This window comes from Amblyomma maculatum, chromosome 11, assembly GCF_055883805.1.
Source record: "Amblyomma maculatum isolate TAMU_Amacu chromosome 11, ASM5588380v1, whole genome shotgun sequence".
NCBI classification, from domain to species: domain Eukaryota; kingdom Metazoa; phylum Arthropoda; class Arachnida; order Ixodida; family Ixodidae; genus Amblyomma; species Amblyomma maculatum.
In genome coordinates this window covers 22,676,187-22,964,544 of record NC_139354.1, presented here as the reverse complement: position 1 = coordinate 22,964,544, position 288,358 = coordinate 22,676,187, and the positions used below count along the sequence as shown (strand labels likewise).

The window sequence follows — 288,358 nt, the reverse complement described above, 5'->3', positions numbered from 1 at the left end:
AATGCAAGCGAGGTGGTCTTAATGACTGAAAGATGTTGGATTACCCTACTCCAAAAAACTTGTCTGTTTCAATCGTTTGTACTGCTATCCACCGCGGCATTTCAATGTTACTATACATATCTATGCAGTAAACATGTACACAGCAAAACAATGCAAATAAAAAGCAAAGGAACGCAAACACAGCAAAACAACGGTGCTGCTGTTGTCCGCGCACTTTTATTCCGTGTATAGGCAAAAATTGAATTTGATTCAGGGGTGTGACCGTTCGCTGTTCGGTCGAAAAAATTCTGCCAGCACGCCCTCACATTCCAAAAAAGTCACTTAATGATAAACTTATTTGCGATGACAGCTTTATTAAGCCGAGCATTTCAAACGCATTACTTACGTGTGCGCTCCTGCTTCACTCGTAATTCCTCGATCCATTAGAGATATCCGTTTCAGCACACGTAGCAATTCTGCACTATGCACACTGAGCACTCCACTGTGGCTGAGCTCGTGACACACGTCGAGTACGTCACACGCAGCGATCAACAGTCCAGCCGCTTCTTATCCTGCAGGTGTCACGGCATCGGTAGACAACACAAGCGTGGTGAGATGCCTTTTTCTGCTTGCAGGAGCGTGTCACCGATAATTTTATGCACTCACAAATGTTACACAGCGCAATTATTCTGCATGGCGCAATGATACTTCGCAGCATTTCTGAAGCTGAGAAAGCGTTGGCGCCGGATGTTTGGGCGTACGGTTGAAGTGGTTCAGATTTGAAAGTACCTCATGCAGATCTATTAAAACACTCCGAGAGAACTGCCAATGTTCGTATGCCATGGGCAATTAAGACAGAATCGTGCGCTGTTGGGAAGGTTTAAGGTCAGTCATAACGAAACAAGACAAATTCGGTATCAAGGCTCATTATCAGAAGAAGGAAGTATATTTTGTAGAAGGTTTTTGCGTGTGACTCCAGCCTGGGTTCCTACAAGGTTTTTTGCCTTCATCGTAAAAAAGTATTATAAAGTCACAAAAATTCTTATCCCGTTTTTTGAAGACATTATTGTGCTGTCACGATTGCTGATTGCCCCTAAGTGCCCGAACAGCATTGCCCAGAAACTGAGTTAAAGACAACTACTGTTGCTTAAGCATGAGGCCTTTGCATGTTTAGATCATGGCAACAAGGATAACGGGGTTTCGTGGAGACTACCGCTTTGGCATTCTCTCGATCCTTTCACAGAAAAGGTGCACCTCGAAGTCATGGATTTGTGGAGGCTACTGCCTCGGTGTCTTGTTTATTGACTCCTTACTTTTTACATCCTCCTCATCACGGAGATTCTTTGGTCCTGGAATGTATACACTAGTCTAGCCCTTGTAACCGACGTACTTCACACCCCCGCCGTATCCGAGCCCGCCGCCGTATCCAAGTCCGCCGTATCCGAGTCCTTTGCCGTAGCCCAGTCCGCCTCCGTAACCGCCGAGTCCGCTGTGGGCCACAATGGCTCCTCCACCGTGCACTTTGTTGACGTGGTGAACCGTCCTGACGACAAAGACTGGTCCTGCCACTGCCCTGGAGAAGCCGGGACCGCCGCGCAGTAGCGTGACACTGCTGCCTACTCCCACGCCTCCGACTCCCAGGCCACCACCGTAGCCGAGGCCCCCTCCGTAGCCAAGCCCGTAGCCACCTCCGTAGCCCAATCCGTAGCCGCCGCCGTAGCCACCTCCGTAGCCCAATCCGTAGCCGCCGCCGTAGCCACCCAGAGCACCAGCCGTGGCACAAACAGCCAGGGCGGAACCAAGAAGCAGGATAACCTGTGGAGAGTACAGGCTATGAGAATAGTCGTACAGGAGAACTAGCCTTCACTCCCTAAATGTGTTATTGCATAGCTGAAAGGGTACGACATATCCAAGTAAATGAATTGCAAGAAACGTTTTTCTCTCCAGGTGATGGTACACAGACTTTGCCTTTCGGTGCATAATAAGTGAAACAGCGTCGCAAGAGGATTTTGCGTTGCAAACTTCATGACGAAGTTTCTAGTCCAGCTTGCCGGTAAATATCGTGGCGGAGACAGTGATGACTATGGCGGTATAGGCTGCAGAAATTTGAGAAGCAAGTTTTGGAAAGTTGGAAGGGTACTAATCATTTCCCTTCACGCGAAATCATCTAGGGCTACAAACTTACCCCATTCTGTAATAAAAACCACTCAATTCATGAGTGTGTTGCTGAAATCTTCAACTGCACTGGGTTCTTACGGTAGGGCACAAATCCAAAATAAAATCTAGTTTACATCGCCATGGGTCTCAAACAATTTTGCATCTCCTAATACAGACTATCACTGTCACGTGAGGGACGTACATTTCCAGGACAGCCTACTGTAATTTGGGTGTCAAAAAGGGTACTGAATCGCATCTCTGTAAAAACAAAATGCCATTTCTTCAATTGCCCCGCCGGGGTGGTGCAGTGGTAAGACGCCCGACTACTGTGCCGGAGTTCCCGGGATCGAATCCCGGCCTCGGCGGCTGCGTTTCGATGGAGGCGAAACGAAGTGGCGTCCGTGTGCTGTGCGATGTCAGCGCACGTTAAAGATCCCCAGGTGGTCGAAATTACTCCGTAGCCCTCCACTACGGCTCCCCTTTCTCTCTATCCACTTTCACTCCCACCATCATCCCTTCCCTTACGGCGCGGTTCAGGTGTCCACAGAGCAAGTGTGACAGATACTGCGCCTTTCGCTTCCTATGAACCAACCAACCAACCATTTCTTCAACTAACTGTAGGGGCGGAGGCTAATATAAACTCAAGATTAACTTTTACATTGAGATTTTTAAATACCGATGTCAAGATTTGGTGGCCGTAGTGTCTTTTTTTTTCATATCAAAGAAAACTCCAGTGCACCTACATGAAAGATTGTTAGGAAAGCACTGGTTTCAGTTGCACCACAGAGTTACATGCATATATCATTCGTAGGAAGCAGAAGAGATTCAAAGGTAAGCCATACCAGAGAGTTCATCACGAGGTGGTTGTGAGCTGTTGTCTCGAACAACTGTGTTGCTCTGGCATTGCCTACGCAGCCTTTATATACTCCTCGTCCCTCCCAGTTTTTTTTTTTACCTTCTTGCTAGGTCTCTGTGCCGTATCCGTTAACGAAGCCGGGTCGTTTGCCATCTTGCTATTTTGTTTACCTCCAGAAAAGTGAAACCCAAATCTTGCTGCGTGCGCGTTGTCCAAACGTAACACCACTTAGGTCTACATTTGCATAACGTCCAAACGATTGCCGATTCTAGAAGATTGTCCAGCAAGTGTCCGACTGTCTCTGCGCAGCCGTACTTTGTTCCGTGCAGTTTACCACATCGAAATGCACCAGGATATACAGGATGGTAAATCCCATACTTCCGATGACCTCGTTTCTCTGTCCGTCTCATGACAGCCTTATAAGGATGATTTACGAGAGGCTAATAATAATTAAAGGCAATGGTTTACTACGTGAGAAATTCCTAGGTTAAAACCCACCCCAGCAATGGACTGCAATAATCAGTGATTGTTGCTGAGCTGAGAAAACCAAGGCAGCGAGAAACAATTCTTTATTTTATTATTCATAAACAATGTGCTTGCTATTCAACCGCAGGTATTTAGGTGGTTAAACTTGATAGCTGAGGATGCTAAATGTTGTGCCTTACCAAAAAACAGTATTCGAGTTTTTATAAAATATAAATGCAAGTATACGCAAGGACGTTGCAAGAACACCGAGATTTAAGAAAAAATATTAAAGGAAATTCCTTCCAGGATGCGGACATTTAATAAAATGTATCCACTGCCCTTCCTGGAGCTATATTCTACTTGTCTATTGACACTGCCTAGTTGACCTATTAAATAATGTAATGTGCACCTTCGTTAAAACCCTTGATGCCACACAATTAGTTTGCTAGAAACGTCAAATTTTATTCTTCAATTCTTCTAATCTCTTGATTCCATATATAACGCAGGAATTCTGGGCATCCTTACAATCAGGCGATGAAAAAGAAACTTTCGTTTCGCAGTTAGTAGCGAGCGTTTACCGTACGGCAAGGCTTGTTTCTTATACTTTGCTTTTATTTATATTGTGAAGTGAGACATTTGCTTCATGCACCTTTTCAAAATGAGCTAGTCTATAGAACCGTTCATTTTCGAGTTGTATGTGCGAAATAAAAAAAAAATAATTGAAGTCATGCGGCTGAAGAGACACATATGTGTTGCATCGGAGCTCTCCTTACACATTGATCAGCGAAGCGTGAAGAGAGAGTGGGGAGCCGCGGCTTGGAAGGCGCTGCACCAAACTATTCGACTCGGCGAATAGAAAACGCCTGGGACCAAGTGACGAGCTTTACCGGCTTCGTTTTTCTCCCAGTGCTGTTTTCGCATCCGGGTTTGATTGCGCGGTAGTTAACATACCTGGACCACCGTCGAGATGTAATCGCAACAAAAGGAGGAACTCGCCCATACCTTCTGCACGCGCCGTGGGAATCGAGGCGGAAAGCATTCGGAGTGCGCGGTCTTCGCAACTTGGGACGGGCGTGTGCTTCCCTTTGTTATTTCTTTTATTCGTTGCTACCAACCGTACAAGACTCAGTCGTGGTCAAGAAATGTCTGCTCTAGGCGTAATTATGTTTTGTTTCTTTCAATATCAGGCTGGCTAGCGAGGAAGCAGGCAGTGAAGTAAATGTTCAACCCTTTCACTTTCCCTACCGCAACCGCCCCCTCTCTCAAATCCCACCCTCCACCACTCCTTTCTTGGTACATTTAGGATATGTACATAGATGGTCACACTGACCCTGTTCCCAAATGTATAATAGCCTTAGAGGAAGTTAACTAGGGCGTAAAAGGCGCGTGCTACGGATTGCTCGACAGCGCATATTCTGCGGAATTCCTTGTTTGCTCAAGTCGATAACCTTGTTATGTCCACGGGTGACATGTCGGCATAAGTGGCGTTATCGGATATACGCATAAATGCATAAACTTTACAGCTACAAGGACACACGTTGTACATATAGCCCAAATCGAATCAGTTTTTGTGTCTATGTTTTATTTTGCAATTGCATATTGCGATCAAAACTTATTTGCGAATTGCTCACGCATAGCTTGCTACAACGTGCTTGCGGATTGCATGAGGAGGTATTTAGACTCTCCTTCGTGCCCGAAAGATATATCCTTTTTAATTTTATGTTATCCAACTCCTCTAATATTTCGACATCGTCTCGATGTATGCGTTAACAGTTCTTGGAGAAGAACTGCGCCGACTGTCGCTTAGGCAGTAAACATGTTCGACCTATAACCATTGACTGAATAAATGCTTATACTACTACTACATTTTCCAAGAACGTCCACTCGCCACGGGAACGATAATTACTTATCTTATTTACAAGGAAACAATCCCTATAAAGCGTTTTGCGTACGTGAGGCGCGTGGAAATGTAAATTAGCCGTAAATTCCAGGAAAATGCAAGCGTCAGCAAACTGAACCATCTTCCCGAAATTATGTATAGAACAAAGACTAGATGACACGCATTTTTCCCACTCACATTCGTGGATACGTTTCAATGAAACGAAACTTGTCACTGAAACGTCAGTTGCTGCTCGGTATAATATTATATAAAACTATCTTCGAATCCATACTATTCTCATTTCCATGTATCGGTTAATTATTTACTTCACCGAAGCATATCTTAGGGCTCGCTATTTTGCAATACAAACCGGCCGTTCAAGCTTCAGATCGCAGCTTGTATTAATTTGGGTACACAGGGTGGCTATGCATATATTTAGAATTATTAAACCGTTCGACTACATGCGGCCACGTTTAATGGCTAGCTTTATTTGCTGCCTTTCCGGATTCACGTTCGCGTTCATGTAGCTCAAATCAATAATAATTCCTTAACTTACACCTCAACTTCCTCAGACATATTGCTGAACAAAGAGCTTCGAGCTTCCACCTTGTATAAAAAGTGAGCCCACACCACTATCATGCCCCACTTTTCCCTAGCCGTACGAGTGTGTCTTCCTGGCGCAAGGTATTTTTTAGCCTTGATCCAAGCGTCAAAGAGGTTTCGATTCCCACCTTCTCTTTGATCTCAAAGAAGAAGTCAGCCTCGGCAGCGCCTACAAATTAGGCCTTGTCATGTCGTCCCATGACTTTAACAAACAGCTTACGAGTCGGTGATTAGCAGCGTCCCCTTCCAACTCCTTCCTGCCAACGGCATGCTAGAAGTTTTTCGCGCTAACGCTGACAGTGACAGCGGCAACGAGGGTTTCCTAGGGAACAGTCATTTAGCGCTGTCGCCTTAAAGGCTAGAGGGGTAACCAGAGAGTATGGGAGGCGACAGGTGACTTAGCGTCCAGGGGGTGGTGGCGAGGTTAGTGTACGCAGATGGGAGTTGCAAAAGGTGAGTCTCGAAGTTTGGCAGACATAAGTCTCTTCATTGCGCTCGTTATTACTAATTAAGCGGATAATATTTTAATTAATAATAATAATTAATGTATTCATCAACATAAAAGGCTGTCCCTCAATAAAATATACCTCATTAACTGATCTACTTTAGTGTGACGCAAAAGCCAGTAATATATCCATCCCTTGCATGATTGCTATGGCATAAATTTACCGCTGTCCGACCTTAAAGCCGCCGTCTATTTCACTTGCTTTGTCAAAATAATATTCTTTAAAGACTAGTATAGGATTGGAGTTGATGTGATAAGTAAAAAATGCGTGCCATAGAAAATATCGGGAAAACAGGATACGTAAAGCGATTCTCACGAGCTCTACGACAAAAATTTAAATATTCCGAAATATTTAAAAGTACAGACGTACCATTATTTACGAAAATATACTCACTGAATATTTTTTAGTAATTTTTTTTTTTTGTCCTCTCCACCAGTGCTAGTTCCTTTCTGGGATAGACGAGACTGGAACGGAAGGCGCTTTATCTCTAAACTTGCTCCGTCGTCCAAGACGAAGGCTGTGGTATGCATTCAAGGCCAGCGAAAGAGCTCTGCTGCGGACAGATGGAAGACAAACACCTTTGTAGACATGGCAACTTACTCTCAGAAAGATGTTACACGAAAACGATAACCTCTTGCGTGCTATGATGCTTTCATCTACCGCGTAATTGCCAGCAAGTCGATGACTCCAAAGTAAAAATATTCTACAAAGCATGTTTTCGGATTTATATCCACAGGCACCATGAGCTTCGTAGTAATGGTTCGATACTGTATAACGCTAATATCGCAAGTAGCTGCGTCCGCTAGAGGTTTGTCGAATAAGAAATCTTCCCGTCTTCTATGAGTCCTGAATTTCAGACTGTTCTTCAAAACTGTACGCAAGGGTTAGAAGAATGTGCCCATCTGTTTCAATCGTGGCATGCATTTGTAAGGGTGGTTCAGCGCAAGTGACCACGGTTTATCGACAATCTAAACCTACCTCATACTGCTAAATTACTCGGAAGATGATCATTACCACTGGTGCTTTACTTCGTGTAAACCTTTCATAGTGTAGAGGGCGCGTATGTAGTGCATAGGCCATGCTCATATTTCCCCACCTGCGTCCCTTTGACAAACCAGCATGTGATTTGTTTCGGGCATAGTTCCTACAGCACGTTTCTAGAGTTTTCTTCGCATTGAATCTAAATCCGACGATATTAGGTCGACAAACGCAATCTCGGCTTTAGTATAGCAGGCTATTTCCAGTCCGCATTTCGCAGTTCAGAAGCTGCCCGCGGGAGCACAGCTCTCATACCGCCAAATGACATTGTAGCTGTGAAAATGAATAGCATATTTTTGTTTCTAACGCATCCCTAAATACACGCTTCCGTGTGGGCCGCTCATACAAATCCTCTGACAGTGCGTAATATTTGTCATGGAAATGATATTGCAGAATCAGTGTACAGTTTCTATATTTTGGCCAAAATTCGAGTGAAGCCTTCTGTAATAAATATTGGCCATATTCTTCCCAGGATATTAAGAATTAATCATGAGCTATCTGTAAGTGTTTATCTGCAATCGTACTGATCACAGGGGCTCCGTTTGAGTCGTACAAAGAACACAGAATTTATGAGTACGCCATCGTACCAGTGAAAAGATGCTTCGGAGGAACGCAGAAAACACACGGAATTTTAGAAATTGTTATATCTGGCAGATTCATATTGAGGCTTTATTTTCCCCAGTGGTCACTGGATGGATTCATGAGCTAAAAGCCGCGTATGCGGCTTGGCAAAGGCCAAGGAACATACTTCCATATGGCAGCGAGATGAAGTCTTTCCTTATGCATCCAATGAATAAAATAAAACACCAGATACACGGTAAAGGTATTACACAGTGACTAAATAAGGTCTCATTTGAAATGCAGAATGAAACCCGAAAATAAAAATCGCAGTACAAAATGAACTCATTTTAAGGCCTACAATCGGACCTGCGAAACCGCGTGAAGAGGTCTAAGGGATGTAACGTGAAGCACATCCCTACGGAATGTAGCAGATGTAAAAGCCGCTGAAAAGTTCAGCAAAATTACATACTCAAAAGTGTTATATAGCGAATAGGCGAGCATTGAAAGGTGAAATCTAGATGACTCCCATTGCAGTCTGGAATATGTCTGTTATTTTTTGTACTTGAATCGTGGTTGAACTATGTTTATTTTTTAGCATAACACCTATGCTTGTAAATCTCGTCTTTTATTATTTGTGTCAAAAGTGAATTTGTGTCACGTCATGTCAATGCTTTCTCCTGATTTTCGTAGCCTGTGGTGCCACCAGTCATACATGTGGCGTGGCCTCGTCAGGCAGTGTATGCCTTGTTCTCCGTCACCTCGGACAACCTTTTTTCTGTTGTGTGAAATAAATTTGGAAATAAAATGAAAATGAAATAATGCTTAGCATGCCTTACAAATCAAAAGCAAACAGCAAACCAATGAAGAAGTAAATAACAAAACTATATCTCAGAGAGGAAAGGCATTTATGGAAATCGCGAGACGATAAATTTGATTTCCCAAAATGCATTAGCAGTTGCTTTTAGCCAGACCTAATAGGTTTTTTTTTGTTTAATTTCAAGGTGTAGGGACACGAGCAAAAGACTGTAATTTGTTTTTTTATGAGAAAGCGTGGTATTTCAAAGGTGACAGTGCTTACTGTCGGCACATTTTTATCGCTTTGTTTAAGAGGTACAAGTGCAAGAGATGTTCAAAGATCTAGTTCAGTCATGAGACGACAAATAAGCGTTCGGCAGAAACGTGCAATTCATAAATATGTTCATTATCAGTAAAATATGCAGCAAAGGGGATCCCGTGAGTATCGATAGGCGTTTTAGGTTGCTTAAGTAAGAGATTTTTTTTTTCTTTACGATGCAATGCTGTTCATGTTCATGTTGGACGTAGCAGTTCCGACTAAGTTAGAGTGCGCTAGCTGCAAAACAGAAAGATTTTTCACTCCTTGCTTGGAAAAGGATATGTCTGTATATCGTGAGCAAATGCCAGATAGGATAGGTTTCAGACGTTTTCACATAGAAAATCAGCATCGCTATCTGGATAATTTCTGTATTCGTATTTTTGTTTAACAATGGCAGTTTTAAAGAAGAGCAAAGAACACAGGGGATTAATGCATCTGCTTCTATTGGAGAAAAATTCTCTTTATTTGACCCCAGTCACGGTGGAAGCTCGGGCTTAAACTGCCTCTCACGTATAAACACACCAACATAAATTATGCGAACTTCATCCACAGCAAAGAAAGAAAGTGAAAATCTAGGTTGACCTACTACTGTTATATAAAAGCTTTCAATCCACTTTTATTATCTAATAATTATTTTAGTTTAACATGTACTTTTTATGACAACGGCTTCGGCGGACAGATGGCGAAACCGGAATATAAAAATAGCATAGTGAAAGCATGGAAAATTAGGAGGTCACTTAATTATCAATAAACCATTACAATGCATTATCATTAGGTCTTCTTGCTTTGAATTGTACACATTACCTTACCCTCATAATATTATCATATGCTTCGGAGTGTAACTCTCTGCACAAATATATTCGCTATTTGTGGAGAAGTTCGCAACCTTTTTCACTTTTTTCTGCGCCATTTTCAGACATTATTGGCCGTAATTATTTTTGAAAACTAAATTCTTCAATCGCAGTTCTATGGAACTCTTACCGCTTTAGACACTCTCTGGGCTCTTTCTCCTTTCAAGAGTCTTGAAAAACATCGGTCCTCCGGTCGATACATTGAGCCAAATGAAATGCTTCCTTAAAAGGAAGCGTACACTTTTCTTTATATATATATATATATATACACACACTCCGTAGGCCGGCCTTTGTTTACGATAGGGCTTCAGGTGCCGACATAGGGAGAAAACCTACCTGTGAGCTGACCCTGTATATCATATAAAAGTACTTGGATTGCACGACATTCGTATACAACGGCGATTCAATGAGTGAATTGAGGTTAACTTGTTTCCAAAGTACAGAAATATTATTCATGAAGTTAGGAAAAGTTCGATTCAAACTTTATAACAGCATCTCGCGGGATCAACTGCAGAAAGGCGAACAAAGAGAAGAAGGGAGTGTGACGGCCAGTCGGAAAACAATGTTTTAGACCAAAAAGTGAATTTCTTCAGGTCTTACTGTGCGCTGTCGTTGAGAGGAAGGTAAATGAGAAAATGTTCACAGTTTATAAGCACCACGTGGCTTAAACACAAGTGGGATGACACCCTACTCGGTCTGCACGTGCATGCCGTGTTACTCTGTCATGCACTAAACTTCCATACAATTTACAAGCTTCATTTCCCTTCTTTGCGCCTTGGTAAGAGTTGTTAATATAAAGAATATTCGCCAGCCTAACGAACAAATTCTTTCACTGGCCGTTATTTAATTTCAGGTCTAATTCACAACACGTCTAAGAGCTTTTCACATTTGAAAGCTTTTCATAGAGTCCTTTAAGAAATTTTAGCTTTCACACGATACATATTCGACACCTGGAACTATCTTAAGTTTGCAAAAGCGAGTACTCAGAATACCCTGCTATCCTGTATTTATCTGGGTGGAAAAAAAAAGAATACCCGGAAATAAGGTCTAGGTCCTTCCTCTTGTTTTAAGGCGACAGCCTTCAAAGGCTCACGCTCACGGATCGTGACCGTCCGTCCATCAGTCCGTCCGTGACGCTTTTGTTAGTGGCAAGCGGAAGCTGGCAGCTGACATGGCCGAGCACTAACTGGACGTAGGGCCTCGTGACATTACGTTTGGTAGGAGTTGCCAACTCGGGCCTCTCCTCTCATATGGGAGAGTGATACCAGAATCAGCCTGCCACGACCATTGTATTCACGTTATCCTTAGGCCACGCAGGTACGTTCATACGGCTCGGTTAATGTGGGGCTTTATATGCTGGCTGGTAGCTTAGGCTATCGCGCCATCTCGAAGGTGGGAGTGAAAACAGAGAGAAAGGGGTATCGGTAGTTGAGGACTTCGGACCACCGCACGACAGAGGCTTTCGCCTCATCTCAGTTTAGGGATCCAAAGTGCCCCCTAGAATTTTTTTCTTTCCCTCAACATATTCAAGAAATAAATCCTTTAAACACCACCAATGCGACTCGACCAGGGCTGCAACGCATTCATCTTAAAAGATGTTCTTACGTCAGTCCTCCTACTTTTGTGTGGTATGTTGAAGGAAGTGCCGTAAGCACATTTTATACTTTGATAATATAAAGAACGAGCATTTATTGAGCATTTTTCAGTTGTTACATATCCACAGAGCAGGCAACTGTACAGTACAGCAGTCTTTGGAAAATATTCACACATAAAGAAACCGGGCCTCTTGGTTTTCATTGAAGAATGGACGATCTGTATCAGGTCGGCCACATGTCTCAAATGAAATGATGTTGCCACGGCGCAAGAGGTGAAACTTGGACGTCGCAGTGACGCACACACCTAACCCTTCACGGCATAGCCGCCGTACTTAGCGTAGCCGAGGCCTCCTCCGTATCCGAGTCCGCCCCCGTAGCCGAGTCCTCCTCCATATCCGAGCCCTCCGCCGTATCCACGTCCCCCACCGACGCCTCTGATTCCACTGTGAGCCACGAGAGAACCTCCTCCGTGCACCTGGTCCACATGGTGCACCGTCCTCACGACGAACGCCGGTCCAGCTACGCTCCTGGAGACGCCGGGACCACCTCGCAGCAGGGTCACACTGCTTCCTACACCGACGCTACCAGTGCCTAGGCCACCACCAAAACCTAGACCGCCGCCGTAACCGAGACCACTTCCGAAGCCGACGCCACCTCCATAGCCAAGTCCAGAGCCGTAGCCCCCCCCGTAGCCGCCGCCGAAGCCTCCCAGTACGCCGGCCATCGCGCAAGCAGTCAGAGCAGAGCCGACGACGAGAGTTGCCTGTGGGGAGAGCATAGATTTTGAGTTCTTGCTAAATTATGAACCACCAAACAGAAATAAAAAGAAAGCTGAATATTGGTTTATGCGATTAAATAGGCCAAAGCGATGTCTGCGCAGTAATGACTCTATATCGCGCGCACCTGACTTGTACAAAGTTGCTTAGTGGTAGGTTACTTAGCAAGGAACACGATATCTCACACTAGGTATCATGGTTCAGCCACAATGCTTGCTTTCCGCATACATCTACGCCCAATAAGCTTGAACTGCACTTAAGCACTGCGAATCATGACTTGGACTATTAAATAACCAGATGACAGATGTAGGAACAATAGCTCAGCAACCAGGGTTAGCGTAAGATTGTCTTGTTTAAGGAAGCGAGTCTTCAGGACACGCATTTTACACATCCTGTTTAATCACGGAGGATTTCTGTTGAATTGTATTTGATATTTTTTGGCAAAATCCATATATTTTTTTCTGGCCGTGATGCCCTGAAGAGAACGGTCGATATTCGCCTATAATCCGAAATCTCAAATGAGGATGATCTTATTCACAGTTCTTAAGGCGAAGTAAAATTCCATGCATAATAGGGTTTTAACAAATGCCTTCGCGGCTTGTAGCATAGTATGTTTAACTAACCTTGTACGGAAGTAGCTAAAATGATTTCAGTATTTGCGCATACAGGTAAAGTAATGTTCTAGTGAATGCCTTACTTAATTTCCTTGTAATAAGGGGCTAGGAATAAACGCCAATACGTACCAGAAAATTTTAAAACGTCAAACATGCGTATTTGACTTCTCGTGCGACCTCAACAGCAAGACCATTTGGCAACAAAAAGCGAGCAGCGGGCTGCACAGTTCTATGCAATTTAATATTATATGTAATATTTGCTTGTGAATATTTCTTATAGAGAATATTTGTCGCAGAAGTTTGCGGCACCACAACCAAGGCTATTAGCGTAACTGGCATAATTGTGAAAAAAAAAATGATTGTCTTCTTGACAAAATTATACCTCTCGTATCATATGTCCCAAAGCTATTAGAAATGACGGCATGAAGGTGAATGCGACCAGGAGTGATATTATTAATTACGTTTTGTGAACTCTCGCTAGCTTCATTTGCTAAGGCACTCTGAAAACAATAATTACGTGTCCCATAGCAGACCTAAAGCAGCCAATACATCGAAATTCCAAACAAACGGCAAGGTATCATTCATACCAGAGGATTCATGGTGATGCTGGTGGACGGTGAGGTTCCACAAAGCTGTGATGTTCTGCCCTGGGCCGACTGGTCTTTATATACCCCTTGCCCATCGCAAATCTTCGAGATCTAGTTACGGAGTCGTGACGTATCCGGGTCATATGGTGGTTTGCGGTTTTGCTTACTGCCCGCGAAGTCTAACCGAAATATGCTCGCTTTCTGCTCACGTAACGCCAGAGGCGGAAAGAATGGTACAGACGCGGGGGAAAATAGTACGGTCGCCGCGGTACAGAGTTTTCACTTTTTGCACGGGCATAACCTAAAGCGGAAGTTCGGAGACTCTTTCGGTTAGTGCACGTTGGTATCGCTGATAGAATCTTCGAAGGGGGCAAACCATCACTGTTAATATTGCTGGGGACGGGGATGCTTGCTATGAAAACAGAGCAATGTAGAGGTTTGATATTATCGAAGCGTGCACAGCTTGCATAAATTGAGATAGGAAGCAATAAAACGAAAACAAAGCGCCTGTTATACTCATTAGCTGGTTTTTAATGTGAGCAACAAGGAAGTGCATCCTATTCTAGATGCGATTCGCCATGCGAAATAGAGGATGAGGAAACGTTTAGCGTTTCAGGTATTGTCGTAAGGCATCATTTGAACCTGACAAAGTTTTGTTTATAGACACCACAGTTGTTTCCATAAGGCTCGGCAGCAAGAAACAGTCATCTAAAGGAAGCTGCAGACCAACTCGTTTATTATCTCCATCATGCTCACCAGGATTTACACCACCAGCAATGAACACCACTACAAGCACTTCAGAGTGTCCAGCAATGCAGAAAGTGACAGCTTGAAAAAAAAAAAACGGGGACACAAGAGAAGACAGATAGACGACAACAGAAGCAATTGTCCTTCCGTCTATGCGTGTTCTGTTATCGTCCCCCTTCTGCGCTGCCACTTTGTGCGATAAATTACCTATTAGCCAAAACGAAGTCAGTAATCGATGGCCAATAACCTGCTGAATATGATGTGTGGTTACGGTGTTACCGAGGTACCATTGGCGCAACAACTATCCGAACAGCAGTTTGAGGTCCGGATAACCAACCCTGACCCTGCTGGTCGGGGGTTGGTTCGCCGAAAGGGCAAGGTCGAGAGGGCGAGTGAGCCGCTGCGGCCTATGACCTTCTGGCGGACGTTATTCTATGCTACTTTTACTTTATTGGTTATTTATTTCCTCTGCTGCTTTTGCATACAAAAAGCATGTAGCCAATTCATTATCTAGCCTGTTCTTTCTTTTAGGTATTTTTTGAACAGTAATGAAGTTTAGGTCTCTATATGCACCGCTTTCCGAAACTATTTCTTAATATTAAATACATTATTATATTTTATAGATTAAAATAAATATTATATTTAATGTTCATAACGTCTGACGTTAAGTGCTATTACCCAAGCGTTTAAATATGTAAACATCAGCAACAAACGATTATCTTTGGGGCAAACATTTCCATGCTCACAGAGTAAATCAGATAAACAAGAATCTAGCCATGGTCATCACATTCTCTTATGCCGACCAATCACATATCCGAAAATCCATAGCAGCTTGCTGTGTGACTGGTAAATTTTAATGACTGTAATATTTTGCGTTTCCAATAATTTCGCAATGGTTTTCCTCCTAGCTTCCTACACAGTAGCGTTTTAAGATATAGCTATTCAGCAGCGTACTTCACCATCTTTTATCAGCCTGACAAAATGGGAGACTGAGACTAAGTGAATAGCTTGGTAAAAATCTATAGCATCAGTCGTTAAGGATGCATTTACGGAAGAAAGAGACGCATCTATTGCTATAGAAAAATTACTTTTAACAATTTTTCTTACATGCCGTTCACACTCTTGACGTGTACGTCAATTTCGCGATCGCCTTTTTTAACAAAATTCTTGTGTATTGCAGCCGTAAAATGGTCGCAAAAACAATGTACCAAGCCACAGATTCCACTTCGAATTCCCTTACGAAATCTGCTGCTGGTAGTTACATCTATATTGCGTTTCTTTAACCTTTTATATCTTTTAAAAGCGCTGTTCCCAAGTAAATTAGCATTTATTGTTAGGACGTCGTAAACCATGGATTCACATAACACTTAATGTATCCACTGCATCACTTTAATAACGTCTCGTCTTATTCCTTTAAGACGTTCCAGCTGGCATCGTTCTCAGCATGGAGAAACATCTGTACGGCAACTGCTGCCGAGAAAAAACAAAACAAAGTTTGCTTAATTCATCCAGAGCGCCTTAGTGTGCCCGAGGTTTGAATTGAAATACGTCTATAAAGATAGCCGAAGCGCTGGCATTGTCGAAGGAACTTGAGACAGCTACCGTCTTTAGTCAGTATTTAGCAGGTATGTGCCTTGCACGTGGGAAACTTTAGGTGGCGACTCAATTCAAAATGTGATCAACATCGGCCAAGAAATTTCCTAGCGTACGACATTTCCTTTCGGTCTCTCCTCTCACTTCTTGATAATTTTGTAGATAAATTTGAGCACCACCAGGAGTGTCATTCTTTTGACGGCAAAGCAAATAGATTTCCTAAACGACATGGCCGGTTTTGAGCTGCCTAATGTGTCAACATTTCTATTCCTGTAGCCTCTGTTGCGCTTAGACTTAGGGGATATATAAAATGCGTTACTCTGTTGAGCGTGTGTGTGCGTTTCGTAAAACGCTCCGGTTGTCAAAAAGCATCAACTTTCACTTCCATTGTTGCAAAATAATTTTCATTCCTTTCCACCTAACTCTGTTTTTGAGCATTCTTTTTAGTCTTCGCCTGTGTTGGCTTATTTAGCCCTTCATTTTCCAGTCTCGCCGGTCCTAATCAAGTCGAAATAATCTGTCTTTGCTCCACCGTTTTGTTGCCGTTAGGTTTTATACATCTTTGGTTTGTTTTTAAACAGTCTTGCTGGGTTTTTTCTGATTTTTACGCATATGGCAACCTTAGTCTTTTTGTCAGTGTCATTTTACCAGCCTTTTCTGGTTTTATCTGAATAGATTTCGGTGTTTTTATTCAGCGTCTTTTAGTCATTTGTTCAAGTATTCTATACTTCCTCTTTCAGCGCTTTTAACTCTGCTGACTTTTACAACCTTAATTTTAGTCTGATTTTCTGCCAGTACTACGTTGTTGTTTTTGTTATTTATTGGTCTCGTGCTTTCACTTTCGCGTGTAGACGTGTTACTTGCTGGCTCCCAACGAGATCGCCTTTTTTTGTCTTCTTTTCCGCCCTCGTTTTCTGTCTCTCTACTTCTGCCCGCCCCGCACACTCTGGTTCAGAGCGTTTCTATTTTGGTGTTTAGCAAGTTTGAGCTCTGATAACTGCACTCATGCGCACCACTTTTGGCCTTTCTCTGTGTACAAGGCGTGGACCGGCGGCCTTCCAAAATAAAGTTGTTAGTGAGCGCATGTGTGTGTCCGCCTCTTCCTCGTCCGTCGTTTGCTAGCGTTGTTCCTCTGACAATGATAGAATACCTTGCTTCACAAAAATGAACTATATCTTATATTTATTCAAAACATAAGTTGCTAAAAACTGATAATTCCACCTTTGCCTGTGTAAGTACCCAGAAATGTGGCGCAACGAACACAATCACGTGAGTAGAAAACACAAAACGGGCGCACACTACCAACTATAAAGTGTAACTGTACACGAACTTCCTCTTCGCCACTCAGTTACAGCATCCTCATCTACACCCAAGTACATTTTCTTCGCACACCGCTTCTTTGCCAAGCAGATAGCAGCACAATTCTTCCAGCACAACAATATCATCTTCTTCTCACACCTCTTCTTTGTCAAGCAGTTAGTGGCACAAACGTTAAATCGTGACAGTCACAAATTCTACCACAAAAACACACACTAGAAAAAGCCACGCACATCTGCGGCTACCAGATATAACATTCACGTTCACTACTCATCATGTAGGTACACCTTCTGAAACATCCTCGGTAAGACAAGACCATCCAAAGCACCTCTAATTAACCCTTACGTATACCCACAAAACTCTGTTGTCTGAGCCACTAGACGCCATATTTCCTTTAAATTATTTTTCCAACCCCCGCAGGGTGCAATGCATAACTTCAAACACATCCTGTCTTCAAAGCTACGAATTTGCCTACAAAACTCTGATTTGAAAATTCGGCAAACCCTCTTGACATGACCAACAGACGCCTTGATGACACCAATAAAATCACTCACGTCTGCAGGAACCAGCTCCATACGTAAACCGAAAGAAATGCATCTTGATCGGCATGTCTAAGAAGCGATGCCAGCAATTAACACATGTACTTGAGCGTAGGTAGGATCGCAACACAAAACAGGGCCCACAGTACAAGAAACGTATCTCGGAAAAACAACTTTAGGGGCTATAATTTAACTCAAATCTTTACATCAACTCAGTAGGATAGCTCCATAAAGAAAATTTATTTCCTGCGTAAAGACAGCGAGGCTTCACTAACACATATGCTATCTTTCTTCTGAATTCAAAACGCCTCTAAAATTTCGCGGGCAATCTTATCTCGATTATTCCCTAAGATTGTAAGCCTACTAAACAACGGATCAAACTTACATTTGTGACAATGCAGGGGTAAATTTGACCCCTTCCCATTCTCTATGGGCATCTCATGTTCCCTTGCTCTATCATTAATACATCTTGAAGTCTGTCCTATATATACTTTTCCTCACGTCAGTGGAATCTCATAAACCACGCCCACCACACAGCCTCTAAAACTCTTTACATGCTTCAGATGCAGATCTATCGTTTTTCTTTTTTTTTTGTCTGATGTGTGTCTTTGTGGTTGAATGTGTGACTGTCAAGATTGGTCGTTTGTGCTGGTATGTTTGTGCTACTAACTGCTTGGCAAATAAGAGGTGGGCGAAGAAGATGTACTTGGGTGTACAAGAGGATGTTGTAGCTGAGTGGTGACATTTTCCCAAATAATGCAAAATACTTATCACCTCGAATTTTAAATGGATTATTAGAAGATCATTTACAAAGTCTTCCCGTTATCATAATGATAGCAACTGATGCTTCTCAATTTCATGAAAAGGCCGGCGTTGGAATATACTGTCCGCTTTTATACTGGGCTTTTTCAGTCCGTCTTCCAGATTTTATCCCAATTTTCCAGGCGGAGTTGCTGGCGGTGGTGCTTGCTCTGCGCAAACTAGACCCACCATACTCAACAGTGGCTGTAATTACAGACTCTTATTCCTTGTGCTTGTCGCTTTCTTCAAATATAAATTCGCCAATATTAAACACATTTTTTTTTTCATTTCTCCTCTCACATTTGAGCCTTACACATATAGTGTGGGTACCAGGCCACAGTAATGTGACAGCCAATGAGGTTGCTGATAGACTAGCCAAAGAATCTCTGAATGGCCCTGTGTTGCCTATCCTCTCGGCAACAGCGTACTTAACAGCAGCACGATTTCGTAGGCATTCCTTATTAAGCACGCAGTCTGGATCTATTTTATCATCGGACGATTACCTGCATCTCAAGTATTTCTGGAGTAGGAAATCATGTCAATCAAAGCAGACTGGGGTCTCTCTAACCAGGCTGCGCTGTCGTATTCCGCCCCTAAATTTCTATATGCACAGGTCTGGTTTGGCGCTTTCTCCCGTCTGCGCATTCTGCGGGGAACCGCAAACAACAGATCATTTCTCGCTATTTTGCTGCCGTTTTACCATGATGAGAAAACGGTATTTGGAGAAGCTGTTACAACAGCTCGGTCTTAATTTGAGCAGCCAGATTTTATTATCGTTCGGTGCCACCATGCTTGGGTAAAACCACAGGTCTGTTTTTAACGCCATTCAAAACTTCCTAAATTAAACAAAACGTCTGCCTTGCTAATATGCTTTGAATTTTTAATCTGTACACATACATCTTAGTATTCTCCTACTGTGTGCGTTAGTAATTACCCTTTTTTGTTTTTGTTTTCATACTTACATTTCCTTCTCTATTCCCTAGCAATAATTTCTATATACATTTTTTGTGATGTAATTATACATCTCAAAATTTAATATCTGCACCCCAATTCTTGGCCGATCACCCTGTGTGGGTATGTGCCATAAAATTAGAGGAGAACAACAACAACAAGTGCGTGTGCAGTTTCATATTACAGTTGGTAGTGTGCGCCTGTGTTGTGTTTTCTATTCACGTGATTGTGTTCATTGCCCCACATTTCTGGGTACTATGCAGCACCAACTCGCCCCTCAAGCTGTTTTACACTAAGCAAGTATCAGAATTAACTTGTTTATTTAGCGCGTGTTCATGCTTACCAGCAGGTACTTCGGAATAAATTTTTTCTGCTCCTGCAAATCTGTTCAGGAGCTATTTTGTTTTTGTAATCAACTTATTTTCCCACTCCACACTCCTAATAGCTATTTAAGATACATTTATTCTGAAGTTGACTACAACAATGACAGCAGCAAGAGTATTTTTGCACATGTGCAGTAGCGTTCAGCAATTTTTGATAGAAAGGCCAAGAGAACTAGTTAAGAAACAGAGCTGATGTTTCTATCAAAAGGAGACTAAGATGACCTAGCTTAGGTAGGGGCTTCAAACTAAAGCTCAGTTTTCGGAAACGCCACAGCGTAAGTTATCACAAACTCAAGAAGACACAAATATTGTGCGTTATAACTGCAGACCTACATTCACTGACTGGCGAGGTTCAACAACTTTATTCGCGTCATACTTCCGCAAGGGCGTAGTTTCCGTTGACATGTTTAAGGCAGCAAGAACGGATTACTCCTCCCTGCTATGAACGTCCCGGTCAAAAAAGAACAAAAGAAAAGAAAAACGATGACAGTGCTGTGAACTGGGCTTCTCTACTGGTTGTGTTTTGAGACCGGAATTTAGTTGAGCGCCATGAGAAATGCGTTTTGCACCCCACCGAGATCCAATCGCAACAGGACGCAGAACAAGTTAACGTCCTTTCACCGCGGGAAACCAGAAGGAACGCTTTTGGCACGTGCACCTTGTGTCATGGCCGAATGAACTGCTGCTGCCCAACTTTGGGCCTTCTTTCTTGCCCACGATAGCAGTTTATTCAATTTTTTTTTGAAAACCTACCATGCCTCTCCCCTTCCACAACGGAATAGGAAGCGGCAGGCACTGAAGGCAATATGTGCTACTCTCTGTAGGAAGTGTGGATCAGGAAATACTTCAACGCTCTTTATATTATAATGTCGCATTCCGCCCTCTCTGACGTCCACCAGACATGCAAATAGACGACATAATATGTTAAAGCAATGTTACTTATACTCCAGTAAACGTCCTAGTGCTTCTAACGATGCAGCCGATTCAAGTCTTTCTGGGCGACTAAAGGAAGCGGTATTTTATTTAGACATACAGTCCTAAGCGGAGTGTATCATTGACCGCTATGCTTATATAGTATAACATGACACACAAGTTTGAGGTGCATCTCAATCATTCCGCAGGAGCTAAGGCAATGACGACAAAGTTATAACAAATGACGATGTACATTTTGTGATCACAACATAAACAAAAAGAAGTCTGGAAAAGTAAAAAGCAATCATGCAATGTGACTCAACCAATCTACAGTATGAACGCAACTTATTTACTAAATAGGATTCGCCCATCTTTAGTTCTGTTATTCTGGTTTAGTCCCTTTTCAGAGTTTGAGAGAGGGTTGTGGGTCACACAACCTTTCTCTTCCTCGGTTGCTCTGAGAATGAGCAGGGTATGTGCCTCGAAGTTATGACCACGTTGAATAAATTGTTCCGAAACTGGCTTGATGATACTTCTTCTGCTGTGCCACCTACGTGCGGCTAGTACAGGTAGTGCAAGAAGTAGACGTGACGAAAGCTTCAAAAACATTGAAAGAAGTTGATTCTCTGACAAGCTACAACAACAAGGTAATGAGGAGGAGGAGGAAAGGCAGGAAGATGAAACGGAAGAAGAAACCGGTTTGCTACCCTGCACTGAGGGAAGTGGGTGAGTGGATATAAAGGCGAAGAATAAAAGGAACGTGGAGGAATAGGAAGCCCATAAATCAGTGAAGTAAGTATAGTTCCATCACAGCCACATCACGTTACATCACAGCAAAATCACAGCCTATCGATCAGGCCTGTGGTTTTCATGAACCGGAGCAGTGCCTGGGAGGTCTTCACCGCAGACGATCCCGCGGCCAGTGGCCTAGAATCTTGATTTCTGTCATTGGGCATTCATCTATACGCTTCAGCGCATGGCAGCTACACTGTATTTCACAACGTCAGTCCTATTTAACACGGTAAAATAAATAAGAGTCATGCACGCGAGCCCCTCGTATGAGGGTAGTTGAGGAATTGAGCGACTTGCCATCCTTCTAACAGTTTTGTCTTATTGAAGGCAATGCTCCGGGGCACGTCCGCAGTAATTAAGCATGGTCGAAAGCGGCGGGCTTGGAACGTATAGGACACGTGCTAGCGTCGTTTCTACAACAGGGCACCATCAACATGTCACCTAGGGTTTATGATCGCAGCAGCCCAAGCCCTTCAAGACAACATCTATAATATAATCTGCTTATGTTATGAGGGAGAGCCTAAGTGCACGAGGGAGCCAGGAAAAGTAATTCTGATTGCAGAGACTACAAAGTTGGGAAGAGCGGAGTGGAGGTCAAAAGAGTGGCTAGTTAAAGAGACGTTCGGATTCGATATTTCGATTGTAAGGGAGCCTGCGCTTCTGTAATCAATGCTTCCGGCGTCTACTGGCGTCAAATGTATCTAAAACCGTTTCCTTCGTCATATATTTGGAGCTTGTAGATCTTGAATGCTTTTAACCTGCTAGTAACTGTTCTCAGTTACATCAAAACCTGGTCACCATCAAGGGGTAAGAAAATCCAGCAGCATCCCTGCAACAGAATACAGCGCGATGGAAAGGACCAAAGAGACACACAGAGTACAGGACAGGCACTTGTCCTGTCGTTCGTGCATCTCGATTGTCGTCAGCCTTCGCGCCCCGTATTCTTTTGTGAATCTGGAACAAACTAACCCACGCAAGAGTTATTGAATCTATAGCTTCAACGCTCTCGACAGTTCCTGATGCATGCTGTACGTGTCCATCTGGTGACGCTGTTTTGTTAGGCTGTGAAACCTTTCGTCCCGCGCACGGCAGATTTTGCTTCACAGACGCTACTTTGCACACTATGAGCACATTGCATCTGACCTACTCACCGCAGATGATCAGGAGCTTACACATCTGACATGGCACCAGAAATGGGCGCTACGCGCATACATCCGCTCGAAGGAACCAAATATTCAGTACAGGCTTCGAGAACGTGCCATGTGCTTGCCGTTTTCACGTAGGCTAGCAGTGGTGTCCATCTAGCAATGAAATCACCGCCAGCCTAGCGGTGCAAGGCCAGCGCTTATAGCCGGAAAGAGGGCGTAACAGTCATGATGGCTTGGAGAACGTGAGTGCTACTTTGCAGCCGGGTGGTTCCTTTGCGAGGTGTGGATGTCTATCGTGGTTGCGTCTACTATAAACCTTTTCGCTCTGAAAGGAAGCATACAAACCGTTGATACCAGCCATTTACACCTGCACACTTTGACAGCGCCAAGACAAATATTTTACATGGATGCCTTACGCAAGGATAAACCGCCTCTGAAGTCCATAAAGTGAATACGGAGCCATTTGCAGTATGATGTAGAGGGTTCGTTTTGAGAGACAGGAAGGGGGAGGAGAAGGAGGGGAAATGTATTCGAGGCCAGCATCCAAGGCCACTGTATCAAGGTCCGTGATAAAAAGCCCTTGCGCAACAAATGCATGTTGTTAATTTACCGAGACCAAGTTAACGCTTTACTGCAGGAAATGTAGACAGGGAGCAAGAAAACGAAGGAAGATAATGATAGAACTACGATAGTGCAATACAGGTTCTCTCCGAGAGCCAGGAAAGCGAGTTATACTAAACCGTTATTTTCCAGATATTTGTTGTGGCAAACAAAAGCACGCCAATTTTGCGGATGATATGGTTGTCAAGTTTTTAAATAGCAATATTGTTCAATTAAACCAAGGCATTCTCCTTGTGGTTATAAATCTCCTTGCCTAATTAATGCTTAACTCGCTCAGTTACTTGCTTGATACAGAAAGCGTGTAAGCACCCACAGGCGTTATTTAACCTCACCATACATTAGATGGTGAGATTGTAATGCTATCTCACCATGCAGTCACAACATGTAATGCATGGTGAGTCACCAAGCATTACATGGTGAGATTAAAGAATTTTTTGTGTTTCCATGACCTCTTTTCTCATCCCTCGCGAGCAGCACTTGTAACAAGTGCTCATTTTTGGCGCGATTCTGGAGGCCCTCCGGAAATTCACTAGGAAACAATCTCGAAAAGTCTGATTCACGCGCCCTTTCACAAACTACCAGAGTTCAGGTGTTATATACCACAAGGATTCATTATGATGTGACGTGGTATGGTATAGTATAGTATTATATGGTATGGTATGGTATGGTATGGTATGGTATGGTATGGTATGGTATGGTATGGTATGGTATGGTATGGTATGGTATGGCATGGTATGGTATGGTATGGTATGGTATGGTATGGTATGGTATGGTATGGTATGGTATGGTATGGTATGGTATGGTATGGTATGGTATGGTATGGTATGGTATGGGTATGGTATGGCATTTATGATATGGGGTTAAGCTTTATAAAGCTACATAGACAGTATATAAATGACGCCATAGAGGCAGGATCTACTTTTTCCACAAACTGGGGTTCTTTAACGTTCACTGACGTGACTTGTTGCACAGGCACAGGAGTCACTGTCTTTCAATACAACCTAAACGCGTTAACCACGGCCAAGATCACTCCCACGTCCACGGGCTGCGATAGCGAGCGCACTATCCGCTTGGCTCAAGCGGCATGAGAGACCTGTTATTCATTCGCCAATTCAGATCAATTAACGATTTTTCGCTAAAAAAAAACCGTAACTTGCAAACATCGGTGCGATGCGACTAAATAGCTACCCAGGCTGCATGCTTCAGAAAGTGGTGAGCCCGCTGTAGAGCAGAAAATATTCGAAGTAAAACATTTATTTTTCCTTGCGGACACATTGCGAGAAACGCCCTTCTTCTGGCCAGCAGACGATACAATGATGATGACGAAAGCCCTTTCTCATTGCAGTTGCCTTAGTGACCAGCTTCAAAGAGAATATCGAAGCTTCTTGTCGACGTCTTCAATCGAAAACACACTGTCCAGACTGCCACGGCACACATTCGTGCAACCTTAACACACAGAGACAGACATCTATCCCTTGAAGCCGTAACCGCCGTACTTCAGGCCTCCTCCGTATCCAAGGCCTGCACCAAATCCGAGTCCACCTCCGTAGCCTCCGAGTCCACTGTGGGCCACGATGGCACCTCCTCCGTGAACCTTGTCTACGTGGTGGATCGTTCTGACGACGAAGACAGGTCCGGCCACTGCTCTGGAGAAGCCAGGACCACCGCGCAGTAGCGTCACACTGCTTCCCACACCAACACCTCCACCGTAGCCAAGGCCACCACCGTAACCAAGACCACCGCCGTAGCCTAGTCCATATCCGCCTCCGTAGCCTCCCAGTCCGCCGGCAATGGCGGAAACAACGATAGCAGATACGAAGAGGGAGATTGTCTGTGTAGAAAGCGTAATTCGGGATATAGTAGCAATTTGACTAAACAGGATCTTAAAATTCAGATGTATATCAAGCAAAATGTAGACAACAAAAGCCAATAGTTCGCACTGTGTTGGTTAAAAACAACATGCCAACATTTTGAACAGTTGAAAACTAGATCGATAACGCATGTTGCGGTGCATTTTTATGGTTCCTTGGATGGGCTACTATAAGCCATTATCTCTAAACATATTATGGTGGAGGTAAGTTCTTTCAGCCCTTACACGTCAGCTCCCCAGCTATCAGACTGATTAGCTGAATTCCAATAGTACATAGCAAAATATGGATATAAAAAATTAGAGTGAAATGTACAGGCCATTTTGATTTTGCTAATATATCCAAAATTTCTGAAGCTACACACCAGATTTACTCTTGATAATTTACTGTCGCTGAACTGTCATGTGTTTGGAGTCAGCTCGAAGTATCCGAGCTACTCGACTCAGCCCCTTGTTCAAGACTTTAACCATGTTATTAGAATATGGAGGGTCAATACATGAGATGAAGAATAGGTTCCGAAAACCACGCACTTGCTTTGTCATGAATTAAGCCATGCACCAATAAATGTCACTACTTTACCTCCGCCTAACAATTTTCTACGTTTCAACAAAATAGAACTATCCGTAATGCACATTTTAAGGTTGAGTAACACAGCTATAAGGGGCAGAGAAGAAATATTTAGACGCCGAATTAGACGCGGTCTTAGCTTATAGTTTGTGGCGATGTCCGCTTCATTGAAGTTCGGGCAAGCCGTGGTCTTGTTATTCTAAGTAACTGTCGGAACTGTTATGTCGCCCACTACAGCTGGTCTTCCGCAGCGTTGAAACAAAGTTTCCAGCAAATGACTAGAAGCTCGAGATTGAAGAGTATTTACGTCTTCTTATAAGCTAAGGAAATATCCTACGTCCTTTGCAATGCATTTTATGATGGCACATAAAGGAAAAACAGTTTTCTCTGCACATATTCCTGCAGAATATTTTGATACGTTCGACTTAAATTAAGACGATGCAACCGGATATGGTTTAGGAACTCCGTCGTAACACAAGCGTACGCTTCAAAATACTCAAGTTGCAAGAGCAAGGTAAAGCGTACCACTGGCTTCATGGTGAAGTTGTTGAGCGCTGCTTCCTCTCGACGATATGGTGTCTCGCAGTGGGCCGGTGGTTGTTTATATACCCTTACCCTTCCTCAGACCTTTGTTTTTTAGTTAAATCTTTGTGCTGCATTGGCCAAGGAAAGAGGTCGTTTTCCGCTTTGCCGTCTCTTAGAGCCGCCGAAGAATTCGGAGGGAAATTAGCCAACCTTCTCCCTCGCTCGAATATTCGGTGGAGAGAGTATATACCGCGCGACGAACTGGGCGAGGTACGCTTCTTTTTGCCCCTTGTGTTGCCAAACGGAATTTTAAGGTCTTGTACTGTGTGTTCAAGCCTGTAAAACAGATCATACACGGTCCCACACTAGAGCTAAATATTCATTTTAGTTTCACACAGTTGATGCAAATATGCAGTTAAAACATCTAAATTTAATTCTTACCGATAATGTTGTTTACCTTATTGATTATGCATTAGAGGTTGATATAAAACTAGGATCGCCTGATAATAGCGATAAAGAAGCAATTAAGGAGCCTATAGTTAGAGGCTAGAAATAAGGCGAATAACAGTGTGGCTTGGTGGCAGGCAAAATTGTTAATGCAGCGTCAGACGGAAAAAGCAGGAAATGAATTATGGAGAAAATAAAGTACTAACAAATTTCTGAAGAAAAAATAATTAACTATTCAGTCTATAGGGTACGTCAGGCAAAAGGAAACAAATGCATATCCTGCGGAGTGATTTATTACAGGCATCAGCAAAGAACTAAAAAATGACATCGTGGTATTGAATGTCGTTTGATCTAGTAATGATGTCAGGACATTTCCCGTCATTAAATAGCCACAGCGGACGTAAAAGGAAACAAAGTTTATTAGCCACGTCAAGGCCTTGTTTGAAAAAAAAAAACGATGTAATTTTTGTGAGCCCGTTAATTATGGCGATGATGATCATCAATAAATATACTTATGTTTAGGCACAATTAAAAACAAAATAACATTTTTGCTTGGGCTTTACTAGCTAAAGCCGAAAAACTGCAGCGCGCATTCCGAAATGTTCGCACGAAAAGTAGAATACATTACCATAAGTTACACTCAAGGGCAGGCTCAGGTCGCATGATGTGGCGCTGAAGCTTCTCGTCTGGTAAATCATTCTTCTTGCGCTGAAGAAATTACACAAAATATTTGGATTGTTTGAGGCCGAAGATGCTTTCTTGCAAGAAATATACCACTTAGATGAAGCAATGTTCACACCTTTAATTATATAGACAATAACAGCGAGGTTCCACAAGATTGCTTTAGGCCACCAAAACAATTTCCCAACAAGCCACTTTTCTTCTGGGGTAGCATACATTGTTAGGCTCTTTCGGGATTTTAGAACATAGCGGGCTCTAAGCGGAAGTTTTGGAGGGCACACGAAGTACTGCTGCTTAGCTTGAGCTGCCGTTTTCTTTTTTAATTTCATATCATATGCACAAAACTTTGTTTAACTGCACTGCGTGTCTTGAGTTTAGAATTTTACGACACCAAAATTGCTACATTATCATTTATCACGAGATTGTATTTATTTACGTTCAAAGTTTTGAAAGCAAGTTTATTGGTTCCTTGTTAAAAATTTCATTTCAAAATGCGCTTTGTTTTACCCGCCGCCCTTTGCGAAGGTTTCAGCATCTACAACTTCAGCGGGCCAATTCAATGCAGCAGCCTGTCCCGAATATGGGACTCCCCGTGAAGGGTTAGCAAATGACGGAAAGTGTGCGGGTCTGAGTCATATGAGGAGATGTCCCCTGTAACGTGCAATCATACCCGCGCGCAGAGATTCCTTTGCTGAATCTTTACCTTCATTGCTGTAGTAGTTAAGGTCCTGATGTTCCCTACTGGAAAACGAGTGCAGTGCCGGTTTTGTTAAATCTTTACTGGTGACGATCAAGGTAAGTTCCCAGCTAGTGAGCAGTGGGCACACTGCTGGAGACATAAACGTTTGCAAAAATATTTGCAAGCAGGAAACAAGTTTGTGCTAACAGAGCATGTGCCGAAGTTGATGGAACTGCTCGTCGAGAGACCCAGAAAGAGAGAATCACTTTATTTCTTCAGCACAGCGAGGCTTGGCATTCTGCAGCGAGGTATCGCGGAAACCCGACATTCTAGAAATTTGGTGCCATCACCCATATCGGCCGCTAGTGCAGCACCGTCCAGAATACGACGTCGCTTTATTTAGTATAGTTACGTATCTTTTGAATGTTATTGTCATCAAACATAGGAAGCTTAACCTTCCATTCTGCAGGCTCGAGTCATTCAAGTTAGTAGGATGATAAATTGTTCAACCACCCCTTAACGTAAAATCTTATTCCGCTCTTCACATTCGGCGCTGCGCTTGTCCTTAATGGAGCGCTATTATTAACACCGTTATCTCTGTTCCAATGGCAGGCGCATGAGGGATACATCAGTCACATATTTTCAAGTTTAGCGGCAATGTTAAATGGGTTTGCATAACTACGGCGTGCACAAAATACAATCAACTTACTTTTTCATTTTGATAATAAGTTTCCTATCGCCTCGAGCCCGCTTCCATAGCACTGTATTCACCCAAGTGTTAAATGGGAAATTATTCGAAGCCCTTCGGGTTGAAACCTGACGCAATAAAGTATCTAACAACTATCGGCCACAATGGCTAGAATGAAATATTTGAAGAAATCACAAATTGCATTAATTATAGCCAACTTCTACCTGCAACGGCTTACAAGTGCCCCTTTTACCTCAATGTTTTATGGTGAACGACCATCGAAATAAAAGCTGTTTAATGCAGCTCATTGGATATTGTCGCAAACAATTCAACTATTTATTTGTTTTTTGTTTTTCGGCAGCCGCCGGCATGCGGCCTTATCACTGGGATTCAAGCGCATGGATCGATTCTATATGCTTTGTTTGTTCATGCTCGTTGTGGCGAGACGCAGCTTTATCGTTTTCTTTGTCGCGAAAGATGGGTCGAGATCTTTCTAGAAGATTCCGGCCACTCGCGTGTGTTACTACAATGTTCCAGGTTATGCTAGGCACCGTCTGAGGCTTTATTTAGATGGTTCTTAGCCGAATTTAAATTCAGCCATGATAACGGGGCATTCAGCGCGACACAGACATGAAAGAGGACACTACAGGAACTGCTGACAACAAAGGGCATTCCTATATCGATGACCTCCGAGCAAGCTTATTGCTATCGCTGCCACCGATTGCTTATTTTTTTTGTGTGGATGAGCCCCGTTTGACGCCCCCCTCAAAGAGGTCGACGACGGCGTCTGTTTGGGACTAGTAAGCGCTAGCAGTTTCGTGCACCAACAGCGATCAGACACTGAGCTGAAAGACACAGCCGATTACCTGCAATATAAAACAGTTCCCTTCCTGCTGTATTCAAGAGTCATTTGTAGTCGTTCATAATAAGCAATGGCATCCTTGTGAAGAATTGTGAGAACCTTGTAGTGCCTGAAAGCCTCCGGCAGGAAATTCTGCAGGCGTTGCACAATGAGCCCACAGCAGAGAATCTCGGGTTAGCGCGTACGTTGCAGCGAATCCAGAACTATACTGGCCGTGGTTGCCTACCAACGAATTTCATTACGTGAAAATATGCCGTGAGTGTCACCGATGCAAGACTCCCGTGATCAGACCTTCAGGGCCACTGTTTTTTGACCAGCTCTAAATTGAGCACTGCTAATTGCGATCGGCATTCGTGGATCGACGACCGCCGAGCACGCGTGTTGCTATCGCCACCACCGATTGATTAGTTTTTGTTGTTGTTTTTTTTTTGTGCGCGGAATTAAGCCCCAATAAAGGGTTTATTTCAGTGAACTTCAGGCCTCCAAATTTGTCGCCAGTGGCATTGCCACACTACGGGACAATATAAAGGTTCTTTAAAACACAGATTATTTTCACGCAACAAAAAGAGTCCATTGCTCTAGCATCAAATACGCATGAAGAACCTTAAGTATCTTAGAAATTGTTTTATGTCACACGGCCGATTGAGAACCGCAGCACCTTTGAATTCACAGGCCTCTTTCTTTAGTTTTTTATCTTAAATTTCAGATATACTTAAACACCATCTCTTTTAAAAAGGGAAATATCAAGGCAGCGTAAAAGGTAAAGAAGCAAGAATGGAACGCACAAATATATTCGACCATGAATTGATTTTATTCCCGTCATGATTTAGTCCACCTGGTCTTTCAGTCAACACTTCTGAGTCTGACCTTCCCGGCCACAGAAGCCGTTTTTGGATGGAGGCGAAAAGCATAAGGCCCCCATGCGCATAAGGCGCGATGCCTGTGCAGGTTGAAGAAGCCCAGGCGGTCGAAATGTTTGGAGTCCTCCACTGCGACAACTGTCACTGTGTGAGACGCTTTGAGATTGAAAACCCCGCAAACAAAACCAAGCATCTCGAATAATTAGTAAAAACGGAGATAAAATACTAAATACATTTACTAAATACTAAATTCACGGCTGATGCACAGCACTCTGAATTCTTGTAATGGCGTGCTAAATAAGTAAAAGCCACTAATAATCTTCACAATTATCACCGTTGGGTAGCTATGGGCATAGCAGCCTTGGCCAAGAAAACATCATTATAGTTATGAACGAAGAAAAACGTTTTTTACAAACGCCAGCTCGTTTTTCCGCACAAAATCAAAGTAAGGTAAGCTAAGCCAAAAGGAGCTTCGTAGAAATATGACGTTCGCTGATGACGTGTTGTGCAAACTATGCCACCCAATTCGAACTGCATGCGCTATTTCGCCACATAATGCTGTACACTCTTTCGTTTCCACACTCAATGTGAGAAAATTGACACTAAATCCTAACCGTGTTATCGTTATTTTGCAGTGTTGAATGTTGTGTCATTGCAGTCTTCTGTTACTGGGGGAAACATTTTATTTAGGGACGCTGGTTTGTGATTTCTCGCGGCTGAAACAAGGCCGGATTGTAAATAAAACAGATTGTGATAAGGCTGAGCAGTCTATTTTTAATTTTGAGATGAGGGTCTTGTTGGATATTGAATTAATTGTTTTCTTCTTTATTCACATTCTGTGAAATACATCTTCTCCAGTACGCACTCTAGTAATGCTCGTACATAACTTCCACATCCAGAATAGTTGCTTGTTGGGCTAAATAGACTCATGGTATCTTGCGTAGAAGCGACGGACTGCGACGGACACAGAGACCTTTTCACTGTGTCTCAATCGTTCTTTCCGCATATTGTTCGCGCTGCTACGCAAGGTTTGACATTAACTTCCTGACGGCCTTACAGCGAGCGACATTTCGAGCTGTTCTAGCCCCTTCTGCCGTACGTAGCGTCTTTCTTCGGCGTACCCCGCCTAAGACTAGAGCCTAGTGGGTAACCAGCCATAGCAATGTGAATTGACGGTGCAGTTTCTGTTGACTTATTTAAGGCAGCAAGCACGTATTACTCGTCCATGCTTTAATTTTTCTGGTTAAAACGATGACAGTGTTATGAACTGGAATTCACTACTGGTTGTGTTTTCAGACACCAGTTTGGTTGAGCGCCATGAGAAATTCGTTTTGCACCCCGTCGAGATCTAATCGAAAGAAGGGGCAGAACACACGCGACCTTTCACCGTGGAAATCATCCAGAAGGAAGGCTTTCGACACGCCCACTTTGTGTCATGGCAGAATGAATGGCTGCTGCCCAACTTTGGACCTTTTTTACCCACGACACCAGTTTCATCTATTAATTTTTGAAAAACTATCATACCTTTTTCTTGCACACTGTGTTAAGAAGGGGTAGGAACTGAAGGCAATAGGTGCTGCTCTCTTTGAGAAGTGTAGATCAGCAAACACTTCAACATTCTAGATTGTGGCGTACTGCCCTTCCTGGCGTCCAGAAACCATGAAAATAGGGGATATGATATGTTGCTACATTGTTACTCACGCTCCAGTGAACAACCTAATGCTTCTACCGGTGTACTAGTAGGGCATAGCATGACATATGATTTCAGACCATATCGCAAACTTTCCGCGGGGTCTAATTCAATTCGGCTATAAAGGTATAACAAATCATGATATACAATCGGTGATCACAATGTAAACAAAGAAAACTCTGGAAAAGTCATGAAGCAATCAATCCCACAATGTGACTCAACTAATACAATTTATTAACGCTCTTAGATACTTAGCGTGCTTTACCTTTGTTTAGTTATTATTTTGGTTTAGTCCTTCTAAAGGATTTAGAGAAGGCGTGTAACGAATATTGTTTCTCTATATCGGTTGCCTGCCGCTACGCTCCTCCGATAATGAGTAGAAAATGTGCATCGATGTTATGACCACGTAGAATAAATTGTTCCGAAACTGGCTTGAGGATTTTTTTCTCTGCTGTGCCACCTACGTGCGGCTGGCACAGGTAAACAGGCAAGAAGTGGACGTGACCACAATGGCCAAAACACTCCAAGAAGTTAGTTCTCGGTCAAAGTACAATAACACGGGGAAAGAAAAAAGACCCCTGCTCGCGAGCAACTCACACGACGGCAGTTGAAGCGACTTGCCGCGTTGCTTCTAACAGTACTGCCTTTTTGAAGACATTGCTCCGAGACATGCCCCACCCCCCTTATTTTCAGGAACGTCGCCAGCGGCGGGATTAGAACATTTAGGACAAGTGCTAGCGTTGTTTCTTCAAGAAGGCCCGTCAACATGTCACCTGGTAGTTATGATGGTGTCAACCCAAGCCTTCCCAAACGACATGTGATATAATCTGCTTATGTTATGAGGGACAGACTAAGTGCACGAGGGAACCAGGAAACGTAATTTTGATTGCAGAGGGCGCCAAGCTGGGAGGTGTGGAGAGGAGGTCAAAAGGGTGGCTAGTTTAGGAGGCATTCGGTTTCGATGCCTGCATTGTTAGAGCGTCTGGTCTTCTCTAGTCAATAATTTGCGCGCCTTCTTGGGTGAAATGCACGTGAAAGCATTTCGGTTGTCGTATATTGGGAGCACAGGACAAGCGTTGGTACTATAGTTTGTCTATTTCTTTTGTCCTCGTCCTTCGCACCGTATTCTTTTGTGGATAAGGAACCAACTGCCTCAAACAACAGTTTCTGAACGGTATTTTTGCAATGCTACTGACGGTCTCTATCGCATGCTGTGTCCATCTGGCGGCTCTCTTTGGTTCAGCTGCGGAGCCTCTTGCAGCGCCCACAGACAGATTTTGCTTTACAGACAACTATTTGCACACTACGAGCGCAATGCATCGGTTGCTGCTCACAACAGATGATCAGGAGCTCCTGCGTCTGCCACGGCACCGGAGAATGGCGCCACGTGCATACATCCGCTCTGAGAAACCAAATACTCAATACAACCTTGGGGAACATGGGATGCGCTCACCCATTTCACATAAACTAGCAGTGGAGTCTAACTAGCAATCAAATCACCACCAGCCTAGCAGTGCCCGACGAGCGCTTGTAGCCAGAAATAAGGTGTAACGGTCCTGAGGGCTTGGAGAACGTGAGCGGTACTTTGCAGCCGGGCGGTTCCTTTACGGGGTGTAGAGGCCTACCGTGATTGAGTTTAGTATAAACCTTTTCGCTCTGAAAGAAAGCATACATACAGTTGATACCAGTCATTTACACTCGTATACTTTGGTAGCGCCAAGAAAAGTATTTTACGTGGACGTCTCAGGTTAAGCTAAACCATCCTTCACATCATTGAGGTCATCAAAGAGCTATTTGCAGCATAACGTAGACGGTTCGTGTTGAGCGACTAGAAATAAGCTGCTCAGTTGCACCTGCAATTTTAAAGTAGCACAGGCTGCGTTTGCTCCGGAATAAACATCAATAATGGGAGAAAGGGGCAAATCATTGAATCTTTACGAACGAAAATGCTCAAGCACTTATCTGTTTTCTGGAAACTGACATAAAAACACGCACAATTTAAACACCCCATAAGAAACCTAAAATATATAGTACATGTCAACCAGTGCAGCCCAGCTTTAGCTGTACGGAAGCAATTGCTACCTGAGCGGAGAGGAGGAGAAAAATTGTATTCGAGGCCAGCATTCAAGGTCATTGTATCAAGGTCCATGATAAACAGCGTTTGCATAACAAAAGCCTGTTATTAATTCGCCCAGACAAGTTAACACATTCCGGCAGGAACTTTAGGGAGGGAGCAAGAGAAACAAGTGTGAGTAGCGGCAGAGAAATGATAGTGCGTATAAGTGCTCTCTAAGAGCGATAAATGCGAGATGAAGTACGCCGTTATTTTCCAGATATTTGTTGTGGCAAATAAAGCACGAAAGATTTGCGAATTATAGCGTTGCCTCTTTTTTAGGTAGCAATGTTGTTCAATTAAGGCGAGGAGTTCTTCCTTGTGGTTATAAAATCTGTTTGGCTAATTTATGCTCATCTCGCTCAGTTACATGCGCAAAGCACGCGAACACCCGCAGGCTAAAATGTATTGTGTCCGCATGAACACTTGCCTAATCTTTCGCGTGCAGCAGATGTACTCATTATAAAAATGCTTCTTGACGCTGTTCGGAAATTCATTAGGAAACAACCGTGACCCAGAAAAGTCGGATTCATGGCCCCTTCCCCAAAAGACCAGAGTTCACGTGGGATATCATATTAGGATTCATTATGATGTGGCATAATGTGACGTGGTGGGGTATGGCATGATACTGAGTGGTATGGTATGGCAAAAATGGAAGGGATTGGAGCAGTATATGGGGTTCAACATTATAAAGCTACACCGGCCATATATAAGGAGTGCCATAGTGAAAGGGTCTGGTAATTTCTATAAACTAGGATACTTTAACATGCAATGATAGGACATGTTGCACAGGTAGTCGTTCATGTCTTTCACTTAAACCACGCGTTCACCGCGGTCCAGATCAGTCCCACCTTTATGGGCTTAGAAACTTAGTGCAGTATCCACTTGGCTAACGCGATAAGAGACCTATTATGGATTCAAACTGAATTCCAAGGGAAGGAAAGCGTAGCAGGGGGCGGCAGAAAGTTAGTTGGGCGGATGAGATTAAGAAGCTCGCAGGGGTCAAGTGGACGCAGCAAGCACAGAACCGGGTTAATTGGAGAAATATGGGAGAGGCCTTTGCCCTGCAGTGGGTATAATCAGGCTGCTGCTGCTGCTGCTGCTGCTGCTGATTATTATTATTATTGATTGATTGATTGATTAATTGATTGATTATTATTATTATTATTATTATTATTATTATTATTATTATTATTATTATTATTATTATTATTATTATTATTATTATTATTATTATTATTATTATTATTATTATTATTATTATTATTAATATTATTATTATTATTATTATTATTATTATTATTATTATTATTATTATTATTATTATTATTATTATTATTATTATTATTATTATTATTATTATTATTATTATTATTATTATTTCACCATTTCAGATCCACTTATACTACGTTGATCGAAAACGCAGGGATTTGCAAAGTTCGGCTCGATGAGACTAGATGGCTACCAAGGCTTCAGGATTCTGCAAGTGGTGCAGGCGCGTACGACAAGTAGAAGCGGCCATGTATACGCCAGCACCCGGGGCCTCATGGTATGTGTGATCTATTGCTCGTTACTTTCATCTCATTCTTACGTCATGCCGACGTAACTCCACATAAATATATATTCGATTATTATATTACGCATAACAAATCCGTGTGACGTTCTCCTCCCCTCTCTCATTATCAGTGGCAACTGCCTTTGCATTTCCTGAAAGGTAGAAGCCTAGGCTGAGAACTTCCTTCAACAGTCCTTAATCGATTCTTTGTACAGCAGAAAAAAGTCGAAGTAAACCATTTATTTAAATTTTTTCTTGCGGACAGATTGCAAGAAAGGCTTTTCTTCTGACCAGCCGCAGGCAGACGATACGATGACGATGACGAAAGCCATTTATTTTTCCGGTTGACGTGGTAATCAGCTTCATGTAGAATATCGCAGCCTCTTGTCGACGTCTTCAATTGAAAACACACTGCCCATACTTCCGCAGCACAAATTCGTGCACCCTAACACACAGACACGCACACCTATCCCCTGTGGCCGTAACCACCGTACTTGAGGCCTCCTCCGTATCCAAGGCCTCCACCGAATCCGAGTCCACCCCCGTGGCCTCCAAGTCCGCTGTGGGCTACGATGGCACCTCCTCCGTGAACCTTGTCCACGTGGTGAATCGTTCTGACGACGAAGACAGGTCCGGCCACTGCCCTGGAGAATCCGGAACCGCCGCGCAGTAGCGTCACACTGCTTCCCACGCCAACACCTCCACCGTATCCGAGGCCACCACCGTAACCAAGACCACCGCCGTAGCCAAGTACGTATCCACCTCCGTAGCCTCCCAGTTCGCCAGCAATGGCGCAAACCACGAAGGCAGACACGAAGAGCGAGATTGTCTGTGTAGAAAGCGTAATTCGGGATATAGTAGCAATTTGACTAAACAGGATCTTAAAATTCAGATGTATATCAAGCAAAATGTAGACGATAAAAGCCAATAGTATACACATTGTTTTAAAAGTGTTAGTTAAAGGCAACATCCAACATTTTAGACACTTGAAAATCCGGATATATGCATTTTTTGTGCATTTTGTATGATTGCGAGGTATAGGCAGCCAGGTGGCAGTGTCTCTCTACATATGTTACGGTTGTGGTCAGTTCTTTCGCCGTCTACACAACAGCTCCGCAATTTATGAGAAAGATTGGCTGAATTTCTTGTAGATAGCAAAATGTGAATAAAAGAAATTCGACAAGTGTATAAGCCATTCTGCTTTAGCTAATATATCCGAACTTTTTGAAGCTGCACACCTGATTTGCTGTCTATATTTCGGAGTCACAGAACTGCCGTGACTTTGAAAGCAGCTCGCAATATCGCGAGCTATTTGACTGAGCCCCTTGTTCAAGACTTTAGCCAGGTTATTAAAATATACAGTGTCAATACACGTGATGGAGAATAGGTTTCGAAAGTCACGCACTTGATTTGTTATTAATTAAATCGTACATTCATAAATTTCATTACTTTGCCTCCACCTAATGATTTTATACGCTTCAACAGAATAGCATAATTCGTTATGCGCATTATAAGGTTAAGTGTTCCTTCTAAAATGTGCAGGAGGATTTTTATACGTCGAAATATACGGCTATAGCGTATAGTTTATGGAGATGGGCACTTCCGTAAAGTTCTGGCAAGCTGTGCATGATTTGAGAATTCTAAATAACTATCGAAATTGTTACGTCATCCACTATTGCTGGTCTTTCGGAGTGTTGGAACATTTTGCAGCTAATGACTATAAGCTCTAGAAGAGTATATGCCTTTTCTTAAAAGCTAGGTAAATATCCTGCATTCTTTTCAATGCATTTGATGATGGCACATGAAGGAGGAACAGTTTTCTCAACACCGTTTCCTGCAAAATATTTTGATGCGCTCGGCCTATATTAAGGCGTTGCGACCTGGTACGTGTTACGTACTGCGTCATATCCCAAGCATACCCTTAAACCAATATCTGTTAGGAGAGATAGGTAACGCATACCAGTGGCTTCATTGTGGAGTGGCTGAGCGCTGCTTCTTTAAGACGTTATGATGTCTCGGAGTGGGACGGTGGTTGCTTATATACCCTTACCCTTCCTCAGATCTTTGTTTTCTATTTAAGACTTTGTGCTGTATTGGCCAAGGAAGCAGGTCGTTTTCCGCTTTGCGGTCTTAAGCCGCCGAGGAATTCGGACGGAAATTAGCGTGCTTTCTTTCTCGCTCAGAATTTCGTTGGAGAGAGTATGGAGGGCAGCCGCGGACAGGGTGGGGCAAGGTTATGGTCCCTTCTAGCGTTACTTAATGGTCGTGGAGTAGGCTTCCGGTCGCCTCTTGTGTTAACTAACGGAAGTTTGGAGTCTCGCACTGTGCATTCGCCTGTATATCATGTACACAGCGCACACAGGAGCGAAATATTCATTTTAATTCCACGAAGCTAATGCGAATATAGAGTTGAAGCATCAAAATTCAATTTTCACTGATAATATTTAATTAATGTTTAATATGCATTTAAGATCGATATAAAACCAGCGTAGACTATTATAGCTATAACAAAACAATTAGAAGCCAACAGAGAGGCTTCAGGAGAGGCAAATAACACTGCACCGATCGATGGTAATCAAAATTGTTGAGGCTGCTTCAAAATGAAAAATTAGGAAATTAATAATGAAGAAACCAAAACGCTGGAAAATAGTACATGAAATAATAATTACCTGGTGTATAGGACACGTCATGTAAAAACAAAACAACTGCGTACCATGCGCAGGAACTTGGTAAAAGCATCAGTAAATAGAAAATAATATCGTGGCATTGAGTGTCTTTTGATGCAATAACGATCTCATAACATTTATCGTGATGAAATGACCACAGAGGACACAAAAGGTGAACAATAAAAGGTGACTACGCCACGGCTTTGTTTTAAGGAAGTGGTGTAATTTTTGTGACCCCGTCAATTATGATGTAGATGAGCATAAATATAATTGTGATTCAGATGCTTCAGCAAAATGGAAAACACTTTTTCCTGAGCTTTATTACCTATAGCCGGGATATTGCAGGGCCCATTCATGACTGCTCGCTTGAAAATAGATAACAGATTCCTTGGAGTTACACTCGTCTTCAGGCTCAGGGCGCACGATGTGGCTCCGAAGCTCTCTTGTTATTTTCTATCTATCATGAAAAAGAAATTATGCAAACTGTTATGAATTGTTTCAGGCAGAATGTGCTTTCTTGCAGCAATCATCGTACCTTGATGAAGAACTGGCCTTATCTATAATAATGTAGACAAAAATGGCGGTGGGGTTCTATAATCTTGCTTTAGGTCACCAAAATAATCCCCGACGACCTAGTTTTCTGCAGTGGCAGCGTTAATTGGAAGGCTCTTTCGGGCTTCATGAGCAGCACGTGCCTCTAGTGGATATTCGGAGGGCACAAGACATGCTGCTATTGAGCTAGAGCTCGCACTTTGGATTCAGCTTTTGCGATAGAAAACTTTGTTCATTATCATTTGTCAGGAGATTGTGTTTACGTTCAAAGTAATGAAAGCAAGAATTTTATTTCGAAAGGCGCTTAGTTTTTCCCGCCGCCCCTAGCCCGGTCTTCCCTATCTACGACTTCAGAAGGCCAGCACAATGCAGCATCCTGTCTCGAGTATCTAACTCGCCGTGAAGGGTCAGCAATGAAGCAAAGTGTTCGGATCCGAGTCATATGACGAGGTATACCATGAAGAATGTAATCATACTCACGCGCAGAGACTTATTTGGTGACGCTTTATCACCATTCCTGGAGTGCTTAAGGTCTTGATGTTCCCTACCGGGAAACGGATGCTGTACCGGCCTCGTGAAGTCCTTGCTGGTGACGATCGAGAGGAAAGGTCGAAGCTATTGAGCACTGGGCACACGTCTAAAGATAGAGACGTTTTCAGCAATTTTTTAAACAAGGAAAGAAGTTCGTGCTAATACAGCACGTACCGAGGTTCATACTTGTCGAGAGAGCGATAGAGAGAGAGAGAGAGAATCAATTTACTTATTCACCGCAGAGAGGCTTGGCATTCTGCCTTGAGACATTATGAGAACCCTACATTCCAGGAATTTGGCGTCATCTCCATTCGCCAGGGCAGTGCTATCGCCAGAAGTTTTAAAGGCGATGTCGCTATACACTGCAATTACGTTACTTTTTTAATGATATTGCCATAAAACATGAGAAGCTTTAGATTTTATTCCGCATACTCCAGTCATTAAAGCCACTAGGATAATATAAAAAAAATTGCTCGACGTCCCTTAATGTCAAAATCTTTTTTTTCCTCTTGTCAATACCGGCTCTGTGTTTATCCCTACTGGAGTGCTATTATTAACGCCCCTAACACTGTTCCAATCGCAGGCGCATGAGGAATACATCAGTCAGATACATTGAAGTTTAGGGTCAAAGTTAAATGGCTATGCGTAACTACGGCGTGCACAGAAATGCAACCGACTTCCATTTTTGTTTTAATGAGTTTCCCATTGACTCGAACCGGCGTCCATGTAACACAGCGTTATACCCAGTCTATAATAGGAGATTATTAGATTATTAGAACTTGACGCCATGATATGCCTTCCAACAACCATCGGGCTGAATGACTTTAATAAAACAATTGAAGAATACAAAAATTGAAACAATTATAAGCCGACTACTATCTGCAACAGCAAAGTTGCAGCAACAGCAACAGCGGAAAGTTGGAGAAAATTAAATGAAATCACTTTACCTCGATACTTGGAGATGAACTACCTTCAAAATAAAGGCCCTTTATTGTAGCTCATTATATATTGTCGAGAACCTTTCATATATTTTGAGGCAGGGTTTTTTTTTAGCGCGAACACATCAAGAGCGCATTCACATCATTCGGCCCAGTAAAACCTTCTTGGGGGCACGTTAAAAGACTGTGCAGATTGCTGCGCTCGGAACTTTGGCGGCAAATTCACCTTTTTCAAGACTAGCTCTGAGTGGTTAAGAAGTTAGCTTCCCTCAGGTGGCATGTTGCACAAGTCACAGAGTGCAGGTGGAAATGGATCCTGAACCAGTTGCTATTTAGCGCTTGTGTGTGTACGTCTCGCCTTTCTTATCTTTGTCTTTGTTTGCGGTAAAAAAAAAAAACCCTACATCAAGATGAACTACCAACTCGCCCAGCAGGAAGTTCTAATGAAGTTTCATATATTTATTTGTTTTCTTTCGACAGCCGGCGCCATGCGGCCTTATCACTGATTCTACTTCACGGATCGATTCTGTTCTCTTGGTTTGTTCATGCTGGTTGTCGCGAGAAGCAGCTTTATCGTGTTTGTTTGTTTTTTTTTTTTTTGGTCGCTCAAGATGGGTCGAGATGCATTCAGAAGATTGCGGCCACTCCCATGTGTCGCTACAGTGTTCCAGAATATGTATAGGCACCGTCGAGAGGCTTCATCTAGATGTTTCTTTGCCGACTTTAATATGAACACGGCTGATTTCAACAAGTATTTGTACATCGATGACAGCATAGCACGCTTTTGCTATCACCGCTGCCGTTTTCTTAGTTGTTTTGTTTTTGTAAAAAAAGAGTTTATTCAAGAGAATTTCAGGCCTCCATATTTGTCTCAAATGGCATTGTCACCACTAGGTGACAATACAAAGGTTCTTTGAAACAAATACAATTTTCAGACACTGCCTATTGAGAATAGCAGTACCATTGAATTTATAGGCCTTTTTCTTAGTAATCCATATTAAATTTCAGACATACCTGCACAATCCCTTTTAAAATGGAAAGATAAAGGCAGCGAAGAAGGTACAGAAGCAAGAATGGAACCCAGGAATATATTTTATTATCAACTAATTTTATTCCCGTGAAGATTACATCGATCTGGTGTTTCAGTCAACACTTCTGAGTCTGACTGTGCTGGTCACAACAGCCGCTTTTCGATAGAGGCGAGAACATAAGGCCTCCGTGTACGGTGCCATGTCAGTGCAGGCTAAATAGCCCCAGGTGGTTGAACTTTCCAATGTCCTCCATTGCGACGTCTCTCACCGCCTGAGACGTTTTGGGAATAAAAACCCTAAAAACAAAACCGGACATCTGCCAAAATAAGTAAAAACAGGGAGATAAAGATACTAAAACAATTGCAGATCCAGATTCACAGAGGAGGCACAGCACTCTTAAAAGTATTCTAATGGCGTGCCTAATTAGGTAATAGCCACTAATGATCTTCACAATTAACACCTTTGGGTAGGTAACGCCCATCGGGGCATAGCAGCTGTGACCAAGACAACACCATTACATTTATGAACGACAAAAAAAAAACGTATTTTACAAAAGCGTGCTCGTTTTTCCGCACAAAATCAAAACTAAGCCTAAAATTAAGTGAAACTAAGCCTAAGGAAGCTCCGTGGGAATGTACCGTCCACTGATGACGTGTTCCGCACACTATGCCGCCCAATTCAATCTGTATGCGCTATTTCGCCACGTTGGGTTGTGCACTCATTCGCTTCACCGCTTTGTACAAGAAAAATTACTGTAAATACTAACTGCGGTATTGTTACCTTATAGTGTTGTATGTGGCGTCATTGCAACCTTCTGTCACTGTTTGAAACATTTTATTTAAGGACACTGGTGCTGATTTCTCGTGGCTGAAATAACGCCGGATTGTAGATAAAACAAATTATGAGGGTGCTGAGAACGCTCTAAAAACTACAAGGTGAAAGCTTGGTTGAATGCTTAGCTAATTGTTTTCTGTTTATTCACCCTCTGTGATATACATTTCCCTCAGTACGCATTTCAGTTATGCCCACGCATATCTTCAAGATCTAGAATAGTTGCTTGTTGGGCTTCAGTTGGTTCATGGTGTCTTGCGTGGCGCGACAGCAACATACTGGGAGGACTAAGGACAGACAACGCGATTTTTCTCTGCGTCTCCGTCATCCTTTCTGCACGTTGCGCGGGCTGCTACAGAGGGTTCCGCATTCGGTTCCTGACACCGTTACGGCGAGCAACACTTCGAGCTACTCTATAGCCTCTTCGGCCGTGGAGTCCTTCTTCGGCGTACCCCGATTGAGTCTAGATCCTGGTGCGTAGAATGCCATAGCAACGTGGATTGAAGCTCTCAGCCCCGCGCCAAAGCATTCAAGGCGAGGAGCGCACCTTGAACGTGATGACGCCGTTTCCAGAACGTTCTACAGGCGCCATTCCTGGAATTTCCTTTTAGTGATGCCACGCTCCTCACCCTCCGTGCCACAGCAGATATTTCCTTCCTCCGCTCTAACGTACTGTGGTTCGTTTCCGCCTCCTGTGCTTTTACTGACATTTCCCCCAAATATACGACTGCACTACATTGATCACCCTTTCTCCGAAACATCTTCGGTGCTATTTCACGTGCGTCTTGATAAAGGCAGCTACACTTCCGTTCTGTGCACACCTAATCGGATACGCTAAGTGCGACAGCTCCGCTCATATACTGCTGACTTTTTTTAGAAACACTTCAAGTGGTTTAATTGCAAACTCGTCGCACTGTGATCAATAATTGCTGCATCTCAGGTAATAACTCTTGACCCAGTTAATCAATTACTATACCGAGAACATCAGTATATATACCTTGCCTAATAACGGCGTGTTTTGGGAGTATAATAGACTCGGCCACCTTCAGAACATATATTTTTTTGTCCGTACTCAGCAACAATGACGCGACCGTTATCGTATTAACAGTCAAGAATTTTAATGTTGGTCGACATGTTGTGAGTCGAGCATCATGCAGGACGGCCATGCTAAATGTACAACGAGTTACGGCCAGCGTGACGCATTTGAGCTGATGTATAGTCTATAAAGATATTCTGATAGAGATGCCCTTTGCTATAGATACTTTCACGGGAAGATGAACGGGAAGGAGAGGATAATTTGAAGCAGGAAATCCGGGGAGGTAAACCAACAAAAGGAGCCACTTTGTCACACTGCACGGGGGGGGAAAGGAATAAAGCAGAAGAAAAATGAGTAAAAGTGGAAAAGAAGTCGCTAAGCGAAATATGCACCGTAAAGTCTGATCCAGTCACGCTGGCCCTACTCTTTTAGGAAACGGAGGAGTGCCTGGCAGGGCTTCAACGGAGATGATCGCCGCTAAACTTCTCGGGGATGTTTTCCTCTGTCAGTGGGCGTGGATACAGATTCTTCAGCGCTGAAAGGTTTCGGAGAACATGCTGAAATATGAGTGTGGAGGACGCGTTTAGACAAACTGCAATACTGAGAGATGGTTTGGGCATATTTCAGACACATTTAGTGTCAAGTAGACCAAAATAATAACAGCAGCAAGAGTATTTGCTTGTTTGCAGAGATGGAGAAAGGGTTGTACACTTTTTAATGAAAATACGTAGAGAACGAGTTAAGAAACAGCGCTGGTGTTCCGATCAAAATATGGCCAAGCTGACACAGCTAAAGGTAGAAGCTTCAAACCATCGTTCCGGTTTTTGGAAACACCACAATGTAAGGTGTCACAAAAGCAAGAGGACAGAAATATCATCCGTTATAACTGTCGTCCTTCTTCCACTGATGGCCGAGGTTGAACAAATTTATTCCCGCCATACTTCCGCAAGGGGGCATAGTTTCTGTTGACGTATTTAAGGCAGCAAGGATGGATTACTCGTGCCTGCGCTGTAAACGTTCCGGTTACAAAGATGACAGTGCTATGAGCTGGGCTTTTCTAACGGTTGTGTTTTGAGACCCGAGTTTAGTTGAAGGCCATGAGAAATGCGTTTTGTACCCCGTTGAGATCCAATCACAACAGGAGGCAGAACACGTTAACGTCCTTTCACCGTGGGAAACCAGAAAGAAAGCTTTCGGCTCGCGCACTTCGTGTCCTGGCCAAATAAACTGCTGCTGCACAAATTCAGGGCTTCTCTTTAGTCCACGATAGCAGTTTCGATTGAGTTTTGGAAACCTGCCTGCCTCTCGCCTTTCACAGCGCAAGAGGAAGCGTCAAGAGCTGAAGGCAATAGATGGTATACTTTCAGTAGAAAGTATAGATCAGAAAACACTTCAATGCTCCTCATATTATTTGTCGCAAACCTCCCTCTCTGACGTCTACCAACCATCAAAACAGATGATATGGTATGTCACATCATTGCTACTTACATCGCAGTGAAAACCCTAATGCTTCTCTACCAATGCAGCGATTGAAATCTTTCCGGAGAACAAAAGGAAGCGATACTTGATTTAGGCATACAAACGCTGCCCGAAGCATATTGCACGCCCAATTACTGGTAGAGCATAGCATGACACACAGTTGCGGAGTGTATCTGAAAATATCCGCAGGGACTAATACAATTCGGCGATGAAGGCATAAGAAATAACGATATACATTTTGTGATCATAGCAAAAACAAGGAAAGTCTTGAAAGTCTAAAAGCAATCAAGCAATTTGGCTCAACCAAAGAAGGTTATGAACGCAGCTTAGGCACTTATCATGTGTTTTCCTTGTTTACCTGTTTCTTTGGCTTAGTCTTTTTTTTTTTTTGTTTGAAAGAGAATTTGTGACCCCCCCCTCCGCTTTCTCTTCATTGGTTGCATGGCGTGACGCTGCTCCGAGAATGAATAGAGTATTTAGATGGAAGTAAGGACACCGTTGAATAAATTATTTCAAAACTGGCTTTAGGTTATTTTTCTTAGCTGTGCCATCTGCGTGCAGCTGGTACAGGTGGCTAAGCAAGAAGCGGATGTGAAAATATTTGCAAAAGCACTGCAGCAAGTTGATTATCTGTCTATAGGCACTACGACATAGTAAATTAAATACGACACCTGCGCGCGAGCACCTCACGTGACGGTAGCTGATGAATTAAGGAACTTGCTGCGCTTTTATCAGTACTGCCTTCTTCAGGTCATTGCACCGGGACATACCAAATTAGTTGAAGAATGTCGCCAGCACCGGGCTTGGAACATTTAGGACACATGCTAGCGTCGTTTCTTCAAGAGAGCACCATCAGCATGTCACCTGGGGATAGGATCGTAACATCCCAAGCTGTCTTAAAATACATCTAATATAATCTTCTTATGTTATAAGGGAGAGGCTAAGTGCACAAATGAACCAGGAAACGTAATTCTGGTGGCAGAGGGCGCCAAGCTGGGAAGATCGGAGCGGAGAACAAGAGGATTGTTTCGTAGGGAGGCATTCGCGGATTCAATGCCTGGATTGCAAAAGTGTCTGTTTTGTAGTGAATGTTTTCTGCGTCTTCTAGCGTGAAATGCACGTAATAGAAACCGTTTCTTGTGTCACATGTTTGGAAGTTTTATCTCTTGAACGGTTTTAGCTTGTTAGTAACTATTCCGAGTTACGTCCAAACCTAGTCACCTTTTGGGGGTAAAAAAATCCAGCTGAATCCCTGCAACAGAATACGGCGCTAAGGATGACGACAAAAGCGACACACAAAGGACTGGACCAGCGTTCGTCCTGCCGCTTGTGTATCTCTTTTTGCCACGGTCCTTTCGCCGTAATCTTATGTGAACCATGAACCAACTAACCCAAACACAAGACTTTCTTGAATATATCCCTGCAACGCTCCCAGTATCCCTGGCGCATGCTGTGTCATCTGCCGTCACCATTTGACAGGTAGATTTTGCTTCACTGACGGTTCTTTGCACACTACGAGTACATTACATCTGAGCTGCTCACAGCAGATAGTCAAGGACTCCCACGTCTGCCACGGCACTGGAGATGGGCGCTGCGCACATACATCCGCTCTGAGGAAACAAATATTCAGTTCAGGCTCCGGGAACGTGGAATGCGCTCGCCCTTTTTGCATAGAGTAGCACTGACATCCAAATAGCAATTAAATGACCACCAGCCTAGCGGTGCGCGACCTGCGCTTGTAGTAGAAAAGAAGGCGTAACGGTCGCGCGTTCTTGGTGGACGTGAGTGCTTTTTTGCAGCCGGGTATTTCTTCGCGGTATGCGGATGCGTAATGTGGCGTAGTTTAAGAAAGTTGCCGTTCTAAAAGGAAGTATAGATACCAGGAATATCAGCCGTTTTAAATGGCATACTTTGATTGCGTCAAGGAAATTTTTTACATGGATGTCTCAGGTTAGGATAACCCACCATTCACCTTTATAAAGTGATTACAGAGTAATTTGCAGCATGTCGTAGAGGGCCAGTTTTGAGAGACATGAAATGAGTGCCTCAGTTCAACCTCCTATTTTATTAGCAGCATTGGCGTGATTTTCTGCCGGAAAATAATCAATATAGCTATATAAAAGTACAAATCATCGATTTTTTTAGTATATCAAAACTTTCAGGTACCTATCTACTTACTGCAAAGTGATCAAAAACATGCACAAACTAAAAGCGTTATAAGGAACTTTTAAAAAATACACTGTGTCCACAAGTGCAGCTGAGGCTTACCTATACACAAGCCATTACTAGCCGAATGAAGGGGAGGAGAAAACTTTATTTGAGGCCAGAATTCAAATTCATTTTATCAAGGTCCGAGGGAGACAGAGTTTGCATAACAAATTCCTGTTAATTCGCCGAGAGCAAGTCAACGCATTAATGCCGGAAATTTAGGGATGGAGCAAGGAGAAGAAGGGAAGGTAATGGTAGAAGTGCGATGGTGCAAAATACGCTCTCTCTGGGAGCCAGGAAAGCGGGTTATACTAAAGCTGTTGTTTTGCAGATATTCTCTGTGGCAAAAAACACCACGCAAATTTTGCGGATGATATACTTGTTCCGTATTTAGGGAGCAATTTTCAATAAAGGCGAGGCATTCTCTCTTGCAAAAATCTTCGACTCATGCTTATCTCGCTCAGTCTTGCGTAAATAGAAAGCATGCGAATACCCGCAGACTTGAATCTCACCACGCAATACATGTGGAGATAACAGAATGCTTGGCGCCTCTATGACCGCTTTCCTCATTCCTCGCGAGCAGCTCTTTTAACAAGTGAACATTTCAAACGTGCTCCTAGAGGCTCTTCAGAAACTCACTAGGAAACAACCTCGGAAAATCGGATTCACGCGCCCTTTCGGAAACCACCAGGCAGAGTTCAGGTGTCATATGCTACAAGGATTCATTATGATGCGATAAAGCATGACATAATGTGGTATGGTATGATATTGAACGGTATGGTACGGAAAATATTGAACGGTATGATATAGTATATGGGATTAAACTTCATGAAACTACATAGGCAGTATATAAAGGACACCACAGTGAAAGGATGTGGTAATTTCGATAAACATGGGTTCTATAACATGCACTGACATGACATGGGGCACAGGCGTTACTGTCTTTTACCGCAACCTAAACGAATTCACCACGGGCGAGATGAATCCCTCGTCCATGGTTTAATAAACCGAGTGCAGTACCTACTTGCCTAACGCGGCACGAAAAACGAATTATTAATTCGCAATTTTAGATAAAATTGTACGTTCCTCGTAGAACAAGCCGCAGCGTCGCAAACGTCGGGGCATTGCGATTGAATGGCTACCCAGGCTGCATGATTCAGCAAGTGATGAGCCGCCTGTGGAACAGAAAATATTCCAAGTAAAGCATTTATTTCAACTTTTCCTCACAGATACATTGCGAGATATTCCGTTCTCAGAGCCGTACTCGAATGATACGATGACGATGACCGAAGTCTTTCTTGTTGGCGTTACCTTGATGACCATGTTGAAGGAGAATATCGAAGCATCTTGTCGACGTCTTCAATGCAAACCACCCTGCCGAGACTGCCACTGTACAAATTCTTACACCCTAACCCACAGAGACACACATCTATCCCTTGAGGCCGTAACCACCGTACTTAAGGTCTCCTCCATATCCAAGGCCTCCCCCGAATCCGAGTCCACCACTGTAGCCTCCGAGTCCGCTGTGAGCCACGATGGCACCTCCACCGTGAACCTTGTCCACGTGGTGAATAGTTCTGATGACGAAGACAGGTCCGGCGACTGCCCTGGAGAATCCAGGACCGCCGCGCAGTAGCGTCACACTGCTTCCCACGCCAACACCTCCACCGTAGCCGAGGCCATCACCGTAGCCAAGACCACCGCCGTAGCCAAGTCCGTATCCACCTCCGAAGCCTCCCAGTTCACCGGCAAAGGCGGACACAACGATAGCAGATACGAAGAGCGAGATTGCCTGTACAGAAAGAGTAATTTTGTATTCAGAATCAATTTGACAGAAACGCCTGTGAAGATTGAGAAGTATATAAAGCATAATTTACAAAATTATATCCAGTATGTACACATTGTGTTAAGAGCGTTGGTTATAGATAACCCGCCATTATCTTAAACCGCCAATAAACTAGATAGCTGCTGCTTGTTTCGGTGCATTTTGCATTGTTCTATAGTCGGGCAGCCAGATGGCATCATTCTCTCTTGACATATTACGGTTGCTTTCATTTTTTTTGCCCCTGACCTACCAGCTCAAAAGCTGTAATAACGATCACCTCAATTCCTCGTACAAAGCAAAATATGAATATAAAAAATTAAAGACAGAAATGTGTAAGCCATTTAGCTTTTGCAAATATATCTTACATTTCCGACTCTGCACACCTGATTTGCTCTTTATATTTCAAAGCCGCTTAACAGTCTCGTGTTTGGAAGCAGCCCGCAATATTGTAGGCAATCTGACTCGGCTCCTTATTCAATGTTTTATCCGAGTTATTATAATATACAGGGTCAATACATGCTATAGAGAATAGTCTCTGACAGCCGCGCATTTGCTATGTGATCTTTTTAAATCATGCATCCATAAATTACATTATCGTGCACCTGCACCAAACGATTTGCTACACTTCAGCGCAGTTGCATGATCAGTAATGCGCATTATAAGGTTAAGAGTTTCAGTTAAAAGGTGCAAAGGAAAAACATTATACACAGGATGGGAATATGTCCTACGTACTACGTGTAGCTTGTGGTGATGGCCACTTCGATAAAGTTCAGGCAAACTTCGGTTTTGCATTCCAAGTAATTGTAGGAATTGTTAGGTCGCTCACTATTATTTTCCCATTGTGCTTTTCGCGGTGCTGGCAGCGCAGTATTATTTGGATTTCTTTTTTAATTGGCCACGCCAACTGCAGTGTTCTGCAGAGCTATAAACACAGATTCTAGCTGATGACTAAAATATTTGGAGCGGGTTACATTCGTTAGCTCATTTTATTTTTCATTTCTATGAGATTTCAACTTCTTATAAGCTAGGTAAATGTCCTGTCATTTGCAATGCATCAAATGGCGGCACATGAAGAAGAAACACTTTTCTCAGCAATATTCTCTGCAGAATACTTGGATGAGCTTGACCTATACTCAGACGGTGTGCCCAGGTACGTTTTTTGTACACCATCGTAACCCAAGCATACACTTATATTTACTCCAGTTAGGAGAGAAAGATAACGCATACCAGTGTCTTCATGGTGGAGTAGTTGACCGCTGCTTGCTCACGACGTTATGGTGTCTGGCAGTGGGGCAGTGGTTGCTTATATACCTTTATCCTTCCTCAGAATTGTTTTATTGTTAAGCCTTCGTGCAGTATTGGCCAGGGAAAGAGGCCGTTTTCCGCTTTGCGTTCTTAGAGCCGCCGAAGAATTCGGATGGAAATTAACGTACTTTCTTTCTCGCTGAGAACATCGGAGGAGAGATTATAGAGGGCTGCCGCGTACAGGGCGGAGTACGTTACTGGTTGCCTGTTGTGTTGCCTAACGGTCGTCGAGCAGGCTTTCGGTCGCCTCTTGTGTTACTTAACTGACGTTTAGGGACTTGTACTGTTCACCCGCCTGTAAACGACGTACATGGCTCACACACGAGGGAAATATTTATTTTAATTCCGCATAGTTAACGCAATAATGCAGTTAAAGCATAAAAATTCAGTTTTCACCGATAAGTTTCTTTTTCATGATTATTATGCATTCAAGATAGATATAAAACCACCATAGCTTGATAATAGCCATAAGGAAGCAATTAGGACGCCTATAAAGAGGCTTGAAGTGAGGCGAATAACACTTGTCGATCGATGGTAAGCAAAATTGTTGATGCAGGATCAAAATTAAAGATTAGGAAAATAATAATGAAGGAAACAAAGCACAAAATATACCAAATGAAATAATAAATAACTATTGTTTAGGGTATGTGATGCAAAAGAGAAATAACTTCATACCATGCGGAGGAACATGGTAAAAGGATAGAAAATAATATCATGGGAATGAGCCTCATTTGATGCAGTAACGATCTCAGGATATTATTTGTTAAGAAATAACCACAGAGGGATTAAAAGGGGAACAATAAAATGTGAGTGAACCAAGGCTTTGTTTTAAGGGAGTGATCAAATTTTTGTGACACCGTCACTTATGATGACGATGAGCATCAATAAATAGGAAGATGATTAAGATGGTTCGGCAAAATGAAAAACACTTTTGCCTGTACTTTACTGGCTATACCTGCGAAATGGCAGTGCCCATTCACGAATGCTTGCGTGAAAATAGAAAACTTTTTCCCAGGGGTTACACTAGTCTTCAGACGCAGGGCTCATGGCTCGAAATCTCGCTTGTCAAATCATTCCTATCGTGCTGAAACAATTAAAGAAAAATATATGAAATATTTGAGGCAGAATATGGTTCCTTGCAGAAAACATGAACTTTGATAAAGAAATAAGCATAACTTTCGTAATGTAGGCAAAAACGCGGAAAGGGGTGGGGGAGGGGGTTTGGTTGGTTTGTGGAGTTTAACGTTCCAAAGCGACTCAGGCTATGAGACACGCCGTAGTGGAGGACTTCGGAAATTTCGACCACCTGGCGTTCTTTAACGTGCACTGACATCACACAGCACACGGGCGCCTTGCTTTTCGCCGCCATCGAAAAGGTGCCGCCGAGGCCGTTATTTGATCCCGCATCCTTGAGAAGGGGGGGGGGGGGGTTATATTCTTGTTTAGGCCACGAAAGTAATCCCCGGCGAGCTACTTCTTTTCTGTGGCAGTGTGAATTGGAAGGTTCTGTCGGGCTTGTTGGCCAACACGTGCCCTTAACGGATATTTGGAAAGCACACGACGTGCTGCTATGGAGCTAGAGCTCATGCTTTCATTTCCAATCTCACATCATGCACACAAATCTTCGTTTAACTCCAACACGTCTCCTGCCTTTAGCTTTAGCGATATAAAAATTTCTTCATTATCGTTTGTCATGAAATTGTGTTTATTCACGTTAAAAGTAATGAAATTTCAATAAGTTTCAACGTTCCTTGTTCAAAATTGTGTTTTGAAAGGCGCTTAGTCTTTCCCGCCTCCCGTAGTCCTTTCTTCACCACCTACGACTTCAGAGGGTCAGCGCAATGCTGCAGCCTGGCTAGAGCATCGGACTCGCCGTAAAGTGTCAGAAAATGAAGGAAGGTGTGCGGACCCGCTTCATATGACGAGGTCTCTCCAGGAATCTTTTATCATACCCACGCGCAGAGACACATTTTGTGACGCTTTATAACCATTAGTTGAATCCCGCCACAACGAATACCGCCACAACGAAATTTCCGCGACAACGAATAATTTTTTATTCCCCGCGAGTATCCTATAAGAATTAATGGCCTAAATTTCTCTGCACAACGAACCATTTTTGCAGAGCGTTTCCGCTTCAACGAAATATTCGCGTTCAAAATCGAAACCGAAACTAGTTTTATTGGCGAGAAGTCCAAGTCAAATCCAAAGCCACATTAAGCATGAAATCACGTGATTGCAGTTCCGCCATTTTGGCTTTGTGTCGTGGTCGCGTTGTTCACTCGCTGCCTTTCTCTTCGACAACGACGAGTTTTCATCCGCAGGACACGATGGCAACGCAAGTGAAAAAACGCAAAACTCTTTCCTTTGAGCAAAAAGCTCAAATAATCGCCCAAGCAGAAAGCGGAAGGAAGAAAGCGGCAATTGCTGAAGACTTCGGAATTCCTGCAAGTTCGCTGTCAACGATACTAGGCAATAAGGACAGCGTGAGAATGGCACTTGCTTCAGGCACATCCTCGAAACACAAAAAGGTAACGCGGCCCCTCCATGAAGAGTTGGACAAAGCAGTGCATGCGTGGTTTGTGGAAGGACGAGCCAGCAACGTCCCCCTGTCCGGAAGCATCGTCCAGCAGAAAGCCTTGAACTATGCATGCCTACTTGGCATTGATGATTTTAAAGCCAGCATTGGCTGGCTAAACCGTTTCAAGGCCCGCCATAACATCGTTGGAAAAGTGTTGTGCGGCGAGTCAATGTCAGCAGACGTGGACGGAGCAGCTGCTTGGAAGGCGAGTAACATGGCCGGAATTTTAAGCAACTTCGCGCCTGCAGACATTTACAACGCCGACGAGACCGGGCTATTCTACGAGATGATGCCGGCTAGGACGCTCGACTTCAAGGGGCAGCGCTGTCACGGCGGCAAACACAGCAAAAAACGCATCACAGTGCTGCTTTGCACAAACATGGATGGCTCGGACAAGCGTCCGCCGTTAGTCATAGGCAAAAGTGCCAAGCCGCGCTGTTTTAAGGGAACTCGTAGCCTACCTGTGCAGTACAAGGCGAACAACAAGTCATGGATGACCCGCGCTATTTTCACCGAGTGGATGATGGCATTCGACCGCGACATGAAGCGGCAGGGCCGTAAAGTTTGCTTGCTTTTGGACAATTGTTCAGCGCATCACTCCGACGGAGTCAAGCTCACTAACACGGAGCTGAGGTTTTTCCCTCCCAATTGCACGTCTGTCTTACAGCCTCTCGATCAGGGCGTGATTCTTAGCCTGAAGCGCGCTTACCGCGGGAGGTTAATTCAGCAGCTGCTTTTTAACACTGGAACCGGCCGAGACACGAAGGTGGACTTGTACGTGGCACTGCAGATTATGTCTGCTGCCTGGAGCACACTGGGGCGCTCAGTAATTGTGAACTGTTTCAGGCACGCCGGATTTGCCGAAGGTCGACCCGTACACTCTGCTGGCCTAACACCAGGCGTTACAGACGACGACGAAGAGGCGTCACCGGCTCCGGGGATCGCGGCCGCCTGGAAAACGCTGGGAGAAATAGGAACCGTGCCGCCTAATCTCGAGCTCGACGAATACATCGGCGCTGACGCTTGTGTTGTTGTTCACGAAGATGTGAGTGATGAGCAGATCATAAAAGCTGCCCGGAATGATAAGGACTCTTCCGATGAAGAAGACGACGACGTACAGGAAGCGCCGGCTGCGGCAACCGCCGTACAGGTGATGGACGCTTTTGATGTCATCAGGAATTTCGTTGCTGTCCGAGACGACGATGTTGCAATGGGTTTGCTGACCGAGTGCGAAAATCGCGTGACGGCGTTGCTCGCCGTGAAGCGTAAGCAAACCAAGCTTACAGATTTTTGGCATTAAACGCCTTTGCTGCTGCTTGGGCAATTCTTTCTGCATTTCACGTCAAATTTTTGCGATAACGAAGTTCCGCGAGAACGAATTTTTTTTCGTGCACCGTGAATTTCGTTATAGCGGGATTCAACTGTACTGCCATGCTTAAGGTGCTGACGTTCCCTATCAGGAAACGGGTGCTTTACCGACCTTGTGAAGTCCTTGCTGGTGACGATCGAGGCAAGGTCGTAGCTACTGAGCACTGGGTACCCTTATAAAGACAGAAATGTTTTCAGGAACATTTGCAAGACGCAAACAAGATCATGCTAACAAAACACGCGCCGAGGTTCGTGGAGCTGCTCGTCAAGAGAGCGAGAGAGATAGAATCCCAGTATAGTTTCAGCGCAGCGAGACTTGGCATTCCGCCGCGAGGTATCACGGAAACCCTGCATTTCAGGAGTATGATTTCATCCCCTATGTCGTCCGGTAGCGCAGTGTCGTCGCCTGCAGCCCGAAAGACGTCCCTTTATTCTGTAATTACGCTACTTTTCAATATTATTGCCACGAAGCATATGAAGCTTTACCTTTGCTTCCGCACACTCGAGTCATTGAAGCCAGAAAACGGATGTAAAAAAAATCATTCGGCAGCCCCTTAACGTAAAATCGTTTTGCTCTCTTCACCATTGGCGCTGCGTTTTTTCCTAGTGGAGCGGAACTATTAACCCCGCTATCTCTGTTCTAATCACAAGCGCCTAAGAGTTAAAACAGTCCCATACTTTCAAGTTTAGTGGCAACGTTAATCAGGTATGCATAACTACAGCGTGTACAAAAATTCAACCGACTGCATTTTTTTTTCTTTTTCGATAAGTTTCCCATTGACTGGAACCGGCGTCCAGACCACTGCATTCCATCCAATCCTTAATGGGGAATTAACAGAAGCCCTTCGGGAGAAAAACCTGCCGCCATCAAATACCTAACAGCCATCGGCCACAATGACTTGCGTGAAATATTTGAAGAATACAGAAATTGAATTAATTGTAAGCCAACTACTACCTGCAACGACTTATAAGCGGCAAATTAGAAAGAATGAAATGAAAATGAAGCACTTTTCCTCTATTCTTTGAAATGAACGACCATCGAAATAAATTCCCTTAATGTAGCTCAATAGATATTACCGCAAACCATTCAAATCTTTATTTGTTCTTTTTTGGCAGCCGCCGGCTTGCGGCCTTATCACTAATTCTAGCGCACGGGTCGATTCCGTACCCTTTGCCTGTTCATGCTCGTTGTCGCGTGACGCGTCTTTATCATTTTCCTTTGTCACGCAAGATGCGTAGAGATGAAATTACAAAATTCTGGCCGCTCGCATGTGTTGCTACAAAGTTCCAGGTTTTAATAGTCACGATATGAAGCTTTATCTAGATGTTTCTTCGCCGACATTAAAATCAGCCATAATGACGGGGTATTCACCGCGACACAGATACGAAAGAGGGCACCACGGGAACTGCTGATTGCAAAGGGCATTCGTGGATCGACGACCAGCGAGCAAGTTTGTTTCTGTCGTCGCCACCGATTGCTTATTTTTACCACCCATTGGCGCCCCCAGAAAGAGGACAACAACGCCTTCTTCGGACTGGTAACCCCCAACAGTTCCATGCAACAGGAGCCATCAGTCACTGAGCTAGAAGTCCTAACCGATTACCCGGAATACACGACAGCTTCCCCTCCTGCTGTGTTCACGTGTCATTTTCGGTCATTCGTGTTAAGCAATGACATCCTTTTGAAGAATAATTTCACACCCAACGGGACCTAGGTGCATCTTGTAGTGCCTAAAAGCCTCCGGCAGGAAATTTCGCAGGCGTTGCACGATGAGCCAACAGTAGGGCAACTAGGGTTTGCGCGTACGTTGCAGCGAATCGAGAACAACTACTGGCCGCGGTTGTATACCGACGTCTTTCATAACGTGAAAACATGCCGTTAGTGTCAACGACGCAAGACGCCTCTGATCAGATTAGCCGGGCCACTGTTTCTTGATCAACTTTGAATTGAGCACTGCTGATTGCAATCGGCATTCGTAGATTGACGACCGTCGAGCACCCGTGTTGCTATCATCACTGCCGATTGCTTAGAATGTTTAGGTTTTTGTGAGCGCTAGTCAGTCACAATATATGGCTTATTCCAGTGAATTTCAGGCCTCTACATTTGTCCCAATGGCATTGTTACACTACGGGACAACATAAAGGTTCTTTCAAACACAGGAAATTTTCAGACAACTAAAATAGTCCATTGTTCTCGCATTAAAACGCGTGCGGAACCTTAATGATCGTTAGAAATTGTTTTATGTAACACTGCCTATTGAGAACCGCAGTACCTTTGAATTCGTAGGCCCGTGTCTTTCGTAATCCATCTCAAATTTCAGACATACCTACGCACCATCCTCTTTAATATGGTAGGCAGCGGAGAAGGTTCAGAATCAAGAATGAAACACAGGAATATATTGGACCTTCAATTTATTTTTATTCCCTTAAGATTATATCAACGTGGTTGTTGCAGTCAAACCTTCTGAGTCTGATCGTCCCCGGCCATGGCAGCTGCTTTTTCATGGAGGCGAAAAAGGTCCCTTCGCGATGCCTGTGCCGATTAAAGAACCCCAAGCAGTCGAAATTTCTTGAGTCCTCCACTACGATGTCTCTAATAGCCTGAGTCACTTTCAGGTTGAAAACCCTATAACGAAAACCAGACATCTCGAACAATTAGTAAAAGCGAAGATAAAAATACTAGAAACGCTTCAGAAACAAAATGGCAGCGTATGCACAGCTCTCTGAAAAGTCTTCTAATGGCGTTCTTAATTAGGTAAATCTACTAATGACCTTCAAAATAACATATTTGGAAAGCCAACGGCCATCCGGGCGCAGCAGCTGGGGCCACGAAAACACCATTATAGCTATTAACGAAAAAAACAAAACGTATTTTATACAAGATATAACTCGTTTTTCAGCATAAATTGAAAACTACGTGAAATTAAGCCTCAAGGCGCTTCGTGGTAATGCCACGTCCGCTTATGACGTGTTGCGCGAACTATGCCGGCCAATTCGAACTGCAAGCGCTATTTCGCCACGTCATGTTATACACTCTTCTGCTTCACTGCTTTGTACAAGAAAAACTACTGTAAATACTAACTGCGTCTTCTTTACCTTGTAATGTTGTAGTGTCATTCCAATCTTCTGTCACTGAAGGGAAACCTTCTATTTAAGGACGCTGAAGTTGATTTTCCGTGATTGAAACATGGCAGGATTATAAATAAAACAAATTGTAATAATGCTGACTACTTTGTTTTAAATTTTAAGTTGAGGGCTTGGTGGAATGATTAGTTAATTGTTTTCTTTTTTATTCACATTCTGTGAAATACATCTCCCCGAGTACACACTTCAGTTATGCCCGTACATATCTTCCACATCCAGAATAGTTGCTTTTTGGGCTATCGTTGGTGCATATTATCTTGCTTGGCCGTGAGACCAATGCAAGTACGGCGACGGGCACAGCGATATTTTCTCTCTGTCTCCGTCGTCGTTATTTTCGTACACTGTTCGCGCTGCTGCATAAGGTTACTCAATCGGTTCCTGCCGGCCTTACGGCGAGCAAAATTTCGAGCTGCTTTAGCCTCATTTCCTGTCACATCTTTCTTCGATGTACCCCGCCTTGGGTTAGAGCCTGGTGCGTAGCCAGCTATAGCAATGTGGACTGACGCTCTTAGCCAACGCGGCTGAGAGCGGTACAGGTGGCTAAGGACGAAGTGAACGTAACGACAGCGGCGAAAACGCTAAAAGAAGTAGATTCTCGGCCACGGAGCATCAACAAGGTGAAAGCAAGAAGACGCCTACTCGCGAGCACCTCACATGACGGCAGCTGAAGTGACTTGCCGCGGTCCTTCTAACAGTACTGTCTTCTGGAAGACATTGCTCCGAGACATCAACCGCCCTCCCCCCCCCGATGAGGAGCATCGCCAGCGGCGGGATTGGAACATTTAGGACAAGTGCTCGCGTCGTTTCTTCAAAAGGGCACATCAAAATTTCACCTGGTGGTTGTGATGAAGCCCAAGCCTCCCTAAATGATCTACTTATTATGTGAGAGAGAGACGAAGTGCACGAGGGAACCAGGAAAAGATTTTTTATTGTGTAGTACGCCAAGTTGCGAAGTGTGGAGCGGAGGTCAAAAGGGTGGCAAGTTTCGGAGGCATTCGGATTCGATGACTGCATTTGTTAGAGCGCCTGGTCGTCTCGAGCCAATGTCTAGTGCGTCTTCTTGCGCGAAATCACGTGAAAACGTTTCGTTTGTCGTATAATGGGAGCGCAGGACAATCGCAGGTCCTGTCATTCGTCTATCTCTTATGACCTCGTCCTCGACGCCATATTTTGTGTGATTCATGAACCGATTTGCCCGAACGACAGTTCTTGAAAGTATTCCTGCAACGCTCCCGAGTGTTTCTAGCGCATATACTGTGTCCATCTGGCGGCGCTTTTTGTTGAGCACACTACCAACACAATGCATTGGAGCTGATCACATCAGATGATCAAGAGCTTCGTCACGACATCGGAGATGGCCGCTACACGCCCACAGTGCTCCGAGAAACCAAATATTCAATACAGGCTTCAGAAACGTGTATTGCACTTGCACTTTTCACGTAGACTAGCACTGGAGCCCAAATAGCAATTAAACCAGCACCAGCCTATCAATGCACGACCTGCGCTTGTTGTCGGGAAGCGGACGTAACGGTCATGAGGGCCTGCAGAACGTGAGTCCTACTTTGCAGCCGGGCGGTTTCATTATGGGGTGTGGAGTCCGTGATGGAGTTTAGTATAAACCTTTGCGCTCTTAAAGGAAGCATCCGCACAGTCGATACCACTAATTTACACTTGCACACTTTGATAGCGCCACGAAAATTATTTTACGTGGACGTCTCAGGTTAGGCTAAACCGTCCTTCACATTATTAAAGCGATCAAAGAGTTATTTGCAGCATGACGTAGATGGTTCGTTTTGAGAGACTAGAAATAAGCGGCACAGTTTCACCTGCAATGTTCATGTAGCCCACGCTCCGTTTGCTCCGGAATAAACATCAATATTGGGAGAAAGGGGCAAACCATCGATTTTTTATGACAAAAAGTGCTCAAGCACTTATCTATTTTCTGGAAACTGACATAAAAGCACGCACAATTTAAACGCCCCATCCGAAATCTATAAAATATAGTACATGTCAACCAGTGCAGCCCAGCTTTAGCTGTACGAAAGCCATTGCTAGCTGGGTGGAGAGGAGAAGAAAAACTGTATTCGAGGCCAGCATTCAAGGCCATTGTATCAAGGTCCGTGGTAAACAGCGTTTGCACAACAAAAGCCTGTTATTAATTGGCTGAGACGAAGTCAACGCATTCCTGCAGGAAGTTTAGGGAGGGAGCAAGAGAAACAAGGGTGAGTAGCGGCAGAGATATGATAGTGCATATAAGTGCTCTCTAACAGCGAGGAATGCGAGATAAGGTGCGCCGTTATTTTTCAGATATAGAATGTGGTAAAGAAAGCCCGCCATTTTCGCGGATAATATCGTTGCCCCGTTTTTAGCTAGCAATGTTTTTCAGTAAGGCGAGGCGTTCTTCCTTGTGTTATAAAATCTATTTGCCAAATTTATGCTCACCTCGCTCAGTTAATTGCGCAAAACACGCGAATACCCGCAGGCTAAAATGTATTGTGTCCGCATGAACACTTGCCTAATCTTTCGCGTGCAGCAGATGTACTCATTATAAAAATGCTTCTTGACGCTGTTCGGAAATTTATTAGGAAACAACCGTGACCCAGAAAAGTCGGATTCACGACCCCTTCCCCAAAAGACCAGAGTTCAGGTGGGATATCATATTAGGATTCATTATGATGTGGCATAATGTGACATGGTGGGGTATGGCATGATATTGAGTGGTATGGTAAGGCAAGTATGGAAGGGAATGGTGTAGTATATGGGGTTAAACTTCATAAATCTACACCGGCAAAATATAAGCAGCGTCATAGTGAAAGGGTATGGTAATTTCCATAAAGTAGGGGACTTTAACGTGCAATGATAGGACATGTTGCACAGCTAGTCGTTACTGTCTTTCACTTAAACATAAACGCGTTCACCATGGTCTGGGTCAGTCCCACTTTCATGGGCTTAGAAACTTAGTGCAATATCGACTTGGCTAACGCAAAAGAGACCTATTATTATTTCGCCATTTCAGATTCATTTGTACTTCGTTGATCGAAAAAGCATGAACTTGCAAACTTCGGCTCGATGAAACTAGGTGGCTACCAAGGCTGCAGGATTCTGCAAGTGGTGCAGGCGCGTACGACAAGTAGAAGCGGCCATGTATACGCCAGCACCCGGGGCCTCATGGTATGTGTGACCTATTGCTCGTTACTTTCATCTCATTCTTACGTCATGCCGACGTAACTCCACATAAATATATATTCGATTATTATATTACGCATAACAAATCCGTGTGACGTTCTCCTCCCCTCTCTCATTATCAGTGGCAACTGCCTTTGCATTTCCTGAAAGGTAGAAGCCTAGGCTGAGAACTTCCTTCAACAGTCCTTAATCGATTCTTTGTACAGCAGAAAAAAGTCGAAGTAAACCATTTATTTAAATTTTTTCTTGCGGACAGATTGCAAGAAAGGCTTTTCTTCTGACCAGCCGCAGGTAGATGATACGATGACAATGACGAAAGCCAATTCTCTTTCTGGTTGACGTGGTTATCAGCTTCATGGAAAATATTGCAGACTCTTGTCGACGTCTTCAATTGAAAACACACTGCCCATACTGCCACAGCACAAATTCTTGCACCCTAACATACAGACACACACACCTATTCCTTGAGGCCGTAACCACCGTACTTCAGGCCTCCTCCGTATCCAAGGCCTCCGCCGAACCCGAGTCCACCCCCGTAGCCTCCGAGTCCGCTGTGGGCTACGATGGCACCTCCTCCGTGAACCTTGTCCACGTGGTGAATTGTTCTGACGACGAAGACAGGTCCGGCCGCTACCGTGGAGAATCCGGGACCGCCACGCAGTAGCGTCACACTGCTTCCCACACCAACACCTCCACCGTAACCGAGGCCACCACCGTAACCAAGACCACCGCCGTAGCCAAGTCCATATCCACCTCCGTAGCCTCCCAGTCCGCCGGAAATGGCGCAAACCACGAAGGCAGACACGAAGAGCGAGATTGTCTGTGTAGAAAGTGTAATTCGGGATATAGTAGCATTTTGACTAAACAGGATCTTAAAATTCAGATGTATATCAGGCAAAATGTAGACGATAAAAGCCAATAGTATACACATTGTTTCAAAACTGTTAGTTAAAGGCAAAATCCAACATTTTAGACACTTGAAAATCTGGGTATATGCATTTGTTGTGCATTTTGCATGATTCCGAGGTATAGGCAGCCAGGTGGCAGTGTCTCTCCACATATGTTACGGTTGTGGTCAGTTCTTTCGCCGCTTACGCGCCAGCTCTACAATTTATGAGTGAGATGGACTGAATTTCTTGTAGATAGCAAAATGTGAATAAAAGAAATTCGACAAATGTATAAGCCATTCTGCTTTGGCTAATATATCCAAAATATCTAACGCTGCACACCTGATTCGCTCTTTGTATTTCAAAGTCTCCGAACTGCCGTGTCATTGAAAGCAGCTAGCAACATTGCGAGCTATTAGACTTAGCCCTTTGTTCAAGACTTTAGCCAGGTTATTCAAATATACAGTGTCAATATACGCGGTGGAGAAGAGGTTTCCAAAGTCACGCACTTGCTTTTGTAATTAATTAAATCATACATTCATAAATTTCATTACTTTGCCTCCACCTAATGATTTTATACGCTTCAACAGAATAGCATTACTCGTTATGCGCATTATAAGGTTAAGTGTTCCAGGTAAAATGTGCACAGGGGGATATTTATAAGTCGAATTAGATACGGCTATAGCGTATAGTTTATGGAGATGGGCACATCCGTAAAGTTCTGACAAGCTGTGGTTTGGGAATTTTAAATAACTATCGAAATTGTTACGTCATCCATCATTGCTGGTCGTCCCGCAGCATTGAAACATATTCCAGCTAATGAGTATAAGGTCTAGAAGAGTATGTATCTCTTCTTATAAGCTAGGTAAATATCCTACTTCCTTGTCAATGCATTTTATGATGGCGCACGACGGAGGAACAGTTTTATCAACACCGTTTCCTGCAGAATATTGTGATGCGCTCGGCCTACATAAAGGCGATTGCGACCGGGTACGTGTTACGTACTGCGTCGTAGCCCAAGCATACCCTTAAACCAATATTTGTTAGGAGAGCAAGGTAACGCATACCAGTGGCTTCATTGTGGAATGGCTGAGCGCTGCTTCTTTAGGACGCTATGATGTCTCGGAGTGGGACGGTGGTTGCTTATATACCCTTACCCTTCCTCAGATCTTTGTTTTCTAGTTAAGACGTTGTGCTGTGTTGGCTAAGGAAGCAGGTTGTTTTCCCCTTTGCGGTCTTAAGCCGCCAAGGAATTCGGAAGGAAATTAGCGTACTTTGTTTCTCGCTCAGAATTTCGTTTGAGAGAGTTTAGAGGGCGGCCGCGGACAGGGTGGGGTAAGGTTCTGGTCCCTTCTAGCGTTGCTTAACGGTCGTGGAGTAGGCTTCCGGTCGCCCGTTGGGTTAACTAACGGAAGTTTGGAGTCTCCCACTGTGCATTCGCCCGTCTATCACGTACACAGTGCACACAGGAGCGAAATATTCATTTTAATTTCACGAAGCTAATGCGAATATACAGTTGAAGCATCAAAATTCAATTTTCACTGCTAATATTTAATTAATGTTTAATATGCATTTAAGATCGATATAAAACCAGCGTAGACTATTATAGCTATAACAAAACAATTAGAAGCCAACAGAGAGGCTTCGGGTGAGGCAAATAACACTGTACCAGTCGATGGTAATCAAAATTGTCAATGATGCTTCAAAATGAAAAATTAGGAAATTAATAATGATGAAAACAAAACACTAGAAAATACCACATGAAATAATAATTAACTAGTGTATAGAGTACATCATGCAAAAACGAAACAACCGCATACCATGCGCAGGAACTTGGTAAAAGCATCAGTAAATAGAAAATAGTATCGTGGCATTGAGTGTCATTTGATGCAATAACAATCTCAGAACATTTATCGTGATGAAATAACCACAGAGGACACAAAAGGTGAACAATAAAAGGTGATTACGCCAAGGCTTTGTTTTAAGGAAGTGGTGTAATTTTTGTGACCCCGTTGATTATGATATAGATGAGCATAAATAAATGTGTGATTCAAACGGTTTGGCAAAATTAAATACACTTTGTCCTTAGCTTTATTACCTATGGCCGCAAAATGACAGCACCCATTTATGACTGCTCGCCTGAAAATAGATAACATATTCCCAGGAGTGACACTCGTCTTCAGGCTCAGGGCGCATGATGTGGCTCCGAAGCTGGCTTGTTAATTTCTATCTATCATGATAAAGAAATCATACAAAATTATATGGATTGTTTCAGGCAGAATATGCTTTCTTGCAGCAATCATCGTACTTGGATAAAGAAATGGTCATAGCTTTAATAATGTAGACAAAAGCAGCGGTGGGGTTCTATAATCTTGCTTTAGGCCACCAAGATATACCCCGACGAGCTAGTATTCTGCGGTGGCAGCGTTAATTAGAAGGCTCTTCCGGGCTTTATGAGCAACACGTGCCTCTAGTGGATATTCGGAGGGCACACGACGTGCTGCTACTGAGCTAGAGCTCGCACTTTCATTTCCAACCTCACAATATGCACACAAACCTTTAAGTGCAAAATGTCTCCTCGATTTAGCTTTAGCTATATAAAAATTTTCGTCATAATCATTTGTCAGGAGATTGTGTTTACGTTCAAAGAAATGAAAGAAAATATTTTATTTCGAAAGGCGCTTAGTTTTTCCCGCCACCCCGAGCCCGGTCTTCACCATCTACGACTTCAGAAGGCCAGCGCAATGCAGCATCCTCTCTCGAGTATCGAACTCGCCGTGAAGGGTCAGCAATGAAGCAAAGTGTTCGGATCCGAGTCATATGACGAGGTATCCCACGAAAAATCTAATCGTACCCACGCGCAGAGACGTATTTGGTGACGCTTTATCACCATTCCTGGAGTGATTAAGGTCCTGCCGTTCCCTGCCGGGAAACGGGTGCTGTACCGGCTTTGTGAAGTCCTTGCTGGTGACGATCGAGGCAAGGTCGAAGCTTTTGAGCACTGGGCACACGTCTAAAGACAGGAACGTTTTCAGCAATATTTTAAACAAGGAAAGAAGTTTGTGCTAGTACAGCACGCACCGAGGTTCATACTTGTCGAGTGAGCGATAGAGAGAGAGAGAGAATCACTTTACTTTGTCACTGCAGCGAGGCTTGGCATTCTGTCATGAGGAATTATGAGAACCCTACATTCCAGGAATTTGGCGTCAGAAGCCTTAAAGGCGATGTCGCTATACTCTGTAATTACGGTACTTTTCAACAACTATCGCCATAAAACATGAGAAGCGTTACCTTTTGTTACGCGTACTCCAGTCATTAAAGCCACTAGGATAATATCAAAAAATTGTTCGACATCCCTTAACGTAAAATCTTTCTTCTTTCCTCTCGTCAATATAAGTTCTGCGTTTATCCCTACTGGAGCGCTATTATATATATTAACTCCCCTAACACTGTTCCAATGGCAGGCGCTCCAGGGACACATCAGTCAGATACTTTCAAGTTTAGCGTCAACGTTAAATGGTTATGCGTAACTACGGCGTACACAGAAATGCAACCGACTTCCATTTTTGTTTTATTGAGTTTCTCATTGACTCGAACCGGCGTCCATATACCACAGCGTTATACCCAGTCTCTAATGAGAAATTATTACAAGCTCCCCTGGAGAAAAACCTGACGCCATAATATGCCTCCCAACAGCCATCCACCTCAATGACTTTATAGAAATAATTGAAGATTAGAAAAATTGATAAGCCGATTACCATCTGCAACAGCCTGAAAGCGGAAAATTGTACAAAATGAAATCAAATCGCTTTACCTTATATTTTGAGATCAACTACCTTCAAAATAATGCCCTTTAATGTAGTTCGTTAGATATTGCCGAGAACAATTCATATATTTATTTGTTCTTTTTCGACAGACGCCGCCATGCGGCCTTATCACTGATTCTACCACAAGGAACGATTGTGTTCTCTTTGTTTCTTCATGCTAGTTGTCGCAAGAAGCAGCTTTATCGTTTTTTTCTTGTGGCGCAATATGGATTGAGATGTATCCAGAAGATTCCTGCCACTCGCGTGTGTTGCTACAATGTTCCAGAATATGCTGGGCACCGTCTGAGGCTTTATCTAGATGTTTTTTTGCCGACTTTAATACGAACACTGCCGATTTCAACGGGCATTCGTACATGGACGACAGCCTAGCACGTTTTTGCTATCACCGCTATCGTTTTCTTAGTTGTTTTTTTTTTTTTAAAAAGAGTTTATTCCAGCTAATTTCAGTCCTCCATATTTGTCGCCAATGGCATTGTCGCCAGTATGTGACAATATAAAGGTTCTTTGAAACAAATACAATTTTCAGACACTGACTATTGAGAGCAGCGGTACCTTTGAATTCATAGGCCTCTTTCTTTAGTAATCCATCTTAAATTTCAGACATACCTACACACCATTCCTTTTAAAATGGAAAGATAAAGGCAGCAAAAAAGATGCATAAGCAAGAATGGAACCCAGGACTATATTTTATCATCCCGTAATTTTATTCCCGTGAAGATTACATCGACCTGCTGTTTCAGTCAACACATAACGCCGCCGTCTACGGTGCGATGTCAGTGCAGGTTAAATAGCCCCAGGTGGTTGAACTTTCCAATGTCCTCCATTGCGACGTCCTTTACCGCCTGAGAAATTTTGGGGTTAAAAACTCTAAAAACAAAACCGGACATCTGCCAAAATAAGTAAAAACAGGGAGATAAAGATACCAAAACAATTGCAGATCCAGATTCACAGAGGATGCACAGCACTCTTAAAAGTATTCTAATGGCGTGCCTAATTAGGTAATAGCCACTAATGATCTTCACAATTAACACCTTTGGGTAGGTAACGCCCATCGGGGCATAGTAGCTGTGGCCAAGACAACACCATTACATTTATGAACGACAAAAAAAAAACGTATTTTACAAAAGCCTGCTCGTTTTTCCGCCCAAAAGCAAAACTAAGCCTAAAGGAGCTCCGTGGGAATGTACCGTCCACTGATGACGTGTTGCACACACTATGCCGCCCATTTCGAACTGCATGCGCTATTTCCCCACGTCATGTAGTACGCTCTTTCGCTTCACCACTTTGTACAAGAAAAAACTACAGTAAATACTAACTGCGGTGTTGTCACCTTGTAGTGTTGTATGTGGTGTCATTGCAACTTTGTCACTGTTTGAAACATTTCATTTAAGGACACTGGTGCTGATTTCTCGTGGATAAAATAACGTCGGATTGTAAATAAAACAAATTATAGTGATGCTGAAAACGCTCTAAAAACTTGAAGGTGAAAGCTTGGTTGGATGCTTAGCTAATTTTATTGTCTTTATTCACACTCTGTGATATACATTTCCATCAGTACACATTTCAGTTATACCCACGCGTGTCTTCAACATCATAGTTGCTTGTGGGTTTCAGTTAGTTCATGGTATCTTGCGTGGTGCGACAACAACTTACCGGGAGGACGGGGACAGACACCGTGATTTTTCTCTGCGTTTCCGTCATCTTTTCTGCACATTGCACGGGCTGCTACACAAGGTTCCACATTCGGTTCCTGGCGGCGTTACGGCGAGCAACACTTCGAGCTGCTCTAGATTCTTCGGCCGTGGAGTCCTTCTTCGGCGTACCCCGCTTGAGTCTAGATCCTGGAGCGCAGAACGCCATAGCAATGTGGATTGGAGCTCTCAGACCACGCGGGAATGCATTCAAGGCGGGGAGCGCACCTTGAACGTGTTGACGCCGTTTCCAGAACGTTCTACAGGCGCCGTTGCTGGAATTTCCTTTTAGTGATGCCATGCTCCTCACCCTCCGTGCCACAGCAGACATTTCCTTCCTCCTCTCTAACGCACTGTGGATCCTTTCCGCCTCCTGTGCTTTTACTGACATTTCCATCAAATACACGACTGCGCTACATTGATCACCCTTTCTCCGAAACATCTTCGGTGCTATTTGACGTGCGTCTTGATAAAGGCAGCTACACTTCCGTTCTGTGCACACCTAATCGGATACGCTAAGTGCGACAGCTCCGCTCATATACTGCTGACTTTTTTTAAAAACACTCCAAGTAGTTTAATTGCAAACTCGTCGCACTGTGATCAATAATTGCTGCACCTCAGGTAATAACTCTGGACCCAGTTAATCAATTACTATACCGAGAACATCGATATAATCCTTGCCTAATAACGGCGTGTTTTGGGAGTATAATAGACTCGGCCAAATTAAGAACATATATTTTTTTGCCGGTACTCAGCAACAATGACGCGATTGTTATTATATTAACAGTCCAGAATTTTAATGTTGGTCGACATGTTGTGAGTCGAGCATCATGCTAAATGTACAGCGAGTTACGGCCAGCACGACTCCTTTGAGCTGATGTATAGTCTAAAATATATTCTGAGAGACATCCCTTTGGCTATATATACTTTCACGGAAAGATGAGCAGGAAGGAGAGGATAATTCGAAGCTGGAAATCCGGGGAGGTAAACCGACAAAAGGTGCCACTCTGCAACACTTCGCTGGGGGAAAAGGGATAAAGCAGGAGAAAAATGAGTAAAAGTGTCAAAGAAGTCGTTAATCGAAATATGCACTGCAAATTCTGATCCAGTCATGCTGGCCCTACTCTTTTAGGAAACGGAGCAGTGCCTGGCAGGGCTTCACCGGAGATGATTGCCGCTCAACTTCTCGGGAATGTTTTCCTCTGTCAGTGGGCGTGGATATAGATTCTCCAGCACTGAAAGGTTTCGGAGAACTTGTTGAAATATGTGTGTGAAGGACGCTTTTAGACAAACTGCAATACTGAGAGATGGTTTGGACATATTTCAGACACATTTAGTGTCAAGTAGACCATAATAATCACAGCAGCAAGAGTATTTGCTTGTTTGCAGAGATGGAGATAGGGTTGCGCACTTTTTTTATGAAAATACGGAGAGAACGAGTTAAGAAACAGAGCTGGTGTTTCAATCAAAATATGGCCAAGGTGACACAGCTAAAGGTAGAAGCTTCAAACCATCGTTCCGGTTTTTGGAAACACCACAGTGTAAGGTATCACAAAATCAAGAGGACAGAAATTTCATTCGTTTTAACTGCCGTCCTACTTTCACTGACAGCCGAGGTTGAACAAATTTATTCGCGCCATACTTCCGCAAGGGGCATAGTTTCTGTGGACGCATTTAAGGCAGCAAGAATGGATTACTCGTGCCTGCTGTAAACGTTCCGGATAAAATGATGATAGTGCTATGAGCTAAGCATTTCTAACGGGTATGTTTTGAGACCCGAGTTTAGTTGAGGGCCATGAGAAATGCGTTTTGCACCCCGTTGAGATCCAATCATAACAGGAGGCAGAACACGTTAACGTCCTTTCACCGCGGGAAAAAAGAAAGCTTTCGGCTCGCGCACTTCATGTACTGGCCAAAAAAACTGCTGCTGCCCAAATTCATCTTCTCTTTAGTCACGATAGCAGTTTTTATTGAGTTTTGGAAACCTGCCTGCCTCTCTCCCTTCACAGCGTAAGAGGAAGCGTCAAGAGCTGAAGGCAATAGATGGTATACTTTCTGTAGGAAGTATCGATCAGAAAACACTTCAATGCTCTTCATAATATTTGTCGCATACCTCCCTCTATGACGTCTACCAACCATCAAAACAGATAATATGGTATGTCACACCATTGCTACTTACATCGCAGTGAACACCCTAATGCTTCTATAACAATGCAGCGATTGAAATCTTTCCGGAGAACAAAAGGAAGCGATACTTGATTTAGGCATACAAACGCTATGCGGAGCATATTGCACGTCAAATTACTGGTAGAGCATAGCATGATACACAGTTTCGGAGTGTATCTGAAAATATCCGCAGGGACTAATAGAATTCGGCGATGAAGGTATAAGAAATAACTATATACATTTTGTGATCATAACATAAACGAAGGAAAGTCTTGACAGTCTAAAAGCAATCAAGCAATTTGCCTCAACCAAAGAAGGTTATGAACGCAGCTTAAGCACTTATCATGTGTTTTCCTCGTTTAGATGTTTCTTTGGCTCAGTCTTTTTTTTTTCTTTTTTTCAAAGTTTAGAGAGAATTTGTGATCCCCCCCCCCCTCTTCCCCTTTCTCTTCATTGGTTGCCTTGCGTGACGCAGCTCCGAGAATGAATAGATTATTTAGATCGAAGTAAGGACACCGCTAAATAAATTATTTCAAAACTGGATTTAGATTATTTTTCTTAGCTGTGCCATCTGCGTGCAGCAGGTACAGGTGGCTAAGCAAGAAGCGGATGTGACGATATTTGCAAAAGCACTGCAGCAACTTGATTCTCGGTCTAGGCACAACGACATAGTAAATAAAATACGACACCAGCGCGCGAGCACCTCACGTGACGGTAGCTGATAAATTAAGGAACTTGCTTCGCTTTTATCAGTACTGCCTTCTTCAAGTCATTGCACCGGGACATACCACATTAGTTGAAGAATGTCGCCAGCACCGGGTTTGGAACATTTAGGACACATGCTAGCATCGTTTCTTCAAGAGAGCACCATCAGCATGTCACCTGGGGATAGGATCGTAACATCCCAAGCTGCCTCTAAAGACATCTAATATAAACTGCTTATGTTATGAGGGAGAGATTAAGTGCACGAAGGAACCAGGATACGTAATTTTGATTGCAGAGGGCGCCAAGCTGGAATGAGCGGAGCGGAGAACAAGAGGATTGTTTCGTAAGGAGGCATTCGCGGATCCAATGCCTGGATTGCAAAAGCGTCTGTTTTGTAGTAAATGTTTTCTGCGTCTTCTAGCGTGAAATGCACGTAATAGAAACCGTTTCGTGTGTCATATGTTTGGAAGTTTTATCTCTTGAACGGTTTTAGTTTGTTAGTAACTATTCCGAGTTACTTCCAAACCTAGTCACCTTTTGGGGGTAAAAAAATCCAGCGGCATCCCTGCAACAGAATACGGCGCTAAGGATGACGACAAAAGCGACACACAAAGGACTGGACCAGCGTTCGTCCTGCCGCTTGTGTATCGCTCCTGGCCATGGTCCTTTCGCCGTAATCTTATGTGAACCTTGAACCAACTAACCCAAACACAAGTTCTTCTTAAATATATCCCTGCAACGCTCTCAACTATCCCTGCGCATGCTGCGTCATCTGCCGTCACTCTTTGACAGGTAGATGCTTCACTGACGGTTCTTTGCACACTACGAGTAAATTGCATCTAAGCTGCTAACTGCATATAGTCAAGAGCTCCCGCGTCGGTACTGGAGATGGGCGCTGCGCACATACATCTACTCTGAGGAAACAAATATTCAGTACAGGCTGCGGGAACGTGGAATGCGCTCGCCCTTTTCGCGTAGAGTAGCACTGCAGTCCAAATAGCCATTAAAGGATCACCAGCCAATCGTTGCGCGACCTGCGCTTGTAGTAGAAAAGAAGGCTTAACGATTGTGGGTTCTTGGTGGACGTGAGTGCTTTTTTTGCAGCCGGGTGTTTCTTCGCGGTATGCGGATGCGTAATGTGGGGTAGTTTCCTAAGAAAGTTGCCGTTCTAAAAGGGAATATAGAAACCAGTAATATCAGCCGTTTTCAATGGCATACTTTGATTGCGTCAAGGTAATTTTTTACGTGGATGTCGCAGGTTAGGATAACCCGCCATTCACCTTCATAAAGTGATTACAGAGTAATTTGCAGCATGTCGTAGAGTGCCAGTTTTGAGAAACACGAAATGAGTGCCTAAGTTCAACCTCCTATTTTATTAGCAGCATTGGCGTAATTTTCTGCCGAAAAATAATCAATATAGGTATAGAAAAGTGCAAATCATCGATTTTTTTTAGTATATCAAAAATTTCAGTTACCTATCTACTTACTGTAAAGTGATCAAAAACATGCACAAACTGAAAGCGTTATAAGGAACCCATAAAAAATACACTGTGTCCACCAGTGCAGCTGAGGCTTACCTATACACAAGCCATTACTAGCCGAATGAAGAGGAGGAGAAAACTTTATTTGAGGCCAGAATTCAGGGTCATTTTATAAGGTCCGGGGAGACAGCGTTTGCATAATAAATTCCTCTTATATCGCCGAGAGCAACTCAACGCAAAACTACAAGAAATTTAGGGAGGGAGCCAGGGAAAGAGGGGAAGGTAATGGTAAAAGTACGATAGCGCAAAATACGCTCTCTCTGGGAGCCAGGAAAGGGAGTTATACTAAAGCTGTTATGTTCCAGATATTGGCTGTGGTAAAGAACGCTCCCCAATTTTGCGGATGATATGGTTGGGCCGTTTTTAGCGAGCAATGTTCAATTAGGGCGAGGTGTTCTCTCTTGTTATTATAAAATCTTTTTCTAATGCTTATCTCACTCAGTGTTGCGTAATATAAAAAGCATGCGAGCACCCGCATACAATACATGGTAGGATTACAATTTTTTTGCGCCTCTATGACAGCTTCCCTCATTCCTCGCGTGTAACACTTGTAACAAGTGCACATTTCAAACGCGCTTCTCGAGGATCATCAGAAACTCACTTGGAAACAACCTCGAAAACTCGGATTCACTCGCCCTATACGAAACTACCAGAATTCAGGTGTCATATGCTACAAGGATTTATTATGACGCGGTATGGCATGCCATGGTGTGGTACGGTATAATATTGAGCATTATGGTACAGCAAATATGGAACGGAATGATATAGTATATGGGATTAAACTTCATGGAGCTACATAGGCAGTATATAAAGGACACCATAGTGAAAGGATCTGGTAATTTTGATAAACTTGGGTTCTTTAACATGCACTGACATGACATGCGGCACAGGCGTTACTGTCTTTTACCGCAACCTAAACGAATTCACCACGGGCGAGATGAATCCCTCGTCCATGGTATAATAAACCGAGTGCAGTACCTACTCGCCTAACGCGGCACGAAAAGCGAATTAATAATTCGCCATTTTAGATAAAATTGTACGTTCTTCGTAGAACAAGCCGCAGCCTCGCAAATGTCGGGGCATTGCGATTGAATGGCTACCCAGGCTGCATGATTCAGCAAGTGGTGAGCCGCCTGTGGAACAGAAAATATTCGAAGTAAAGCATTTATTTCAACTTTTCCTCACAGATACATTGCGAGAAATTCCGTTCTCACAGCCGTACTCGAATGATACGATGACGATGACCGAAGTCTTTCTTGTTGGCGTTGCCTTGATGAACATGTTGAAGGAGAATATCGAAGCATCTTGTCGACGTCTTCAATGCAAACCACACTGCCGCGACTGCCACTGTACAAATTCTTACACCCTAACCCACACACACACACAGCTATCCCTTGAGGCCGTAACCACCGTACTTGAGGCCTCCTCCGTATCCAAGGCCTCCGCCGTATCCTAGTCCACCATCGTAGCCTCCGAGTCCGCTGTGAGCCACGATGGCACCTCCACCGTGAACCTTGTCCACGTGGTGAATAGTTCTGATGACGAAGACAGGTCCGGCCACTGCCCTGGAGAATCCAGGACCGCCGCGCAGTAGCGTCACACTGCTTCCGACGCCAACACCTCCACCGTAGCCGAGGCCACCACCGTAGCCAAGACCACCGCCGTAGCCAAGACCGTATCCACCTCCGTAGCCTCCCAGCCCACCGGCAAAGGCGGAAACAACGAGAGCAGATACGAAGAGCGAGATTGCCTGTAAAAAAAAGGGTAATTTTGTGTTCAGAATCAATTTCACAGAAGCGCCTATGAAGATTCAGAAGTATATAAAGCATAATTTACAAAATTATATCCAGTATGTACACATTGTGTTAAGAGCGTTGGTTAAAGACAACGCGCCAATATATTAACCGCCAATGAACTAGACAGCTACAGCTTGTTTCGGTGCATTTTGTATTGTTCTATGGACGGGCAGCAAGGTGGCAATCTCTCTTAACATGTTACGGTTGGTTTTATTCTTTTGTCCCTGACTTACCAGCTCAAAAGCTACCTATAATAATGATCGCCTCAATTCCTTGTAGACAGCAAAATATGAATATGAAAAATTAAAGACAGAAATGTATAAGCCATATAGGTTTTGCAAATATATCTTACATTTCTGACTCTGCACACCTTATTTGCTCTTTATATTTCAAAGCCGCTCAACTATCTCTTGTTTGGAAGCAGCCCGCAATATTGTGGGCAGTTTGACTCTGCTCCTTATTCAATAGTTTATCGGAGTTATTATAATATACAGGGTCAATACGTGCGCTAGAGATTAGGCTATGACAGCCCCGCGTTTGCTTTGTAATCTTTTTAAATCATGCATCCACAAATTACATTATCGTGTACCTGCACGAAACGATTTGCTACACTTCAGCGCAGTTGCATGGTCAGTAATGCGCATTATAAGGGTAAGAGTTTCAGTTAAAAGGTGAAAAGAAAAAAAAATTGATACACCGCCCCGGAATGTGTCCTACGTACTACGTGTATCTTGTGGTGACGGTAACTTCCATAAAGTTCAGGCGAGCTGCGGTTTTGCATTCCAGGTAATAGTAGGAATTGTTAGGTCGCTCACTATCATTTTCCCATCGTGCTTTTCGCGGTGCTGGCGGGGCAGTATTATTTGGATTTCTTTTTTATAGGTCGCGCTAACTGCCGTGTTCTGCAGAGGTATAAACACAGATTCTAGCTGATGACTAAAATATTTGGAGCGGGTTACATTCGTTAGCTCATTTTATTTTTCACTTATATGAGATTTCCGCTTCTTATAAGCTAGGTAAATGTGCTGTCCTTTGCAATGCATCTAATGGCGGCACGTGAAGAATAAACACTTTTCTCAGCAATATTCTCTACAGAATATTTGGATGAGCTTGACCTATACTAAGACGGTGTAGAAAGGTACGTTTTTTGTACACCATCGTAACCCAAGCATACACTTATGTCTACTCCAGTTAGGAGAGCAAGATAACGCATACCAGTGTCTTCATGGTGGAGTAGTGGACAGCTGCTTGTTCACGACGTTATGGTGTCTGGCAGTGGTGCGTTGGTTTCTTATATACCTTTACCCTTCCTCGGAACTTTGTTTTCTTGTTAAGCCTTCGTGCACTATTGGCCAGGGAAAGAGGCCGTTTTCCGCTTTGCGTTCTTAGAGCCGCCGAAGAATTCAGACGGAAATTAACGTACTTTCTTTCTCGCTGAGAACATCGGAGGAGAGAGTATAGAGGGCTGCCGCGTACAGGGCGGAGTATGTTTCTGGTTGCCTGTTGTGTTGCATAACGGTCGTCGAGCAGGCTTTCGGTCGCCTCTTGCGTTACTTAACTGACTTTTAGGGACTTGTACTGTTCACCCACCTGTAAACCACGTACATGGTTCACACACGACCGAAAGTTTTATTTTAATCCCACATAGCTAACGCAATAATGCAGGTAAAGCATATAATTCAGTTTTCACCAATAAATTTCTTTTTCAGGGTTAATATGCAATCAAGAACGATATAAAACCACCATAGCCTGATAATAGCCATAAGGAAGCAATTAAGAAGCCAACAAGAAGGCTTGAAGTGAGGCGAATAACACTTGCCGATCGATGGTAAGCAAAATTGTTGATACAGCATCAAAACATTAGGAAAATAATAATGAAGAAAGCAAAGCACTAAGTATACCAAATAAATAATAAATAACTATTTTTTAGGGTATGTGATGCAAAACTTAAACAACGTCTTACCGTGCGGAGGAACGTGGTAAAAGGATGAGTAAATTGAAAATGATATCTTGGCAATGAGCCTCACTTGATGCAGTAACGATGTCAGGACATTAGTTGTTATGAAATAACCACAGAGGGATCAAAAGGCGAATAATTGAATGTGAGTGAACCAAGCTTTGGTTTAAGGGGGTGATCTAATTTTTGTGACACCGTCACTTATGATGACGATGAGCATCAATAAACAGGGAGATGATTCAGATGGTTCGGCAAAATGAAAAACACTTTTTCCTGTACTTTACTAGCTATACTTGCGTAATGGCAGTGTCCATTGACAAATTTTCGCGTGAAAATAGCTAACATATTCCCAGGAGTTGCACTCGTCTTCAGACTCAGGGATCATCATGGCTGGAAAGCTCGCTTGTTAAATCATTCCTATTGTGCTAAAACAATTAAAGAAAAATGTATGGATTATTTGAGGCAGAATATGCTTTCTTGTAAAAAATATACAACTTTGATAAAGAAATGAGCATAACTTTCAAAATGTAGACAAAAACGCGGAAGTGTGTGTGTGTGGGGGGGGGGGGGGGGATTATAATTTTGATTAGGCCCCCAAAGTAATCCCCTACGAGCTACTTTTTTCTGTGGCAGCGTGAATTGGAAAGCCCTTTCGGGCTTCTTGAACAACACGTGCCCTTAACGGATATTCGAAAGGCACACGACGTGCTGCTATGGAGCTAGAGCTCATGCTTTCATTTCCAATCTCACATCATGCACACAAACCTTCGTTTAACTCCAACACATCTCCTGCCTTTAGCTTTAGCTTTTATTTATAAATATTTCTTCATTATCATTTGTCACGAAATTGTGTTTATTCCGGTTCAAAGTAATGAAAACAATAAGTCTCCACGTTCCTTGTTAAAAATTTTGTTTTGAAAGGAGCTTAGTGTTTCCCACCGCCCGTAGTCCGTTCTTCACCATTTACGACTTCAGAGGGTCAGCGCAATGCTGCAGCCTGGCTAGAGTATCGGACTCGCCGTGAAGTGTCAGAAAATGAAACAAGGTGTGCGGATCCGCTTCATATGCGAGGTATCTCGAGGAAAATGTTAATATATACCCACGCACAGAGACTCATTTTGTGACGCTTTATTACCATTACTGCAGTGGGTAAGGTCCTGACGTTCCCTATCAGGAAGCGGGTGCTGTACCGACCTTGTGAAGTCCTTGCTGGTGACGATCGAGGCAAGGTCGTAGCTATTGAGCACTGCGTACACTTTTAAAGACAGAAACGTTTTCAGGAACATTTAAAAGAAGGAAACAAGTTTCTGCTATCACAGCACACGCCGAGGTTCATAAAAGTGCTCGTCGAGAAAGCGAGAGAGACAGAATCCCTGCATTTTTTCAGCGCAGTGAGGCTTTACATTCCACCGCGAGGTATCGCGGAAACCCTGCATTTCAGGAATTTGGTTTCATCACCTATGTCTTCCGGTAGCGCCGTGTCGTCGCCAGCAGCCCGAAAGACAACGTCGCTTTATTCGGTAATTACACTACTTTTCAATAATATTGCCACGAAAAGCACATGAAGCTTAACCATTCATTCCGCACACTCGAGTCATTGAAGCCAGAAGAATGATGTAAAAAAAATCATTTGGCATCCCCTTAACGTAAAACAATTTTGCTCTCTTCACCATCAGAGCTGCGTTTGTTCCTAACGGAGCGCAACTATTAACCCCGCTGTCTCTGTTCGAATGACAGGCGCCTAAGTGTTAAATCAGTCCCATACTTTCAAGTTTAGTGGCAACGTTAATTAGGTATCCACAACTACAGCGTGCACAGAAATTCAAACGACTTTTATTTTTTTTTTGATAAGTTTCCCATTAATTTGAACCGGCGTCCATATCACAGCATTCCATCCAGTCCTTAATGGGAAATTAATAGAAGCCCTTCGGGAGAAAAACCTGCCGCCATCAAAAACCTAACAACAATCAGCCACAGTGACTTGTGTGAAATAATTGAAGAACACAGAAATTGAATAATTATAAGCCAACTACTATCTGCAACGATTTACAAGCGGCAAATTAGAAAAAAAAATGAAATAAAAATGAAGCCACTTTACCTCATGCTTTGAAATGAACGACCATCGAAATAAATCCATATAATGTCGCTCCATAGATATTGCCGCGAACCATTCAAATCTTTAATTGTTCTTTTTTGACAGCCGCCGGCTTGCGGCCTTATCACTGTAAATCTAGTGCACGGGTCGATTCTGTATTCTTTGTCTGTTAATGCTCGTTGTCGCGAGATGCGTCTTTATCATTTTCTTTGTCGCGCAAGATGCGTAGAGATGTAATTACAAGATTCTGGCCGCTCGCGTGTGTTGCTACAAAGTTCCAGGTTAAAATAGTCACAATATGAGGGTTTATCTAGATGTTTCTTCGCCAACTTTAAATTCAGCCATAATAACGAAGTATTCAGCGCGACACTGATAAGAAAGAACACCACGGGAACTGCTGATTGCAAAGGGCATTCGTAGATTGACGACCACCGAGCAAGTTTGTTTCTATCGCCGCCACCGATTGCTTAGTTTACTGAGGACGAGCACCTGTGGGCGCCCCCCAGAAAGAGGACAATGACGACGCCGTCTTGGGACTGGTAAGCCCCAGCAGTTTCATGCAACAGGAGCCATCAGACACTGAGCTAGAAGTCTTAGCCGATTACCCGGAATACACGACCGCTTCCCCTCCTGCTGTGTTCACGTGTCATTTGAGGTCGTCCGTGATAAGCAATGACATCCTTGTGAAGAATAATTTCCCACCCAACGGGACCTAGAAGCATCTTGTAGTGCCTGAAAGTCTCCGGCAGGAAATTCCGCAGGCTTTGCACGATGAAGGGAAAATGTTTGGGTGTGTTGGTTCGTCGTCAATACAGCGAAGCGCTCAAAATCACAAAGGACGAGGAGGGAACAGGACAATAGCGCCTGTTCCCTCCTCGTCCTTTGTGATTTTGAGCGCTTCGCTGTATTGACGTTGCACGATGAGCCACGAACAGGACATCTAGGGTTTGCGCGTACGTTGCAGCGAATCCAGAACAACTACTGGCCGCGGTTGTATACCGTCATCTTTCATAACATGAAAACAGCCGTTAGTGTCAACGACGCACGAAGCCCCTGATCAGATTAGCCGGGCCACTGTTTCCTGACTAACTTTAAGTTGAGCACTGCTGATTACAATCGGCATTCGTAGATTCACGATCGTCGAGCACCCGTGTTGTTATCGTCACCGCCGATTACTTAGTTTTTTTTTTTTTTGTAGTTTTTTTGATGCGATAGTCAGCCACAATATAGCGCTTATTCCAGTGAATTTCAGGCCTCTACATTTCTCTCAATGGCATTGTCACAGTACGGGACGACATAAAGGTTCTTTCAAACACAGGAAAGTTTCAGACAACCAAAATATTCCATTGTTCTCGCATTAAAACGCGTGCGGAACCTTAATGATCGTTAGATATTGTTTTATCTAACACTGCCTATTGAGAACTGCAGTACCTTTGAATTCGTAGGTCCGTTTCTTTCGTAATCCATCTCAAATTTCAGACATACCTACGCACCATCCTCTTTAATATGATAGGCAGCGTAGAAGGTTCAGAATCAAGTGTGAAACACAGGAATTTATTGAACCTTCAATTGATTTTTATTCACGTGAAGATTATATCAACGTGGTGTAGCAGTCAACCCTTCTGAGTCTGATCGTCCCCGGCCATGTCCGCTGCTTTTTCATGGAGGCGAAAAACATAAGGCCCCCGTGCATTATGCGATGCCAGTGCAGGTTAAAGAACCCCAGGCGGTCGAAATTTCTAGAGTCCTCCACTACGATGTCAGTAATAGCCTGAGTCACTTTCAGACTGAGAACCCTGTAAGCAAATTGGACATCTCAAACAATTAGTAAAAACGAAGATAAAAATACTAGAAACCCTTCAGAAACAAAATCCTGGCGCATGCACCACTCTCTGAAAAGTCTTCTAATGGCGGGCTTAATGAAGTAAAGCTACAAATGACCTTTACAATTAACATCAATGGGTAGCCAACAACCATCGGGCGTACTATAGCTGTGACCAAAACAACACCATTGTAGTAAATAACGAGGAAAAGCGTATTTTATAAAAGCTAGCTCGTTTTTGCGCACAAATTGAAAACTACACGAAACTAAGCCTAAAGGAGCTTCGTGGAAATATGACGTCCGCTGATGACGTGTGGAGCGGACTATGCCACCCGATTCGAACAGCAAGCTCTATTTCGCCACGTCACGTTGTACACTCTTTCGCTTCACCGCTTTGTACAAGGAAAATTACAGTAAAGACTAACCGCGTCATAGTTACCTTGTGGTGTTGTATATGTAATGTCATTGCAAGCTTCTGTCACTGGGGGAAACCTTCCATTTAAGGCCGCTGGTGCTGACTTCAGGTGGCTAAAACAAGGAAGAATTATAAATAAAAGAAACAGTGATTATGCTGAGAACGTTTTAAAAATTTAAGATGAGGGCTCGGTTGGACGCTTAGGTAATTGCTTTCTTCTTCATTCACATTCTGTGAAAGACATATTCCCGATAACACACTCTTGTTATGCACGTACATATCTTCCACATCCAGAATAATATTTGGTGCACATTATTCTTGCGGCTATGTAAAATAATATTATTTTACATAGCCGCAAGAATAATGTGTGTGAAGGACAGCGACGGATAGAGCGATCATTTCTCTGTGTCATCATTGTCCTTCCCGCACACTGTTAGAGTTGCTGCTCAAGGTTCCACATTCGCTTCCTGACGGCGTCACAGCGAGCTGCATATCGATCTGCTCTAGCCTAGCTGTTTTGCCATCGCGTCCTTCTTCAGTGTATCCTGCCTGAGAGTAGATCCTGGTGCGCAGCCGTCCATAGCAATGTTGACTGACGCTCTCACCAAACGCGGCAGCATATTCATGGCGGGCGAGCGCGCTGAACGAGATGGCACCGTTTCTATAACGTTCTACAGGCGCCGTTGCTGACATTTCCTTCTAGTGATGGCGCCACACTCCCTACGAGCCACCGCAAACAATTCCTTCCTCCTCTCCAGCGCATTGTGGTCCTTTCTCTCAACGCTCTCCTTCGTCTCACTGACATTTCCCTCAAAACTCCGACAGCGTTACATCGATCACCCATTCTTCGAATCGTTTTCGTCGCTGTTTGACATTCAACTTGATAAGGGCAGCTATTCTTCCGTTCTGTGCACGCCTAATCGGATACACTAAGTGCGACGGCTCCGCTCATATACTGCTGACCTTTTTAAACACTCCTAGTAGTCTAATTGCAAACTCGTCAAACAATGATCAACGATTTCTGCGTTTCAGATATTAACTCTGGAACCAGTTAATCAATTACGAAACCGAGAACATTGGTATGTCCATTGCCTGATAACGGTGTGCTTTGGGAATATAATAAAACTGGTCACTTTCAGACCAGATTCCTTCTTTGCCTCATTCAGCAACAATGGCGCAATGGTTACGATATAAGCAGTCAAAAAGTTTTAAGGTTGGTGGCCTGGTATTAGTCAAGCATTGTGCAGGATGGCCGTACTAAATGCGCAGCGAGTTACGGCGCTACTCTTGCGAGCTGATATATTAGTGTATAAAGATATTCTTAGCAATGTGCGATTTGCTAAAGGTACTTTCACGGGAAGATTAACGAGCAGGAAAGGAGAATAGCGAGGAAATCTGGGGATTTTAACCACCCGAAGAATCCAGTTTGCCCTATCGCACTGGGTGAAAACGGACATAAAGCACGAGAAAAATGAGTAAAAGGGGAAAAGGGGAAAATACCGCTAAACGAGACATGCAATGCAAATTCAGAACATATCGTGCAGGCCCGAAGCTTTTAGGAATCCCGTGAATTGCCTGGCATGTCTTCACCGAAGATGATCGTCGCTCCACTGCTCGGGGAGATTTTTTTTTTCCTCCGTCAGCGGGGGTGGATATAGATTCTCCAGAGCAGGAAAGATTAGGAAAACATGCTGAAATGTGACTGTGAAGGACGCTTTTAGACAAACTGCAATACTGAGAAATGGTTGAGACATATTTCAGACCCCTATAGAGTGAAGTTGACTAGAACAATAACAGCAGCAAGAGTATTTGCTTGTTTGCGGAGATGGAGATTGCGTATAGCACTTCTTTGAAATAGAGACGCAGAGAACCAGTTAAAAAACAAAGCCGATACTTCTACGAAATTATGACCAAGTTGACTCAGCCTACATAGGGACTTCGCACTATCGTTCCAGTTTTCAAAAAATGGAATAGCGTAAGTTATAACAAAATCAAGTGGACAAAAATATCGGGCGTTTTAACTGCCGTCCTGCATTCATAGTCTGGCGAGGTTGAACAACTTTTTTCGCGCCACACTTCTGTAACGGCGTAGCTTCTGTTGACTTATTTAAGGCAGCAAGAACGGTTACTTGTCCAGGTTATAAACATTCCGGTTAAAACGATTACTGTGCTATGAACTGGGCTTCTCTACTGGTTGTGTTTTCAGACACAAGTTTAGTTGAGCGCCACGAGAAATGCCTTTTGCACCCCGTCGGGATCCAATCGCAAGAAGGGGCAGAATACACGTCCTTTGACCGCGGGAAACCAGAAGGAAAGCTTTCGGCACGTCCACTTTGTGTCATGGCCGAATGAAGGGCTGCTGCCCAACTTTAGGACTTTTTTACACACGATAACAATTTCATCTATTTATTTTTGAAACCTATCATGCCTCTCCCCTTGCACAGTGCAATAGGAAGGGGCAGGAGCTGAAGGCAATAGACACTATACTCTGTGTAGGAAGTGTCGATCAACAAACACTTCAACGCTCCTGTATTAGATTGTGGCGTGCTGCCCTTCCTGACGCCTAAAAACCATGAAAATATAGGATAATGTATGTTACAACACCATTACTTACACCCCAGTGAACACATTAGGGCTCCTAATGATGCAGCCTACTGGGGTTTTTCTGGAGGACAAAAGGAAGCGATATTTGATTCAGACATACAGTCGCTATGCGGAGTATATCGTACGCCCCCGTACTAGTAGACATACATGACATACAATTTCGGAGCGTATCGAAAACTCTCCGCAGGGTCTAATTCAAATCGGCTCTAAAGGCATAACAATTGATGATATAGATTTGGTGATCACAACTTAAATGAAGAAAACTGGAAGAATCGAAGTTCCGACTACGTAGAATAAATTGTTCCGAAACTGGCGTAAGGATTTTGTTTTCCTACTGTGCCACCTACGTGCGGCTGGCACAGGTGGCTAGGAAAGAAGTGGACATGACTACATCGGCCAAAACACTGAAAGAAGTTGATTCACGGCCAAGGTACAACAATACGATAAAAGAAAGACGCCTGCGCGCTAGCACCTCTCGCGAAGGCAGTTGAAGTAACTTGCCGCGTTGCTTCGAACATTACTGTCTTCTTGAAGGCATTGCTCCGGAACATGCTGCCCGCTCCCCCCTTCCTTGTTGAGGAACGTCGCCAGCGGCGGGACTGGAACATTTAGTACAAGTGCTAGCGTCGTTTCTTCAAGAGGGCACATCAACATGTCACCTGGTGGCTATGATGGTGTCAGCCCAAGCTTTCCTAAATAACATCTGACATAATCTGCTTATTTTATGACATATACTACCTATACGAGGGAAACAGGAAAATTAATTTTGATTGCAAAGGACGCCAGGTTGGGAAGTGTGGAGCAGAGAACAAAGGGGTGGCTAGTTGAGGAATCATTCGGATTCGATTCGTAGATTGTAAGAGTGTCTGGTCTTCTCTAGGCATTGTTTTGTACGTCTTCTTATGGGAAAAAGCAACGAGAAAGCTTTTGGTTTGTCTTGTGTTGGGAGCAGAGGACAAGCATTGTACCATTCCTTTGTTTATCTCTATTGACCTCGTCCTTCGCGCTGTATTCTTTTGCCAATTATGAACAGACTAGCCCGAATAAGAGTTATTGAAGGTATTCCTGCAACGCTTCCGACAGCCTCTGGCTAATGCTGTGTCCAGCTGGCGGCGCTCTTTGGTTCAGAGTCTTTCGCTCCGCGCAGAGGTAGATTTTGCTTTGCAGACGATAATTCACCCAATACGATCACATTGCATCTGAGCGGTTCAACGCAGTTGGTCAGGAGCTGCCGCGTCTGCCACGCACCGGAGACAGGCTCTGCGCACATACGTCCGCTCTGAAGAACCAAATATTCTGTACCGGCTTCAGGAAAGTGGGATGACCTCCCCCTTTTTATGTAGACTAGCACTGGGGTCCATCTAGAAATGAAATCATCACCAGCTTAGCGGTGCACTACCTTCGCTTGTAGCCGGAAAGAGGATGTAACGCAAAGGTCGTAGGTGCGTAACATAAAGTAACGGATATAACGGTCGTGGGTGCTTGGGGGGCATGAGTGCTTTTTTGCAGCCGGGTGTCTCTTCGCGGTATGCAGACGTCTACGAATGCCGAGTTTCCTATAGAGTGCTTCGTTATAAAATGAAGTTAACGTACCATCGATACCAGCCGTTTACACTTGCATACTTTGATAGCACCAAAACGAAACCGTTTTATGTGGATGTCTCAGGTTAGGCTAAACCGCTATGCACATTCATAAAGTGGTCATAGAGCCATTTGTGGCATGACGCAGAGGGCTCCTGTTGAGAGACAGAAAATAAGTGACTCATTTAAACCTCCAATTTTCTTAGGTGCACAGGTGTCGCGTGCTGTCAAAATAATCCATATAGGTAGAAAAGGGCAAGTCAAAGATATTTTTTATGGTAATATAATCTTCAAGTACTTGTTTGTTTGTTTTTTTGTTCTTTGTAAAAAGACCGAGAAACATGCGCAACCTAAAAGCGTTGTAAGGAACCTATAATAATATGCTCTGTGTCAACCAGTGCAGCCAAGGCTTAGTTAAGCACAAGCAATTACTGAATGGTTGGGGAAGAGGAGGAGGAAAATTGTATTCGAGGTTAGCATTCAAGGCCATTATATTAAGGTCCGTGGTAACTAGCGCTTCCACAATAAAACCTGTTTTCAACTCGGCGAGGCCAGGTCAACGCGTTACTGCAGGAAATTAAGGGAGGTAGCAAGAGTAAGAAGGGGACTTATTCGTAAAACTACGATAGTGAAAATTAGGTTCCCTTTGAGAGCCGGAAGAGCAAGTTATAGTTCGGCGTTATTTTTCAGATATTGGTTGCTGTAAAGAAAGCGCATGAATTGTGCGAACTATGTGGTTGCCCCGTTTTTAGCAAGCAATGTTGTTCAACTACGGAGAGGCCTTTTCCTATAAATATAAAATATCCTTGCCTAATTTATACTCATTTGGCCCAATTACTTGAGAGCTATGTAAAGCAGGGCAACACCCGCAGGTATCTCAGCATGGTGAGATTACAAAATGTATTGTGTCCGCGTGACCGGTTGCCTCAAGCCTCAAGCGCAGCGTTTGTAACAAGTGCTCATTTTAAAGGTTTTGTTTGAGGCTCTTCGATGATTCACTGGAAAAAAACCTCTAAAAATCTGAATCATTTGCCGTATGCCAAACAAACAGACAGAGTTAAGCAGTCATATCCTATAAGCATTCATAATGTTGTGGCATAATGTGACATGGTGTGGTTTGCCATGGTATGTGTGGTGTGACATGGTATGACATGTATGGCATGGTATCTCAAATATGGAATGCAATGGTTAGTATATAAGGTTAAACTTTATAAAGCTACAGCAGCAATATATAATAAACACCATAATTAAAGGGTCTGGTAATTTTCATAAACTGAGGTTCTTTAACGTTCACGGACATGACCTGTTGCACACACGTCACTGTCTTTCACCACAACCTTAACTCGTCCAGCACGGCCGAAATCGTCACGTTCACGGGCTTAGAAACCTAGCTCACAATACGCTTGGCTAACGCGGCACGAGATACATAATATTATTCGCCATTTCTGATCAATTTACAAATGGTTGCCCAAAAAAGACTTAATTTGCAAACGTCGATGCGTTGCGATTCAATGGCCATCCGGGCTGCATGATTCAGCAAGTGGTGAGTCCGCTGTAGAGCACGGAATACTCGAAGTAAGGCTTTTATTTAAACTTTTCTTTGTGGACACTACGCGAGAAACGCCTTTTTCCTGACCAGCCGTACTCAGACGATACGATGACGATGACGAAAGCCTCTTCTGTTTGCGGTTGTCTTGGGGACCATTTTCAAGGAGAATATCGAAGCTTCTTGTGGACGTCTTCAATCGAAAACACAATTTCCAGACTATCACCGCACACATTCGTGCACCTTAAAAAACAAAAACAAACATCTATCCCTTGAGGTCGTAACCACCGTACTTGAGGCCTCCTCCGTATCCAAGGCCTCCACCAAATCCGAGTCCACCACCGTAGCCTTCGAGTCCGCTGTGGGCCACGATGGCACCTCCTCCGTGAACCTTGTCCACGTGGTGAATCGTTCTGATGACAAAGACAGGTCCGGCCACTGCTTTGGAGAAGCCAGAACCGCCACGCAGAAGCGTCACACTGCTTCCCACGCCAACACCTCCACCGTATCCGAGGCCACCACCGTAACCAAGACCCCCGCCGTAGCCATGTCCGTATCCACCTCCGTAGCCTCCCAGGCCGCCGGCAATGGCGGAAACAACGAGAGCAGATAAGAAGAGGGAGATTGCCTGTGTAGAGAGCGTAATTCTGTATTTAGTAATAATTTGACAAAACAGCCTCTGAGAATTAAGATGTATATCAAGCAGAATATAGGCAATAAAAACCAATAGTCCGCACAGTGTTGGTTAAAGACAATATAGCAACATTTTAAACAGTTGAAAACTAGATCGATAACGCATGTTTCGGCACATTTTTTAAGGTTCCTTAGATGGGCTACAACATGCCATTGTCTCTAATCATGTTATGGTTGCGGTCAGTTCTTTCTAACCTTGCACGTCAGCTCCAGAGCTTTCGGAATGGATAGCTGAATTCTTTGTATATAGCAAATTATGAATATAAGAAAGTAAAGAGAAATTTACCGGCCATTTTGCTTTTGCTAATATATCCGAAAATTCGAACACTGCTCGCCAGATTTACTCTCGATATTTCAAAGTCGCTGAACTGTCATGTTTTTGGAGTCAGCACGCAATATCGCGGGTTACTTCACTCGGCCCCTTGTTCAAGACTTTATGCAGGTTCTTAGAATATACAGGGTCAATACATGCGATTGAGAATAGGTCGCGAAAACCACGCACTTGCTTTGTGAATAATTAAATCATACATTAATACATTTCATTACTTTAGCTCTCACCAAACAATTGTTTACATTTCAACAAATAGCCTTATCCATAATGCATATTTTAAGGTTGAGTATTTCAGCCAAAAGGTGCAGAGGAGAAATATTTTTACGTCGATTTATACACTGTTCTAGCCCATACCTTGTGGCGATGTCCGCTTCCTTAAAGTTCGGGCAAGCCGTGGTTTTATTATTCTAAGTAACTGCCGGAATTGTTACATCGCCCACTATAACTGGCCTTCCGCAACGTTGCAACACAGTTTCCAGAAATTTACCACAAGCTCGAGATCGAACAGTATTTACTTCTTATAAGTTAAGGAAATATCATACGCCCTTTGCAATGTATTTTATGATGGCACACGAAGGAGGGCAGTTTTCTCAACACCATTTCCTGCAGAATATTTTGATACGCTCGACCTAAATTAAGACGATGCGGCCGAATACGTTTTATGAACTCCCTCGTAACTCAAACGTACGCTTCAAAATACTCCAGTTACAAGAGCAAGGTAAAATGTACCACTGGCTTCATGGTGAAGTTGTTGACCGCTGCTTCCTCACGATGCTATGGCATCTCGCAGTGGGCCAGCGGTTGCTTATATACCCATACCCTTCCTCAGATCTTTCTTTTCTAGTTGCGTCTTTGTGCGGTATTGGTCAGGGAAGGAGGTCGTTTTCCGCTTTGCAGTCTTAGAGCCGCCGAAGAATTCGGAGGGAAATTAGCCAACTTTCTTTCTCGCCCGAACAGTCGGAGGAGAGAGTGCGACGAACTGGGTGGGGTACGCTTCTCTTTGCCTCTTGTGTAACCTAATTGAAGTTTGGGGGCTTTTACTGTGTGTTCAAGCAACAGATGCACGGTCCCACACTGGATTGAAATATTCATTTCCCCTTCACACAGCTGATACAAATATGCAGCGAAAACATTAAAATTTATTTCTCGCCGATTATTTTGTTGTTCGTATTAAATATTCATACACGATTGATATAAAACTAACATCGCCTGTTAATAGCGATAACGAAGCAATTAATAAGCCTATAGTTAGAGGCCAGAAATAAGGCGAATAACACTGTGGCTGGATGGCAAGCAAATTATTAATGCAGCGTCAGACGGAAAAAGGAGGAAATTAATAAGGCGAAACCAAATCACAAGCAATTACTAAAAACGAATAATGAACTACAAGAGTATAGGGTACGTAAGGCAAAAAGGAAACAACTGCATACCCTGCGGAGGGATTTAGTACAAGCATCAGCAAAGGAAAATGACATCGTGGTATTGATTGTCGCTTGATCCAGTAATGATGTCAGGAGATTTCCCGTCATTAAGTGGTCACAACGACAAAAAAGGGTTACAATGAAAGTTGAATAAGTTAAAACCTTGTTTGAATGGACTGGTGTAATTTTTGTGAGCCCGTCAATTATGCTGAAGGCGATCATAAAGAAATGGACTTATATTTAGGAAAAATTAAAAACAAAAACACTTCTGCTTGGGCTTTACTAGCTAAAGCCCAAAAAACTGCAGTAAGAATTCACAAATGTTCGCGCGAAAAGTAGATTTCATTACTGTAGGAGTTACACTCATGGGCAGGCTCAGATCACAACAATTACCATATGGGCCAGTTTTCATCTTTGCTAGCGTACATTGGAAGGCTCTTGCGGGTTTTTAGAACATAGCGGGATCTAAGAGAAAGTTGTGGAGAGCACACAAATTACTGCTACGCAGCTTGAGCTGACATTTTTATTTCTAATCTTGCACCCTACACACAAATCTTTGTTTAACTGCAATGCGTCTCCTGACTTCAGAATTTTGCGACACCAAAACTGTTTCGTTATCCTATATCACGAGATTGTATTTATTTACGTTCAAGGTAATTAAAGCAGGAAGTTTAATCGTTCCTTGGTAAAGTTTTTATTTATAAAGCCGCTTTGCTTTTTCCCGCCACCCTCTGTGAAGGTCAGCATCTAGAACTTCAGAAGGCTCGTCGGTTCAGCAGCCTCCAATGTAGGACTTGCAGTGAAGGGTTAGCAAATAGAGAAAAGTGTGCAGGTCCCAGTCGTATGATGAAGTGTCCCCTGGAAATTGTAATCATACCCGTGTTCAGAGATTCCTTTTTTCGACTCATGTCCATTTTTGTGGTGGTTAAAGTCATGACGTTCCCTGCGGGAAGCGATTGCTGTGCCGGTCTTAATTTTGCGGGTGACGGTCAATGTAATTTCTCAGCTAGTGAGCAGAAGGTACACTTCTGGAGACATAAACATTTGCAGGAATATTTGCAAAAAAGAAACAAGTTTGTGCTAAAGCAGTACGCAGCGAAATTCATGGAACTCCTCATCGAGAGAGCTAAAAGGAAAGAATCACTTTATTTTTCTTTTTTTAGCGTAGCGAGCCTTGGCATTCTTAGCGAGGTATCGCGGAAACCCGACATTACAGGAATTTGGTGTTCTCACCCATATCGTCCGCTAGTGCCGTGCCGTCCGAAAGATGACGTCACTTTATTTGGTAATTACGTAACTTTTTAATATTAATTGCTTCAAACATGGGAAACTTAGGCTTCTATTCTGCACGCTCGAGTCATTGAAACCGGTAGGATGAGAAATTGTTCGACCACCCATTAACGCAAATCCTTTTTTCCTCTCGTCATCATAAGCGCTGCGTTTATCCCTAATAGGGAGCTATTATGAACTCCGTTATCTCTGATTCAATAGCAGACGCGTGAGGGATAAATCCGTCACATATTTTCATGTTCAGCGCCAATGTTAAATGGGTATAGGTAACTACGGCGTGTACAAAAATTCAATCAACTTACTTTTTCTTCCTGATAATACGTTTCCTATTGACTCGAACCGGCACCCATAGCACTGTATTCACCCAAGTCATAAATGGGAAATTCTTAAAAGCCCTTCGGGAGAAAACCTAATGCCGTTGAAGTGCCTCCTTAGGGAGAAAACCTGATGCTATTGAAGTGCCTCCCAAAATCAATCGGCCACAATGACTTGAGTGAAATAGTTGAAGAATACACAGAATGCGGTTATTATAGCCAAATACTTCCTGCAACGGCTTCCAAGTGACCCATTGGGCAAAATGATATGAAACTGAAACCCTTTTACCACTATATTTTGAGATGAACTACAATCGAAATAAAGGCTCTTTAATGCAGCCCATTAGGTATTGTCGCAAACCATTCAAATAGGTGTGTTCTTTTTCAACAGCCGCCGGCATGCTGCCTTATCACTGTGATTCAAGCTCATGGATCGATTCTGTATGCTTTGTTTGTTCATGCTCGTTGTCTCGAGACGCAGCTTTATCGTTTTCTTTGTCGCGGAAGATGGGTCGCGACGTTTCTAGAAGATAATAATAATAATACTACTTTATTTTTCCTTTACTACAAGGAAAGGAGAGGAGCAGCCACTAAAAAGCTATTTCGATGAGCAGCTTGACGGGGCGGCTGCCCCTGCATATGACGGCATTTCAAAGCAGAGAAAGTCACGCCCACACAGTGAATAAACAATCAATGGAGAAATAATTAGACTACAAAAAAGCACTAGGTAAATCAGGAAAAAAACATGAAAAATAAAACAAACGCCGCAAGACAGAACACCTAACTTAAAAATAGGTATTTATAGAAACATTTCGCGGATTAATTTAATGGAAGGAACAGAGAAATCTTGATCACTATTAGCAAAGTATTAATTTAATATAGTAGGAAGCCTGAAGCAAAGCATCTGCCTGCCATAGTTCGTCCAGCACGCTGTAACGTGCCAGTGCTCCGGGTTACGGGTGTCGTATGTGTTTATGTTGTTTTGAAGCGCTCCTATGAGTGTTAGTGTGTTGTCCTTTTTACTGATGCCTTGTTTATATAACCGCAAAAGCCTGTAGTTATACAAAGATGTTACTTTAACTATTTTTAGCTATTGGTCCTGTATGTTCGAGGTAAGAAGCTTTAGTAATATTTCTTATTGCGCGTTTTTGAAGGAGTTGTAACTTTGTAATGTTTTCTGCTGTCGTTGTTGCCCATACTAGCAAGTTGTTCAGAATAGACGAAAACAGTGAATTATAAGGAATAATGTTAATAGTAAGTGGACATACACGGAAATGTCGGCGTAGAGAACCTATTGTGCGTGATAATTTATTGACTAAATATTCTATGTGAACGTCCCATGTCATGTGCTCTGAGAAGTACACCCCTAACGTCTTCACAGAGTGAAGATTCCGGCCATTCGCGAGTGTTGCTACAATCTTCCAGGTTATGCTAGGCACCGCCTGAGACTCTATCTAGCTGTTTCTTCGCCGACCTTAATTTCAGTCATAATAATGGGAATTCGGCGTGACACAGATAAGACAGAGGACACCTCGGGAACTGCTGATTGCTGAGATCGACGACACCTGAGCAAGCTTGTTGCTATCGTCGTCGCCGAGTACTTAGTACTTTTGTGGGCGAGCCCCCGCCGACGTTCTCCAGAAAGAGAACGACGGCAACACCGTCTTGGACAGGTAAGCGCCAGCAGTTTCGTGAAACAGCAGCGATCAGACACTGAACTGAAAGACCTCGCCGATTACTGGAATACAAGACACTTTTGGATGTGTTCAGGCTTCATTTTGGTGTTTAGTGTTGAGCTTTGGCGCTGAGTTTTGGTGTTGAGTTTTTTTGGTTGTTGAAGTGTTGTTTGGTGTTGAGGTGTTTAATCTTGGTGTTGAGCCGCCGGCCTGAACTAGCTCGCTGCCGCTGTGTGACTTCTGCTCGGGGACTTCTGCTAAGATCTGGTCTCGTGACAATATGACCAAGATGAATTAGCTGAGGTAGAGGCTTTAGACTGTCGTTCCGGTGATCGGAAAGCGCCATATCGTACGTTACCACAAAATAAAGAGGCCACAAATATTGTCCGTTATAACTGCCGTCCGACATTCAGTCAAACGAGATTGAGCAACTTTATTCGCACCATACTTCCGCAATAGCGTAGTTTCTGTTGACGTAATTAGGGCAGCTACAACGGATTACTCGTCCATGGTATCAACAATCCGGTTAAAACGATGACAATGCTGTGAACTGGGCCTCACTACTGGTTGTGTTTTCAGACACGAGTATAGTTGAGCGCCATGAGAAATCCGTTTTGCACCCCGTCGAGATCCAATCGCATCAGGAAGCAGAACACGTTAGCGTCCTTTCACCGCGGGAAACCAGAAGGAACGCTTTCGGCACGTCCACTGCATGTCATGGCCGAATGTACGGCTGCTGCCCAACGTGAATCCTTTGTTGCACGCTTTTTACTACAGTGTACAAATTTCTATGATATTTAGAGCAAGGTAAGTGCATTACAGATAACCATGTGCATAATGGTTACAACAGGGGACAAAAAAGCTTTGTTTCTACCGCTCGAGATAGCGCCCCGATATCGCCGATGTTTGAGAACGTAGTTTCTATAATGGCAGCGTCCTGATCGAACGGACAGATGTCGTCCATATCCAATAACTTTTTTATAACTAACCTCAACCTATAATTTGAGGCTTTTAATTATGTAAATACGATAAAAGAGGCACACAGAAACAAGAGCTATATATACTGTGGCTGAGTAAAGCGGAGATGATTTTTCATAACAACTTTTGTAAAATGTCTACGACAGAGGACACCATGCATGGCAGAATAAAACGGCCGTACAAACCATGACCCATATTTCGAGTTTTCCTCGTTATCGAAAGTGTCGTTATATTGGTGGAAACGCCGGAACAGGACGTGTCCACAATGGAACCAGAAGTAATGGCCACGTCCTGTGTAGGCGTTTTCACCAATAAGATGACTCGAAGCTCGGGAGATAGCAAAACATTCGATAACGAAGCAAACTCAGAATACGATCAGATGTAAGCATCTTCAGTGCTCCGTCACTTATAACATCACACGCATGGTTTCTGATGTTTTTTGTTTCACTTTCTGTTATGCACTATTGCTCAGGTCTCAATGTAATGCCGCGGCCTGCAATAAGAAATTGTTATCTGATAACGAAGTCGAAGAAATGTCTGACGTTCTTTTCTCAAAGATTTAGCGGTTATCAATGCATGACTATTTTGCCACCTTTTATTAGCAGAGAGCACCATCCAACTATCCAGCATATTTCAAGCTATCAATGGGACAGGGCTGATAAAATCTCAATCAATGGCCACAGCTGACGAAGCCAATCTTTCTGTGCACCTAGAAGCAGCTTCTGCCGGAGTGAACCATAGGTTACCGGCGAAATCAAGCACTGTTTGCAACGATGTTCATCTTGTTTGTGTCATTTTCGCTGTCAAGTGGCATATAATGTTCAATGACATGAGATCAGCAACCGCAAGAGCAAGACTGCGCCTCTCTGCAGAAGGTGCAAGATGTACATGTGTTAGTGGCAAAAGTTGGTTTTATAAGGCAGAGTAACACCGCAACTAGCATATTGTATTCAAGTTTTCATGTGAGCAGCAGCAAAACTTGACTGCTTAATAAAAAACGCTAGTCTGAACTTCCGCCCCGGAGTTCAGGTGCATGATTTCCACTGTAGTGGACATTCTATATCTTATGAAATAAGCTCTTTAAAAAAAGCAAAAAACATTTCTTGCGCTTTTCTGGATGTACAAAGAGAGAAAACCCCCAAAATTCGCACTTTGCACACGTAATCTTTTATCATGCAACCAAGGGTTAAGATGGTATTACCCACGAAAACAGATTCATCTATAAATTTTTGAAAAACTACCATGCCTCTCCCCTTTCAGAGTGGAATGGGAAGAGGCGGGAACTAAAGGCAATAGATACTGTACTCTGTGTAACAAGTGTCGATGAAAAAACACTTCAACGGTCCTGTATTACATTGTGGCGTACTGCCCATCCTGACGCCCAGAAAAAATTAAAATAGAGGGTCATGTATGCAACAACAGCATTTGTTAAACCCCAGTGAACACATTAGTGGTCTTAACGATGCAGCCTACTGGAGGTTTTCTGGAGGACAAAAGGAAGCGATACTTGATTCAGACATACAGTCGCTATGCGAAGTATATTGTACGCCCCCTTTCTAGTAGAGCATAGCATGACGTACAATTTCGGAGCGTATCGGAAACTTTGCGCAGGGTCTAATTCAAATCGGCTATAAAGGTATAACAAATAATCATACACATTTGGCGATCACTACGTAAACGGATAAAACTCTGGAATAGTCGAAAGCAATCAATCACACAATTTAAATCAACCAATCTAATTTTTGAACGCAATTTAGATATTTAGCGTGCTTTACCTCTGTTTAGCTGTTATTTTAGTTTTTTTTTAAGCATTTAGAGGGTGCATGTAACACACATCGTTTCTGTTCATTTGTTGCCTGCCACTACGCTCCTCCGAGAATGAGTAAACAATGTGCATCAAAGCTGCGACTACGTAAAATAAATTGTTTTGAAACTGGCGTGAGGATTGTTATTCTGCGCCACCTATGTGCGTTTGGTACAGGTAGCTAGACAATAAGTGAACGTAACGACATCGGTCGAAACGCTGAAAGAGGTTTATGCTCGGCCGAGCTACAACAACACGGTGAAAGCAAGAAGACGCCTGCGCGCGCACACCTCGCACGACGGCAGTTGAAGTGACTTGCCGCGTTGCTTCGAACAGTACTGTCTTCTTGAAGGCATTGCTCCGGAAATGCTGCCCCCCCCCCCCCCCTCCCTTTCCATGTTAGGGTACGTCGCCAGAGGCGGAATTGGAACATTTAGTACAAATGCTGGCTTCGTTTCTTCAAAAGAGCACATTAGCATGTCACCTGGTGGTTCTGATGGTGTCAGCTCAAGCTTTCCTAAAAACCATCTAACATAATCTGCTTACTTTATGAGAGAGAGACTACCTATACGAGGGAGACAGGAAAATTAATTTTGATTGCAAAGGACGTTAGGTTGGGAAGTGTGGAGCGGAGAACAAAAAGGTGGCTAGGTCAGGAATCATTCGGATTCGATTCCTGCATTGTAAGAGTGTCTTCTCTTCTCTAGGCAATCCCTTGTACGTCTTCTTGTTTGAAATGCACGCAAAACCGTTAGGTTAGTCGTGTATTGGGGACAAAGGACGAGCACAGTACCATTCGTTTGTCTATCTCTTTTGACCTCGTCCCTTTTTTTTTTTTTGTCCTCGTCCTTCGCACTGTATTCTTTCGTCGATCATGAACAAACTAGTCCGAACAAGATTTATTGAAAGTATTCCTGAAACGCTTCCCACAGCCTCTGGCGCATGCTGTGTCCATCTTGCGGCGCTCTTTGGTCCAGAGTCTGTCGCTCCATGCAGAGGTAGATTTTGTTTTGCCGACCATAATTTACACTGTACGATCACATTGTATCTGACCTTTTCAACGCAGTCGGTCAGGAGCTCCCGTGTCTACCACGCACCGGAGACGGGCTCTGAACACATAGATCCGCTCTGAGGAACCAAATATTCAGTAACGGCTTCGGGAACGTGGTATGCCCTTGCCCTTTTTACGTAGACTAGCACTCGGGTCCATCTAGAAATGAAATCATCACCACCTTAGCGGTGCACGACCTTCGCTTGTAGCCGGAAAGAGGACGTAACGCAATGGTAGTAGGTTCGTACCATAAAGTAACGGATATAACGGTTGCGGGTGCTTGCAGGGCATGAGTGCTTTTTTGCATCCGGGTGTTTCTTCGCGGTATGCCGATGCCTACCACTGCCGACATTACTATAGAGTGCTTGGTTATAAAATGAAGTTAACGTACCATTGATATCAGCCGTTTACACTTGCATACTTTAATAGCACCAACAAAATTATTTTACGTGGACGTCTCAGGTTAGGTTAAACCGCCATGCACATTCATAAAGTGGTCATGGAGTCATTTGCGGTATGACGCTGAGGGCTCGTTTTGAGAGACAGGGAATAAGTGACTCATTTAAACCTCCAATTTTCTTAGGTGCACAGGTGTCGCTTGCTGTCAAAAAGCATCCATACAGGTAGAAAAGGGAAGGTCATAGATCTTTTTTATGGGGAAATAATTTTCAAGTAATTGTTTTTTTTTCTTTGCAAAGAGACCGAGCAACATGCGCAACCTAAAAGCATTGTAAATAACCTATAATAACATAATCTGCGATAACCAGTGCAGCCGAGGCTTGGTTATGCACAAGAAATTACTGACTGGTTTGGGAGGAGGAAGAGGAGAAATGTATTCGAGGCTAGCATTCAAGGCCATTATATTAAGTTCCGTGGTAAACAGCGCTTCCACAATAAAACCTATTTTCAACTCTGCGAGGCCAAGTCAACGCGTTACTGCAGGAAATTTAGGCAGGTAGCAAGAAAAAGAAAGGGAGTTAATCGTAGAACTACGATAGTGGAAAATAAGTTCCCTCTGAGAGCCGGAAGAGCGAGTTATAATTCGGCGTTATTTTTCAGATATTGGTTGCCGCAAAGAAAGCGCATGAATTGTGCGGATGATATGGTGGTCCGGTTTTAGCAAGCAATATTGTTCAATTAAGGACAGGCCTTTTCCTATAGTTATAAAATCTCAATGGGTAAATTTTACTGATCTGGCCCAATTACTTGCGAGCTATGTATAGCAGGAAAACACCCGCAGGCATCTCAGTATGGTGAGGTTATAAAATGTATTGTGTCTGCATCACCGAATGCCTCAACCCTCGCGGGCAGCGTTTGTAACAAGTGCTCATTTTAAAGGTTTTGTTTAAGGCTCTTCGATGATTCACTAGGCCACAACCTCGAAAAATCTCATTCACTTGCCCTATGCCAAACAAACTGACAGAGTTCAGCAGTCATATATTACAAGCATTCATAATGACGTGGCATAATGAGGCATGGTGTGGTTTGGCATGGTATGGTGTGTTGTGATATGGTATGACATGGTGTGGTATGGTATCTCAAATATGGAATGCAATGGTTAGTATATAAGGTTAAACATTGTAAAGCTAACGGAAATATATAATAAACGCCATAATTAAAGGGTCTAGTTATTTTCATAAACTGAGGTTCTTTAACGTTCACTGACATGACCTGTTGCACAGGCGTCAGTGCCTTTCACCACAACCTTAACTCGTACAGTGCTGCTGAAGTCACTACCACCTTCACGGGCTTTGAAACCGAGTGCACAATCCACTTGGCTAACGCGTCACGAGATGCATATTATTAATTCGCACATTTTTAATTATTTACAGTTTGTTGCTCGAAAAATACGTAATTTGCAAACGTCGGAGTGATGCGATTCAATGGCTACCCAGGATGCATGATTCAGCAAGTGGTAAGTCCGCAGTAGTGCAGGGAATACTCGAAGTAAAGCTTTTATTTAAAAATTTCCTTGAGGACACTATGCGAGAAACGTCTTCTCCTGACCAGCCGTACTCAGACGATACGACGACGATGACGAAAGCCTCTTCTGTTTGCGGTTGCCTTGGGGACCATCTTCAAGGAGAATATCGAAGCTTCTTCGAAAACACACTGTCCAGACTGTCACAGCACACATTCGTGCACCCTAACACACAAAGACAAATATCTATCCCTTGAGGCCGTGACCACCGTACTTCAGGCTTCCTCCGTATCCAAGGCCTCCACCAAATCCGAGTCCACCACCGTAGCCTCCGAGGCCGCTGTGGGCCACGATGGCACCTCCTCCGTGAACCTTGTCCACGTGGTGAATCGTTCTGACGACAAATACAGGTCCGGCCACAGCTTTGGAGAAGCCAGGACCGCCACGCAGTAGCGTCACACTGCTTCCCACTCCAACACCTCCACCGTATCCGAGGCCACCACCGTATCCGAGGCCACCACCGTAACCAAGGCCACCGCCGTAGCCAACTCCGTATCCACCTCCGTAGCCTCCCAGTCCGCCGGCAATGGCGGAAACAACGAGAGCAGATACGAAGAGGGAGATTGCCTGTGTAGAGAGAGTAATTCTGTATTTAGTAATAATTTGACAAAACAGCCTCTGAGAATTTAGATGTATATCAAGCAGAATATAGGCTGTAAAAACTAATAGTCGCACTGTGTTGGTTAAAGACAATATAGCAACATTTTAAACAGTTGAAAACTAGATCGATAACGCATGTTTCGGCATATTTTTTAAGGTTCATTAGATGGGCACAGCATGCCATTGTCTCTAAACATGTTATGGTTGCGGTCAGTTCTTTCTCCCCTTGCACGTCAGCTCCAGAGCTTTAGGAATGGTTAGCTGAATTTGTTCTACATACCAAAATATGGATATAAAAATATGAGAAATTTACCGGCCAATTTGCTTTTGCTAATATATCCAAAAATTCGAACGCTGCACGCCAGATTTACTCCGGATATTTCAAAGTCGCTGAACTGTGATGTGTTTGGAGTCAGCAAGCAATATCGCGAGTTAATTTACTCGGCCCCTTGTTTGAGACTTTATCCAGGTTATTAGAATATACAGGTTCAATACATGTGATGGAGAATAGGTTCCGAAAACCATGCACTTGTTTTGTGAATAATAAATCATGCATTCATACATTTCATTAGTTTAGCTCCACCTAACGATTTTTTACATTTCAAAAAATAGCCTTATCCATAATGCATATTTTAAGGTTGAGTATTTCAGCTTAAAGGTGCAGAGGAGAAATATTTATACGTCGATTTAGACACTGTCTTAGTTTATAATTTGTGGCGATGTCCGCTTCTTTAAAGTTCGGGCAAGCCGTGATTTTATTATTTCAAGTAAGTGTCGGAATTCTTACATCGCCCACTATAACTGGCCTTCGGCAACGTTGGAACACAGTTTCCAGCAAATTAGCATAAGCTCGAGATCGAAGAGTATTTACCTATTCGTATAAGCTAAGGAAATATCCTACGTCCTTTGCAATGTATTTTATGATGGCAGACGAAGGAGGACAGCTTTCTAGCACCATTTTCTGCAGAATATTTTGATACGTCCGACCTAAATTAAGACAATGCGGTCGAATACGTTTTATGAACTAAGTCTTAACTCAAATGTATACGCTTCAAAATACTCCGGTTACAAAAGCAAGGTAAAGCGTACCACTGGCTTCATGGTGAAGTTGTTGAGCGCTGCTTGCTCACGATGCTATGATATCTGGCAGTGGGCCGGCGGTTGCTTATATACCCATACCCTTCCTCAGATCTTTTTTTTTTTTTCTACTTGCGTCTTTGTGCGGTACTAGCCAGGGAAGGAGGCCGTTTTCCCGGTGTTAGAGCTGCCGAAGAATTCGGAGGGAAATTAGCCAACTTTCTTTCTCGCCCGAATATTCGGAGGAGAGAGTATATAGAGCAGCTACGAACTGGATGGGGTACGCGTCTTTTTGCATCTTGTGTAACCTAACGGAAATTTGGGGGCTTTTACTCTGTTTTCAAGCCTGTAAAACAGATACACGTTCCCACACTGGAGCTAAATATTCATTTTAGTTTCACACAGTTGATGCAAATATGCAGTTAAAACATCTAAATTTAGTTCTTGCGGATAATTTTGTTTAACATATTGATTATGCATTCAAGGTTGATATAAAACTAGGATCCCCTGATAATAGCGATAACGAAGCAATTAGGGAGCCAATAGTTAGAGGTTATAAATAAGGCGAATAGCACCGTGGCTTGATGGCAAGCTAATTGTTAATGCAGCGTCAGACGGAAAAAGCAGGAAAGAAATAAGGGATAAAACAAAGCACTAGCAATTACTGGAAAAAGAATAATAAATTACAAGTTTATAAGGTACGTAAGGCAAAAAGGAAGCAACGGCATACTCTACGGAGGGATTTAGTAGAAGCATCAGCAAAAGACAATGACATTGTAGTATAGAGTGTCGCATGATCCAGTAATGATGTCAGGATATCTCCCGTCATTAAATAACCGCAGCGACAGAAAAGGGTTACAATTAAAGTTGAATAAGTGAAGGCCTTGTTTGAAAGAAGTGGTGTACTTTTTGTGAGCCCCTCAATTATACCGATGGTGATCATAAAGAAATAAGCTTATAATTAGAAAAAAAAAAACACTTTTGCTAGGGCTTTACTAGATAAAGCCCGAAAAACTACAGCACGCATTCACAAATGTTCGCGCGAAAAGTATATTACATTACTATAGGAATTACACTCATGGGCAGGCTCAGGTCACAACAATTCCCTAATAGGCCAGTTTTGATTCTTGCTAGCGTGCATTGGAAGGCTCTTCCGGATTTTTAGAACACAGCGGGATCTAAGCGAACGTTTAGGAGAGCACACGAATTACTGCTGTGGAGCTTGAGCTGATATTTTCATTGTTAATCTCGCATCATACACACAAATCGTTTTTAACTGCAATGCGTCCCTGGACTTTAGAATTTATCGACACCAAAATTATTTCGTTAACCTTTATCACGAGATTGTATTTATTTACACTCAAAGTACTTAAACAAGAAGTTTAATCGTTCTTCTTTAACATTTTTATTTATAAAGGCGCTTTGTTTTACCCGCCGCCCTCTGTGAAGGGTTCAGCATCTACAACTTCAGAAGGCTCGCCCATTCAGCAGCCTGTCTCCAATGTGGGGCTTGCAGTGAAGGGTTATCAAATGGAGGAAAGTGTGCGGGTCCGAGTCGTAAGACGAAGTGTCCTCTGGAAAGTGTAATCATACCCGCGTTCAAAGATTCATTTGCTGACTCATCGCCATTGGTTGAGGGGTTAAGGTCCTGACGTTCCCTGCGAGAAACGAGTGCTCTGCCGGTCTTGTTAAGTCTTTGTAGGTGACGGTCAAGGTAATTTCTCAGCCAGTGAGCACTGGGCCCGTACACTTCTGGAGCCTTAAACGTTTGCAGGAATATTTACAAAAAAGGAACAAGTTTGTGCTAAAACAGTACGCACCGAGATTCATATAACTCCCCGTCGAGAGAGCTAAAAGGAGAGAATCACTTTATTTTTTTCAATGTAGCGAGACTTGCCATTCTGTAGCGAGGTATCGCAGGAACCCGACATTCCATGAATTTGGTGTTCTCCCGCATATCGTCCGCTAGTGCAGTGCAGTCTGAAAGATGACGTCGCTTTATTCGGTAATTAAGTAACGTTTTAATATTAATTCCATCAATCATGGGAAACTTAACCTTCAATTCTGCACGCTCGAGTCATTGAAACCAGGAGGATGATAAATTTTTCGACCACCCATTAACGCTAAATCTTTTTTCCTGTCGTCATCATAAGCGCTGCGTTTATCCCTAATGTGGAGCTATTATTAACGCTGTTATCTCTGTTCCAATGGCAGTCGCGTGAGGGATACATCCGTTACATATTTTTAAGTTTAGCGCCAATGTTAAATGGGTATACATAACTACGGCGTGGAGAAAAATTCAATCAACTTACTTTTTCTTCCTGATAATACGTTTCCTATTGACTCGAACCGGCGCCCATAGTCCTGTATTCACCCAAATCATAAATAGGAAATTATTAAAAGCCCTTCGGGAGAAAGCCTGATGCCATTGAAGTGCCTTCCAAAACCCATCTACCACAATGACTTGAATGAAATATTTGAAGAATACACAAAATGCAGTAATTATAGCCAACTACTACCTGCAACGGCTTCCAAGTGGCACAGTGGACAAAATAAAATGAAAATCAAACTTCTTTACCTCAATGTTTTGAGATGAACGACCGTCGAAATAAAGGCTGCTTAATGCAGCCCATTAGATATTGTCGCAAACCATTCAAATATTTATGTGTCCTTTTTCAACAGCCGCCGGCATGCAGCCTTATTACTGTGATTCAAGCGCATGGATTGATTCTGTATGCTTTGTTTGTTCATGCTCGTTGTCCCAAGACGCAGCTTTATCGTTTTCTTTGTCGCGGAAGGTTGGTCGCGACGTTTCTAGAAGATTCCGGCCACACGCGAGTGTTGCTACAATCTTCCATGTTATGCTAGGCACCGCCTGTGACTCTATTTAGCTGTGTCTTCGCTGACTTTAAATTCAGCCATAATAACGGGAATTCAGCGTGACACAGATTAGAAAGACGACAACTCGGGAACCGCTTATTGGTGAGATCGACGACAGCCAAGCAAGCTTGTTGCTATCGCCTCCACCGAGCACTTAGTATTATTTTGGACTAGCCCCCGCCGGCGCTCCCCAGAGAGAGGGCGATGGCGACACCGTTTTGAGACAGGTAAGCGCCAGCAGTTTTGTGCAACAGCAGCGATCTGACACTGAGCTGAAAGACCTAGCCGATTACCTGGAATACAAGACCCTTCCTTCTGTGTTCAGGCTTCATTTTCGCGTTTTGTGTTGAGATTTGGTGTTGATTTGTTTTGGTTGTTGAGGTGTTGTTTGGTGTTGAGCCGCTGGCCGGACCTAGCTCGCTGCCGCTGTGTGACGTCTGCTCAGGGCTTCTGCTAAGACCTGGTCTCGTGACAATATGACCAAGGTGACTTAGCTCAGGTAGAGGCTTTAGAGTGTCGCTCCGGTTATCGGAAAACGCCATAGCGTATGCGTTATTTCAAAATAAAGAGGCCACAAATATTGTGCATTATACCTGCCGTCGGACATTCAGTCTGGCGAGATTGAAGAATTTTATTCGCGCCATACTTCCGCAACGGTGTTGTTTGTTGACTTAATTAAGGCAGAAACAACGGGTTATTCGTGCATGGTATAAACGTTCCGGTTAAAACAATGACAATACTTTGAACTGGGCTTCTCTACTGGTTGTGTTTTCAGACACGAGTTTAGTTGAGCGCCATGAGAAATGCGTTTTGCACCCCGTCGAGATCCAATCGCAACAAGAGGCTGAACACGTTAGCGTCCTTTCACCGTGAAAAACCAGAAGAATTGCTTTCGGCACATCCACTTCATGTCATGGCCGAATGAACGGCTGCTGCCCAACATTAACCGTTTGTTGCACGCTTTCCACTACCGTGTATACATTTCTATGATATTTAAAGCAAGGTTAGCGCATTACAGATACCCATGTGCATACTGGTTACAACAGGGGACAAAAAAGCTTTGTTTCTACCGCTCGAGATAGCGCCGCGATATTGCCGATGTTTGAGAACGTAGTTTCAATAATGGCTGCATCCTGATCGAACGGACAAGTGTCGTCCATATGCAATAATTGTTTTATAACTAGCCTTAGCCTATAATTTGAGGCTTTTAATTATGTAAATATGATAAAAGAGGCACACAGAGACAAGAGGTATAAATAGTGTGGCTGATTAAAGCGGAGATAATTTTTATAGCAACTTTTGTAAAATGTCTACTACAGTGGACACCATGCATGGCAGAATGAAACGACCGTACAAAACTTGGCCTATATTTCAAGTTTGCCTCGTTATCGAAAGTGTCGTTATCTTCATGACCTAGAGTAATCTTATTGGTGGAAATGCCGGAACAGGACGCGTCCACCATAGAACCAGAAGTAATGGCCACGTCCTGTGTAGGCGTTTTCACCAATAAGATGACTCGAAGCCCGGGAAATAGCAACACTTTCGATAACGACAAAAACTCGGAATACGATCCCATGTGAGCATCTTCAGTGCTCGGTCACTTAAAACATCACACGCATGGTTTCTGATGCTTGTTTGTTTGTTTGTTTGTTTTTTTTTCACTTTGTGTTACGCACTATGGATCGGGCCTCAATATAATGCGGTGGGCTGCAATAAGAAATTGGTATCTGATACCGAAGTTGACGAAAGGTATGACATTCTTTTCTCAAATACTTAGCGGTTATCAATGCATGCATCTTTTACCACCGTCTTACAGCAGAGTGCACCATCCAACTTTGTTATTTCAAGCTATTACTGGGACAGGCTGATAAAAACCCATTCGTAAGCCACAGTTGATGAAGCCGATCTTTTTTTGGACCTAGAAGCAGCTTCTACCGGATTGAACCAAAAGTTACCGGCGAAATCAAGCACTTTATGCAACGATGTGCGTGTTGTTTGTGTCATTTTCGCTGTCAATTGGCATATATTGCCTAATGACGTGAGATCAGCGAACGCAAGAGCAATGTCGTGCATCTCTACACAACGTGCAAGGTGTACATGTGTTAGTGGCAAAAGTTTTTGTTTTATAAGGCAGAGTAACACCGCATCTACCATATTGCATTCAAGTTTCCATGTGGGCAGCAGCAAATCTTGAGAGCTGAATAAAAAACACTAGTCTAAACTTCCCCCCCGGAGTTCAGGTGCATGATTTCCATTGTAGTGGACATTCTATATCTTATGAATTACGCTATTTAAAACTAGCAAAACTATTTTCTAGTGGTTTTCTGGATGCACAAAGACAGAAAACCACTAAAATTCGAACTTTTCACATCTAATATTTTACCCCGCCTGGGTGGCGCAGTGGTTAGAGCGCTCGACTACTGTGCCCAAGGACGCGGGCTAGAACCCTGGCCGCGGCGGCCGCGTTTTAGTGAAGGAGAAAAGCTAGGCGCCCGTGTGCTGTGCGATTTCAGTGCACGTTAAAGAACACCAGGCGGTCGAAATTTCCAGAGTCCTCCACTACGGCGTCTCTCATAGCCTGAGTCGCTTGGGACGTTAAACCCCAAAACCAAACCATACCAAACCAAACACGTAATCTTTTATCATGCAACAAAAGGTTAAGATGTTATTACCCACGATAACAGTTTCATCTATTAATTTTTGAAAAACTACCATGCCTCTCCCATTGCACAGTGCACTAGGAAGCGACAGCAGCTGAAGGCAATAGATACTATACTCTGTGTAGGAAGTGTCGATCAACAAACACTTCAACGCTCCTGTATTAGATTGTGGCGCACTGCCCTTCCTGACGCTCAGAAACCATGAAAATATAGGGTATCATGATATAGAATTTCGGAGCGTATCGGAAACTTTCCGCGGGGTCTAATTCAATTCGGTTATAATGCTATAACAAATGACTATATACATTTGGTGATCACGACGTAAACGAAGAAAACTCTGGAAACGTCGAAGAGCAATGAATCACACAGTGTAACTCAACCAATCTAATGTATGAACGAAACTTAGATACTTAGCGTGCTTTACCTATGTTTAGCTGTTATGTTGGTCGAATCCTTCTATGAGATTTGGAGGCGGCGTGTAACACATATCGTTTCTCTTCATCGGTTGCCTGCCACTACGTTCCTCCGAGAATGAGTAGACAATGTGCATCGAAGTTACCACTACGTAGAATAAATTGTTGCCAAACTGGCATGAGGATTTGTTTTCTCCTGTGCCACCTACGTGCGGCTGGTACAGGTGGCTATAGGAAGGAAATGGACATGACGACATCGGCGAAAACACGGAAAGAAATTGATTCTCGACCAAGGTACAACAACACGGTGAAAGCAAGAAGACGCCTGCGCGGGAGTACCTCCCATGACGGCAGTTGAAGTGACTTTCCGTGTTGCTTCAAACATTATTGTCTTCTTGAAGGCATTGCTCCGGAACATACTGCCCACCCTCTCTCTTGTTGAGGAACGTCGCCAGCGGCGGGATCGGAACATCTAGGACAAGTGCTAGCGAGGTGTCTTCAAGAGGGCACATCAACATGTCACCTGGTGGTTATGATGGTGTCAGCCCAAGCTTTTCTAAATAACATCTAACATAATCTGCTTATTTTATAAGAGAGAGACTACTTATACGAGATAAATAGGAAAATTAATTTTTGATTGGAAAAGACGCCAGGTTGGGAAGTGTGGAGCGGCGAACGAAAGGGTGGCTAGTTGAGGAATTATTCCGATTCTATTGGTGCATTGTAAGAGTGTCTGGTCTTCTCTAGGCATTATTTTGCACGTCTCATTGCGTGAAAAAAAAGCGCGAAAGCGTTTGGTTTGCCGTGTATTGCAAGCAGAGTACGAGCACTGTACCATTCGTTTGTTTATCCTTTTTGACTTCGTCCTTGCTTCGACTTTGTCCTTCGCGCTGTATTCTTTTGTATATCATGAACAGACTAGCCCGAACAAGAGTTGTTGAAAGTATTCGTGCAATGCTTCTGACAGCCTCTGGCTCATGCTGTGTCCATCTGGCGGCGCTCTTTGGTTCAGAGTCTTTCGCTCCGCGCAGAGGTAGATTATGCTTTGCAGACGATAATTTACACAGTACGATCCCATTGCATCTCAGCTGTTCAACGCAGTTGGTCAGGAGTTCCCGCGTCTACCACTCACCGGAGACGGACTCTCCGCACATACATCCGCTCTGAGTAACCAAATATTCAGTACGGCTTCGGGAACGTGGGATTCCGTCGCCCTTTTTACATAGACTAGCACTGGGATCCATATTGAAATGAAATCATTACCAGCTTAGCGGTGCGCGACCTTCACTTGTAACCGGAAATAGGACGTAACGGAACGGTCGTAAGTACGTGACATAAAGTAACTGATAAAACAGTCGTGGGTGCTTGGACAGCATGAGTGCTTTTTTGATGCCGGGTGTTTCTTCGCGGTATGCAGAGGCCTACCAATGCCTATGGAGTTTCCTATGGAGTGCTTCGCTATAAATTATGAAGAAAACGTACCATTGATGCCCGCCGTTTACACTTGCATACTTTGATAGCACCAAGAAAATAATTTTACGTGGATGTCTCAGGTTAGGCTAAATCGCCATGCACATTCATAAAGTGGTCATGGAGCCATTTGCGGCATGACGCAGAGGGCTCGTTTGGAGAGACAGGAAATAAGTGACTCATTTAAACCTTCAATTTTCTTAGGTGCACCGGTGTCGCTTGCAGTGAAAAAGCATCCATATAGGTAGAAAAGGGCAAGTCATAGAACTTTTGTTACGGTAATATAATTTTCAAGTACTTGTTTGTTTTTTTTTGTAAACAGACCGAGAAGCATGCGCAACATAAAAGCGTTGTAAGGAACCTATAAAAACATACTCTTTGTCAACCAGTGCAGCCGAGCCTTACCTATGCACAAGTAATTACTGACTGATTGGGGAGGAGGAGGAGGAGGAAGAGGAGGAAAATGTATTCGAGGCTAGCATTCAAGGCCATTATATTAATGTCCGTGGTAAACAGCGCTTCCACAATGAAACCTGTTTTTAACTCTGCGAGGCCAAGTCAAAATGTTACTTCAGATAATTTTGAGAGGTAGCAAGAGAAAGAAAGGGAGTTATTCGTAGAACAGTTATAATAAGGCGTTATTTTTCAGATATTGTTTGCCGCTAAGAAAGCGCATGAATTGTGCGAATGATATGGTTGTCCCATTTTTAGCAAGCAATGTTGTTCAATTAAGGAGAGGCGTTTTCCTATAGTTATAAAATTTCCTTGCGTAATTCACACTGATATGGCACAATTAATTGCGTGCTATGTAAAGCAGGGGAGCACCCGCAGGCATCTCAGCATGGTGAGATTATAAAATGTATTGTGTCCGCATGACCGGTTGCCTCAACCCTCGTGAGCAGCGTTTGTAACAAGTGCTCATTTTAAAGGTTTTGTTTAAGGCTCTTCGAAGATTCACTAGGAAACAAGCTCGAAATATCTGATTCACTTGCCCTATGCCAAACAAAGAGACAGATTTCAGCACTCATATCCTATAAGCATTCATAATGATATGGCATAATGTGACATGGTGTGGTTTGGCATGGTATGGTGTGGTATCATTGGTATCACATGGTGTGGTATGGTCTCTCAAATATGGAATACAATGGTTAGTATATAAGGTTAAACATATTAAAGCTACTCCAGCAGTAATAATAAACGCCATAATTAAAGGGTCTGGTATTTCCGTAAACTGAGGTTCTTTATCGTTCACTGACATGACCTCTTGCACATGCGTCAGTGTCTTTCACTACAACCTTAACCAGTTCAGCACGGCCGCAATCATTACCACGATCACGGGCTCAGAAAACGAGCGCACAATCCGCTTGGCTAACACGGCACGAGGTACATATTACTAATTCGCCATTTCTGATCAATTTACAATTGATTTCTCGAAAAAGTCGTAATTTGCAAACGTCGATGCGATGCCATTCAATTGCTGCCCAGTCGGCATGATTCAGCAAGTGGTGAGTCCGCTGTAGAGCAGGGAATACTCGTAGTAAAGCTTTTATTTAAAATTTTCCTTGTGGACACTCTGCGAGAAACGTCTTTTTCCTGACCAGCCGTATTCAGACGATACGATGACGATGACGAAAGCCTCTTCTGTTTGCGGTTGCCTTGGGGACCATCGCCAAGGAGAATATCGAAGCTTCTTGTGGACGTCTTCAATCGAAAACACACTGTCCAGACTGTCACAGAACACATTCGTGCACCCTAACACACATAGACAAACATCTATCCCTTGAGGCCGTAACCACCGTACTTGAGGCCGCCTCCATATCCAAGGCCTCCCCCGAATCCGAGTCCACCACCGTAGTCTCCGAGTCCGCTGTGAGCCACGATGGCACCTCCACCGTGAACCTTGTCCACTTGGTGAATAGTTCTGATGACGAAGACAGGCCCGGCGACTGCCCTGGAGAATCCAGGACCGCCACGCAGTAGCGTCACACTGCTTCCCACGCCAACACCTCCACGGTAGCCGAGGCCCCCGCCGTAACCAAGACCACCGCCGTAGCCAAGTCCGTATCCACCTCCGTAGTCTCCCAGTCCGCCGGCAATGGCGGAAACAACGAGAGCAGATACGAAGAGGGAGATTGCCTGTGTAAAGAGCGTAATTCTGTATTTAGTAATAATTTGACAAAACAGCCTCTGAAATTTCAGATGTATATCAAGCAAAATGCAGGCAAAAAAAGCCAATAGTCCGCACAGTGTTGATTAAAGAGAACATAGCAACATTTTAAAAGTTGAAAACCAGGTCAGTAATGCATGTTTCGGCGCATTTTCGATGGTTCCTTGGACGCGATACAACGTGCCATTGTCTCTAAACATGTTATGGTTGCGGTTAGTTCTTTCTCCCCTTGCACATCAGCTCCAGAGCTTTCGGAATGGTTAGCTGAATTCGTTGTACATAGCAAAATATGGATATAAGAAATTAAAGAGAAATTACCGGCCATTTCGCTTTTGCTAATATATCCGAAAATTCGAACGCTGCACGCCAGATTTAGCCTTGATATTTCAAAAGTCGCTGAACTGTTATGTGTATGGAGTCAGCACCAAATATCGCAAGTTACTTTACTCGGCCCCTTGTTCGAGAGTTTATCCAGGTTATTAGAATATACAGGGTCAATACATGCGATGGAGAATAGGTTTCGAAAACCATGCACTTGCTTTGTGATTAATTAAATCATGCATTCATACATTTCATTACTTTAGCTCCACCTAACAATTTTTTACATTTCAACTAAATCGCCTTATCCGTAATGCACATTTTAACGTTGAGTAATGCAACTAAAAGGGGCAGAGGAGAAATATTTATACGCCAAATTAAACACGGTCTTAGCTTATAATTGGTGGCGATTTCCGCTTCCTTAAAGTTCGGGCAAGCCGTGGTTTTATTATTCTAGGTAACTGTCGGAATTGTTATGTCGCCCACTATAGCTGGTCTTCCGCAGTGTTGAAACACAGTTTCCAGGAAATTACCAGAAGCTCGAGATCGAAGAGTATTTACTTCTTCTTATAAGCTAAGAAAATATCCTACGTCCTTTGCAATGTATTTTATGACGGCGCACGAAGGAGGACAGTTTTCTGAACACCATTTCCTGCAGAATATTTTGATACGCTCGACCTAAATTAAGAATATGCGGCCGAATATGTTTTATGAACTCCGCCGTCTCGAACGTATGCTTCAAAATACTCCAGTTACAAGAGCAAGGCAAAGCGTACCACTGGCTTCATGGTGAAGTTTTTGACCGCTGCTTCCTCACGACGCTATGGCACCTCGCAGTTGGCCGGCGGTTGCTTATATACCCATACCCTTACTCAGATCTTTCTTTTCTAGTTGCGTCTTTGTGCGGCATTGGCCAGGGAAAGAGGTCGCTTTCTGCTTAGCGGTCTTAAAGCCGCCGAAGAATAAGGAGGGAAATTAGACAACTTTCTCGCCTGAATATTCGGAGGAGAAAGTATATACCGCGCGATGAACTGGGCGAGGTACACTTCTCTTTGTCCCTTGTGTTACCTAACGGAAGTTTGGGGGCTAGTACTGTGTTCTAGCCTGTAAAACAGATACGCGGTCCCACAATGGAGCTAAATATTTATTTTGGTTTCAGACTGTTGATTCAAATATGGAGGTAAAACATCTAAATTTAAATATTGCCGATAATGTTGTTTACCTTATTGATTAGGCATTCAAGGTTGATATAAATCTAGGATCAGCTGATAATAGCGATAACGAAGCAATTATGAAGCCTATAGTTAGAGGCTAGGAATAAGGCGAATAACACTGTGGCTGGATGGCAAGCAGAATTTTTAATGCAGCGCCAGACGGAAAAAGCAAGAAATGAATAAGGGAGAAAATAAAGCACTGGCAAATTATTGAAGAAAGAATAAAAAACTACTCAGTTTATAGGGTACTTAAGGCAAAAAGGAAACAACTGCATACTCTGCGGAGGGATTTAGTACAAGCTTCAGCAAAAGAAACTGACATCGTGGTATTGAGTGTCGTTTGATCCAGTAATGATGTCAGGATATTTCCCGTCATTAAATAGCGGCAGCGACAGAAACGGGTAACAATTAAAGCTGAATAAGTCAAGGCCTTGTTTGAAAGAACTGGTGTAATGTTTGTGAGCCCCTCAATTATGCTGATGGTCATTATAAACAAATAGACTTATATTTGAAAAAAATGAAAAAAAAAGCACTTTTGCTTGGGCTTTACTAGCTAAAGCCCGAAAAACTGCAGTAGGCATTCACAAATGTTCACGCGAAACGTAGATTACATTACTGTAGGAGTTACACTCATGGGCAGGCTGAGGTCACAACAATTCCCCAATTGGCCAGTTTTCATCTTTGCTTGCTTATATTGCAAGCCTCTTCCGGGTTTTTAGAACATAGCGGGATCTAAGCGAACGTTTTGGAGAGCACACGAATTACTGCTGCGGAGCTTGAGCTGACATTTTCATTGTTAATCTCGCATCATACACACAAACCTTTGTTTAACTGCAATGCATTTCTTGACTTTAGAATTTTGCGACACCAAAATTGTTTCGTTATCCTTTATCACGTTCGAAATAATTAAAGCACGAAGTTTAATCGTTTCTTGTTAAAAGTTTTATTTATAAAGGCGCCTTGTTTTTCCCGTCGCCCTCTGTGAAGGTTTCAGCATCTACAACTTCAGAAGGCTCGCCCATTCAGCAGCCTGTCTCCAATGTGGGACTCGCAGTGAAGGGTTAGCAAATGGAGAAAAGTGTCCAGGTCCCAGTCGTATGATGAAGTGTCCCCTGGAAATTGTAACCATACCCGCGTTCAGAGATTCCTTTTTTTGACTCATCTCCATTTTTGTGGTGGTTAAGGTCATGACGTTCCCTGCGGGAAACGAGTGCCGTGCCGGTCTTGTTAAGTCTTTGCGGGTGAGGGTTAAGGCAACTTCTCAGCTAGAGAGCACTGGGTACACTTCTGAGCACACAAACGTTTGCAGAAATATTTGCAAGAAAGAGACAAATTTGTACTGAAAGAGTACGCACCGAAGTTCATGGAACTCCTTGTCGAGAGAGGTAAAACTAGAGAATGACTATTTTTTTTCAGCGTCGCGAGGCTTGGCATTCTGTAGCGAGGTATCGCGGAAACCCGACATTCCAGGAATTTGGTGTTCTCACCCATATTGCCTGCTAGTGCAGTACCTTCCGAAAGATGACGTTGCTTTATTCGGTAATTACGTAACTTTTTATTATTAATTCCATCAAAGATAGAAAACTTTCATTCTGCACGCTCGAGTCATTGAAACCAAAAGGATGATAAATTGTTCGACCACACATTAACGTGAAATATTTTTTCCTGTCAAAATCATCAGCGCTGCGTTTATCCCGGAGCTATTATGAACTCCGTTATCTCTGTTCCAATGGCAGACGCGTGAGGGGTACATCCGTCGCATATTTTCATGTTCAGCGCCAATGTTAAATCGGTATACGTAACTACGGCGTGTACAAAAATTCAATCAACTTACTGTTTCTTTCTGATAATACGTTTCCTATTGACTCGAACTGGCGCCCATAGCACTGTATTCACCCAAGTCATAAATGGGAAATTAATAAAAGCCCTTAGGGAGAAAACTTGATGCCATTGAAATGCCTCCCAAAAACCATCGGCCACAATGACTTGAATGAAATACTTCAACAATACACAAAATGCAATAATTATAAGCAACTACTAATTGCAACGGCTTGCAAATGACACATTGGACAAAATTAAATGAAAATGAAACTTCTTGACCTCTATGTTTTGAGATGAACGACCGTCGAAATTAAGGCTGTTTAATGCAGCTCATTAGATATTGTCGCAAACCATTCAAATATTTATGTGTTCTTTTTCAACAGCCGCCGGCATGCGGCCTTATCACTGTGATTCAAGCGCATAGATCGATTCTGTATGCTTTGTTTGTTAACGCGCGTTGTCTCAAGACGCAGCTTTATCGTTTTCTTTGTCGCGGAAGGTGGCTCGCGACGTTTATGGAAGATTCCGGCTACTCGCGGGTGTTGCTACAATTTTCCAGGTTATGTTCGGCACCGCCTGAGACTCTATCTAGTAGCTGTTTCTTCGCCACCTTTAAATTCAGCCATAAGAACGGTAATTCAGCGGGGGACAGATAAGAAAGAGGACACCTCGGGAACTGCTGATTGCTGAGATCGACGACAGCCGAGCAAGCCTGTTGCTATCGCCGCCACCGAGTACTTTGTACTTATGTGGACGAGCCCCCGTCGACGCTTCCCAGAAAGAGTACGACGGCGACACCGTCTTGGGACAGACAAACGCCAGCAGTTCACTGAGCTGAAAGATCTACCGATTACCTGGAATACAAGACCCTTACTGCTGTGTTCAGGCTTAATTTTGGTGTTTGGTGTTGAGCTTTGTTGTTGAGTTTTGGTGTTGAGCTGTTTAGGTTGTTGAGGTGTTGTTTGGTGTTGAGGTGTTGAATGTTAGTGTTGAGCCGCTGCCTGACCTAGCTCGCGGCCGCTGTGCGACGTCTGCTCGGGGACTTCTAAGACCTGGTCTCGTGACAATATGACGAAGGTGACTTAGCTTAGGTAGAGGCTTTAGACTGTCGCTCGGGTTATAGGAAAACGCCATAGCGTACGTTATCACAAAATAAAGAGGCCACAAATATTGTGCATTATAACTGCTGTCCTACATTCACAGTCTGGCGAAGTTGAATAACTTGATTCGCGCCATATTTCCGCAACGGCGTAGTTTCTGGTGACATAATTAAGGCAGCTACAACGGATTACTCGTCCATTGTATAAACGTTCCCGTTAAAACGATGATAGTGCTGTGAACTGGGCTTCTCTACTGGTTGTGTTTTCAGACACGAGTTTAGTTGAGCGCTATGAGAAATGCGTTTTGCACTCCGTCGAGATCCAATCGCAACAGGAGGCAGAACACGTTAGCGTCCTTTCACCGCGGGAAACCAGAAGAAATGCTTTCGGCACGTCCACTTCATGTCATGGCCGAATGAACGTCTGCTGCCCACCTTTTACCCTTTGTTGCACGCTTTCCACTACAATGTATAAATTACTACAATATTTAGAGCAATTTTAGCGCATTACAGGTACCCATGTGCGTACTAGTTACAACATGGGACAAAAAAAAGCTTTGTTTCTACCGCTCCAGATGGCGCCGCGGTATCGCCCATGTTTGAAAGCTTAGTTTCAATAATGGCTGCGTCCTGGCCGAACGGACAAGTGTCGTCCATATCCAATATTTTTTTTATAACTAGCCTTAACCTATAATTTGAAGCTTTTAATTATATAAAAGCGATAAAAGAGGCACACAGAGACTTGTGCTATAAATACTGTGGCTGAGTAAAGCGTAGATAATTTTTCATAACTTTAGTGAAATTCCTACTACAGTGGACATCATGCATGACAGCATAAAACGACCGTACAAAACATGGCCCATATTTCGAGTTTGCCTCGTTATCGAAAGGTTCGTTATCTTCGTGACCTAGGGTCAACTTATTGGTGGAAACGGAACGGTATGTGTCCACCATGGCCACGTCCTGTTTAGGCGTTTTAAGGAGATAGGAACACTTTCGATAACGACGCATACTCGGAATACGATCCCATGTAAGCATCTTCAGTGCTCTGTCACAATAGCATCACACGCATGGTTTTTGATATATTTTTTTCACTTTGTGTTCTGCACTATGCATCGGGTCTCAATATATAGCGGTGGGCTGCAATCAGACATTGTTGTCTTATACCGACGTCGACGAAATGTCTGACGTTCTTTTCTCTAAGACTTAGCGGTTATCAATGCATGGCTCTTTTACCACCGTCTCACAGCAGAGTGCACCATCCAACTTTGTTATTTCAAGTTATCAATGGAGCAGGGCTGATAAAAACCCAACCAGTGGCCACAGCTGATGAAGCCGATCTTTCCGTGGAACTAGAAGCAGCTTCTGCCGTAGTGAACCAAAGGTTACCGGCGAAATCAAGCACTGTTTGCAACGATGTGCATGTTGTTTGTGTCATTTTCGCTTTCAAGTGGCATATAATTCTCTATGACGTGAGATCAGTAATTGCAAGATCAAATCCGCGCATCCCTGCAGAAAGTGCAAAGTGAACATGTATTAGTGGCAAATGCTTCTGTTTTATAAGGCAGAGTAACACCGCTTCTAGCATAGTGTATTCAAGTTTCCATGTGGGTAGCAGAAAACCTTGACTGCTGAATGAAAAACGCTAGTCTGAACTTTCACCCCGGAGTTCAAGTGCATGATTTTCCCTGTAGTGGGCATTCTATATCTTATGAAATAAGCTATTTAAAAGAAGCAAACAATTTTCTTGCGGTTTTCTGGATGCAAAGACAAAAAACCACCAAAATTCACACTTTGCACACGTAATCTTTATCATGCAACAAAGGGTTAAAACGATATAACCCACGATAACAGCTTCATCTATTAATTTTTGAAAACCTACCATGGAGGGGGGGGGGGGGGGGGCTCTCTGCTTGCACAGTGCAATAGGAAGGGGCAGGAGCTGAAGGCAATAGATACTATACTTTGTGCAGGAAGTGTCGATCAACAAACACTTCAACGCTCCTGTATTAGATTGTGCCGTACTGCCCTTCCTGACGCCCAGAAACCATGAAAATATAGGGTAATGTATGTTACAACACCATTACTTACACGCTAGTGAAAACATTAGTGCTCCTAACGATGCAGCCTACTGGAGTTTTTCTGGAAGACAAAAGGAAGCAATACTTGATTCAGACATACAGTCGCTTTGCGGAGTATATTGTACGCCCCCGTACTAGTAGAACATAGCATGACGTACAATTTCGGAAGGTATCGCAAACTCTCCGCAGGGTCTAATACAATTCAGCTGTAAAGGTATAACCAATGACGATATACATTTGGGAATTACAACGTAAACGAAGAAAACACTGAAAAAGTCTAAGAGCAATCAATCACACAATGCGACTCAACCAATCTAATTTATGAACACAAGTCAGACACTAGGCGTGCTTTACCTTTGTTTAGCTGTTATTTTGGTCTAATCCTTCTAAAGGATTCAGAGAGGCCATGTAGCACATATTGTTTCTCTTCATCGGTTGCCTGCCACTACGTTCCTCCGAGAATGAGTGGACAATGAGCATCGAGGTTACCACTACGTAGAATAAATTGTTCCGAAACTAGCGTGAGGATTTTTTTTCTGCTGTGCCACGTACGTGCGGCTGGTACATGTGGCTAGGAAAGAAGTGGACGTGACGACAGCGGCCAAAACATTGAAATACGTTGGTTCTCGGCCAAGGTATAACAATACGGTACAATAAAGAAGACGCCTGGGGGCGAGCACTCCACTTGACGGCAGTTGAAGTCACTTGCCGCGTTGCTTCTAACAGTACTGGCTTCTTGTTAGTGAAGTCATTGCTCCGGGAAATGCCCCCCACCCCTCCTGTTGAGGAACATCGCCAGCGGCGGGATAGGAACGTTTAGAATATGTGCTAGCGTCGTTGCTTCAAGACGGCACATCAACATGCCACCTGGTGGTTATGATGGTGTCAGCCTAAGCCGTCCTAAATGACATCTAATATTATCTGCTTATTTATGAGTGAGAGACTAAGTGCACGAGGGAACTAGGAAAAGTAATTTTGATTGCAGAGTACGCTAAGTTTGGAAGTGTGCAGCGGAGATCAAAAGGGTGGCTAGTTTAGGAGGCATTCCGATTCGATGTCTGCATTGTTAGAGCATTTGTCCTCCTCGAGCTAATGTTTTGTGTGTCTTCTTGGATGAAATGCACGTAAAAGCGTTTTGTTTGTCGTATATTGGAAGCAAAGGGCACGTCCTTCGCGCCGTAGTTTTTGTTAATTATGAACCGAATAGCCCAAACAAGAGTTCTTACAAGTATTCCTGCAACACTTCCGACAGTCTCTGGCGCATGCTGTGTCCATCTGACGACGCTTTTTGGTTGTGCTGAGGACCCTTGCGCTCCGCCCACAGGTAGACTTTGCTTTACAGACGATTATTTGCACTGTACGAGCTCAATGCACCGGTGCTGTTCACAGCAGACGATCAGGGCTTTCACATCTGTCGCGGCATCAGAGATGGGCGCTGCGCGCATACATTCGCTCCGAGAAACCAAATATTCATTACAGGTTTCAGGAACGTAAGATTTGCTCGCCCTTTCACGTAGATTAGCACTAGAGTCCAACTAGCAATGAAACCATCACCAGCCTAGCGATACATGACCTGCGCTTATAGCCGGGAAGAGGGAGTGAGGAGGAGGAGGAGGAAAAAACTTTATTTAACGCATTACATTAAGCGTTAAGAATGTCCTAGGCCAGGGTCACCAAGGCCAACTGATCTTGCAGCTGGTCATAGGCTAACCAAGCCCGCCACGTTGGTTGAGGAGGGTGTGGAAAGTGAGGAGATTGGAAGGCGACAGGGCATGAAAAGATGCAATGCTCCAAGTTTGCATAGTGTTCTGGGCAATTTGGGCATGCAGGGGAATGTATGATTCTGTATAGAAAAGATCGGGCAGGCGTAAGCAGTGTATTTAGTTGTATGCGTCTAAGAATGCGGATTTGCGTGGTAGTGAGAGATTTATCAGGAAGAGGAAGTGTACAGAGAGTTTCTCTAATGTTGTCGTTTTGTAGTGAAGAGTAGTGTCCCACGTTGGCGGATAAGGCCAGGGAATCCCAGGCGCCCGGTGTTGAAGTTCGCGGGCGAGGCGATGCACTACCTCATTTCCTGGGATTCCAGCGTGACCAGGAATCCACCTCAGTGTTACAGTGTGGGGACGTAGTTTGGTAAGAGCTCTGTGTAGATCATCGTGTAGTTCTTCAGGAATGCGACCCGTGTGAATGGCGCGTTATAGCTTGTATTGAATCAGTGTATATGGTATATCCCGAAGGGTTAGGGGGTGCTTGTGCAAGGTCTTAAATACTGGTAACTATTGGTAGGGTCTCGAGAGTCGCTGTAGGAGGAGGATCTATGTAAGGACCGAGGGTATGCGTCACTACATCGCTACAGCTTTGAATTGAGTAAGCAGCCGCTCCGACGTTAGCTCGTGATGCATCTGTGTAGATGATCGTGGAATCTGTTGGGTGAACATGGTTGGAAACGCGAGCGGAACGTCTGCCTGTGTTAGTGTCGGGTGCAACGTTTTTTGGAATGGAGATTATTCTGAGGTTATCCGGGATCGAAGAAGGAAGGGTAATTATAGGGAGGTCTATAGGTTTGAGTGCAACCTGCTGTAGTATCTAATGTCCTTGTTTTGTGCTAGAAAGACGTGCCATTTGCCGGTCGCGATGTTGTTGTATGAGGTCTCCCAGGGGCAAGAACAGCCCCGTAGAGTATAGGCGCTCCGTGGACGTATGTACAGGGACGTTAAGGGCGGCCTTGTACAATATGTGAAGCGCAACCTCAATCTGATGTCTTTGGCGACAAGTTAGTGTAAGGTAAGGAATCGTATATAAAATTTTGCTAAGTGCTAATGCGTGGACAAGCTGCCTGACTTGACCCTTGCGTAGCCCGGCGTGCTTATTGACTATGCGGCGAACTAGATGCGTAAGCTGATTGCAAACATTAACGGTTGTAGATACATTGGCCTGATTGGTTGACTCATGGATATGAAATCCGAGGATCCGGCAGGATGATACACGAGGGATGGGGTGACCTGCCATCGTGAGATTGATCAGCTGGTTATGTTGGCGTTGATAGCGAGTTTTCGCAATCAGCAGCAATTCGGATTTTTCAGGTGCGGGAGATAGCCCTACTTTATCAAGGTAACTAACGACTGCATCGATACCTTGCTGTAGGGTCTCCTCTACTGCTCCAGGAGACCCAGAAGTGCACCAAAGAGTAAGGTCGTCTGCATAGAATGTGTGTTTTAGGTTTGGGATAGACGCTAAAATACGAGAGGGAGTGACGTCGTGGAGGTTGGAGAACGTAAGTTCATTTTTGCAGCCGGGCTGTTTCTTTGAGGGGTGTAAGGCCTACCAAAGGTGAGTTTGCTAGGAAACGTTTCGTTATAAAGGAAATTATACGTAGCGTTGATACCAGCCGTTTACACATGCATACTTTGATAGCGCCAAAAAAAGTATTTTACGTGGATGTCTCCGGTTAGGCTAAACCGCCATCCCATCTATATAAGCGATCGGAGCCATTTGCAGCATGGCGTAGAGGGTTACGCTTCGCGAGACAGGAAATAAGTGGCTCGTTTAAACCTCCAATTTTATTAGGAGCACAATTGCGTCGTTCGCTCTCGTAAACAGCCATACAGGCAAAAAAGGGCAAATCATCGATCATTTTTATGATAACAAAATTCACAAGCACTTATCTATTTGTTGCAAAGAGACCGAGAAACGTGGGCAACCAAAAAGCGTTATAAAGAACTTGTAAAAACATACTCTTTGTCAAATAGTGCAGCTGTGGCTTAGCTACACACAAGCCATTACTGGCTGGATAGGGGGAATAGGAGGAAAAATGTGTTCGTGGCCAACATTTAAGGCTATTATATTAAGGTAGGTAGTAAACAGCCCTTACAAAATAAAGCCTGTGGTTAATTCGCAAAGATCAAGTCAACGCGTTAGTGTAGGAAACTTAAGGAGGGAGCAAGAGAAAGAAGCGAAGGTAATGGTAGAACTACAATAGTAGCAAATAAGTGAGAGCCAGGAGCGCGAGTTATATTACGGCTGTATTTTTCAGATATTGCTTGTGGCAAAGAAAACGCATGGATTTTGCGGATGATATGTTGTCCTGTTTTTAGCGAGCAACCTTCTTCAATTAAGGCGAGGCGTTCTCCCTTATGGTTATAAAATCTCCTTGCCTAATTTTTGCTTATCTGGACCAATTACGTGCCTAAATTGCAAAGCAGGTGAGCACCCGCAAGCATCTCACCATAGTGAAGTTATAAAATTTACTCTCTCCGCATGACCGCTTGCCAAATCCCTCCCGGCCAACAGTTGTAATATGTGCTTATTTTAAAGGTGCTGCTCAAGGCTCTTCGAAAAATCTCTAGGAAGCAACTTGAATAAGTCGGATTCATAAACCTTTTGCCAAACAACCAGACAGAGTTCAGGTGTCATATCCTGTAAAGATTCATAAGGATGTGGCATATTTTGATATGGTGTGGGATGGCATGGTATGGCGTGGTATGGTACAATATCGTGTGGTATAGTATGGCGAATATGGAACGGAATTATATAGTATATAGGGTTAAAGTTCATAAATCTGCATAGGTAGTATCTAAACGATGCCATAGTGGAAGGGTCCGGTAATTCCGATTAAGTGGTGTTCTTTAACATCCACTGATATGACATGTTGCACAGGCGTCTGTGTCTTTCACCGCAACCTAAAGTCGCTCATAACGCCCGAGGTCAGTTCCGCGTTTACGGGCTCAGAAAACTAGTGCAGTATTCAATTGGCTAGCACGGCACGAGAGCCCGCCGTACAGCAGAAAATATTTGAAGTAAATCATTTATTTAAAATGTTCCTTGTGGACCCGTAGCGAGAAGCGCCTTTCTTCTGACCAGCCGTACTCTGGCGGTACGATGACCGAAGTCCTTTTCTTTGGGGTTGCCTTGGTGACCAGCTTCAATGAGAATATCAAAGCTTCTTGTCGACGTCTTCGACCCAAACCCACTGCCCATACCGTCACGGCACAAGGTCTTGAAGTTTAACACACAGGCACACACACCTATCCTTTGAGGCCGTAACCACCGTACTTGAGGCCTCCTCCGTATCCAAGGCCTCCGCCGAATCCTACTCCACCCCCGTAGCCTCCGAGTCCGCTGTGGGCAACGATGGCACCTCCTCCGTGAACCTTGTCCACGTGGTGGATCGTTCTGACGACGAAGACAGGTCCGGCCACTGCCCTGGAGAAGCCAGGACCGCCACGCAGTAGCGTCACACTGCTTCCCACTCCAACACCTCCACCGTATCCAAGGCCACCGCCGTAACCAAGACCACCACCGTATCCAAGTCCGTATCCACCGCCGTAGCCTCCCAGTCCGCCGGCAATGGCGGAAACAACGAGAGCAGATATGAAGAAAGAGATTGCCTGTGTATAGAAAGCGCAATTCTGTATTTAGTATCAATTTGGAAAAACAGCCTTTGAAGTTTGAGTAGTACATCAAGCAAACTTTAGACGATATATGCCAGTAGTGTACATATTGTGTTAATAGAATTGTTTTAGGACAACACGCCAATATTTTTAAACAGTTGAAGATCTTGATGAATGCTGCGTGATTCGGCACATTTTGTATGATTGCGTAGATGGGCAGCAAGGTGGCATTGTCTCTTAACAGGTTACGGTAGCGGTCAGTTGTTTCGCCCCTGAGATACAAGCTCTACAGCTATGTGAAGGACTGGCTGAATTATTTTAGATGGCAAATTGTGAGTAAACAATAAAAGAGAACTGCATCTGCCATTTTGCTTTCGCAAATATATTCAAACTTTCTGACGCAAGGAGCCAGATTCTCTCTTCATATTTCAATGTTGCTAAACTTTCATGTGTTCGGAGGTGACCTGCATCATCGCGAGCGATTTGACTCGGCCCCTTCCCTTACAAAAAAGCTTAATGAGTTTCTGATTAAATGGTAATTACATTCCTCATCATGCACATTAACATTTCTATACATTTTCTTGATGCATTTTTGATGAGTTTCACAAGAAAGTTGGCCACCGTGTTTCTGGTTGGTACCTAATGTGTGCATTTCTTGTGTGTTATTCATGAGTGTTGACCAATGAGCACTTTTGGATAAAAAGTAAAAGCTAAAACGTAGCGAAGCACCTCAACTACATTAAAAAAAGCTAAAAAATAAAAAAAAAATTAAAACTAAGCGAAAAAAAAAACTGCACCTCTTGCGCGATTCGAACTCGGTACCTCTCACTCCGTAGCTTTCTACGCTAACCACTCGGCCACTCGGGGAACTGGTAATGTCGGTAACGTATTTGCTTCTTATGTCTGGACTGCATTCATAAGATTGGGACATACTGTTTCGAAGCATGTTTCGAAGTGTACAGGCCATTGCGGCTGCTCTAACAGTTACAACTTCTTGACCATTAGAACTTGCATCTAATGTTCTAGATACCTATGCGCACTATTTTGTCCACTGCAGTCATTTTAACATGTCGAGTTTGGCATCGCTGGCAAATTTATTAGCGCTGGCTCTTCGGTGGTTGCTACCTTGGGCGTAATTTTCGCTGAACACGGAGCTGTAGCACGAACCTTTAAGGAAAAAAAGTGCGAGCAAGCTTCAATACCGGCAAGCGCAGCAGCGCCAACACTATTTTACTGGTAACTAAATCTTATTTGTATCTAAACATTTCGGGAAGCGTTGCGATGACTGAGGGCTCGGCTAATCTATACGCAGAGCAAGAAGGAGCTCGAAAGCTTAAGAAACACGCAAAATATCATGCATTATAAAGAAGGCATTGCTTCTCGTGCCCTGGTCGCGCACATGCTCCCAGGACGGTCCAGTTCTGAGTCAACGCACGGCTCGGGTTACGTCCGCGCGTCGTCGTCGGCGCAGGCCGGGGTACCCCTGCTGGTCTCTCCAAAACGGCCTGCTCGCAGGTGCAAGGAGGCATTGGAAATGGAGCGGCCTTGCGTTCGTTAGCTTGGAGGCGGTGTGGCAGTGCGTCGGTTCGCGTACACAACAATATCCTTGCCCGTAACACCCTCAAGCATATTGTCCAACCACAGCACCCATTCGCTTGGCAAGAAGTGATTTGCAATGGCACAAACACCCAAGACGCAGGGTGTAAGCGTGTTTTGAATGAAACAAATGTCCAAAAAGTTGTTTTTGTTTTTACAGTGCATGCTAAACAGAAATGAAAACATAGTAAAGAATATACATTCGCTTAGTGATGTATAATTTCCCTCATTTGAGAAAGTCAATGTATTTCCACATTAGCTCCTATACAAAAATACTATTTTGTTTTCCAAGTACAAAACTTCTTGCGTAATCTCAAATGAAAGTCTGTTGCGGATCTCATGTTAAAACACATAAAAATTGTTTCTTAGGCAACATCCTACATAAGCTAATAAGAAATGAAAACATAGGGCTCTGAAAGTGTGCAGTTTACAAAGAAATAATATATATTCACTTAGTGATGTATACATTTCCTCATTTGATAAAGTCAATGTATTTCCACATTAGATCCTACCCAAAAATACTGTCGCGTTTTCCAAGCACAAAACTTCATGTGTGATCTCAAAGGAAAGTCTGCTGCGGATATGATGTTAAAACACATCTAGTCTTGAATCTCCTTTGAGTGGTTGATGACTCATCAAAAACACATTACGTGGGTAACAGAAATTCAATATCCATTTTTGTAAGGGTTATTCCAGACTTTATCACGGTTATTACAATATACAAGGCCAATACATGTTAGAAAGAATAGGCTCCGACAGCCATGCACTTGCTTTCGTAATGCGCATTTTAAGTTTAAGAGTTGTAGGGCTCGTGGCGCGCCGCGCATTCGAAGGCCGCGCCACTTCCCAGTGCTCCCTGCGCGCGTGCCTGTTTCCCTCTCCCCGCTCGCGCGGGGATAACCGGTCCCGCGCGAGGGGGCTATAAAAGAAGGCACGCGCCGTCTCGCCCTCTCTTGGTCTCTGGCTCCTTGGTCCCTGGCTCTTCGTTCCGGCGCTCTCAACGACCCGCAGCCACCCGGACGACGACACCGACTTCGACGATCCCCGATCCCTGTGAGATTAAAGATGTTTATCATACGGCCCACTGTGTGTTTGTCGTGCGCATCCCTCGGGCAGGAGAATCGCCCACAGAGTTCCACCTAAAAGGCACAAAGAAACCTATACGTCGCCTTGAACAGATTCCTACGTCCTACTTGTGGTAATGTCAACTTCTACAAATTCAGACAAGCTGTAGTTTGTCATTCCAAGTAATAGAAGGAATTGTTAGGTCACTCACTATTATTTGCCCGTCGTGCTTTTGGCGGTTCGAGCGGGGCGACGTTATTTTATTTTGTTTTTTATTTGTCCACGCTAAATTCAGTTTCTTGCATAACGACAAACACAGTTTCCAGCGGATGACTAAAATATTTGGAGCACGCTACGTTCCAAAGCTCATTTCATTTTTCAATCCTATGAGGTTCCCACTTCTTATAAGCTAGGTAAATATCCTTTCCTTTGCAATGAATCTGATGGCGGCATACGACGAAGAAATAGTTTTCTCAGCACCATTCTCTGCGGGATATTTTGATCCGCGTGACCTATAATAAGACGATGCGAGACCGGGTACGTGTTACGTACTCCGTCGTAACCCGAGCATGCACTTCAAGATATTCCAGCTAGGATTGTGATGCAAAGCATACCAGTGGCTTCATTGTGGAGTGGTTGATCGCTGCTTCCTCACGACGCTATGGTGTCTCGGAGTGGGGCGGCGGTTGCTTATATACCCTTACCCTTCCTCAGTTCTTTGTTTTCTAGTTCAGATTTTGTGCTGTATTGGCCAAGTAAACAGGTCGTTTTCCGCTTTGCGGTCTTAAAGCCGCCGAAGAATTCGGACGGAAATTAGCTACTTTCTCCCTCGCTCAGAACTTCGGTGAAGAGAGTAGAAGAGGCCGCCACGAAAAGGGCGGAGTACGCTTCTGGTTGCCTCTTATGTTGCCTAACGGTCGTGGAGTAGGCTTCCGGTCACCTGTTGTGTTAACTGACGGAAGGTTGGGGGCTTGTACTCTGCATTTTCCTGTAAACCACGTACGTGGTTCACGCACCAGCGAAATTTTTATTTCAATTACACACAGCTAATGCTAATGTGCAGTTGATGCATCTAAATTCAGTCTTCACTGACAATTTTTTTTCTTGTTGAATATACTTTCAAAATCGATATAAAACCAGCATAGCCTAATAATAGCTATAACGAAGAAGTAAAAAAAGCCTATAGAGTGGCTTGAAATGAGGCAAATGGCATTATGGGGATCAATGGTAAGCACAATTGCTGATACAACATCGAAATTAAAGATTAGGAAAGGGATTATAGAGAAAACAAAGCACTAGAAAACTCCAGATGTAATCATAATGAACTAGTGCGTATGGTATGTGATACAAAAAAGAAACAACTGTATACCATGCGGAGGGACTTTGTAAAAGCATTAGTAAATGGGAATTGATATCGTGGTATTGAGTGTCGTTTGATGCAGTAACGATCTTGGGACATTTACCGTAACGAAATAACAACAGCGGACACCAAAAGTTCAAAACTAAAGATGATTGAGGAGTTACACTCATCGGAAGGCTCACGCTGCATGATGTGACACTGAAGCTCCCTTGTTAAATGATTCTTTCCTCGATAAAGAAATTAACAAAAATCTATGGATTGTTTGCAGTGGAATATCCGATGGTCATTTAGGGTAGCAAACTGGATTCCAATGGAAGGAAGGCGCAGCAGGGGGTGACAGAAAGTTAGTTAGTTGGGCGGATGAGGTTAAAAAGTTAGCTGGGGTCAAGTGGTTGCAGCTAGCACAAGATCGGTTTATTTGGAAGAATATGGGAGAGGCCTTCGACCTGCAGTGGGTATAGTCCGGCTGATGGTGATGATAATTATGGTGGTGTTTTCTTGTAGCAAACATAGCATTCGATAAAGAAATGCGCATACCTTGAATCATGTAAACCATAACGGGGAGATTGCATAGTTTTTCTTTATACTGCCAAAACAATCCATAATGAAGTAGTTTTCTTTTGTGGTAGCTTTATTTGGAAGACTATTTCGGGCATCTAGACAGAAATTCAGAGGGCATACAAAGTGCGGCTGCTGAGTTTGAGCTCACATTTTGATTTCTAATCTCAAATCATACACATTAGCCTTTGTTTAACGGCAACGCGTCTCCTGGTTTTAGTTTTTGCGCCATGAATTTTCCTTCATATCATTTATCAGGATATTGTGTTTATCTACGTCCAAAGTAATAAAAGCAGGAAGTTTATTCGTTTGTTGTTAAAATGTGTATTTTAAAAAGCGCTTAGTTTTTTCAGCCGCGCTTAGCCCGGCCTCTGCCATCTACAACTTCAGAATGCCAGCGCAATGCAGCAGCCTGTCTCGACTACAGGACTAGCCGTGAAGGGCCATCAAATGAAGTAAGGTATGCGGGTCTCAGTCATATGACGAGATGTACCATGAAACCTCTATTCATAGGCTCCTGACGGGGTTAAGGTCCAGACGCTCCCCTAGTGAAAAATACCATATGAGTCACAATAACCTCATACGGATTTCTCGTACTAAGCTTATACAAATCTCAGTAATTCTCATATATTTCTCATATCATGAAGGAGTAGAGTATGAGATTATATGAGATTTGTATCAGATTAGTATGAGTTTAGTATGAGAATTTGTATGAGGTTATTGTGACTCATATGGTTTTTTCACTAGGGTCCCTACCGTAAAACGGGTGCTGTACCGGCCTTGTTAGGTTCTTGCTGGTGGCGAACGATGCAATGACGCAGCTATTGAGCACTGGGTACAGTTCTAAAGACAGAAACAATTTCGGCAACATTTGCAAGAAGGAAACAAGTTTGTGCTAACACAGCACGCTACGCAGTGCATGTAACTGCTCGTAGAGGCTTGGCATTCCGCCGAGAGGCATTGCTGAAAGCCGACATTCCTGGAATTTGGCGCCAACACTCTTGAACATCTGCTAGTTCAGCGCCGCAACCATGCTCGAGAAGCCCGAAATGCGCTGGCGCTCTATTCAGTAATTACGCTACTTTTAAATATTAGTGCCACGAAACATATGAAACTTTTCCTTTCATTCTACGATTTCCAGTCTATGAAGTCAGTAGGACTACAAAAAATTGCTCGACATCCCTTTATCGTTAATTAATGTTTTCCTTTTTGCGTGACCACCTGCGCTACTTTTTAGAGATAGCGGTGCTAATAATAGCACCGCTATCTCTGCTCCAATGGTAGGCGCTTCACGGATTCATATCAGTCACATGCATGAATGTTTAGAGGTTAAGTTAAGTAGGTATACATAACTGTGGCGTGCACAATCATTCAACCAGCTTCCCTTTTTTTTTCTGTTTCTGATAATGCGTTTCCAATTGACTCGTACCGGCGCCCATAGCAGAACACTTCTCCCCCCATTAATAAAAAATTATAAGAAGCCCCTCGGGAGAAGTACCTGTGCCATAATATGCCTCCCAACAACCATTGGCCACAATGAATTGAGCAAAAATTATTGAAGAAAGCAGAAATTAAAATAATGATAAGCCAGCCACTGCCCGAGACGACTTTCAAGCGGCAAATTGGACAAAATGAAACCACTTTACATGTATGCTTTGAGATGAATGACCATCGAGATAAAGGTCCTTTTAGTTTAGCTCATTAGACATAAAGGTTGTTTGAAACAGAGGCCAATTTGAGACAACAAAACGAGTGAATTGTTTCCATTAAAACCCGCACGAAACCTTAAGGGTTCTGAGAACTTGTTTGGAAAAGTTTTGATAGTCATGCTATTGAGAACCGAAGTACATTTGTGTTCATATCTAGGCCTGTTATTTTAGTATACCATCTTAGTTTTTATACATACTTACACACTATCCTTTTTCAGGTGGAAAAATAAAGGTAGCGGAAATGTGTGGAAGCAAGAAAAGAAGGCAGGATTGCGTTGGACCATCAACTGACTTTATTCCTGTGAAGATTACCTCTACACGTCAACACCCCTTACCGTCTCGGCCACGGCGACCGCTTTTCGATGGAGGCTGAAGGCAAGTCGCCCGTGTGGATACCAGTACACGTTAAAGAACTCCAGGTGGTCTAAATTCTCGAGGTCCTCAACTACGGCGTCTTTCGTCGCCAAGGATACTTTGATATGTAAAACCCTAGAAACCAAACCAAAACGTTGTGACAATTAGTAAAAACAGGAAGACAAAAAGAGTAAAAAAAAGAACTTCCAGAAAGAAAATCACTGCGGATTCACAGCAGTCTTGTAATGGCGTGCTTAATTAACTAAAAGCCAATTCACCTCTTTAAAATCAGCCCATTTGGGTAATTGACACCAACCGGGACATAGAAGCTGTGGCCAACACAACACCATTATTGTTACGAACAAAGAAAACGTTGTTTCATAAAAGCCAGCTTTGTTTCCAGCACAAAATCAAAACTAAGTGAAACTAAGCTTATAGAAGCTTGGCAGTAATGTGACTTCCGCTTATGACGTGTTGCAGATACTATGCAGCCCGATTTAAACTGCATTCGCAATTTCGCCCCGTCATGCTGTACACTTCACCGCTTCACCGCTTCGTAGAAGGACAATTACAGTAAATGGCAACTGCGTAATCGTTATTTTACAGTGTACGGTGTGTCACTCTTATTTTCAATCACCGGGTGAAACATTTTATTAAGTAACATTGGTGCTGATCTCTCGCGGCTGAAACAATGGCGGATTGTAAATAAAACAAATTATGGAGAGGCTGAGAAATGTCTCAAAATTTTAAGGTGAAAGCTTCGTCTAATGTCTCGTAAATATGTTTTATCTTTAATTCGCACTCTGTGATATACAACCCTACCAGTACGCACTTAGTTATCCGAGTACACACCTTCCACAAACTGAAGAGTTGCTTGTTGGGCTATAATAGTTGGCTCATGGGATTTTGTGTAGCAGCGCGAACAGAGGGCTGAAAGGATGACGTCAGACAGAACACCTTTCACTCTTTCCCTATATCTGTCGTTGTCCTTTCCGTGCACTGTTCGCACTGCTATACGTAATTCCACATCCACTTCCCGACGGAGGTTACGACGGGTGACATTTCCAGCTGCTCTGGCCTCTCCCACCATGCCGCACTTTTTTGGCTTACCCCGCCCTCGACCATGGCCTCTGTCCGTCGCCACCGCTAGCAATGGGGATTGAATCTTTCAGCCTACGCTAGCGCGCCGCGAGCGAGATGCCGGCGTTTCCAGAACGTTCTACAAGCGCTGCTGCTGAGAATTCCTTCCAGTGATGCCTTCTATCGGTAAGCGTGGCACGGAGTTTGCACGCAATTAACGTTCTTGGTGAGACAGAGTTAATGAGAGAAGGGTAGGAGCGAAACTGAGGCAAAAGAAAGGGAAGCTAACCAGGGTATGAGCGGAAAATTTTTACCCATCTTGTACTTTAGAGTTCCGTAATGGCGCTCATGAAAAACGTTCATCAGATCATGAAGATCTTAAGCTTTAAGGGGGGGGGGGGGGAGGGTTCTGTTGCCGAGGCCTTGGTCCTGAAGGCTACAGCCAGAAACATTGTAAAGGATTGCAGGCTGTGCACGTTTGGAGACATTAGTGTCTATTGTCATCTACTAAATAAATCACAGCCGGTGTCTTTGTAAACCAAGAGCTTCGGACTGAAAATTTTGACCGCCCCTTGTTTTTTAACGTGTACTGAGATCGCACGGCACACTACTGCCTTGTTTTTCGCCTCCTTCGAAAAGCGGCAATCATGGTCGGGATTCGATACCCCCATCCTTGGGCGCAGCATTTGGGCGTCCTAAGCACTGCGCCACCGCCTCAGGGCTGTAATCTTTGATTACTGTCCATTGCAAGATATATGAAGCTATCGATCGCTTGAAGCCTCTAAACAGTCCCTGCTAACGAGTGCCATGAGTAGCCGAGAGGCAACACGCGCGGCTGACAACCAAAAGGGCTGGAGTTTCAGCGCGGAATGTTTTTCTTTCTTAGGGCCCACTTCGCAACATTTCTGAAGAAAGTCACGACATGTGACCTCACTCTTCTGGCCAATAAATGATTCCGGCGTTTTCGTCAAATATGGGATCCAAAGCTATAACCTTATTATGCGTTAGTGTAACTGCTCGCTAAATCTCAGCCTCTTCACCTACGCTTTCCGTCCTTGATTACGGGTAGATGCCAGATGTTGGCTATATATCCCACCACCTACAACAGTCGCAGCGGGCAAGACGGCAAATCATTTGTGCGGTCTGCTAATAGCTGTCCGTCTTAAATTCCTAGAAGTAATAAAGCAATGTGCACTTCGCCAAAGAATATGATGGCACAGTGGATTAACTCAACGAAAGCTTCCTTATTTAAGCTGGTCCCTAGTTACAGTTGTCTGGTATAATCCTCATTCCTTTATCATGCATCACTGCGCCATTACTTCACAGTTTTTGACAAGCACTCAGATTTGGTGGCTGGTTACAATGGTGGTTATTATCCGTGAGCCGAAAGCAGCAAATCTGAAGAAAAATCCAGCACAACTGCCGGGGCACAACCACGGTAAAAAATGACTCCATGTCCGCAAAAAAATGCAGTATACGAAATTCTACCTCCGTTATTGTTTCCGAAGCGAAACGCTGTTATAATACAAACTCAGCGTGCTTTTTACTTCGCAGTTGTATTCGTCGTAAAATGACAGGACTCGGAACGAAAATATCACAGAGGGTGACGTAGCATTACTGATACATTTACAAGTTCGCCATGTAATCTGAAAATTAAAAAAATAAACATTTATCAGAAGGATACAAAGTTAGGAACATTCCTTTCCGCTTCCAGAAATTGAGATTTTGGCTATATTAGTCACTCAGTGCACTACGTTTTCCAGCGTCCCGAAACTAATGGACACTGGAGAGTACAAAAATTATTTCTCATTATTGTGAGGAAGTTTATAGTTACGACGCTGCGATTCGCGAACAGAAGCTGCTATAATACAAATCATATTAGCAAATGTTTTGAAGTGATTCTGAAGATTTCATTCCAGCTTTTATTAGAAACTCCTATAGGCGTTGCTTGGATGCATGATGACTGTGATGGAATAAGGCGCTTGCAGCAGTCACTGGTTTTGCATTTTTGATTAAACTTCTCACTGTCCGACGCACATAAACACGCACTTAGCCCTTGACAGTGGAACCGCTGTACTTCAGGCCCCCTCCCAGTCCTGCTCCGTATCCAACGCCGCCGCCATAGCCTATGCCTGCACCGAATCCACTTCCACCGCCGTAGCCCCCGAGTCCGCTGTGTGCTACGATGCCACCACCTTGCTGCACTTGGTCGACGTGGTGTATCGTCCTGATGACGAAGACGGGTCCGGCCACTGCCTTGGAGAAGCCGGGTCCACCGCGCAGTAGCGTCACGCTGCTGCCTACTCCAACTCCACCACCGTAACCAAGGCCACCTCCGTAGCTCCCTCCTTGGGTGCCTCCGTAGCCCCCTCCAAAGCTTGCCAAACTACCGGCCATAGCGCAAGTTGCAGCAGCAGATACCAGACACAACCTAACCTGTGGGGATATACAGCCATCAGAATGCATTGCAATAATTAAGAAAACCATAAATCTCCCGATATAATAGTCTCGGACGCCGCGGAAGCGGAAGGCATTCTAGCCTAAAACATTTGAACACTCTTGAACAGATGGAAGAGAGGGCGAGAGACAGAGAAATAGATATACGGGTGAGCAGGGAGATTGGAATAAAGGGAATGATTAAATTTTGAACGAGGTGCGAAACTGTGGTCTTTTCGGACCCTCTTAAATGCTTTTTCTTGCGTAACCACACTCGCAAGACTTGCAAGTTTGGAGACCAAATTTTACTAGGCAGTGTTGGTACTTGCAATTGGGCAAGGACGTACGCTTGAGAATTTTAGTATGGGGTACGATTGATGGCAGGCCAAAAAGAAAAAGCTCCCCCTCTAATAGTATGAAGCGATGGCGATGATGAGTCCGGTAAGTGGCTTCTCTTGCCTGTGTAGATATGGTGATTGTTCACTCTTTCTTGTCCACTGAGGGAATACTGCGCAACTCTTCACAGAAACGCCGCTGCACATGTTCTAAATCATCGTCGTAATCGCATAGAGTCACAAAGTAGTTCGCGCATACTCACCTTCCCCCTTCCCCTTCAGCTACATGCGCTTTTGCCGTCTCTTGATCGATATTACATAGTGCATTAGTAACCACTTACACGCTCAATAACATATAGTCTTAAGCAGCCATATCACCTGACAAACGACGCGACGCAAATATCACCTTTTTTATCAACCCTTACTACCGCGCTTAGACTGCAGTGGTACCGTGTCTTACTATCTAGCGAATGGGTAGGGGTTCACAAATAAACACCCCATTTTTTCTTTTCAGTGATGTTTATTAACCTTACACTTTTCTAGGTCCTGATGGCATATTAGTCATATTGTAATCTATTCACGAGTTTTGTCATGTTTTATTCAGTTTTCATTACACTAGCTCTCGTGCGACGTCACTACCTTCTTTATCAATCCGAGTTTTCTTAATCCATCGCTGGCACTGTCCAGCTTTCTACTGAACAGCACCGTTAATAACGTACGCTTTCCTGAAGTAGCCTAACTTTTTCACGTTTGGCATTGTGTTCATGAAAAGTTACACAAGATATGCTGCACGTGGTTGCAAATGGCCTTTTTAAAAAGATTGACGTGACTGCGGATTTGCACAAATATTATACATCACAGTCTTCCCAGGGTTTCCCAGAACTACCGAGGGTGAATAAGTAAATGCTTTATCGTGTCGATTGAGGAGTGACATAAGCCTCAATACTTTCTATGAACCTTTCAAACGTTAGGAGTGTTTATGGACTTGCTCTGCTAAGGTTCACTTTTTGCCTTGCTAATTATTGCGCTCTTTCACGACCACGCGTAATGGGCTTATCTGCACCGAGATGTAAAACACAATACGCATACCAGAGTCTTCATGACGACGTTGTACACCGCTGTGATCCCGAAAAGCTGTGCCTTCACTCCATCAGCCGCCCGGCATTTTTATATATCCCTCTCGCTTCGCCTTCCTGACTACGTCATGACGTATACGTGACGTAGCAAGTAATTTCTCGCTGGGCGATCTCATTCCTTGGCGAACAATTTTCACAATAAGTGCGCACATTCTTCTCCACTCCACGTTTATACCAATTGGATAAAATATGTAGGCCTGGCGAGAGCAGCGTGAAGCAAGCGGGGACGCTCTAACTATTCTCACGTGTAACCTAGAGGAAGTATTTATTCGCTCTGTTCGCGCTGATGCCTTGACTAAGGCATAGCACGAATGCATTATTCCTGTTAACTGTTTTAATAACATGAATAAACGGTTTTGAAAGGCGAATAGTGGTGTTTTATATATAATTATCTCTTAAACTATTTTACTAAGAGCTAAAACCAGTCAATCCTACGATTAGCTAGCTCCTTGATGGAAAGAATGCCCTTATCACTTTTCAAGTTTTATTCATCAGGACAGAAAAAGAGGCAAATAAAAGCAAAAGAGGCTAAAACATTTCCACCAGCTTTCTCTGTTCGAAGTTCTCGATAAAATTACGATGTAAATTTCGTACTGTACGGAATAAATTATCTTTATAATGCCACCCTGATTGACGCTTAGTCACCTACAAGACTGTGAAGTCCCGTTCTGAATTGTAGAGTGTTATAGCAGCAAAAATTAATACCTTCCACCAGAAGGAATCCGAAAACAGAAATATGCTTCATTTAAATTAAATTTTAAAAACTGTTCATGGAACACTGGCTTCAGTCAGTTATCTACCAATGCCAGCTTCTCATGCGTTCAGCTGGTCACAAAAAATTACAGAACCGGCCATATTTCAAAAATGACATTTTGTTAAGTTTACGTTCGGGTGAGGATGACAATGTCTGCCAGAAATTGTCTAGAGAGTATTCCTCATAAAAACAGTGGCTATAACATTCCCAGCAGTGTTCTCAATTTGTAGCCTGCGTTAGGGTTTGAAACAAGATAAAAGTTTGGTCTAGTATTTTGTTCTGATTTACACTTTTCCTTATATACAATTCTTGAAACCTAGTGGAACGTGAGTCTTGAAACTTTGCACGAAACTTCTAATTTCATTACAGTTCAACGAGCAATAAAAAGATGTTGTTCAAGAGAATATAGATCATTTATGCATTTTTATTTCTCTCGCGATGCCCTAAAGCGGGCAAACAGTGAATTTTTTTCTTCGCATTCAAACAAAAGCTAATGTAGGCTATTTGTATGATTATTAGTCCTGCAAAAAGGCCTTGTTTGATATCTGTAAAAAGGTTTGTTTACTTACACTTCATAGCTCCCGAGAATAAGATGTATTAATCTCCTAAAATGCTTCGTTTAGAAAAATGCACATGCAGCCTCTAATAAATTCGCCTTTGCTCTCAAAGACACCGGGAATAACAATAAAGAGTATCATTGTAGTCGCTAATGACCAAACGTATGTAAGGTAACGCGAAGGTCGGACTTGGGGAATCAGGCTTTATTGCAGACCTGAAGCCTTGGTCGCACACTGCAGCCAAACACACTCCGCGATGACGATGGGTATCTACAAGAGGGAGCAGGATGAAGATGAAGCAGCACTACGGTGGCTGCAGCACGTTCAGCCGTGTGGAAGAAGAAGCGCCACACAGTGCTCACACTATTTCGCCCGCGCAGTTGAAGCGGCCAGCCTGGCCGCAGTTAGTCCGCAGGATTGCGCCGAATAAAAGGTTTCATACGTGAAACGTGGACAACTTCAGTGCCACGGTAACGACTGTCCGGAGGAGGGTGAAGAGGAGAGACGCGATAGTTGACCGGGGAGGTTTTTGCAAGAACTGTGTAAGGACCAATGTAACGGTGCTGTAACTTGTCAGAAAGACCAGGAGTGCGTAATGGGGTCCAAAGTAACACCTCGTCGCCGGGACGGAACGAAACTTGGCGATGGGTTGCATCATAGCGGCATTTGCGGTCTTCCTGGCCGGCTTCCGTGTTGACGCGAGCAAGCCGGCGAGATTTGGCCACTCGGGAAAGGAACTGGTCAGGAAGAGAGGGCGAGGAACTGGCATGTGTAGAAAGGAAAGAGGCGTCAAGAAAGGTAGCAGGAGAACGGCCGTAAACGAGGAAAAACGGGGTGTAACCTGTGGTCCGCTGTACAGCCGTATTGTAGGCGAACGTAACAAAAGGAAGTATTACGTCCCAGTTTCGGTGGTCCTGGTCGACGTACATAGACAACATGTCAGAAAGCGTGCGGTGGAACCGCTCAGTCAACCCATTGGTCTGCGGGTGATAGCTGGAGGTCAATTTGTGATGTGTGGTTGAGGCCTCAATAACTTCGGCTACAATCGTCGACAGAAATGTCCGACCACGATCGCTGAGAAGCACTTGAGGGGCCCCATGACGCAGTACGAGCGATTCCAAAAAGAAGGTCGCGACCTCATGTGCTGAGCCATTAGGCAAGGCAGCGGTCTCAGCGTAGCGTGTTAGGTGGTCGACGGCGGTGACGATCCAGCGATTACCTTGTGCGGACAATGGAAGTGGCCCGTATAAGTCTATGCCAACAACGGCAAAAGGAGTAGCTGGGCAAGGTAGCGGCTGTAGTAGGCCAGCAGGAGGAGAAGTTGGCCGTTTGCGGCTCTGACATGGCAGACAAGAGGCGACGTATTTTGCCACACTTGAGGCGAGGCCTGGCCAGAAGAAACGGGTTTTCACGCGGTGGTAAGTTTTATGAAAGCCTAAGTGACCGGCTGTAGCATCATCGTGGAAAGCCGCCAGGATACGGGTGCGAAGCGCTTTCGGAATAACGGGGACCCAACGGGTGCCTTCAGAGCAATAAATATAACGGGACAGCACGCCGTTGTCAAGTTTGAAATTTTGGAGTTGTCTGCGCATCCTAGCGGTAGGAGGGTGAGAAGCACCGGTGAGAAGGTTGATTAGGGAAAGACAGTAGGGATCGGCTTGCTGGTGTGAAATAATGGCGTACCGATCTGGAGCAGCGGCAGGAGTAGCACAGGGGATGTTTGGAGCTCTGGACGACATTGCGACGCCGAGGGTGCACGCAGGAAGGCGCGAAGAAGCACTAGGTGGTGATTCTGGGAGCGGGCAGCGGGAAAGAGCATCGGCATCTCGATGTTTGCGACCTGATTTGAATATGACATCGAAGTGGTATTCCTGCAAACGCAGAATCCAACGGCCAAGGCGTCCAGTCAAATTTTTGAGGGTTGATAACCAGCACAGAGCGTGGTGATCGGTAACGATCGTGAAATGGCGGCCGTAGAGGTAGGGGCGGAATTTCTGAACTGCCCAAACGACGGCGAGGCACTCTTGCTCTGTGATAGTGTAGTTGCGTTCCGCTGGTGTTAGAGTTCGACTGGCAAACGCAATTACTTTTTCCCGAGAAGCGGTGTCACGTTGCAGAAGTACGGCGCCGATACCGAGGCCGCTGGCATCGGTGTGGAGAATGGTAGCAGCAGTGTCGTCGAAGTGAGCGAGAACAGGGTCCGAAGTGAGGGCATTCTTTAGGGTTTGGAAAGCTTTTTCGCATTCTTCGGACCAATTGAAAGTAGTACTGTCGGTAAGGAGGCGGTGGAGCGGTGCAGCAATGGTAGCGAAATTGCGAATGAAACGGCGAAAGTACGAAGACAGGCCAAGGAAACTGCGTAGTTCCTTAGTCCGTTGAGGGCGTGCAAAGTTCAAAACTGCAGCAAGCTTGTCAGGGTCGGGTCGAATGCCATCGCGGCTGACGAGGTGGCCCAGGATCTTGATTTCTTTCTTGGCGAAATTACACTTTTTTGTGTTCAGCTGGAGACCGGCGGATGCTAGGCACGTTAATACTTGATCAAGGCGGCATAAATGATCAGAAAAAGTCGCAGAGAAGATAACTATGTCGTCCAGGTAGCACAAGCATGTTTTCCACTTAAGTCCTCTAAGAACAGTGTCAATCATGCGCTCAAACGTAGCGGGGGCATTACAAAGTCCAAAAGGCATGACATTGAATTCGTAAAGCCCATCGGGAGTAGCGAATGCGGTTTTTTCTTTGTCGGCTTCGTGCATCGGTATCTGCCAGTAACCGGAACGCAAATCCAAAGTGGAGAAATATTCGGCGCCCTGAAGACAGTCGAGGGAGTCGTCAATTCGTGGCATAGGGTAAACGTCTTTGCGAGTGACTTTGTTAAGTGCGCGGTAATCAACGCAAAAACGCACGGAGCCATCCTTTTTTTTTGACCAAGACGACCGGAGATGACCAGGGGCTAGCTGATGGCCGAATAATGTCTCGTCGGAGCATATCATTCACATTATCTTCTATGATTTTACGTTCTGATAAGGAAACACGATAAGGGCGGCGGCTAACAATAGAAGTACCTTCTGTAATAATGCGGTGCTGTGCAGAAGACGTTCGGCCCAAGGTCGGAGAAGTGACATCAAAGGAGGCTTGGTGTTTTCGAAGTAATTCCTGCAAAGCTTGGCGGTGAGTCGCAGGAAGGTCGGGATTGATGGTGCCAAAGAGAACACAGAGAGAAGCATCAGAAGAAGCTGCTGGTGAGGAAGAGGGGGCGGTAAGGGTGGTGAGGGACACCGGGTGAATGTCCAGGGCACAAGGAAAACATGTCCCTTTAGTCAGCACAATGGGCTCTGGCGAAGTGTTCGAAGCAGCGACAAGCGCTGTGCCATGCTCAAACCGAACAAGACTTGGTGGTAGCGCGATTCCACGGGTCAGATGGCGATCAGAAGGCACGATTAGCACATCTCCGTTATCAATGTCAGTAGCAGTAAGCGCAACAAGTTGTTCGCATCCAGGGGGCAACACTGAGTCAGTAGCGGCAAGTAGGCGATAACGGGGCTCGGGAGGTTCAGAAGACGGATCGCTCTCGGTCATGTAAATGACCCTGTCGCGACACGAAATGCTGGCTGATGCGGCAGACAGAAAATCCCAGCCTAAAATAATTGGGTGAGCGCAGGGTGACATCACGGCAAATTGTACATGGTGGCGGACACCATCAACAAAAACTCGCACAGTACACTTAGCAGAAGGCCGAATTATTGCACCATTAGCTCCACGGAGTTCAGGTCCATCATAAGGCGTTTTCACTTTTCGCAAGCGGGAGCACAAGTCAGTGTGTATCACAGAAACAGCGGCGCCCGTGTCAACCAAAGCCTCAACAGACAAACCTTCAACCCGCACTAAAATAATATTCCAGGGACGTTCCGGAGGATTTTTGGGATGGTCGAAGAGTGCAGTTTTCCCTCCTAAAACTGCAGTGGTCAGTTTTCCGACAAGCGGGGGGTCGTCAGAGAAGCTTGACGGAGAGGCGAGGTTGAGCGGCGAAAAGGCGAAGTAGAACGGCGTCTTGAAGGCCTGTAACCAGCAGGCGGAGCGGGGCTTTCTGGCGGGGGTGATGAACGTCGGGGATAATCAGGGAATGAACGGTGGTTAGAGCCGGAAAAGCGAAGAGGGTAGTCTGCTTCAAATGATTCGTAGCCGCGGCGTTCATTCTGGAGCCTGCGACGACAGAAGCGGGAAATATGGCCTCGGTACCCGCAGTAATAACAAACAGGGCGGGCTGGGCGCCAGTTAGGGTAGTATGTCGGCGCCGCGGCAGGTGGTGCCAATGCAGCGACATGAGCAGTGGTAGGCGCCGGTGGCGTAGGCGCTCCAACTGCAGGCGGCAAGGATGTGACCTGGGCGTACGTTGGCGCCTGACAGATGGTAGGAGCGACCGATGTTGGCGGGCAATAGGTCATTGAGGCCAGCTCTTCTTTGACAATGCTACGCAGGCCGGCACTTGAAGGATGTGGCTCAGATGCAGGGCGGCACAAATTACCTTGAGCCGAGAGCTCTTCACGAATTAATCCGCGAATAAGAGCACGGAGGTCAGCTTCGGCAGTGAAACCAAATGAAGTGGGATCAGGCTGCAGGCGTATTGACTGTAGTTCGTCAAGGCGTTGACAGGTCGATATGATGGCGTCAATTGTGGTAGGGTTCTGCACGGCCAGGGCGTTATAGGCGAGTGGCCCAATACCTTTAAGGACGTGCCGAACCCGCTCGGCCTCTGGCATGGTGTCATTTATGCGCCGACAAAGTGCTAGAACATCTTCGATATAAGAGGTATAGGTCTCATTGGACCGCTGAAGTCGGGCTTCTAGCTTCTTCTTGGCGGACTCCGTGCGAACAGTAGGAGCGCAGAAAATCTGGCGTAACTTTTGTTTAAAGGTAGCCCAGTCAGGAATCGTCGATTCATGATTTAGGAACCACGTTTTGGCCACATCCGTCAAATAAAAGGACACATTAATTAGTTTAAGCGAATCGTCCCACCGGTTGAAAGCACTGACCCGGTCGTAGCTGTCGAGCCAGTCATCAGCGTCGTCGCCTCGGAGACCGGCGAACATTTGCGGGTCGCGCTGACGGCTGCTGACAGTCCAAGTGGCAAGGGGAGCTGGAGTCGAGTTGGTAGAAGCCGAAGTAGCGGAGTGGCCCTCTTGAGTCATGACGATGGTGGTCGGGGTCAAACGGCGGCCAGAACGAAGCTCCAGGTGGATGCAGGTGACGAAGCAGCGGGGAAATCAAGGCGCACCTCCACCACGTGTAAGGTAACGCGAAGGTCGGACTTGGGGAATCAGGCTTTATTGCAGACCTGAAGCCTTGGTCGCACACTGCAGCCAAACACACTCCGCGATGACGATGGGTATCTACAAGAGGGAGCAGGATGAAGATGAAGCAGCACTACGGTGGCTGCAGCACGTTCAGCCGTGTGGAAGAAGAAGCGCCACACAGTGCTCACACGTAGCACATATTTTTTAAAGCTTGCGATATTTGAAACCTAAAAAATGCAACGATGAAGTTATATAAGAATGAAACATAAATAAAAGAACAAAATATCATTAAAAATAACAGAAATAAAAAATGACATGTCGAGCGTCTTAACAGGAGCATCAGCAGCCAATGCTATGCCTTTCCATTTCTCCAGTGTAGATTCTGCAATACTCTCAAAGTTTACTTATTCCATGAATGGCTTGATGTGCGAAGTTAAATTACTTAGCTCAGATGAAACAATTGCCCCGTAATCAGTGCTATGCATGGGTTAACTCACTACAGGAACGCACGTGTCTCTTAAGATATCTATGTGGGCTCTTTAAACTGCTCCACTTGTACGCCAGCTCGTTTTAGCAGCGATGACATAGTCTGTACTTCATAGAATCCTCATCTGAATTTTTATACGTCTCGGCATAAAATTGTCTTTTTTTTATTTTTTGTTCTATGCAATCGCATATCGAGTTCTTCTAGGTTGGGTATGTGTGGCGGATGCACGTACAGAGGATACTAGAGCGCTACTACAAATCAAGTATATTTTATTGCACACAGAAAGCGAAGCGGGAACAAAAATGATCACACGCAATGGAAGTGAAAGCGGGCGCTTCAGGCTTGTGTGAACGTTGACAAGAATGCGAGTCAGGAATGCGTTGAGCGTATGTTCAAAAGCAACAGAGAATTAACGCATTGTATAGAATTACACCCTGCTAGTTCCGAAATGATGAAGAGGTCCATCTTTACTCATCTTGAAGCGATGAGCCTACGTTCTGTACGGCTAGTGAGCCCAGCTCCACCATTTCACCTCATTTCATTTCCGCTCAATTTTTACCGATGTTTGATGCGAATGTGTTGAAAATTTTCACGTCAATCCGAATTTTCCTTCCCGGTTTATGAATTTATAGACCCCTTTGAGATGACCATTTCCCCGCTACGAGAACGAATTGAAGTGCGAAAAAAGGAAAGGAAAATGTAGCCGTTAAATTAATTTCTGCATTAAGACAAAATTTAACCTCAGCTTACGGCACAAGGAAGTGGGAATGCAAAAGAACGCAAAAGACACCTACCCAACGAAAAAGCGTGGTGCATGGTTTCTTGCCATATAAATGGTATTGTGGTGCTTATATTATCTTTATATGTACTCCAACAAATTTAGTTCGTGGCCAGTTTCTTTCTGCTAGAAGATGAGACAGTATTAACAACAATTTGAATGTTAGCTGTCTTAAATCGGGAGAAATGAACCCTACAAAAGTATGTTATATACTGAGCTTGCTTTTACTGGGAGGAACAACCACGTACACAACGTGATATGAAAGTCAATCCTTTGTGCCGAAAGAAAAAGAGAAGTCTTTAAGATGTTCCTTTCGGAAAATGCAAAGGAATTACACAATAATTCAACAGGAAAGTAAAGTTTCATAACGAAGTTGCTTGTGACACGGTGGACATTCGAAATTGCGAAATGCAAGTGGAATTTTGTGTCGGTTTTAATAGGTTAAAAATACATCATTTCTTCAAGCGCCATCAAGACCGGCATACTGCTTTGCGATTTTCACCTCGCGCTAAGCATTCACTCGTACTGTGTGTTATTGATCTTTATCGACAGGACCACTAGGAACACAATTACTAAAGTCCAACGTATTGAGCGTTTGCTATGACGCACGTAATTTGAGCGAAAATACATGACCATTTCAGACTGTTTCAGTGCTGCTACTGCGTGCTACACTTAGCGGTAAAGCTTAAGCACGACTGAAAATCGCGCAAAGAACAGGATACAGCATGGGTGCGGCTATCAACTTACGTGCACACGGAGCGATACAAAAGGCAATATGTAGGCCAAACGGGCTAGTACGTTAATGATGGACTAATGAAGCATGCTGCTTCTATAAGAACTTCAGCTTCTAAGGCCATGCAAAGGTGTCCTGACTGCCCAAGTGGTAATGGAGGTGTTATCTAGGTCGACCTCATGTGCAATGCGCGCACTTGTTCAAACAGCAATAGATTGAGAGAGCGCGCTGAGTCATTAAAGACGTTAGCCACTAATTATAACCTCACCCTGCACTGCAGAGGCTGTCATGAAAGACAGAGCCAACCCAACTGCTATGGCTGCAAGATCATAAAGAAAAAACGAGCTAAAGTGACACGCGAGATCACTGAAGCCTTTTTCAAAACGAAAATAGGGACGATGACTGGGTAAGCTCTCCATCGGTGGCATTGGTAGAAAAAGAGATGGTATAAGTTGAGAGATCAAATTTTTGACGTCATCCCTTAATGTCACCTGCCATGTTTTCTGTGCGGTGGTGTTTCAGTAGGCGTATGCTTGGTTGACGCGCTTCCCTTTGCTTTTGTATCACTCCGCACTCGCAACAGAACGTCAGTTGTTATTAACGCTCATATTACGTCCATTTCCTTTTGTCCTGTTCTCTGCACAATTTTCAGTTATGCTGAAACAAACCTAACTAGTCCAACTCCATTACTTAACGAAGCTTAAGTGCATTCGGCATAGTGTGCCGCTGCTGGCCACCCTATTACAAGCATTGTGAATGGTACAGCTGTGGCACCTATAGAGGATGGCTTGGCCAGCGAAGGAAGAGGCGAACGTGAAAGTGTAGAGTGGGAAAGCGGTTGTGTGGGGTAGGTGATGACAGTGGGCGTAATGAACGAAGAATCCAGAGTGGTCCACTAGCATGAGGGAATTGGCACGACAAACACACTGCAGGAAGGGGGGTATCAACTGCACGTGAGTGTCCAGCTTCCTCATTGGCAGCTGCCATGAGGGAAGGTGACATGGGAATTGCACTCGAGACAGTGAGATTCCGAGTTAGGCATGCGATATCTAGGACACACAGTGCCCTTCGGACGGCTTCGTTAAAGTGGGCCTTCATATTTGTATCACGTGATCTTCCATGTTTGAGATGACGTGCGGTCTAATCAGATGAAAATAAAGACAGTAGTAAACTATTTAGTTGGAAAGTGCATGAATGGAAGCTTAAATAGGAAGGGAGAACCGCAGCAGCGAGCCATCAAGGTAGGCGCAGCATATCATAAAGGCGGGGCTTAAGGAATGCGCATGTTGTCGCGCCGAAATGTGTTCACGCAGATGAGAAAAGTGACCACATCATCAACACGCTAATCGAGGCGAGGTCGTCGATAACGGTCATGAAGCCAGCTGTCATGAAAGCTTTATGCCAATCAAGTACTGGAAATTAATTGACAATATAGGGTAGACTCAAACTGTGCTTATATAGAAATATATGTCTCCAATCCTTTTTTATCTCAACATATTGTAAAACAAAAATGCCTGGAGAACTACACGAATTTTGCATTAGCGAACACCCGAACAGAGGGCTAACTTTTACTTTTTTTTTTAGTTACTCTATCGGACATTTTTCTGAACACGCAGAAACAATTTTGTTCGCACGTAAGCTGCGCTTTTAAGACCAGGAATGGCAGCTTTAAGGGGTCCCTCACCATTCCTACGGTGCCATTCACCCGAGACAATAATTTTTTTATGACTATGAAAGCTTAATGGCCTATAGCCCGGACGTTGTGTATGAAACGACTCAACTCGTTGTGATCTCGGGATTTTGTGAGTTTGTTCCCCATGCTCTCCTTCGTCACTTGCAATAAGGTGGCCACCAGGGATCTCCTATACCCAATAAACTCGTTACACATTCAAGTACAGGAAGCTATAACGGTAAGGGATCCATCAGAATCCCTACGCTACCGTTCACCAAACTTTTCGAGGCGTTTGTGTTCCTTAAGGCCATGACATATTGTGCGAGGCGGCCGATTTCAACTATGGTAGGGTGGTCCCTTCAGTCACTCCCTCCAGTTACGCCGACGTCATCTTCGCTAAGGGAAGAGCGGGCGCCTAAGGCCTCTTCGATAACAATTTGAGATCCCCTTTTACATACGCATACTTTTCTACTCGCTTAATCTCTGATCCTCCCTTAACAGTGCCTCTACTACACCGTACATATCAACTAGCATGCATTCGTGACCTATACCATTATTTTAAAGACTTTTTAACATAGAAATAAATTCCTCGCCTAACCTTGTCATAAAAACTTGGCCTAAAACGTCTGACATACCTGGATAGGGATCCAAGAGTACATGTTCCAATTCATATCTCGCCTTTCCATTTCAAAGAGCCGTCCGAATTGGCAGCTCCTCCTAACTCGACCATGTTGTGTGGCATCAAACAACCTTTTGACCAATGAGCGCAGACCCTATCAGCTATCAGCCATCACCAGCTGGAGACTTCAATAGTACTGATAGCGACTTTTTTTCTGCAGTGACTCATCTAGCGCTAAGGCGCTAAAGATTATTGTAGAATATAATCAGTTACTTTCAGTTGCAATAAAAAGCGCGCAAAAGACGTGTTATGGATCTCAGTGAACGTTAAAGATCCCCAAGTGGTCAAAATTGCTCCGCAGCAGTCGCCTACGGCACCTCTTTCTCTCTTTCAGCTTTCACTCACGTCTTCCTCCATTCCCTTAAAGTGCGGGTCAGGTATCCACGGAACAAGCGTGACGGATACAGCGCCTTTGCTTTCCTGTGAACCACTTATTATTATTATTATCAGTATGCCTGCCGTTCCTTCTGAAGACACGTTAGTTTGTGTTTTGAATGTCCTAATGACCACATTAACCTTCTTGAACAACAATGGATTAGGTGCCATCGATTTTGAGAGTTGAATATCTGTTACGCCGGAGGTTCCATGGTGGAAAATGTAGGGAAAACTTAATCATCCATACCAATGAATTAGTTAGTATTGTCTTACTTACATTATGCGTGGTCGAAAAGCAATGGTATTATTTAGAAACGCTAATTGATGGCGTTAATGCGCAGATTTAGTTAGTCGCATTAACTTTGAGTAATTGTTGTTTTATTGTACTTGTAATTATTTTAATTCATTGGGTTTAACGTCACAAAGAGAGCCAGGCTGAGAGCGCTCTGGACAACCAGGAGCGCACCTTAGCGGCCGAGAGGCAGCACGTGCGGCTGGCAACCAAAAGAGCGAGGCGTTCAGCAAACACGGCTTTTCTATCTGAAGATGCACTTCGTAACATTGCAGAATGCACTGATGTGATGTGATAACAACTTAATTCTTCCACCAAATAAGGAGGCAAAGTCACGACCTGCGACGTCATCACTCTACTGGCCAATCAAAAAATTTCTTTGTTATCCATGGATTTTCATCGAACCTGGGCCCCAATGCTATAGCGTTAATATGCGTTCCTATATCTGTTCACTTAACCTCAGGTTCTTCATCTACGCTTTCCTTACTTGATTACGGGTAGACGCCATCTGATAGCTATATATCATACCACCGCCCACAGTCGCAGCGGGCAAGATGGCAACTCATTCGTTGCGTCTGCTACTCTAATAGCTGTCCGTCTTTTAAATTCCTTGAAGTAATAAAATGATGTACATGTTGACATAAAAATATGATCTATCTAGTGAAGCAGCGCAACGGCACAAGGCCAGAGGAAGAAAGGGACAAACAGCGCTGAACTGACAACAAATGTTTATTGGCCATTGGCCAAACTGGCCGTTGTATAAATGATAGAATTAGGGAGCATGGAAACAACGTTAAGAACGCGGCCCGCCACATAGGTATTCACTGTCGCGATTGTTCATGTTTTCCAGTCTTCAAAAACAGCCAAGTAGTTACCAAGCACAAGGATAAACTTACATGATCGAGAGATTATCGAAGCCTCTGAAATCATGAAGATGGGTGATAAATGTATCAGCACTCCTTCCATAGCCATCTCGTTGAAAGAGCATAACTATTTGATATCGCATAATCGTAGTACATGCGAAGCGGTTGCATGCGCACAGTGGCTGGGTTGATTCTTTCCGCTCCTCTCTCTTTCTTTGTTTTTTCGACTGTGCTAAAGTATTATATGCTTTGCATCCGGAATAAACATTTGTTGTCAGCTCAGCGCTGTGTTTGTCCCTTTCTTCCTCTGGCCTTGTGCCGTTGCGCTGCTTCACTAGATATGTCAGACCAACTCGCCTACCAGTTCGTATTGCACAAAGAATATGACGACATAATCTATTAGCCCAATGAAAGCTGCCTGATTTCAGCTGTTATTTACGATGGTCTGTCGTTGCAGTCATCCGAGATTTTAGATCACTTGCTTTCTCATGCATCACTGCGTCATTATTGCACAGTTTTTACCATGCACCCAAATTATATTGCGTATTTAATGATTATTGTGAGCTCGTAAGCCGATAACACCAAATGTGAACAATAAACCAACACAACTGCCATGGCATAACCGCGGCACAAAATTATTCCATGTCTGTAAAAAACAAATTATGTGTTATCTTACCACGATTGGTTTCGAAGCCAAGATTGAAGTTGTATTCCAAAATGAGCCTGCGCTTTACTGCGTAGTTTTATTACTCCTAACACGACGCGACTCTCAAGTAAAATATTATCGAAGGAGAAGTAGTTTTGGTAAAACCTTATAAATGTTTGTCTTGTAATTTGAAAACGAATAAAGTAAACACTTCCAAGAATAGGGCAAATCTTTGATGTCTTCTTTTAGCCTTCATGGAATACACATTTTGCTATATTATCCTCTAAGTGCTCTACTTGTCCTAACGTCTCGAAACTATCAAACATTGCAGAAAGAAAGTCCTTTCTTATTAGGAGGAGGTTCATATTTACAACGCTGCGATTCGGGAACTGAAGCTGCCATAATACTATTCACATTAGCAAATATTCTGAACCGATAGGGAAGTGCTCATTTCAAACTTTATTCGAAAGTACTACAGACGTTGCTTGGGAACAGTATTACAATCATCAGCACGTTCTTTGACGCAGAACGACGATAATCACGGAAACTGTTCAAAAGTTGGCTTTACTCAAGAACAACTGGTGACTGTTTTAAGGCGCTTGCAGCAGTCGTTGGTGTTGTGTTTTTTATCAAACTTCTCACAGTACAACGCACATGAACACACACTTATCCCTTGACAGTGGAAACGCTGTACTTCAGGCCACCTCCCAGTCCTGCTCCGTATCCAACCCCGCCGCTGTAGCCTAGGCCTGCACTAAATCTGGCACCCCCGCCGTAGCCCCCGAGTCCGCTGTGCGCTACGATGCCACCACCTTGCTGTACTTGGTCGACGTGGTGTATCGTCCTGATGACGAAGACGGGTCCGGACACTGCCTTGGAGAAGCCGGGTCCGCCGCGCAATAACGTCACACTGCTGCCTACTCCAACTCCACCGCCGTAACCAAGGCCACCTCCGTAGCTCCCTCCGCTGGTGCCTCCGTAGCCGCCTCCATAGCTTCCGAGACCACCAGCCGTAGCGCAAATTGCCGTAGCAGATACCAGACACAAGCAAACCTGTGGGGAATATACAGCAGTCATAATATATTTGAACAATTAGGCGATTCTCCTGATGTTATACTCTCGAAAGCCGCGGAAGCGGAATGCATTCTGGCCGAAACATTTGAACACGCTCGAACAGATGGAAGAGAGGGAGAGAATTAGAGAAATAGATTAATGGGGGGGCTGGGAGGAAGGAAAAAATGGCATGATCAAATTTATAACGAGGTCCTAACTGTGGTCCTTTCGGTCACTCTTGGATGCTTTTTCTTGTGTAACCACGCTCGTAAACGTGCGAGTTTGGAGACAAAATTTTACTAGGCAGTGATTGGTACTTGCGTTTAATTGGGCAAGCACATACGCTTGAGAATTCTAGTATGGGGTCAGCTTGCTAGCCGGCCAAAAAGAAAACGTTCTTCCTCTAATGGTATGATGCTATGGCGATGATGGGTCCCGTAAGTCGCTTCTCTTGCCTGTGTAGAAATGGTCATTGTTCGCTCTTTCTTATCCACTCAGGTATTACTTCACAGAAAAGCCGCTGCACATTTCTCAGTTGTCGTCATAATCGCATAGTGACAGAGTCGTTTGCGCATAGTCACCCGTTCAACTGCTTCAAATGCGCTTTTGCCGTCGCTTAGCCACTATTACACAGTGCATGAGTAACCACTCACATGCTCATTAGCATACAGCCGTAGGCAACCATGTCACCTGACAAGGATGTATATATCCCCTCTTTTACCAACCCTTACTACCGCGTCGAGTCTACAGGGTAGCGTGTCTTACTATCGAGAGGATGGTCAGGGGTTCACAACAAATTACACCTTTTTTTCTTTCCAGTGATGTTCATCATATTTACATACTTCTAGGCAATAATGGTATTTGAGTCATGCTGTTATCTTGCATTCACGACTTTTTCACGTTTTATGTTTCAGTTTTCATTCCACTGGTTAGCGTACGACGTCACAACTTTCAGTACCAATCCAAGTTCTCTCAGTCTGTCGCTGGCTCTGTCAGGTTATCTACTGAACAGTATTGTTAAGGCAGCCCGTTAATAACGTACGCTTTCATGAAGTAGCTTAACTTCACTGCGTTTTGGCATCGGGTTCCTAAAACGTTACACGTGATCTGTTGGACGTGGGGCAAACGGTCCTTTTAGAATGGCTGACGCGACTACGGATTTGCAAAAATATTTTACATCACAGGTTTCCCAGGGTTTTCCAGAGCTACCGAGGGGGACCAAGTAACTGTTTTATCGTGTAACTTGAGCGGTGATATAGGCACCCAGATTTTCTATAGACCTTTGAAACATAAGAAATTGTTGAGGACTTGCTCTGCTAGAATTCACTTTTTGCCTTGATAATTAGTGCGCTATTTCATGATCACATGTAATGGGCTTATCTACACAGAAACGCAAAACACAACACGCATACCAGAGTCTTCATGACGACGTTGTACACCGCTGTGATCCCGAAAAGCTGTGCCTTCACTCCACCAGCCGCCCGGCATTTTTATACATCCCTCTCGCTTCGCCTTCCTGACTACGTCATGACGTATACGTGACGTAGCAAGTAATTTCTCGCTGGGCGATCTCATTCCTTGGCAAACAATTTTCACAATAAGTGTGCGCATTCTTCTCCACTCCACGTTTTCACCAATTGGATAAAATATGTAGGCCTGGCGAGAGCAGCGTGAAGCGAGCGGGAACGCTCAAACAATTCTCGCGTGTAACCTAGAGGAAGTATTTATTCGGTCTATTCATACTGACGCCTTGACTAAGACGTAGTACGAAAGCATCATTCCAGTTAACTTCCTTAAGAACATGATAAACGGTTTTCGAAGGCGAATAATGGTGTTTTATTTATAGTTATCCGGTAAATTATTTCGCTAACAGCTAAAACCAGTAAATCCTACGTAATAGCCACTAAGCTCCCTGAATGAAAGAACATATCATCCCTTTTTTATTCATCAGGGCAGAAACAGACGCAAATAAAAGAAAAAAAAACAGATAAAAGCTAATGGAAATGTTTTAGTCTCGAAGGTTTTGACAAAATTACAGTATAGATTTCGTACTGTGCAGCATAAAATATTTTTATAATGTCACTCTGATTGACAGTCACCAACAAGGCTTTGGCTTCACGTTCTCAATTGTTGAGTGTTAACAGCAAAAAATAATAAAAACGTCCAGAGGAAGGGAGCCGAAAACGGAATTGGGCTTCAATGAAATCAGTTTTCAAAAAGTGTTCACGGAACACTGGCTTCATTCAGGTGCCAGCTTCCCATGCGTTCAGCTCATGGCAAAAAATTACTGAATCGGCCATATTCCAAAAAGGAACGTTTGCTAAGCTTAAGTTAAAGCGAGGTAGACAATGTCTGCCAGAAATTGTCTAGAGCATACTCCTCATAAAGACAGGGGCTATAAAATTCCTTGTATTGTTCTAAATTTGTAGTATACGTTAAGGCTTGAAACAAGGTAAACGTTTGGTCTCGTATTTGTTTCTGATTTAATTTTTCCTTATAGTATTCTTGAAACCTAGTGGAAGGTGGTTCTTGAAACTTTGCACGAAACTTCTTGTCCCATTAGAGGTGAACGAGCAATAGAAAGATGTTATTCGAGGGAATATAGATTAATTATGCATTCTTTTTCTTTCGATGCTCTAAAGTGCTCAAACAGTGAATTGTTTTTTCGCATTCAAGCAAAACCTACTTGTAGGCTATTTCTATGAGTACTGGTCCTGCAAAGAATGCCTTGTTTGATATCTGTAAAAAGTTTTGTTTGCTTAAACTTCATAGCTCCAGAGAAAAAGATGCATCAATCTCCTGAAATGCTGTGTTGAGAAAAATGCGCTTACAACCTCTAATAAATTCAACTTTGCTATCAAAGACACCGGAAATACAAGTAAAAAGCATTGTTCAAGTCGCAAATAACTGAACCTAGAGCATTTTTTTGAAAACTTGCAATATCTGGAACCCAAGAAATGTAACGATGAAGTTATATAAGAATGAAATATAACTAAAAGTAAAGCAAAACCACATAAGAAATATTAAAAGAAATAAAAAATGACTCGTTGAGTGTCCTAATCAGAGCAGAGGCAGCAAAGCTTGGCCTTTTTCATTTCTCCAGTGTAAGTTCCGCAATGCCCTCCAAATTTGTTTATTCCATGAATGGTTTGATACCCGAATTTAAATTACTTGGCTCAGGTGAAAAATTGCTTCGCAATCAGTGCTGCACCTGGGTTACCTCACTACAGAATTGCACGAGTCTCTGAAAAACTCTTTGTGCGCTGTTTTTTTTGCGTCACTTGTACGCACCCGCGCGGCAGCAGCGATGACTTAGCCTGTACCTCATAGAATCCTTATCTGAATGTGTTTTTGCGTCTAGGCGCAAAATTGTCTTTTTTATTATTTTTCTATGCAATCACATCTGGGGTTTTACGTTGGGTATGTGTGGCGGATGCACGTAAAGAAAACACTAGACCTTTAGGAAGAGGTAAAGAGTATTTTACTGCACGCGGCAAGTGAAACAGAAACAAAAACAATCACACGCAAGGAAAGCTAAACCGGGCGCTTTAAGCTTGTGCGAGCGCGAACAAGAATACGCGTCAAGAAGGCGACGAGCATGTGTTCAAACGTAACAGAAATTAATGCAATGTATTCAATTACACACTGCGAGTTCCGAAAACGTGAAAATGAACGTTTACAAGAAGAGTCTGCTTGGTATTATCTCGATGATAATGTGCATCTATAAAAAAAAAAAAGAAAATTTCCGTTTGTACTATTTTGCTTTTCAATGTTCAGTCAAGTAGTCAACGCATGTACGTGATTGGGTCTCCGCCATTTGCATTTTCATTTAACAGGCTAACCTTTACTCATCTTGGAGCTATGAGCCATCGTTCTGTACAGCTAACGAGCCCTGCTCCATCATTTAACCTTACTTAACCTTATTTCATTTTCAGCTAAATTTTTCCCGTTGTGTGCTGGAATCGTTGAGAACATTTTCACGTCCATCCGAATTTTTCTCACCAGTTTATGAATTTATGGACCCTTCATGATGGTCATTTCCTTTCTGTGAGGACGAATGCAAGTGCGGGAAAAGAAAACAAAAATGTAGCCGTTAAATGCATTTCTGCATTAATACAAAATCTAACCTCATTTTTGGGCGCAATGAAGTGGAAATGCTGAAAAAAAAAAAAAAAAAGTAGACATACACAACGAAAAACTATTGTGTATGCTTTCCATACAAAAGACATTGAGGTGTGTATATTATCTTTATATGTATTGCAACAAATTCAATTCGAGGTGAGCTTCATTCTGCTAGATCATTGGAATGTTAGCACTCGTAAATAAGAAGGAATCTGGGATTTCGTTTATTGAGGCAAAAAAAAAAAGTAAACAACGTAATACGAAAGTCAGCATCGTTAGAGCGGAAAAAAGGCAAAGTCTATAAGAAGTCTCTTTTGGAAAATGGAAAGGAACTACACAATAATTCAACATGAAAGTTAAGTTTTATAATGAAGTTGCTTGTGATACGGTGAACATTCTGAATTGTGGAAGACAAGTGGAACTTTGTTTAGGTTTTATTAGTATAAGAATGAATCATTCCTGGAAGCGCCATAACGACCAGCATACTGCATGCTTTGCGATTTTCACTCCGCGCCTAGCATTCATTCGTACTGTGCGTTATCGATCTTGATCGACAGGAACTCCAAGAACACAATTACTAATGTCCAACGTATTGGGCGTTTGCGATGATGCACGTAATCTGGGTGAAGATACATGACCATTTCGAACTGTTTCAGTGCTGACCATTTCAGAGCCGAATGAGGCTGCATCATACAACAACTAAAATGAGGAGCGCAGTAGATTGGGAACAAAAAAAAAAACAGTAATGAAATAAGTTCATTCCTATGTAAAAAAAAAATGTAAAATAAGAATCAAACTCGGCTTTGATTTCAAACCAGAAAAATTTGAAAAGAAGTAAGAGAAAAATGGCGTCGATTTTTCTTTCAATTCAGGTACACCATTGGCTTTCTATCTCACAATTTGGAGCATAATTTTAATAAGGGCATCGTGGCCTAGATTACACTAACTCCGACAAGACCACAGTAGCAGACGAAGCATCTGCTTTCTATAGCTCAGGCGCTTTACATGAATTTTGGCTTTATTCCTCTGTTGACGTCCTTAAGCTTTTAAACCTTCTGCATCTGAAATTTTTCAGAGTTGTAAATTGAATTTTTTTTTTCTACTCCTCTTGTTTCGACTGTGGCGCTATATCCGCCTGCCAAAGGCGACTAGAAGTAACAATATTATGAAAAGAGCCAGCCTGCTTTCGAAAGTTATGTTTGCGTGCTCAAATATGGTCGTCTTATTAAGCTCGAATAATTTGTCTAAATGACAGGGTGAAATCACTACCGCAACATTAAACGGCAAATTCAGCGCTGCATTGCTGAAACAACGCCGGATTTTAGGATAAATTAATTATGGGGGATGCTGAGAACTTTCTAACAATGTGAAGATGAAATCTTGGTTGGGTGTTCAGTTAATTTTTTTTTTTTTCGTGCTTTAATTTACACTCGTGGGAGGCATCTGCCACAACACACATATTCTATACCCACAGAATACTTGCTTGTTGGGCTAGTTGGTTCATGGTATCATTTGTATAGTAGCGGGAAAATGTACGGGAAGGCCGACGACAGACAAAGAGAAAAGAGCGCTCTGTCTGTCCTTGTCCTTTCGGTGCACTGTTCGCAATGCTACGCAAGATTCCACATTCGCTTCCCGACTGCGCTTGCGATGAGCGACATTTCGAGCTTCTTCAGCCTCTTCCGCCGTAGAGTACTTCTTTGATCTACCCCGCCCACGGCCAAGGCCTGGTGCGTCGATAGGCTTAGCAAACGGGATCGAAGCTCTCACCCTACGCAGCAACGGATTCAAAGCGGGCGAGCACGCAGCGAGCATGATGCCGTCGTTTTCAGAATGTTCTACAAGCGCAGCAGCTAACAATTCCTTCCCGTGATGCCTTTATAATAAATCATAGCCGACATCCTTGTAAAACCCAAGTGCTTCCGACTGACAGTTCATATCCCACGCCTGCCGCTCATTGCTAGATGTCTCGTTTGGGGCCATTTTCGGTAAAAGGCGACTCTTGAAATCATTTATCTTCCTGAAAACATAGTGCAGCTGCCGCCTTACCGAAACTAGTAGAGCGCGTGACATCCAGAAGTTGTGGCTACGGCTCTCACTTCCAGGCGATTGGATTTCACGAGTTTTGTCAAAGGCTTTTTTTAAATAACTATATTTACAGACTTACAATACTGGGTAAAGCAAAAATTTAGTGCTGCTCCTTAAAACTAAGAAAACCTGTTTTTTCTTCGACGTAAGTGTCATGAGCGGGAAGCGTGCATCCGTTTTCCATGAAGAGAAATCGAAGGGCAATTAAACGTTCTATCTCTCGGCGGCGCTGCGCCGTAAGACATTAGCGCTGCGTTGTTAAATATGAAATTGTGGTAATTAAAATCCACGCTTTGGTTTCTACATCCAAGCTCTTAGGAGCTTCATAATGACTTCAGTGGCTTCGCCGTCACAGTCATCGTAGCCATCAGCGGCGGTCTAACCAGTTGACAGCTTTAAGATTGCCCAAAAGGCGAACCTATATATATCACACTTGGTGCTGGCAAACCTGGTGTGCGAGCTTCTACGGGGTCTCCACAATTCGCTGTATCATTCAGAACACAGGTCTCCGACAACCTGGTGAATGGCCCCACTGGGATACTGAAGGACACCTTAACTCTATCCTTCCTACACTCAAATGCGAAGCTTACAAGTGCGACTTAATATCGTGCAGAAAACAGGACACAACCGCTACCATTAATTGGCGTTATATTGCAATCGGTGTGATACAAAAGGGTATGTCGGTCAAACGAGCCGGTCTATTAGTGACCGACTTATGGGGCATTCTGCTTCTGTGAGACCTTCAGCTTCCAAGGACATGTCACGGTGTCTGATTGCCAAAGTGGAAGTGAAGGGGTTGATGAGGTCAGCCTCATGTGCAAAACATGCGGTCGTTTAAACAATGATCAGTTGTGAGAGCGGGCTGAGTCATTGCAGATGCCCGCCATAAGAGTATACTTCACCCTAGACTGCAGAGGCTACCAAGAGGGACACTGCAAACCCAACTTCTATGGCTGCAAGACCTTAACAAAAACCGAGGAGTCCCACGCGAGATCAAACTTTTCCCATGCGAGAAAAGGGGCGCTGACTGTGTAAGCGCTCCATCGATGGCAGTGCGAGACAAAGAGGTTGCCTGTCTAGAGACATGGAATTTTCTTCGCCATCGCCTAACTACACCTGCCTTGCTTTCTGGGTGGTGGCGCTTGAGTAGGTGTGTCCTTGATTGATGCGCTTCAGTTTCCTTTTCTATCGCTCCGCTTGCAACAGAACGTCAGTTATTATTAACTTTCATGTTTTTGTCCTGTTCTTTTATCCTGTTATGTGTACGATTTTCAGTTATGCTGGAACTAATCCTACTAAAACTGATTGCTGGGCTAGTTGGTGCATTGTACATAAAAGGAAAAATTAAAAGGGCAACAAAAAGACACTCACAAATAGGCACACATAGCGCCGGTCCTGTGTGTCTATTTGTGCCTATTTGTTAGTGTCTTTTTGTTTCACTGTTAATCTTTCCTTTTATATCTAGTCCTACTAGCCAAGCTTCATTCCTTAACGAATTTTAAGTGTACTCGGGATAGTGTGACCCTGTTGTCCATCCTATTGCAAGCATTGAGAATGGTACAGCTGTGGCACCTAGATAGTGACGTGGACAGCGGCGGAAAAGGAGGAAGTGAAAGTTTAGTGTAGAAAGCCTTTGGTTAGAGTAGGTGATGACAGTGGCCGTAATGAAAGAAGAATCCAGAGAAATCCACTGGCATGCAGCAATTGGCACGATAATAGACTACCAGCATGTGGGTGTGTCTATTGCACCCGAGTGTATAGCTGCCTCCTGGGCAGCTGTCAAACGGCGAGTCTACATGGGAATTGAATTCGAGACTCTCAGATCCAGAATCAGACATGCGATCTCTAGGCCACACAGTTGCGTTGAGACAACTTGGTTAGCGCGGGCCTTCGTATCTGTATCGCATGGTCTTTCACTTCATGGGGCAGCTTGCGATTGCACGCTACGCATGTTTCAAGTGACGTGTGATCTAATTAGACAGAAATTGAGACACTACGAAATTAGGGAGTTGCAAAGTGCATGAACGGAAACTTAAATCGAAAATGGGAACCGCAGAAGAAGCCATTAACGTAGGCGCAGCATATCGCAAAGGCAGGGCTTAAGGAATACGCAAATTGTCCGCGTTGAAAAGCTTATGCTAACGAGAAACGGGCCGCGTCCCCCGCGTGCCACTCAAGGCGAAGTCGTCAATAACGGTGGCGGCGCCGGCAGCTTTCATGAGTGCTTTATAACATCCAAGAAGTGGAAATTAATTGATTGAGAACCAGCCGAATGATGTTTGTGGGGGACAATATAGGCTAGACTCAAATTACACGTGTATAGAAAGATATCTCTCTATATTCTATACCTCAGCACTGGATCGAATTTTGGCTTAGCTATAGCATTGTATCTGTCAACCAGTGTATTATTTCACTTTTTTTTAGTTACTCTGATGGATATTTTTCAGAACGTACAATACATTTGTACGCACGCCTAACGTACGTAAGAGCAAGATGTAATGGCGTTAAGAGATCCCTCACGATCCCTACGGTGCCGTCCACGTAAATTTCAGGGTCATGAATGTTTCATTCGACCATGGAACATTGAACAGGCTGAACAGTTTCTTGCTACACAGGCTGTCCTTTGTCACTTGCAGGAGGGTAGCCACAAGGGATTCCCTACCACAGGTTCACTTAAGCTTGCCTTTAAGTGTAGCACGCGATAACGTTAAGTCTCCCCTCAGGATTCCTACGCTACCGTTCACCAAACATTTCTAGACGTCAGTTTCTCAGATGATCATGACATGTTGCGGGAGGCCGAGCAGATGATTATGCCTAATCTGGCCAGTGCCAGCAGTTGTAGTGTTGTCCCTTAGACCTCTTTCGAATTGTCACTGTGTAGCTCTAGGCCATATACTTGAAGGTCAATCTGCACTTTACGTCGCAGTTTCGTCAGTCACAGCACGAAAAGACTAAAAAATGTGAATATCATGAAGGCAGAAGTTACAGTCTAAAAACCTTTGAAACTTTTGTGAGGTCTAAAACGGAATAAAACTCTTCCTATAAGCATGCGAACTTTAGAGGCCTTACTGCGCATTTCTTATGTCGAGATTCATGTTTTATTAACCGCTTCGTATTTTTCTTGCCCTATTGTCCCGAATTTGTCAAGCCCAGCTCGTTACCTAGCCCGGCGATGTTTATATTTACGCCGGTGTGTTTCGGGAACCAAAACTGCCATAATGTAAATAATAAAAACAAATCATGTGGTAGTGAAATACTCATCCCAACATTTATTCGAAACACTATCCATGCTGCATAAGGACAGTATGGCCATCGTTAGAATGTTATCTTCTACAGAGAGATGATGACATGGATACTGTTCAAAAGTTTTCTTCACTCAAGAATTATTGTTGACTGGTGTAAGGCACTTGCAGCAGTCGCTGGTTTTGTGTCTTCAGGAAAAAGTCTCACAGTATGACGCACAAAAACACGCAATTAGCCCTTGACCGTAGAAACGGAGTACTTCAGGCCCCCTCCCACTCCTCCGCCGTACCCAACCCCGCCGCCGTAGCCGAGGCCTGCACCGAATCCGGCACCCCCGCCGTAGCCCCCGAGTCCGCTATGGGCTACGATGCCACCACCTTGCTGCACTTGGTCGACGTGGTGTATCGTTCTGATGACGAAGACGGGCCCGGCCACTGCCTTGGAGAAGCCGGGTCCACCGCGCAGTAGCGTCACGCTGCTGCCTACTCCAACTCCGCCACCGTAACCAAGGCCACCTCCGTAGCTCCCTCCTTAGGTGCCTCCGTAGCCGCCTCCAAAGCTTGCCAGACTACCGGCCATAGCGCAAGTTGCCGTAGCAGACACCAGACACAAGATAACCTGCAGGGAATATGCAGCAGTCAAAATATATTTGAGTAGGTAAGGAAGCCATAATTTTCCAGATATAATACTCGTGAAAGCCGCTGAAGCGGCAGACATTCTGGTGTGCAGCATTTCAGTACTCTTGAACATATAGCAGAGAGCGAGAGAGAGAGAAGTAGATGAATAGGCGGGCAGAAAGGTTAGAATAAATAGAATTATAAAGTTTTTAATGAGTTGCCAAGGTGTGGTCTTTTCGTCCCCTCTTGGATAATGTTTTTTGTGTATCTACGCTCGCAAGATGTGCAAGTTTAGAGAGCAAAAGTTTGCTAAGCAGTGTTGGTACTTTCGTTTGGGCAAGCACATACGCTTAAGAGATTAAGTAGGCGGTCATCGTGTTAGCAGGCCATAAAGAAAAAGCTCTCCTTCTAAGGATATGACTTAATAGTGATGGCGTCTTCTCTTGCCTGGGCAGACACCGCTACTGGTTATTCATTTTTATTTCCGCAGAGTGATTACTGCGCCCTACTTCACCGAAAAGCCGCTACTCATGTTCTCAACTTTCGTCGTAATCGCATAGATTCACAGAGTCGTCTCCACTCACCCCTTCAGTGATATGCGTTTCTGCCGGTGCTTAGTAACTATTCATAGGGCCTCAGTAATCACTCACATGCTCATGAGCATATATGTCTTAGACAACTATTTTCTGTGACGGACGATAAGACCCAAATATCCCTTCTTTTACAAACCCTTACTACCACGTCGGGCTTATAGGGATAGCGTGCCATACTATAGAACGAACGGTTAGGGGCTTACAACAAATTGCCTCTTTCTCTTTTTGACGCGATGCTCATTAACTTCATATAATTCCATGTCGTAAAGACATTTGAGTCATTTCGTGATAGTCTAATCATGAGGTTCCTTATGTTGTATTCAGTTTTCATTCCACTACCGACGCACAGACATTAAACACAATATGCATACCAGAGTCTTCATGACGACGTGGTACACCGCTGTGGTCCTGAAAAGTTGTGATTCCTCTGCACCAGCCGCCGGGCATTTATACATCCGTCTCCCTTCCCATTCCTAACGCCTTCATGACGTAAACGTGACGTAGTGGGCAATTTCTCGCTGGACGATCTCATTCCTTTGCCAACAGTTCTCGCCATAAGTGGGTACCTTCTTTCTTCTCCTTGTTTACGCCGAAGTGGATAAAATATCTAGGCCTGGCGAGAGTGGTGCGGAGACGGTGGAGACGCTCTAACTATTCTCGCGAGTTCGAAACGCGAATATATGCGTTTTAGTTATAGTTATTCTTTATACTATTTTCCTAACAGCTAAATATTCAATCCTACGTAACAGACGCTGAGCACATTGAATGAGAGAACTCCGTGTTCACCCTTGAAGATTTTTTCATCAGGACATAAACCAACGCAAATAAATTTAAAAGAGGCTAAAACATTTTGATTAGCTTTCCTCTGTTCGAAGTATTTCGACAAAATTACACTGTAGTCTTAGTACTGTGGGGCCTAATATATTTTAGTGCACCACCTTGAATGATACCTAGGTCGGCTTCTTGTTTTCAATTGTTGAGTGTTCACATAAAAAAATAACAATACGTTATACAGAAGAGACCCAAAAACAGAAAAGCGCTTCCACTAAATCTGTTTTCAAAGGGTTTTCACAGAACACTCGCTTAATTAATTTGTCGACCAATGCCGGCTTTCCACGCGTCCAGGTGCTCGTAAAAAAATGCTGCAGTGACCATGTTTCAAAAATGAGATTTTGCTAAGCTTAAGGTAGGATGTGGGTAGCAACGACTGTCGGAACTTGTTCGGAGAGTACGGCGACTGTAAAATTACTAGCAATGTTCTAAATTTGTACCGTATAATAAATCCTAAAAACAAGTTAATTATTTTGCCTTGTTGTGGTCGTTTTACGTCTTTTTATACACAATTCTTGAAACCTACAGTAGAAGAGTCTTGAAACTTTGCACGAAACTACTTATTCCACTTTAGTTGAGCAAACAACACAATCATGTTCTTCAAATGAATATAGATTAATTACGCACTTTTTCTCTCTGTGCTCTAAAGTTGGCAAAACGCGAACAGTTCTTCTCCTCATTCAAACAAAAGCTAATGAACACTATTAGTATGAGGACTGACGTATAGAAAAATGCCTTGCTTGATAGCTGTAAAAAGGTTCGTTTGCTCACACTTCATAGTTACCGACAGCGGATTCATAAGCTTCTAAAATTCTGTGTTAAGAAAGGGCAGATAAAGCCTCTAATAAATCAATATTTACTCTCAAAGGAACCGAGAATAGAATTGAAGGGCACTGTTGAAGTCGCGAATGACCAAAAGCAGCACATTTTCTTAAAACTAGCGATGTCTGAAACCTAAAAAAAAAAGGATAAAAAAAAAGAAAAAAAGCATTAGGAAAAATATCAAAATTTAAAAAATGCGCGTCAAGTGTCTCAACAGCAGCAGCAGCAGCGCTAAAGCTTTCGCATTTCTCCAGTGTAAGTTCTGCAGTACTGTCAAAGTTTGTTTATTCCTCGAATATTGGCAAAATAGTGAGAAGTGAAATTACTTGGCTCAGACGAAAACATTTTCCCTCCATCAGTGCTACGCATGGGTTAACTCACAGCAGGAATGCACGCGTGTCTGAAGAAATCTTCGTGCACTCTTCAAATTGCGCCACTTAGGCGCCTGCCTGGCTGCGGCGATGAAATAGCTTGTACCTTATAGAATGCTCATCTTTTATTCTACGGTTCGGAGCAAATTTGTGTTTTTATTTTTTGTTCTATGCAATCTCATATTGTGTTCTTCTAGGTTGGACATGTGTGGCGGATGCACGTAAAGAGGATACTAGAGCGTTACTACAAGTCGAAGATATATTATTGCACGCAGCAAGCGAAGCGGGAACAAAAATGATCGCACGCAAGGAAAACAAATGAGGGCGCTGCAAGCTTGGGTGAGCGCGGATGACAACACGCATCAGGATGGCTACGAGCGGATGTACAAAGGCAAAAAAGAATTAACGCATTATAGAAAATGACGACCTGCGAATTCCAAAACGATGGAAAGCAACGTTACCAGGAAGTCTGCTTGGCATTCTCGCGATGATAATGGGCAATCATAACACGAAAAAAAAAAAGAATTATCCGTTCTTGGTATCTTGTTTTTTAGTGCTCACTTCAGAGTTGAGCGCTTTTACGTTCTCGGATCTCTGCCGCTCGCATCTCCAGTTACGAGGTCGACATTTACTCAGCTTGAACCAATGAGTGTTCGTGCTATACGGCTAAGGAGCCCGTCTCGCAATCGGGAGGTCCTGGATTCGATTCCCACACTATCACTCTAACTTTGTTTCATTTTCAGCTCAACGTTTCCAGTTGCTTGTGAGAACCTTCTTGAATAATTTCGCGTCAATGCGAATTTCCCTCACCGTTCAAGAGCTCGTGAACCCCTTCGACATGGTCATTTACACTGGACGTGGATGAACGGAAGTGCGGACTCAGGAAGGGGAAATGGAACCGTTAAATGAATTTCTGCATTAGTACAATATCCGACCTCTGCTTACGGCACAATGAAGTGAATATGCAGGATAACACACACACACACACACACACACACACACACACACACACACACACACACACACACACACACACACACACACACACACACACACACACACACACACACACACACACACACACACACACACACACACACACACACACACACACACACACACACACACACACACACACACACGCACACACACACACGCACACACACACACGCACACACACACACGCACACACGCACACACGCACACACGCACACACGCACGCACACACACACGCACAAACGCGCACACGCACACGCACACGCACACACACAACGAAAAAGCTTTTTGCGCGCTCTTTTATATAGTAAAGACATTCGAGTTGCTTATGTTATCTTAAGATGTATTACAACAAATTCTATTTGAAGTGAGCTTTTCTCTGCTTGAAGATTACACAATACTGACAGTCATTTGAATGTTAGCTCTCTTACATCGGAAGGAATGGACCCTATGGAATTAGGTTCAGAAATGAGCTTGCTTTTATTGGGACGGCAAAACACCTAAACCGCGTCATATGAAAGTAAACACCTTTATGACGGGAGAATAGGAGAAGTCTATAAGAAGTCTCTTCGGGAAAACAGAAAGGAACTACGCAGTATTTCAACACAAAAGTTAAGTTCCGAATTGCGGCAGACGAGCGAACTTTTGCTTCAGTTTTATTAAAATAAGAATACATTATTCCTGCAAGCGCAGCGAAGACCGGTATACTGATTTCTTATTGTCAACTCGCAACTAGCAATAACTCTCACTCTGCGCTGTCGATCTCGATCAAGATTCTCATCAAGAGCACAAGTATACTAAGCTCTCGCTGTAGTGCGCATTTGCGATGATGCTCGTTGCTGAACGAAAATACATGACTATTTCAGACAGTTACAGTTCTGACAGTTTCACAGCAGAAGGCAGCATTCTGGAACAACTAAAATAAGGCACGCACTAGATTTGAAAGAATGAAATAACAGTAATGGAAATCAAGCCATTGATTTGTAAAGAAAAAAAAATATAAAATAAAATCAAACTCGGCATCGATTTCAAGACAGAAAGTTTGAAAAGAAGTAAGAGAGAAATTACGTTGGTGGCTCTTCTAATTGAACTAAAGCGTTAGCATTCTATTTCACAATTTTAATTACAACAGTAACGGAGTTTTATTAAGGGCACCATCACCTCGACTGCGCTAACTCATTCAAGACCATAGTAGCAGACGAGGTATCTGCTTTCTACACCTGAAGCTCAGGCGCTTTACATGGATTTCGGATTTCTTGCTCTATTTACTTCCTTCAGCCTTAAAGTCTCTGTAATGATTTAAGCATTATGATTTTGTTCAGAGTTGTAAATTACAATTTTTCCCAGTGCTCTTGTTTTGACCGCTGCGCCATATGTGTACGCCTCACAAAAGGCGGCTACCTATAATATTTTATGAAAAGAGTTGGCCCGCTGTATAAATTTATGTAGATGTACTCAGATACAGTTCAAATCTGATTATGTTCGTTTGATTTGTTAAGTTAGTAGAGGGAAATTGCTACCATAAACTTAAATGGTAGCTTCAGCACTACATACGGACCTGCGCCAAAACAGCATAAATCCGTAGCGATATTCTCAATGCGTATTTTACGTTCTTTATGGTGGACAGCTTTATGTTCAACACGTTATGAAAAATAACATTGCTGTTTGAAAATGTGCTCTTCCCTAGACGCAAAGAAGCAAAACGTATATTTTGATACTTCATTTATTCAATTAAAGGAAAATGAGCAGATGACAGCATCAGACCACACAAAGAGATGTCACTCCTGTCACTCAAGCTCTGCAAGGCAACTTCGTTGCAGCCTCCCGGCCAAAGTAAGATCTGTGAGTGCAAGCAATCCATTGACTTGTGCACCACATGAACTACGGGCTTAAATGCGATGAGAAAATTCATGTCGTTTTATTACTCCCTATAAAAAAAACTTCCACTTTGTAGTGGTTTTGTCTTTTACAGCAGCAGCAAGAAAACAAAAGAAGCCTTTCATGCCATACGCTTAGATTAGCTGATTACAGAAAACAGAATATTAGTGTCGGTAGCATGCTGCTCCTTGATGTGCAAGCGGGCCAGCTGACGGGCTTGCTCGGCCTGTTCCGCGAAATGGGCGGAATCGGGTCGACAGCTTCATCCTTGCACGGGAACATCACGTCCAACATCGTGTGGGCCTCCCTGCCATATACGAGACTGAACGGTGTAAACTTCGTGTTTCCTGCGGCGCCATATTGTAGGCGAATGTGACATACGGCAGGATCTCGTCCCACATTGTATGTTCAACGTCGACGTACATTGAGATCACATCCGCTCAAGGTTTTATTGAGTCGTTCCGTTAGGCCATTTGTTTGAGGGTGATACGCTGTTGTGGTGCGATGATCAGTATCGCTGAGAGCTAGGGCGTCCATCAGTAGTCGAGCTGTAAACGCCTTGCCTCGGGGGGCAAGCCTCGGAGCCGCCGTCTTGCACGATGAACAGGAGTGGTCACGAGAGGCGGCCACATCGGGTCGTCCGCAGGATAAGGGATCATCGATGGCACCTCCATCAGTGTCACGACTCAAGCCCCAGGGAGCCGTGAAGGTACACGTATAGTCGAGAATCCGAAAATACGGTTGGCTTCAAGTCCAGCACCAGCGCACCTCTCAAGCCAACAATCGCTTCGTTGTCGTCGTCCCCAAGCACGGCGGCCGCGTGGCGCTAGGCACGAGGCAATAGTTTCTTTTAGTGGACTGTCATTTTCCTCAGGAAGAACGAAAAGTCGGGTTGTAAATTAGTCTTAGTCTATTTTGTAGTTAGGAATAATACTTCGAGCATGATAAGCGAACATTTTTAATGTAAGTCGACACATCATACAAGAAAAAAATTGGTCGACCTGCGGTCGGAGCACACGCGTGCTTCTCATCATATAAACACTCTTGCTGTTTTCAGAGGGAAGGTAATGTAACTTCATACTTTTCTCATGTTTTTATTCTCCGTTCAGCTCCCGAGACATCTACACCCCTAATTAAAGTTTGCAATAAAAAGGTAACACGGATAGATGTAAAAGTAATACCTCGAGCAGCAAACTCCCTGTTTCTTTTAAAAGAACTTGTGTTTTGCTATTAGCAATCAGAGTTTCTTTTTCTGCCTATTTATTACGCCTCAGGACTTTAGTATGATGACACTATTATCTGCTTTGTAATTCGTGTATATAATTTTCTAGAACAAATATGGATGAGCTGGACCCTCAAAAGAACGAAATATTCTACAGTTTGCACACCGTCTTACTGATACAACAATTCTGATTGTTCTATGCAGGAAATAATTCCTGAGAATTCAAGAAGCGCTCTTTCTTAGTTACTAAGTGTATGAAAAAAAAAACAATATTGCCTCTCCGTCAACACAATAAAAATATTGAAATCATTCCTGTACTGCAACTAGTCAGTCAGAATAAAGAATGCGTTCCTTTTTGGTTAAACAGAACATAAATGAGAAGAGAAACCATCAGTGAGACAGCCTCAACTAGCAAGTTGGAGAGCGGACAATTCTTCCTTCAGGCAGCCACAACTCAGGAATAAGTGACTTTGCTTAAAATGTTCCAGTCTTAATTTGTTCGCTCCCCGTTTCAGTGGGAGGCTGTGTTTAGCAACACATTTCTGCCCCGACTCTAGTGTCGTCCCCCGGCTGTCACATAACACCTGGACATTGTGATTGGGACATCTAACGACTCTACGGTCGCTTGATGCCCGCCAGCTTACGTATTCGAGTCTGTCGATGCAGGCATCTTGCCAAAGACTTTACCTGACCTCGCAATCCCGCAACGAGCAGCTACCACCAAAGAACACTCACCAAATCTTAAGCTCATCAGCGTGCCACACCTATCAGAAGCACCTTGTATTGCACCGTTATACTCTATAGCAATTAAGCTTTCGTTGAAAGCCTGGGAACACGTGCTCTGGTGCGAAATTAGCGTCTACATTGTGGTCGGATCCAGGCTGCCTTATTTTTTCTCCAAGTGACCATGACACCTGCCCTTTGGCGGCCGTCGCCCACGAGGGAGACACAGAACACATCGCTGTGTTCTGTGTCTCCCTCGTTCCAAAGTTCAAGCTGGCATCCACAACTGGAATCAAACCAACTGGCTCGAAAGGATACCATTTTTGGTAGAAAATTTTTGACCCCACTTTACGGAAGTCAAAGCCAGGAAACTACAAGTAAACATCATACCGCATGGATATAAAGAGGTCAGCAATTGTCTGACGCTCTTCACCTCAATTCTTGCTTCACTCTCACAGTGTACTTTTCTAATTTCCTACATCTAGCTTCTTAGGGAAGCTCATATATTGAAGCTTCTTCCTTTACTAGGGAGAGGATACACATCCAGTTCATTAAGTTCAACGTAGACAAGCCACGAAAGAATTAAAAAAAAAAAGCCGTGCCACTTCTGTTAGATAGCGAAAACCGCGCACCCATACTTATTGGCCACGGATGAGCCCAAGCAGGCTATGGCTCCTTCATTTATAGTTCCTTACCACCTGCATTCAAACATCAGCGCGGTGTCTTCAAACCAACGTTGTTACGAAAGGAAAAAGTGATCAAAACTGAAACTGAGCTATCAAAAGTTTTATGAACATAAATTGGGAATTGTAATCTGCGGTCGTTATCGGTTTTACTGGCCTTATGTATGTTGTACATTGGTGCAACTCATCGTGACTTACAAACCAGAATGGTAACATTCGCTTATTCGTCGCAGCATTTCAGAGTGGTTTGAAGGCATCCGGTTGTCGGAGGAGCCACTGAACTGATAACACGTGAAATTTGTTGTTGAAGGTTTATTCCAAACTTCCGTGATGTTGTCTTTGAAGTGGATGAGTGCCTTCAAGTCTTTCGTGGAGAAAACATTTTGAAGATCACTGTAGAGTCACATGGCGCTTGATTCTCCGCTGAAGCCTTTCGACCGTCCTCGAACCTGTTCCAGCCAGCCGTGGTGGGACCGAAATGTACCATTGGCATGGTCAAGGGTTCCATAGTGCAAACACTTTCGACGTGACAGAGACACACATCTAGCCTTTGATGCCCCCACCACCGTACTTCAAACCACCTCCCAGTCCTCCTCCGATCCCACCACCGTAGCCGAGTCCGCCGCCGTATCCGCCCCCTCCGCCATATCCGCCGAGTCCGCTGTGGGCTACAATGCCGCCACCTTGCTGCACCTGGTCCACGTGGTGGATCGTCCTCACGACGAACACGGGTCCGGCCACAGCCTTGGAGAAGCCAGGACCACCACGCAAGAGCGTCACGCTGCTGCCGACTCCAACTCCTCCACCGTAGCCACCTCCGTATCCACCGCCCAAGCCACCGAGTCCACCTCCGTAGCCACCTCCGTAGCCACCACCGTAGCCACCACCGTAGCCACCACCGTAGCCACCACCGAGTCCGCCCGCCAGGGCACAAACGACGAAGGCACACGCGAAGAGCACGGTGTACTGTAACGAATATATAGCAGTGAATGTATCGCCAGAGTGTTGACACAGCACCCGTAATCGATCATAAATACATGCTTAGAATATTTAAGGTGTGGGATTGAGTGGCGATTCCAAAATTGCAAACCGGTATCTACGGGGAAACATTGTCGCCTCAGCAGGCTGATTATTTTACGTGGTTACGAAAACAACGCGAAATACGTATCCTACAACACCAAGCGGTTACGGTTAGATGTTTTGGACTTCGGCGCAATGGTCTAGCGGTAAGCACAAAGGTATATTGTGAAAACCTGCTCCTTTACCACGTACACATCGCCACCAAGAATAGGGACGGGTTCTCGCTAGCGCATCTAAGCATTATACATCTGCTGCTTGAAGCGAATTTATTCTGATATCGCTTCTGGTGCAGATAACGGGGTTTGTTTTTTCTAAGGATTAAGGTTCTAGATGATTTGCTGCTCCGTCAGATCCTGATGTGGATCGATACCTCCCCTAGTGTCACCTTACAAACCATTCACTGTTTAAACAATGACCGTCTATTCAGAGTATGAAAGTTAAAAGCCTTTATTGCAATAAAATAACTTTTGAATATCCTTGTTTTCTCGTTCTGCTCTTCATAGTTCCAAGTAGAAAATGTATTGTTTACGTATGCCGTTTTCGAACAAGAGAGAGAATTGCCAATAATTGGCATTTTCAAAACACTATCACCTCAATGTGATTAGTATTTACAGCCGGTTTGTCTACACGCACGTCGTATCTATCATACGGCAGCCTTTTTTGTGATAGGCAAAAGTAAAAATACGCCGTATTATCCACGGTCTTCGGTTCTACCGAAAAGAAAAGAGCTTTCACATTCGCTACAGGCGTCAACATTTCTTAAAGAAAAAAAGTTAATTTACGGTCTTGAATATGCGCCACAAATTGGGCTACCATGTAAACTAGCCAGTTTGGCGAAATTTGTGGCAATGAGTTTAAATAAAAACCGCGAAATGTATAAACGCTAGTTTTCTTAAAGAAACTAAGGGGAGAAAAAGAACTAATCGAACAAATATTATTTCCATCACCTATCTACAGTTCACTTTTGTCTGGGCTTTTTTACGTGTTAATCCATCAAGAATACTGAAACCATCCGCACCTGTCTTCCCTGCATTAGTCAAACTGTGGACATGTGCATGTAACAGAAATACGTAAAAGGTTTTTACTAGGATTCGGAAATAAGAGTAAGGAGCGTCGTTTTCAAAATGCAAACCTTTGCTTACATATGCTTATATGCTTATGCATGCACATGTGTTGTAACACTGCAAAACTACTACATGAAAGGTAGACATAAAAAATTTATTGCGCGATATAAATCTGCACCTTATTGACACATATTTTCAAGTACACTGTTCAGTTGTACCGATAGAATATTCCTTCAGTTTTATACCCAAAAAAGTGCTCGTTTTTTTTTTTTGGATGAATTGATGATGTTTCTGCAAAGAGTTCTGTATATAACCTGAGAAGACATCATTCCCTGCCCAAAATCTAAAGTAAGATGTTTGCTTTCTGTATCAAAGCGCATTCCTTGCATTAAAAAGAAGGTATTTACTAAGAATGACTAGAAATTGTAACATTTTGTAGTTTGAATGCAACATATAAGCAACAAGGACGGCAGAATTTTCATTTCCCACTGTTTGCCATTCTTTGTGTCCGGTTATAATACTTGTAAAATAAAATAGGGTTTTGATTTTTCTGTCACCACATAAAGCGCGCATGGAGTTAGCTTACATATTCGATATGCTGAAAATAAGAAATAATTCATACCAGCGTCTTCATGGCGATCTGGCTCGGCGTTGTGGTCCCGGAAAACTGAGATGTTCTAGTTCGGGTTGGCTGCCTCTTATATACTCGTCACTCTTCCCAGTTCGTTTCTTTGTTAAATGGTTATGACGTATGCCCTAACGTAGGAAGCAATTTGCCGCTTCCTGATCTCGTTCCGTAGACAATAATTGAAACGAATATCGCAGGCTTTCCTCCTTACGTTCCCACCAACTATTAAGGATATACAGGTTATGCGTGAGTCGGGCGGAGCACGTTGTGTTCTAGCTGTTCTCGCATGTAGCTTGGCGGAAGTTTTTGCTCTGCTTTTACGTAGACACGGCGAATATTCCAGGAACACGCAATTGCTGCCAGCATCATGTAGAAATGTGCATGAATTGCAATCAAAGTGGCACATCGTGTTTATTTCGAGTTCACTGTTACGTGTATACTATACATTAAGAGGTACAGCAGAAAACCAGCGTATTCGGACCAGTCCCAAATAAGCACCTCACGTCGGAGAAGGTGCTCTACCAGGGGTGCGAGAGATTGTCAATATGGTAAGTACTTTGGCTCAAAATAAAGTTGAAGCGGTTAACGTGCATGAGCTCTTTCATATAAATTTGAACTTTAGGCCACGTGGTACCAACACGTTCATACTGCACATCCATAACATGTTTTAAGAGATTGGGTAAGAGGCAAAATTTAGGCACGCGTGTGGGACCTTTTTTTAGGTGTCTCAAACACTCAAAACATTTTAACGCCTTTTTAGGTGTCTTGAGTTTCACTATGAAGATTCTTTCAGGCACCTATGAGCCCTGAAAACAGGAGTCCTAACTGGAGTTTTTGATTTCAAAAAAGTGCATCGGGTTTCGCCAAAAACTAACAAAGCGAAAGAAAGAACGGCGGAAACGTTCAATCCAACTCGCTCAATCAAAGTCAGAAGTGAGCTTTTGCTACATTTCTGCGGTTTAATTTTCAAATGTTTCTTCTTCCTGTCTTTAAATAACGGGAGTAAAAACCTATTTACTTGTTACTTGCACTCTTCAAAGTAAAACAACTCAGTTTATTACCCTGTTCGTTTTCCTTGCCGCGCGTCATTTGTCATCTGCCTGCGGAAGACGTCGCTGCTTCTTCGCTCCCATCATCAGTCGCAAATTATCATGCCGCGTACTTCATGCAATTCAAAAAGCTTAAACCAAACTTTTGCCTTGAGTAAACTTTTCAAAACCCTGACTAGCCGAAACCCTGCTCCGTTTAGAAAGATGGGGATTGCGCCCGGGCGCAGCAAACGATCAGGTTAACGTATGCGTCACACTCTACCATGATGCTCGGTTCCTTTTAATTTGTTTGTTATGACGTTTGAGAAGTACTTTTCGTGTCGAGCATTCTAGGTTGTCTTGTTTCAACGACAGTACTACTGAGCCAGCGTGTATAGCGTGCGGAATAGATTGTCACATTGTCCAGGCAAGCTTGTGCAATACTGAGAAACGCCAGCTTATACAGCGCATGTGTAGGGTATGTCCGCCTTCTTAACATGTACCCATCGGGCCGTTTTAAAATGGTAGCTTCGAGATGATGTTGCACACTTAGTTCTGTCTTCAAAGCGCACGCCAACTGTGAACGCACGGTTGCCTACATGAGCACAGGAAAAACGAGAAAACATGCTTAGCATATTTTTTTGCATTTGCTTATATCGGCCGTCCTCCCGTCAGATGCCGCCGCCATGGGCGATACCCACGTGCACGTGTCGCCACGTTTTAAAATCACATCGGCCTTAAAATTGCGTTTAATATTTTCCCAATCTGCCCTTAGTCTACTCTGCTACTCCTCACACAAGGATGACATCGTAGGTGCACTGTGAAATCGTAAAAATGTTATAAATGCTTTGTTCAACCTATTTTCATGAGGAGCCATGGCACCTAAGAAGAAATGACCAAAGTTCTTAGTTCCGATTTCACAGCTCCGCTCGGGAGGTGGCTCCATCGGCTATCATGCATAGTGGTGCTATCACATATCTGCTGGCGTGGCAATTTGTTCGCTGCAGTGACGAAAAGATAGTCGGTTTTTCAGGCTCGTTTGGCGTGTATGTTACCTGTAGTGCCTTGCTTGTGAAGCGTTTACTAGGGTGAACATTTCGCACTTTAATCCAAGCGAGTTATATACGTAGCATTCTACGTTGCACCGGGTTACACAAAAGGCAAAAGAATCACTGCTACCGATTGTTATTTTTCAATCCCTCTTGATGATACATAGCAAGTACGGAAGGATATCTCACACTTCTAAGCCATATGTGAGCGTCCTTCTGAGGATGTCGTCATTATCAAGGACAGCAGCTACGTTTCTGAACCTGTGTAAGCGGTGCGAATTTGGAAACTCAGTATCACAGCGCTCCGTTCGCGTTAATGGTAGGGTATGTCAGGGGTTCTACATTTGGGCTAGCAGAGGAAGCGTAGTGAATGTGGCAAGTTGGGCGTGTTGGTACCTAGTTCTCAGATAATAGCAAGCTCGAACAAGACGGGGACCCGTCCTTGTCTTCTCGTCCTTGTCCCCGTCTTTTTTTGCGCTTCTATTTTCTAAGAATCGTAGTGAACGATAATAATTGGGGGACAACTCGAGTCGGGTGTACTGACCGAATAGATAAGCCTAGTAATAAATGCGCGTAACGCGGCTTCATAACGGAGTACTGGAAAAGCCTGAATTGAAGTTACACTGCACAGTGTACGCCTAACCCGTCCACTATGAAGTCTGCTTTGCAGTCATTTCGTGGCGCGGATGTGTCGTCTGCGTTCCCTTGTCGATCGAATGATTTTCGCTAGTATAGGAAGAAATATGACATTGAAGAATGACGCCGGTGGTGCACAAAAGACCCGGCATGAAAAAAAAAAGCTTACAGTCTTCTTCATTAAACCTGTATTTTGCGGAGTAAGCTGCAAGGCACGTAATATCAGCAACAAATGAGAAGCGGACGGTACAAATGGAATGCAGACCCAAACTATATTAGCTCTTGGACAGGAAACGGAAGAGAAGTTCAGTGACACTTCTATATGGTGTTCTTTGCGAATTCTAGTGACAATATTGTGCGGTAGTACTACGCTTCTCAAGCCTAAAATCTCATCATTCTGCTGTTTCCTTCAACTGTCTTGTTTTCATTTCAATTTCGCTGATGGTACATCACCGAATACTTGCAGAAAAGTCGGTATACAAAAAAAAAAGACCATGGTTTGCGTATGCTGAATGTTGACCATGGTCCTAGATGTGCTTTTCTCTGACAACAGACTACGCGCCAAGGTGCCATTCCATGCCGTCTGCTCTTCGCCTCGCCTGAACATTTTGTTTCGCGACCGCGTCGACTGATTGTGCCTCGTTTGGACAACTTCGGTGAGGATATCGGCAAGAGGAAGAACTCGTGCGTGAAGCTGCACCAATATAAGCAAAGGGGAGCGGAGGGAGAGAGCAGAGCGTAAAGCATAAGAAAAGACGCACGTTCGGCGTACTTGTTTCAAAATCGAGTCTGCAGCACGTGCCTCTCTTAAATCGGCGCTGCTTTCTTCCTTCCTCCGTGAGCAGTACGCACATGTGTAAGCTTTGCACCCGTATTTTGATGTGATAAAAAGCTCTGGGTTTTAAGATCTTAATCTTCCTGGCGCTCGAAACGTGTCGATTTCAGACGCACAAATAGGCTGCTTCATAAGAATCCAGATCGAAGTCAGCGCTGCTCCAGTTATTATCTGATACTGCGGATTTTGCCTTTTCTTGAGACCAGCTTCTTCTTCTAAACATATAAAGCACTCAGCGGGCCAAAATATCGGACGCTGTAAACGACTTGAAAGGATGCCGAAGCAGCACAAACCATGGCCCAAATATAGGTACGGTTCTGGAAACGTTCGGTGCTTTATAGAACCATTGCATTGCCAACATAATCCAACATTAGGTCGATGTTTCATGCTGCCTGAGTGTCAGCGTCATGGTGATGGACATTGGCACCAGTGATGACCAATGGATTGTAGAGATAATGTGTAGTGGTGTGAGCGCCGGCGCGTACCTTCTCCATGCGGGAAGTGAAGGAGGCTGCGGCTACGTTAACGCTACTATATTTGAGTATATTTTAACGGAATGCGACGCCAGACCACCTGAGCATCGCCGTCCTACTGGTTTCCAGCCGCAAGGTTCATGGGGGACAACCCAAAGATATCTTAGTGCACGTGTGGTCAACATAATCATATCTATCCCATGAACACCGTACCAGGACACCAACCTAGTTTCTTTCCCGATTCTACAAATTAAGGCATTTTGTCTGCTGATTCCACTGTGCCGAAACCTTATTCTTCATATCTTCTACTGACAAATCCTCTTATCATCAACACTTAAAACATTTTAACGCCCTTTTAGGTGTAAAGGGCTGCGGAAGTGTGAGAACGCTAACACTGTACGTGGAAAAAAGCGCAGCGGAAGTAAAGCAAGAAGGTTAAACAAAAGGAGGTTCCAGTTGGCTACCCTGCTTTGCGTAAAATGCAATAGGGGCATATAAGAAAAGGCGAAAGAGAGGAATGCGGTCTGGAAGTCACAAACTTCTGCAGCAGTATTCTGACCACTGTGAGAGGTACAGCGCCCTGCGGCCTCAGCAAAATACAGCATCCGCTTTTCGACGCCAAGCACAGTCCTGACGTTTGCTCGCCAAAAGATGTTCCACTGTGAAGCAGTGCTGCTCAGAGCACAGGATGTTAGCCCAGGCGAAGCGTTACACATTTGAAGATGGGAAAAATTTTAAAGTGAACCGTCAATTCGAAACACGACTCTCCTCACGGAAGTCCTCGATCACTGCTTATCTAATTAGCCTCTTAATTGCTTCGGGGAAGATTTGTGTACTGCGTTTGTGGAATATGTGTACTTTGAGTGTCTGCATTTCATTTTCGTTCTTTTGTAGTAAGCGATCGGGTTTGAGTTCTTTTTTGTGTATGCTACTACTGTTTAATATTTGCTACGAATATAATCATCTACCAATATGAAAAAAAATTACATAAAATATTATCACATTGCAGGAAAGTTCACATTGCTGTTTGTGGATCACGTAAATGAATGAATGCGTAGAAATATCAGTCACTTTTAGAAGTGTTTTAACATATGTCGTAGAAATCTGAGGTTATTTTCTGCATGTACACAGATTTCTTTGGCAAACACAACCCGCCTTAATAAATATTCACTAAACGAAGATATTAGAGATAGGAGGGTAACTTTCAGGCAACTACCAGATCTATTTCATAATATCTGTCCTGGACGACTCAATAGGTTGGCTAGTCATTTGTCAATTTATTAATGAGCAGTTGACAGCCGAGAGAGGCAAAGATATTCACTAGCGATTCAACATATCTACAAAGGAAATGTCCGCGAAATTTTTTAAGGATGCAACCTCAAAATTATTACCGACTGTGCTTTCCGTAATATTTGTAATAATTTAGCAGCTACTTACGCATGAAGATAAGAAAAGTACTTTATTTTCACCCTTAGTTTCTTGTTTTTAAACACCCAACCGATTTCGTTGCTGCTCAGCAACTCGCGGTAATAAACCGTATATAAAACCTTAACAGCAAGAACTGAGAAAGCACGGCTAGAAATAGTGCCTGAAATTTCCCGGGTGTTTTTTAGTGCATCTAATGTAGAATTTTGTTTGTACATGTAAGGAATCATAGTGCTAGGGCTACCTGATTTTCTGATGTATTTGAAACTTTTCTGCAGTTTCAGTGAAGTAGATTTCCAAAACGTACGATGAAAAGATGCACTCTAGAAATGCACTCTAGGCATTTTCCGCTGTGCTCAGGGAGATGAGAATGGCATTTTGAGCTCATCTGGTGACAGTTTCAAAACATCGTCAAACGGAAAAAACTTCGATTTCTTTGTTTTATAAGAACCCGTTCTCGCAAAGCTTGACAAACGACAGTTTTATTGCTTGACGTATCTGTTAAAACCAAATGCTACAATTGTGGTCGTGTTTTTTTTTTGTTTTTTTTTTGTCAGAGTAACTAGTGTCTGTCTACTTTCTCATTAAAGGGCTCATAGGGGCGTATTGATGTTGAAGGATGACACTATTGAAGCTAAACTCTCAGCATGGAGTCATATATCGAGACTTACCTGTCAGTTTGCGGATTATTCTGTGTATGGTCCTTGGCGAAGTGCAACCGTTGTAGGGCGGACAGTTAGACGAAGCGTCTACGCTAGGTTCTTACATCGTGGCGGTCAAAGACATGACGTCACCTGGATCGTGCCGGGCAGCGAGGGACTTGTGATGTCAGCTTTATCTCTCGACAGTGACAAACATACGAAAACAAATGAGCTTAGTTCTTTCCTTTCAATTTCATAAATGTTTGTCGCAATAATCAGTATGGGCAGTGCACCTCTTGCTTCTTTCCAAAACCTCAGCTCTAACGGTTCGTTTAAGTATCACTAAGTGATCACTACAGCCTGCAGCAGACAGCGTTGAGTTGCTGAATCTGCTTTTGTCGCATACTAACAGCTGCTGGCAAAGTAATGCAAAAAAACAAGCAAATGTGATTTATAATTATTTCTACCCTCGCTCCGGACATGTGGCTGTTCATTCTTTGCGTAATTATTTATGCACGCTTCGGTAGGCTGTGCGACGTCGGCGCTCGAGACATAGCATCCCCATCATAATCATCATCATCATCATCATTTTGCTACGCCTTTCTTTCTGAGCATAGGCTAATGCCCTACCCGACCGCAAGTTATCTTGGCATTACATACCCTGACGATGCTCATTTCTTCTTGATTTATATTAGAGCTTCATATCAACCTACTACTGTTATGAGAACCACTGTACTCTGTGCCATTTTTTAAAAGGTGCTGAGAAGGCATGTTCCTTTGTAGCACTAATACAGCAGTATCGTCCTCTGCATTCTTCATCTTTTCTTTTTTAATTCTGCTGTCAACCCTACTGAAAAACCCAAAGTTCGACGGGGCAATAACCTCAAAAATCTCATCTCATCGCATAGACTCTCATGCGGTTAACATCATTATCGTAAAATATTGTACATAATTTATGATAATGAGCATGAAACTGAGACCTTATGCAATTATATGCGACTTGTATGTGATTTCTTATGTGAATTGAGTGAGATTATGTGAGAAATTGTGAGGTTATCGCCTCATACAATTCTTTCAGTAGGGAAAGCATGTACAACACCACTCCATCGCTATCACTCCTTTTAACTTTCCTAAATCCCTGTCGTGACACTGTCGTAACAGAGTGACTACCACCTGCCAATGAAGTCCCATTAGTGAGTTTTTTCAACCGGTGTTTCAATATATTCGGTGTTTCAGGACAACCGCTCTTAAGTTTTAAAGGCCGATTCTTTTCTCTCACTATATTTATAAAGCCGATGTTTAATTGTCACCTCGAGGCTTCTTTCGCACAGACAATTACGTCGTCGACACTGGACAGTTTTCACTTTTATGTTACAGCTGATATCATTAAAAAGCAGTGTAAAGCCAGGTCGATATTCAAGATATTTCAATGCAATAAAGAGTAAGAAGTGGCTTTGGTTATGGCAGTCTCGTCCTATGTTTTATATCCTACATCTTGAGAATTACTTAAGCAGCACAAACTAATCCACAGATGTAGCATACATATTCACCAGAGGCCCAAACCTACAACTAAGAATGAACGCCGCAAGGAGGCGTTTCTTTCCTCTCTGTGCACTCTACCAGTGCGCGCGTAGGCATTTAGCGTGGATGTCCATTATGTATACGGCTGACGAGTGAAATGATGTCAACGGTTTCTTCGTCAGCAGCTGGATCTAAATAACACAGCTTCTTGGACAGTTCTATGCTGATTGTTTTTTTTTCAAGAAGTTTGTGTGTGTGTGTGGGGGGGGGGGGGCGAAGCTGTTAAATGACAGCGGCCGTTGAACAAGTCACAAAATGATGAGTCTAAATATTTATTCCAAACTTCCGCAGCGTTTCAAGTCGACAAGATGTGTTCATTCTGAGTATAATTTCCTGGAACCTTGGCGATGATGGAAACTATTATGTCGTTCTCGTGAGACGTCTCAGAGCGAAGTCACTTGCCGTAGCTGCTGACAGCTTCCATGAAAACGCGTGATTCAGACCGCCGTTACGGATAATATTACTACCGCTTGGTCCATTGAGCCAACCAGCTAGCCGTTGAGAGCAACAGTGCCATAATTAAGACGACTACCAAGTCCCCTCCGTATCTGATTTCACCGCCGTGGCCCCCCAATCCGCTGTGCGCTACAATGCCGTCTCCTCCGTGCACCTGGTTCTCATGGCGAATCGTCCTGACAACGAACACGGGTCTGGTCACAGCCCTAAAGAAGCCAGGGCTACCACGCAGAAGCGCTACACTATTTCCAACTCCAACGAAATAGCCAAGGCCGCCTCCATAGCCGCCACCGCAGCCACCTCCGTATCTTCCCCCGTAGCCTCCCAGTACACCGCCCACCATAAAATATATAGCTCAAGCCATCTAGGCAAGCAACGGTGATAGATATTACACGACGCTATATTTCTGAATAAATGGAGATGATCGTGCAATGACAAAAACAAAGCCATTGATCTCAATGACAGGTGAAATTCATTCTTGTGCATTTATTCCAACCTCTCTGACGTTTCAAGTTAGCGGGATGAGATATCTTCAGAGAATTCTTTGGAGACGATGAAGGAAGCCGCACAATGTTTCCTTCCACGAAAAAAGCTTGGTGACCGGCTTTCAGGCATCTGTTGCCGCTTCTTGACAGCTAGCCCTTGATAGAAGCACCGCCGTATTTCAGACCACCCCCTAGTCCTCCTCCGTAACCGATGCCGCTGCCGTAGCCAACTCCTCCGCCATATCCGCCTCCACTGCCGTAGCCTCCGATTCCGCTGTGGCCCACGATGCCGCCTCCTCGTTGAACCTGGTTCACATGGTGAATCGTCCTGACGACGAACACGGGTCCAGCCACTGCCTTAGAGAATCCAGGGCCACCACGCAGTAGCGTTACACTACTTCCAACTCCAACTCCACCGCCATAACCAACGCCGCCACCGTAGCCGCCACCGTAGCCACCTCCGTAGCCTCCCAGTACACCGGCCACAGCGCAAGCAGCTGCTGCAGATCCAATAAGGAGGATAGCCTATAGGGAACAAACCGAAATACGGTTACTTGCAAATTCTTGAAAAACCACTGTTTTATGACGTGAAGCTCTTCCACATGGAATTTTCTCAATTAAATTATGCAGATCACCGGAAAGGTATAAAAATCTGATAACAAATATTTAAGGACGGTTGACCTGCAGGAGGAATGTTCGTCGATATTCGAGGTTTGCAGTTATACACTGAGACTGTGTTAAAATAGAAAACTGTTACAACTATTTTGCTGTTACGGTAAGATTTTGTACACTCTAAAACGCTCCTCGAGAGAAATGTTCACTTCTTCTTGGAAGAGAAGCCTAGATAACCTCACAACGTTACTTATTAACGCTTTTGATTCTTTTAGTCTGCCTTAATTTACCGACAGAGATTGCACGATAAAACCAATTTTCCTTATTTGAAGGGAAGGAAGCCATTTGTGAGACCGCATTAGTCTTGGAGCTACGATCCGCCTAACAAACAACATAAAATGCTTGCACTTGAGCTGATCATGTCTAGGGAAGACACATTTCAAAGCAGGTCTTCCTTTCCTCACAGCTTCAAGCGTTTCATCGCCTCTGTATTCCATACACCTGCCCTCTGCCGGTAAAAGAAATTTGCACAACCATTGCCTTTTTTGGTGCGAAATGTAGAGCTGTCCTATCATTTCTGCTGATTTTAAAAATGTGTTTCCTTAAATTGGCATATGTAAGAAGTAACCCTTATAAAATCTGCATTCGCGAGTGCTTGAGAAGCAGTGTTTTTCAATGTGGCACGCTATATTTGCATTGGCTTTCACAATTCCATCATATCCCTATGTTTATATTTACTAGCTATTGCGCAATTCTCCACCTCAAAACATAAGCCCAAAGACATGTCTACACCGCCGTGCGCAATAAAACTATAACGCGATGAGGCAAAACTCGCCCTAATCAAAGATATTACGAAATAAATTTTGTATTCTGCTGTGTAATATAGATAAACTCACGATGGATCTCTTTAAGACTAAATTAGTTTCGAATTATTGCAAGCCTTCTTGGCATTGACTGTTCCCTGCGGCTATCTAAAACCTTTCAAGAAGTCATTTAAACTATACCCTATATTTTAAATACCACAGATCGTCTAAGTGCAACTGCTTGAAGCATCTCAACCAGGTTTTCGGAACGACAGAGAGGTTGTTACATTTTCACTTTCACTACATATACATGTGACTTAAGAAATAGACATGTTCTACTTTAAAGGTTTCAGTGCACGAGTTCTCCCTTCGCTCTATCGATTTTGGCAATGATAGGGAATAGGCTCTAAACGTTTCTGCCACAAAGCTCGAGCGGGCCCAACCACAGTAGTTACTCCCGTAAGATGAAATATATCGTACCAATGTCTTCATTGTGCTGATGCTGTGGGCTGCAGGCTCAGAAACCTGCAATGTCTTGGTGTGGCTAGCAAGCTCTTTATATACCCCTCACTCACTCAGCTCTTTCTCTGTTAATTACATCGACATGACATAAATACAAGCCTAGGAGGTAATTTGCCGCTTCGCGATCTCATTCCTCAGCGAATCATTGAAACGTAAGTTGCAAGGTTTCTCCCTCACACTTACACAGATCTAGCGAGGGTACGCAGCCTATAGCGTTATTAACCTGGACTACATCGCTTCATTCTAAACCTTCTCTCTCATATCCTCACGGAATGCAGAACGTTTATACTGTTTCCCGAGTGGTTAATTTTATGCGTTGGTTCTGAGCGTTGATCCTCAGTACGGCGCGAGCCAACGCGCCGTACGTGTTAATTTGATGCGGGACGTGCTTAAATGGAGTGAAAACATCAAATTCTGGTTCTGTTGTGTAAATTGCTTTGGTAAACCGTAATAATTGAAAATGAAATAATAAGACACATGTTTGCTATCTAATCGTAGCTCAAAAGTTCACGTTATAGACGATGCTACCTATTCATCATGCTTTTTCCGTTCAGACTGGGACCGTAGAAAGACAAGAAATGGAAAGCTGTTTAAAATATCGGCTTGCATGATTATTGGGTTCTTGCATAGGTTGTAATTGAGTTCTTTAATGTTACCGCTTGGAAAATTTAACTCAGGATCCAATAATAAGAAATGGCGGTGCTGATTGGTGAAGAAATCGGCTTTTATATATAATGGCGGCGCCCGTGGCCATTAAAGTAAACTGTGTCTAACTCGCAAACTTGAGTGTGTTCGTTAATGCACAATCACCTGGCAAATAAAATCAGTTAAAGAGAAAAAACAGCAAAAATTATTATGCATAACAGTTGTAGAGATAGTTAAGATGCAATAAAAGGAAAAAAAAATTCAGAAGGCATTGAGGCCATGAGCAGATAGAGTTTATTGGCATCGTCTGGGTAGCTCCACAATTCACAAGAAGCCGAAAACTGTATGCTGAAACGAGTCGCTTTTTGAAGCGTGGGTTCCCAACTGGTATGATGAAAAAGCTCTGCAATTGTGTGCCTATTAAAGTAGCAAAACACTGGCCAAGATACGTTATGAGATTGTGCTAGAAATTAGAAGATCTTGTATCATATAGCACGGTTGAACAGTACAATACAAATGAAAAGAATATAATATATCTAAAAAAAAGTGATTTTCATAAATTCGCACTTTGTTTCGTCTTCTAGGAGAGCTTGTCATATTTTACATATTTTCCGCTATATTCAGTTTGCCTTGAATGAAAATCTCCCTCCTTTCGCGTAGTTAATGACAGGCTTTCAAATTTAGGTCCTATGTGGTGCTACGGTGTTTTGTATTTCTTGAAAGAATCGGTAATAAAGCGAAGTAAAAATTTTGTAGATGAGAAGTTCATTACTGTGCCGTAACAGCCTTGAATGTGGAAACTGAAATAGACTAAAAATGTCTTATTACTACTGCCTGGTGGTTGAGATTTACAATTTTTTCGCTACGCCTTTTATTTTTTTATTTTGTCGACCAAAACACACCATCGCGGTCGCTGCACACGGTTTCCAGCATCAGACTACATGAAAACGGCCGCATGTCCTGATCGAAAAAATGTCGGTAAATTTTTTCTACGGCGTTTTTACCAGAACGGTGATGGCGCCGAATGTTTCAGACAGCAATGTTCCCATTGCACTGGAAAATTTTGATTCCTAAATACCACTGCTTTCTCCCCCCAAGTAAAGATTCCCTGCAACCCTAATGCGGAGGTAATTATCCAGTTACTATATAGTCAACCAGAATATGCTTGAAAGAGGCTTCTTTGATAACATTTCATGAGAAAGTGATTTGCATCTTTTATTAGAGAATTAGTTTTCCGCACACAAAATGTATATTGCAAAAGAATGTCCCTGTAAAGACATGTGCGTCATTGAGGGTGTGTCCCAGAGTGTAGGTCCCACATTCTCACCAGCGAATTTGGAGTGCAATGTATATAGCTGTGGCATCTTTATTGTGTGCTGCTCTAGCCCCCGCGACACGCCTTTCCCGGCTGCTTTACAAATTAGCAGGCCATAAATTCTTCACATCTGCTTAAGAACCGCATCGCTGTACAGTTCGGCTGATGGTAACCTTGTTAGCTTTTTCGCGTGTCTATAAAGACTCCTATAATATGCGAACACATGGGGTCTATCGATGGGCTCCTGGTAGATCGGCATGGATTTACGTGGCCTTTTCCCAACGTCGACGTAGAATATGCATCATCAAAAGATCTGAACCCAGAACGCATCACTTAATTATCGAATGTGTGTGAGCTTGATACATAAAAAATTTCACCAGCAGTGTTCACATAGAGATAATGCTCCTTGCAAATATTTACGACCAAATTATTTTTGCTAAGCATCCCGCGATGAAAATCTGTTTGGGTTCCAGACTGCTTGCGATTTTCCGTTTAATACGCAATTTTGAGCGAAACCATTTAGTCATCTGTGATAATTATATATTACATATGTATCATGATACAATGCACCATCATCGTGAAAAAGCAGGATGTGAACAACATTTGTATCACTGATATCATGCTGTTGCCGAAAATGAAAATTTAAGTACATCCTTGGTATAGCCCAGAAATGGCTAAAAAATAGGCCAATGTTGTTCTTTTTAACTCGGGAACAATGCTCGTGGTTAGGTGAATTCTAAGACATTCACAGAGGTAACAATTGATTAAGGAAGCTGCTGGTAAGGTGAATAAATAGCTTTCATTTCGAAACTTCTTGCAAGCATTATCTTGAATCATTGCTTTTTATGCGTGCTGGCATGGGACATCACTGGTTATCGCTGTAGCAATCTGCTGCGGTTCGCGTTAATTTTTCTTTCTCTTCAAATAAGGGAGACGGAAACCACAGACAAAAGGGGGTATGTACCTCGAGGCAGAAGCAGCATTTTGGCGACCCAGGTAGTCCTCCAATTAATTTAGTTCTCTTAGGGCGGAAATGAAGACTTATTTTTACGTTGAGCGCCTTCAAACATAGCCCAAAATTAGGGAGATGTCCAGATTGAAATAAACCCTTTTATAACGGTTCTGGGAAAAAAAACACATATTCTACTCCAATACAAATGCTCATTGTATACTGCAGACAAAAGGCAATGCTTGCGATTAGCTTTTTATGATACACAAGCAACACTACTCTCCAAAGCAGATAATCACATCAAACTAACTTTAGTTTCCTCACCGAACGCAGCACAAGAAATAGGAAGCGATAACATTCCATGTCGAGTTGAAATGATAAATTTCAGCGTGAAGCATTGCTGAATGTCCTACATCGGGTCTAAGAAAGCGTGCTGTTTATTGACGGAGAGTTTCTCATGAAAAGCATGCTACCGTTCGCAGCCGCTCGCGATTCCTCCAAAACCGTTGAATCGCCTCTCAACTGCTCACCAGAAGGACTGCTCTCTTCCTCACCTTCATCAAGAACATTCGGTGATTGCACCTGGAAGCGGTTGAGATACCTGCCAAGAATCTGCCAAGCGTTTTGTGTCCGTGTGCAGAATTGAATATAGCACAGCCCGAAAATCTGAAACTCTTGAGGGTGACTTTATAGAGCATAGCCTGTTTAAACAGCACTGCAAATGCTAGGGTAATTGATAGAGATTATTGAATGATAGTTGATACGGCTGAACAATTTTACTATAGCGATCCTGACCGAATCAGTTCACATCCAAGGCTCCGACCTTTCGTATTCCAAAATTAGGCACACTTACTGCCGTTCCGTTAAAGACTCTAAGAAAGTTACCTGACTCTGTCGAAAACGCTTCGCAACGTTTTGCTCTGCATCATATTGCCGTGAGTATTTCATGAAACGAGACACTTTGTTTGGTCCCGACTGACGGAAGTCTTGAAATGAGAGTTACTTTCTGTGGATAGCATCAGTGTTCCAAGGTGGAAGCTCCACTAAAAAATTCTCAGAAGCGCCGTTGAGCCAGTGCTGCAATTTTTAAATATTCTGGTAAATCCGTGTTTGGAAGACGAAATTCCACTAATTATATGCGTATAAATCTACACGATGCTAGCGCAAACAAGTTAGAGTCACTAGTGCAATGCAGAGTGCGATTCAATGCAACAGTCCAAGTGGGTGTTTACTTTAGTGCCGGTGTCTGAAGCCAGCGCAACAGTTACAAAATGCGTTTATCAAAATGTGATACAAATCCGTTTTCAGAGCGGACTATTTCTAGCTGTCACTAATTCAAGGCATATTTGCGATGTTCGATGCGTGCAAATTATTTTTTCTGCAGGGTCTCCGATGGCTTATACCGACAGCTGCACCTGCCCCAGATTAAGTTGTTTGACAAAAAGATTACGCGTAGCAATTTATTAAATACACGCGTCTCAAGTGCGGAATATATATGCCCCCTGCCCATATTTCGAGAACAGATACAGGATCTGTTGAGGCTTTGATGTGATTTCCTGGTACTGTGATCATGTTCTGGTATCAAGAAACATATTTATAAGACTACTCTCAGAAGGCTGAAAGTTTGGTCCAGAGGGTTAACGTCCGAAATAAAGCATACAATAAGAGACACCGTAGTGGAGGGCTCCACTAAAGTTCGACCACCTGGGGTTCTTGAGCACGCACTTACATCGCACAGCGCACGGGCGCCTTAGTTTTCGCCTTAATCTAAAAGGGGCCGCTGCAGACTGGATTCTATCCCGTATCCTTGAATTGAGTAGTAGAGCGTCATCCTGACTGAGCCACCGCGGCGGGGCGGGAAGTAAAGATTTTCTTACCGGTAAGGCATAAAGGACACGGTAGTAAACTAAAGAATCATACCTAAGTTGATTCAGACATAATACATGTTGTGGTATGCGGCGATAGGCGCCAAACTGTTTCAAATCCTAGGTTCTCTTCAAAGTTCAAATTCATTCGCGGATAAAGATTTTAGCAAAACCTTCGTGTTTGGATAAAGGAAACTTCACAAGTAATTGTTTGTCTGAATGTTTTGTATTTACAGCGCTCGGCAACCTTTTGTATCCTCTCAAAGGCGTGAAAGGCCGATTTCAGCTTAGTCGAGCACGTGTTCTGTGTTGGATGTTCTTACAGGCCGCCAACATTTAGTGCTGCGTTTCTGGCACGTCGAACTGCACCGCGAATGCTGAGTAACCGTGGCGACTGCCGTTCATAAACCCAGCAGAAGAAACAATTTATTACGTTTCTTTTTTTGCGCTTCAATGCTTGCTAGAGAATTCAAACTTCAAAGGCAGAAGAAAAAGGAGCTATCAAAGGGGCACGCTCGAGGAATCTTTCTTTCGGCCAGAAGGGCAAAACAATAAGAAATAAGGAGTTACGTATCGCGACTATCCCTGACAAACGAAGACATGAAGCGAAGAGATCCCTTGTGTGAAGCACTGTGAAAATGTACTTTGAAACTTTGAAGATATGTGTAGTGGCTGATGTTATTTCAATGTAAAAAAAAAAAAGAAATTTCCTGCAGAATGATCACCTGTAAGCTTTTGCGAATTTTGGTTCATGGAGATTACCCCTATGTAAATATAAAAGAGATCCTATTTATTTTGTGTCCATTAATTACGAGGAGCCATTTGTGCTTCTGCATGCTCAGATAAAGTGCGTGGAAGTGTTTAAAGGGGGCACAACCACAAGTGAATATTCGGTCGTAAAATTTGTGCCTGCCTGATACAGATTATGAAAATCTGATATTCTGCGGATTTAATTTCTACATTTTTCATATTTACGAACGAAAGTGATATTTGGAACAGAACGTGCCCTCGTACCATTTGCCACCTGGAACGACAGTGTTAATGATTGTTTGTCGGCAAGAAAAAAACAAACCAATTCAGTATCGTTTTCATGAGTTCTACATCAACGAGAACATTTCAACATAAACCGCCACTGAAACCCAACGCATTAGTTATTTTATTTCCCACCTGGAATGCGATTCATGGCTCTAAATCCTAATATAAAACGAATAATGAGAACCGATGTGGCACTCATGGACCACGTGAAATCGTGCACAAGCCGAAACCGCTGATCCTGGTCTCATCTCAAGACAGAATAATGGTCAAACTGTAACGCTCGGCGATCAATGGATGCGCATACTTGATTCGTTCTTCATTTTTGAGGAATTGAATAGTCACATTCATGCAGATACGCTTTCATGGCGTGCATTTAAACAGTGCATATGTTTGAGAATAAAACACTCTCTGAAAATGGAATAATACTCCATCAACTTCACTAACCCTTATGAGAGGCTATGCAAGCGAAGGCAACCCTGGAAATAAATTCAGTGTTCTTCTGCAGCAAAATAGTTTTTTTTTTATTTATGAGAAGTGAATTTAGGCTGCTAAGTAAATTTGGTAGAATACGTCACGCTGACTGACGAGGAGGCAATGACGTCACTAATTAAAGAAGCCTTGGGTGGCCACGCTGACACACACACTATATAGATCTCATGAGAATGCAACACAGGTATCGGACGCAATGTCAATCAGATCTGTTGCGATTCCATAAAAATTCACTGTTGGTCGCCCACTGATTCACTGCCTAAAATGCCATAGGTGCAACACATTTTCCATTCCCAGGCCCAGATACACCAATCACGCCGAATCGTACTGCCTATCGCATTACTGAAGTGCTGAAGGCAACACCATAGTAATGGTAAATTTGAAGTAGCATTTTCAGTTTTTAACTACCGAATTCAGGTGCTTCCAGCAAGGACAGAAGAGTATCAGGAAGACCTGATATAAGCACTTGAACTCGGCCGCTGGAAAAAAAAAAAAAAAAAAAAAAAAGATAGAAACAGCGCCATAGCGGGGGTTTCCTGAGGCAATTTTCTGTGGTCTTAATATTATCGCGTACCTATTGTTTGCTCCAGTGGCCGGCTAGAAGCAGCTCGCAATGTAGGCTGGTCCTCGTTGGCATCTCTAATATCCACATAAAGTGGACTCTAGCTCAAGCCGTCTAGGCAAAAAACGGTTATGTATGTACGACAACGCTCTATTTGTGAATAAATGGAGATCATCTTGCAACGACAGAAACAAACGCCATCGATCTTCATGACAGATGAAATTCATTCTTGTGCATTTATTCCAACAATCTCTCTGACGTTTCAAGTTAGCAGGATGAGATATCTTCAGAAAATTCTTTGGACACGATGATAGAAGCCGCACAATGTTTGCCTCCGCGGAGAAAGCTTGGTGACGGTTTCCGGGCATCTGCTGCCGCTTCTTAACAGCTAGCCCTTGATACCACCACCACCGTATTTCAGACCACCCCCTAGTCCTCCTCCGTAACCGATGCCACCGCCGTAGCCTCCACTAAGTCCTCCGCCATATCCGCCTCCACCGCCGTAGCCTCCGATTCCGCTGTGGGCCACGATGCCGCCTCCTCGTTGCACCTGGTCCACATGGTGTATCGTCCTCACGACGAATACGGGTCCGGCCACAGCCTTGGAGAAGCCGGGACCACCTCGCAGTAGCGTCACGCTGCTGCCTACTCCAACTCCCCCACCGTAGCCTCCACCGTAGACACCACCGTAGCCCCCACCGTAGCCGCCACCATAGCCACCACCGTAGCCTCCCAGTACACCGGCCACAGCGCAAGCAGCTGCGGCAAATCCAGTCAGAAGGATAACCTGTGGGGAACAAACCCAAATGCAGTTACTAGCAAATTCTTTAAAAAGCGCTCTTGGTCGACCTGAAATGCCCCCACAGAGACCTTTCTCAATGAAATTATACAGATCACAAGATAAAAATCTAAGGACGGTTGCCCTGCATGAGAAATGTTCGTCGATATTCGAGGTTTGCAGTTATACACGGAAACTCTGTTAAAATTGAAATCTAGTACAATCATTTTGCTGTTACGGTAAGATTTTGTGCACTCTAAAACGCACCTCGAGAGAAATGTTCAATTCTTCATGGAAGAAGAAGCCTAGATAACTTCACATCTTTACTTATTAACACTTTTGATTCTTTTAGTCTTCCTTAATTTACCGACAGAGAGTGCGCGACCAAACAAAGGTTCCTTATTTGTAGGGAGAGTAGCCATTTTTCAGATCGCATCATTCTTGGAGCTACGATCCGCGTAACAAACACCATAATATGCTTGTACTTCAGCTGATCATGTCTAAGGAAGCAAAATTTCAAAGCAGGTCTTCCTTCCTGCACAGCTTCAAGCCTTTCATTGCCTCTGTATTCCATACACCTGCACTCTGCCCATGAAATAAATTTGTTGAACCATTGCCTTTTTGCGTGAGAAATGTTCTGCTGTGCTATAAATTTTGCTGATTTTGAAATGGATTGCCATAATTTGGCACATGTAAAAAATAGGACTTCTAAAATTTGTAATCATGGGTGCTCGAGAAGCAGTCATTTCTAATGTGGGACGCTATATTTGCATTGGCTTTCACCATTGCATTATATATATCCTCATGTATATAGTTACTAGCTATTCTATTTACTAGCTATTCACTAGCAGTATGCCCTAAACCTACAACGCGATGAGGCAAACATGGCCTAGTGAACGATATTACGAAGTTAGTTTCGTATTCCGACGTGTAATGGATAGACTGACGATGCATAACGTTAAGACTAAACTAGTTTCTAGTTTCTGCAAGCCTTCTCCCATTGACTGTTCGATCCTCCTGCCGATCTGAAACCTTTCACGAAGTCGGTTCACATCGCGCAATCGAAAGAATATTCAAAAGCACAAATCGTCCACGTGTAACTGCCTGAAACGCCTCAACAAGTTTTTTGGCACTACCGAGAGGTTGTTGTATTTTCACATTGAGTAAATTTCCACGACCCTTGAGAAATAGAGGTATCCTACGTTAGAGCTTTCAGTGCACAATTTCTCCCTTCATTCTATTGATTTGGCAGTGATATGGAACAGGCTCCTCACTTTTCTAATACCAAGCCCGCACTGGTCCAACCATAGTGGTTACGGGCGTAGGATCAAATATATCGTACCAGTGTCTTCATTGGGCTGGTGCTGTGCGGCGGGCGCGGTAAACTGCAGTGCCTTGGCGTGGCTTGCAGGCTCTTTATATACCCCTCCCTCACTCAGCTCTTTCTCTCTTAATTACATCGGTATGACAAAACTACAAGCATAGGAGGTAGTTGGCCGCTTCGCGATCTCATTCCTCGGCGAATCATCGAAAGGACTTTCTCCCTCACGCTTACACGGATCTAGCGAGGGTACGCAGTCTAGCGTGAGTATCACGGAACACATCGCTTTATTCTAAACCTTCTTTCTCATATCCTCACGGAATGCGAAAGGTTTATACTGTTTACCCGAGTGGTTAATTTTATCTGTCGGTTCTGAGCTTCGATCGTCGGTACTGCGCGAGTCAATGCGCAGTAGAACCTTTTAATCTGATGCGGGATGTGCGCAAGTGGAGTGAAAGCATCAAATCCTGGTTTCGTTGAGTAAATTTATTTCGTAAACAGTATTCATTAAAAAATCAATAATAACACAGATGTTTGCTATCTAATGGTAGCTCAAAAGTTCACTTTATAGACGATGCTACCTATGCAGCATGCTTTCTGCGTTCAGACTGGGACCGTAGATTTAAACGTTCTTTACAATATCTGCGTGTTTTTTTGATGGGTTGTTGCACAGATTGTGACTGAGTTTTTTATAGTTACCAGCTGCGAAATTTTACAAAGTTACTAATAATAAAAAAATGGCGGAGATGACTGGTCAAAATTTTGGTTTTTACAGATAATAGCGGCGCCAGCGCTCATTAAATCGAACTCTGTCTAAGTTGCAAACGTTTTGATTGTTCATAAATGCACAATCACCTGGCAAAAGAAATCAGTTGAAGAGAATCAGCAGCTAAAATTATTAGGCGTAACAACTGCAGTGATAGTTAAAATGCAAAAGAGAAAAAAAAAGCTATTTTTTTTTAAGGCAATGACGACAAGTGACATAGCTTTTATTGGCCGCGTTCTGACGGCTCCACAATCCAAAAGAAGCCGAAAAGTGCATGCTACCGTTAGTCCCTTACTCTAGCGAAGATTCCCAGCATGCTGTCCCACGACGGAAGTGATATCTTTGCAATTAATTATGCAAGCTAGCCAAGCCTTCATTTTTCTTCAGTGGTACCCTTCAATTTCAGTGAAAAATAACAATTTTCACTATCGAGGCGCTAAGGGTTCTCTTACTGCAGGGATTAAATCCACACCTTGTATATAATAAAAAAAAAGGCAAAGGAGCTAATATTATAAATAACATTTTGGTGCAACAAAATGACCAAGTGTAAAGAAGTGTAGGGAGGAATACAAGACCTTGCGCCCTTGCATCCCCAAGACTCGCAACGTACCTGGGAAATATTCAACGGCGAGGCGGGCTTCTAAATCTCCTTGATGGGCTGGGCGTTAAACAAACAGCAAAGAAAATTTGAATGTCGACACGTCGCCTTCCCTATCACTGCGCATTTAGCTGTGATATTTGCTTTACTAATGTAGTTAATTGAATGAGTGGTTCTTTTATTGACAGCCGAAAAAAAAACACTAAATCATCAGTTGCTTGCGTTCTCCGGAAGTATTTGTATTAAGCCCAGCCCGACTTTCAGAACGCTCAATAACTCCCACGCGGCAGCAGTGGCGAATGGGCTACCCTCTTTTTAAAGCGTCGACTTTCACGCTTTATAACAAAATTGGCTGAGCATTTTCTATTTGAAGTGAGTAAATATATGGTATTTAAATGTCATGTTATTTTTATGACTTGGGCTAAACACATAATTCAGAAATGAACGTTCTTCAAGTACCCAGGTCACGTTGATAAGGTTTTTGTCAAACGTTAACTCCCTGCTGTGCATTTTAAAATTCAGATTACAGCAGAATATAGGTAAGGCAACATTCACAAATACAGGCAAGCGCTGTTGCCTTTAATGTGGCGTTTATTGTAGTTCAGCGAAGTCTTGCACGGTGTCCTTATTTCCATGCAGGCCTGTGTTGATATGGGAGGCGAGCGTGCGGCTTAGTCGAACCTTTTGCTATCCCTCGGAGAAAGTTAAGACACCCTCGAACGTCAGACTAGTACATCCTGGAAGCAGTACCGTGAAAGAAAAGTATAAGATTGGTAAAACTAAATGTCCAGCCGACAGACTAGGCAAGGAAACAACGAAAGCTTTGCTGCAATTGTCTTATTTCCTCTGAACAAGTAACAGCGAGAACTTTCTGTGCATTTAAAATCCGCGTAAAAAATTGAAGTCGGAAATGTCCTCAAACATTTTCAAACAACCCGCAAGCACATGAAACTCGCTTTGAACACCCACATGTAGCCAATTAGCTGACTAGTCTAGCCACTAATCAGGAGACCCCGAGATTTTGCAGGGGCAAACTGAACAAATATTTTGATAAAAGAAGCTTCGAGCGATTCATGAGCGATTGTGTTCTTGTTGGTGTTTATAACTGGTATTTGGGTCAGATTTGGCCTAAAATTCTGATTAAAATCTGAAAATTGGCAATTGGCAGGTAAACATAAATACAGATTCTTTCCTATAGGCAGATGTGCTCCATCGGAGCTTTTCTTTAATTTAGAAAGCGCCAATATCCGAGCAATTTATTTTACTTAACTAAAGGAAGCAGTATTCGCGCTTTGTTCATGCGGCTCAATTTATATCTAAAGTTAGTCATGAGCGCCACATTTCCCTTGCATAACAAGCGCGCAGTTGATATCTACTTGAAAGTGCAGTATTTGAGCATTAGCCGTCGTGCATTAGAAGTGGACGGTTGTGGGCTCTGGTGTCCATAGTGTTCTCGGCATTAGAGGCCCTGTTTTGACATTTTCTGCAGTTATGAGCAGCTAGTGTAGAAAACAGACGAAAATAATTATTTCACATAGCTCACTAGCAAGTTCCCTTTCAAGTCTTCAATCATGTGGGATTCAGAGTGGCAAAAGAGATGATTCATCTCTTCGACATAGAGGGAAATGAAATCGTTCTGACGTGTAATCCAAGCCTACACTCTTTCATTTCGGACAACGTCCGTGTAACTCTTCCAATTTTCAAAAGCTCGATTTGGATTGTGTCGTTTTTCTCCAAGGAAGCTTGCCTGAGCAAATAAAGTACAGTCATTGGTACAATCCGGAGCTGTACTCTCAGTAGAACAGAATGGTTGGGTGTTTCCTTTAGTGACGGTTTCTGAAGCCGGAGCAACAGTTACAGAACACTGTTATCAAAATGGGCTGCACATCTCTTTTTTAGAACAGACTATTCCTGGTTAACCCTAATTAAGGACATATTTGCAATTTTCAATGTTCAATGCGTGTAAACTACTCTTGCTGCAAGATCTTACAAGGATTATATAGACAGCTACAACTACCCTTATATTTACAATTACTTGTAACAAAAAAAAAGAAACACTTACCAGCTTTACTAAATAAACGCGGCTTCAGTACGGGTTAATATGTGCCCTGCCCATATTTCGAGAACTGATGCGTTTTCTCTTGAGGCTTGGATGTGATGTCCTGGTACAGTGATCATGTTCTGATACCAGAAAGAACCTTTACAACACTGCTCTCAGAAGGCTTAAAATTTTGTCCAGAGGGTTAACGCCCGAAATACCACTGACTATCAGTGACGCCATTTGAAAGGCTTCGCTAAAATTTGACCACCTGGAGTTTTTTAACGTACACTTACAACGCGCAGCATACTGAAGCCTTGCTCTTCGCGTCCATCTTAAAGCGGCCACTGCACCCGGGATTTGATCCCGCCTCCTTGCATTCAGTAGTAGTACGTCCTTGCGACTGAGCAACCACTGCGGGGAGTAAGGCTAAAGGTTTGTTGACTGGTAAGGCATAAAGGACACGGCAGTAAATCGAAGAATCATTTTTAAGTTTGGGGTATACGGCGTAGGTGCCACAAAGTTTCCCCTCTGTGTTTTAATACAGGAAAGTTTGCAATTAATTATTTTCCTGAGTGTTTTACATTTACAGCGCTCGCAGCCTTTTGTGACCTCTCAAAGGTGTGAAAGGCCGATTTCAGCTAAGCCAAGCATGTGTTCCGTGTGGATGTTCTTACAGGCCGCCAACATTTAGTGCTGCGTTTGTGGCACGTTGACCGGCACCGCGAATGCTAAGTACATTGGCGGCTGCTGTTGTGAAACCAAGCTAACCAATAAAATTATTATGTTTCTTTTTGCGGTTAAATGTTTACTAGAAAATTCACACTTAAAAAGCAGAAGAACAAGGATCTATAAAAAAAGCTTGTTTCAGGAATCCTTCTTTCGGCCAGGAGAGCGAAAGTTGAGAAATAGGGAATATTGTACCGCGACTATTCATGTCCAACTTACCAAGATTTAAGCGAAGAGTTCCTTTTCGAGAAGCACTGTGAAAATCTATTTTGAAGTCTTGCATTGTTACAGAGTTTATTTCAGGAAAAAAAGGGGGAATATCCGGAAGAGTGTTCCGCCTGTAAGCTTTCGCAAATTTTGGCATCGAGTCATGGAGCTTCTTCCTCGTGGGTGTAAAAGAGATCCTATTTATTTTGTGTCCCGTAATTACCAGGAAACACTTGTGCTTCCGAATGCTGAGTTAAATTAGGTGGAAATGTTTAGGTTGAACATTCGGTGGTAAAACTCTGTCATGTCCATGCCGGATACAGATTAAGAAAACTTAATATTCTGCAGTTTTTTTTTTTTAAATTCTACATTTTTCACATTTACGACCACAAGTGATATTTGAAAAAGAACGTTCCCCTGTACCATTTTCCACCTTGGATGACAGTGCGAATAAATGGGTATTGGAAAGAACACAAACCAATTCGGTATCGTTTTCATGAGTTCTGCATCTACGAGAACATTTCACCTTATACCGCAACTGAAAACCCTGCGCATTGGTTATTTTTCTCGGATATGATTGACGGCATTGAACACCAATATAAAACGAGGGAGGAGAACTAATGTGGAACACATGCACAACGTGAAATCAAGCACAAGCCGAAACCGCTGATCCTGGACATCATCTCAAGACAGCATTACGGTCTAAGTGTAACGCTCGTTGCCGAATGGGTGCGCATACTCGATTCGTTCTTATCAGTTCCTCGAGGAATTGAAGAGTTGCATTCATGCAAATGCGCTTCCACGGCATGCATTTCAATAATACATCAACTTCATCATCATCATTATCAGCCTGATTATACCCACTGCAGGGCGAAGGCCTCTCCCATATTTCTCCACTTAACCCGGTTCTGTGCTAGCTGCATCCACTTGAGCCCTGCGAACTTCTTAATCTCATCCGCCCACCTAACTTTCTGCCGCCCCTTGCTACGCTTTCCTTCCCTTGGAATCCAGTTTGTTACCCTCAGCGACCATCGGTTATCCTCTCTTCGCACTACATGTCCTGCCCATGTCCATTTCTTCTTCTTTATTTCCATCTACATATACATATATACATATACATCAACTTACCTATGCCTTATAAGAGACTATGCAAGCGAAGACAACCCTAAAAACAAATTCAGCATGCTTTTGCCGGAAAAATGTTTTTTTTTTTTGTTCATGCGAAGTGTATTTGGGCGGCTAAATACATCTAGTAGAATGCGTCACGCTGACTGCCGAGGAGGCAATGACGTCACTAATTACACATGCCTTGGTTGGCCACGCTGACAAACTAAGATGACATGAGAAGGCATCAGTATCGGAATCGGACGTAATGTCAATCCGGTCTTTTGCGATTTCATATTAATTCACTGTTGGTCGACCACTGAATTTTTGCGTAAAGTGCCACAGCGGCAACACATTTTCTATTCCCAGACCCAGATGCACTAATCACCCCGAATATGTACTGCCTATCACATTACTGAAGTGCGGAAGTCAGCACCTTAGTAATAGTAAATTTTAAGCGCCATTTTCAATTTTAAACTGCCGAATTCAGATACTTCCAGCAAGGACAGAAGAGTATCAGGAAGCCCGGATATGAGCACTTAAGCTCAGCCGCTGGCAAAAAGAAAGGAGATAAAAAGCGCCATTAAGGGCAATTTTCTGTGGTCTTAATACACGCGTACCGATTGTTTGCTCCAGTGACCGGTTAGAAGCAGCTCGGAATGTAGGCTGGTCCTCGTTACCGTCTCTACTATTTACATAAAGTGAACTCTAGGTCAAGCCGTCTAGGCAAGAAACAGTGGTGGATATACGAAGACGCTATATATCTGAATAAATGAAAATCATCGTGAAACGACAGAAACAAACACCATCAATCTCCATGACAAGTGAAATTCATTCTTGTGCATTTATTGCGACCTTTCTGATGTTGCAAGTTGATGAGTCTCTTCAGAGAATTTTTTGGAGATGATGAAGGAAGCCACACAATGTTTGCTTCCGCGGAGAAAGCTTGGTGACTGGCTTCCGGGCATCTTTCGCCGCTTCTTGACGGCTAGCCCTTGATAGCACCACCGCCATATTTCAGACCACCCCCTAGTCCTCCTCCGTAGCCGATGCCGCCGCCGTAGCCTCCACCAAGTCCTCCGCCATATCCGCCTCCAGCGCCGTAGCCTCCGATTCCGCTGTGGGCCACGATGCCGCCTCCTCGTTGCACCTGGTTCACATGGTGAATCGTCCTGACGACGAATACGGGTCCAGCCACTGCCTTGGAGAAGCCAGGGCCACCGCGTAGTAGCGTTACACTACTTCCAACCCCAACTCCACCGCCATAACTGATTCCACCTCCATAGCCGCCTCCGTAGCCGCCTCCGTAGCCGCCACCATAGCCGCCACCGTAGCCACCTCCGTAGCCACCCAGTACGCCGGCCACAGCACAAGCAGCTGCGGCAGATCCAATGAGAAGAATAGCCTGTGTGGAAGAAACCGAAATGCACTTACTAGCAATTCTTTAAAAAGCACTCTTGGTCGACGTGAAATGCCCCCACATAGCACTTTCTGAATAAAATTATACAGATCACAAGAGAAAGGTCTAAGGAAGGTTGCCTTGCATGCGAAATGTGCGTCGGTATTCGAGATTTGCAGTTATACACGAAAACTCTGTTAAAATTGAAAACTATTACAATCATTTTGCTGTTACGGTAACATTTTGTACACTCTAAAATGCTCCTCCAGAGAAATGTTCAATTCATCTTGGAAGAAGAAGCCTAGATAACCTCACAACTGTACTTAATAACCTTTTGATTATTTCAGTCTGGTTTAACTTACCGACAGCGACAGCACGATAAAACCAATTTTCCTTATTTGAAGGGAAGGAAGCCATTTGTGAGAGCGCATTATTCTTGGAGCTACGATCCGTGTAACAAACAACATAAAATGCTTTCACTTGAGCTGACCATGTCTAGGGAAGCGACATTTCAAAGCAGGTCTTCCTTCCTGCACAGCTTCAAGCCTTTCATTGCCTCTGTATTCCATAAACCTGCACTCTGCCGATAAAAGAAATTTGTTCAACCATTGCCTTTTTGCGTGAGAAATGTACTGCTGTGCTATAAATTTTGCTGATTTTAAAATGCGTTGCCATAATTTGGTACATGTAAAAAATAGGACTTTTAAAATTTGTAATCATGGGTGCTTGAGAAGCAGTCATTTCTAATGTGGGATGCTCTATTTGAATTGGGTTTCACTATTACATCATATAAATCCCTATAAATTTATTTACTAGATATATTCTATTTACTAGCTATTTACTAGCCTTGTGCCCTAAACCTACAACTCGATGAGGCAAACATCGCCTAATGAAAGATATTACGAAGGTAGTTTTGTATTCCGACGTGTAATGGATAGACTGACGATGCATAACGTTAAGACTAAACTAGTTTCTAGTTTTTGCAAGCCTTCTCCCATTGACTGTTTGATCATTCTGCCGATTTGAAACCTTTCACGAAGTCGGTTCCGATCGCGAAATCGATAGAATATTCAAAAGCACAAGTTGTCCACGTGTAACTGCCTGAAACGCCTCAACCAGTTTTTTGGAACTACCGAGAGGTTGTTGTATTTTCACTTTGAGTAAATATCCACGACCCTTGAGAAACAGAGATACCCTACGTTAGAGCTTTCAGTGCGCAATTTCTCCCTTCGTTCTATTGATTTTGACAGTGATATAGAATAGGCTCTTCACTTTTCTGATACCAAGCCCGCACTGGTCCAACCACAGTGGTTACTGCAGTGCCTTGGCGTGGCTCGCAGGCTCTTTATATACCCCTCCCTCGCTAAGCCCTTTCGCTCTTAACTACATCGGTATGACATAACAACACGCCTAGGAGGTAGTTGGCCGCTTCGCGATCTCATTCCTCGGCGAATCTTCGAAAGGACTTTCTCACTCACGCTTACACGGATTTAGCGAGGGTACGCAGTCTTGCTTGAGTATCACGGAAAACATAGCTTCTTTCTAAACCTTCTTTCTCATAACCTCACGGAATGCGAAAGGTTTATACTGTTTACCCGAGTGGTTAATTTTATCCGTCGGTTCTGAACTTTGATCGTCGGTACTGCGCGGGTCAACGCGCAGTAGTGCCTTTTAATCTGATGCGGGATGTGCGCAAGTGAAGTGAAAACATCATATCCTGCTTCCGATGAGTACATTTCTTTGGCAAACAGTATTCGTAGAAAAATCAATAATAAGACAGATCTTTGCTATCTAATCGTAGCTCAAAAGTTCACTGTATAGACGATGCTACCTATTCAGCAGGCATTTTGCGTTCAGACTGGGATCGTAGAAAAAAAAATTAAACGTTGATTAAAATATCTGCGTGTTTTTTTTTTTGTTTTTTTTATGGGTTGATGTACAGATTGTGACGGAGATTTTTATTGTTACCAGTTGAGAAAGCTCACAAAGTTCCCAATAATAAAACAATAGCGGAGAATACTGGTCAAAATTTCGGTATTTTTAAATAATGGCGGCGCCTGCGGTTATTAAATCAAAATGCGTCTAAGTTGCAAGCTTTTTGATTGTTCATTAATGCACAATCACCTGGCAAAAGAAGTCAGTTGCAGAAAAGCAGCAGCAAAAATTATTAGGCGTAACAACTGTAGTAATAGTTAAAATGCAAAAGAGGAAAAATAGCTATTTTTCAGAAGATAATGACTGCATGTGAGATAGCTTTTATTGGCCGCGTCCGGACGGCTCCACAATCCAAAAGAAGCCGAAAGGTGCATACTACCGTTAGCCCCTTACTCAAGCGAAGATTCCCAACATGCTTCCCCCCGGCGGAGGTGATATCTTTGCATTTGATTATGCAAGCTAGCCGAGCCTCCATTTTTTTTTTTCGGTGGTACCCTTCAGTTTCAGTGAAAAATAAAAGAAAATACACTATCCAACACTAAGTTTTCTCCTACTGAACGCATTAAATCCACAACTTTTAAATAATAAAAGAGCAAAGAAGCTAGTATCATAAATAAACATTTTGATGCAACAAACTGACCAATTGTAAAGTAGTGTAGGAGGAATGGAAGACCTTCTCGCACACTTGCATCCCCAAGATTCGGAACGTACCTGTGAAACATTCAACGGGCGACCAGGGTTTGTAAACCTCCCTGATGGGCTGGGCGTTAAACAAACAGCAAAGAAAAATGGAATGTCGACACGTCGCCTTCCCTATCACTGCGCATTTAGCTTTGATCTTTGCTCGCTTAAAGTAATTAACTGAATGAGATGATCTTTTATCGACAGCCGAAAACCCAACTACATCAGTTGCTTGAGTTGTCCGGAAATATTTGTATTAAGCCCAGCCTGACTTTCAGGACGCTCAATAACTACTACGCGGCAGCAGCGGCGAATGTGTTACCCTCTATTTAAAGCACCGACTTTCACGGTTTATAAAAAATTGGCAGTGTATTTTCTAATTGAAGTGAGTAAATCTTTGGGGTTTAAATTTCATGTTATTTTTACGACTCGGGCTAAAGAGTTATTTCAGAAATGAACGATGTTCTAGTCCACAGGTCGCGCTAATGAGGTTTTTATGTCAAACGTCACCTACCAGCTGTGCATTGTAAAAAATCAGATTACAGCAGAATATAGTTAAGGCAGCATCCACAAATACAGGCAAGCGCCGTTGCCTTTAATGTGGCGTTTATTATAGTTCAGTGAAGTCTTGCACGGTTTCCTTGTTTCCATGCAGGCCTGTTTTGATATGGGAAGCGAGCGTGCGGCTTAGTCCGACCTTTTGCTATCCTTCGGAGAAAGTTAAGGCTCCCTCGAACGTCAGAATACTACATCCTGGAAGCAGTACAGTGAAAGAAAAGTTCTAGATTGGTAAAAATAAATGTCCAGCCGACAGACAGGCAAGGAAACAACGAACACTTTGCTGCGATTGTCTTATTTCCTCTAAACAAGTAACAGTGAGAACTTTCTGCGCATTTGAAATGCGCGTAAAAATTTAAAGTCGGAAATGTCCTGAAACATTTTCAAACTCCCCGCAAGCGCATGAAACTCACTTTGAACACCCAACACCCACAAGTAGCCAATTAGCAGACTAGTCTAGCCAGTAATCAGGAGACCCCGAAGGTTTGCAGATGCAAACTGAACAAATATTTTGATAAAAGAAGCTTCGAGCGATTCATGAGCGATTGTGTTCTTGTTGGTGTTTATAACTGGTATTTGGGTCAGATTTGGCCTAAAATTCTGATTAAAATCTGAAAATTGGCAATTGGCAGGTAAACATAAATACAGATTCTTTCCTATAGGCAGATGTGCTCCATCGGAGCTTTTCTTTAATTTAGAAAGCGCCAATATCCGAGCAATTTATTTTACCTAACTAAAGGAAACAGTATTCGCGCTTTGTTCATGAGGCTCAATTTTTTTTCTAAAGTTAGTCATGAGTGCCACATTAACCTTCCATAACACCGCACAGTTGATAGCTACCTGAAAGTATAGTATTTGATGGTTAGCCTGGGGTCATTAGAAGTGGACTGTTTTGATTTTGGGCTTTGGTGTCCATAGTGTTCCCGGTATTAGAGGCCTTGTTTTGACATTTTCTGCGCTTTTAAGCAGCTAGTGTAGAAAACCGATGGAAATAATTATTTCACATAGCTCACTAGCAAGTCCCCTTTCAAGTCTTCAATGATGTGGGATTCAGAGTGGAAAAAGAGACGATTCATCTCTTCGACATAGAGGGAAAGGAAATCTTTCTAAAGTGGAATCCAAGCCTACGCTCATCCATTACGGACAACGTCCGTGTGACCCTTTCAACTTTCAAAAACTCGCTTTTGAATGGTTCGTTGTTCTCTAAAAAAGATTGCCTGAGGAAACAAAGTACAGTCACTAGTACAATCCGCAGCTGTACACTGAGTAGAACACAATGGATGGGTGTCTTCTTTAGTGCCGGTTTCTCAAACTGGAGCAACAGCTACAAAATACCGTTATCAAAATGGGATACAAATCCGTTTTTTAGAACTGACTATTTGTGGTTAACCCTAAATCAGGACATATTTGCAATTTTCAATGTTTAATGCGTGTAAACTATTCTTTCTGCAAGATCTTCCCAGGCATATATTTACAGCGACAAATACCCTTACATTCACAATTAATTGAAACGAAAAAGAAACACATACCAGCTTTGCTAAAAAAACGCGGCTTGAGTACGGGTTAATATGTGCTGTGCCCATATTTCGAGAACTGATGCATGTTTGGATGAGGCTTTGATGTTAAGTCCTGGTACAGTGATCATGTTCCGATACCAAAAAGCACCTTGACAAGACTGATCTTAGAAGGCTGAATTTTTGGTCGAGAGGGTTAACGCCCGAAATAACACAGACTATCAGTGACGTCATATGGAAGACTCCGCTAAAATTCGACCACCTGGAATTTTTTAGCGTGACTTACGACGCACAGCATACTGGTGCCTTTCTCTTCGCGTCCATCTTAAAGCGGCCCCTGCACCCAGGATTGGATCCCGCATCCTTGCATTCAGTAGAAGTACGTTCTTGTGTCTGAGCAACCGCTTCGGGGAGTAAGGCTAAAGGTTTGCTGACTGGTAAGGAATGAAGGACACGGCAGCAAACCAAATAACAATTTCAAAGTTTATTCAGCTATAATACAGGCAGGGGTATGCGGCGTAGGCGCCACAAAGTTTCACCCCCTTGTTTTAATACAGGAAAGTTTACAAATAATTGTTTGCCTGAGTGTTTTACATTTAAATCGCTCGCAGCCTTTTGTAACCTCTCAAAGGCGTGAAAGGCCGATTTCTGCTAAGCCGAGCACGTGTTCCGTATGGATGTTCTTACAGGCCATCAACATTTAGTGCTGCGTTTGTGGCACTTTGACCGGCACCGCGAATGCTAAGTACATTGGCGGCTGCTGTTGTGAAACCAAGCTAACCAATAAAATTATGATGTTTTTTTTTTTTTGCGGTTAAATGTTTACTAGAGAATTCACACTTCAAAAGCAGAAGAACAAGGATCTATAAAAAAAGCTTGTTCCAGGAATCTTTCTTTCGGCCAGGAGAGCGAAAGTTGAGAAATGGGGAATATTGTACCGCGACTATTCATGTCCAACTTACCAATATTTAAGCGAAGAGTTCCTTTTCGAGAAGCACTGTGAAAATCTATTTTGAAGTCTTGCGTTGTTACAGAGTTTATTTCAAGAAAAAAAGGGGGAATATCCGGAAGAGTGTTCCGCCTGTAAGCTTTCGCAAATTTTGGCATCGAGTCATGGAGCTTCTTCCTCGTGGGTGTGAAAGAGATCCTATTTATTTTGTGTGCCGTAATTACCAGGAAACATTTGTGCTTCTGAATGCTCAGTTAAATTAGGTGGAAATGTTTAGGTGGAACATTCGGTGGTAAAACTCTGTCATGTCCATGCCGGAGACAGATTAGGAAAACTTAATATTCTGCAGTTTGTTTTAAATTCTACATTTTTCATATTTACGACCACAAGTGATATTTGAAAAAGAACGTTCCCCTGTACCATTTGCCACCTTGCATGACAGTGCGAATAAATGGGTATTGGAAAGAACACAAACCGATTCGGTATCGTTTTCATGAGTTCTGCATCTACGAGAACATTTCACCTTATACCGGAACTGAAAACCCTGCGTATTGGTTATTTTTCTTCCAACCACGAATATGATTGACGGCGCTCAACAGCAATGTAAAACGAGGTATGAGAACTAATGTGGAACACATTAACCACGTGAAATCAAGTACAAGCCAAACATCATCTCAAAACAGCTTTACGGTCTAAGTGTAACGCTCGGTGCCGAATGGGTGCGCATACTCGATTGATTCTCCTCAGTTGAGGAATTGAAGAGTCGCATTCATGCAGATGCGCTTTCACGACATGCATTTCAATAATACATCCACTTCCCTATCCCTTATAACAGGCTATGCATGCGAAGACAACCCTAAAAACAAATTCAGCATGCTTTTGCCGCAAAAATGTTTTTATGGTTCATGCGAAGTGTATTTGGGCGGCTAAATACATCTAGTAGAATGCGTCACGCTGACTGGCGAGGAGGCAATGACGTCACTAATTCCTTGGTTGGCCACGCTGACAAACAAACTAAGATGACATGAGAATGCATCACAAGTATCGGAATCGGACGTAATGTCAATCCGGTCTTTTGCGATTTCATATTAATTCACTGTTGGTCGACCACTGATTTTTTGCGTAAAGTGCCATAGCTGCAACACGTTTTCTATTCCCAGACCCAGATGCATTAATCACCCCGAATATGTACTGCCTATCACATTACTGAAGTGCGGAAGTCAGCACCTCAGTAATAGTAAATTTTAAGCGCCATTTTCAATTTTAAACTGCCGAATTCAGATACTTCCAGCAAGGACAGAAGAGTATCAGGAAGCACGGATATGAGCACTTAAGCTCGGCCGCTGGCAAAAAAAAAAGGAGATAAAAAGCGCCATTAAGGGCACTTTTCTGTGGTCTTAATACAATCGCGTACCTATTGTTTGCTCCAGTGACCGGCTAGAAGCAGCTCGGAATGTAGGCTGGTCCTCGTTACCGTCTCTACTATTTACATAAAGTGAACTCTAGGTCAAGCCGTCTAGGCAAGAAACGGTGGTGGATATACGACGACGCTATATATCTGAATAAATGAAAATCATCGTGAAACGACAGAAACAAACATCACCAATCTCCATGACAAGTGAAATTCATTCTTGTGCATTTATTGCGACCTTTCTGATGTTGCAAGTTGATGAGTCTCTTCAGAGAATTCTTTGGAGATGATGAAGGAAGCCGCGCAATGTTTGCCTCCGCGGAGAAAGCTTGGAGACTGGCTTCCAGGCATCTTTCGCCGCTTCTTGACGGCTAGCCCTTGATAGCACCACCGCCATATTTCAGACCACCCCCTAGTCCTCCTCCGTAGCCGATGCCGCCGCCGTAGCCTCCACCAAGTCCTCCGCCATATCCGCCTCCAGCGCCGTAGCCTCCGATTCCGCTGTGGGCCACGATGCCGCCTCCTCGTTGCACCTGGTTCACATGGTGAATCGTCCTGACGACGAATACGGGTCCAGCCACTGCCTTAGAGACGCCAGGGCCACCACGTAGTAGCGTTACACTACTTCCAACCCCAACTCCGCCGCCATAACTGATTCCGCCTCCGTAGCCGCCTCCGTAGCCGCCACCATAGCCGCCACCGTAGCCACCTCCGTAGCCACCCAGTACGCCGGCCACAGCACAAGCAGCTGCGGCAGATCCAATGAGAAGAATAGCCTGTGTGGAAGAAACCGAAATGCAGTTACTAGCAATTCATTAAAAAGCGCTCTTGGTCGAAGTGAAATGCCCCCTCAAAGACCTTTCTCAATGACCTTATACAGATCACCGGATAAAGATCTCAAGGCGGTTGCCCTGCGTGAGAAATGTTCGTCGGTATTCGCGGTTTGAAGTTATACACGTAAGCTCTGTTAAAACTGAAAACTAGTACAATCATTTTGCTGTTACGGCAAGATTTTGTACACTCTAAAATGCTGCTCCAGAGAAATGTTCAATTCTTCTTGGAAGAAGAAGCCTAGGTAATCTTACAACTGTACTTAATAACCTTTTGATTCTTTCGGTCTGGCTTAACTTACCAACAGGGACTTCACGATCAAACAAATTTTCCTTATTTGCAGGGGAGGAAGCCATTTTTGAAACCGCATTATTCTTAGAGCTACGATCCGCGTAACAAACAACATGCTTGTACTTCAGCTAATCTTGTCTAAGGAAGCGAAATTTCAAAGCAGGTCTTCTTCCTTCACAGCTTCAAGCCTTTCATTGCCTCTGAATTCCATACACCTGCACTCTGCCGATAAAAGTCATTTGTTCAACCATTGCCTTTTTGCGTGAGAAATGTACTGCTGTGCTATGAAATTTTGCTGATTTTTTTAATGTGTGTCCATAATTTGGCACATGTAAAAAATAGGGCTTCTAAAACTCGTAATCACGGGTGCTTGAGAAGCAGTAAATTCTAATGTGGGATGCTATATTTGAATTGGCTTTCACTATTACACCAAATATATCCCTATGTATTTATTTACTAGCTATTCTATTTACTAGCTATTTACTAGCTGTTTACTAGCCTAGTGCCCTAATCCTACAACGCGATGAGGCAAACATTGCCTTAATGAAGGATATTACGAAGTTAATTTTGTATTCGAACGTGTATTGGATAAACTGATGATGCATATCGTTAAAACTAAACGAGTTTCTAGTTTTTGCAACCCTTCTCCCATTCACTGTTCGATCCCTCTGCCGATATGAAACCTTTCACGAAGTCGGTTCACATCACGCAATCGATCGAAGATTTAAAAGCACAAATCGTCCACGTGGAACTGCCTGAAATGCCTCAACCAGTTTTTTGGAACTACCGAGAGGTTGTTGTATTTTCACTTTCAGTAAATATCCACGACCCTTAAGAAATAGAGATACCCTACGTTAGAGCTTTCAGTGCACAATTTCTGCCTTCATTCTATTCATTTGGCAGTGATATGGAACAGGCTCCTCACTTTTCTAATACCAAGCCCGCACTGGTCCAACCATAGTGGTTACGGCCGTAGGATCAAATATATCGTACCAGTGTCTTCATTGTGCTGGTGCTTTGCTGCGGGCGCGGAAAACTGCACTACCTTGGCGTGGCTTGCAGGCTCTTTATATACCCCTCCTTCACTCAGCTCTTTCTTTGTTAATTACATCTGTACGACAAAACTACAAGCCTAGGAGGTAATTTGCCGCTTCGCGATCTCATTCCTCGGCGAATCATCGAAACGAAAGTTGCTAGCTTTCTCCCTCACGTTTACACGGATCTGGGGAGGGTATGTAGCCTAGCGTAATAAACAGGGATAACATCGCTTCATTACAAACCTTCTCTCTGACATCCTGACGGAATGCGAATTGTTTATGCTGTTTACCCGAATGGTTGATTTTATTCTTCGGATCTGAGCGTTGATTGTCGGTACTGTGCGAGTCAACGCGCAGTATACCTGTTAGTTTGATTCGGGATGTGCGTAAGTGGAGTGAAAACGCCAAATCCTGGTTCCGTTGAGTAAATTTATTTGGTACACAGTATTTATTGAAAAATAAATAGTAAGAAGTTTGCTCTCTAATCGTAGCTCAAAAATTCACTTTATTGACGAGGCTACCTATTCAGCTTGATTTTTGCATTCAGATTGGGACCATAGGAAGAAAAGAAATAGAAAGCTGTTTAAAATATCTGCTTGCATAATTTTTGGGTTCTTTACAGGTTGTGACTGCGTTTTGTAATGTTACGATTTGGGAAATTTCACTCAGGATCCAATAATAGAAAATGGGGATGCTGATTGGTCAAAAATTCGAATTTTTATAGATAATGGCGGCGCCCGCCATGGTTAAAGTAATATCTGTCAAAGTTGCCAACATTTAGAGTGTTCATAAGTGCACAATCACCTGGCAAATAATATACGTTGACGAGAAGCTGCAGAAAAATTATTAGACGTAACAGCTGTAGAGATAGTTAGGATGCAAAAAAGTGGAAAAAGAACGATTTTTCAGAAGACAATTACTGCAAGAGCAGATATTGTTTATTGGCTGCGTCCGGTTGGTTCCACAATTCAAAAGAATCTGAAACGTGCATGCTATAACTAGTTCCTTTTTGAAGCGAACATTCCCAACATGCTTCTCCATCACGGAAATCCTATATTTGCATTCAGTTTTTCAAGCTAACCGAGTCTCAATATTTCTTCAATGGTACCCATCAGTTGATGTCAAGAATAACAGTTAATTTGCAAACTCTAGAGGCGCTAAGCGTTTTCTTACTGCACGCATTAACTCCGCCCCTTGTAAATAACAAAAACAAAAGAGCTAATATCATAAATTAGCACTTTGCTGCGGCAAAATGACCAAGTGTAAAGAAGTGTAGGAGGAATGGAAGACCTTCTTGCACCTTTTAATCTAAAAGTTTCGCAACTTACCTGTGAAACATTCAACGGGGAGCCGGGTTTGTAAAGCTGCCCGATTGTCTGGGCGCCTCAGCGTTCAACAAACAGCAAAGAACAATGGAATGTCGACACGTCGCCTTCCCTATCACAGCGCATTTAGCAATGATCTTTGCTCTCTTAAAGAAATTAACAGAATGAGATGTTATTTTATTGACAGCAGAAAAAAATCAGTACATCAGTTGTTTGAGTTGTCCGGAAGTATTTGTATTAAGCCCAGCCTGATTTTCAGAACGCTCAATATCTCCTACGCGGCCACAGTGGCGAATGTGCTACCCTTTTTAAAGCGGTGACTTTCACGGTTTATAACAAAATTGACAGTGCAATTTTTTTTTTAACTGTGTAAATATGGAGTGTCTAAATTTCATGTTATATTTACGACTAGGGCTAAAGAGGTAATTGAGAAATGAACATTCTTCTATTCCACAGGTCATTCTTCTATTCCACAGGTCGCACTGATGTGGTTTTTATGTCAAACGTCGACTGCCAGTTGTGCATTGTAAAACCTCTGATTACAGCAGAATATAGTGAAGGCCGCGTCCACAAATGCAGGCCAGTGCCGTTGCCTTCAATGTGGCGTTTAATGTATTTCAGTGAATCCCTGTACGGTCTCCTTGTTCCCATGCAGGCCTGAGTTCATGTGGGAGGCTAGCGTCCTGTTTAGTCGAACCTTTTGCTATCCCTCGGAGAAAACTAAGACACCCTTGAACGTCAGAATAGTAGATCCAGATAGCAGTACGGTGAAAGAAAAGTTCTAGATTGCTAAAACATTTATCCAGCACACAAATAAACAAGGGCACAACGGACGCTGTGATCCAATTGTCTTATTTCCCGTAAACATGTAACAGCAAGACCTTTCTGCGCATTATAAATGCGCAGAAAAAAAAATTGAAGATGGAAATGCCCTCAAACATTTTCGTACATTTTCATACCCATATGTAGCCAATTAAGCAGACGAGACTAGCCAAGAGACCCCGAGATATTTTACAGACGCAAACTGAAAAAATATTTTGATAAAAGAAGCATCGAGCAAATTACGAGCGATTGTGCTCTTGTTGGTGTTTAAAATTCGTATTTGGGTCAGATTTGCCCTACATCATCATCATCAGCCTGATTATACCCACTGCAGGGCGAAGGCCTCTCCAATATTTCTCCACTTAGCCCGGTTCTGTGCTAGCTGCATCCACTTGACCCCTGCGAACAATCTTAATCTCATCCGCCCACCTAACTTTCTGCCGCCCCCTGCTACGCTTTCCTTCCCTTGGAATCCAGTTTGTTACCCTCAGCGACCATCGGTTATCCTCTCTTCGCACTACATGTCCTGCCCATGTCCATTTCTTCTTCTTAATTTCTACTAGAATGTCGGTAACTTGAGTTATTTCTCTGACCCACTCTGCACGCTTTCTATCTCTTAATGTTACCCCTACCATTTTTCGTTCCATAGCCCTCTGGGTTGTCCTCAACTCGAGTAGAACTCTCTTGGTTAGCCCTACACTTCTGATTAAAATCAGAAAATTGGCAATTGGCTGGTAAAAGTGAAATAAAGATTGTTTTCTATAGGCAGATGTGATCATCGGAACTTTTGCTTTATTTAGAAAGCCCCAATATGCCAGCAATTGATTTCACTTAACTGAAGGAAGCAGTATTTCTAAATGTTTTTCTAAAGTTCGTCTTGAACGCCACATGAACCTTGCATATCAAGCGCGCAGTTGATAGCTATTAGAAAGTGCAATATTTCAGCATTAGCCTTGGGGCATAAAAAGTGGACGGTTGTGCTTTTGGGCTCCGGTGTCCATAGCTTTCTCGATATTACAGGCCCTGTTTTGACATTTTCTGCTGTTTTGAGCCGCTAGTGTAGAAAACCGACGGAAATAATTATTTCACATAGCAAATTAACAATTTCCCTTTTAAGTCTTTAATCATGTGGGAATCAGAGTGGCGAAGAAGATTCATCTCTTTCGACACAGAGGGAAATGAAATCGTTCTGAAGTGTAATCCGAGCCTACGCTCTTTCATTTCGGACAGAGTTCGTGTAACTCTTTTGAATTTTCAAAAGCTCACTTTTGAATGTGTTGTTGCTGTTCACGGAAGCTTGCCTGGGGAAACAAAGTAAAGTCACTAGTAGAATACGGAGCCGTAGACTCAGTACAACGGAATGGGTGGGTGTCTTCTTTAGAGCCTGTTTCTGAAGCCGGAGCAACAGCTAGAAAATGTGGTTATCAAAAAGGGCTACAAATCACTTATTTAGAACAGTGTTTCTGAATAACCCTAATTCAGGGCATATTTGCAATTTTCAATGTTCAATGCTTGTAAACTATTCTTTCTGCAAGATCTTCCATGGCTGATATCGACCACTACAACTACACTTGTATTCACAATTACTTGAAACAAAAAAGAAACACTTACTAGCGTTGCTAATTACACGCGGCTTGAGTACAGGAAAATATGAACCCTGGCCATATTTCCAGAACTGGTGCATGTTCTATTGATTCTTGGGTGTGATGTCCTTGTGCAGTGATCATGTTCTGATACCAGCAACCACTTTTAAAGACTGCTCTCCGAATGCTGAAAGTTTGGACCGGAGGGTTAACGCCCGAAATAACGCAGACTATCAGAGACCCCATAGTGGAGGGCTCCGCTAAAATTCCAACACTTTGGGTTTTTTAGCGTGCAATTACAACGCACAGCACACGGGCGCCTTGCTTTTCGCCTCCATCTTAAAGATTCCCTTGCAGCCGCAATTCGATCGCGCATCCTTGCATTCACTAGTAGTCCGTCCTTGCTACTAAGCCACCGCGGCGGTGCGGGAGGCTAAACTTTTGTTTTGCTGTCCGATAGGGCATAAATGACACGGCGCAAGACTAAAGAATCATGTCTAAGTTGATTCAGACATATAATACAGGCTGCGGAATGCGGCGTAGGTGCCAAAGTGTAAAGGACACTAGGTTGTCTTCAAAGTTCAAATTCATTCGCGTATAAAGGTTTTAGCAAAACAAAGGATGTCTACGAGCACATAAAAAAAAATGCGCTCACCTTCATGTTTAGATACACATATTAAATATATGCCTCTGCCTGTGCCACTAAGTATAACGGGCTCGTATTTGGATACAGAAAACTTCACTGTTAATTTTTTGTCTGGATGTTTTAGATTTACAGCGCTCGGCAATGTTTTGTAACCTCTAAAAGATGTGAAAAGCCAGTTTCAGCTGAGATTAGCGGGGTTCCTTGTGGGATGTACTTACAGGCCACCAACATTTAGTGCTGCGCGTGTGGCACGTGGAACGGCCCCACGAATGCTGAATAACTTTGGTTGCTGCCGTTGTGAAACCAAGTAGACCAATAGAATTATAACATTTATTTTTTCAGTATATGTTTGCTAGACAATTCACACTCCAAACGCAGAAGCACAAGGACCTACAAAGGGGCTTGTTCCAGGAATCTTTCGTTCAGCCAGAGTGCTGCGAAACCATCAGAAATAGGGAGTTATGTACCGCGACTATACAAGTCAAATACGAAGACAATAAGCGAAGAGTTCCTTTGCGAGAAGCACTCTGAAAATCTACTTTGAAGTCTTGCGTAGTGGCCGAGGTAATTTCAAGATAAAAAGGAGGATTTTCCGGAGGAATGTTCCACCTGCAAGCTTTCGCTAATTTTGTTATCGTGTCATGAAGCTTCTCATACGTGTGTGTAAAAGAGATCCTATTTATTTTGTGCCCCGTAGTTACCAGAAAACATTTGTGCTTCTGAATGCTTAATTAATGTCGGAGGAAGTGCTTGGAGGTGATACAACCACAAGTGAGTATTCTGTGGTAATCCTCTGTCATGTGCATGCCGGAAAAAGATTAAGAGAACCCAATATTCTGCAGATTTAATTTCAACATTTCTCACATTTACGAGCAAAAGTGATATTTGGAACAGAACGTGCCCTCGTATCATTTGCCACTTTGAATGACAGTGTGAAAGATTTTATTGTTGTCAAGAAAAAACAACCAATTATGTATAGTTTACATGAGTTCTCCATCTACAAGAACATTTCAACATATACCGCCACTGAAAACCCAGCGTATTGGTGATTTTTCTTCCCACTTCGAATGCAATTGACAGCTCTGAATCCTAATATAAAACGAAGAATGAGAAGCAATGTTGAATACATTGACCACGTGAAATCGGGCACAAGCCTAAACCGCTTATCTTGGACATCATCTCAAGGCGGCATTACGGTCAAATTGCTACGCTCGGCCTCGAATGGATGGGTATACTCGATTCGTTCTCCTCAGTTAAGGAATTGAAGAGCCGCGTTCACGCAAATGATCTTCCACGGTGTGCATTTCATTAGAGTATAGGTATGAGAATATAACACTCTCTGAAAATGAAAAAATACTCTATCAACTTCACTATCCCTTATGAGAGGCTATGCAAGCGAAGGCAACCCTGCAAATAAATCCAGTGGGTTTTTGCAGCAAAAACCTTTTGTGGTTTATGCGAAGTGCATTTATGCGGCTAAGCACATCTGTTAGAATGTGTCACGCCCACTGGTGAGGAGGCAATGACGTCACTAATTATACATGCCTTCGATCACCACGCTGACAGACAAACTAGATAGGTGTCATGAGAATGCATCACAGGTATCGGACGTAAGGCCAGTCAGGTCTGCTGCTATTCCATTTTATTCCACGGTTGGTCGCCCACTGATTGTCTGCGTAAAATGCATTACGTGCAACACATATTCTATACGCAGACCCAGATGCAATAATCACGCCGAATCGTACTGCCTATCGCAACTATTATTAAATTTGAAGTGGCATTTTCAATTTTTAACTGCCGAATTCAGATACTTCCAGCAAGGACAGGAGAGGATCAGGAAGCCTGGCTATAAGTACATGAGTTCGGCAGCTCGCAAAAAAAAAAAAGAGATAATGAGCATCATTGGTTGTTCACGCAATTTTCTGTGCTCTTAATATAATCGTGTATCTATTGTTTGCTCCAGTGACCGATTAGAAGCAGCTCAGAATGCAGACTCGTCCTCGTTGCCGTCTCTATATTGACATAAATTGAAATCTAGCTCAAGCCGTCTAGGCAAGAAACGGTGATGGATATACGATGACGCTATAATTCTGAATAAATGGAGATGGTGTGCAATAACAAAAACAAAGCCATTGATTTCCATGGTAGGTGAAAATCATTCGTTTGTATTTATTCCAACTTCTCTGACGTTTCAAGTTAGTGGGATGAGATATCTTCAGAGAATTCTTTGGAGACGATGAAGGAAGCCGCATAATGTTTCCTTCCACGGAGAAAGCTTGGCTTCCACCGGCTTCTAGGCATCTGTTGCCCCTTCTTGACACCTAGCCCTTGATAGCAACACCGCCGTATTTCAGGCCACCCCCTAGTCCTCCTCCGTAGCCGATGCCGCCGCCGTAGCCAAGTCCTCCGCCATATCCGCCTCCACCGCCGTAGCCTCCGATTCCGCTGTGGGCCACGATGCCCCCTCCTCGTTGCACCTGGTTCACATGGTGAATCGTCCTGACGACGAATACGGGTCCGGCCACAGCCTTAGAGACGCCAGGGCCACCACGCAGTAGCGTTACACTACTTCCAACTCCAACTCCACCGCCGTAACCAAGGCCGCCACCGTAGCCGCTACCGTAGCCGCCACCGTAACCGCCTCCGTAGCCACCACCGTAGCCTCCCAGTACACCAGCCACAGCGCAAGCAACTGCTGCCGATCCAATGAGGAGGATAGCCTGTGGGGAGCAAATAAAAATGTAGTTACTACCAAATTCTTGAAAAACCGCTCTTTGGTGGCGTAAAATACCACCACATGGAATTTTCTCAATTAAATTATGCAAGTCATCGGACAGGTATGCAAATGTGATAATAAACATCTAGAGACGGTTGCCCTGCATGAGGAATTTTCGTCGGTATTCGAGGTTTGCAGTTATACACTGAAACTGTGTTAAAATCGAAAACTGTTACAACTATTTTGCTGTTATGGTAAGATTTTGTACACTCTAAAACGCTCCTGTTCAATTCTTCTTGGAAGAGAAGCCTAGATAACCTCACAACTTTACTTATTAATACTTTTGATTCTTTCAGTCTGCCTTAATTTACCGACAGAGACTGCGCGATAAAACAAATTGTCCTTATTTTTAAAGAAGGGAGCCATTTTTGAGACCGCATTATTCTTGGAGCTACGATCCCCGCAACAAACAACATTATATGCTTGCACGTGAGCTGATCATGTCAAGGGAAGCGACATTTCAAAGCAGGTCTTTCTCCCGTCACAGCTTCAAGCCTTTCATTGCCTCTGTATTCTATACACTTGCAGCCTTCTTCTGGTAAAACAAAATTTGCACACCCATGGCCTTTTTGGGTGCTTAATTTACTGCTGTCCTAGAAATTATGGTCATTTTAAAGATGTCTTTCCATAACTTGGCATATGTAATAAGTAAGCCTTATAAAATCTGTATTCACGGGTGCTTGAAGAAGTCTTTTCCTATGTGGTGCACTTTATTTGCATTGTCTTTCACTATTCCATCACATATATCCCTAATTATATATTTACTAGCTATTCTGCAGTTCTCCACCACAAAACATATACACCCAATACATATCTACACCGCGGCATGCTCTAAACCTACAACCCGAAGAAGAAAACTTTACCTTAATGAATTATATTACGAAGTAAATTTTGCATTCTGACATGTAATGGATAGACTGACGACGGATCTCTTTTATACTAAACTTGTTTCTAGTCTTTGCACGCCTTCTTGGCACTGACTGTTCCCACTGGCGGTGTAAAACCTTTTGCGAAGTCATCTAAACTATACACCATTGCTAATTGCACAATTCGTCTAAGTGCAACTACTTGAAGCGCCTCAACTAGATTTTCGGAAGGACCGAAAGGTTGTCGTATTTTCAAATTCAGTACATATCCGCGAGCCTTAAGAAATAGAGATATCCTACGTTACATCTTTCAGTCACAATTTCTTTTTTCGCTCTATTGATTTTGGAAGTGATAGGGAATAGGCTCTACACTATTCATGACCAAGCTCGCATGGGTCCAACCATAGTAGGTACTCCCGTAAGATGAAATATATCATACCAATGTCTTCATTGTGCTGGTTCTGTGTGCTGCGGACCCGGAAAACTGCAGTGCCTTGGCAGGTCTTGCAGGCTCTTTATATACCCCTCACTCACTCAGCTCTTTCTCTTTTAATTACATCGGCATGACGTACCTACAAGCCTAGGAGGTAATTGGCTACTTCGTGATCTCATTCCTGAGCGAATCATTGAAACGAAAGTTGCTGCCTTTCTCCCTCACGTTTACAGAGATCTAGCGAGGCTACGAAGTCTAGCGTGAGTATCACGGGCAACAAGGCTTCATTCTAAACCTTCTTTCTCATATCCTCACGGAATGCGAAGTGTTTATGCTGTTTACCCGAGTGGTTAATTTTATGTGTCGGTTTTGAGCGTTGATCGTCGGTACTGCGCTAGTCAACGCGCAGTAGTACCTGTTAATCTGATGCAGGATGCGCGTAAGTGGAGTGAAAGCATCAAATCCTGGTTCCGTTGGGTTTATTTCTTTGGTAAACAGTATTCATTGAAAAATAAATAATAATTCAGATGTTTGTTATGTAATCCTAGCTCAAAAGTCTACTTTATAGACGATGCTACCTATTCTGCACGCTTTTTGCGTTCAGTCTAGGACCGTAGAAACAAATGAATTTGAAAGCTGTTTGAAAGATGAATATCTGCTTCTGCTTGCATAATTACTGGGTTCTTGTAGAGGTTTTGACTGAGTTCTTTATTGTTAACATTTGGAAAATTGCACTCTGGGCCCAATAATAATAGATTGCGGGGCTGATTGGTCAAACATTCGGATTTTTATAGATAATGGTGGCGGCCGCCGTGGTTACAGTAAACTCTGTCTAAGTTGCAAACATTTAGAGTTTTCATAAGTGCACAATCACATGGTAAATACTATAAGTTGAAGAGAAGCAAGAGTAAATATTAATAGGCGTCGCAGCTGTAGCGATAGTTAAAATGCAAAGGGGGGGAAGAATGCTTTTTCAGAAGACGATAACTGCTGGAGCAGATAGCGTTGATAGGTCGCGTCCGAATGACTGCAAAATCCAGAAGAAGCCAAAAAGTGCATGCTACAACTGAGTCATTTTTGAAGCGAAGATTCCCAACATGCTTTCTCATGACGGACATCCTATCTTTGCATTTAATTATGCAAGCTGACAGAGCCTCCATATTTCTTCAGTGGTATCCGTCAGTTGAAATGAAGAATAACAGTTAATTTTCCAGCTCCTTACTGCACGCATTAAATCCTCACCTTGTAAATAATAAGGAGACGAAGGAGCTAATATCATAAATAAACATTTTGGTGCAACAAAATGGCCAAGTGTAAAGACGTGTAGGAGGTATGGAAGACCTTCTTGCACCCTTGCGTCCCAAAGATTCACAACGTACCTGTGAAACATTCAACGTAGAGCAGGTTTGCAAAGCTCCCTGTTGGGCTGGGTGCCTCAGTGTTCAACAAGCAGCAAAAAAAAAAAAAAAAAATTGGAATGTCGACACATCGCCTTCCCTATCACTGCGCATTAAGCAGTGATCTTTGCTCTCTTTAGGTAATTAACTTAATGAAATGTTCTTTTATTGACCGCAGAAAAAACCACTACATCAGTTGCTTGAGTTGTACGAAAGTGTTTGTATTTAGCCCAGCCTGACCTTTAGAACGCTCAATAAATCCTACGCGGCCGCAATGGCGAATGTTCCACCCTCTTTTTAAAGCACCGACATTCATGGTTTAAGAAATTTGCAGTGCATTTTCAAGTTGAAGTGAGTAAATATGCAGTGTTTACATTTCATGTTATTTTTACGATTTTCGGCTAAAGAGATAATTCCGAAATGAACATTCTTCTAGTCCACATGTCGCACTGATGTGGTTTTTATCTCAAACGTCGACTGCCAGCTGTGCATTGTAAAAAATCAGAATACTGCAGAATATAGTGAAGGCCGCGTTCACAAATACGGGCAAGCGCCGTTGCTTTCAATGTGGCGTTTTTTCTACTTTGAAGCCTTGTACGGTCTCCTTGTTCCCATACATGCCTGAGTTCATGTGGGAGGCTAGCGTCCTGTTTAGTCGAACCTTTTGCTATCCCTCGCAGAGAGTTAAGACACCCTCGAATGTCAGAATAGTACATCCAGGAAGCAGTACAGGGGAAGAAAAGTTCTAGATTGGTAAAACAATTATCCAGCACACAGATCAACAAGGACACAACCGACGCTGTGCTCCAATTCTCTTATTTATCCTAAACAAGTAACAGCGCGAACTTTCTGTGCATTTAAAATGCGCATAAAAAAAATTGAAGGTGGAAATGCCCTCAAACATCTTCGTACATTTTTATGCCCATATGTAGCCAACTTAGCAGACGAGTCTAGCCAAGACGCCCCGAGGCGTTACAGACGCAAACTGAAAAAATATTTTGGTAAAAGAAGCATCGAGCAAATTACGAGCGATTGTGTTCTTGTTGGTGTTTATAATTCGTATTTGGGTCAGATTTGCCCTACACTTCTGATTGTAATCAGAAAATTGACAATTGGCTGGTAAAAGTGAAATTAAGATTGTTTTCTATAGGCAGATGTGCTCAGCGGAAGTTTTGCTTTATTTAGAAAGCACCAATATGCCAGCAATTGATTTCGCTTAACTGAAGGAAGCAGTATTCGCGCTTTGTTCATGCGACGCAATGTTTTTCTAAAGTTCGTCTTGAACGCCACATGAACCTTGCATATCAAGCGCGCAGTTGATAGCTACTAGAAAGTGCAATATTTCAGCATTAGCCTTGGGGCATAAGAAGTGGACGGTTGTGCTTTTGGGCTCTGCTGTCCATAGCTTTCTGTTACAGGCCCTGTTTTGACATTTTCTGCTGTTTTGAGCAGCTAGTGTAGAAAACCGACGGAAATAATTATTTCGCATAGCAAATTAGCAAGTTCCCTTTCAAGTTTTTATTCATGTTGGAATCAGAGAGGTCAAAGAGACGAATCATTTCTTCTGACACAGAGGGAAATGAAATCGTTCTGACGTGTAATCCAAGCCTACACTCTTTCATTTCGGACAACGTTCGTGTAACTCTTTTGAATTTTCAAAAGCTCACTTTTGAATGTGTTGTTGCTGTTCACGGAAGCTTGCCTGGGGAAACAAAGTAAAGTCACTAGTAGAATACGGAGCCGTAGACTCAGTACAACGGAATGGGTGGGTGTCTTCTTTAGAGCCTGTTTCTGAAGCCGGAGCAACAGCTAGAAATTGCGGTTATCAAAAAGGGCTGCAAATCCATTTTTTAGAACCGACAACTTCTGGCTGACCCTAATTCAGGACATATTTGCAATTTTCAATGTTCAATGCGTGTAAACTATTATTTCTCCAAGATCTTCCATGGCTTATATCGACAGCTGCAGCTATCCTTATATTCACAATTACTTGAAACAAAAAAGAAACACCAGCGTTGCTAAATACATGCGGCTTGAGTACGGGAAGATATGAGCCCTGCCCATATTTCAAGAACTGATGCATGTTCTGTTGAGGCTTTGGTGTGATGTCGTTGTGCAGTGATCATGTTCTGATACCAGCAACCACCTTTTAAAGACTGCTCTCCGAATGCTCAAAGTTTGTACCGGAGGGTTAATGCCCGAAATAATACAGACTATCAGAGACGCCATAGTGAAAGGCTCCGCTAAAATTCCAACACCTGGGGTTCTTTTGCGTGCACCTACAATGCACAGCACATGGCCGCCTTGCTTTTCGCCTCCATCTTAAAGACGCCCTTCCAGCCGGGACTCGATCGCACATCCTTGCATTCAGTAGTAGTGCGTCCTTGCGACTAATCCACCGCGGCGGTGCGGCAGGCTAAAATTTTACTGTCCGATAGGGCATAAAGGACACGGCAGAAGACTAAAGAATCATGTCTAAATTGATTCAGACATAATACAGGCTGCGGTATTCCGCGTAGGTGCCAAAGTGTATCAGACACTAGGTCCTCTTCAAAGTTCAAATTCATTCGCGTATAAAGGTTTCAGCAAAACGAAGAATATCTACGAGCACCTAAAGATATGCGCGCACCTTCATGTTTAGATACACATATTAAATATATGCTTCTGCCTGTGCCACTAAGTATAACGGGCTCGGGTTTGGATACAGGAAACTTCACTGCTAATTGTTTGTGTAGATGTTTTGCATTTACAGCGCTCGGCACTGTTTTGTAACCTCTGAAACGTGTGAAAAGCCAGTTTCAGCTTAGTTGAGCAGGGTTCCTTGTGGGATGTACTTACAGGCCACCAAAATTTAGTGCTGCGCTTATGGCACGTGGAACGGCCCCGCGAATGCTGAGTAGCTTTGGCTGCTGCCGTTGTGAAACCAAGTATACCATAGAATTATTACATTTATTTTTTCAGTATATGTTTGCTAGACAATTCACACTCCAAACGCAGAAGCACAAGGACCTAAAGGGGCTCGTTCCAGGAATATTTCGTTCAGCCAGAGTGCGAAACTACGAGAAATGGGGAGTTATGTACCGCGAATATACATGTCAAACGGGAAGACAATAAGCGAAGAGTTCCTTTGCGAGAAGCACTGCGAAAATTTACTTTCAATTGTTGCGTAGTGGCTGAGGTTATTTCAAGATAAAAAGGAGGATTTTCCGGAGGAATGTTCCACCTGCAAGCTTTCGCTAATTTTGTTATCGTGTCATGAAGCTTCTCATACGTGTGTGTAAAAGAGATCCTATTTATTTTGTGCCCCGTAGTTACCAGAAAACATTTGTGCTTCTGAATGCTTAATTAATGTCGGAGGAAGTGCTTGGAGGTGATACAACCACAAGTGAGTATTCTGTGGTAATCCTCTGTCATGTGCATGCCGGAAAAAGATTAAGAGAACCCAATATTCTGCAGATTTAATTTCAACATTTCTCACATTTACGAGCAAAAGTGATATTTGGAACAGAACGTGCCCTCGTATCATTTGCCACTTTGAATGACAGTGTGAAAGATTTTATTGTTGTCAAGAAAAAACAACCAATTATGTATAGTTTACATGAGTTCTCCATCTACAAGAACATTTCAACATATACCGCCACTGAAAACCCAGCGTATTGGTGATTTTTCTTCCCACTTCGAATGCAATTGACAGCTCTGAATCCTAATATAAAACGAAGAATGAGAAGCAATGTTGAATACATTGACCACGTGAAATCGGGCACAAGCCTAAACCGCTTATCTTGGACATCATCTCAATGCGGCATTACGGTCAAATTGCTACGCTCGGCCTCGAATGGATGGGTATACTCGATTCGTTCTCCTCAGTTAAGGAATTGAAGAGCCGCGTTCACGCAAATGATCTTCCACGGTGTGCATTTCATTAGAGTATAGGTATGAGAATATAACACTCTCTGAAAATGAAAAAATACTCTATCAACTTCACTATCCCTTATGAGAGGCTATGCAAGCGAAGGCAACCCTGCAAATAAATCCAGTGGGTTTTTGCAGCAAAAACCTTTTGTGGTTTATGCGAAGTGCATTTAGGCGGCTAAGCACATCTGTTAGAATGTGTCACGCCCACTGGTGAGGAGGCAATGACGTCACTAATTATACATGCCTTCGATCACCACGCTGACAGACAAACTAGATAGGTGTCATGAGAATGCATCACAGGTATCGGACGTAAGGCCAGTCAGGTCTGCTGCTATTCCATTTTATTCCACGGTTGGTCGCCCACTGATTGTCTGCGTAAAATGCATTACGTGCAACACATATTCTATACGCAGACCCAGATGCAATAATCACGCCGAATCGTACTGCCTATCGCAACTATTATTAAATTTGAAGTGGCATTTTCAATTTTTAACTGCCGAATTCAGATACTTCCAGCAAGGACAGGAGAGGATCAGGAAGCCTGGCTATAAGTACATGAGTTCGGCAGCTCGCAAAAAAAAAAAAGAGATAATGAGCATCATTGGTTGTTCACGCAATTTTCTGTGCTCTTAATATAATCGTGTATCTATTGTTTGCTCCAGTGACCGATTAGAAGCAGCTCAGAATGCAGACTCGTCCTCGTTGCCGTCTCTATATTGACATAAATTGAAATCTAGCTCAAGCCGTCTAGGCAAGAAACGGTGATGGATATACGATGACGCTATAATTCTGAATAAATGGAGATGGTGTGCAATAACAAAAACAAAGCCATTGATTTCCATGGTAGGTGAAAATCATTCGTTTGTATTTATTCCAACTTCTCTGACGTTTCAAGTTAGTGGGATGAGATATCTTCAGAGAATTCTTTGGAGACGATGAAGGAAGCCGCATAATGTTTCCTTCCACGGAGAAAGCTTGGCTTCCACCGGCTTCTAGGCATCTGTTGCCCCTTCTTGACACCTAGCCCTTGATAGCAACACCGCCGTATTTCAGGCCACCCCCTAGTCCTCCTCCGTAGCCGATGCCGCCGCCGTAGCCAAGTCCTCCGCCATATCCGCCTCCACCGCCGTAGCCTCCGATTCCGCTGTGGGCCACGATGCCCCCTCCTCGTTGCACCTGGTTCACATGGTGAATCGTCCTGACGACGAATACGGGTCCGGCCACAGCCTTAGAGACGCCAGGGCCACCACGCAGTAGCGTTACACTACTTCCAACTCCAACTCCACCGCCGTAACCAAGGCCGCCACCGTAGCCGCTACCGTAGCCGCCACCGTAACCGCCTCCGTAGCCACCACCGTAGCCTCCCAGTACACCGGCCACAGCGCAAGCAACTGCTGCCGATCCAATGAGGAGGATAGCCTGTGGGGAGCAAATAAAAATGTAGTTACTACCAAATTCTTGAAAAACCGCTCTTTGGTGGCGTAAAATACCACCACATGGAATTTTCTCAATTAAATTATGCAAGTCATCGGACAGGTATACAAATGTGATAATAAACATCTAAAGACGGTTGCCCTGCATGAGGAATTTTCGTCGGTATTCGAGGTTTGCAGTTATACACTGAAACTGTGTTAAAATAGAAAACTGTTACAAGTATTTTGCTGTTATGGTAAGATTTTGTACACTCTAAAACGCTCCTCTTCAATTCTTCTTGGAAGAGAAGCCTAGATAACCTCACAACTTTACTTATTAATACTTTTGATTCTTTCAGTCTGCCTTAATTTACCGACAGAGACTGCGCGATAAAACAAATTGTCCTTATTTTCAGAGAAGGGAGCCATTTTTGAGACCGCATTATTCTTGGAGCTACGATCCCCGCAACAAACAACTTATTATGTTTGCAATTGAGCTGATCATGTCTAAGGAAGGGACATTTCAAAGCAGGTCTTCGTTTCTTCACAGCTTCAAATCTTTCATTTTCTCTCTATTCTATACACCTGCAGTCTTCTGGTAAAAGAAATTTGCACACCCATGGCCTTTTTGGGTGTTTAATTTACTGCTGTCCTAGAAATTATGGTGATTTTAAAGATGTCTTTCCATAACTTGGCATATGTAATAATTAAGCCTTATAAAATCAGTAATCACGGGTGCTTGAGAAGAAGTCTTTTCTTATGTGGTGCGCTTTATTTGCATTGGCTTTCACTCTTCCATCACATATATCCCTAATTATATATTTACTAGCTATTCTGCAATTCTCCACCACAAAACATATACGCCCAATACATGTCTACACGGCCGCAGGCTCTAAACCTATAACCCGATGAAGAAAACTTTACCTTGATGAATTATATTACGAAGTAAATTTTGCATTCTGACATATAATGGATAGACTGACGATGGATCTCTTTTAGACTAAACTAGTTTCTAGTCTTTGCAAGCCTTCTTGGCATTGACTGTTCCCTCTGGCGGTCTAAAACCTTTTCCGAAGTCATTTAAACTATAAACCAGTGCTAAATGCACAAAACGTCTAAGTGCAACTGCTTGAAGCACCTCAACTAGATTTTCGGAAGGACCGAAAGGTTGTCGTATTTTCAAATTCAGTACATATCCGCGAGCCTTAAGAAATAGAGATATCCTACGTTAAATCTTTCAGTCACAATTTCTTTTTTTCCTGTATTGATTTTGGAAGTGATAAGGAATAGCCTCTACACTATTCTAGCACCAAGCTCGCATGGGTCCAACCATAGTAGTTACTCCCGTAAGATGAAATATATCATACCAATGTCTTCATTGTGCTGGTGCTGTGTGCTGCGGGCCCGGAAATCTGCAGTGCCTTGGCAGGTCTTGCAGGCTCTTTATATACCCCTCACTCTCTCAGCTCTTTCTCTCCTAATTACATCGGCATGACGTAACTACAAGCCTAGAAGGTAATTTGCCACTTCGTGATCTCATTCCTGAGCGAATCATTGAAACGAAAGTTGCTGGATTTCTCCCTTACGTTTACACGGAGCTAGGGAGTGTATGCAGCCTAGCGTAAGTAACACGAACAACATCGCTTCATTCTAAACCTTCTCTCTCAGATCTTCAGGGAATGCAAAACGTTTATTGTTTTCCCGATTGGTACTTTTATGCGTCGCGTTTGAGCATTGATCGTCGGTACTGCGCGAGTCAACGCGCAGTAGTACCTGTTAATTTGATGCAAATGTGCGTACGTGGAGTGAAAACATCAAATTCTGGTTCCCTCGAGTGAATTTCTTCGGTACACGGTATACATTTAAATATAATTAATCAGACTGATGTTTGCTATCTAATCGTAGCTCAAAACTACACTTTATAGGCGATGCTACCTGTTCAGCATGCTTTTCGTATTGGGAATTTGAAAGCTGTTTACAATATCTGCTTGCATAATTATTGGGCTCTTGTACAGGTTGTGACTGAGTTTTTTTAATGTTACCTATAGGAAAATTTCACGCAGTTCCCAATAATCAAAATCGCGGTGATGATTGGTGAAAATTTCTGATTATTATAGGTAATGGCGCGCCAGTGGTCATCAAAGCAAACTATGTCTAAGTTGCAAACTTTCAGATTGTTTATAAATGCACCATCACCTGGCAAATAACATCAGTTGGAGAGAAGCAGCAGCACAAATTATTAGACGTAACAGCTGTAGAGATAGTTAATATTGAAAAGAGGAAAAAAGCCATTTTTCAAAAGACAATGACGGCAGGTGCAGATAGTGTTTATTGGCCGTGTCCGGGCGACACCACAATCCAAAAGAAGTCAAAAACTTCATGCTACAACAAGTCTGTTATTAAAGCGAAGGTTCCCAACATACTTCCCCATGACAGACGTGGTATCTTTGCATTTAATTATGCAAGCTAACCGCGAGCTTCCATTTTTCTTCAATGGTATAACCTTCAGTTGAAGTGAAATAGAACAGATTATTTTCACTATCGAGGCGCTAAGTGTTCTCTTACTGCACGAATTAAATCCACGCCTCATAAATAATAAAAAGGCACGGAAGCTATATAAAAAGGTACTTTGTGGTGGAGCAAATTGACCAAGTGTAGAGAGGTCTAGGAGGAGTGTAATGAAGTCTAAACAGAGTGGAAGACCTTTCACGTTTGCATCCCAGAGATTGCCAACGTACCTGTGAAACATTCAGCGGCGAGCCGGGTTTGTAAAGCTCCCTGATGGGCTGGGCACCTTAGTGTTCAACAAACAGCAAAGAAAATTGGAAACTCCACATGTCGCCTTCCCTATCACTGCGCATTTAGCAGTGATCTTTGCTGTCTTAAAGTAGTTACCTGAATTAGATTTTCTTTGATTTACAGCAGAAAAAAACACTACATCAGTGTCTTGAGTTGTCTGGAAGTATTTCCAATAAGCCCAGCCTGATCTTCAGAACGCTCAATATCTCCTACTCGGACGCAGTCCACAGGTCGCGCTGATGTCCTATTCATATCAAACGTCGACTGCCAGCCGTGTGTCTAAAAACTCGGATTACAGCAGCATATAGTTAAGGCAGAATTCACAAATCCTGGCAAGCGCTGTTGCCTTCAATGTGATGTTTATTTTACCGCAGTAAAGTCTTGTACTGTCTCCTTGTTTACATGCAGGCCTTAATTCCTGCGGGAGGGAAACGTGCGGTTTAGTTGCACCTTTTGATATCCCTCGGAGAAAGATAAGGCACCGTCCAATGACAGAATAGTACGCCCAGGAAGCAGTACAAAGAAAAGAAAAACTTTAAAGTGGTAAAAACATTGGCAGTGGCTTCGCTTGGTTATGCTAGGATATACGCAGCGAAAGCTAGGGCATAGCTTGGTTAGGGTTGGTTAATCTTGACTGCAAGTCCAGATTAGTCTGGTTGTCTAGCTATGTCGGCTGCTGTCACTGCTGCTAGCGGTCGAGACATCGGACGTTAAACGTGCCCGTCTCGCGGCAGCATATTCACGGCGTTTAGCCAGTCGTTCGGCGCGCTGTTCCTTTGTTTCCTGGCAGATTCGTTGCCTCTTCATTTAGTTCCGATGTCTATTCCAGGCCTCCTTCTGCTTGGCAGACTTGTCTCCGTCCATACTGTCTCCTCATCTGTGGTTGAGGCGCATGTGAGCTCTCCTTTTCAATCCTCCGACATGTTATCAAGCATGTTACACAGTTACGCGATGCCCTACCTCGACATAAAGGCCGGAGAAACGTTGAAACTAGACTGCCTGATCCGAAGATGCGTTAAGAAGGCGCTAGGACTGCCCATGGGCACCTCGAGCGAACGACTGCTCGAACTCGGAGTGCACAACTAGTGGGCAGAATGGGCGGAGGCAGTGCGAGCCTCCCAGTTAGAGAGACTATATGCACGACCTAGACGGGCAGGCTGATCCTTGCAAAAGTAGGACTCAACCCAGACAGAGGGATCGAAAAAAAAAAAAACGGTCACAATTGCTAGGGAAAGCAGGAACGCCTTGGTTGTTCCCCCCTCCCTCCTCTAGAAACGTGCATCCAGAATTTAACGTCGAAAGAAGGTCTAAACGAGCCGAAACTCTAGAGCGACGTTTCGAAAACATGAAAGCGAAGAAAGTAGCCGATGTCGATGCGGAGAGCGGCAAAACATGTGCGGCCGTAGCATCGGTAGTCGATGGCCGAGGGTCGCCGGTATCCGTGACAACCATCAGCGGCCGCAACATAGAGACCGCGGAGAAAGTTGCGAAATCGCTAGCTTGCGTAGGAAGTGAATCAAAGTTCATAGTTAGCGGCAGCGAAACTGTCATCAAAAATTTTGGAAAAATGAGGATATCGCCGGAGGCAGCCAAAATCCCCATCAAAAGGACGCTGAATAGAAAAATTCAGTTACTTTGGACACCCGCGCACGCTGCCCTCTCTGGTAACAAGGCGGCTCACAAGCTAGTCCGAGCTCTCTACCTCCGGGTAGCCGTCGAGCCCCCCCCCCCCCCCCCCCCCCCCCCCGCCATTGGGCATACGACGAACATCTGCAAAATTACGGGGAAAACATCGACCATTATAAATTGAGTCGTAGACTGGTACCCCCGCCAGATGTTAGCCTAAATAATAGAGAAGCTGTCGCGTGGAGGCGGCTACAAATTATTACCTCCAAGAACCCGGTCGGGGCGTTTCATGCTCTATAGGGACATTGATCAGTGCAAACAAAAAGGGGCGAGAGGGACCCGTAACAAAATAATTTGGGAGTGCCCACAAACTGCGGCGAGGCGCGTATTGTGACGTCATTCCAGATGGCGCGGCGAGCGCGCAGCGTCCGTCAGCTGACGCGGTTGCTAGGCAACGGCTTAAGGTCAGTCTCTGTGCCTGCTCATAGCACCACAACAGCGAAATCGCCAGTGCGTGCGGATGTAGCTTTCGATACAAAAATGTCCAACACACAGATAGACGAGGACAAAACGGACGCTGTGCTCCAATTGTCTGATTTCTTGGACACAAGAAACCGTCGAACTTCCTGCGCTGCATTTAAAGTGAAAATCACTTTGAACACCCATATATAGCCAACCTAGCAGACGACTCTGACTGCTAAACAAGATACCCCGGGGTGTAACAGAAAAAACCTGAAAACATATTTTGATAAAAGAAGAATCCGGAGCTCTAGACTCGGTACAACCGGATGGGTGGGTGTCTTCTTTAGTGCCGCCTTCTGAAACTGGCACAACAGCTACAAAATGCGTTTATCAAAATGGGCTGCAAATCCGCTTTTCAGAACAGACTATATTTCTGATTATCCCTAATTCAGCACATATTTGCAATTTGCAGTGTTCAATGCGTGTAAACAATTATTTCTGCAATATCTTCCATGGCTCATATCGACAGCTAAAACTACCCTTATATTAACAATTATTTGAAACAAAAAAAGAAACACTTACCAGCTTTGCTAAGTACACGCGGCTTGAGTACGGGATTATATACGCACTGCCCATGTTTCCAGAACTGATGCATGTTGTATTGAGGCTTGGTTATGATGTCCTGGTACAATGATCATGTTCTGATACCAGAAAGTACCTTTATAAGACTGCTCTCGGAAGGCTGAAAGTTTGTTCCAGAGGGTTAGCGCCCGAAATAACGCAGGCTATCAGAGACGCCATAGTGGAGGGCTCCGCTAAAATTCGACCCCTTGGGGTTCTTCAGCGTGCACTTACAGCGCACAGCACACGGGATCTTGCTTTTCGCCTTCATCTTAAAGGGGCCCTTGCAGGAGGGATACAATACCGCATTCTTGCATTCAGTAGTACTATATCCTTCTGACTAAGCCACTGCGGCGGGGCGGAATGCTAAAGGTTTGCTATCCGGTGAGGCATAAAGGACACGGCAGCAAACAAAAGAATTCTGTCTAAATTGATTCAGACATAGCACAGGCTGGGGTATGCGGCGCAGGCGCCAAAACGTTTCACACACTAGATTCCCTTAAAAGTTAAAATTCATTCGCGTAAAAACGTTTTAAGAAAACCATCGTATTTTATTCCAGGACAGTTTACATTTAACTGTTTGTCTGAATGTTTTGCATTTACTCCGCTCGGTAGCTTTTTGTAACCTCTCAAAGGCGTGAAAGGCCAGTTTTAGCTGATTCGAGCAGGTATTCCGTATGAGATGTACTTACTGGCCGCCAACAATTAGTGCTGCGCTTGTGGCATGCCGAACAGCATCGCGAAGGCTGAGTAACTTTGGCGGCTGCCCTTGTGAAAACAAGCCGACGAATAAAATTTATTACGTTTCTTTTGCAGTTCTATGTTTACAAGAGAATTCATACTTCAAACGCTGAAGAGCAAAGACATATAAGAATGGCTTATTCTAGGAATCTTTCTTTCGGCCAGGAGTGCGAAACCATGAGAAACGGGGAGTTACGTACCGTGACTATACATATCAAACTTACGAAGACATTAAGCCAAGAGTTCCTTTGAGAGAAGCACATGGAAAATTTACTTTGAAGTCTTGCGTAGTGGCTGAGGTTATTTCAAGTTAAAAAGAAGCATTTGCCGGAGGAATGTTCCGCCTGTAAGCTTTTTCGAATTTCTGCATCGAGTCATGGAGCTTCTCCCACGTGAATGTAAAACAGGTCCTATTTATTTAGTGTCCCGTAGTTACCAGAAAACATTTGTGCTTCTGAATGCTCAATTAATGTCGGAGGAAGTGTTTAGAGGTGGCACAAGCACAAGTGAATATTCGCTGGGAAACCTCTCTGATGTGCATGCCGGAAACAGATTAAGAGAACGCAATACGCGGTGTGACACAAAAGAAACGAGACTAAGTGTGTAGCTTGAAAAAACAGTGGGACTGTAATGATTGAGCGGATTCTCAGTGGTCAGACTGTTAATCAACACTACTACATTGAAGTACTAAAAAGGCTTCGTGAAAAAATTTAGGAAAAAAACGGTCACAGTTTGGGAGTGATGGATGGCTATTGCACAAGGACAATGCATCCGCTCACACGGCCATAAAAGTCGAGCAGTTTCTGGCCAGGAAAAACATTACTCTGATGAAGCGTCCTCCTTATTCATCTGATTTTGCTCCATGCGACGTTTTTTATTACCTAAAGCTAAATCTTGCTTAAAGGAAAGCCAGTTCAGTTCATTTCAGTCGTTCAGTCGTGTCCGACTCTTCGTGACCCTATGAACCATGTCACGCCACGCTTTCCGGTCTCTCACTATCTTCCTAACATCACATAACTTCATCTGCAGTGCCTCGAGGATGCCATCTAACCATCGCGTTCGCTGCCTACCCCTTCTCCGGCGACCCTCAACCTTTCCCAACATCAAATCTTTCTCCAGCGACTCCTCTCTTCTCATCAGATGACCAAAGTAGCTGAGCTTTAACTTTAGAATTTGACCCTCCAATGAACAGTCAGGGTCTATAGTCGACAATATCGACTGATTTGATCTTCTGGCAGTCCAAGGAACTCTCAAGAGTCTTCGCCAGCACCATAATTCAAACGCGTCAATTCTTCGGCGGTCAGCCTTTTTCACAGTCCAACTCTCGCATTCATACATCACAACTGGAAAGACCATAGCACGAGTTATACGGATCTTGGTTGGCAGACTAATGTCTCTGCTCTTTACTAAGCGGTCAAGGCTAACCATTGCTTTCTTTCCCAGAAGCAGGTGCCTCCTAATTTTATGGCTGCAGTCTCCTTCCGAGGTAATCTTGGAGCCCAAGAACAGAAAATCTGTCACAGCTTCCACTTCTTGTCCATTGATGCTCCAGGACTTGATAGGGCAAGACGCCATGGTCTTTCTAAAGGGGGAAGCCATTTTACGTCAATTGAAGAGGTTAAGGCAAAAATGAAGAATGTCCTGTAGGGCCTTCCAAAAACCTCTTTCCAGAACCGTTACCAGCAGTGGAAGCACCGAATGCAGAAGTCAGTGAATGCTGAGGGCGACTACTTTGAAGGTGATAATGTCACAGAGAACTGAATCTGTAAGTACTATAATTTATTTGACCAGTCTCGATTTCTTTTTGTGCCACACCACGTATTCTGTATATTTATAAATTTATACATTTTTCATAATTACGACCAAAAGTGATATTCGGAACAGGATGTCCCCTCGTACCATTTGCCACCTTGAACGACAGTGCGAATAATGGGCAATGGAATAATACTATATCAACTTCACTATCCTTTATAAGAGCTAGGCTATGCAAGCGAAGGCAACCCTGGAAATAAATCCAGAGTGCTTTTGCAGCAAAAATTTTTTTTTTTTTAGGCAAAGTGAATTTGGGCGGCTAAGTACATCTGGTAGAATGCGTCACGCTGACTGCCGAGGAGGCAATGACTTCACTTATTATACATGCTTTGGGACGCCACGCTGAGAGACAAACTAGATAGATGTTATGAGAATGAATCACATACATCAGGCGCAATGTCAATCAGGTTTGTTGCAATTCCATGTTAATTCACTCTTGGTCGCCCACTGATTTTCTGCGTAAAACGCTATAGGTGCAAGACATTCTATTCTCAGACCCAGATGCAGTAATCAAGCCGAATCGACCTGTCTATCACATTAATGTGGTGCTGAAGTCAGCACCTCAATAATGGTACATTTTAGGTCTCATTTTCAATTATTAAATGCCGAATTCAGATTCTTCAAGCAAAGAAAACGAGGATCTGGAAGCCCTGCTATAAGTGCATGTAGTCGACCATTGAAGAGAGATAAGAGAGATAGATAATAGAAAAAGAAGAGAGATAATAAGCATCATTAGTTATTGAGGCAATTTTTTGTGGTCCTAATATATTCGTGTACCTATTGATTGCTCCAGTGACCGATTAGAATAAGCTCGGAATGTAGCCTCATCCTCGTTGCCGTCTCTACTATTTATATAAAGGGAAATCTAGCTCAAGCCGTCTAGGCAAGAAACGGTGGTGGATATACGACGACGCAATATATCTGAATAAATGGAGATGATCGTGCAATCACAAAAACAAAGCCATTGATCTCAATGACAGGTGAAATTCATTCTTGTGCATTTATTCCAACATTCCTTGTGTTGCAAGTTAGCTGGATGAGTATCTTCAGAGAATTCTTATGAGACGATGAAGGAAGCCACACAAAGTTTCCCTCCACGGAAGAAGCTTGATAATCGGCTTCGAGGCATCTGTCACCACTTCTTGGCAGCTAGCCTTTGATAGCGCCATATTTCAGACCACCACCAAGTCCTCCTCCGTAGCCGACTCCGCCGCCGTAGCCAAGTCCTCCACCAAATCCGCCTCCACCGCCGTACCCTCCGATTCCGCTGTAGGCCAAGATGCCGCCTCCTCGTTGCACCTGGTTCACATGGTGAATCGTCCTGACGACGAACACGGGTCCGGCCACTGCCTTGGAGAAGCCAGGGCCACCACGCAGTAGCGTTACACTACTTCCAACTCCAACTCCACCGCCATAACTAAGGCCGCCTCCGTAGCTGCCGCCGTAGCCTCCACCGTAGCCGCCACCGTAGCCTCCCAGTACACCGGCCACAGCGCAACCAGCTGCGGCAGCTCCAATGAGAAAGATAGCCTGTGGGGTGCAAAGCGAAATGCAGTTACTGCCAAAGTCTTGAAAAACCGCTCTTAGTTGACGTGAAATGCTTCCGCAGGAAATTTTCTCACTGCGATTATACCGGTCACCGGACAGGTATAAAAATGTGATAATAAAAATCTAAGGACTGTTGCCCCGCATGAGAAATGTTCGTCGGGAGTCAAGGTTTGTAGTTATACACGGAAACTGTGTTAAAATATAAAACTGTTACAACCATTGTGCTGTTACGGAAAGATTTTGTACACTCTAAAACGCCCCTCGAGAGAAATGTTCATTTCTTCTTGGAAGAAGAACCTTAGATGACCTCACAACTATACTTATTAACACTTTTGATTCGTTTAGTCTGCCCTAATTTACCGACAGGGACTGCATTATAAAACAAATTCTCCTTATTTGAAGAGAAGGAAGCCGTTTTTGAGACCGCATTTTTTTGGAGCTACGATCCCCGAAACAAATAACATAATCTCCTTGCACGTGAGCTGATCATGTCTAGGGAAGCGACATTTCAAAGCAGGCCTTTCTTCCTTCACAGCTTCAAGCCTTTCATCGCCTCTGTACTTCATACACGTGCACACTGCCAGTAAATAAATTTGCATAACCATCGCCTTTTTTAGTGTGAAATGTACTGCTCTCCTATAATTTCCGCTGATTTTTAAAATATGTTTCCATACATTGGCTTATGTAATAGGTAAGCCTTATAAAATTTGTATTCACAGCTTCTTGAGAGGCAGTCTTTTCCAATGTGGTACGCTATATTTGCATTGAATTTCACTATTTCATCACATATATTCCCACGTTTATATTTATTAGCTATTGCGCGATTCTCTAACACAAAACATATGCCCAAAGACATGTCTACATAGCCGCGTGTTTTAAAACTATAACGCCATGTGGCAGACATCGCCTTAGTGAAAGATATTACGATGTAAATTTTGTATTCCGATATGTAATAGATAGACTGACGATAGATCTCGTTAAGACTAAACTATTTTCTAGACATTTAAAGCCGTCGTGGCATTCACTGCTCCCTCTGGCGGTCTAAAACCTTTCGCGAAGCCTTCTAAACTATACCCCAACGCTAAAAGCACAGATCTTCTACGTGCAACTGCTTGAAGCGCCCCAAACAGTTTTCTGGAAGTACCGAGAAGTTGTTATATTATAACTTTCAGTATATATCCGTGAGCCTTAAGAAATAGATATGTCCTACGTTAGAGCTTTCAGTCCTCAAGTTCTCCCTTCGCTCTATCGATTTTGGCAGTGATAGGGAATATAGTCCACACTTTTCTACCACCAAACTCGAACGGGTCCAACTATAGCAGTTGCTCCCGTAAGGTCAAATCATCATCATCATCATCATCATCATCATCAGCCTGATTATACCCACTGCAGGGCGAAGGCCTCTCCCATATTTCTCCACTTTACCCGGTTCTGTGCTAGCTGCATCCACTTGACCCCTGCGAAGTTCTTAATCTCATCCGCCCACCTATCTTTCTGCCGGCCCCTGCTACGCTTTCCTTCCCTTGGAATCCAGTTTGCTACACTCAGCGACCATCGGTTATCCTCTCTTCGCACTACATGTCCTGCCCATGCCCATGTAAGATCAAATATATCATACCAATGCCTTCATTGTGCTAGTGCTGTGCCGCGGGCCCGGAAAACTCTAGTGCCTTGGCATGGCTTGCAGGCTCTTTATATACTCCTCACTCACTTACCCCTTTCTCTGTTAGTTACATCGACATGACATAACTACAAGCCTAGGAGGTAGTTAGCCGCTTCGCGATCTCACGATCTCATTCCTCGGAGAATCGTTGAAACGAAATTTCCTAGCTTTCTCCCTCACGTTTACACGCATCCAGGGAGGGTATGCAGCCTAGCGTGAGTACCACGGACAACATCGCTGCATTCTAAACCTTCTCTCTCATATTCACACGGAATGCGAAACGTTTATACTGTTTACTAGAGTGGTTAATTATTTGCGTCGGTACTGCGCAAGTCAACGTGCAGTACCTCTTACTTTCACGCGGGATGTGCTTAGGTGCAGCTACCAAATCCCGGTTCTGTTGTGTACATTTCTTTGCCAAACAGTATTCATTATAAAATAAATAAAAAACAGATGTTTTATATGTAATCGTAGCTAAAAAGTCCACTTTATAGACGGTGCTACCTATTCAGCACGCTTTTTGCGTTCAGTCTAGGACCGTAGAAACAAATGAAATTGAAAGCTGTTTAAAATATCTGCTTACATAATTTTTGGGTTCTTGTACAGGATTTGACTGTGTTCTTTAATTTTACCATTTGCGAAATTGCACTCAGGGCACAATAACATTAAATGGCGGTGCTGATAGATCAAAAATTCGGATTCCTATAGATAATGGTGGCACCCACATTAGTTCAACTGAGTCTAAGTTGCAAACATTTAGTGTGTTCATAAGTGCACAATAACCCGGTAAATAATATAAGTTGAAAAAACTCAGCAGCAAAACTTATTTGAGGTAGCAGCTGTAGCGACAGTTAGGATGCAAAAGAGGGTAAAAAGAACGCTTTTTCAGAAGACAGTCACTACTAGAGCAGATAGCCTATATTGGTCCCGTCCCGATGGCTCCACATTCCAAAAGGAGCCGAAAAGTGCATTCTTCAACTAGTTCCGGGAACTAGTTGAAGAATGCACTTTTCGGCAATATGCAATATTCGCTTCAAGAAGTTCTTGAAGCGATTATCCCAACATGATTCCCCATGACGGACATCCTATCTTTGCATTTATTTATGCAAGCTGACCGAGCCTCGATATTTCTTCAACGGTATCCATGAGCTGAAGTGAAGAATAACAGTTAATTTTCAAACTCTCCATTAGCTAAGTGTTTTCTTACTGCACGCAATAAATCCGCACCTTTTAAATAATAAAAAGGCAAAGGAGCTAATATCATAAATAAACTTTCTGGTGAAACAAAATGACCAAGTGTAAAGAAGTCTAGGAAGAATGGAAGACCTTCTTGTATCCTTGCATCCCAGAGATTGGCAACGTATCTGTGAAACATTCAACGGCAAGCCGGATTTGTACAGCTTCCTGATGGGCTGGGCGCCTCAGGGTTCAACAAACAGCAAAGAAAATAGGAATGTCGACACGTCACCTTCCCTATCACTGCGCATTTAGCAGTAACCTTCGCTCTCTTAATGTAAATAACTGAATTAGATTTTATTTTATTGACAGCTGAAAAAAACACTACATAAGTTGCTTGAGTTGTCCGGAAATATTTGTATAAGCCCAGCCTGACCTTTACAACGCTCAATAAATCCTACGCGGCCGCAATGGCGAATGTTCCACCCTCTTTTTAAAGCGCCGACTTTCATGGTTTAAGAAATTTGCAGTCCATTTTCTAGTTACAGTGAGTAAATATGCAGTGTTTAAATTTCATGTTATTTTTACGATTTGGGATAAAGAGATAATTCCGAAATGAACATTATTCTAGTCCACATGTCGCACTGATGTGGGTCTTATGTCAAATGTCGACTGCCAGCTGTGCATTGTAAAAAATCAGAATACAGCAGAACATAGTGAAGGCCGCTTTCAGAAATACAGGCAGGCGCCGTTGGTTTAAATGTGGCGTTTAATGTCCTTAAGTGAAGCCTTGTACGGTCTCCTTGCTCTCAGAGGAAGCTAAGGCACCCTCGAATGTCAGAATAGTACATCCAGGAAGCAGTAAGTTGAAATAAAAGTTCTAGATTGGTAAAAACAATCGTCTAGTGCACAGATATAGATGGACACAACAAACGTAGTGCTCCAATTGCCTTATTTCTCCAAAACAACTAACAGCGAGAACTTTTCGCGCATTCAAAATGCGCATTAAAAAAATTGAAGATGGAAATGCCCTCAAACATTTTCATATTGCACTCGGGCACATGAAACTCACTTTGAACACCCATTTGTACACAACTTAGCAGACAAGCCTAGCCACTAAACAGGAGACCCCGAGGTGTTACAGATGCAAGCTGAACAAATATTTTGATAAAAGATGCTTTGAGCAATTCACGAGCGAATATGTTCTTGTTGGCGCTTATAACTGTTATTTGGGTCAGATTTGGCTTACACTTCGGTTTCAAATCAGAAAATTGGCAAGCTAGGAAATGTAAATTCAGATTGTTTCCTATAGGCAGATGTCCTCCATTGGAACTTCTTCTTTTTTTTTTTTTTAGAAAGTGCCAATATCCCGGCAATGGATTTTACTTAAGTCAAGAAAGCAGTATTCGAGCTTTGTTTTTGCGGCGCAGTGTTTTTCTAAAGTTAGTCATGAGCGCCACATGAACCTTACATAACGAGCGCGCAGTTGATATCTACCTAAAGGTGCAATATTCGAACATTAGCCTCAGGCATTAGAAGTGATCGGTTGTGCTTTTGGGCTCTGGTGTCCATAGTTTTATCGATATTAGAGGCCCTGTTTTGACATTTTCTCCAGTTTTAAGCAGCTAGTGAAGAAAATCAATGGAAATAATTATTTCACATAGCTCATTCCAAGTTCCTTTTCATGTCTTCGTCAATTTGAGAATGAGAGTGGCAAAAGAGACGATTCATATCTTTGATGTACATAGAGGGAAGTGAATTCGTTTCGAAGTGGAATCCAAGCCTACGTTCTTTCATTTCGCACAACGTCCATGTAACTCTTCCAATTTTCAAAAGCTCACTTTTGAATGTGTCGTTGTTCTTCAAGGAAGCTCTCCTGAGCAAACAAAGTACTGTCACTAGTACAATCTGGAGCTGTAGACTCAGTAGAATATAATGGGTGGGTGTCTCCTTTAGTGCTGTTTTCTGAAGTCGGCACTACAGCTACAAAATGAGGTTATCAAAATTGGCTGCAAATCCTTTTTCAGAGCAGACTATATCTGGTTACCCCTAATTCAGTACGTATTTGCAATTTGCAATGTTGAGTTCGTGTAAACTATTCTTTCTGCAAGATCTTCCATGGCTTACATCGACAGCTGCAACTACCCTTATATTCCCAGTTACTTAAAAAAACTTACCAGCTTTGCTAAATACACGCGGCTTTAGTACGGGATAATATGCGCCCTGCCCATATTTCGAGAACTGATGCATGTTCTATTGAGGCTTGGTTATGATGCCCTGGTACAATGATCATGTTCTGATATACCAGGAAACACCTTTATGAGACTGCTCTCAAAATGCTGAAAGTTTGGTCCGAAGGCTACGGCCCTAAATACCGCAGAGACGCCATAGTGGAGGGCTCCGCTAAAATTCGAACACCTCGGGTTCTTACAACGCACAGCAGTCGAACGCCTTGCTTTTCGCCTCCATCTTAAAGGGGCCCTTCCAGCCGGGATTCGATCCCGCATCCTTGAATTCAGTAGTAGTACGTTCTTGCGACTAAGCCACCGCGGTAGGGCATAAAGGACACTGCAGTAAACTAAAAAATCATATCTAAGTTGATTCAGACATAATAAAAGCTAGGGTATGCTGCGTAGGCGCCAAAGTGTTACATACACTGGGTTCTCTTCAAAGTTTAAATTCATTCGCGTATAAAGGCTTTAGCAAAACCTTCGTTTTTGGATACAGGAAACTTCACAATGAATTGTATATCTGAATTTTTTGCATTTACAGCGCAAGGCAGTCTTTCGTAACCTCTCAAAGGTGTGAAAGGCCCATTTCAGCTAAGTCGAGCACGTGTTTCGTGTAAGATGTTCTTACAGGCCGGCAGCATTTGGGGCTGCGTTTGTCATTCTTCGAACGACCCCGCGAATGTTGACTAACTTTGGCGGCTGCCGTTGTGAAACCCAGCAGACGAATAATTTTATTGCGTTTTCTTTTTGCGGTTTGATGTTCACTAGAGAATTCGCACTTCAAACGCAGAAGAACAAGGTCCTAGCGAAGGAACTTGTTCCAGGGATCTTTTTTTCGGCTAGGATTGCGAAACCATTGCGTTGCCTGCTCTGTTATTGACATGGATTGAAATCTAGCACAAGCTGTCCAGGCAAGAAACGGTAATGAATATACGACGACGCTATATTTCTGAATAAATGGTGGTGACCGTGCAACGACAAAACGAAAGCCATTGATCTCCAATGCAGATAAAGTTCATTCTTATGCATTTATTCCAAACTCTCTGACGTTGCAAGTTAGCAAGATGAGCATCTTCAGGGAATTCTTTGGTTTCGATGAAGGAAGCTGAACAATATTTCCCTCCACGGAGAAAGCTTGGTGATCGGCTCCCAGCCATCTGTCGCCGCTTCTTGACAACTAGCCCTTGATAGCAATCCCGCCGTATTTGATACCACCGCCTAGTCCTCCTCCGTAACCGATGCCGCCGCCGTAGCCTCCACCAAGTCCTCCGCCATATCCGCCTCCACCGCCGTAGCCTCCGATTCCGCTGTGGGCCACGATGCCACCTCCTCGTTGCACCTGGTCCACATGGTGTATCGTCCTCACGACGAATACGGGTCCGGCCACTGCCTTGGAGAAGCCGGGACCACCTCGCAGTAGCGTCACGCTGCTGCCTACTCCAACGCCTCCGCCGTAGCCTCCACCGTAGCCACCACCGTAGCCACCGCCGCCGTAGCCACCACCGTAGCCTCCGAGAACACCTGCCGTGGCGCAGACGGCCAGAGCAGACCCGATGAGCAAGGTGGGCTGTAAGGAAGACAAGGGATTCAACTTAAAGCAGGAACGCTAGACGAGTCCTTTTCGGTTCAGAAATGCACATTAAAGAAGCATATACTGTGCACGCTCGTTTTCTGCTCTACACCAAGCTCCAGCACCGCAAAAGTGGAGCAAGAAAGTTGAAATTTCGATCCCCGCGATCTCTATAAAAGCAAAAACAACGTGGAATCCAATGTAAGTACAAGTGCTAACAATATCTACGTAGACATAGTGGTTAATTGCCAGTCAAATATAACAAACGGCGGAACTGATCTTTGATACCAAGCACCAGCCATATTGGTAGCTAGTATATTGACAGCCTAATTCGAACCTAAAGGTGTGTTAGCCGATTACGCCTTCCTACTGTGTTTGATACGCCGGCACGCACTTCATTAGGCAGTCCAAATGTTCGCTTAGAGTGAAATGCTGCAGTGGAAGTTCTATTTCTGATAGACAATATCAAAGACATAAATATAGCTAAAAAAGAAGGGCAGTAAGTACTTTGTAGTCATTTCTTATTGTCCCTTTTTTCTAGCCTTTGTAAGCGGTTTTGTTTCACTTTTCAAGTTAATGGCACCCAGAGCTTTTAGATAACAAAGGAGAATGCAGAAAACATGTAGATAGGACCGACGATAATGAAATCTACCGCTTCCATGCGAGGCAATTTTATCTCGCCGTGGCTTGTCGACATTAGGCATGTTTTGCCATGTATTTCTGATAAATAGTGCAATAAACAGTATATTCGGGACGAAGAGGACATACGGCGCCTAGTAAAAAACATTAACTTGTCTACTTAAAGACACAACCTAAATGAAAAACTGGAAGTATATTAGAAGCAATATTTTGTTGCTGAAAGTACGAAATTAGGCTTTGTATTGCATCAAAACAGTCAGATCGTAGAAGACTAGATGCATCAATGGAAATGAAAGAAATTCGAGTGAAGTTCTAGCACTTTTCACGTTCTTTGAGAAACTAACATTTGTGTTTTTAGGCAGCCGTTGTGAAACAGCCAGAACTAAATGAGAAAATTAGTCACAAACTCATTAAAATTTGCTTTCTGAGTGTAACCGCCTTCCTTTATATATCTACCGAGGTGACTCACTATCAGTGAAATTCTCTTTTCAAGAGACTCAAGCAAACATAAACATTGGTTGTGATGTTCATAGCAGAATGTTGGCCTTCGTTCTAGCAAATCGGGTTGTAATTCACAAAAGTCTAAGCATACATTTTCGGAACGAAAGGTGAAACGTGCCATACCAGAGCCTTCATGGCGATGTTCTTGAGCGCTGTGGTGGTGGTGTCTGTTTCGCTCACGGCCCTTTATATACCTCTACCCTTTCCAAATCCTTTCTGTTCTAGTTACGCCACAATGACGTAGGGGCAAATGTAGGAAGCCATTTGCGGCCTCGCGATCCAATGTCTTGCTGAAAGATTTCCCTAGGAAATTGCCTGCTTACTTCCTCACACTTACATTAAAGTGGAGAGGATGTGCAGGCGTGGCGAGTGTGGAGCGGATCCCATTAAAACGCCGTAACCATTCGCACGTGCAACATGGCGGAAAGAGAGAGGTATCTCTATTTTTTTTTGTGCCTACCGTAGATACGGTCCCGCATGAGAGCCCCATCCTCGTTTATTCCTTCCAGTAGGCATGGAGAGTACTTATAACAGCGGAACGCCGTATATTAAACAGTTGTTTTCGTCGTTTTTTCTCGTATATAGAGCATGCATGCCCACCCTGGCACGCGAAAGGCGAGCGTAATCGTAGCAACTGCCTCGTTCCAAGTTTCACATTCTTTGCCGCTGCAGCAAGAGAACAAATACTATTTGCTCTGCCATTTCTATCAAAAGTTTCAAACGACGCGGTCATTTTATACAGAAAAAAAGTTGTTTAGGCGTTGAGCAGCTCCCAACCAGAAAGGCGGAAAACTTTTACCTACGGCTAGTGCTTGACCGTGTTTCTCGCTACTGCACTGTGACTGATCATTTGCTCCTACTGCAATACAACTAATAAACATGCCTACCATAACAGCACTCTGCGTAATGCCAAACGAGATTACAGGTTTGGTGTGAACATTCGATGCTTCGAGAGAGGATTGCACGGGTGTTAATGCCAGCGCTTGCTGTTTAAGGAAAGCTCTGCGCGTAATACCTTGAGGTATTTTGAAGCAAGTTGTAGTTTATTTATTCGATGCCTAGTTTGTTGTTTACTTCAAATTATAAGAAGGCGCATAAAGGCTGATTAATCTGAACACCTAAGAATATGTAATATGATTGTTCTAAAATAAATCAAAGTGGAGCACTTACCACGGTTATTACATTTTTAACCCGTGTAAAAGCTGCGCATTTCAAACATCTCAGTATTGAAAGTATTTTGGCGAGGAAATTCGCCCCAAAGAGAACTATATTTTGCCACTATTTCCCTAAAAATATCCACGGCACCGCTTCCGAGAAGTACCGTTGAACCGTCTTTATAGTATGTGCTTATTCCCCTCTGATAATCACGATAAAATTCAAATCGTATTTTATGTTACACAGCTGTAGCGAGGCGAGATGTCAACAAGTTCATTATGCTCCGGATGGCTTCATGAGTGCTTTAGCTGCCTTACAACTAATGGCAGGTATTTCGGAAATCAAATAAGTGCCGCCAAGCCTGGCAATTCATAGTAGAAACTTTTGTTATGGTTTCGGTGTACTTTTTACAGTCAGATTATTAAAATGTAGCGCAAACCTAACATGTGATAGCACAAAATTAGGACAGCCGATAGAATTAGCAAGTTTGTGGGCATTAAGGTGCGGCAGCTGGCACAAGACCCTGTTATTGAAGAGATATAAGAGAGACATCTAACCTTTAGTGTTGCAGTGAGGCTGATGTTGATGAATGTTAATGAATTTGTTATTCTTCCAAGTCTATGACGGAAGGACCAGGTGTGAAATAGATACATTCGTATTTATCATTGGTGGCCAACTTGCGAAAAAGACTCCGGACAAAGATGCAATAGTGTAGTAATAGGAGTGAGTGGCACGATCAGCTAAAAAAAAACTGGTTTAGGCGTATACGAATAAACGTAACGCAAGAGCAAAACGCATAACCGGACTCTTTGTGCATAAAACGAAGGACATAATCGTTTCAAACTAGCACTAGGGGTGAAGGCACACAGCCAGAAATCTTGGCAGAGAGCATGCTTAAACGGAAAGTTGTTTACGAGGGGAGTTTTATCGCGTAAAGAAAATTACTTCCTTAGCAAACAGCGCATCCGCAGATCTTACGGTGGCGTGTAGATTTCTGCTATTAACGTTTTTTAACAGCCTCAAATACATTCTCCTTTTCTTTTTATGGTAGTCACGATTATGGTATGCGAAGGTCTTGCGACGCATCGAAATATATAGAAATTTACCTTTTATATTTTCGTGAGAGTGTAAGCATTCCATAAATTCTTCACAATTAAGATTGTTATCCAAGAAATGCAGACACGAATAGATTTTTCACAGCCGGGGCGAGTACAAATAGTCAACGCTAGACTATTATTAGACTGTTAGCTTTGTTATTGAATTGGCCACAAATCAAATACTGCAAGAGTTGTCTATTTTTGTAATTATTCGTTAGATGAGTGAATTTTCGTAGCAAAGTGAGTACTTCTATGAAGCCAGACGGCTGACGCCGGCGCTAGAATATAAAATGAATACTGCGGCATTTGATAGACAGAACACTGATTTATAATAGAGGATACTCAATACTAACTCAGTAAAACGGTCATGACCACCATTCCATGGGCCCAGAAGTAATTTAGCTACTGATATTAACAGCGAGCAAAATGTATTGCACCGAAACAATTTCAGTTATTGGATTTCGGACGGAAGACATAGCCTCTGATATCCTTCATGGATGCTGAGTTTGTGATACCAGGCTGAAATATGTCATGTTGCCCAAATCTTGAAGCCATAAATGTAGGAGAGCTGTGATCGTCCACGCACAAAAGGATTGCGTCGAGTAGGTGAACCAATAATCGAAATCAGGGCAGTCACGGCAGCATGTGAAGCTATTCAAAACTTTGTATTATCAGCGCACGCCTAGCTTTCCTTCCGCACCACTGATAAACGGCATCATCAATAAGAGAGACGAAGTTATGTATTTGTTTTCTCGTATTGAGCTTAGCAATGCTCGTTCACATGTATAGACTAACATACAATACTTTCTTCTATATTTAAGCATTTTTATTCCTAAAATTTTTCTGAAGACGTCGGTTGCGGATGCGGACACGGTGCTTTCAATATTCGTGTAAAATGGGAGTTTATTGATAATAGTTTTGGGAACTGGAGCAGGCTGAACCGCAATTTGAGATCAGTGAGCATAGCCAGGAGCTTGCACTAGGCGATGGCCATGCGGCTCGAGCATAATACTGTCTTCTACTTTACACTCGGTATAAAATGCCCGCGGAAAAGTTTCCAGCATTACAAAACAGGGCAAAACTAAGCGTGGACTAATAAATAGTTCCTTATGTAGAGCCTATACCCTCAGAAAAACAACAACGCCATTTTCCGCACGGGTTGAGAGCCCGATACGCAGTTAGAAGGCGTTTATCCTAAACCAGCAGGCATAAAGAGTGGCGAACAATCATTGTGTCGAGAAAGAAAAAGAACTGCAAAGAAATTTTTCAGAACTTAAAGCGTTTAGCGCGATGTCCAAAGTTAACAAACTGCTGCAATCAGGATAAGAGATAAAACGTGGAAAATTTGGTGATCAGGTATGATTTTATTGATTCTCAGATTTCAGAGAGAGCATCGGTTTTTTTGTTGTTGTTTTTTTTTTGCTGTTTTTCTCAGCAGGGTTAGGTACCGTGTTCGTCACATTCGACATATGTTGGCAGATAAATGTGAATTTAAAGCACTAAGCCGCAAAGACGACCAGACGAAAAGCTTCTATTTAATGAATAAATCTCTTCAATATTATATTCATGAGCTGGCCAATATAAACGAAGAGGACGGCAATAAAACCGTAAAAGTTTTCGTTCAAATATAAATTTCAGGGAGATTACCGCACTGCGATTCGAGGAATCACAACACAGCAGGCAAACACTGCAGATCAAGAATTCCTCCACGCTAACCAAATCTTAGTACCGAGGCATCTTTGCTGAGTGCCTGCGTCAATTTCACGTTCGGTAGCGGCAATTTTCGACATCAAAAAAGAATGTTTACTGAGCCAGAGCATCTGAAAATATCGACATCCAAGTTTTAACGAAACAACAAGAAAGACCTATTATACTAGCTGTCTACTCATAAGTGGCTGTAGTGAGGCCCGGAACAAAACACCTATTGTATTACCTGTCTACTCATAAGTGACTGTAGTGAGGCCCGAATATACCTTGTAAAAATAAAAATTTTTTCCTCACGTCTTAGTTCCCGGAAGCCGCAACGCTTCACTAAGCATATACTGTAGCCGATGCATGCGGCGTATTATAACCAGCGCTCTAGCATATCCTCCAAAGCGCGACGATACGCAATTTCGCTTTCGGCAGGCAACAAAACATTTTTTGTCCATTATTCAACATAACATGGACGGGAGGATCCAGATATAAACGTTTCGCCCTAAGTAACAAAATCTATTCAGGAGTTCCTTCCCATTGCTCTCGTTACACTGTGCCCGCGTTTGGTTGCCCGTATACAGTTAGCAAGTCGAGAAACACCACGCTTGGATGTTAGCACAGCAAAAGAAAAAAAAAAGGAAACTCTGCTCGCCTCCGCGCCCTGGGAATCCAAGCGGAACGCTTTCGACACCACGTGCGTGTTATGCGTAACTTTGGTGAAAGCGTTGCGGCCCAATTTTAACTGTATTTCTCGGTCAAAGCTTGGGATACACTTTGCCCGCGAAAAATTTTATCCCACTCTTGCTGCCTGCGTGAATTGTTTCCGCACTAGTTAATCCAGTCAACGAGGCAGCAGAAAAGAGACAGATTAGACTGGCAACACTTGATCAATGGCCTGTCAGGGGCATCTGGAACAGCCTTGTGCTCTTTATTTGGCATTCCTCGCAAGTGTACAATATTTGCCCCTTATCGTTATTTATAGTTATCATTCCGTCTAATATTTACTTTCATACGAATTATCTTTGTTAGTACTACAACATCCAACTGGCATTCTTTCTTAATCTGATAAAAAGACACAATTCGGATTGCACACCGACTAGGTTGAACTCTTGCCGTCGATTGCAATGCCCCAACATTGCGCGCCACAACCCGTTTAGCGATGCACTGTGACCACTTGCTAAGGAAAAGTAGTTTTAACCGTTTTAGTGAAGCAGCCGCGCTTCCCCCACTTTGAGCAAAAGCCGAGCTATGAGAGGCCGCGATGAAAACAAATAACCTTCGCCGACCACTGCGCCCTCTTGTATCCGCTTTCTTCATGAGCTTGAACTACCAGTCTTTAACACTTTGTTTCGGCTACCGTGGTGTTCACTGCCTTCATCTACTCAGACAAAGTTGCAGTGAATATCGAGATGGGTGGTATTCAATTACAATGTGTGGTTTAGCATATACGTATGTGAATAGGTTGCGCCTGGTTTGTCGGGTTGCCGTGGTTGATAAACAAGGCTCTTTCCGATTATTTTACACTGAATGTCACACTTCTCAACGGCGAGAACAGTAACGGACAAGCCGAATACGACAGTTTGAGTTAAGAAATAGTAAGATCGTTGCTCAGTAGGGCAAAGTAACGCAAAACCAGGGAAAGTAAGGCTAGTATTCAGTACATGCCGAAACCTTCTGTGAGTTTTTGTGTTTTTCTGTGCTAAGCATTTACTTTATCATTAATACTTCGCCCTTTTGGGAATTAAGTTATTACCCATCAAGCCCTAATTGTTCTTTCTTACAATCCATGTCCTATGCAAAGTCAATGAACCTATCCAGCTCTATGTAAACAAGCTGTCTTATTGATAGAAGATATTGTAATTGTAGTAATAAGGGCCACTGCTTCTTAGTCCTTTGTTAAGCACACGTATAGAATTGATGGCTTGTTGCGTACGTTTTTTTTTTTTTCCAAATGTCTTGCTGCATGTCATATATTGTTTTCTGTATTCTTTGTTGTTTTCTCTGTTCTTGCAGCATTTTTAGAAACTACCCCCAAGTAATAGATAAAACCTGATGGTTCTGAGTATCCTAACCATCTTCATATGAACGACGCAGTAGTAGTAAGGGTGCAAGAATGTTGGGAGTGCTGTTGATCGTAAGTCTTCATTGGTAATAATTATTTAGGTGAATGGAAGGCTGTTAAAGCATGAAGCGCAATATTGATTTCTGTTGTGCCTATTTATGCAATCCCTGAGCGCTCTCACTAGAATAATGCCAATACATACGTACATACATACATACATACATACATACATACATACATACATACATACATACATACATACATACATACATACATACATACATACATACATACATACATACATACATACATACATACATACATACATACATACATACATACATACATACATACATACATACATACATACATACATACATACATACATACATACATACATACATACATACATACATACATACATACATACATACATACATACATACATACATACATACATACAAGAACCCCAGGTGGTCGAAATTTCCGGAGTCCTCCACTACGGCGTCTCTCATAGCCTGAGTTGCTTTGGGACGTTAAACCCCACAAACCAACCAACCAACCACATACATACATACATATATACATACATACGTACGTACGTACGTACGTACGTACGTACGTACATACATACATACATACATACATACATACATACATACATACATACATACATACATACATACATACATACATACATACATACATACATACATACATACATACATACATACATACATACATACATACATACATACATACATACATACATACATACATACATACATACATACATACATACATACATACATACATACATACATACATACAAAGTTTGCAGGCTCATGGTAATGCAGGCGAAAGCTTACTTCATGTAGTAATGAATCGACGCAGCCGTTGGCCTTGACGGTGGCAGTGCGGCCGCCATAGGCCACCAATAAGCTTGTGGTATAAAAAAACAAAAGAATGACAAATACAAAAGCTACATGGCAGGCGCTATTCATTCGCAGCACTCCAGTTACACCGCATCAGGCATTAATGACGTCGTCGAGGTTTTGTTCGCAACCATGAAGGAGGTCGCAACACTTCCGTGGCTTGCGTTATTCGCGCAATACGCAATTAAACATTATGCAAGCATTCTTATTAAGAAGATTGGTCTTTTGAAATGGTCATTGTTTGGCAGCGCGAAAGGCACTTGGTTTTACTGTAGAAAACGTCTGAATTCTTAGATAAGTGTTGTGTGCCTTTTTGCCATTCCGTTACAAATTATTAGGCATACTCCACACGTAGTTTATTCTGAAAGCAAAAGGAGCCTGTACACTGGCCTGCATTTCCTCTAAACGGGTTGTTCGTACATTCAGCGCGTTAGCATATCTTTCCTTTTTCAGAAAATGAAACTGAGCTTACGAAACTTAATCATAACTTGAGTAAGATAGCCATCCTAACAGCTCTTGCGTTTTGGAGATAGAGAGGAAATTCGACCTTCAGTTTGTGGTTTCGAAGAGACTAAAAATATTTTTTCACACATCCCAAGAGTACACATCAACCAGACATTCCAGGTTGCTATTCCGACTTGAGCATTTATTGAAACATTCCAGCAGGGAGATGCAAACAGGCTCAGGATTACCAGAGCAGTCTTTGGAAAAAGTGGCTGGCACGGTGAGCAGCTCCCATATTTCATCAATTTCTCCCTTCAGATGCCTTTAATCCGCACGTAGTCGTCGGTTCCCACGTCGTAATAAAGGCTCCCACAGGACTGCACCACTCGCAGTCTCTCACGCCTAGCCCTTGTATCCGTAGCCACCATACTTCAGGCCGCCTCCGTAACCAAGGCCACCCCCGTAGCCGAGTCCTCCTCCGAACCCTATTCCACCTCCGTAGCCTCCGAGTCCGCTGTGGGCCACGATGGCACCTCCTCCGTGAACCTTGTCTACGTGGTGAATCGTCCTGACGACGAAGACAGGTCCAGCTACCGCCTTGGAGAAGCCGGGACCGCCTCGCAGGAGCGTTACACTGCTTCCCACTCCAACGCCTCCACCGTAGCCGAGGCCCCCTCCGTAGCCTCCGTAGCCGAGACCACCGCCGTAGCCGCCTCCATACCCAATCACTCCGGCCGAGGCACAGGCGACCAGAGCAGATCCGAGGATCAGGAGAGCCTGCGGAGGCCATGAAACAGTGGTCTTGTCATATATGTTGTAGATTTAGTCACACCTACATTACTTGTTTAAGCAGTGCAGTAAGGGTTAAATAAATCGTTAAATTTGGACCATTGAGAGTCGGAATAAGATGTTTAGTGTTATCTTGAAGCAGTATTTTTTGATATGTCATTCTTAGTATTGCGATGGGAAATGTTGCGTATTTCGGCAAAACTGTTTGTACAGATAAGCTTTCTGAAAGACAGTGGCCCTAAAGGACCTTCCTGACGTGGTAGTTGGTGCTGCACCTCGATAACTCGTTTAATATTTGCTCCAAAGTCATTATGAGCATAAAAATGGTTGTTTATAAAAAAGACGAATATTTGGAAGAATTGCTAGTGACAATGCTATTTTCGTAGCATCTCCAATTTCAATCACTTTCATCCCATCAGCATCAAATAGAAGCAGACCCGGTGTCTTAATATTACCTTTCTCTTTGGCCAGTACAAAGCGAGGCATTTCCCGAAATGGGAATTTCCTAAACATGGCTACCAAATTATGTATATATAGCTGAAGACGAATCAGTCATAGGAATTTATGCGCAACGCCTCAGCGTAGCACAACAGAAATGAGCGGAAACATAGGCACCGTAGCAGTTTGGTCTAGTGCTTTAACGCACTATCAGTTTCGGTTTCTGGAAACAAACTGGCTGCTTTGTTTTAATGGTCCGCGTGTTTTTTTCATTACCCAAGCTTTTATGAACTGCACCGCTTTTCGGAATTACTGCTAATAAGTATGACTTTCATCATATTCGGAAAACCGTTAACTCGACAAACATCAACCTTTACAGTGAGATTTATCCGTGCTAAGGAAGCCTAAGTGCTTTATGTGAGACTGGAGAAATTTGATGTTTCTTAAAGGCAGCATATTTTTAGGTGGAAATAAGGGAAATATTGTTAATTCATAATGGCGTTTTCTTCTAACATGTTTCCATCCCGTTGGTACAGGTGGTGTAATCTCAAACTGCGGTTTCATATCAGTGCCCCGTAAATGCAACAAAAGTTTGCATTCTTATCCTTTCTAATCACAGAGTTAAAATTGTACCTCCAAAATTTCATTATGGTTATGATCAGTGCTTTTAACCCATCTGAACGTAAAAGTCACCTCAATCAATTCCAGCGCATGCTCATAGAAAGGGGTTAACCATAGCATTTGAAAACATAGTTTTGCAAACTGCCCAGAGCGACAAAAGATCGTTGCATGTTTTTTGGAGTAAATTGGCGGAAAGCTGAAAAGAAGCACAGTGTGAAAAAAAACGCATATTGTACGATCATTTCGCCATTAATACTGTATATAAGCAACCATTACAACTGGAGTCATACCAGAGACTTCATGGCGGGTTCTGCGGCGTTGTGCTCCCGAAAGGCTGTGGTGCTCTGGCTTCAACCAGAGCGCTTTTTATACTCCGTGCCTACAAGGTTTTTGGTACCTGTGACGTCGTGGTGACGTATACACGCTAACGAAGCCAGGTCATTTCCCGCTTTGCTCTCTTACTTAGCGACGAGAAATTGAAACCGAAGTGTGCCCGCTTTCTCCGTACGCAACATTGTGGCGGTAGATATTTACATAATACCCCGAGGATCGGCGATTTGCCAAGACTGCTCGACCTAACATACAAAGAAATGTTTCACGTCCAGTTTGTTCTGTGCAGTAAGAGCGGAAGGCTTTTGTTTGGCTTAGTTGATAGGGGAAGGCTGCTCCTGAAAACACAACGCTAGGAATTGCCTGTGAGTTTTGCCTTTGCCAGTTCAGTTATATAACTGGTGTCGCATCTAATTTACGACGAACATGCTCCTCCGAAAAGTTGTTAATTTCAAAAAAATCTAATGAGCTAAAGCAAGACATTGATTTTCAAAGACATTTAACAAAATATTATTCAAAGCGTCCGTATTAAAGACTCCTTGGCGATTTGAAAAAGCACCTCTTGAATTCTAAACCACCAAATCAATTTTGTAGTTGTGCACACGTGAAAGTTCTTACCAATACATCATTACAGCCGATGGTGCACGAAAATGACAACGACGTATTTTCTGAGAAAGCAATATCTATTTTCTTCTACAGCAACAAACGATTTCATCAGACTGCTAAGGAACTGTGAATCAGCGCACTTGTTACTGAACTTGCTTGGAATGTCATCATAAAAATGTTAATTTCAAACAATGTGCGTTCATGAATTAACAAAATGGGACAAAGGCCTCGCTTATGTGAGAATATTTACAGCACTGTTTGTAACGCGGTTCTGACAAACTCCATCGTCGAGATCTTGTTAATTTTGGAAACAGCTGCTAACCGGATGCCAAAACATAAATCTGATTTTTCGTCACTAAAAAAAGTTTAATTGCTACCAATTTCATTCGCGATTAATCCTAGTGGGTTCTGCTCGCTATAGACAAGGTAGCATGCACTGGTAAGTAAAGAATGCACTGCATAAGTGTAGTATCAGTGCAAGATAAACAGATTTTTTGCGTTACTTCCGCATGTGTACTCTGTGTGTATTAGCACCGAGGTACAATACCACCAAATGGGCCAAAGACAATAATAGCACAAAGGTAGCTTGCATGTAGTCAATGTGTAGGATAGATGCGAAATTGCTGCACAAGTGTATCATAAGTGCAACAAAACTCTGCTATAGATTTTACACGCACGAGTATAATGAACTGGGAATTAGAATTTCAAGTTTGCCTTCATGTTTTACACACCGGTTCTTGGTTTTTGCACACAGCACACAGCACACACAACAGGCCTTGTGTACACACAAGTGCTTTGAACAAACGTACTGCATCGAAGTATTTAGCGCGGTTGTGCAAAGTCCACCCGGCCGCACTCTCGCGCTCAACCAGCTGCAATTTTTACCCGGCGTTGTTTCTGGATCGGGGCTCAGTTTCTCGAAGCGGGCATACCGACCGCTCGCGTTTCGAGATGTAATCACAACAAAGGGAGGAACTCTGCTCGGACGCTGCGCCGTGTACAGGAACTCAGGCGGAAACCATTCGGGCGCGTGTTTTTCTCCGCTTGAGCTCCGCTGTTGCATCCTAGTTCTTGGGTGCTCGTTTTTATATCTTCTTTCCTACTGCGCCAGCATGCGTTTTACGGGCCCGGATAAAAAATGAACATAGTTGGCGCTCGCATTGTGGCTGGATTAACGCACAACGCTGTAGTCGTAAGCCGGAAGCGTGAGATATCACTTATATGCAGTCTTAAGCCGCTCTTTTTTCTCGCAGTTTTCGCGGATTTCAGCCCCGTTAAACTAAATTTCGCACTTTAATTTTTGAACTTCGCTCTAAGAAAACTTTATTTCTATAAACAGTCAGACGTCAGCGGCCCTTATTTTGATCCTAGCCCGGTCACCAAAGCTGCTTAATAATCAGGCGTTAAGCTTTGTCTCCTAAAAAACTCATTTAAGGCACTGCCGCGCCTGTATGCGCGGATGGGACAAGCTGTCTGCCACTTGAACAAATGTCTGCAGTGTCGTTGAATTTGATATGCACGCCAGCTGTGACATGTATTCAGAAATGTGCTCAATTATTTTCACATAAACATTTTCCTATCCACTTCCACAAACGTGGAGAGTCAACGATGCCTGGTGCGCAAAGGAAAGGAGGACGAAATTAATGACGATTTGTTGATTCAAAACAAAGACCTATTTCACAGTTGGTAGTTCTGAATAAATCACAACGAGCTAAGCTGTATGCCTTGAGTTGCGAGGTGTTAACTTGCAACTGTTTTAACAAACGTCTTAGAATGGAAAGATATTCAGCTGCCCTACCCCCCATCTGGTCTGGAGTTTCTTTTTGGTGCTGTTTACAAAGAATATTTACCAATTTCGGCAACTTAGCAACTTATAGTTATGTACAGATATCAGTATCAGTAGTATGTCTCACACTAAGCAGTACACTGCTTCATCCCTTCATTAACGCTTCGTATTTGTTCCTGGTATCAGATCAAGAATTTCATCATTTATTTAGCCAGAGGTGACTCGATTTTTATGTTTCCCCAGCAAAGAAAATGGGAGCAATAGGATTTCGTGGTTTTTTATTCAAAGGGTACCTTGAATGTCATTCCACTCTATGGGTTGAGGAGTTATTAAGAACACAAAGTAGTTCCACATGGAGCTTCAGTGTACTATTCATTTGAAAGTGGAGTAATACGCTTTTACCGGTTGAATCTCCACATTGATGTGCACAGAATACTCACATCATTTCACTATACCATTCTTCACGTCTGCAGCCTTTTAGCAATAGTGTATCGCGTGCTGGTTAGGAAACCTTTAAGGACACCCGCGCACATTATGTGCACTGCATGATGTATTTTTGAACCATTGTCATTAGCGACTTTTATCACAACCGTGAACGCGAAAGGGAGAATGCAAATAGCAAGAAGATGCTCCTTATGACATAATAATTCTTAAAAAACGACACTGTATTATTGTATCATGGCAGGTATAATTGTAAGTGCGCCCCTTACTTTACAACAAAACGATTTTGTCTTTCATTACTGGCGGACATTCAAGCCGATGTGGGTGAGCTGCCACCAGAACCATTAAATTAACGATAGCTATAAAGAGGCGTTGCCCAGAACATCCGGCGTCTGCGTCGGTGTATGATGACGCTGACAGGTGGTAGCTGGCACCTGGTGTATGGCCTAGCACTGATTCTTCCGTGGTTTTAGGAGACCACGAAGGTGCTCCAAACTAGGGTTATTCCTTTGAGGTGGAAAGGTGGAACGAGAATAACGATACCAGAGCTCTTCGAGGCCAAATCAGGCACGTTACACCTAGGCACGTACCTAGGCACGCACGCACATTCATACGGCTAGGTTAAAGCGGTACTTTATATCTTGTGTAATTCCAGCAAGGACGCAGACCACCTGCGATTACAAGTGAATATACACGTGGAGAAGTATCCGTGAATGCTAAGAAATCTTCTTTATTTGGAAAGCTTCACCTAATATTCTCTATTAAAATGAAACAAATGAAAATAAAATGAAATGAAATATCAAGTACGTGCTTGTTGAGAGCGGGAAGGGGCTCTAAAAATTTTTATCCTTCAAAGGGACAGCACCAGATACAGTTTACCTTCACGTTATTTGATGAACTGCAGTCAAGTTGGTTAAATATTCCATGACATTTCGGTCCTTAGCTCTACTTTGTACAGATAAACAAAATTTCCCCCTTGTTTTCCCATCAACAGGAAAGCAATGTCCCATCACTGCTATCATTCATGTTTAACTACATGCCCACTCGGAGATGAAAATATGCAGGAGTTCGCAGTTGGCATCAGCCACTAACTAAAACGTTCGTAACGATTTGCAGCATTCACACTAGAGAATGCAAGCTTCCTCGATTGAACTTGCGTTTCAGCCACTCATAAACAAGAATGGACTGAAACTGCACTGCTCATTGGATGGCTGCTGTAATATTTTTAATTGAGCGTGTGAGCATATCATGTAACTTATGCGTAGAGGAAATAAAAAAGTTTTTATTCTGACAAGCAATAATAACAAGAAATGCAGCCACCACCGATAGGCGTTGAATTGCAACAGCGCAAGCTGTAATCTTTGAATGCGGAGTGCCTCCACTGGCATGCATGTTATAACGCACTCGTTGTATCCGTTGATTAACTTGAAAGCAACCAAAAGGCGTCCCTCTGCGACCACTAGTTCGGCCGCCACGGCCCTCCATACGTCCGCGACCAAGTGAAGTGGCGTCCATCTGCAAAGAAATGGCCTCTCTCTACTGTGACCACTGGTTCGGCCGCCACGGCGCTCGGAAAGTCTGCGACGAAAAGGCATCCCTCTGCGTCAAAGTGACGTCCCTCGGTGACCACTGGTTCGGCCACCACGCCCCCCCCCCCCCCCCCCCACACCCCCATGATCGCCGTCATTACGGTTTCGAGGGACAAAGGTCATCGTTGCAAATCCCTCACACACGCTTGGATTTAACCCAACTTGCAATTCTGGGCTCCATACTGTACCTATTCGTTTGCCACCACGCTGATCCCTTTGCGTAAAATGAATGGGCCTCTATTTTGACAGCAATGGTAGTTGTAAGTGGCCCAATATGGCCACCCATCCGGCTGGCATTTGTTCTCCGTAGGCACTGCCATATTGCTCACTGGACAGTCGCGTGCACCGCGCGCAAGCTGCAGCGAAACCGGTTTCCTACTGTCCAGAGAGGAGGAATTTCGACAGCATAAGGAAAGGGGAGGGGGATAGGTGGCTGCTCCTGGCCCTACGAGGCTTGGATTGGTAGGCCACCACCGTTTAATTGCGGTGGGGGCCAGCCCGCCACTGGATCCGCATCTGTTGTAGGCCGTCATTGCCCCCGCCACCGCTTCGGTGGTGAACGACGGCTGTTGTACTTTCTGTCCGCATGAGGCAGCGATCCGTGTATTTTCTTTTCCTTTTTCCTACAGTCGCAACAACAGCATAAGGGGTAACAGGTGGCCCGCTGGCCACGCACGCGCTGTGCGGCAACCTGCAGCGCATGGTGCTGCCAGCTTACCCCAGGAGGGCCATGGGGTGGCCGCCATCTTGTGTGGCACCACGTTAAATTGAATGCACATTACGGTGGACGCCATCTTGGATTGCTAGGGTGGCAAACCCCATGGTGAACACTACTTCGGTCTTAAATATCTAACTCAAGCCTTTGATAGTCACGTGATACCCCCGGCTTCTTAAATTTCGGAGCCGCCGTCCGGCCGACAGAAATCGCCAAACGTGAAAAGTAAACGCTTACGCTCTTAAAATTCCTTAAAACGCAACATTAGAGCGAAGCAGCATCAGCGCGGTTGTTCATCCCAATCAGTCAGTACCTGTTGTGTTTCATTAAATAGAATTTGTGTCGACTTATTCCTTCTTTCCGAAAGAAGAGAAATACGGAGCTTACTGCATTTAAAAATTTTGACGAGCTAATTAGCACATGATGCTTAAGAAATTTTGTAGATGATCACGGGAAAGAATAGGACAGGAGAGATTTTCAATTTCAATAAAGCGCAACTTACAACTTTAATTGGAAGTTGTGCTTTAATGAAGTTGGTATATCGCGCTTCTGTTGTGCCCGAGCGGTGGTTCGGGATCGAAGCTGCGAGGAGCTGGGCCTTCCGTGCGCTGCCCGGGGCCTCTAGGAAGAGACTCAATGCTCGACCGTCTCCGTTTATTTCTGGAGAGAGACTACCCTAACCAACTGTACAATAATGAGAGCACGTAGCCCATTTAGAGAGAGAGTGTGAAATATAGTAACAAAAAATGTACAAAACACTTAGGCACGGCTGCTTCCAAAGGTCCGACATAATCGCCGTTTGTCTTTCGGCGAACCGTCACCGTAACGCCGACACAGGCCCACAGCAGTTCACAGGAAACAGAGCGGTCACGCCGAAGGCTTCAAAGGGACCGCGGAGAACGCGCAGCCCAGCGGGCGGTCATCCCTGCTCGGCCACCGGAAACATAATTCTTCATGCTCTTTTTCTCACCACGGCGTCTTGTCCGTGCGCATCGCGGACCGCTGCGCGGTCCCTCCTTCCCGTCGTGGCGACGTCGAGCGCCTTGTTAAAAGCCTGGAGAGTCGTCCCGATCATAACACTGTCCTATCCTTTCCTGTAATCGTCTTTTAAGCGCACAGCACTTCTTGAGTTTAATACATCTATGCCTGGCGAAGAAACGGCAGATTCGGTAATCAATACAGCGCAATTGATTGATAAACTTTATTGGAGAAAATTGGGGTTTGTGGTAGTGGGTTAGGAAAGAAAGAGCAGTGGTTGGCAGTCCTCTGTCCAGGATTCCGTTAGCCTCAGCAGCGGCTCTGGCCCGCTGTACCGGCATGAGCTGACGCTGTGCGTCCGAGTCGGCTAGAAGGTCCTCCCATTGCTCAGGAGTAGGGCTATCTATTTTAGGCATTATAGGGCATGCCCTACGTCCTCATGTTGTGTGGTATAGTGTAGCGGTGCCTCCATACCAGACACATTCGCTTTTGTATTGTGTTGGCCATAAGTCGTAGTACAGAGGTCTGTTTGGACATGTGTTTGTAGTGTAGTGTAGTGGCTTGCTCCCTGTTTAGTGTGCCATGTGGAAGTAAGTAGTTTATACGCCTCTCCCTACACGCTCGTATTGTTTCCCCGTATGTTTCTGGTGTTCTGAAATGCTCTACCGATGGCTCCGCCGCCCGGCTAGTATGCAACTTGTACGAATCAACGTGACAATTTAGGTTATGAAGTTTCATGATTCCATGTATACATTACTCAGAAGACCGGGACGGTAAAAAGGACTTTGCTGGAATCGAATGACAACAATCTCTAAAACAAATTACATTGCAGTGGATAGATAACCTTCAGCGTATTCTTTTTCCTTCTATCACTTGCCTCGCGATATCTGGAACTCGGTTCGGTGACTTGGAATAAGTTTTTTTTTTTAATTCGCTGGCCAGAAATGTGTCGCTTTCAAACATAACTCCGTTATCGCCTGGGGTTTCCTGGAGCAGCAGGAGACAAGCTTTGCAAAGGCGCTTCACTGATGCTTTGGTTGAAGAAGCCAAAGATCTAATGCCTGTGATTCTTTGTGCTTTTAGCGTCCTTCTACCTTCTGTAAAGCATCACTGGCAAAAGCCTCGTACTCTTAGGATAGTTCCCGCTTTCCTTACGGTTCTTTGGACTGGAATGAATTCAGTTTTTCACGCGTAAAAATACTAATACAGGTCATATTCCGCTCTGGGCACAAGATATACTAGACCTCACAAAACAACTGGTTCGCAATAAAAATACTTTGGTGGCAGGTTCCCAGTGTTCTGAAACTTTAGCCTGATATAAGGTGCACTTTATTGGCTGTAATGAAACGATTAAGCCTATATTTTAAGATAGAATCCTTCAATATTTTTACTGACCATGAAACTTAATCACCGAAGATTTGATACAGGGACAGAAGCAGCCGCTTTCGCATCTGAGTTGAGCGGCAGCTGGCGCTCTACGGCACGTGTCATGACCCACAAAAAATGTATCTATCGATACACCTGCGATTGTTGGTAGTATCTTCCGAATATTACTTTGAAGAAAGTTCCGGTAAAAGATAAACAAGCACAATTAATCGTCGATTCCGATTTTAGAGTGAGAATTTGGATGGCAACAAACGCATGGTATTTGTTGCGTGCAATATACTGCCATCATTGAAATGGGCTTTTACCGCGTTCCTTAAACGTCTCATTTAGAAATCTGTGGCAGATTCAGTGTATTTCAGTGCCAGGTATTGATGCACCACATGGTTGGGGTAATAGCAGCTCACGTCTGCACGTGTAGCAGCTTTCTTGTCTGTAGTGTATATACGGAGGCCTTTTCTCAATTCGTCCCGCCACCTGTCAGTTTGAGCTGATGGTTCGCTTCGAATTCAGCAAGTATAAATAACTAGGGCCAAGCACCGGTTTTTCTGTGATTTCCCTGTTATGCACGTGGTTATTGCTTCCTCGTGCAGTGTTGCCTATGAGCTTCCTTTGTTCTTGATTATCCTCTAATTTTCAGTCCTTTTTAATCGTTTTATTTCGTTCACAATTCTTGCCTTTCACTAAGTTATTTTGTTTCTTTTACTGTATTATCCGTCTTGTTGATGCGCCTCTGCTTTCATTTTAGTTTTTTTTTTTTTTAGGTGTTTATCGCATCTACAGCCAGCGAGCTTTATCCACGTTTATTTTACAAGCGCGTCTTATCACTGCATCAAAATCAAGCCCTAGGAGTGTGGAGAGCAATGAGAGCATTAATGGCGCATAAAGGAACTTGCTGGCTACATTAAAATATAGTTTTGAGCAGAATGTTCGTCATAATAAACTGTAACATGCCCAAATGGTGTAAATTACATATTCCGCAAGCAATTCTCCTGAATGAGCGAGGCAAATGAAAATAAGGCAAATGTAAAGTAGAAATGCCGCTTTCAACTGTTAGAGTTGACGGTGGTGCTGTTAGAATAAATTTACTTATTCATGCAATCTCAACCATTATTTCAACAGTGAACATAAAAGAACACCAAAGCCTTATCTTGCACAGTTGGGATATGTCTACATAACTAGCAGCCAGTTAGCTCCTCAACTTAAACTCCCCCCGTTCCCTTCCACTCACCTAGCCAGAAATAATGTGCGACTCATAATGGCCAAGGACATGAATAGAACAACTGCCTCTTAAAAGCTAGTGTCCAACTTCTGATATGGGTGCCACAAATTGTGATAGATAACCATTAGCACAAGCAATTTAACCATCATGCATTATGCTTGCTGTCGTGCTCGTGTAGACGTTGAATAATGAAACCTTCACAACAATAAATAACTCTACCTAGGCTTCTCCCATCTTCAAAGGCCGAAGAAATGGTCGAAGGCATTTGCGAACCGCATTTCGTTCTTATCAGCGACAGACCACTAAGTGTCTGATATGCATCCTTTAAGGATCGTATGTAGCTGGAATATCTCATCGTTGCAGACTTCTATGCAGGCATGAGAAAAACAAGCTTGGTGAGGTTTGGTTCATGCGGTTGAACATCCAAAAGCGACTCAGGCTATGAGAAATGCCGTAGTGAAGGACACCGGAAATTTTGAGCACCTGATGTTCTTTAACGTGCAGCGACATCGCACAGCACAAAGCCGCCTTTTCGCCTCCCTAGAAAAGCGGTAGCCACGGCCGGGACTCGATCCAGCATCGTTGGGTACAGCAGTAGAAAGGCCTAGTCATTGCATCACCGCGGCGGGGTACAAGGAACAAGTATGCAGCAAGACACCCTTTGGTGCGTGTCGATACCATTCTCCACAACAGCTGCGTCAGACGAGCTCTCGCACAGTACATGCCACCGTGAAGGTCTGTTGGCTGTCGATGATACGGTACGCTTTCGATTTGTAGGCGAGTAGGCTCTGGAAAACTCATTCCTCGCCATTCATTACTTTTCTTCGTTACCCCCTGTTTGCGGAAAATGCCGGGTATTGACCTACGAAAATTTGCAAGTCACCACTAGCGGCCCATTCAAATTCTGGTGATCCGGTAGTGGGGAAAGTTTGTGGTCACCCACCTAAGTTTGGAAGTTGCCGCTCAGTCGACTGTGCACAAACTAGGTTGCCCATCAACTTTGGCAAAATTCGAACGAAGTAAAATTTGGTTTTAGAGGTCATCACCGAACAATTTGGAGGTCCCCACCGAACTGAGCATGTTGGACATCACCGAACTGGTATTAGGTCGGACATCATTTTAGTTCATATTCTGATAAGCTCAAGTTTTGGAGACCCAGGGGGCCAGATGTTCGGACTAACGTACACCAAATTCAAAGGTCAGTGCTGGGTTGGCCAAACACTAATTATGTTGTACACGAAATTTTGAAATATAGAATTTGGAGGTTCCACGGGGTCAAACTTTCGGGGTGTCGGCAGACCATCTCTGCAAACACTTTTCGCGCAATCCTGTTGCGGACGCCTCCTGTGGACTTTTGCGCAATAATGCTCAGGCATTAAACAATGAGAAGGGTTTAACGCTGATGAACCGAATGCGGAGGGAAAGCATTAGCTGCAGGTGACCGAGCATTTTTCTTCCTCTCCTTCTTCTCCTTCTTCGTCATCTTCGCGGCTGTTCAAGGTCTTTCGTGGCCGCGGCCACGGCATACGCGAGGAGTCGAAACCTGGCGTAATGTTGCTTTCGCAGCAAAAGAACGCGCTGACGTGATACAACACAACGACAGAAGCATTCGCTACTGTCTACCCGATGCACCCAGAATGTACGCATCGCCGGGCCGCGGCCGCCGCCTGCAGCGCACAAAGCTCGCCTTATAGAATGCGACGGAGTGTCCTGACCAGCAGCGTATTTACAGGCTCTGTTTGCGGAACACGTTTATGAAATCTTTGCTTGTATTCCGCAAGCGTTTTCTGCGAAGGAGGGTGGCTAAATTTTAGCTTGATTTTCAGTTGGAAATGCAGCTGCTATAAAATATAGCTGGTGTCTCTACCTCAGCATGTGGTTTGTATACTTATCACAACTTATTTGCAACATATGCTTTATTTGTAACATGTGCAACATGTGCCCCAAACCTTATCTCCGTTTTTCGGTATATTATTGCAGTTATAAGCAATGCCATTCTGACCACTCCTCATTACTGTTCGCCGCATACGCTAAATCTGTGCAGTATCCGACACTATTTTCATGACGTGCTTCTGTGGTCCCCCTCTTCGTTTTCTGAGATTTCTCTCCACGACTGATGACTTATCTAACCTGATCCATGAAGCTCTATCTGCACACATCTGTCGCCAACCAAGCGCAGCTGCAAACCACCGCCGTGGCCGCGACCGCTTTCTGACAGGTCACATGACGAGCCCATCTGCATATAAGCCAACATGGCGTCATGACGTTGCACACCCTGTTGACTAAACACCACTCTAGACTAATAGTGGATCTTATTACTGACGACGCCAGGACGCTGCCACTTATTTTAAATGTGGTTTCAATGGTATCGCGATAAAAAAAAAATTAGATGCTATCAAACACTTTAATAGGAAACCACAGCAACACTTTTATTCCTAGACTTCTCATCTATCATCAGTCCATGAAGTAAGTGTGAGGTCGCCACAGCTGGCGTTTCACTATAGCCAAAACTTTGGTATAGCGGGAGATTTATTCTAGCCGGACTTCGCTAGAGCCGATGTTTTGTCCAAACCAGGTTTCCCATTTTTCCATTATTTAATTGGCTACCCGATGCTTCACACAGAGTACAATGCCCAATGATGATGGCGTGGGATAGTTCTTGTCTTTATGAACTACAGGCAGGGAAAAAAAAGTCATTGTCCCCTTATAACATACCGCAATAGCCATACACATTCAGGACATGTTATATGTAATACACATCGCGGGGATATATTTACTTAAATGTGCATTCCTTTCAGCATCAACGAAACTAAAATTACATCATTATTTTTAAGGTTAATAGTGTCTATTCGACAAGTGGCTGCATCATCGGGTCTTGTTTTGTGAAGGGAACTGCGAGTCAATGACTATGACTCTTCGGCTCCTCGCTCCGTGAATGAAGACGATGACCAAGATGCTGACCATTGTACAAGCGACAACAATGATCGCAATACAGTGCATGACATCCTTGACGCCTAATTCGCGAACTTGTTCGCTCCTGGCTTGGTGCACATCTGCCGGTGACGTCGGTGGCCATCTTGTAGTCTCATCTGTAACGGGAACGTTGAGATACTGTCAACACCGAATGCACGCGTGGCTGTTGTATTGAATCGTTTGATTTCTTCTACCCTTTAGGCCATAAGCATTTAGGACATACGGGCTAATACAATCAATGCCAGAAAAAAAAATAGCAGTAAACTACGTCGCTACCTGCGCTACATTTGCCTCCTTTGTTTATCTGTCCAATTACAATACAGGTCGCCGTTATTCTCGGTTTTACGACACGTGTCGCATTAAAGTTAAATTCGAGCTACCTATCGTTTCAGCTAGTATCTGGTCGCCGTTCCCTCACCTACAAAGCTTTTCATCTTTATTTTAGTCTCACAATTATGCTGTATTTTATGTATAGCCTGATGGGCACGTCCTAATTCCGCACGCAATCTTTTCAATTTATGTGGCAGTGTTCACCAAGACGGATGCCTTTTATCTCATTTGCTTTGAACAATATCAGCAAGCTGCTATTAAGAGCTTGCGAGTGTTTGTCAGGTACATTTCGATTAAAGCCTTAAGTGAATTATGATTCTTAACGTCCCAAAATGAATAAGGCTCTGAGGGACCGCCATAGTGGGGGGTGGTCAGATAATGTAATATTATCTGGTCATGTTAGTCTTTTCTTCTACATTTATTTTAATAACACTCAGAGGATTATAGGCCTATCAAGAATAAAATTAGCGCTGAATTTGTACATAGCTAAATAGATATGTGTATGTGTGTATATAGAGTTTATGTACGCATACGCAATACGGACTTCCTACCGAATAAAGGATTCTATACCCATGAAGATTCCCAAGGACAGCTTTTTTTTTCTACCATCCCACAGTCTGTATTTGATGGCAAATAAGCAATTTCAATTCATTTCAAACTAAAAGAGTCAGCGATATGGCAGCCTACGCACAGCTCACACAGTAAATTTATCGAATGCTGATAGTCAAAATGTCGAGCATTTTTTGTGTCGACAGTAGGCGAAAATATTGGGTTTGATGCGGCAAGTGTGCGAATGTTGGGAGCGCATATTTTGGGCTAGTGGTCACTGCGAAATAATTCGGCTGCTGTGCCGCTGAGCAAAATGTATTTCGGCAGTTGTACGATAACGTCAATGCGTATTTGTGCTTACTCTGGCCATAGCAGTAGTTGCCGACATATAACAAGGGCTTCAAAGGAAGTTTGTAGTGAATGCTTCCCATTTCCCTTTCTCTGCTCTCCGCCAGGGGAGGCGTTATGTGGGTTTATTTTTTGTTCTATATCGTACTCATTTGGTAAACGTCATGATAGAGATTTATATTCATCAAAATCGAAAAAAAATCCCCTGTGCTTTCCTTACTGTCAGTGGTTGCTGCGTCCCTGTATTTTCTCTACATTTGTTTTCTGGTCACCCTAAGAGTGCCTCGTACCTATGTGCTTTTGATGTATTAGATAGCGTAGGAGGGTGCTGACACAATTTAAAACCTGCCGGTTTACCACATGACGCTCGCGTTAATAATGGATGTTCCAACTCCGCCTCTATAAATGAGGGTGGCGCTGACGAATCACAGTTGCACGTAATTGATTACTGATAATCGATTACTTGTAAAGAGTTACATTTTTGCGCAGTTTTGTAATCATTTCACTGATTTTTCAAACATAACCTTTGGGCAATTCAATTTTGGTTCTGTGATTGGTGACCTGTAATCAACTCTTTGTTTGCAAACAGGCTATACGTGATCAAAGAGTTCGTGACGATTTGGCTGAGTCAAATTTTTGAGCCGCAGGATGGTGCGCATGGCTGCCTCGCACGTTGCGCTTCTCTCCGCGGTCTACGTTCTTGAAGAACGCGTAGTTGAATTTGTAGGTCCTTTATTTAATGTTTAATGGGTTCCTTGAGAAGGGAGGCATCAGCAACTCCATCAAATTTTGGCCGGGGAATTGAACACGTCTCCGAAAAGCCGCGTCTGATGTTCCCAAGACAACAACTAAAGACCATGTTTCCAGCTCTTTGGCAAGCCAAATCAGCAACATCTTGTCACAGCGCCAGCAACGAATCGCGAGCTTCATAAAGGAGGTAGAATCCGGCATCGATGCATTGCGCAACTACGAGTGAGTACACTAGGTAATCACGCAATATGACGCCACCTTACCCAGATAGTATTCAGTGTAGCAACCCGCGTGTTCATGAAGAAACGTTGCAAAATCAGCGACAACTTTGAAAAATAACTGAGGTTGAACAATAGCAGGGTGCAAAAATTTCAGTAAATGACGCTGGTCTATTGTAGTCTGACCGAGTTTGTGCTATGGCAGTAAAGTTTTAAAAAATGGTGCAACGGCAGCCGAATAATGTGCTGTAATCATTCAGTTACTTTCCTGAGACTGTATCTGGCCGCTCTAATAAGTTCTCTTTCACATGGCTCAACGCTGTATAGCTCAGCAGCGCACGTGAAATTCTGAGGTCGCAAGATCGATTCCCACATGAGGCATAATGTTTCGCCTGCGTTATATTTACATTATTTTCATGATTTCTTCACTAATTTATATTAATCAGCACCGGCAAACATTTCCTATGCTCCTATGCCAGTCGCTCTTGGATCGCTTTGTATGTCTATCATAACAAACTCCTGATTTCACCTATATTCTTCTATTGATTAGGGACATGTAGTGCAGTTACACAATGAGCTGCAAATGGCGTTACGTCAATCATTACTCTCGCCGCATCATGAGCTAAACAGCACATTGCGTAACATTATGCACCGAGGCCATTAGTTTGAACAAGCGGTTGCTTAGACAAACGGGGCAAAGAGTGGACTCTTTGTCCCGTTTGTCTAAGCAACCGGTTGTTCAAATGGGTACCAGCTCATCCTTCGACTGGGGCTCGTTTTTCCAGATTGAACAGGTTGGGAATATAATCTGCACCTTCAAATGTCTTGGCCGAGCTTGAACAAGCACGTCTTAAGAAAATATACAAATCGGCACCAGCGGATGAGGCGAATTTGGGTTTTTTAATGTCGGAAAGAATCCCTGAAACGCAAGATGAACGATCTGCTCAATGACCTTTTCGCCAAGCATTGCACCCCAATAGAGATGAGTCCAATTCCAGGGTAAACGTTTACACGTCCCACAACCGGTGGACACACGGGATCTAACCTAATGCTCCGAGAACACGAAGCGAATGCACTATCGAAAAACCACCGCTCCGGCTTGCTACTCTGTAATCGCCGTGTGGAGAATGCCAGATGTTAAAAATATAAATTAGGAAAAGATGTGCTCAGATGTGCAGTGCGTACAGCATACAAGGCAGAACACGAATCGCAGGTAAATGCATGATATAGATATGCGTAACGCACAGCTTCCGGGAATACTTCAACAACTGGGAACAGCCAGATCATCCGGTGTGTAAAGGGCTAAATTGGTTAGGACTCTCACCGAAGTGCTGACGGGCGGGCACCTCCCTGTTCACGGCGTCCCCTAAGTCCTCATTCTGCTGAAGCGTCACGGTGATTCCGCTCGTAGGGTCGTTGTTAGCTGTGCCCGACTCTTGGATACCAGCGATTTGCTCAGTACTAGCAGAATAAATGAGAGGGTTCTCAGAATTCATCCCTGGTGTCTTCACTATATGCGAATAGTCTTCTTTGACGCTTCTTCTTCTTCTTCTTCTCCTGCCTTGATATTTGGCACATACCCACGAAGGGGGATTGGCCAGGGTTCAGTGTGGACTGCCAAATGTCCTACACAAACTGAATTAGTGCATTAAAGTAAGTGACAAATAAACAAAAACAAAAACATACGATTTAAAATCACAAAAGTGATGCTCCACGCCCTTTTAATTCTTCTTCCTCTTCTGCTTTTAGCATTGACCAAACGTTTTTCTCGTTTTTCATCATATTCATTACAATTTTCTCAATAGCTGATGAACATTGTCAGTCGATCAGCTTCTTTTGCATAATAAATTGAATTTAAAGTTGGCGTTCTAACGTTCCCCGCTCTTCGTAAAATACATCGTCGGCGTCGACGTTTCCACGACGCAAGTATCCCGGATCGTCAGATATGCAGCCAACCGGCGATCGTAATGAGCTCGGCTGCTCAGTCGCTCTTTCTCCGAGTCCATGAGACGTGCCTCTATATATATATTCGAGATTGATGTCGGTGATCATGTGTCTATTTCCCACGTCAGTTACTTCACGAGCTCCTTCCCACGTCAATTGGACTTTGACCTTTACCTTTTTTTGGGCACATAGCTAACCGAAGTAGTTGTGGCTTAAGTTCCAACCCCGCGGAAGTGGTGCAGTGGTTAGGATGCCCGACTACTGTTCTGGAGTACCTGGTTTCGGTCCCTACAGCCTGCGGCTGCGTTTCGACAGAGGCGAAAGGAAGAGGCGTCCGTGTGCTGTCCGATGTCAATGCACGTTAAAGATCCCCAGATGGTCGAAATTACTCCGGAGCGCTCCACTACAGCTCATGTCTCTCTTTCCACTTTCACACCCACCTTCTTCACTTCCCTTTCGGTGCAGGTCAGTTGTCAACAGAACAAGTGCGACAGATACAGCGTGTTTCCTTTCCTCTCAGCCGATTATTACTTAGCTCGAAAGGAAAACTCCATTGTATATGGCGCTCAAGAATGGCTCGTTACCATTGTGATAAAGATGAACGGACACCCGACTTTTTTGGGGGAAAGCGTGGACAGGTTTCTGGCAATCCAGAAAGCTGCTGCAGAACCTCCCGAGTGGCTCTCAAGACTAGAGGCTTTGCTGTGGTGCCTGAATTTTAATGTGTCATATGTAAATAACGCATGCAAATAGCGTTTGTGTGATTTTTGTTGATTTTGTTTTCGTGAAATGCAATATGTCAAGACCAGGCAATAAAAAAAAAAAGGAAGGCGCCGTATACATTTTGGCGAACACCACACGCTTGAAAAGTTGAAGATCACTCGAAGGGCAAATTTAGTGTCACACGAAGGCCTGCTTTACCAAGCGTAGTGAAGCGTTTTGCGGTTACATTGCAAGGTGGCTTATAAGAAAGGAAAGGCACGATATCTGTCAAGAGCACTTGAAGGTGGAAACCGGCGCTAGGCGAACGGCTCGAAAAGCTGGCGTGGGGGTCAAAATCTGGACTCCCCTGCCCCTCTGCTGTGCAACTGACATTTACTCATGACCCTATCCCTCCCCTAAGGCTCTTTTCAGCGGGAATCTAGATTACATGAAGCTTTCATCCTGTGCCGGCATCATCATCAACACTAAAATGCTAAAAAATAAACCAGTCATTCGAACACTCAAGCCTCGCCTTAAAGTAGAGGCAATAGCGCATTTATAACCGCCTTTACATTGCATAATTTTAAGGTATGTTTGTTTAATCTGGTTTTCGAGAGGTAGTGCAGTACCAGTCTCATTTCTCGGTGGATATCTAACAGTGTGCAGTCGGAAGTACATACGTCGTCATTTCGAAGGCCTAACGCTAACTATCCTCCAACTTTACTAGGAGATGGCCGCTAAATTAGAAGCAAAATGGTATGACACCACACTAACGCTGTACAAGAAATAGTTTGTCTCAACTTTGATACGAAATCATGTTCGTGTCATTTCCGTGGGTCTGAAAGCCTTTTTTATTTTTTTCGCTTTCAGCTGATTTTCGTGTTCCCACAGCAACAACCACGTCTACACCGGCATTTCTACGACATGGGGCCCATACGCTGCTGCGTAGTATCAACTGCGCGTATGCCTATTTCTTAGGCTTGTTATTCGCCCAGAAACACCTCACAGGCGGCTTCCCCAATGAGTAAAATCGCGGGAAGGTGATTACAGTTTGCAAGTCAGACAACAAAGCACCTTTAAATTACCCCTCCGTTTATCTAACCAGCGTACCCTACAAAACATGAAGCATAATATATATGACCATAACACAAGCTTCCTTGATTCAAACAGATTTTTCTACTGTGCACTGCATGGCTTTCTTATGGTATGCTGCAACGCAACCCAACTGGACGTTTTCTTGTACGATCTGAACATTATCTCTAAGTCTAGTCAAAAATGTGGCAACGTACTTTTAAATTTCGTCGCAGCCTTCAGCAAAGTACTACGTAAATGCTTGCTAGCAATACTTTCCCTAATAAACTTACACCCCAACATTTTAAAACATATTGCAAGGCTCTAACTACTCGTTCCCCGTTTGCTTCCTTAACAAGTTCTTTAACTCCCTCCCGGAGACGCCTGGTGTTCCTGAGTGATCAGTACTCGCCCCTCAGACTTCAAATATAAAGCAACGACATACCAACACATTTGACCTTGAATATATGCACGTTTGGTGATTACTGTGTAATTTCCATACTGTTACGTACGAGGAAGAAAAACGGGCAGTGGCGAGGACAGGAGCCATATATATGTGGCATACAATTTTTTACTGGAATCAAATCGCTTGCCTTGCTAATTTTTTCTAACATCACATGTTCTACGAATCCCAGTGTCAATATCCCATGTGCGTTAAGACTTTTCAATTTTTATTTCATTTGTTTCATCTTTTCTTTTCTTTTCATCTTCCCTTGCGATAATTTTCTACTTTGACATATCTATGCTGCCCAATTCTTGGCCGATCGCCCTGTTTGGATATGTGTCATACGTTATTTGGTAAATAGCAACAGCGCTGCACTAGGCCCGAAAATATTCTTCAAATGTTATCTCTCTTTGCCATCGGTCATGTTCCCTTTCTTTTTTCCACCTGTCTGCCGCCTCGTAACGTCGAGGGTTGCGTGTTCCTTCATATCACCTGATCCTGGCCGTCCGGAGCTTCGGCGCCCAAAGTCTGCTTCCGTCGTCAGCAGCGGGTTCCAGGGACGCATCGCCTGGCTCTTCCCCAACCTGCCAGACTCGAACTGGCTTCACCCTGCTCCCCAGCACAGTTCCCCGCCCTGACCACAACACGATAAAAGACAAGTAGCCCAACGTGAATACCCCGCCGATTAGAGGCGCCGCCAGCCCATGAGGACACATCAAAGACACAGTGAATGAAACACCTGACCAAAAGATTCGAACAACCCGAGATGCCGACCAGACGACCCAACCGACTGGATACACCGACACACGTGGGGACATCGCCCTTGCTCATGTCACGCAATGCGAGCCTAGGACACAGCCTTTGGATCCCGGGCGCCCTCTGCACCCACTGCCTCCTGAGCCAAGCTTCATCCGGTCATCATAGCAGCGGAAAGCCGTTACTTTCCTTCTCCTCTGTATCCACGCATCCAGACTCAATCATCCTCATGCCGCGAATCTGATCAATTCCGACTTCTTCATCGTCCACGATCGGGACCATAGCTCAGTGGCCCCGGATAGCGCTAGGAACGCGGAAGAATAAGCTGGCAGTGTCACGGGCAGAGGCGCTCGCGCTGGGCTTGCCAATATTCTTTAAAAATTATGTCTCATCGCCATCGGTCATGTTCTGTTTCCTTTCTTCATCGCCTTGCCACCTCGTAACAGTACTATCACTATACTTCCACTCATCAATAAACACTTCAAAGGGACGTTAATACTCTTCGTAACTGGTGTGACCATTGGCTAAAGAACCTAATAAAGCGTAATTTCAATGCGCATTCAAGAACCCCAGGTGGTCGAAATTTCCCGATTCCTTCACTATGACGTCTCTCAGCCTGAGTCGCTTTGGGACGATACATCCCATAACCAAACCAAACCTTACAGGCCTTTTATCTGTCCACCTTTGTCGTGATCCTATTTACTCCTACGTAATCTCTGGCCCGCCTGTAGAGCCAGTTTTGTCGCATAAATATTTATGCGTAACATTTCCCAGTAATCTTTCCTCTAGTTTATATGTAATTAACACAATATCATCGGAGAATAAAACAGTTTACCTAAAACGTCTTCTACAGAGCACACCTCAACATGCTAAACTATTGCCCTGTATATCAGTCGTCATGTCTAGACAAGAATTAGCATCACCTGTCTAGAATCCTCTTCAACTTTACCGTACTAATTCTTTCGAGTCCGTCCAAAAGAGCGCTGTCAGGGTTATCCATGCATTCAATTCTTATCGCGTTAGCGCCTCCCCCTTAAACCCAACGTACAGTTTGTTGCCGCTGTCCCTTTGCTGTCTCAATTTGAGCCTTTCTTTATTCCATAAAATGTTTACCAGTCCCATGCGCGCAGTTTCTTTTTTCGGCACGCACATCATGCCGTACATGTCCCCGACTACCCTTGACCTCTGCAATGTCACGCACTGTGACCATTATAATTCATTTTACCCTTGCGCTGCTACAGAATGTGACGGCCTTACAAGCGACGTCATCTGCGCGTCCAAGCTCACGGAAAATGTACAAAAATATGCATTATCGTTACCCTGACATTACAATACTTCCCACACCTTAATTATATACTTTCCTGAGTTTTTATGGAAATTATATCAAATGAAATGAAACATCCTCCCTAAGCCACAAAGCGGTCATACCGTGCACGGGACAGGTGAAGGTAATAGAGGGCTGGTTAAGTAAGAGGGGCAGTGAATGTTTTGGAGGTTTTCCCAGGAGGAGGCCGAGTAGCACATGCGGCTGTACAAATGATTCCGATTGAAGGCTAGCTGCAGCTTGACTGCCATTCATTTGGCGGACAAGCCCCGCTGCAATGACAGTCATAACCGCCATGTGAATGTTTTTCAGCTGCTCCTGATTTGTATGGCAAAAAGTAGAAACTCTGCAACTGAGATCAGCTTCAAGCTCTTCTTAGGGTTTGGATGATGGTAGGCCCTGTTTGCTGAAACTGGCCGCCAGAGCTATTTAATGTGGTGTAATGAAAGCATGGTAGTGGCATGCACTGGTGAGCCAGATGGCAAGACAGGACAACTGAAGTAACGTAAAAGGGGACGAGGCCCCGGAAGACGTATATTTGCACCCGTTAGGAATACATTCCGCATTGCTTCAGTCTTCTCTTTGACTTAGATGGCAGGCGCAGGTTACTGAAGATCTCCACGGAGCTGGGCGTTCCATGGCTTTGACTGGACACCTCTTCACTCTGTAGCAGGGGAAATGTGAAGAGAAAGTGTCACACACATGTGTTCTAGAAGCTGGAAAGAAAACCGTTAGATGTCAAATCAAACTGGCCACATAAACGTTGCCATAGGAATAAACCAGGTATCCACATTGCTTCGAATGCTTCAGTCTGCTAGATTAATTTGAGAAAGCTTGACTTTGATGCAACAACCACACAGGAATCAAATATTATCAGCGCTAACCAATGCGTATAATGTTGTATCGCCCTCTCTTTTTATTGCATATATTGATGTGGAAAAATTGATTCCATGAATAAAATGATTCACTGCGAACGAAATCACTATTGGCTGTACATGTGGCGCACTACTGTAAGTATTCATAAATTACATATTAGGGATAGTGAGCAGTAGGCCCTCTATACCACAGGAGCCTAGAAGGGACAAAATCTATTGTGTTCATAACCATCCATATAAAGGCACAGTCGCTGCATAATCACTGAGGCAGTGATTAACTCGAAAGCATTGCTCAAAGCACTTTTTATTATTACCGCATAAAACAAATGATTCTGCCGCCTTTCATAGCCTTAGTCGCTTCGGTACGTTAAGCCCCAAAAACCAACCAAAACAAACGATTTCGCTTAACATTTTACAAGAGATTCTGTATTGTTCCTGTCTTGCTTCGATGCGATATAGCCTTGAAGATTGCGTGAATTAGAGCTTTCGTGTTAGTTGACATCGATTAAGTTTTTAATCCTTCTGCGTCGACCGTTCTCGACCACTTCTTACTGTGGTTATTATTGGAGTATACATATACCCTGCATATCTCTATTTACTCCAATCTTTACAATCGCAGCAGAATATCTGCGTTTCACATCTTTTTGCGTAACACTTGCAACTTACTCGCCCATTTCCATCTGTGCAGTTCTGTATCGTACGTATAGCAGTCACACTCAGTCCAAGTTCATACATACATCAAAGTCAATAACATAACGGCAATGCCCTACCTGTTTGAAAACAATGGGACGGGATCCTATTTGTGGTGCTTGACGAGGAGGAGCTTGCCGGCGACGGTACCGCCACCGACGCCTCCTCCATAACCTCCTCCGTAGCCTCCTCCGAGTCCACCGCCGTAACCGCCATAGCCGCCGTAGCCGCCGAGGCCTCCTGCGCCGTATCCAGCACCGCCGAAACCTCCTCCAAGACCGCCGGCTCCAAAGCCTCCGACGCCAGCACCTCCGCCGACGCCTCCGATACCGGAGTGAGCAACAATGGCGCCTCCGCCGTGGACCTGGGACACGTGGTGCACGGTCCTGACCAGGAACGCTGGTCCAGCAACGGACCTTCTGGCTCCCGCTGCACCACCGCTCAGAAGAACGACGCTGCTGCCGACTCCGACGCGGCCGGCACCGCCTCCCAAGCCGCCTCCCAGGCCACCGCCCAAGCCTCCACCAAAGCCTCCACCTCCATATCCACCAAGGCCTCCTCCGTAGCCACCCAGTCCTCCGCCGTAGGTGACGCCTCCACCGAGACCGCCGGCGCCTCCGCCTCCGCCAATGAATCCGCTAAAGGCGCTGCCCAACAGGGCGCTCAAGAAGACGCTGCAGACCTGTAACAGAGAAGCGGCGTTATTGTGTGGATCAAGTAACAGGGAAATGTCCGCGAAAGTTCTCTGTTAAGACAGGTGGAGTAAGTGCGCTGAATACTGATCGGAGACCGGGCTGCTCAATAACTCGTTTATCAATGTTAAACCAATTTGCCCGCGTAGGTATGACAAAGCCGCAGTTCTAGGATGTGAAATTTGTCTTAGGAAACTTTCATTGTTTTCAGTATCACTACTTGAAAAGGCCAGAAAGGAAATTAGATTTTTTACCCAGGAATACCCTTTAGCTCACCTGTGGTGATATCGAATCCCTCTTTCTTAGTGCATCGCATTCAAGGCACTCTAGGCTTAGTAGGACGAGGTGTGAAGGTTGGTCATTTTACGAAAAAGCTGGGACATTACGTTGTGAACGAGGTTATGCATACAATATTGGGTACATTCGAATAATTTTCATGCACAGCTGTCGTTGTCTGATGCGGCACAACTGCTTGAGAATACAGCGAATACTTCCGCGCTCACTCAGTATGCCGTAGCATGCGCCTTTATGGGAATGAAGCAGATATTTTATCATCCTCTTCTTTTCTTTTTTTTTTTTTGCTGATCATCGGCGTGACTATTGACCCATTCTGTGCCTGCTGCAGTAGAATATTCACCGCCAACTTCTTAATCTCATTCGCCCGCCTAACGTTCTCTCACCGCCTTCTATGATTGCCTTCATTTGGAATTTAATCTGTCAGGCTTAGCGAGCATCGGTTGTCATGAATTCTTTTTATAGGGCCTTCTCATGCTCATTTCTTATTTGTTTTGATTAGAATGTTTCTATATCGCGGTTGTCCCCTGTTTCAATCTTCACGATTCCTGCATTTTGACGTTGCACAGCTAGATTCCTTGGGACCTGAGTACAAGCCACACATTTAAAATATTATAACACAAGCCGAGGGCTATCACTTCCGTACACGCTGGAAGTTCACTCGTTTTCCAAGGGGTGATAAAAGAAATTCGCAGAATATATGGAGTCAACTGTATAGAGACGAACAGTGGATTCGGAGGAAAAGGAATATTTCCAAGAATATATTTGGAATGGCTCAGAATTAATATACTTAATTGTTTCATATTGGGTATTGTGATGGTTTCTTTGGAACAGTGACAGTACAAAAAAAGTATAATGATACCACTCCCGCGCATAGCTGGGTTTATATTGCATAACTGTAAATTCTTGTCAGGCTAAAGCCGTAGGGACGTTGTTCGCTTTGACTGTCTCCTAACACCTGCTAGCTCCGTTTTGTGGTAACCCCGTCAGCTGACAGGGTTGCTTCTTATGTTACCTTGTTTTCCTTACCATTCGAATTTTTAATAATAATAATTGCTTCACTAAATTTGAAATTTTCTTTCAGTAATAGGTGCCATTATTACTGCTGAACTCGCTCATTTTTAATGCTTCCAAAACGCTTAATAGGACGATGCCTTGTAGCGCTGTCCCAGAACGTCTTATAATTTGACTATAGCTGGAAATTATGTTAATGAGCTCGTGAAGCCTAAGTACCGCATAGGCCTTCTCAGGGTGCACGTGTAGCTCTCCTAACTTACACAACGAATAACTCAAGCACCTTGTCAATATAGATATTGCAGCCTGTGCTGTGAGGGTCGCTTTAATTACTGTCATTGTCTTTGAAACTTTAATATTTAAAAGAGACTTTTTTTCTTCTCCGCCTATAACCTCCCCTATACGATATTAAGGCACTTCTAGCATGCACACTTCAGAATAAATCACAGGCAGTTCTGCAGGGAGCTTATCTAGCGATTAGATACTCAAAGCCCTCCAACTCCAGGACTCTGGGCAGCACCATCTATACGCTGATAGGCACACCAATAGCCGCGTTGAGAAGTCCTTACCAGGGCGTTCATTGCTGCTGCTGGGGCTGGCTACTTGCTCTGAGCACAGGAGAGCTTTGTAGGAGACTGTGGCTGCTTGCTGGCAGCGACAGGCTTATATACCCCGACCAGCACCCCCCGTGTGAGTTCTCTGACTACGTCACAAACTCGAGGTTGTGTGTGAGCGCGCACCGTGTGGGACCGGCACCCTCAGCCTCTCCGAAACCACACCACTTCCGACGGATCCCTCTCTCTCTCCTCTTCCTACCTAGCAGCGGTGGAGGGACACCAGTGGAGGAGGTGGAGGAGCCCCCCACAGAGGACCATCCCGCATACTTCCTCACGCTGAGCAACGCGGCGCCCAAGCAGTGGCCAATAACAAACAAAACGCGACGCGCTCTCAAGCAAAAAGTGCTCTCCTATCTAGATATAAAACCGTATTCAGACCATCGAGAAAGTGTAACGGCAGTATGCGAAACGTCCGCCGAAGACCCTCGTTGTACACTAGGGAGAGGGAAGATCGCCTACCGCACTGAGGGTGCGTCGCTGTTCCCGCTCTGCCCTAAATCGGAATGCTCGGTCACTTTCTCTTCGCCACTTCCGACGCTGTCATAATTTCTCTGCCCGCGTTCTTTTTTGTTTTCTTGTCAAGATGCTGTTACTTGTTCTGTTCACGTCAAACCGCGTCTTCTTCTTTTTTCTGCGTGTAACTTGGCGTGCGCCGTTGTCCGGTTCGACGCCGGAAGGAGCGAACGAGCTCGTGATATCGCGTACGTACATCTTCCGAGCGCCGCCGTCTGCATAAGCAAGTGACCGCACCGGGACAAACTCTTTCTTACACGAGGAGAGAGAAGAGCAAATGAAGGAGAGGAGGAGGATGGATGCGCCTTGCGCGGATGCCGGCGCGGCTCCCCGCTCTTAGTCCTTCGCGTCCGGTTGTCGCGTGCACCGGCTGCAAGTTCTGTCCAGGTGCGGCTAGGTGGCTTAGGTTAGTTTGGTTAGAGAGCTCTTTGGGAAGCAATTATTTTAGGCGCGCCGATGGGGATGATTTTGCAACGGTTATTCAACCTGGATTACGGCTTACTTCAAGAGACGGCGAAAGTCGTTAACACTGAAGGAAGAAAATAGTGCGCTATTATTTGTTTTATTTGATGTGGTCAGAAGTGGTAATCATGAATTCAGAATGGACGAGGATAAAAGCGTCGCAGCGGTGCCTTCCATACTTGTGCCGTGAGTGCTACTGGTTGCATTTCGCTTTTATATAGCCATTATCGCTTTTTCTAACATGTTCTTTTTTTAATTATTAGGTAAAACGGAACAAATTATTGTATGAGGAATAGCTCTATCAGCATGATGCAAAATGTAAAACAATGGCTGCATGTTTGCAAAAATATATCCTTGTTAAAAAAGCTCTGGTCGTTTATAAAAAAATAACGAAAAAATCTATCCGCATAACAAATGTAAAATTACATAGCAGTTGAAGAAGCTGCGGGTAACGTAAGCTTTGTCGTACTGCTCTGATCTGAAAACTGCTTCGAAATTTACACTAGAGAGCACGAAACCACGAACTCGATCAGTCAAAATCCCCCCATCTCACTGTCGGTGCCCCGGGAGTGGTTATTGTCATGGCGCAGCAAGCCGGCGTAGTTATTCAGTCGCCCCTGCAGCACCACCGATTGCTCTCTTCAAACAGCACCAGCTGCGTTCAAAATGAAGCTACCTTATATGGCAGAATCTGAGCCGGCTCAAGACCAAAGTTCGTCCAGTAAAAACGCAGTGATAACAAAGGCACAAATCTGAAATTAACCGAACCAAGAACAAGGAGTTCATTCTCGAGAATAATTAACGATGGCTAAATAAAGATTTACTGTCGGAACTAAATTTTTATCAATCACTTCTTTTACCAACAGTGCACTGCCATTGGCGTAATGAAACCCCGCTAGGTCTACCTCTAAATCGCAAATACTTTCGCTATGTCTCGTGAGAATATGTGTTTTGATGCTACCTTAACAGCGTAGGTATTTTATGTCAGCAAAGTATGTTCGTTTCGTCCTTCCGTATTATTCCGACAAAATTTGCGCAATAGGTGATTTCCGCACATTTCTTGAGAATGTCAAGCTTGAAAACAGCAGCGCAATGACACTGGTTCACCACAGCCATCGCGTCGAGAAACAAAGCTTGCAGGGCGTCTCGCCAGTGGTGCACCGAGACAACTAGGTTCTCGTAAAGGAGGTGTCACCAAAAAGAGATCCGGGGAGCGAACACAGCCGCAAATTCTTGTCGCGTTGCGTGCTGGGCTACGTTAGTTAAGCCTCAGTTCCCAGAGCCGCACCCTGCTTGTTCAACCCCTGAAAGCCCGTAACAGACATTATTATATAAACTCTAGTGTCCCAAAGAGACATCGGCTTCATTGATGTCTTATGGCATGCTAGCTGGAAAGCCGTAGTGAATGGCTCTGCCAATTTCAACCACGTGAGGATTTTTAACCTGCATTAACTTCGCCCACAAAACTGGCGTTTTTGGCTTCGTCTCCATTAAAACGCCATCGCCGTGGCCGAAATCGATCTGTTTTCGATATCAGCTCTCCAGCATTAAACACCGAGTCACTGGTGCCGGCCGACTGCATGTATCAGCAAATAACAATTTATTGACGTGCTGTCATTATTGACTAGACGAATACTCTATGCATCGTGAGATAGGTCGAGAATATTTAAGTACAAGACAAAAGAACTGTGCTAAAAAAATGTTTTTTTTTCGTTTGTTTCAACGATAAATTGTATTCATGTGAGCTTCTCCCTTGTTCGCGTTACGCTTTGTGCATGACTTGCCTTTCGTTCCTTGCTTTTATTTTTATTTCTATTCAAGTTCCTATTTTCTTTTTTCATCTTTTTCCAAGTGTTCCAATGCTTCTGGCACAACGTGAGATTAGTCCGAGGTTAGCAGTACAGGACTCCAACTTTGGTTAATCTTCGCGGCTCGTTTCCGGGAATTTTAAATCACAAATGTGGTAAGAAAATGAGTAAATATCTAACTTAGAGTAAACGTGCCATTAAGACGCTATTTGTGTACTGTTAATTATCGAAGTAATTAAAAGTACAGGAACATAATTTTGTGGCCTGTTCAAATGTGACCGCACTGAGTTGGATTACCCAAAGTTATTGCACTGCATCGCATAATTTTATAGCTATTTTTCCCACCAGAACAAGCTGTTTAAATTTCTATTATTCACGATCTCCTAACTATTCTTCAGTTTGCCGCTAATTTGAGAGGCTCATCCGGAAATCTCGGGGGCTTTTATTTCAAAAAAATAAAGTCATGAGGCACATTACTGACGCTCAAGGAAAGTGACTTTCACATATTTGCAGTAATGTTGCAGAGCATCGAATGGAATACGTGTCATGCGGCGGGTACTCTGAAAATCTCTTGAATTATCGTCACTTCGTCACTCCTTACAAGCCCCATGTATTACAACATTCAGAGTAAAGTTGAATGTCGCACCAGTTCTCGGGAGCGAACAAAAGAACAACAGCGATGCAACAGGCATTGTCTTTGCTATGGTCACAGCGGTGCTTTGACGGGGCTGCACAGGGCATCAAAATAAATCAGACATGAAGTAAGCAGAATGACTAATTTTATAGGTGAAAAACATAAGGATGAAAACGAGCAGTGTTTTGATTCACTCTAGTTTAAAGCAGCTAAACAGAGACCAGATCAGTGCCCAATCCATACTGGCACCTGGTTATGCTAACCTCCGCTAGCTTTGTGCAAGGTAATGTGTGTGTTTAGACGTGTAGGGCTATTACAGGTATGGTCACATGCAACCGTTTCAATTCGCAAAAGCATGGCTTGAATGTTGCGGCTATACGACGCGGAATCAATTCTCTAAAAACAAACAGCGTCGGTTAACGGCCACGTTATAGATAGCTGACAACAGTATTGGTAGATCAACTACCCTGCCCCTTTCTTTTTCCAGGTAAAAAAGTTTAGGAAAAACGTCTTGACCTATGAAACCTGCATGTCAATTTACACTACTAAGACCACCTGCCAGCTTCAGCAACTTCGTGCTTGAAGCAGATAGTTTTTGTCATCCTTCTTTCGTTATGTTTGCTACTTCTCTAGTAAGTGGTAAAAGCCAATTTTTTAAGGATGATTACAATACATCCTAACACGACATTTGAGCACAGATATTTACGTGTTATTGCGGCATATTGAGCCAAGTTTTTTCAGAGATGCTTGCATGTTTACTGTTCTCACTAGCAAAAAAACGTTTCTCAGAGCAAAATAAAGAAGAACCACACGCCAGTGGTTACAAAGCACTCATCTCCTCACGAGCCAAAGATGGAAGGAGGGAAAAACTTGATTCCGTCAGAAAGCACGCGCGGACGATTCCGTGATAGGTGGCCATTATTCCATGGCTGACGGCGACCTGGGTGGTCTACTCATGAGTCAGAGAATTTTTCAGAACATAAAAAAGAGCCACAAACGAGTGACAGAACTTGTGCTCTTCCGTCTTCTTTCTCTTCTTCTAAGAACTTATCTTCGACTCGTGACTCTCTTTCGCACAGATACACCAACAACAGGCGCGTAAGCACTGCGGAACCTCAGTAGACTTTAATGAAATCAAGGTGGTCGAAATTTTCCGGAGTCCTCCACTACGTAAATCATCATTGACTGAGTAGTTTTTCGGCATTTGACTTCATGAACCCAGCCAAACCAAAAACGTTGCTTCGAATCATTCAGCGGGGTGCCTCATGGTTCTGCAGTTTACTCGTTTGAAGAGATCCCTAGACCTAGAGTCCTCTGCCTGCTAGAAGGTGCAATGACCGAATGAATTTCCAGAGTGTAAACTAATCTACTCACTCGTACAGCACTGCAAATGCCCCGTGAAGAAAAATCTTCTGGTGGCCTCAACATGCATGCCCACTTGTAACGTAGTGCGGTCTCATTTTGTAGCGGTAAAGACACAAAGAACAAGAAACACAAGGGACACCCGCTAGTGTCATTTGGCAGTCTACACTGCCATTTATTCGAAGACACAAGCATGTGACTATTACGTTTCATTGAAAGTGTTTTTTGACATTTCAAATACGAAAGTAGAACCAGCATATACGTCGCAGTGCGCTGGCTATGCTAGTACATTGACACAATTAGGTCAACAAGGTCAACAAGCTTATTACTGCAATAAAATCTGCGTAGCGCGTGTACTAATGTCGCTTTCTATTTGCTGCTCTTCGCTTCTATTACCGCCTTCTTAAAAATTCACAGTGTTTTCGGGCGATAATACCCACTCTAGCCTTTACATCGCAAAACTGGCCGACGCACACCACTATTTTAAAAAGAAATAAAAGTTGCAAATCATGCACACATTTTTCTCAAAAAGGTACAAACCAATAAAGTTCGCGATCTACACACCTCGCACTTTGGGGCACCTTTAACCAGGTAATCGATAAAAAAGTAATTCCCTCTTTTAAAAGTAAACAGGAATTGACTGAAAAACAGCGAGGTATCGCATTACTACTCTGACATGTGGTAGTTGTTTATGTACTACATTTTTCTCCCACTCTCCTGATGATGAGTATACCTAAGGGTGAATCTCACAGGGGTGTGTATTTTACCCGTCTTGCTCCAAATTGGCAGAACTGAAGTATAATAACAAAGGTGAAAGTATAGATATTAAGTTATTTATTGTCATGATTTACGTACTTATTCCCTCCTGCCTCGTGGTGAGCAGAATACGGCCCAGCTTAATTTCTTTGTTTTGCTGACACTATTCAGTAAGCAATCGGCGGCCATCCCTCAGTTTTGTTCAAGGGTGAACGCATCCGTTGGATTCTGCTCGGCCGGACGTGGCCGCTTGTGTAGCGGATAAACAGTATGAGGAGCATGCAGGCCAGGAACACGGCGAATATTATGGCTCCTATGGTTATCATGGCCTGCTTGGTGCCTATCTCGCGCTTTTCATCACCGGCCGAGTTGTGGATGTCACCCGATCCCCGAGATAATGCCGATCCCGGTCTTGCAGGAGGAGCGGCAGCAACTGCGGAGGCGCCAGAAATAGTACCCATGAGGGACAAGAGGAAGCTTACGTATACTGCACGCTAATAAAAGATTCCACTGCCAAATGAGTAGTATTGCAAACCAAAGTCTGATGCGGCCTGGGAATTGTAATGCCTTTGCAAAGAAAAGAAAACACATCTACTCATCTATCACATTTTTATAGATTTTAGAAAGTGTTCAACGTTTTTTCAGTAGGTATTATAACCCAATACACTACTGATTGATTGATTTAGACAAATAAATAACTTTTTCTCAACCCCGTTATAATATGTTACACAGTTTTACGGACGCCAGTTACGGTAACCAGTTTATACCTGGTGAACTGAAACTTGAGATTCAATTAAAACTAAGAAAACATTGCAAAACATCCACATGTTTAGTATACGATGGTAGCTTCGCCTGCCTACCTTTGCCGTGTTTTGCCTTCGTGTACAGCTAACGTCACTAAATAAGAGACGTCATCGTATCATCTCGATTGAAAGCGCCAGGGAAAGCTCAGGAGGACACCCCCTCCCCTAAATGCGTGAAGAGCTTTATTGTCATACAGAGGTAATTATCACCACTAGTACCCATTTCCCATGATGAGAATAGTTCATGCGGTTGCTGCGTCTCAAGCATATCCTTAAGGAACAGAAACGCACGATCAAAACTATCCGTTTTTATTACTCACAGCGGCAATACGCAATTCGTTCGATATGATTATTGGCCCTGAATATTCAGGAATGCAGAAATAGCCGAAAGGACAATGCGAAATAAGGAGGAAGCTTATTAAAAGTAAACGCAATACAGCCATCAACAACGCGTTTCAATCTGCATTTTGTTATTTTTTTGTTGTTTTCACATCTTAATACTTTTATACCTCTATTATTGTGACATCAGTACACATCCAAGATACAAGTTAGTGAGGCATACCACAACTTCTTTAATAGGTGCCTTGCTAACAAGCTTGGCCACAGCGACCTTTTTTGGCCTATATATTGCGTGCCCATTTGTCAAGCCGAGGACATAAGAACGAGAAGCAAAAGCTGCAAATCAATTTTATTGAATTGGGCATTTGTTTCCAACATAATTCCGGGTTAAGGTTCTGAAATGTTGGATATGGCTACGGCTCCTTCACTTCAGTCTAATGCATTAAAACACAGTCAAGATGTAGGCGGTTTTACGCGTCCAAGGTGTTCCGAGTAATTGGTCTTTGAACGGGAACGTTAACAGACCGGGAAGTGCGCCAATGGGAACGTTGCATAACGCGTCATTATAACATAATAATTTGAAACCACATGCCAGGGCCAATCTTTGGACTCACCAGGTCGCTGATCGAGAGGCAACTTCTTTCTTATGCCACCTTTTTGTCTTTCTACATCTTCATCGAACTCGTTTGCCGTAAGTAACCCGATTGTGGGGTCGTTCGAGGCAGCGACCGGGTCCAGGACGCAAGGACCGTACTCAGGAGTGTCGAACAGCATAGTCAATGTGGCAGAGTACGACTTCTTCTACTTCTTGACCTTATTAAACATAACACGTCTCCACATGGAAGGATAGGCCAAGGTGTAGGAGTACAACTGTCTCGCCTGCTAATAAAATCCTTCTTCTGTTTCGCGAGTGCGCGTTTCTTCTTCGTCGATATTGATACCACAGAAAGCAAGTGCAGACAAAATAAACAGGCAGAAAAAAATGATAGTCAATTTATTTAGATTTAAACTAAAAGGCTTATCTGTTCCTCCACAGTCTGAATCTTTTTATTACTAGAATATTACCCTGTACATAACAGCTTGGTGAGAACGTAAAAAAAATATTGCAAAACACAAAAAACGTGGTGGAAACGCAGTGTAGGCGCGTTCCACCGCGATGCCCCAGCATATTTTCAACGTTTTTTTCGGCTCGGACATATGTGTCTCCTGCTAGCCACCGAACGCGCTCGAAATCCTAAACCTCCTAGTGCAGATTTTTTTTTTAATAGTTCCCATTTATCTTCGCCTTGATCTACAAACCACTGGCCAAACAACCTTAATTGCTGCACCAGATAACGCGAACTTCGAGACGTGTGCAGTCATTCTGTTGCGTTGGCAACATTTTTTACTTAGTGTTGTGTAACTCGTGACTCAATGAGTCGTGCTCGACGCAACATTCTCTGTCACACACGAGAACGCGTACTTCTAGACGTGTGCTGTCACTGTGTTTCATTGCGAACATCCGCCGTGTTTTCGTGCGAAACTGTTATTGTGCGCCCTGTTATTGTGCGCAGTTTCACCCAAACTCAACTCAGATCATGAATGGTACCCCGCCGGGGTGGTGCAGTGGTTACGGCGCTTGACTACTGTTTCCAAGGAAGCGGGATCGAATCGCGGCCTCGGCGACTGGTTTTCGATGGAGGCGAAAAGCAAGGCGCCCGTGTGCTGTGCGATTTCAGTGCACGTTAGGGGACCCCAGGTGGTCAAAATTTCCGGAGTCCTCCACTACGGCGTCTCTCATAGCCTGAGCTGCTTTGGGACGTTAAACCCACAAACCAAACCAAGCCAGATCATGAATGGTGGCTGCCAGCATCCCTTAGGAAAGGTCAAATGTCGAGGCTTCATAAATTTTCCACGCTTTTGTTTTTCTATTCCTCACTGAAGCACTATTTCCACAATAAAAAACACCCAGAGCGGTGTTTCATCACATTTCAAGCTCACGGACTGTAGAAGTTTTCATTGCAGAAGCAGCTTGTTACGGAAAGAGCACGCAGGTTGCACGTTAAAGGACCCCAGGTGGTGAAAATTTCCGGAGTCCTCCACTACGGCGTCTCTCATAGCCTGAGCTGCTTTGGGACGTTAAACCCACAAACCAAACCAAACCAAACCAGATCATGAATGGTGGCTGCCGGCATCCCTTAGGAAAGGTCAAATGTCGAGGCTTCATAAATTTTCCCCGCTTTTGTTTTTCTATTACTCACTGAAGCACTATTTCCACAATAAAAAACACCTAGAGCGGTGTTTCCTCACATTTCAAGCTCACGGACTGTAGAAGTTTTCATTGCAGAAGCAGCTTGTTACGGGAAGAGCACGCAGGATGCACGTTAAAGGACCCCAGGTGGTCAAAATTTCCGGAGTCCTCCACTACGGCGTCTCTCATAGCCTGAGCTGCTTTGGGACGTTAAACCCGCAAACCAAACCAAGCCAGATCATGAATGGTAGCTGCCAGCATCCCTTAGGAAAGGTCAAATGTCGGGGCTTCATAAATTTTCCCAGCTTTTGTTTTTCTATTACTCAGTGAAGCACTATTTCCACAATAAAAAACACCCAGAGCGGTGTTTCCTCACATTTTAAGCTCACGGACTGTAGAAGTTTTCATTGCAGAAGCAGCTTGTTACGGGAAGAGCACGCAGGATGCACGTTAAAGGACCCCAGCTGGTCAAAATTTCCGGAGTCCTCCACTACGGCGTCTCTCATAGCCTGAGCTGCTTTGGGACGTTAAACCCGCAAACCAAACCAAGCCAGATCATGAATGGTAGCTGCCAGCATCCCTTAGGAAAGGTCAAATGTCGAGGCTTCATAAATTTTCCCCGCTTTTGTTTTTCTATTACTCACTGAAGCACTATTTCCACAATAAAAAAACACCTAGAGCGGTGTTTCCTCACATTTCAAGCTCACGGACTGTAGAAGTTTTCATTGCAGAAGCAGCTTGTTACGGGAAGAGCACGCAGGATGCACGTTAAAGGACCCCAGGTGGTCAAAATTTCCGGAGTCCTCCACTACGGCGTCTCTCATAGCCTGAGCTGCTTTGGGACGTTAAACCCGCAAACCAAACCAAGCCAGATCATGAATGGTAGCTGCCAGCATCCCTTAGGAAAGGTCAAATGTCGAGGCTTCATAAATTTTCCCCGCTTTTGTTTTTCTATTACTCACTGAAGCACTATTTCCACAATAAAAAAAAACACCTAGAGCGGTGTTTCCTCACATTTCAAGCTCACGGACTGTAGAAGTTTTCATTGCAGAAGCAGCTTGTTACGGGAAGAGCACGCAGGATGCACGTTAAAGGACCCCAGCTGGTCAAAATTTCCGGAGTCCTCCACTACGGCGTCTCTCATAGCCTGAGCTGCTTTGGGACGTTAAACCCGCGAACCAAACCAAGCCAGATCATGAATGGTAGCTGCCAGCATCCCTTAGGAAAGGTCAAATGTCGAGGCTTCATAAATTTTCCCAGCTTTTGTTTTTCTATTACTCAGTGAAGCACTATTTCCACAATAAAAAACACCCAGAGCGGTGTTTCCTCACATTTTAAGCTCACGGACTGTAGAAGTTTTCATTGCAGAAGCAGCTTGTTACGGGAAGAGCACGCAGGATGCACGTTAAAGGACCCCAGCTGGTCAAAATTTCCGGAGTCCTCCACTACGGCGTCTCTCATAGCCTGAGCTGCTTTGGGACGTTAAACCCGCAAACCAAACCAAGCCAGATCATGAATGGTAGCTGCCAGCATCCCTTAGGAAAGGTCAAATGTCGAGGCTTCATAAATTTTCCCCGCTTTTGTTTTTCTATTACTCACTGAAGCACTATTTCCACAATTAAAGAAAAAACACCTAGAGCGGTGTTTCCTCACATTTCAAGCTCACGGACTGTAGAAGTTTTCATTGCAGAAGCAGCTTGTTACGGGAAGAGCACGTAGGATGCATTCATTGCTGCTTCGTCGGCGCTTCGTTAGCGCAAGGCGAAAATAAAAAGCAAATTTACGGAACGAACACGAAACTGCGGTGGCACGTTGAGTATTTGTAGTAAGTTTGGTCACTAGCGAGGCGCAACTGAGTCCCGGTAGCAATACAAGTTGAAAACACGCGGGCCATCTTCGGCGAAAGCGCACCTACAGCAGTTTTAAACAAAGCGGCTTAAATGTAGTGCCACACCCGCGGGCTCTGCTGTATGAAGGCGGCGGTCCACGCATTCCGAAATGCCCGCTCCCTAGTACGGGCGTGACCATCCTATCACAGCATCTTTAGCCCTGCTTTGACGCCGGCCGAATGCAAGACAAATAGAGTAATGGGAGAGTCGCGCCACTGAGGGCGTGAACATGAGCGTGCTGGTTTTATGCTTTCGGCCTGCTCAGTTAGGCGGCGCTGACCACCGTTTCTTGCTGGGCTGAGTTCACCGTTTGCTTCTGTCCGCACCTGTATATCTTAAGGGCTGCTTAAAACTTTGAACAGGTGGAGAAGCTTGGCAGATGTAGAGACACGGATACCCAGATACATCGATACAAATGTAGCAATACAGAAACCAAGAGAGAAATAGGAGGGGCAAAGCTAGGACCGAAGATACTCAACCTGAAACCTAGCGAATGAGCAAACCGAAACAAGTAAACATACTACTCAGCGTTGCCTAGAAAACAGTGCATAGTAGCTATCGAAAAGCTCACAACCAATACTTCTCAGATATCTGCTTTGAAGACTGGTAAGTTTAGTTGTTCTTAATCACATTACAGTCTAGCAGAGCGCATAGTGAAAGTAATGCCTACACATTATACAGAGTGATCCAAAAGAAGCAAGACAAGAAACAAATGCTGCCAAAAACCTGTCACAAATGGTACAGTATAGGATTTAGTTACTAGTCGTGTAAATTATTTCATTTCTACAAAACCTGCCTGCCCTATCTTATGTGTGAAATCAGTTCCTTAAATTAGTTCCAGCATTTTTATGCATGTTGCTTTTTAGCTGATCGTTTAGCAGTGGTTAGAGCGCCCGTCTCGGCTGCGGGAGGTGGTTAGTTTGAAACCCACCGCCGGACACCCAGCAATCTCAGCAATCTGCTTTGAAGACTGGTAAGTTTAGTTGTTCTTAATCACATTACAGTCTAGCAGAGCGCATAGTGAAAGTAATGCCTACACATTATATAGAGTGATCCAAAAGAAGCAAGACAAGAAACAAATGCTGCCAAAAACCTGTCACAAATGGTACAGTATAGGATTTAGTTACTAGTCGTGTAAATTATTTCATTTCTACAAAACCTGCCTGCCCTATCTTATGTGTGAAATCAGTTCCTTAAATTAGTTCCAGCATTTTTATGCATGTTGCTTTTTAGCTGATCGTTTAGCAGTGGTTAGAGCACCCGTCTCGGCTGCGGGAGGTGGTTAGTTCGAAACCCACCGCCGGACACCCACCGGTAAAAATGGGTACAAGCGTCCCCCGGTGAAATCTTATGTGTGAAATCAGTTCCTTAAATTAGTTCCAGCATTTTTATGCATGTTGCTTTTTAGCTGATCGTTTATATGCCAATAAGCAAGCAGTCTCAAGACCACTTGGCCATTGATTAACCGCTCTCATGGGGAGTGTAGCCCCTCCTATGCGAACGCCTTCTCTTATTGATCAGCGTTGCTTCACTGGTTCGGACGGCGTTCACATTCTTCGCAGACAAATCTGAGTCCTAGATTCATAGCTAACTTCTCGTCTGACGTTTTTTGACCCTTAGCACCATATGGTGCTAGAACCGTTTCTTTTGAGTAGATGCGAAATTTCGGTGAACATCTGGGGTTAAAATTTGCATGACGATTCCCGCTTCACTTGAAATCCAGGTGAAGAGTCTATGCCTGCAGCTCCGCACTCTTTATAGTAGCTCGAGAAGGTGCTCCTTCACGCGCAGCTCGAACGTAGTCGAAACTAGGCTGTCGAATGCAGAGTCTATTTTTGCGGCGAGCGGCATGCCGTGCTAGCTTGTAATTCTTCTGTGAAAGTGTAAATCATCGCTTTAGCTCATTTGCGTCGCGCTTTACTGTTGAACCTCATTCCTGTAAGATCTCACAATATCTGCAAGAATTCTCTTAAAGCAGTGGTGTTGGTCGACGTTTCTTCTCAAAGCTTACAGGACCGCCATTTTCCAAAGCTTATGCTTTAAAGCACAAATAAGGATTTAGCCGCTCAAGCGTAACCTTTTATCGATGCAACAATTTCAACTCATCATCATCATCATCAGCCTGAATATACCCACTGCAGGGCGAAGGCCTCTCCCATATTTCTCCACTTTACCCGGTTCTGTGCTAGCTGCATCCACTTGACCCCCGCGAACTTCTTAACCTCATCCACCCACCCAACTTTCTGCCGCCGCCTGCTACGCTTTCCTTCTCTTGGAATGCAGTTTGTTACCCTAAGCGACCATCGGTTATCCTCTCTTCGCACTACATGTCCTGCCCATGTCCATTTCTTCTTCTTAATTTCCACCAGAATGTCGGTAACTTGAGTTATTTCTCTGACCCACTCTGCACGCTTCCTATCTCTTAATGTTACCCCTACCATTTTTCATTCCATAGCCCATTTCAACTGCATAGTAGCAATACCAAATACGAGTAACAATACGAGCAACCATTTGGCCACCAAAGACTGATATCTAACGACCACAATGCGTAATTTCTCAGTAGAACGGAACACACTTTGTGAATGCGCCATAACTACAGTGCAAAAGACAGGACAGAGATGAAGGAGAGACACCACGCAGCGCTGACTCACAACTCAGTTGTGAATCAGCGCTGTGTGGTGTTCCTCCTTCATCTCGGTCCTGTCTTTTGCACCGTAGTTATGGATCATCTAAAACACCAACTCGACCAACAACTGTTTTTGTGAATACGACAACATCAACTCTACGCTTCGCTAGTAAACACAACCCCTACATTGTGAAATATTTCGAACATACCTTGCAATCAGTCTTTACTCAAGGACCACCTGAAGACGAAAGATTGTATGACACGCTCGGAATAAAGTTTTGTTGAATACACACGTGCAAAATGAGTGAACGGCTGGCGTATATACGCCGTGAAAGGGCATGAAAATGCATTAAAGTCATTGAAACTCTTTACGGTGCAAAGGTGCGCACTGCATCTTGGTGGTGCTTGGATGAATCGACAAATTTGCAACATTTGGCTAGGGTGAGCCCCGATTAGCATGGTCGGAAAGAAACACCCGTGCAAGGGTGACCTCGAAGGCCATGGACTTTCCTTCGGAACACATGGCATTTTTATAGACCTGAGCCCTCTTGATCCGAGGGCAAAGCTTTAATGAATGTCCGCATGCAGTCACAAATTCTAAGGAAGATTGCGATGTTTTCCAATGTGAAATTTATTATGAAATATATTGATGTAAGCAACCTGAAGGACGCTTTCCTGTATTTGGGTTATTCTATGTACAGTTTCAAAGCATTGTTTGTTTATCTCACGAGAGAAAAAAATATCTTCTGAGATATTCTAGCTTTGGCTCGTGACTCTGTTTCGCTCGGTTACACTGGCAACGACACCAACAGCGGCGTAGCTCAACCAGCAAATGGGCGCACAAGAGCTGCGCTCTAATAACGCCCACCAATTATCAGTACGCCAAGTAAAGTAACTTGTTTATGGCAGCTAACTCGATAAGGGGTGAAAGAGCCAGCTTTTTCATATCGCGTGATGATCGAGAATTACGCACTCACAAACGGCGCATAGGAAAGAATTGGGGGACAGCTTTGAATGGCAGGTATTACGCGGAAGCATCAAAAGCAACCGTTTGCCGATTTCCCTCGAACATCCTCTCGGTTCCCTTGCGTGCAGTTTTTTATTTCCTTAATCATTAATCATTTCATTTCGGCCTGCATCATTTTACACATGTTCATTATCACACAGTACATAAGGTGCCATATGTTAAAGAGCGCCCGTTATAGGCCAAAAACTCCTTTTGAAGTGAAAGCTCCACTACGCGAGGCAGTTCGAGCCGTCGGGTATGCACGCTTTTCACCTTGAGAGAGATTTAGGGGTTAAACTTCACTGTTAAGCCTGGCGGTCACCATATGACTTTGGGGTATAGTCACGTAGGCCACCAAGCGGCCCGTGACCACTGTCAAGGTCAAGGTCCAGGTCTCGTGAGGTGATGTCACTGCGACGCGTAAGTAGAGGGCGCTAGAGAAGCGATGCGTGTTTAAATAGGAGACCCCGGGCTGGAGGAGGACGAACACTCTGCAACAGTAGCGCGTCGGAACGCGAAGAAGGCACACCGGAATGAGGCCGTAAAAAGCCGACGTGCCGAAGGGACCTTGAAGAATGAACTTTACGCTTGTAGAAACGCACAATGTGTTTAATCCAAGCTTGGCAATGAACGTAGCCGTGTACATGAAGCTTTCGCTTCCCTCCAGGGTTAACCGAAGTTAAATCTTCGGCAATTGTATTAATAAATCGTAAAAGCGCCTGCGTGAATGAGGAGTAGTCTGACTCGCGATCATAGGGCCACAGGGTTCAAATTTTAGCCTACCATCTCAAAGAAGAAACGGGAAATGGCCGTGCTTGCCAATTCGGCCATGTCACGTTGTCTGGTGACGGAACACGACTCGCCGACTAATCAAGTCATATCACTTGCCAACTAAGATTTGCCAGAAGGATGCTAGTGGTTCTTCGCTGATGAAGTCGACACCGGCAAAGCGGTATTTTATGGAGAATGGGGTCTGTATAGCGTTACCGCGTTTAAACAGTCGCGAACATGGTACTGCAATAATAATAATCATAACAAAGCTTTACTGTCGGCAATAATTAGTGTTTTTCAGTGGATCATAAGCACTACACCTATCGTCGCCTTGGCTATAATATCCACTATACAGGCCAAGTTGCTGCGAATAGAATATTCTTCGTCAAGGGATGAGAAACAGTACTAAAGGTACTACTGTGAATGGTCCCAAGGGTGTAGTTGGTCTTATTGCCGACATAAGGAGCAATTGTGGCACGCCGTATGCTGTACTTACAATGACAGTCCATTTGCCGCGTGTGGTGCCTCACTCCTTCAGACTTTAAAAGTGATTTGTAGGAATTATGCCGTGTGGAGACCGGAAATATCGTTAATATAGACATCTGCATCCGATCGCTGCTAATATCCATCTTGATATTGTCGCTCACGACCTGCGAGCTGATAAGCCGCTGCCCAGGTCTTCAGATAAACGGCATAGCTCACAGTGGTGTTCAATACGCAGACTCAGTGGCGGTTCATGCTTTTTCAAACCTATGTTTTAGCCACTAGGTGTTCAAATCGTGGCTTAATGTTATTTATGGTTTATTAAGGTAGCCAGACTGCAAGAAACGACGGTTTCTATTTACGCCAAAGTGAAGTCTGAAATCTATGAGAGCGTATTGCATTCATTTACACAGCACAAACGTGTGTGCTAAAATAAGCTTTTGGCACGGAAGCGAAGAAAAAATAATATATTCTGTGTAAAGGAATATGAATATTTGATCTCAGATATTTCAAGAAGAGGTGCAGCGGTGGCGTACCGGTAGAACATCCGCCTCGCATGCAAGAGGACCGGGGTTCAAATCCCGATGCCGCACAATTCTCCACTGGATAAAAAAAAAAAAAAAATCCGCGTGTCGATGGAATTGCATACACAGGTTTGGGGTGCGACCTGATGCCGGTGAACACCTCCAGCAACGCACTCCCTCACCAGAACAGGAGTTGGCCACCCTGGTGCAGTAATTGGCCACAACCTCCTATGATAAGCTCCATAAAACCCCGGCCCTCAGTCACCAGCGGCTGCGGAACAACTGACCACGGCGGCGGTCAGACCTGTGACGCAGCAGGGGGTGCTAAGAAAGCCTGGCTCCGCTGGACAGGCCGCCATTGGAAACTGACCCTGGCAACGTTTAATGCTAGAACCCTAGCTAGTGAAGCTAGTTTAGCAGTGCTGTTAGAGGAACTAGAGGGCATGAAATGGGATGTCATAGGGCTTAGTGAGGTTAGGAGGCCGAATGAGGCATATACTGTACTGAAGGATGGGCATGTACTGTGTTATCGAGGTTTACCGGAGAGGCGACAACTAGGAGTAGGCTTCCTTGTCAATAAGCATATAGCGGGTAATATAGATGAATTCTATAGTATTAATGAGAGGGTTGCAGGCATCGTAATTAGGCTTAATAAGCGGTATAAACTGAAGGTTGTACAGGCCTATGCACCTACATGTAGTTATGATGACCAGGCAGTTGAAAGCTTCCATGAAGATGTAGAATCGGCAATGCGAAAAGTAAAAACGCAGTATACTGTACTAATGGGCGACTTCAATGCCAAGGTAGGGAAAAAACAGGCAGGAGACAAGGCAGTAGGTGACTATGGCATTGGTTCTAGGAGTAGCAGGGGGGAGTTACTAGTTGAGTTTGCAGAGCGCAATAACTTACGAATCATGAATACCTTCTTCAGCAAACGGAAGAACCGGAAATGGACATGGAAAAGTCCTAACGGAGAGACTAAAAATGAAATCGACTTCATAACGTGTTCAACCCCCGCCATTGTGCAGGATGTAGAGGTAATCGGGAAAGTGCGATGCAGTGGCCACAGGATGGTGAGGTCCCGAATTAGCCTAAATCTTAAGAAGGAACGCAATAGATTAGTAAGAAGGAAACCCATCAATGAATTAGCGGTGAGGGGGAGGGCAGAAGAGTTCAGGATCTCGCTACAGAATAGGTATTCAGCTCTAACTGAGGATGGCGACATTACTCTAGAAGCAAGGAGCAATAATTTCAGAAATATCACTACTGAGTGCGCGGTAGAGGTAGGCGGTAGGATAGTTAGAGAGGATACCGGTACGCTGTCTAAGGAGACGAAAGATTTGATTAAGAAACGCCAGAGTATGGAAGCTTCCAATCGAACAGACCAGATCGAATTGGCCGAGATATCAAAGCTAATCAATAAGCGCAAGGTGGCCGATATAAGGAAGTATAACATGGACAAAATTGAGCATGCTGTAAAAAACGGGGGAAGCCTTAAAGCGGTAAAGAAGAAATTGGGCATAGGCAAAAACCAGATGTATGCGATAAGGGACAAGGCGGGCAACGTCATCACTAATATGGACAAGATAGTCAAAGTAGCCGAGGAGTTCTATAAAGATCTCTACAGTAGCCAAAGTAGTCAGGACCGTAATGGGATTGGCGGTAGGGAAAAACAGTCAGACGTTCCACCAGTGACGAAGGACGAGGTCAAAAAAGCACTAGAAACTATGAAAAGGGGGAAATCAGCTGGAGAGGATCAGATAACTACAGATTTGCTGAAGGACGGAGGGGAATTCGTGCTAGAAAAACTGGCCACCCTGTATACGCAGTGCCTGGTGTCATCGACGGTACCGGAACCATGGAAGAACGCAAACATTATTCTCATTCACAAGAAAGGGGACTCTAAGGACCTTAAAAATTACAGACCAATTAGCTTACTGTCTGTTACGTATAAGGTATTCACTAAGGTAATCACTAATAGAATCAGGACAACCTTAGACTGCAATCAAGCAAAGGATCAAGCAGGGTTTCGGAAACGGTTCTACTATCGATCATATCCATACCATCAATCAGGTGATAGAAAAATGCTCGGAATATAACCAGCCCTTATACATAGCATTCATTGATTACGAAAAAGCATATGACTCAGTTGAAACCTCAGCGGTGATGCAGGCATTGCGAAATCAGGGGGTAGACGAGCCGTACGTGAAAGTGCTGGAAGATATATATAGTGGCTGCACAGCAACCATAGTTCTGCATAAAGAAACTAACAAAATTCCCATAAAGAAAGGTGTTAGGCAAGGAGACACAATCACCCCAGTACTATTCACAGCTTGTTTAGAGGAAGTATTCAGAGACTTGGAATGGGAGCAGTTAGGGATAAGGGTAGATGGAGAATACCTCAGTAATCTGCGATTTGCTGATGACATTGCCTTGCTAAACAACTCGGGGGATGAATTGCAAATAATGATTGATGACCTAGAGAGAAAAATTAGATAGGTAGGCTTGAAAATCAATATGCAGAAGACTAAGGTAATGTTCAACAGCCTCGGGAAGGAACAGCAGTTTACATTAGGTAGCGAAATACTGGAAGTAGTAGGCGAATATGTCTACTTAGGACAGGTAGTAACCGCAGATCCGGACCATGAAAAGGAAATAACAAGAAGAATAAGATTGGGATGGAGCGCATTTGGCAAGCAATCGCAGATTATGACTAGCAGCTTACCAGTATCGCTCAAGAGGAAAGTATACAACAGTTGCATCTTGCCTGTACTCACCTATGGGGCTGAAACGTGGAGGCTAACCAAGAGAGTTCTACTTAAGTTGAGGACCACCCAGAGGGCTATGGAACGAAAAATGGTAGAGGTAACATTAAGAGATAGAAAGCGTGCAGAGTGGGTCAGAGAAATAACTCAAGTTACCGACATTCTAGTGGAAATTAAGAAGAAGAAATGGACATGGGCAGGACATGTAGTGCGAAGAGAGGATAACCGATGGTCGCTGAGGGTAACAAACTGGATTCCAAGGGAAGGAAAGCGTAGCAGGGGGCGGCAGAAAGTTAGGTGGGCGGATGAGATTAAGAAGTTCGCAGGGGTCAAGTGGATGCAGCTAGCACAAAACCGGGTTAAGTGGAGAAATATGGGAGAGGCCTTCGCCCTGCAGTGGGTATAATCAGGCTGATGATGATGATGATTTCAAGAAGCATTACGCAGTAGCACAGGTCCTAGTTATATCTTTTTTTTATTAATTACGGGCTCTCGTTTGGTTCATGGGGCTTAACGTCCGAAGGAAAGTCAGACTATGGCAGACACCGTGGTTGAGGGCTTCGGAAATTTCGACTACCTGACGTTGTTTAACGTATACCAACATCGCACAGCACGCGGGCGCCTAGCTTTTAGTTTCTATGAAAAATCGGCCACCATGGACA

The 288,358-nt window shown here is 43.6% G+C and overlaps 22 protein-coding genes across 24 annotated transcripts; all 22 read right to left on the bottom strand.

Annotated features, from left to right (window-relative positions):
- Window positions 1-1,347: 1,347 nt before the first annotated feature.
- LOC146173126 (uncharacterized) lies at window positions 1,348-2,990 on the bottom strand. Of its 2 annotated transcripts, XM_084584802.1 has the most exons (3): window positions 2,966-2,990; window positions 1,695-1,778; window positions 1,348-1,643 (listed from the first exon to the last, which is right to left on the bottom strand). In XM_084584802.1, exons 1-3 carry the CDS (start codon window positions 2,988-2,990, stop codon window positions 1,348-1,350), a joined length of 405 nt encoding a protein of 134 aa, XP_084440928.1. The 2 variants fall into 2 exon arrangements, with proteins under 2 accessions (XP_084440928.1, XP_084440927.1); XM_084584801.1 differs by having other exon boundaries at window positions 1,348-1,794; window positions 2,979-2,990.
- An 8,918-nt stretch (window positions 2,991-11,908) lies between these two features.
- Window positions 11,909-12,382, bottom strand: LOC146173125 (uncharacterized). Of its 2 annotated transcripts, XM_084584604.1 has the most exons (2): window positions 12,256-12,337; window positions 11,909-12,195 (listed from the first exon to the last, which is right to left on the bottom strand). In XM_084584604.1, the coding sequence occupies exons 1-2, from the start codon at window positions 12,326-12,328 to the stop codon at window positions 11,909-11,911; spliced, it is 360 nt and encodes a 119-aa protein (XP_084440730.1). In that variant the 5' UTR covers window positions 12,329-12,337. The 2 variants fall into 2 exon arrangements, with proteins under 2 accessions (XP_084440730.1, XP_084440729.1); XM_084584603.1 differs by having other exon boundaries at window positions 11,909-12,382.
- A 12,471-nt stretch (window positions 12,383-24,853) lies between these two features.
- Window positions 24,854-28,109, bottom strand: LOC146173124 (uncharacterized). Its single transcript, XM_084585140.1, has 2 exons — window positions 28,086-28,109; window positions 24,854-25,216 (listed from the first exon to the last, which is right to left on the bottom strand). Exons 1-2 carry the CDS (start codon window positions 28,107-28,109, stop codon window positions 24,854-24,856), a joined length of 387 nt encoding a protein of 128 aa, XP_084441266.1.
- An 8,277-nt stretch (window positions 28,110-36,386) lies between these two features.
- On the bottom strand, window positions 36,387-43,061 carry LOC146173123 (uncharacterized). Its single transcript, XM_084585139.1, has 2 exons — window positions 43,017-43,061; window positions 36,387-36,800 (listed from the first exon to the last, which is right to left on the bottom strand). The coding sequence occupies exons 1-2, from the start codon at window positions 43,059-43,061 to the stop codon at window positions 36,387-36,389; spliced, it is 459 nt and encodes a 152-aa protein (XP_084441265.1).
- A 5,560-nt stretch (window positions 43,062-48,621) lies between these two features.
- Window positions 48,622-54,779, bottom strand: LOC146173122 (uncharacterized). Its single transcript, XM_084585137.1, has 3 exons — window positions 54,755-54,779; window positions 54,381-54,441; window positions 48,622-49,033 (listed from the first exon to the last, which is right to left on the bottom strand). Exons 1-3 carry the CDS (start codon window positions 54,777-54,779, stop codon window positions 48,622-48,624), a joined length of 498 nt encoding a protein of 165 aa, XP_084441263.1.
- A 6,276-nt stretch (window positions 54,780-61,055) lies between these two features.
- LOC146173121 (uncharacterized) lies at window positions 61,056-61,529 on the bottom strand. Its single transcript, XM_084585136.1, has one exon. The coding sequence runs from the start codon at window positions 61,527-61,529 to the stop codon at window positions 61,056-61,058; it is 474 nt and encodes a 157-aa protein (XP_084441262.1).
- An 11,273-nt stretch (window positions 61,530-72,802) lies between these two features.
- LOC146173120 (uncharacterized) lies at window positions 72,803-75,556 on the bottom strand. Its single transcript, XM_084585135.1, has 2 exons — window positions 75,512-75,556; window positions 72,803-73,165 (listed from the first exon to the last, which is right to left on the bottom strand). Exons 1-2 carry the CDS (start codon window positions 75,554-75,556, stop codon window positions 72,803-72,805), a joined length of 408 nt encoding a protein of 135 aa, XP_084441261.1.
- Window positions 75,557-85,496: 9,940 nt separating this feature from the next.
- LOC146173119 (uncharacterized) lies at window positions 85,497-88,913 on the bottom strand. Its single transcript, XM_084585134.1, has 2 exons — window positions 88,891-88,913; window positions 85,497-85,878 (listed from the first exon to the last, which is right to left on the bottom strand). The coding sequence occupies exons 1-2, from the start codon at window positions 88,911-88,913 to the stop codon at window positions 85,497-85,499; spliced, it is 405 nt and encodes a 134-aa protein (XP_084441260.1).
- Window positions 88,914-96,956: 8,043 nt separating this feature from the next.
- On the bottom strand, window positions 96,957-104,918 carry LOC146173118 (uncharacterized). The gene is made up of 2 exons (XM_084585133.1): window positions 104,821-104,918; window positions 96,957-97,356 (listed from the first exon to the last, which is right to left on the bottom strand). Exons 1-2 carry the CDS (start codon window positions 104,916-104,918, stop codon window positions 96,957-96,959), a joined length of 498 nt encoding a protein of 165 aa, XP_084441259.1.
- A 2,725-nt stretch (window positions 104,919-107,643) lies between these two features.
- Window positions 107,644-119,547, bottom strand: LOC146173117 (uncharacterized). The gene is made up of 2 exons (XM_084585132.1): window positions 119,437-119,547; window positions 107,644-108,057 (listed from the first exon to the last, which is right to left on the bottom strand). Exons 1-2 carry the CDS (start codon window positions 119,545-119,547, stop codon window positions 107,644-107,646), a joined length of 525 nt encoding a protein of 174 aa, XP_084441258.1.
- Window positions 119,548-119,594: 47 nt separating this feature from the next.
- Window positions 119,595-127,727, bottom strand: LOC146173116 (uncharacterized). The gene is made up of 2 exons (XM_084585131.1): window positions 127,713-127,727; window positions 119,595-119,957 (listed from the first exon to the last, which is right to left on the bottom strand). Exons 1-2 carry the CDS (start codon window positions 127,725-127,727, stop codon window positions 119,595-119,597), a joined length of 378 nt encoding a protein of 125 aa, XP_084441257.1.
- A 1,876-nt stretch (window positions 127,728-129,603) lies between these two features.
- Window positions 129,604-131,599, bottom strand: LOC146173115 (uncharacterized). Its single transcript, XM_084584530.1, has 2 exons — window positions 131,543-131,599; window positions 129,604-130,118 (listed from the first exon to the last, which is right to left on the bottom strand). The coding sequence occupies exons 1-2, from the start codon at window positions 131,552-131,554 to the stop codon at window positions 129,732-129,734; spliced, it is 399 nt and encodes a 132-aa protein (XP_084440656.1). The 5' UTR covers window positions 131,555-131,599; the 3' UTR covers window positions 129,604-129,731.
- A 32,902-nt stretch (window positions 131,600-164,501) lies between these two features.
- Window positions 164,502-175,197, bottom strand: LOC146173114 (uncharacterized). The gene is made up of 2 exons (XM_084585130.1): window positions 174,931-175,197; window positions 164,502-164,924 (listed from the first exon to the last, which is right to left on the bottom strand). The coding sequence occupies exons 1-2, from the start codon at window positions 175,195-175,197 to the stop codon at window positions 164,502-164,504; spliced, it is 690 nt and encodes a 229-aa protein (XP_084441256.1).
- Window positions 175,198-175,489: 292 nt separating this feature from the next.
- LOC146173113 (uncharacterized) lies at window positions 175,490-178,970 on the bottom strand. The gene is made up of 2 exons (XM_084585129.1): window positions 178,926-178,970; window positions 175,490-175,864 (listed from the first exon to the last, which is right to left on the bottom strand). Exons 1-2 carry the CDS (start codon window positions 178,968-178,970, stop codon window positions 175,490-175,492), a joined length of 420 nt encoding a protein of 139 aa, XP_084441255.1.
- Window positions 178,971-184,524: 5,554 nt separating this feature from the next.
- On the bottom strand, window positions 184,525-189,172 carry LOC146173112 (uncharacterized). Its single transcript, XM_084585128.1, has 2 exons — window positions 189,143-189,172; window positions 184,525-184,923 (listed from the first exon to the last, which is right to left on the bottom strand). Exons 1-2 carry the CDS (start codon window positions 189,170-189,172, stop codon window positions 184,525-184,527), a joined length of 429 nt encoding a protein of 142 aa, XP_084441254.1.
- Window positions 189,173-192,665: 3,493 nt separating this feature from the next.
- LOC146173111 (uncharacterized) lies at window positions 192,666-195,733 on the bottom strand. Its single transcript, XM_084585126.1, has 2 exons — window positions 195,723-195,733; window positions 192,666-193,119 (listed from the first exon to the last, which is right to left on the bottom strand). The coding sequence occupies exons 1-2, from the start codon at window positions 195,731-195,733 to the stop codon at window positions 192,666-192,668; spliced, it is 465 nt and encodes a 154-aa protein (XP_084441252.1).
- A 4,762-nt stretch (window positions 195,734-200,495) lies between these two features.
- LOC146173110 (uncharacterized) lies at window positions 200,496-202,540 on the bottom strand. Its single transcript, XM_084585125.1, has 2 exons — window positions 202,527-202,540; window positions 200,496-200,928 (listed from the first exon to the last, which is right to left on the bottom strand). The coding sequence occupies exons 1-2, from the start codon at window positions 202,538-202,540 to the stop codon at window positions 200,496-200,498; spliced, it is 447 nt and encodes a 148-aa protein (XP_084441251.1).
- A 6,440-nt stretch (window positions 202,541-208,980) lies between these two features.
- LOC146173109 (uncharacterized) lies at window positions 208,981-214,766 on the bottom strand. The gene is made up of 2 exons (XM_084585124.1): window positions 214,761-214,766; window positions 208,981-209,379 (listed from the first exon to the last, which is right to left on the bottom strand). Exons 1-2 carry the CDS (start codon window positions 214,764-214,766, stop codon window positions 208,981-208,983), a joined length of 405 nt encoding a protein of 134 aa, XP_084441250.1.
- Window positions 214,767-217,066: 2,300 nt separating this feature from the next.
- On the bottom strand, window positions 217,067-222,981 carry LOC146173108 (uncharacterized). Its single transcript, XM_084585123.1, has 2 exons — window positions 222,928-222,981; window positions 217,067-217,465 (listed from the first exon to the last, which is right to left on the bottom strand). Exons 1-2 carry the CDS (start codon window positions 222,979-222,981, stop codon window positions 217,067-217,069), a joined length of 453 nt encoding a protein of 150 aa, XP_084441249.1.
- Window positions 222,982-226,668: 3,687 nt separating this feature from the next.
- LOC146173107 (uncharacterized) lies at window positions 226,669-228,697 on the bottom strand. Its single transcript, XM_084585122.1, has 2 exons — window positions 228,686-228,697; window positions 226,669-227,049 (listed from the first exon to the last, which is right to left on the bottom strand). Exons 1-2 carry the CDS (start codon window positions 228,695-228,697, stop codon window positions 226,669-226,671), a joined length of 393 nt encoding a protein of 130 aa, XP_084441248.1.
- Window positions 228,698-233,314: 4,617 nt separating this feature from the next.
- LOC146173106 (uncharacterized) lies at window positions 233,315-234,982 on the bottom strand. Its single transcript, XM_084585121.1, has 2 exons — window positions 234,971-234,982; window positions 233,315-233,728 (listed from the first exon to the last, which is right to left on the bottom strand). Exons 1-2 carry the CDS (start codon window positions 234,980-234,982, stop codon window positions 233,315-233,317), a joined length of 426 nt encoding a protein of 141 aa, XP_084441247.1.
- A 30,104-nt stretch (window positions 234,983-265,086) lies between these two features.
- Window positions 265,087-268,689, bottom strand: LOC146173105 (uncharacterized). The gene is made up of 3 exons (XM_084585001.1): window positions 268,678-268,689; window positions 266,189-266,790; window positions 265,087-265,207 (listed from the first exon to the last, which is right to left on the bottom strand). Exons 1-2 carry the CDS (start codon window positions 268,687-268,689, stop codon window positions 266,215-266,217), a joined length of 588 nt encoding a protein of 195 aa, XP_084441127.1. The 3' UTR covers window positions 265,087-265,207; window positions 266,189-266,214.
- Between the last annotated feature and the right edge of the window lie 19,669 nt (window positions 268,690-288,358).

Excerpts from the sequence above, each read along its gene's own strand:
- LOC146173125 (XM_084584603.1), bottom strand. The coding sequence starts at position 12,382 with ATGCTCTCCCCACAGGCAACTCTCGTCGTCGGCTCTGCTCTGACTGCT.
- LOC146173124 (XM_084585140.1), bottom strand. The coding sequence starts at position 28,109 with ATGACTCAGACCCGCACACTTTCC. Across the intron at positions 25,217-28,085 it reads CTCAGACCCGCACACTTTCC|ACAATCTCCCTCTTCGTATC; the intron begins GTCATTTGCTAA and ends CTTTCTACACAG.
- LOC146173123 (XM_084585139.1), bottom strand. The coding sequence starts at position 43,061 with ATGGCGCCTGTAGAACGTTCTGGAAACGGCGTCATCACGTTCAAG. Across the intron at positions 36,801-43,016 it reads ACGGCGTCATCACGTTCAAG|ATCCTGTTTAGTCAAATTGC; the intron begins GTGCGCTCCTCG and ends CTGAATTTTAAG.
- LOC146173122 (XM_084585137.1), bottom strand. The coding sequence starts at position 54,779 with ATGACTCGAGTGTGCGGAAGCAAAG. Across the intron at positions 54,442-54,754 it reads TCGAGTGTGCGGAAGCAAAG|GGTACCCAGTGCTCAGTAGC; the intron begins GTAAAGCTTCAT and ends TGTCTTTATAAG. Across the intron at positions 49,034-54,380 it reads ACCAGCAAGGACTTCACAAG|GCGTTTCTGTCAAATTGATT; the intron begins GTCGGTAAAGCA and ends CAATCTTCACAG.
- LOC146173121 (XM_084585136.1), bottom strand. The coding sequence starts at position 61,529 with ATGTGTATACTATTGGCTTTTATCGTCTACATTTTGCCTGATATACAT.
- LOC146173120 (XM_084585135.1), bottom strand. The coding sequence starts at position 75,556 with ATGATGATCCCTGAGTCTGAAGACGAGTGCAACTCCTGGGAATAT. Across the intron at positions 73,166-75,511 it reads AGTGCAACTCCTGGGAATAT|GCAATCTCGCTCTTCGTATC; the intron begins GTTAGCTATTTT and ends TTTTTTTTACAG.
- LOC146173119 (XM_084585134.1), bottom strand. The coding sequence starts at position 88,913 with ATGGGTGAGAACACCAAATTCCT. Across the intron at positions 85,879-88,890 it reads GGTGAGAACACCAAATTCCT|AATTACGCTCTCTACACAGG; the intron begins GTAATGTCGGGT and ends TACTAAATACAG.
- LOC146173118 (XM_084585133.1), bottom strand. The coding sequence starts at position 104,918 with ATGTTGATGTGCCCTCTTGAAGACACCTCGCTAGCACTTGTCCTAGAT. Across the intron at positions 97,357-104,820 it reads AACAAGAGAGAGGGTGGGCA|AATTACTCTCTCTACACAGG; the intron begins GTATGTTCCGGA and ends TACTAAATACAG.
- LOC146173117 (XM_084585132.1), bottom strand. The coding sequence starts at position 119,547 with ATGGGCAGTGGGTTTGGGTCGAAGACGTCGACAAGAAGCTTTGATATT. Across the intron at positions 108,058-119,436 it reads TCGGTCATCGTACCGCCAGA|AGGCTGTTTTGTCAAATTAT; the intron begins GTACGGCTGGTC and ends CTGAAATTTCAG.
- LOC146173114 (XM_084585130.1), bottom strand. The coding sequence starts at position 175,197 with ATGGTGGGCGGTGTACTGGGAGGCTACGGGGGAAGATACGGAGGTGGC. Across the intron at positions 164,925-174,930 it reads TCAGATACGGAGGGGACTTG|TACACCGTGCTCTTCGCGTG; the intron begins GTAGTCGTCTTA and ends TATTCGTTACAG.
- LOC146173113 (XM_084585129.1), bottom strand. The coding sequence starts at position 178,970 with ATGGGAACATTGCTGTCTGAAACATTCGGCGCCATCACCGTTCTG. Across the intron at positions 175,865-178,925 it reads TCGGCGCCATCACCGTTCTG|GCTATCCTCCTTATTGGATC; the intron begins GTAAAAACGCCG and ends TGTTCCCTATAG.
- LOC146173112 (XM_084585128.1), bottom strand. The coding sequence starts at position 189,172 with ATGATTGAAGACTTGAAAGGGAACTTGCTA. Across the intron at positions 184,924-189,142 it reads ACTTGAAAGGGAACTTGCTA|GTTATCCTTCTGACTGGATT; the intron begins GTGAGCTATGTG and ends TGTTCCCCACAG.
- LOC146173108 (XM_084585123.1), bottom strand. The coding sequence starts at position 222,981 with ATGGGCAGTGCGTATATAATCCCGTACTCAAGCCGCGTGTACTTAGCA. Across the intron at positions 217,466-222,927 it reads GCGTGTACTTAGCAAAGCTG|GCTATCCTCCTCATTGGATC; the intron begins GTAAGTGTTTCT and ends TGCTCCCCACAG.